General features: G+C 29.1%; 7 protein-coding genes and 3 non-coding genes across 11 annotated transcripts; 5 read left to right on the top strand and 5 right to left on the bottom strand.

The window, feature by feature from the left end:
* Positions 1–19,802: 19,802 nt before the first annotated feature.
* LOC123298859 lies at positions 19,803–21,981 on the bottom strand. Its single transcript, XM_044880954.1, has 4 exons — positions 21,873–21,981; positions 21,542–21,809; positions 20,779–21,327; positions 19,803–20,604 (listed from the first exon to the last, which is right to left on the bottom strand). The coding sequence occupies exons 1-4, from the start codon at positions 21,979–21,981 to the stop codon at positions 19,803–19,805; spliced, it is 1,728 nt and encodes a 575-aa protein (XP_044736889.1).
* A 44,442-nt stretch (positions 21,982–66,423) lies between these two features.
* Positions 66,424–121,916, top strand: LOC123298858 (glutamate receptor ionotropic, kainate 2). Its single transcript, XM_044880953.1, has 16 exons — positions 66,424–66,994; positions 85,895–86,056; positions 90,571–90,822; positions 93,394–93,569; positions 95,027–95,080; positions 99,365–99,529; positions 102,769–102,921; positions 108,340–108,543; positions 116,273–116,476; positions 116,958–117,062; positions 117,180–117,381; positions 118,676–118,764; positions 120,086–120,283; positions 120,543–120,933; positions 121,525–121,778; positions 121,833–121,916. The coding sequence occupies exons 1-16, from the start codon at positions 66,424–66,426 to the stop codon at positions 121,914–121,916; spliced, it is 3,264 nt and encodes a 1,087-aa protein (XP_044736888.1).
* A 10,116-nt stretch (positions 121,917–132,032) lies between these two features.
* Positions 132,033–148,516, bottom strand: LOC123298857. Its single transcript, XM_044880952.1, has 10 exons — positions 148,385–148,516; positions 148,200–148,318; positions 146,289–146,534; positions 145,436–145,639; positions 144,924–145,056; positions 144,757–144,860; positions 143,585–144,264; positions 143,239–143,522; positions 142,853–142,984; positions 132,033–133,732 (listed from the first exon to the last, which is right to left on the bottom strand). Exons 1-10 carry the CDS (start codon positions 148,497–148,499, stop codon positions 132,033–132,035), a joined length of 3,717 nt encoding a protein of 1,238 aa, XP_044736887.1. The 5' UTR covers positions 148,500–148,516.
* Positions 148,517–149,838: 1,322 nt separating this feature from the next.
* LOC123298002 lies at positions 149,839–151,900 on the bottom strand. Its single transcript, XM_044879851.1, has 2 exons — positions 151,395–151,900; positions 149,839–151,062 (listed from the first exon to the last, which is right to left on the bottom strand). Exons 1-2 carry the CDS (start codon positions 151,742–151,744, stop codon positions 150,648–150,650), a joined length of 765 nt encoding a protein of 254 aa, XP_044735786.1. The 5' UTR covers positions 151,745–151,900; the 3' UTR covers positions 149,839–150,647.
* Positions 151,901–153,726: 1,826 nt separating this feature from the next.
* LOC123298411 (MMS19 nucleotide excision repair protein homolog) lies at positions 153,727–156,090 on the bottom strand. The gene is made up of 6 exons (XM_044880406.1): positions 155,889–156,090; positions 155,647–155,804; positions 155,473–155,573; positions 155,260–155,407; positions 154,321–154,485; positions 153,727–154,255 (listed from the first exon to the last, which is right to left on the bottom strand). Exons 1-6 carry the CDS (start codon positions 155,938–155,940, stop codon positions 154,070–154,072), a joined length of 810 nt encoding a protein of 269 aa, XP_044736341.1. The 5' UTR covers positions 155,941–156,090; the 3' UTR covers positions 153,727–154,069.
* Positions 156,091–159,996: 3,906 nt separating this feature from the next.
* LOC123298856 lies at positions 159,997–163,761 on the top strand. Its single transcript, XM_044880951.1, has 3 exons — positions 159,997–160,151; positions 160,410–162,308; positions 163,243–163,761. The coding sequence occupies exons 1-3, from the start codon at positions 160,098–160,100 to the stop codon at positions 163,759–163,761; spliced, it is 2,472 nt and encodes an 823-aa protein (XP_044736886.1). The 5' UTR covers positions 159,997–160,097.
* Positions 163,762–166,725: 2,964 nt separating this feature from the next.
* Positions 166,726–260,139, bottom strand: LOC123297626 (ADAMTS-like protein 4). 2 transcript variants are annotated; one of them, XM_044879369.1, is made up of 5 exons: positions 259,980–260,139; positions 169,618–169,861; positions 168,513–169,357; positions 167,406–168,195; positions 166,726–167,036 (listed from the first exon to the last, which is right to left on the bottom strand). In XM_044879369.1, the coding sequence occupies exons 1-5, from the start codon at positions 260,010–260,012 to the stop codon at positions 166,912–166,914; spliced, it is 2,037 nt and encodes a 678-aa protein (XP_044735304.1). In that variant the 5' UTR covers positions 260,013–260,139; the 3' UTR covers positions 166,726–166,911. The 2 variants fall into 2 exon arrangements, with proteins under 2 accessions (XP_044735304.1, XP_044735303.1); XM_044879368.1 differs by lacking the exon at positions 259,980–260,139 and adding an exon at positions 175,364–175,507.
* Trnaq-cug lies at positions 170,543–170,614 on the top strand. Its single transcript has one exon. It is a non-coding gene; the product is annotated as a tRNA-Gln (tRNA).
* Trnat-agu lies at positions 197,263–197,336 on the top strand. The gene has a single exon. It is a non-coding gene; the product is annotated as a tRNA-Thr (tRNA).
* Positions 260,140–260,469: 330 nt separating the features above from the next.
* On the top strand, positions 260,470–260,541 carry Trnae-cuc. The gene has a single exon. It is a non-coding gene; the product is annotated as a tRNA-Glu (tRNA).
* Positions 260,542–288,358: the final 27,817 nt, after the last annotated feature.

The following is a 288,358-nucleotide window of genomic DNA, read 5'->3' as shown; positions in this document are numbered from 1 at the left end:
ATATCCATGTACGTAAGTACATTAATTTGTATATATCGAGTGAGATCCCATACACGAGCAAACGAAGCGTATTACCCTTAATCTGTGTTTTTGTAAACATCTGTATGTTAAAAACATCTATATATTCAAGACCGATTTCCACATATTATTATAGTTGGCCTTATTCGTGTTTGAATCGAAGTTTGTTCCATAAAGACGAATCATTTTAGACAAAAAAGTGTAAGATGAGGAATTTTTTTTACCTCATTTAGTCCGTTTTTTTAAGTGTTCTAGAACGTGCATAGATCAAAATCCACATCTAGCTCGGTGCCGCTAGAAAATTTGGCAATTGCTACTGTCCATATAAACCAACTAGCTGTTAAACCCGCTTCGCTGGGTTGTTTATGCACATTTAAATATCAAAATTGTTAAATGAAACAATTTTTTTTTAATTCTCTCTGTGTGTACGGAACAGTAAGATTTTTTTGGCCGATCCCAATATTATGTCTACACTCTCTGTGTGTACGGAAAAGTAAGGGAAAGATCGATAGAAACCCATGGAACATTCCAGAATATTCGAGAAAGTTCTAGAAAATTCGATAGAAATCCATAGAACATTCCAGAATGTTCGAGAAAATTCTAGAAAATTCGATAGAAATCCATAGAACATTCCAGAATGTTTGAGAAAATTCTAGAAAATTCGACAGAAACCCATGGAACATTCCAGATTGTTCGAGAAAAATCGAAAGACATTTGCGCCAGTAGCGCCATCTAGTGAAAATGGTCCTATTGACAGTGGCGCCATCTATTGAAAATTATTAGAACTATTTTTTTAATCTATTTTCTATGAATTCCTAGATCATTTTTAATTCCACCCCCACCAAACTCCCTTATTCACAATGGGGGCCTAAGGGCTACCCAATGACATAATCCCCTACCGAAGGTCAATGGTTAGTTTTAGGGAAAATCGGGGACATACAAACAAACACTCTCTTTTTATATATATAGATTATTAGAATCCATATCAGGGGAGATTTTTGAAAATTTTAAACTTTGAAAATATTCAACGTTCAAGATGTTTTGAAAATTTTTTTTTTATAATGAAACATTGATACAAAAAATGATCACTGCCACAATTTCAAATCGATTGACCGTCCCGAAAAAATTCCATAGGTCTTACACACGGACGTAAATGGGATTCAATTTTTAAAGTTCTATAGTTTTTGTTAAAATAATTTCTTAAAAATTTTATGGACTTTACTGTAGGACGTGTAGCCCCTTTAAACAATAAACAGTGGAATCTCGATAACTCGAAAATCGTTTAGTCGTAACCTTCAGGAAGCCGAAAAAAATACCATGTCCTTCCGCTGATCTCCTAAAAAGGCGATATCTCTAATTATTTTGACTATGTAACTCGAACAAAATCTTATTTCCTTCCCTTCAAGATATAGGTAGTCCATATTTATACTTTGTAGGTCGAAATTAAAAAAAGTTACTTCGTAAGCCGTAGTTAGTTAAATATAATGACTTGAAAATTGCCTTTCTAAGTAGGTTTTACCAATTAAATCTCTGTATTTCAAGCTACTTGTTAAGTCGGAAACTGTGGTCGGTTAAGTGATGTTCGCATAATTATCGTGGCTACACAGAATTGTGATTAATATTACATGTGATAATTACAGTAAGAATGTTTCAGCTAGTGTGATGTTAATCACATAGAGATACGTACTGTACGACTATATTACTCGAATGAAAAATCGAATCTAAACTTCTAATTTTTCATTAATCTGAAAGTAATAGTGTAAAAATGAACTGAAAAGACTAGCAAAACCAATGCAAAGAAAAAAGGATTTATTTTTTTGGCGTGGCAACAATCAATGAAATTAATGGAGAGTAAATTGTTTGTTATATTAAGAATATTCCAGATAATTTATGTTTGACATTTTACAGGACACTTTATATTTATAATACACCTACCTATCGAGGAAAAGTTGATAACAGGTGTAAAATATGTTTTTTATTAAAAAACGTTATAATTGCCAATTTAATGGTTTATATTACAAGAAACTTTCGTATTCATATGATAAAATTAAACAGAAAGTTTATATTGAATTCACTGAACTAAAGATAACATTTGTAAATAAGAAGCTGCATCAGCTTAACAAATTTTTAAACTGTAAATTGTATATTGCCGAGGCTAAAATGCACTAGCGCCCAAAAATATATACAAAATATAAATAGAAAATTCGTCCAGTAAAACATGCGTAAGCTGAACTCCATTTCCTTTAAAAATGCTGAAGGAACCAATCAGTTAAAAAAACCAGTCCTTCAATTTTAAAGTTCGTTGGTAATAGGTAACTACAAACCCACTACGCCTATGACTACGGCAGGCATCAACAACAGGTTTTTTTATGCATAGAGATCGTCGGTACAAGCCTAATAGATCATTTTCATGAAGTTATTCGCTCAAAACTATGAAAGTTATTCGATAAAAACAATTTCCCCAAAAAAGCAATAAATGACTATAATAATAACCTCTATTTTAAATACATTTTAATTAACTGTTACAAATTTTTAATTGAATTGATAAAAAATTCAAAACAAAATTTATTTTCAATATTCTCATTTAATAAATTTTAAAAAATGTATATCCATATAATTTGGAAACAAAAAATTTTGTGGACAAAAAAATATGGTAAAATTGAAAGAGTATAAATAATTAAATACTCAGCAGTAAATATGTGACAATATTTTTTAACATACTGTTTATAATAGTATATAGAGCGTTTCGCGATAAAAGTAGTTGCTTATTTTCATTGTATATAAAAAAATTTGGAGGGGCACCCCTTCGAGAAAAAATCGAGAAAAACGCCAAAACAAAATTTTCTTTTAGAATTTGATGAAACTTGGTGGATTGGGTAATTTTGATCCAAAAAGTATAATAATCAGGTTAATTTAATGATTGGATGCCGAGTTTCTGAGATATCGCAAAATTTGGATCGATTTTAGTCCGTATCTCAAAAACTATTCGACCAGTCATCAAATGCACCCGATTTTTACACTTTTTGGGTTAAAATTACCTTATATACTGAGTTTTATCGAAATTGAAGATAAAAAAAAATTTTCGATTTTTTGCAATTTTTTTAAGGGGTATACCCCTATGCAAAAATCGAAAAGATCGCAGAAAAAATTTTACTTTGAAATTTGATGAATTCGTTGTATGGGGTAATTTGGACCCAAAAAGTATAATAATCAGGTTAATTTAATGATTGGATGCCGAGTTTCTGAGATATCGCAAAATTTTGATCCATTTTTGTTGTGGATCAGGGGTTGGACGAGCGGATATCTTTTTGGAAGCGTATAATATTTAAAGTTCACTCACTATTGTACAAGTATTCTTTATTTTATGAAGTATTTACAAGAAATGGTGTTTGCAATATTTGAATCGAAAACCGAAAATGAATTAATTAACTAATTTGATTTACTAGTAGAACCGAGAAACGAATGATTCTACAACGAATGTTGCTAATGAATTTTACTAATAGATCCGCAAAACGAATGGATCTCTTACAAATGCAACTAACGAATTCCCCAAGCGTCAGAAAACTTTGACTTATATACGCGGCTGATGGGAAGCAATATTTCAATCGCGTCTGTGGACAATCATCCTCGTGTATTCAAATTTGGCCATGAATTCAAGTGACACGTGTAAATGCCACAAGTTTTAAGACTAGAAAGCTGAGTCTGCAAATTTGCACAAGATTATAAAATATTGTGTGTTTTACGTAAAACTGCAATTTATACAAAATACACGAGAACAACATACTGATTTATAAACTACTACAGAGCGATTTACTACCGAGTGATAATACGAATGTCATGGGACCATAACAGTATCTCAAAAACTATCCGACCAGTCGCCAAATGCACACGATTTTTTTACTTTTTGGGTCAAAATTACCTTCTATACTCTTAAAATTACCTTAATTACCTTATATAGAGTTTTATCCAAATTGGAGATTAAAAAAATTTCTCGTAGTTTTTAAGGGGTACCCGTTTTCTCCAAAACTATACAACTAGTAGTATAGCTAGCCGTCTATTACAGATAGACGGCTTCAACTAGTGGTCTTGTGAAACAAGTGTAAAATTTTCGAGATCCAAATAAATGACGCCCAGCAGGTCGCCATAATTGTGTTGGTTTTTTAAACTCTTCTTATTTATAAACAAAAACAATGCAAGCACTCACATTCAACACATTCTATACAGGGTATTTCAACTCAGTCAATTTTTTTTTCATTTGTTTTACATAACATATTTTGAAATTGCTTCTCAATTATTAGTTGACACTCTATATATAACATACCTATCGTTCTATTAACATAGATACATTCATACACACATATTTAAACCAACATGGCATAGAGATAAATAAAAATTGGTCCTAAATCCATACGATTAATTACAATGTTCCCTCTGCATTTATTCATTAAAAAATTGGTATTAAAAACAATAGTAGAAAATATATAAATTTGGGTATGTAGGTACGCTTGATTAATACATATTTGTGTAAATACATATATGTACGGCTAAAACAATGTAAACATTTCCAATCTACTTTATTATTATGCTGGTTTACTATTTATTATTGAAAGTAATGAATATTTTTTGTTTGAAAGGTTTATTCAGGAAAGAAGATCATCGCCTCTTTTCAAGTTGTTTCGAGTACAAAATTCTAAGCCTGTGCTTGAAACATAGCTAAAAATCTCTCAATCAATTATGTTTCAAACAAAAACAAGAAACCAAACCAATTTATCCGTTTAGAAACTACCATACCACAAAGGAATCGATCAGATCTGATTTCTTGATCAATTCCTAAAAATATGAAAGGATTATGATTTTTTTTTGTGTTCTTCAAGTAACTTTAGGTTTCCGTACTCCAAACAACTACAAATGAGACGATGATCTTCAAACGGCGGAGTAAATTTTCTGAAAACATGAGCAAATCGATCAAATTACCTTTCTAACAAACAAAAATCAAATTCGGTTAGAAGATCGATCCAAAAATTCTTAATAAACAATTATTTTCTTTATTCGTCTGAATTTGTTTAATAGAAGCAAAGATATTCAAGAAAATGTCACCAATGAAAATGATTTTGAGATAAAACCGTGTGCAAATCGTTTCGAAACCGGAAAATTCCTTTACTATATTTTTTACAACAAAAGTAAAACAAAAATTAGCCATTCACCTAATATCTGATTTTATTTGGGAGTTTCTTTAAATTTTTAATTATTAGGATTATTTAGCTCGACCCTTCCGGATCGCGTGGGTAAAAAAACAACAATAAATTTCGTAGAAAAGTGTAAAATTCTTAAATAATTATAAGGACAACATATTTTAAAAATAATTCAATTTGAAATATCACAGTTGCTGTTACTTGTTAATGATGTCTTCAGTATTAGGAGAACATCTTTAAAAACTGTTTCATTCGAATCATATTTGCTTAATACACTACTTTTAATTTATAATTATTCGCCAACATGATAAGCTTGAAAAGAGAGGTGAATCATACATAGAATTTGATAAAGGAATAAGGAACATAAAGTATGGACAGAAAAAAACCTGTTGGAAAATAAATAATATATAAGGAAGGAACCAGGAAAACTCATGTATCAACTTAGAAAGTTTGATCTTGTTCAATATAGCTTTTCAATATACATGCATACATTATACATGCTTACAGAGTAATTTTTAAACCACTGTGAAATTTGATTACAAAGCTTTAAAAAAATTAAATGCAATTAAAACTTAATAAAAAATAATGAACACATATAAATTTTTAGTTGAAAATTTTGTTATTTATATTTTTAGCATCGTGCTTTTACTTTTTGCCTCTATAACAAAACACAAACAGTAGAGCTTAAACAAAAAAATCGATGAACAATTTTAAATGAATAATCAAATTTTTATTGTATATTGTTTTAACGGTGTTATTTTAGCGCTTCATTCATCGTTTCTGGATGTGTTAGAGTTCGTGTTTTTTTATTATTGGTTTAAACCTGTTTGAGATCAAATTTTTTTTTCTTCAAACTGAGTTTGAATGATGTGTCCGATAGATTTTAGTGCCTTTTTAAACAGCCACGATTTTTGTAAACCGTAAAAATATTAAGTGGTAAAAAAGTTGGAATAAGAACTTATTTTTGCAACGATGAAAATTTTCTGCGTTTATCGCAGCAAGGTGTTCTCGAAAGTATAAGAAAAAGTTACTGAAAAATATTTAGAAGTGAAAACGAATTATTCGATATCGAAATTTGTTATATTATCTTACAATATAGGTCAACCCTAGTAGCTCAGTTTGTTAAGGCGTAACCAATTCCGTTCGCGGTATGCCAAGAGTAGCGGGTTCGATTCCCACCTTCACAATAAAAATTAATTCAATTAATAGTTGTGATGGGCTTATAGGTATGCATGAAGGAGGTACACTCAACCTTGGAAAATAATTGAGGAGCTGATAAATGAAATTATCAGCGGAAAAGGTGGTAAACTCATTTAAGGTCTAATAGCCTAAGTGTGTCCTTCGTGGACAACCAATATAACCTAACCTAACCTATCTTACAATTCAAGAATGAATTTATTCTAAATGTTTCTTCATGAAGAATAATCGTGTATGTGCAAATGTAATTTATTTAGAAACACAAAAATTTTAAGAAAAACAATGAAATACAAATTCGTATACATCACAAGTTTCCTTTCTGTTTCCTTTTTTTATACTTTTAAGTTTTCTTTATTCAGATAAAACAATTTTTCAAAATGATGAATTATCATGAATTTCGAAGTAAGAAAAAGATTTTACGAAAATATACAAATATAATGTCGTTTGAAATAGTTTAAAAACTATAAATAATTATTTTTATATTCAAATGGATTGTTTAAAAAACCGTCTTTTTTAATTATTATTTATGAAACAAAACTTTGCGAGGACGTGATTCGATTTTTAATAACTAATTGAGGGTAGGAAATAAATTTGTCTCATAAAGTTTTTAATGAGATACTTTCCGGGCGAAAAACAGTACGGAAAATGATTAGCTACTAAGCCTGCAAAAGCAAAAATGAAATGAACTATTCACAGTTTACTGTCATAATATTTTAAATATTATAACACTTGGAATATATAAACTTATTAAGTTTACTTTATCTATCTTTTAAGTTATTTCAACCGTTTTCAACTTAAATCATACTTCTTGTCTCCAAACTAAATTCTAAATATACAAAATCAACAAGATACCTTACTTTATATGTCTGTTCTACAAAACTACTCTAATGTTTTAATCAGTAAAACTATTCGTACAATATGTTCTAATTGTACAAACATTTCAATCCGAAACTCTATTAGGGAATATACCGAATTCTATTAGTTCAAAATATAGTAAAATTGAGGTATAAATTTTACCATAATTTATAATTTACAAACTTCTCTAAACAAGATTATTTGTTTAATTAAATTTTTATTGTTCTAAAAATAAGTTGATTGTTTGACTTTAAGGACGTATGAGCGCGGTAGTGGGGGCACAAATTTAAAAAATATATTTTTTCAATTTTGATGATAAATCATATTATGAAACTTGAAAATTTAAGACGTAAAGTAAGAATTAAATTTTTCGATATCTAGCTTTCAATATTTCGAAAATCAAGGCACATATCGAAAAATTTTATTCTTATTTTTCGTCTACATTCATGCAGTTATCACAAAATTCTTTAATATCATTTTGAGAAAGAAATTATACTAAACTTTTATTGCTTAAACTTGTAGAAATAGTCAATAATACAGCAAAATTATACAAGGTATGTTGAATTATAGACTCAAATCCATACCGAGATGTACAATATACTGAAATGTTATCAATATTTATGTTATCAATAAATAAACGACAGAAGTCGCTGAAACGAATCACTAAAAACGGTAAAAGTTCAATTCGTGAGATCGTCAGTAAATATACTAAATTCACAATTCGGTTAATAGTGATGAAAATGTCGTCGTCTCGTGGAGTTTTTCGGAAATTCATTATATAATCGGTCTAAACTAGTTACTCGGGGGTATTTAATATTGCGGTCCCAGGTATCTGATGCCCAATTCTGTCGTGATATTTGTGTTCAGCGATCCCAAAAACCATCGGGTAAAAAGTTTGGAATCATTTCATCACTATTAACCGAATTGTTCTTATAAATCAATTTAGGCCCCAATGTAGGTTTCCTGACGCTATAACGAATCGAAAGCCGAAAACCGAATTCAAATCCGACTTAATGTTCAAAATTTTCGATCTTCATTGTTTTGTTTCTGCGACTATCTATAGATTAGTTTTGATTAATTGATCGTACCTACATATTTATAGACATCGGAATAGCTGGATGTAAATTACATTATACGAGGTTTTTTTTATTTAATTATGAAACGATAATTAGATGACCTAGATTTTACTATGTTAATTACGTATGCAAACGCCACGTGAAAATACGTGTATATATTTGTAGTACGGTAGATGATTCTAAAATTAAAATAAATCGATCAATATTTTAAAATGGTGCAAAAGACATTTACGAATCATGAATCTATGCTAGTGCTTCCACTGTATGCGATGGTCACTTTTCGCTACATATCGCACACACACAAACACACACATTACTTTTTTGTCTACCAATATTTGAAACAGAATTTTTAGATCTATGGATCTGTCAAAATACATAACATCTTCCAAAATATTTTGACTGGGGCCAGGCTTCGACTCCTGGTATGTATGTATTTTTTTTGAAATTCTTTTTAATTAAGATTGACTGGACAAGTTATTTGCCTTGATAGTTTTCGCCATTGCATCATGAAAAACATCATCAATAATCAATAATCGTAATACTTTGACGTTTAAATTTGTATACAAAATTTAGTGAACGAACACAAATAAATATAGTTGACACATTCCTAGAGCACATATGGTATAGTTTGTGCTTGTCATTAATTCAAAAGACTCGTATTCGACTCCTGGCATATTTTTTACATTTTAGAAACAGAAATGGGATGATTTTTTTTTTCAATCAAAAAAGACATGTTTCTCTATGAGTTTATAAAGCTTGAAACTTTGTTTTCGAAATCATATAACTCCCTTGTACATTTATGAATTAGTCAAAATAGTTTTAGAGGCGCAGTTTATTTTGCAATCATTTTCTAGTTTTGAACTGATACATTCTGTATGCAAGAAGGTAGGTATTACTTACTCAAATAAGCTTAACTTTAAAATGAAACCTATATAAAATAACACATACAACTTACCTATAATAATACTTATACAGTGTATCCACCGATGAAGTCCACCATATATCCATAGTCGTTCGAAACCACGCCGTGCCTTAAAGCGCCACGATTTGTAGTTCTCGAGGTATGAGGGTATCAGATCCACAGACCTTTAATTTAGAATTTGAAGAACTGTCACTCTCATATCTTGAACGTCGCAAGTCATACGTCGAATTGATTTTTGTTACTTTTGGATCAAAATAACGTAAAAAATTATTTTTGTATAAACAGGGCACTAATATTTTTCTTACAATTTTTTTTAAAGGATAAGATTTATTTCTGAACACACTGTTGATGTATTGTAACCGAATCATAACCACTAAGTCGAATGAAGTTATTCGCACGTGTAACAGAAATCATCATAAATAATTTAAGTAGGTACACAATCGAAAATCTTCCAGTTTTATAACAAAAGACATACATTCGTAGAATCAGTCTTCGTTGTTCAACTAAAAATATGTTGTGAACGACTTCTTCTTCTAGTAAACATAAAGCACATATACCCAGAACAAAATTTGGAAGCAAAACCTAATGATAATTTGCTTGAAGTGAAAACAAGACTAACTACATGAATATTGGATGCCAATTTTTTTTATATTAAAGTTTTAATTTTGATATGGCCTTTTTTGTGTATTTGTATTTTTGTGCAATTTTTAAATAATGCTCGTTTTATACTCGATAGAGGTAGCATTTTCTGTAGCAACTTCTTCTTTTAACTTTCTGTTTTTGTAGATTTCTTTGTTTATTTTTATAAATGCTAAAACCGTTTTTTCGATTTTTAAAACCTTTGAAATATATGTATACCTAGGTAAATTTATTTTAGTCCGAAGTTTGAAACGCTTAAAAATATTGACGCTACGAACAAAATTTTGCTTCTCAATAGCACGCTTTAGCGTTTTATCATTGGGTGATTCCTGGTAGCACATATGTATCAGTTGTAATAGCTTGAGGAAAATTAAAATTGATGTATTATCATTATATGCCCTAATTTCAAACAAATATATAAATAACTTTATTCAATAATCATGTTGGAATACAAATATTAATTTTCTCATAGAAATGTATCGTATTTATCCCGAAAATAGAAAGTATATATTATTAGCATAATCTATGCAACTTAAGTTTCGCAAGTGTTTCAAGAAAGTGAGTGCTTTTACTCTTCGACTAAGTCAAAGACACCCCATGCCAGCTATTCATAATACTTTAGGGTTCCGTTCCCGAAGGCTAATCAACAGATTACTATTTCTAATACTACTTTGTCCGTCTGTCCGTCTGTCTATCCTATGGCTGTATATGTTAATAATAAAATAACAGTCAATGAATATAATAGTTCCTAAAAATCAGAAAGTTGTTAATCAAATTTCCAAGAGTTATTTTCACCATAACTGGTTTATTTATTTAGACAAATACTTTACAATTCAACAAAACATTTCTAACTCGAAATACAGAAAGAAGATTGATCATTATTAGTAGCTGGCTATAACTACAAGCATCTCTATGTTGTCTATGGACACTTTATATTCTGATGGGTTGGTCTTCACATAGTTAATTAATCATTTACCATCAATAGTTTTTAATATAGACAAGGCAAAACAAATGCGAAACAATAATTAATATTGATGTTCAAACTTAGGTTGGTACTTCAAGTATGTATCTTTTTTTTAAAAAGAATGAGAAGTGTCGTGGAACACCCGGTAGGAATTTGACCCTTTGGCTACTGAGAGGTTGCGGGTTCGAATCCAGGCAGCAGCAGTGTGAACAAATTATAATAAATGGGGGTGGTCGAATTGATCACATTGTCGTCGCTTGGATAAGAACGAAGTAACCGATTCCACCCACATCATAAAATGTAATTATATAGACGGATGTAGTTAAATTAATAAAGATTAACAAATAGTGCTGTGGGTGGCCTCTATTATAGGCATATGTCACAAAAATCTCGAATCTGTCTAGATCCACTATTTTGAATTTTCTAATTTTCATTCGAGATGAATCCCATGTGAAAATTTAGTTCACTTCTGCCTTTTATTTACGTTTCTGCCAAATGTCTACTATATTGAACCAGCCATTTGGAATTAATCGATTAACGACAAAATGCTATTTTTTTATCTCGGTCACTAAAATACAATCATAAGGTTAATGACGCGATAACAATTAGCTGATGTTCATGTACCGTTGAAAAAGGTAAGTATTAAATGAAGAAATTGTGAATGAAGGTATATTTTTATACAATTTTGTTAATTAATTTAGTATCTCGATAAAATTATTTTAGAAAATAAATAACATGTTGAAATGAAATGTCTTGGGAGTTTTTTTTTTACCTATATTGCATCGGTGTTTTTCCGTCTATGTATCTTGATGCACATGGAGATATGTTATTGACCGTTGCTGAAATGAATATGGTATACAGTTTGTTTCAAAAATAGGTAGGTATTCGTGCATTTTTCGTTCATGGTGGAGCGAAAGATATATAAGGTGGAGTACAAAAATATGCGAATTCGACGTTTCTGAAAAAAATCATATAAACTTTTTCCAACATATCTTTTTAAATATAAAAATTCCTTTGGAGCTATGAGTCCAATAAGATGGGCATACGTCTAAGCGTTGGAATGTTTGGCGACGAAGTTATTTGCCATATGGCGTAGTGAGATTTGAATCACTTCTTGTCGGAACCGCTTTTGCAGTTTTTCAATATTATTTTGATGAAAATAAAGAAGTAACAATTTATTTTCAAAATTCTTTTTATTTGATTTTTCAACTTGCAACATTTGTAATAAGTGACATGTTTCGGACTATGAATCTATTTTCAAACTGTGAAGCATACTAAAACTCAACAAAAAGCTTGATAAAAAATCTTTCACAGCGAAAGGAAAACATTATCTGCTTATCATCTCCGTTAATAAAGATATAACCTTGTGGGCACCATTTACGCCTAAATAGTTTCTCTAAGGCATTATAATAGATATTTCAAATTAACTTCTTGTTATTTCATTCTATATTCTAGACAACATCGTATTCAATATGTTTTTGAGCTTTAGATGTGGGAAATCGAGCGTTAATCCAAATTATTTTTACATAATTTTATTCATGTTAACAATTTTATTAACCAGTTAATAAATTAAATATTATTATATACTAAAATAAATTTATTCACTAAATGACTTCACTAATTGATTAATTTTTTTGATTGAATAAACATATAACAACCTCTCTTATTGATCATTTCATTCAGTATTCTTCCAATATAACAGAGAAACATTTCAGAGGTAGTAAGAAACAGTGTCGGAATTAAGAATTAGTTAACATAGAGAGCGTTTACAGATATCACTCGACGATTTTCTTACTTATACTTCCGAGAAAAGTAAAAAGTATGTAAAAATTTTTGATGAAAACTGTTATAGGATCCATTATTGAATCTTTTTTTAGTAGTTTTGATGGACAGTATTGATGTTATCCAAAAATTGATTTCACATGATATTTTGGCTGGAAAACGAACGTCCTTTGAAGCAATCAAAAAATTTTAGGACAAAGACCCATTTCATATTTTAAATAAAAATCGCTAACGTTGTTCATGAATACGGCACTGTGTAGAAATATAGATAGACTTTTGCTGTAGATATAGTATTTCCATGAAAAGAATAAATTCATTTCTATATTATAACACACCGAGCAGGAAGGTATGACAAAAAATAAACCTTAAAATGATTCCACGAAACTTTATTATTCGATTTGTAAAATTTAAACGTTTATTATCACGTAAATTTCTGCAGTCAAGAATTCCTTAGATTGCTAAGAATACGTTTGACGTTAACTTCAAAAGGTAGATCTTAAAACCAATTTATATTTTCGAAGGGACATGCAGCTTTTATATGTAAATTGCATTAACCTTGATAAAAATGATGAAACTATGTAATTATTAAGCGAAGATTATTCTCGGGGCATAAAGTCTCTATGGGAACAAAGTCCAAAACACAAGGATTTTTGAGATAAAGGGGTAGTAAAGTGAGGTTAGAGTATCTGCCTTGGGGTGGGACTAACTTAGATCATAGGGAATTGTCGTATCCCCGATCAGTACTATATGAACTATTTGGAGCTGTTTAAGAATAGCAGGAGCGCTTTGGTATCAATGAATTTCAGGCTGACTCGAATAAGTCCTTCTACTTGTGGCAAAAGCTGGGTGGTGTCAAATAAAACGAGACATCATTCTTCTTTTCTTTGTGGCAGCTCCTGCAACAACCGTGATGCAATAATAGACCCAGTCGACCAGCGTGCATACCGCTTATGATCTCTGGACTATGATATTTCGGAGGAGAAAAGTCACTTTCATCAGAAAATGTTATAAATAAATTTTATAAATGGAGTAGCACAGACGTAAGATGAATCTCTCATTCCGTTGAGGGAGCCATATATATTTATAGGTCTCAAAAATAAAATAAAAGTCTTCCTGGAACTTTTTCTATCAGGTGAATATAAGTTGAGATTGATCTTCCTTAAGATATATTAATGCCTTTATAAGAAGTACACAATCTCATTATTTTTGCAAAAGTATCCCTTTCTGGCTTCGTAAAATAATTATATAAAGTCCACATAAAATTAAGTACTACTAAAGAGTGCTAATATGAAGAATACTTACTAAATTTGATCTCAATTGGAATTATACATTCTTTGAAACGCCTAATATTTAGTAGCGATTAAAATCATTTTCCTTGACCCGATTACAACAGTTTCGTTACAAAAATTTAATAATGAACTAAAAAAGTAAACAGATGGGGGAAACTGAGCTCTCAACATTAATATTGTGTATATAAATTTGATGTGAAACATTGGAGAAGTGTATACCTCGTTCGACTCTCTGCAGAGAAAACACTGCTAACTACTTATCATCTGTGCAACTCCATTACCTTCACAAGTAGTTATTTTATGTTCATTAAATTGTGTCCTACTTCGTTCTCTACTTTCGAGTTCTTTTTTTTTACGAATAACAGACAATATTATACCTAATTCCTTACTGTTGTGAATTTATTTGTCTTCGAATACTGTACTGGGAGTATATTTAAAGAGAGAAGTCTAAAGAAACCTCATTGGAATAGGAAATAAACGACGAAGAGCTTATTTGTATGTAGAATTTATCCATGGTGGACACGAACGAAATATAGCAGAATTCGTAGCGAATGAAGATCTTGTGTTAATTTTTATGAGACGTCATCATATTGGAATATTACGAAACTTGTGTCATATTCTATTTGATAATTGTAAAATTATGGAAATAAATATTTATAAGGTATATAATTTTTGTTTCACTATAAAGTTTCACTCAGTCCAGTCCGTTTTTTTCTTACTTTTTAAAACAAACTGCTTCTTATATTCTTGAGCCTAGAAATCAATTTTTCTCTATAAAATATAAATAAATAACAATTTAATGTCTTCATATCTTTCTTCGTCCCTTAGGAATCGCGGCCTACAAATATGTTCATTTAATTTGTATCCGCTCGGTTTTAGAAAAAGTGAGTCGAATTCTGTCTAATGTCGCTGAAAATAGTTTATCTTTGTGTTTCACTCTGTATTATTATTGGTTTGATTTTTTTGTTATTTTCATGTCGATGTATAGTTTTCCTCCATATTCTATTTTTATTAACATTTTCCTGAATGTTTTTTCTACGTTAAGTTAATGGGGGTTTATATTTTGTTGTTAAATTTTCTCTGTGAAATGAGTTTGACAATTTCTAAGTGTAGTCGATTTTATTTTTATGACTTTTATAAATTGAACCGTTATGATTTAGATAAGTTATATTAAGAGATTATAATTTCCACTGAGGCTTCAATCAGCGTATATATAAACAACGCCCGTTCTAAATCATTTGAATGTTATCTTAGAGCTGTGCCTAAAGTTTGTATCTCTAAAGCCCATTTGATACAAATACAGACAGACGGGGGCAGAGCAATGTTTGATTTTGAAAACGCTATAATTGAAATCCAATCCATTTGTTTCAATTATTTTTTAACCAACTTAAACTACATAAACTATCACGCCCTTATTTAGAACATTTTTCATCTGAAATTCTTATACAAACTCAAAAGTCAAAAGCTCTCTTGGAAAGTAGAATGACCTGATTGTTGGTAACAAACCTTAGAAATGCCCACAGTTTGTGGCATCTTAGGCCATTTTATAAAGTCTTAAAAAACAGGATAATAAAGAACTAAGACGTTCACGGGATGACGGCGAAAATTAATGACTTATAATTTTAGTTAATAGCTTTTATACTTGGTTTTTTTTAGCAATCTTTTCGGGGTGAATACAATAATTTACTTACATTTCTCTAAAAATCATATTAATACCACAGCTAAATTGTTTATAAATTTCCGGTTGGCATGAAATAAGAGCAAATTAGTAAAATAATTATTTTATTTATTTTTCTAATTTTTATTATCTTTTATAAACTATATATGAAAATATTTTGCGACAATAAGAAAGTCTTTATTTCGTCAGAATTTTTCTCACGTTCCAATAACTTAATTAAGTTTTAGATGGAATTTTTCTTTCTATTTATAATACAAATACAATAGAAATAAATATATGAACTATATTTTTTATTTATTAAATTAAAAATTAATCAAACTGGATTTAGTTAGAAATTTTATAGGATAAAACATTTTTATACCATGGATATATAAAATATATCAATGTATATTAAGTTTTGTCCCAAGTTTGTAAAAATATTGATGCTAAGAAAAAAATTATGGCATACGTGTTCATAAAATCACCTAATTAGTTCATTTCCAGTTGGCCGTCTGTCGCCATAAACCGTCTTGTAAACCATTAAATATAGAACAAAAGATTAACAAATTTCGATTAAAAAAGTTGATTTTTTAAAAAAATATAACTTTTTTATTATGGTATTTTTGTAGAGGTTTTACTGTATTATATATTATTTAGCGACCAGCACAAGATAATAATAAATATGTAGATTTTTTGTGAAAAAATAAAATAGAAATTTTCTATTTCAATTTCATTTGTGGTAAACAATAATGAATGAATATTGATCGGAAGCTGCAGCGTTTGGGTTTTTATGTCAACTAGGTTAGTTAGTTAACAATAAAATAATTTAATACATAGCACAGCGTGCATGAAGCGAGAGAGTTGAAAATTTAAAATTCGTTTACTTATATTTTTTTTTCAAAATAAATTAATGTTTGTAATCACTTTAGAGTAGTATTTTAAATGTTTTTGAAGCTTTTTCATGCTCAAAGTTATTTTGGTAAATATTCTACCCTGGGACATCTTTTGTCTTCTCAGATGCTTCTGGTATAAGAACTGGTAATCTCACGAAAAATTTTATATTAATATGGCTGGATTTTCAATATTTCATTTCTGATTAAATGGGGATTAGTTACGAAAAACAAAATTCTATCTGTAAAAACACGACAGTTTGTGAAAAGTTACAGATTTGTTTTTTTTCTACGCGAGATTGTGTTTGTTATCCCCCGAACCAAAAAAAAAACAGTGTTATAAATGTGACCGCTATGTGTTTGTGTGTATGACTGTCTGTCTGTGGCATCGGTGCACCTAAACGGGTGAGCTGATTGTTTTTTTTGCTTCGTTTGAAAGGTAATTTATTGGTGAGTGTTCTAGGCCACGTTTCAAGCGCGAGTTTAGAGTTCCATACCCGAAACAACCAGAAAAATAGGCGATGATATTCAAAATCGGTTAAGTTTGGTGAAGGCTCTAAGGAAAAAGGTATTTAATGGAGAGAGTTCTTAGATATGTTTCAAGTGCGAGTTTAGGATTTCGTATCCTTAAAATTGGACGGCACTTTTGTAAATTTTACTTGTGTTTGGACGTTTAGTGGAAAATTGGCATTAATGGGTCAGTATTTTGTCAGGCAGAAATTCGGTTTTTTTATTAGCGCACCACTCAATTGCAAGACGTATTACAGCCCTACGTAAGTTAACTAGGGAAAGAAATATCAGAGATTTAATCGGCTAAAAATAAACTCTCGCAAAAATGTCAACTCTCGTAGCATTCAACGATTTTATTTAAATTTTTTATACTACATATTGTTACCCATACATAGGTATAACATAACAATCATCTGCATAACCAATGGTCAAATGTTTAGTACAATCGGATGAAAAGTGTTTTGTAATTTCAATACTTCGGAATGATAACTATATTAAAATTATCATAGAATTTTTCTATTTATAAAACGCAAAAATAAAATTTCGAAAAATAACAAAATTCTCATATCAATAATACAGAAATAACAATCAATACCTTAAACCCACATAAATGAAACCGACAAATAATCTGCTTTGCCATGAAATGTCTGGACATCTCGTGAAACAACATTGTTATAGCGTTCGTTACATATGCTTTTTCGATTCATAAACCTATTACAATGCTGATTAGATTATCAGTTTTGTCCTCCAGTATAGATTTAAGTAATTTCCTCTGGTCGTTTAATTTATTTAATAGGAATTCTTAGTATAAGAATAAAATGATTTTGATGCTCAAAATGAAGATTCTTATTATCGTCTCGTCTGGCGAAGACTTATTTTAGTATCCTCAGAACTACCACTTTTATAATTTTTAAGTTCAATCGTGAAATATATATCGTGAAGTATAAGATTTAATAAAAATATATGTATAGACACAATGTCTTAGTATTGTATACAAATAATGCACGAATATAATATCATAGTATTATGAACTTGACTATAATGTTTGTACTTCTTTAAATGGTTTGATTTGTTGGAAAGCTTTGAAAATGAAAGCTATTGTTTCGCGAAACTCAAAAGTTTAACAAAAGATAACAAAAAATCCCTAAAAGAAAAACTTGCCAAAACAAAGATGTTTTAAATTCACCATAACAAAATGTTCTTCTGTTACTACTCACTTGTATCTGAAACTATAGATTAATAAATTTTTCTAACCTGTTTCATCAAATGGCACTGTTCCATGAAATTCCAAGCCATATTATAATATACCAGATTGGAGTTGGACACAATACATTGAATGTAGGTTTTATAACGCGTATCAAACGACATATACAAACATTGTTATGTAAATATAATCGGTTTGATATTTTTTACTCAGATTTTCTCCGAAAATATAGACTTGTGCATTGAATCGATGGCCAACGAGGAGGAATGGAGGTGTGTTTTGAACCCTTTTTATGACCCCTAGAACGCATTACTTGGTTTTGAAGATGTATGGATTTGGTGAACAAAAAATGGTCACAGAGAATACCTAATTTTTTATTTGTTTCCCGCAATGCAATTCCATTTAGTTCAAATGACCGGAAGCTCCATTTTTTTAAGACGATCTTTAGGTTTTAACCTTTGTACAGCCTCTAACTAAGCTGGAGAGTAGAAAATCAATTTGAAGGTTCCAGCCCCCATTTTCTCTATTTTATGTCAAAAGAAGTTTTTTCCTTGCTTTATAGCTTTGAACGTCATTACAGCCACCACAAATTGAGTTAAAGAAGGTTTAAATTCGGTATATAGGTTGTTTTAGTTTTAACAAAGAGGAAGATACCCACTATTGACGATATACGTGCGTATCGCCATAGAGATTACATACAAAACTTTGTTTTGCTAAAAGGAGATGGGCAACCTAAGAATCTTTGATTGCTGATAACTTCTTCATTTTTTAATCAAATTCACTTTTAAATTTTGTCATGGTATCAAGTCTAGTTTTTCATTTTTATGGGTATCTATTATGGACAATTCGACATCAGGATTATTCCCTATTAAATATTTTAAAAATAAATATATAATGAAGGGGAAATATGTCTTCAGTTATTGAGCTCAACTGCTCATGAGTTTTTTTTTTGTTGGTTCGAGAGGGATTGTATAAAAATATTTGTGATAAAACTTTTTATTTTTGTGCTTTATATATTATATCTACCTTTCAACCAAAACTGATGATATTTTTAAACCTAAAATATCCACTTGCTGCCAATAACCTTTAATATTTCACTTCCATTATATTATCGATAATTTTATTTATATTTTATGTGTTTAGTATCCTTTTTAAATGGTTGATTTGCCAGAAAACCCAGATTTTCTCGAAGACTTTTCTCGAGATTAATTCTGAAAAATTAAAGGGTGGGGCTTGCTTTTTATTCTTCAGTTTTTAATTTAAGTTCCCTTGTTACGCAGTGCTAGTTCGACGATTTTCAATTTTTTCTTATTCTCAATATGGTGTCTGTTCGTCGTCATATTGAATTTCATTAATGCCAAGTCTTTAATAACACTCACATGGTTATGACAAATCGATTGAGGGAAGAATCATCAAAATCGGCCTACGTGTTTGGTGCCAGAATGGAACAAACATAACTCATGATGAACACATAACTCCTTTGTGTCGGACAGTAGTCGGGTAAAAATAGATAGCGTTCTTTAATTCAAATGTATAGATTTTAAAAAACGTATAATATTTTACATAAATTAATAAATGCATAAAAATTCAACAAAAAAATGCCAGTTTTAAAGTTTCTCTTTACAATAACAATACGGTTTGTAATATTTCGTATGAATACAATGACTTTGGGTACCATAACTATCAATTCGAGTAACATCACCTTTTAATTCGAAAGAATTTTTACCTTTAATGAATGTTTTTACAATGGTACCTTCAAATTTACCACTTGGATCGATCTCAATTGTTACTAAATAAAATTTTACGGTAGCTGTTGAGAGTTGTGACTCACGAACATCGATGACGCTCTTTAATGAAGGTTTTTTGCAAAGTTTACGAGTCTCACTACTTTTCGATAAAATCTTTTGAATACGTTTAACTAAAATCTCTGCAACACCATCGATACCAAATATATTATTGTCTATGCTATGGAAACCATTACACGTACACCATTCAAAATCGATGCTAGCATCTTCACAGCCTCGTTCAAATGGAATTTCTTCAAATAAACTTTTACATTTTGGGCATGCTAAACTTGGTGTTGCTTCTTTTAAGCGTCCAGATTTCTTCAAGATATCTTGTAAAGTTAAATGTAAATCAAATGCAGTCGTTAAGCGATTTTCATTTAATTTTAAATTTTTTACAGCTGTTGGAAATTTTTTACGAAACCAATCCGGTAACCAAATGAATATGAATGGTAAACGATCTTCTAACCATCCCGAGTACGTCTTTCTATAACCACCAAATCGCATACCATGATCGCTCATAAATATGACAATAGACTTGTTGAATAAACCAGAATTTTCTAAGTTATTAAACATAAGTTTTGTTTGAGAATCTTGTAAGGATACATCGTTTAAACTTTGATGACTGAAACCGTTCATCCAAAACAATCCAAAATATGAATCATTTTTATACATTTCCACAAATTGTTGCGCATAGTTTAAAATAAGATCTTCAGACGTTTCAGGACCATAACAATAATATAGTCCACGTAATTTTCTCATATTTAAAGTTTTTTCAGCTGCAAGGATTAAAGGTCGCATATAATAATCGGTAGGTTTAACCAAAAATCCTGGTCCAGCATAACTAAATGAATTAATACTTGAATCATCTTCACCATAAGCGGTTACATAGCCATTACCTCGATATTTGTATAAAATTAAAGGACATTTATCCAATCTCTTTGGATTTCGATTATTACATTTTACCTGTACTTGTGAAATATTGTATCCGGTCATCATTGCCATAATATTGGGATATGTATTCAAGCCAACTTTATTGAATGCACGTAACGGAAACCATCCTTTCGATAGAATATAATTTGCAGTTTTTGGCATTGCACGATAGAAATTTAGGCGTGATACACTGTCAAAAACAATCATTAAAACACTGATTGGCTGTGTGGTATCATTTTGTTTAAAACTATCTAATCGTTTCCGTATTTTGTGTTTCGTAGTAATTATAGCATGAGCTTTAGCATACACAATCTTCTTCCGGCCATTTCTAAAAACTCGTTCACATTTTACAATCAAAAACTGTATAGTTGAATTTAATACAGCAGTTTTCTCGAAATGTGTACAGTTATCGATTCTACAAAAAATTTTGATTGTTAATGTTAATACAATATTATAGCCTAGAGCCGTACATTCTTTTTCTTTAAGAGAGAACTTTCCGGAGGACGTTTCGTTATGCCGAATTTAACACATTTTTATGAGAAAATTTGATAAGAGCTGGTGGAGTAACCCTTTGTGTTCTGTTCCTTGAAATAATAATCTCCCTAAAATAATACAAAACCGATACTTACAAATAAGAATTATCGTTATGCTTCCTCCTATGTACAACCGAATAGCAACAACTTATTTTTCCATAAATTGCATAATAATTTCTCTTAGTATAATCAATAATCAAAGTATTTTGATTGCCAACGGTTTGTATGTACGTGAGCTGACCTCCTTTATCGGTACATGGTCTAAACTTCCTCTTTTTCATAAAAGGTAACACATCTGGATTGTATATATCAAGATTTGGAATTCGGCACTTATTATTATAAACAAGATACAGCACATTATTATCTGAAAACAGGGATAGTTTTTAGAGAAACATTTAATTATTTGATTCGTATTGATTCAACTTACCTACTGAAAAATTTTTATAATAATTTAAATTCTCTTCGGGGTCAAAGAATCGATTTGTATTATAGTTGCTGTAATAATACAATTCAATATAAACACAGTACAATACCATTGTTGCTAACAATAAAAAAATGCGTGGATGTGTGTGCCAGAGCATGTTTCAAAAAAATTAACGATTTTTCGCAATAAAATCGATGAACTTCGTGAAGGTGCTATGACAGGAAGGAGTTTAAAGGTGCTTCTAATTCGTTTGATTGCATATTATCTACAATATTAAAATGTTCGTCGATTATTAATTTAAAAATCATTTATCGTTATTGGGAGATAATACAACCTATTAGTAAAAAGTTCTACTAACCTTAAAATAACTGGGAAAAATAGAATAAAATGAAGACATTAAATTAAAATAAAATAAAAAACACAATTTCTCATTTAAATGTCTAAAGTGATCTAAGTCACTAGATTTTTACTTACAAAAACTATTTGTCTTTTGACTCTATCCGTCTTAGTGGGAGAAAATTTTCGTGAATCTTTTTAATTAATATATTTACAAAACTCCTTGCCAGACTTTGTTTTACTTTTTGATCGAAAATGTATGGGTTCATCCACATTTGCTATTCAAAACTTGCATGAAAACCTAGATTTTTTTCAAAAAATTATTTATCAATTAATAACATGTCATAAATATAGCTTTTTATCTATATATTGCGTTAATATCTGACTAACTCTAAATGTACTCAGACTAGACTAGTCTGACTAGTTTATAATCAGGAATGGTATAATTATATAATTTATTGTCCGATAATGCGTTCAAACTTACTAAAAATCTTGAAAAATACTTTTTTTCATTTTCTCTGATGTCGTTACTTACTTGAGTAATAAGTAACGAATAATTTATGTAAATATTTTCGGTTGCTAACAATAGATTCAATCTTTTATAAGAAATTATGTTTTCGATAGAAGAATTATTACAGATTTTGACAGTTTTGGCTTATAATTTATATCTCATATTACTTTTATAGCCATTTAGCTACAGAATGTTTATTTAACAATATACCAATTCAAAGCAGCTGAGAAAATCATTTTGTAGGGTACTTTATTGTCAATTTTTTTTCGTGTTTTGAATCTACATACTTTGAAACGAATCCTTAAGCAAAAAAATTAATATTTTCGGATGAGTTTAGTATTAAATTGGAATCAGTCGACTCTCACAAATTTTCAACTCTCTATCTTTATTCTTAATAGTTTTTGAGAAAGGGGACACTTATGTTTTGCCTTAATTTTGGCCCTCGCGGATAAACAAACTTATTTAACAGCTAATAGAAAGATGTTAGCTAATTAACAGCTAACAGATGTTGACCGTTACATCTACTGCCCCTCCCCCCTACAGAAACTACGCAATTGCAATGTCGTTGCACATTTAAACAAAAAACGCCAGAACGCACAGCATAGCATTAGGGGAAATATTGACTTTTTGCTCATTTTTAAGCTCAAATCGGTAAACAATGTGCCCTCAATGTTCGAATCGCTGTCAACAGGGATGTTTTTCTTGATGTATATCATGTAAAAACAGATCAAAACAATTTTTATCATCTCGGAAATTTGGAAGCTGATGGACGCCATACTCGTCAGTTTATAGCATCATAGATCCTATATACTCATAATTCTCAGCACAAATTTCAAGATATTCCACTTGTTCAAATCAGTGTAAGCAACTTTATCAGTGGGATAACTAAAAAGCCAACCACAATAATAACAAACACACACATCCTCTGATGGTTGCATAAAAATATGCGTTGATCCACAATGGATTACATACAGAATATTTAAACAAATCTTTTCAGTAATATTTTAACGATTAAAGAAACACCATGTATCATATTTGAAATACCGCCAAATTCAATTGTAAGGAAATCTTTATAAATAGAAAAGAAATTGAAAATGCATAAACATTCACTCTCTTTATTTTTTTGTTAGTATTGATATGAAATAGATATAGGTATCTAGATTCTAGATATTATTCTGTCTATATCATCATCTATAATTTTCTGTAACTGTTCTATGTGTAACCATTACAGGAACGATGTGAAAATTACCCACTAATATTGTTTGTGTTACAGTTTCTTTGACATTTTTATAGAGTTTTCAATAGTATTTTATAGTTCAATAGTAGTCAAGTAAATATATTTCAATTTTATGTTGTTTTATGACAATGGGATATAGAAAATTATCGAATCGATTTGTATGCATTTTTTTAGGAATAGTATATTCTTAGAAAGTGGTTTCTTTTATTTGTCACTATAATCACTAGCAAGTGGAGAATTGAATCGATCTCAATTTATATATCAACTAAGATTAAAAGAATCCTTAAAACAACATTAACCATTTTAAGAATGTTTTAAATTTTTAGATACTAATAGTATACACATCTAGGGATGAAAAGTAAGGAATGCGAATCCGAGGGTGACAAACATGAGATCTGAGACATTCTTTACTTGCTGCCGTGGTGAATATACTATTTATTTCCCCGACAGAGGTAGAAAGTGGAAACTTAGTTTTGCACGGAGTTGAGAAAAATCTATTTTAAACCCTCCTGCTCACTTTCTCGTGGTAGTATAAAGTCGAGAATTGTCGATAGTGGGAGCTTCACTTTGGCTAATTTTGGTAAGTAAACTCGGTGAGGATAACCTTTATTTAACTTGCAATGTATGTATGTATGTTTGTCCACTCAATTTTGAAGGCATCGATATATCAGTCGCGGCATTGCTTGTTCCCCCTCCAGATTATTTCCCCCCTATGAAATGTTTCTGACTTTAAATAATACACAAAAAGAATCATTTAAAAAATCTTCAAACTCGGAGCTGTTATTAAGGACTCTCTAGGAAGGGCTATTTTATGTATTCCTTTATCCGACTAGAAATTTGTTAATTAAAATACTGAAAATATTTCGATAATGCACGTTAACTGCATACTCACTCTTGGTTGTTACGATAATTATTTAAGATAAAGATGGTAGGAGATAGAAGAAAGTAATAGGTAGAATAATATAATTTTTGTATGAAAATTCATACAAAACAATAATAATAGAAAAGTATTTATCGCTTTCTATTTATGACAACATAATATTCAATCTTAATTGAACCACAAAGATTCCATTCGGATATTTAACGCTTGTGCCTATTCGTTTATATCTATATATCGAAATGTTCGCCTAATGTTTAGTACATCATTGGTAAAAACGATGGAACGATATATATTTTTATTTATATGTGAATGTATTGGTACAGTACGTTTAATTTCTGGCTCTAGAAGCATGGAATTTTTCACGTACGTCTCTTAAATGACGTAAGTGTGCAATAAGACGGAAATTCATCCCCTATTCTCGATTTCTTCAAAAGAGATTTCTCCAATTTCGATAAAACTCAGTATATAAGGTAATTTTGATCCAAAAAGTACAAAAATCGGTTGCATTTGATGACTGGTCGAATAGTTTTTGAGATACGGACTAAAATCGATCCAAATATTGCGATATCTCAGAAATTCTGCATCCAATCATTAAATTAACTTGATTTTGACACTTTTTGGATCAAAATTACCCCATCCACCGAGTTTCATCAAATTCCAATCTATTCTATTTTTTTTAAATTCTTCTTCAAAAGGGTTTTTGGTTCCAGCACCTCTTCCAACTTTTGAAGAAGTCAAACATATAGCACCAAAAGTTTTAATAAAATAAATCCCTATGGGCAATCTAGTAATAAGCTTACTGTATGTTAAGAAAGTATGAGGAAGAAAAAACATGTGATGTGGAATGAGATGTCTCATTTATCGTATAAATAGAGGAGGCTACAATTCTCAAATACTACAAGAAGAGATGTACCGAGTACAATGAGAATGGCCTTGATGATTACGAAATCCAGTTATTGTCTTTAATATACAGGGCTTTAAGTTATTTTCCTTTCTACTAAATTTCTAGCTCAAATATTACCAAAAAAAAGGAATTTTATTAAAAAAATGACGCAAAGATAGTAAAAGAATTATTACTTCCTTTCTTTTAGTTCGTGGTGTCTACTTGTCTGCCGAAAATATTTTTGATCGATTTTTAACCCTTTCCTCGTGATCCAATCGAGTTGAAACTTTAAAAGCAAACTCATGGCAACAATAAAAATTAAAAAAAAAAAAAATTACGAAGAATGGGATTTAAAATAATGTCTAGTGATGTCTAAATTTTAATCTTTGAGAAATGTGCAGTCGAATAACCTCAGCTTGGTAAAATAATGAATTTTTAAAAGCTTTTGCTGCACCAATCATCTTAACACAGTATTGTTGAGAATTTTCACAAAATAAAAAACCAAAACCACTTCTTCGTTCGACCATTATGAAGTATCGATGCATTATAATTCACTGTGCTCTTGGTATAGTTGATGGTAAGTTATTTGGTTTCTCACTGTATAACGTAGAGATGTTGTAGTTGCGTTAGTTCGACGATGTTCACTCAGTTGACATTATTTAGGTCACAAAGATAACATGCCCATATTATATAGGAAGGAAGGTTACTGGCATACTATACTCTGATTCTACGAGCTATACGAGAAATACCCTCTTCGAATACTTATATTTACAGGATGACTTAGTAAATTTCTACTGAATCTTCTATACGTTCTTTGAAGGGGATTATCAGTAAAACAATTTTCTATATTTAACTAAGTGCGTTTATTTGACTGTTGAAGTTCTTAAAACAAGTAAATATTTCTTGAGTCAACGATATCAATACTTTAATTCAAGAAAATAAGTATAAGATTGCTTGAAAAAGAAGGATTAACAATTCTCGAAGCTCGGAAATATTTACAAGCTACCATGTTAAGGATATATTTTCTTACAACCGGTACTTTTTGTAACCAATTAATTTTCGTAATCAATTTTTGTTAAATAAAAAATCAATACATAATATAAAACAAAGATGCTTTCTGCTATCTGTCTCTATGTATGCTTAGATCTTTAAAACATACGCAATTTTGCTGCGTGGTTCTTTTTCTAACAGATTCAAGAGGAAGATTTTTATGTATAATACATGCATAATATAGTAGAGAAACAGAAACATTTTAGAGTTTAAACGAAATTGTGAACAAAAGAAAGGTAAGTGACAGCCTATGAAGTGAAGGTTATAACACAATAATTGGATTCAAAATATTATTGATTTCTCATTTACCCCTTTTGATATTATGTATATGAATGCACATACATCTTTTGGCTACAAACAAATTCACAGAAATCGTATTTCCAGGAAAAGTCAAGAATTTTCACTTAGATATTTTTAGTTGAGTAGCTGAGAATATCTTTAACCTTTCTATATCTTATTGTCTTTGGTATCTTCTATAGATATTGGTATTAAAATTTTGAAGAATGTTCCATACATTTTTTCACAGCTTTCTCTGACCATCAAAAGTACAGCAATGAGGTCTGCATACAGACTACACTGTATAGGACGATTGAAAAGATGGAATAATGACCTTTCCAAACTTTTCAAAGGTAAGCTGTTGGCTCTTAAAAACAAACCACAGAAGAAAATCAGAAACCTACCGATGGAGGAGCAACTCTACAAGATATGCCTTCCAACGAGAGAGGACTGGAAGGTCAGCGGAGGACCAAGACATGGCCAAATTTGGTTCACAGACGGCTCCAAAACCGCAGAGGGTGTTGGCGCGGGTTTTGCGGCCCAGGACGGGATAAAAACACATCCATAAAGTTGGACAGTTACAATACTGTATTCCAGGCAGAGCTGGTAGCCATCATGAGATGTGCTGGGCACAGGGCATGATAACCTGAACAAGTTTCAACATCAGATTGGAAAAAGACAATCTCCCGCGTGTGACAGATGCGGAGAAATGGTTTGGTCCGGCCATAGTCGAACCAGAAGAAATTAGGAAACTCAGCGCTACGCAAATCCTGGGTTTCAGTACATCACTTGGTTATAATAGCCACTGAAAAGCGTAGCGGGGATAGAGTACAAGGGTCTACTTGGCTAGGTGCTCTGAACCATTGCTTCGAGGCGCGATCCTCGAGCATGGCCCGCTAACCTCCATACCCATACCCATACATACATTTTGTATAATCTGCTTGACATTATTAGTTTCATTTTTGAATGGATCACCCTGTACAAGCTCACATACATAAATACATTGATATCTTTATACATATAAATTGAAATACACATACAAAAGGGGTGAAATTCACAGGATGATTTGACTGTATAATAATACTACATGAAGAAAAAAAAATGCTATAAAACCATCTTTTTTTTGTCTGCGTTTTTATGATTCTTTTATATGTGATTATATTGTTCCAAAAATTGTATAGAGAAATCATCGTTTTTCTTTTTGAACCGTAACTACAAAACGGATTGTGTTTATATCTGCTATAATAAAATACTAAAAAGAGTGGAAAATAGTTCTATAGCGCACTAAGAGCTATTGACCTCGACAACATACGCATTTTAACACTACAAAACTGTTTATTTAGATTAAAAAAAGGGGTAAAATTGAAAGTGTTTAATGACTTCTCTATGATTCAAGTCACTTTTTAACCCCATGAAAGTAATACCTATCATAGAGAGAGTAGAAAATTCATTATGAATTTTCAACATTTCGCGGATCTTTACGCTTAAAAACACCTTTTTCAGCCATTAATCTCTATGAATGTATGAATGTGTGTTTAGGATCAAACAACTCCTTAGCAAAAAAAGCACGATCATTCCAATTTCATCCATAAGTTTCGCATAATACACACATGAAATACGAGTTCTTAGACCCAATTTCTTTATGTGGCTCAAATTCTACATGGTAAGAAATGAATGACGTTTATTAGAATGCTGGTATGGTATATTGTCATAAGATCCATAGTTATATTGTTATTTACAAATCAGTATTGAAAATAGCGCCATAGCTATGGACTTTACGGCAATATTATACAGATACTAGCAGGCCCGTCAAACGTTGTCCTGTGGAAACGTAACTCCAATTCATAACGTAACTTATTCTGTGCTTAGCCTGCCCACTTATCCCATCCCCTATACTGCTAAGCCCATTCCACAAAAGCCATACCGCTAAACCCCATCCCATTCCGCTAAATCCAAATTATACTCCAATCTATTGGATAGGCCATGGTCTGACCTTCGGCAGTGGAGCCCGCTGTGCTCGCATAGAGCTCTAATAAATACCTATTCGCAATATCGGAATAATAATAAATAACCCCTCAATACTATGAAAAATATATAGTACATAGTAAGTTGTGATAATAATGAAATATATTTATTATATGCGCTCGCACCATTTAATGAATTCTAACTTTTTGGTACGGAACCCTCAAAAACAGTAGTAGTGAACCGAAATGTAAATCTAAACCATCACCGGATCGTTTTGAATACATACACAAAATTTAATTAAAATCGATCCATCCGTTCGAAGATATTCAGTGACAAACATTTACACACAAGAAATATATATAATATCAGCATTGTAATAAACGCCATGCATTTCTTACCTTGTACCCGCGCTGAGTTTGCACCAACTGGTATGTGGAGAAAAAGAGTTGAACAAACAGAATTCAACATTAGGAAAGATGGATTATCACCACAAAACTATAGAAAAAAGGCAGCAAAAGAAACGGTAGCATCTAAATAATTTTGAGATAGCTTGAATTTGCGGCCGAAATTTTATAGCAAAGTTGAAGAGTTAAGAATCGAATCTTAAGGAGTACTCGATGTAACTAAATAGCTAGAAAATACAGTCTTGTCTAACGAAATAGAGGGATAACAGGAAGTTCTTGTTACTTATAAATCACCCAATTATACAGAAAATTTATCGGTATAAGAAATAATACCAAAACTGCTTCATATTAGACACTTACATGTAACATAATACACGCAGCAAGTACAACACTAATCACTAAATGCGTATAGAATAATATATACTTATATTTTATAGTCTTATAGTATGGTATTACTTTGAGGAAGTTAAGCGATATCATTTCAATTGTACATAAATACAAATTGCTCTACAGTCAGAATAATATCTTGACAAGAACATAAATTTGTATCTTATTAATTTTGCTTTTGATATCTTAGAAACTCTGCATTCAATCATTAAATTAACGTGATTTTTATACTTTTTGGATCAAGATTAACCTATCCACGAAGTTTCATCATATTCTAAACAAAAATTTTTTTTGCGATTTTCTCGATTTTTTCAAAGTGGTACCCTTTAAAAAAATGCGAGAAATCGAGAAATTTTTGTCCAAATTCTCCAATTTCGATAAAACTCAGTATACAAGGTTATTTTGACCCAGAAAGTACAAAAATCGGGTGCATTTGATGACTGGTCGAATAGTTTTTGAGATACGCACTAAAGTCGATCCAAATTTTGCTATATCTCAGAAACTTTGCATCCAATCATCAAATTAACCTGATTTTTATACTTTTTGGATCAAAATTACCCCGTATTCGTACCAAATTTTAGCCGGGTGCGAATTTTGTACCTTTGGATGTTTAAATTGACCAGATAAGTGGTAACAGTAAGTTAAAGTAACCTGAGGATATATATATTTTGTTGAATTAATTTCGCACATATTAAACCCTTTCATTGCATCCAACCATCTTTAGGTCTTGGTAGTCCGAAATATTTCATATACAAATATACATATGCATAAAATTCTGATATATTTATCACATAGCGCCATGGTCGTTTTACGACTAAGCTACTGAAAATGTTTAAAACAGAAATAAATAAAAATAATAATAATACCGAAATATTTTCAATGTTTTGACATGGGATTTTATTATACATATTCACAAAAGGTAAGTAAAAAAATCAATTCCGATTTCAACCATTTGAGATTTGAGATTTTGAGAATACACTTTAGTGTTATTAAAGTGAAATAATACAAACAGTGAATGTCTATTGTATTTTCTCAATCAAGTCACCATTATATACAGAAAAGAAAATGTTTATTTAGACATGTTGCAATTTGGAAAAGTTTTTGTTTATCTTTTGTTGTTTAGTCAAATAAAAATTCGCAAGGAGCGCATTATAGGTGGAGGGGACAGCTAAATCGACTACAGCGCTATTATCTTATAAAACTTGCAACAAATTATGCGTATGATTAACTTTCATTCACATGAAAAAAATGTCAAATTGAAAATAAGAGAAAAAATTGCATAAGTAATATTTTTTAAATGTAAATTAAAATAAACTTATTTAAATTTGCTACAGAACCATAAACTTATACATATGTGCACAAATATAATTATTATATTGACAAAGTAGTTTATGGTTACCATGGTAAAAGCCTGAAATAAAACTCATGCACGGTGCCAATGAGAATCTTCATGGACAAACTAGGAAATAGTAGAATATGAGTTACGGTTTTCACATTAAGAAAACTGCAGCTAAGAAAACTATGAAAATTTTTTATTTTTTTCTAGATTTCTTGTAATTTACCTTACGGAAGTTCAAGCGAGCACTTCAATTTGAAGTGTCCACATACTATAAGAATGTTTGGGATGCACAGTTAGAGGCAATGAAATCAATCAATTTCTGAATAGTCTTTTTTTTGCATGCCAGAAAGTAAATAAATAGGCAGCTAATATTTGGCAGCGAATATAAATATGTATTAGCGATGGAGATGGCAACTTATTTTGGTCTTACCAAGTATTCTATAGCTGCTTGTATAGTACTAATTGATTTCTTTTTATTATTTATTTTTTTCAATAGCCATTTAGTACCTAAATGTTAATATATTTATGAAAAATAAACGCTTCCCAGCTTTTCAAATTTTAGGATAATTAAAATATATTTAATCTATTGAGTGAACAAATCACCTAAAGAACACATAAAATTATATGCATGAGTAATGGATTATTTTCTACTTTGTAATACAATAAAAGTTTCCCTAAAAATCATTTTTATTTCAATTTTGTTTTTTTTTTAAATAATAATAACTTTTAAACGGCTTAGTGAAAAAATAAAACAATAGCAACAATGTGTGTTTAATTAAAATATATTTTTATGTATTTTTATACCATGTAAATGAAATATATCAAGGTATACTAAGTTTAATCCCAAGTTTGTAACGCTTAAAAATATTGAATGCTATGAACAAAATTTCGGTATATAGGTGTTCATAAAATCATCTAATTAGCCCATTTCCAGTTGTCTGTCTGTCTGTCTGTTTATCGCCCGTCTGTCAACACGATAACTCAAAAACGAAAAGAGATATCAATTTTTATAACGTGCTTAGTACTTAAAAAGTTAGGTCGAGTTCGTAAATGAGCAACATAGGTCAATTGGGTCTTGGGTCTGTAGAACCTACCTTGTAAACCGTTAGATATAGAACAAAAGTTTAGATGTAAAAAATGTTCCTTATAAAAAATAAACAACTTTTGTTTGAAACATTTTTTTGTAAAAATAACTGCTTACCCACGAGGGCGCAAATTAGATGCAAATTTTATAGAATGTATTATATGGGAATGTCAGTTATGAATGTGTAGCTATCTAAGAGTGGATATCGTCATCAACACTGTCTATACATGGTATTTCAGCAATTAACTCAGTCAATTGTTTTTTTTTCACTTGTGTTTACCTATTTTATAAAATAAAACATTGTATTTGAAAAAAAAATTATACACTCGTATTATGCATTTATTTTTGTACATAAATGTACTTGAATGTTATAGTAATATGAATATCGACAATCGTTCCAAGTGTTATGTAATCAGGGTCCCTTGTACTGCGGTGTGTATCAAAAATTTTATTCTAAATGTAAAAAGATATATGTTATTATATAAAAGTAAAGTATATGTTATTTTATGAATAGTATTTCCATATTGAAATGAAATTGTATATGTTTTTCGCTTATTATGATTGATGGATCTTGACATAGACGAATAATTATGAAAACCTACATTCATTCCTAATTCTATAATTAATTTTATTAAAATTTATGAATAAACATTAAATTATGAAAAAATCATCATTCATAGAATTTTCTAAAAGTATCAAAATTGAATCGATCAGCTTCTATTTCAAAATAGTATATTATTTCATCTATTGAAATACAAACTATAGGTTGTTCAAATTTTGCAATACATTTTTGGGCCTAGAGAGAGAAAGTACTCTTAAATTAAATACTTAGGTTAATTTTAATGAGAATGGAGCGCTCGCCATACAACTTAACAACTTCCAAAATAGAAAAATTTCCTTGTGAAACGCGTGGATAACATATTTTGGGCCCTTAATATTATTTGGCATCTAAAAAGGGTTATTTCCGTTTCCATAAAAAATTCCCTTTGAGCTTATCATACTATATTTATTTTAATTAATTTCATAAATTCATAAATTCATAAATTCAAAATGCTTATTTTTACCAAATTATAAAGATTTTAAAGTGTCGGAATCTAATGGAAACTTGAATTTATCGGTCTTTTTTAGGGTGCTTTCAATTTCCTTTAAAAATGACCAACTAATGATGAGGTAATCTATTGATAAATAATAGATAAAAAATTCGAGCGTTGTTTTTTATAAAAACGAAACATAGTGGACAAAAAGCAACCATAAAAATTTAGGAAAACCTCTGTTGTATGTTGTGTTTTATTTAAAATAAAAATTCGATTTATGAGGACGGCCCTTAACAACTTAATAAATAAAGAGAATATAAGCATTGAAAAACACAAACCAAAAATGATTTATAGATTGGAAAATTTGTTCTTTGCATAAATTATTTAAAAACTGCTAACAATAAAAAAAAAATAGAAAGTTATTTCACAAATTTGAACCAATCATATAAATTAAAAACTTTTTTTAATACCGAACTATAACTTTTATATGTAAATAAAAAAAAAATTTGTTTAACCTTTTTGATAGAATTTTATTGAACTCATCTCAAAAATTGAAATCGAGTATGGTTATTTTTGTAAGTCGCAAGATGTCCAGTCTATCTTGACGAGCTGTGATTATTCGCAAATCCTTTTTGATTATATTTCTATCTACTAAAATTTCCATCAATTTAAGCGATAGAATGGGAAAAATATAAGCTTACAAAAATGATTTATAAAAGAAGTACCTGTTAAAGCCCTCTTTTGAAGCCTTAGTATTTCACAAACCATTGCAGTTTTCTTTTTTTTTTAATTTAAGTTTGCCTATGACTTCTGGGTAATATTAGTGATTTTCTCAATATTTCACCAACAAGAAATATTCATGATTTCATTTCTTTAATAAAAGCTCATTTATGTAGGAAACAACAAACAAATATTTTCCCAATAGCTATAAAAACAAAAATGATACAAGCCATCAAAGATTTGTTTGTATTTCTTTCTAGCAAAGCAGAATTTAACATAGGTTCTTAAGGCCAGGATAGTATATGACGTCAAATTCTACATCCGATTTCTCTGTCTAATTGATAGTACCTGTTAAAATGCTTATATCATCCGTATTTCTTGTTCGATTTTAATTTGATTTTTTGTCTTCTTTTTTGCTATTTTTCCATATTTTGTTAAGAAGGAATGTGGAAAAAAATTTAATAAATATACTCTATTAATACAATTATTTATTAAATAAGTAATTGGTCTTGTTTCTACAAGCTATATTCATGCAGATTTATTTTGTTCATGAAATGAAATTTTTATCCTTGTCATTTTTCACTTTGCCTGTGTAGACATATATATATATATATATATATATATATATATATATATATATATATATATATATATATATATATATATATATATATATACGCATTTTCTACATCTACCGCCTACTACTACCACGTACGTTGTTTTCCCATCTTTGGTTTTTTTAATCGAATCACGTATTCTGATTTATTCTCAACGTATATGTATACACATATACATAAAAATATACCTTACCTTCTACACATCTCTCTAGAAAACAATAGAAAAAATACATTTATTTAAGCCAAGAGGAAAAAAAATGAACGTACCTAAATGGCATTTTCAATCTGGGAGTTTATAAAAAAAAAGTCAAGCTAACGTGGATAGCATCTTTAGAGGCTAGATCCAGAAATTTTTTAGTTGGTAGATTATCGTATTCATTGACAAATTAATCCAAAATGTATGTTCTAAAATTTAGGATGTGACACTTGAGCAAGAATCGAACTCTCGTCCTTTGGGTTCGAAAATATTTTAGACCAATGCTCCATCCAACTATTCTAGCATGTGTATGATAAACGCGTATTCCACATCTTGCTCTTTTGTATTTTTAACACTCTTTTATTAACTTAACATGCATATATGAATGAAACGTAACTTTCCTCAAAAATTTGCAATCTTCTTAAGGACCGATGACAATATAATATTTTAATAACTTTATCTCCAGGATAGTACTAATAATACTTATAATACTTTAATAATATTATATTAATACTAAGAATAATTAATAATACTATCTTCAAACATTAATACTATTCTCAAGTAGTGCGGCCAGATAGTGTAGTGGCGTTGATATCAACTCCTCGGATGGAATATCATGAGATCGAAACTCATCCAAGTTCGTAAACTTTTTTTATTCTCCGTTGTTACCCAAGAAATACACAAAAAATAAATTTTACATCATGTTTACTTGTTAAAGTCATTTATATTTGTAAACTCAAGTATAAGTTATTACTACTGAAATTAAAATTATTTGTAAACTTTTCGCCCTTGTTTAGTAAATGATCTTACAAGGATATACCATTTGCTAACAGAAGAGAAGAGCTCCTACTTTGGCATTAAGTAATATGTCTTAAAAATTTTATTATTCTCGAAAACAGTGTAAGAAATTTACACTTACGAGGGAATTGAAGGAGAGACATTAGTCCTTTCCTAAAAAATTGTATAACCAACTAAGCTACCAAGTTGGTTTTATCCCTGCATACAAAAAAGGATAACAAGAAAACCAAAGATTGTATACAATTTTCGGTTTAGATTTTCTGGTCGAAAACCAGATCTTTTTAAGAAAAAGATAAAAATACGAAGGAAAATAATTAAATTATAAATAAATCACCTTTTTATAACATATATAGATGGAGTGTAATTTGAATCCTAAATATGGGAATTTATAAAAAATAAGAAATATTTAAAAAATGTGATTAGAAAGCATAATTTCTGTCTGGAATTTATATCACATAAAAAACAGGAAAATATGGATACCGTATTTCAACGATGTGTAAGTTACTTAAACTATAATCTTAGTCACACTTTTGCCTATTATACTTAATCCCGTATAGAAATACCTAGAAAACTAGGCAAATATTAATTCAATTCTGAAAACAGCTTGCAAAACAAGATTTCCCAAAGTTAGTTGAACTCCAACTGAATATATCATACTGAAAATATGGATTCTTCGGCTCGGATCTCAGATATTGATACATGCTTGAAAATGAGAAAAAACTGGTCGTTTTAGCCGCCGGTTGCGATCTGTTTGGAGCATGGTTAGTTCATGTCGTAGTGTCGCATGATTTAAGGTATACTTAATACCCCTCTGATCTCGATCGTCAAGCAACGATTTGGGAAAAATATTTCGCTATATATCTTATTCTAAAGTTTAAAAAAAGTTTTGAGGGATCATTTGCAAGGTTTTTTTTCTTCTATTCATTTCAAACACTCTGACATAAATTTAATGAATATGAAAATTCTTTTGTTTAAATGATGATATTTCAAGTAACAAATATAAAAATAATATATTTTCTTATCAGGATTTTTCTTTTGACACAAATTTTATAATAATTTAATAAAACATGTCAAATACGTATGAAATGTCAAAATATTATTCGTGACATCAAAATTAAATGCAAGATATGGTCTATTATTTTTTTTTTAACGAATTTTCTTTCAGAAAATTAACACAAGCTGTGAGCTATGTGTATTTATAAATCATAAATTAATTAAAGTTGCATTATCGTGCCCTACTTTTCACAAGACGTCATATGGTTACAGAGCTGATTGAAGTAACCCTATGCCTGTTCAATTTTTTTTGATAATTCATTGTTTTTCGAGGTCGTTTAAATCTGAGGTGGACTAAGATTACCTTATTCAGTTATAAACGATTTGAGGAATTTGTTTTTAAATCTGAAAATTGGATGTACAGGAGTAGGAAATCCAAGAGTAGGAACTACGAAAGTAAAGGGAGTAACAATGGGCGTAATATGCTTAATATACAATTTATTTTTTAAATCATTTCCAATAATACATCAATAAGTATGATAAAGTACATACATATACATTAAGCAATGTGTATAAGAAAGATACTATAATATGTCTGCTTGCATGCTTTTGGACGGTAAGCAAGCAGCTTTTATAAATTAAAATCTGAGGTAGGCTCAAACTCTCGATATGTGCACATACGACCGTCGACAGTCAAGGCATGAAGATGATTGTTATTGGATTCAGGGATCCTCAGAATCCTTGATCTAATTAGTTGCTTTTGTTTAAAACTTCGAATCTTCTTCGCAATCACTTGTTACAAGGAAGTGAATAAAAATCTCTACTACTAATTAACAATTATTTTTTGAATATAATTAATTATTTAGACTATGTATGTATAATATGTTGTACACAAATGGCCAATTAAAAATTTTAATTTTAACAAGCAAAACCTCGTTATTATGATGGTGCAACAGGATGAATCCTGTATTACATGCTACCATATCCGTCTAGTTTCTCTCCTTCCATATATTTATCTTGAATACTGCGTGTATACTATCACAATTTTAACCTCTATGCAATCAGAGTAATACAAGCAGATCACACTTTGATGTCTAATTCCAAATATTGAACCATTGGACTGTATGATTGTGCCTGTGTTAGCTGTAGCTTGTTAGCCGAAAATTTTTGGAAATGGAAACATAATTTAGGAGGAGAAATGATATCCTACCCTATGAAAACTATAGAAAAAACTTCGCTTTGTCCAGCAAACTTATTTGCACATTTTTAATTCAAATTTTTAGTTATTCATGTAATTTTGTAATTGAAAATCGTTTTTCTAAACTATAAATTCAAACGCCAATGACGTCAACACATCGTTTTTAGCGACGCCACCGCACGGAGAAATGATAAATAACAAGCAGAATGATAAATGGTTTGTTTCTTAAATTACTTTTTATATATTATAATGTAATTTACCATAGAAATAAGCTGAAAAATGTGAATTTACCATGATTCCGAATGGCTCATTGCCTCAACGGCTGGAAATACGTCGCTATAGTTTTTTTTTTATTCAAAAATATACCTATTTATTAGTAATAATTAATAAAAAAAAATGGAATATACTTTAGATGAATTATTCTTTTATTTTTATTTCTCTATCTCTAGAGGTCTGACATGTAGTGGTTTCTATATGGAAGTTGAGTGGCGTTAATAAGAGCATTTTTCCTCGAATATTTGCACATAAAAGTACTTTTACAAATCATCATTTACATGGGAACAAAATTTTAATCCAGATTATAAAATAATGCCTGTTTTGTGAGAATATTCGTCCTATTTATGAACTAATTTTTTTTTTAATTTATCGATGTGAAAAGCTTGTATTTTTTAAACTGAGCGCTAATCTAAATAAAGTTAAAAGTATATCAGATTTATCCCTACCTTCAGTATATTCTAAGTCTAAAATCAGGAGTATGTTTGTCTAACACATGTTTAATAATAATTTTTATGTTCACGCTCATTCTTTAAAAAAAAAATAGCAACGTTTCAAATATATTTAATTCTTCATTAGGTCCTTAAACATAAAAGGTAACTAATTTTTCTACTAGGATCTGTCTCAAATATCAATTCTTTCTAATTTTACATCAGATTTCTAACTTGGTTTTTAATATCAAAACGTATATTTAGAAATTGACCTGATATCGAACATTTGAATTCAAATTATAAAATAAAATAATTCAATTTCTAGAAACGTATATTTAGATATCCTGTTATTATACGAAACTTTTCCATAACATTCTAAAAGCTAGGCATAGCATAATATTTAAACTTTTAAACACGTTTATCGGAAAAGTTTTAATCATAATTAAATGTAATTTATTGACGTTAACCTCAGGAATGGTTTTAAATATACACAATAGTCCAGTCATCTAAGTATTTAACTCTTAAATAAATTTTGAAATTTTTATTTTGGTATTAAAATCACGATCAGACAATTCATTTTAAAATTCAGTAAGATAAATATAAAAGGGTAGATACTAAAATGGGGTTGGTTAAAAAAAATGGTAATATTTTAAAGACCGAAATGTTAAGACGAGAAGTTTTTGACGTTTTAGAATCACCAAGTGCATTGGACAGACCCGAAACTAGATTGAGCGGCGTTAATAACTGTTTTTCATTATGTAAATTTCAATTTTACTGATGTTAATCGAGATTTCACTTTTTTTAAATTAACAAAGCATCATCTCATTTAAGGTCCTTCAGATCGAAAAACGCCAAACGATTTTCGTCTACGGTTCCATCGTATATTTATCCTATAGTTTGAGCACCCGGTCTAGAGATTCAAACATTCTTGCTTTTATTTGCCTAAAATGATTAGACTACATGTGTAAATGGTATATGTATATTCAAGGGGTACGGTTAACCACAATAATTGTTCAAATCACTTGTTTGAACAAATTTTCGATTGAATTCTATTAAAACAGTATGGTATAAGGAATTGATTTTATAAATTATTGTGTTCATTTAGAAAACTTCTTCTTTTAATTGACAGTTGTCATTATATTTCAAGTTTTTCCCTATTATTATATACAACACTTAAGGGCAAGCACGGATTCAGATAATATTTTTGATGGGGCAATATTTCATGAGCTTTTTTGAGTAAATAATTTTAAACTTTTCATATTTTTACTCATCATGTTTACTTAAAAAAAAAAAAAAAAACGTCGATCTGGATTATTTAACGACTGAATGCCAAGCTCCGGAATATCACATTCGCAAAAGAATTGTTAAATGAGCTAAGTTTTTATGTTTTCTGGCCCATTACTCATTACTACTACAGAAATTATACATCGAACCGCAAAATTTATTCAATTTTTGTATTTTTTGGGTCAAAATTACTCTTAAAAATGGTTTTTATACAAATTACTGAAATATGTTTAATTCCTTTATTAAACCCTTATCCCTTTGAAAAAATCAAGAAAATCTGTGAAAAAATTTTGTATCGAAAATTGCATATAATATCATTTTGATCCAAAAAATACAAAATTTGAGTTTATTTAACGCTTAAGTGGGCTTTTACTGAGATATTACCTAAATATGTACAAAAAGCTTTAATTCCCTAGCGATTTTAGACATTTTTCGAAAAATACTCAACCTATCTGAAAACCAGCTGAATTATTATGTTCTTGTATCCGTTACTCTTAGAGTATTGACCAAGGAAGTTGCTCCGGAATAGTCGATATTTCAGAAATTACACGCCAAACAGTCAAATTTTTGTACGTTTTTTGTATTTCTTGGGTCCAAATTACCCTAGAAAATGATTTTAATGTAAATAATTGAGAAAAATTTTTTCCCGTTTTTGCAATTTTCGGATGTATAAACAAATATAGATGTGTTTTTGGATCTATTACTCCAAAGCTGAAAATCTGGCTAATGAATCCATTTTGCGCAGTCAACTATTGTCTCGATTCCCTCTTTCTGGATCCATACTTTAAAGTTAATCTATTTTTGTATATCTGCAAAAACAAAAAAAGAATGTAGAATAAAAAAAGCTCGTAAATAAACTTACTAATAACTAATGTCGTCATTCTCATTTCAAACAAAAAATAAATAAATAACAAAGTATGAAAAAAATAATACAACAATACATAATACAAAAATAAAGTTGTATGTTTTATGGATGAACAACACAAACAGTAAACAGTAAAACTCTGGCAAACTGGTAGCAAGTAATAACCCACAACAAGTAACACTGGTAACAGACAATGTAACAGTGTAACAATGTTCTGTACTGTGTAATAAATAACTTATACTGAAGAGAGTACATTATTATTATAGAGTTTGAATGAATGATGTTGAGTTCATCACACATCGCATCGTCGTCTGTCTCTAATATATCTAAAATTCATTTTTATTATATAATATGCATGGGGTATTATTATTACGAAAAGGGGACTGGATGTACCACGATCAGTGAAGTAGATTCGCTAGAACCAGTGCAGCGGCCAAAGGTGAAAAATTACCAACTATACACTAGATTACCAACTATACACTAAAAATTGCTCTTTTGGGCTAGCGTGTTTTCTTTGGATTAAATGCAAAATGGTATATTTAAAGTCGCATTTAATTAACAAATTTGAATTTTTTTATGAGAATGAATTCCTTAATTTAAAGTGTTATTCTATCTCTTACCTTTTAGGATCTAAATAGCCTAATAAACCAACGCGAAGAACTAAGTTCAATGAAATGCCAGAACACGATGTTTCCTATCGAACTGTACAAATTTTGTTTAAGTTATTTCTTGATTGGAAAGCTTCAAAACGAAGCCATAATAGATAAAATATTCCACCCTGTATAACTCTGTAACTTTTAAAATATTGTAAAAACCAGAAAAAAAAAAAACTGACTATAGACATTCTTCTACGAAAAGCTTCTCTACGTTTATTTGTTTGCGAATTTATTTCAAGTATTGTAGTAATTGTTAGCCCCCGGACCAAAAAACGAGATGTTATAAGTTTGACCGCTCTGTTTGTCTATCTGTCTGGGCATCTGTCTTTGGCATCGTATTTGGATTTTTTTGTTCCAGTTGAAATTAATTTAATGGGGAGTATTCTAAGCTATGTTTCAAGTGCGAGTTAAGGGTTCCGTACCCGAAAAATTTCGAAAAGTATACGCTTGAGAAACTCTCGCATTTTTTGTTGAAAGACCATATCTAAGCTTGTATCAAATCCTGTACCCCTTAACGTAGTGTAAAAACCATATGATAAAATAAAAACAGAGCTTTTGGGTTATCAGGGACGAATTGCTACGACCAGCTCTTCTACAAATACGCCTTAGCTATTGTTGACGGTCAGATCCACAGATGCCTTCGCGGAAGTATATAACTTAGGATGGTGTTAGCTCAAAAATTACTCTTCATATATTACAGGCAAAAATATTTTTAAGCAGTACATTTATTGTGGTCTAATGCAAGTAAACTGCATATCATCATTTATAAAAATGATTCGATTAATCATTGTTGTACATATTCGGGTTTTGAGTCACTCACACACTTGTTTCCAAACATTGATGATGAAAAATAGCATGGATAATATTGTACCGGATGGCCCCTCTTTAAAATAGAATACACAATAAACTGATAGAAGGGAAATATTTATAATTTAAGAGCCAAAGGAATTGAATGTTAAGTTAGTGCCAAAGAAATTGAAGGAAATTATTTCTACCGAGCTTTCTTCCGAAATTTGATGTTATGCTGCATCAAACTAGATATTCGCACCGTGCATGAGTTTTATTTCAGTAGTTCCCTTGGTTTCAATTTTATGTATGGACATATAAGTTTATGGTTTGTATACATGGTTTTCATTGAAAATTTATTGCTATTTATATTATACTACTATTTACGATATTTAAAAGATATTATTTACACAATTTCGTCTTTTATTTTCACTATTTCTAATGCAACAAGTTTTATTTAATATGCCAATTACATGTAAACAATTAAAAAATAGCCATAACGATTCAGTTGTTAATTCCACTTACTTTGGACACAACAATAGGTACACTAAATAAAAGTCTTCTTTCTTATTTGTACAAAGAATAGGAAGAATTTCGAAAAAATCAATATTAATTTTAACGGAAATATTCCATTAATCCACTTTTAATAGTTTCCATAGGTGTAACGACTCAGAAGACGCAGAATGCTGAAATTTTCCGACTACATCTTTTTGCGTAAAAAAGGGTGGTAATTTGGAGTATGGGGGCATAGATCTTGGTTTATTTTACAAATTTGAATTGTAGAAAATCATGTTTTTCCAAAAACCGCCTCATTGACCTTTGGCAACCAATTACTCAGGATGCTCCTGTTTTATTTTGAGAGTGACACTTTGTACATTATTTGATACACTCTTTTTAATGCATTTTTTGAGAATTATATTTCCACATGACATAGTTGATTGTTCTGTCCGTGTTGCTAGTAATACCACAAGCACACCGCTGCTGCTGCTTGTTACAGCCAGGCTACAGCCAGCCACGTCATATATATTATTTTCTCTATTGTAAATGAAGGAAACATAAAGTACCATCACACAGTATACAGAGAAACGTTATTATGTATTGCAAAAATTTTCACAATAGTTAAATGTATAAAAAATATACGTCGAGCATGTGATATACCACATTGCGCTCTACGTTCATGTTAGTTTATAATATTTAAGGAAGTGCGAACACGATAGCTATAACAAGATAACCAAAAATTTATTATTTTTATCGACTTCCAAAAATTCCAGTAATGTGTAAAAAAAAAAAACTACCTAATCCACTTTGCACATAATTTTTATATAATAATAAATATTAAAAAGCGAATATTAAATCCTTCTAAATGAACTTGTCACACAATGTAGAGGAAACTATTTATTATACAATAAAAAACAGAAAAGAGTTTTTAGCTAGGCGAGTACGGCAAAATGAAGCTAGGAAGAAAATTGTATGCTCTTTCAAAGTTGATATCACCATCAAAAAAATCAAAGATGAAAAAGTTTTTTTCTGAAAGCCCTAGTTTCCGTTTTCATTTCTTTGATGGGAGTGGCTCTGGAAAGTGAAAGCTGTACCCCAGCTTTTCAAGCTCTTACGTATTCTACTTAGGCTCACCTAGCAAAAAATTATCACACCTTTTTTTATTCTACAATAAACATTTTTCAAGTTATCGAACTGCCTAGCTTAAGACTTTAGCTAGCTATTCACGCTTTTCTCAGAAATAGCGTTAGTAGAATAAAATAACAAAAATAGCATTTAATTAGCAAAAATTTATCCATAAATTTTACGAAATGGCTCAGGTAGCTTAATTATAAATTATATTTGCCAGTTTATAAAATTTATACCGGCATATATCCCCGCTTTCTGAAGAAATCTAATAGAAAATAATCGAAAAAGATCCTACTAAATTATAGAGCAATAACAAATCTACATCTTTCCAGAAGACATGCAAAAACTTGAAAAATATTGTAACTGTAAATAAGTGTTTAATATGTAAAATGTTTTGTAATTTTACAAAGATATTGTAAAAAATCGTTTTGTAACTGTAGTAATAGGACTGAACTGTGATTTCACTTATATCTCAATATGTGAATAAGAAATATGAAATATTTTTATTAAAGCTTTTGTACAAAACAATCCAATCATCTTTGAAAGTTTGCCAATAAGTTTGAAAGAAATAAATACATTTCTTAACATTTCGAGTATAGTTGATATTAGAAATCACCATCATAATAGAGCAATATTTTTCAAAAATCATATTTTAAAAGTCTAGCAAAAGCAGTATTTTAAAGACATCTATTTTAGATATAAATTCTTTAAAACAAATATCCTGACGTGATGCGGAAAAAGCATTGTACTAAATATTTTTAGTAGTATAAGATTTTTTCTGAATCACCTGAGAATATTTTGACAAATTCATAAAAGATGATATATATTTTCGGATGTGTAGGAAAGTATAATATATAAGAAATATGACAAAAATGAATATAAACTCTACAGTTCTATGAATGAGTACACTACGAAACGCTACGAAACATCATTTTATAATAATCTTTTGTTTTACAATTAAGTACATTATTATTAAAAGAATAATTACATTGTTGTCTCTTCATTTCATTATCATTATGATAAGAAAATTTATTATTAAAAAAAAGACAACAAAAAATGATTCCACAAAAGTTTATTTTTAATACAGTGTGATCAAAAAGTAGTTTACGTTGCTGACAATGTACGCTCTTCAGTTTCTTGAGAAGTAACCAAGACTAAAACTTAGTCACTGCATGCTTATTGATGTGTTTTTATTATGTTATATTTTAGTTTGAAAATATCTTTTGAGGAGGTAAAGCTTGGAAACATGCATCGCCATGTACCTTGGATCAACTGGTATAGTTTCAGAGAAAGATATCTTATAATTTTGGATATGCTCCCGAAATTCTTATTTTTGATGGTGTTTGATTTGAACTTTTCAATCCTTCTCTTACAGTTTTTCTACAACAGCGATTATATCACTTGCTAACGAGGCGCCACCAATTTCGGGTGGATACTTTTTGATACATGGATATGGTTCTTCTAGTTTTAATCTCCATAGTCTCGGGAGCGCTACAAATTTTTTGCGTTGAATCGATTACAATAGTCTATATAACACAAATTTATTTAATAATAAACTAAAAATTATCAAAAAAAAAATTTCATTCATTCATAATAATTCCACGTACAGTAGGTACTAATTTATACTTTGCATGGAAATAATTAATTCTTTATGAAAAGAAAAATAAAATGAAAAACATACTAGTAAATTATCCAACAAGAAACAACTCAAATAAAATGCACCACATCTATCACTTGAAAATGTAATATACCATACTTTCTGTACGGTTTTCCGTGCACCGACAAATATCTAATTGGCCATTAAATAAAACAACTTTGCTTGGTGCGTACAGCTGGTACTCTCTTAAGTTTGAAATAGTGAAAATAGTGACTATTCACTATTTGCTGGTGGGAAGTATATCATTATTTCAAATACTCTTATACTTCTAACTAGCAAATAATGAATCACTAAAAAATAGTGATTTGTTATACTTTTCACTATTTCTTTTTTAGAGAGTAATCTGAGTGCTACAAGTTTTGGTACTGGCATTGCAGGGAAAACAGTCTGGAAAGACAGTAGAGAGTACTTATCCCAAATAGGTAACAAAAATGTTTGTGTTTTTGTATGAAAATATATTTGTTAAAATAAACAGAAAATACAATATCCAGAAATATTTTTAACAAAAATGGTTTCAATTCACAGAAATTGAATATTGTTACAAAATATATTTCTGTATCGAAAAGCCGATATAATATAACGAAATATAAGCGGAAAAAATCCAATTTTGATACATTTTCATAGAAGCATAATAAATTAGTAAAATTCTGAAAAACAAAAATTTTTAATACATATAAGCATAGTCAACGATTGTCTTTCTACAGAACCAAATCTAATAGAATTAGTACATAGTATTCTTTTAAGGTTTTGTTGGCGCCGATACACGGTTTCGGGTGACATTGTGAAAGCTTTTCTACATATTATGCTAAGTTGTGTAGTATAGATCAAGCAATATTTCAATATTTGATAACCTACCAGCATTGTCGTGTAGTTTTTGGAGTGTCTTGTAGTCCGTATTTATTAGGGACCGTATTATCATACAAAGAAGTACCTAAATACACAAAATGTTTACGAAAACTCATTTTTAACAGATATTTCAAATATTTAACAATAAAAAATATTTAATAATTTATAGATCGTTTTACTAATAACTTCTTCATTTCGAAAATTACCACACTTTTATTCATTCCTTTTCTAATAGGTCTAGGATCAAGCGTAGTATTTGACAGTCAATTCAGAAAATCTGTAAATTAAAATAGTTTATGGTTAAGCTCTCTCCACACTCGAAGATTCGCACGAAATCGGGAAAAGAATGAGATTGTATACTTGATACTTGTGACGTCTCGCCTTTCCTCTGTTCGCCTTCGCTAATAAAGTTGTTTTTTCAACTCGAGTCAAAGACTAAACAAGATACCCAGACTAGTACAGGCGAGCTTCATTTCCAAAATTTCGTGATTACTTGTGTAGTTGAGTATTATAGTAGCAGCTATTGCCACTTCGATGTCAGCCTTAGAAATGATATACTTATTTCTACTGCGAAGTAAGATGAAAGTGCAATAGTGACTGCTTCACTTTCGCTAATTTCGTCGGGTATACTCAGCGAGTGTGTGGATGATGGGTAAGCTTAAAATCTATTGACCTTAATACCATTTTTAGAAAGATGTTTACTGTCCTATTTTTATTAGCTAATTACCCTTGTTATCCCTAGATAAGGTTGTATACATTTATAAATAGTTTATAGTACTACAACTGAAGGTTGTGAAGTATATTGCAGCCAAATTATCGAATCGTTTGAATATAGTAACTCTAGCATAGTTATAACAAATATACAGGGCCGTTCAAGCTATACTCTCACTAAGATTATGGTTAAACGGCTTGATATTAACATTATTTTCTTTCAGAAATAGGTGGAGATTTATTGGCTCTACATTTTACAATTATTTTCGTAATATACCGAGTGACCGGGAACTCGGAATGCATCAAAGTTGTAAAAAAAAGGAATATCTTGTTGATTATATCATTTTTCACGGTCAAAATAAAGGTGTTTTTCATTAGGTTTTCTTCACTTGAACTTCATAGTTGTTGAAACATTTCTGAAATTATAGTAGCAATTTAAACATATAATTTCGTAAAGCTTATATCAGTTTCTCAAACCAAATTTAACTTGGAGTGTACAATCGACTGTGGGCCTTCGATTAACCTCTCATATGGACCTTCTTACAAACAAAGGTACTTATCAATGTTAATCAAGTAATTTATAAATGCTTTCAGAAAAAAAACATAAAACTTAAAACATAAGCTTCTTAGGTAATCAGCTTTTTACAATTTTTTTTTTTTTTGTTATAATTGTGGGCTATTTTAGACTTAGCAAAATCTACCTATGGGAAAAAAAAAGTCTTTTGGTTTCCTATCTTTGGTATGAGCAGTTTTATCTATGGCACTAAACGAACATAAGTGGGAAATTTAAACTTGTTCGATGGTTTTTTAGTATGAGATTTTGAAAGTGGACCATCTTTTCGCCCAAGGTAACTTAGGCTTCTTTACTAGGACTGATTTGACAGTTCAAATTCAACATAAACATGTATAGAATTTTAAAGTAGGTACTCTAAAGATGATATTTATAAGAATTATAAATAAATAATGAATGCGGTTTAAGCAATGAATACTTGAAAATGATTTCAGTTAATATAATCGCCTCAAGTATGTACAAAAGATCATTAAACATGTACATATAATTAAGAAAACTCTCTACAGGCTTATATCCTCCTCTTTTATTATAAGAATATATCTATATTGGTCTCTTTCTTCTAAAAATCATTCATTATATTTTGTTAGTTCATCATCATTTTAATGTTAAAGATATCTTCACATCATATAAAATTTAGTGATGGTTAAACAAAAATATAGAATAATTCGTTAAATAGAGTCACTTATTAAGTCAAACTCATTGATTTTATAGTTTTATATAGACTAAGCATCGCCTATCTTTCCGTACAGTGAGAAACGTGCCAACATCTGAGGTAATAGATAAAGTCAGCTAGGGATATTTACTTAAAAAAAAAATACATATATCAAAAAAATATAGAGACATTTATCAAAAAAATATACATTGGATATAGGGACATCTAAAACACATACATTGAATGTCAAATTTTCATATCACAAAATGTTTTACATAAAACATCGTGATTTCACTGAACTTGTTCGTTTTTTGGCTTAAAATAAAAACTTATCACGTATCACTTTACATTTTTTCTTACGAATCTACAATGGTTGGACCTAAGCAATTACCTCAGATGTTGTACGCTTAAAATCGTTTGACACTCAGTCTATATAACTCTAACTTCAATGGTCAAACTACATGCAGTTTTTTATTTGAAGAGGGGTGGAAATGTGCAAAACCTTATTATTATTTAACAAAAAAGTTGGGTAAAAAAGTAGGAGGGCTTTTATGTTGACCATGAAGTGTTGAAAATGCCGTCGCGGTTTTGATGACTGAGAAAACAGCTACAGTGGCTAAACAGCTACAGCCGAAAGGAGCTTTTTTGACGCGTTCAGAACTTGTGATCAAATTTCTCATCACGCAACTAAAGCTTACCGAACGGTTGCCGAACGAGCGCTGACGGGTTAACCAAATGAGATCGCATTTCCTTTAAATAAATGAAATTGTTTCCAAAAACAATATCAGGAAAAATAAAATTTTTTAGAATTTAATAACTTTTGAGTTTACTTACACCCATCACTAATAAATAGTACTCGTAAAATCTGAAGCCCAACGAATATAAGTGATTATGTTTTCATATAAAGATAGGCAGGTTCATAATAAATGCCATCGCATTCTAATACACTAAATAAACAAACCATACACTAAATTTTTTTTATTTATAAAAAAAACCAGGTCAAAACGACTTTTTAGAGAAATATGAATATTTAAATTTGATACCTCCATATATTCATAATAAAATAAGGGCAATATTTTCCTTCCGAAAATTCCATGATGGATGACTTTTTAATTGAATATTTACGTTTTAAGGTCAATATTTTTCGCCATTGTCCGGCAATTATTCAAATTTTGCACATTTAAATTCGTAATAGGGGGAGGAAATGATATTTTAGGGTGAAGTTGCATTAAAGTTTAAAAAAACTATTTAAAAATATTTCTAAGAATTACGAAATTTTGACTAAATTTAACATACCTTTCATATATTACATGTATAAATAAATATGCAGAGTTTAATAAACCTCAAACTCTTTCCCAAGACTTGCGCTTATATTTTCGAACAACTAAACAAATATAATAAATCAATTGAAAGAATTTTTCATAATATGAAAAACTAAGTACCTAGTGCCAACTTTTTCATACCACGCGAGTCAACAACAAATTTACAAAAGTATGTATAAATATTTTTTTCTTATTTTCTTTACATAATTTTTAATATTCCATTTATTTTAAATTCCTGATAAAAACATTATTCAAATTCACCACGAAAATCAAAATGAAACTAATGGAGATGATATTTGTAAAAAGGAAAAGAACTCCGAAACATTGGGTACATAAAAATGGCTTTCTGTGAAACTTTTTCTAACCCCTCTTTAATGTTCTTCCGATCATTCTGATCAAAAGCTCTCACGACCACAAAAATTTTTAAGGGGTAGTTTCGAGCTACAAGTGATCAAAGCTACACATGCTTTATAGTTATTACGTAGCCCGAAAATTACTTGTAAAAAAAATTCGTGGCTGTGAAAGCTTTTGATCGGAACGAAACTTTTGATGCACCCCAAGAACATTTTGGGTGCGATTTGAAAAATTTTCACATAGAGCCATTTTCCTACTCATACACTAAAACTACAATATTTTCGTAGCTTTGATCGCTCGGAGCTCGAAAACTACTTGTTAAAAAATTTTGGGAACCGTGAGAGTTTTTGATCAGAATGATCCAAAGAAAATTTTAGGATAGGTTAAACAAATTTTCACAGAAGGCCATTTTCCATATAATATTGCAAATTTAACTTATTATCATCCGAGAGCCATTTACAATTTTAAAACTCATTTATTGTTAGGACTGGAAAAATTAAACCTTATCAGGGAATTATTGGTCTGTATACTGAAGAACATACGAACCACTTTTTTTCCTCTTTTTCCAAGTTTTTTATTGTAAAATATTGATAATGAAAATTTCTTTGCTTAGTAATTTCAATTATTACGATGCATTTTAACATTTTTCATTTCATTTAAATATGTTTTTTTTTTTTTAAGTTTGAATCATTGAACTAAAAAGGATAAGAAGAATGATTAACAAAAACATCTGAATTAAAATAAGTTATAGCAGATATTATTACATATGAAAATAACAAATTTATTACCTATAACTTTTTATTGAATACTTGTGGGACGTTTAAAAAATTTCATCAAATTTATCCCTTACAATAAAAAATAAACTCAGATGGTTCGTAAGCCTCGAGCCATTATTTTAAACATTCCTATATTGTTTGTATATTTATTTCATGAGGTGGCAATTTCAATCATAAAGCTGGCAGCGTTCTTGAGAGTTTATTTAAGACCACTGAATTTCGGTTATTTGAACTATGTTCCTTATCGCACGTTTCGCGGATGGAAGATAAAGCTTGTTTTATAGGTAACTCATAACTCACAAGGCTATCAGGTCGAGACCCACTCATGTCAATAGATTCTTTTTTATTATTATTATTATTATTATACTGGGTTTCTAACATCTAGGTCATTCAATAGATTTTTTTTTATATTTTACTTTTGATTCTGATCTATGGTAACTTCTGATCAATAATCATAGATGGCCATTGGCATAAAATTTGATAAACATCTTTTGTTTTGATTACTGTGAATAGTAATTTTGGTTTTTATGGGTTAGTTTTTATTTCCTTATTGAACCTTGGTAGGAATAAACAATATTTTGCATCTGAGAGTGAAATCGTTAGTTAACGTGTGTAGTTCACCTCTGCCTATTTTCAATAAGAAAATAATAACCAAAATCCATCCATATTAAAATCAATTTTTTCGTGACGTTGCCAGCGCTTATACCATGCCAATATGTCAATAATACAAATGTATATTAATAAAATATCATCTTTTTATCAATTTTCAGTAAACAGTTGTTTAACACCCCCATTATATTGTAACTTGACTCCTACACTTTCCATGTTATTCGTATGTTATTTCTTTTAAAATTTAGGGAATTTACTAAAATATCACCTACATAAGCAGGTTCATACACGAGCTTTACGAAGGTACTTATGTCCAGACAGCAATCTGGAACTTAAAAAAGATATTATAGTTTAAAAAATCTAAAAAACATGCATTATTGCACTAAAAAGTGGATGTAACAAAACGTGGTGTGCTGTATACATTTAATTTTTAAATTACAGACATCGATCATCCCACGCTTTGAACTACACATTTAAATTTAAATTAGTTTCACTTTTTAGTGCAATGAAACGTGTTTTTTTTTTTAAATTTTTTTATCTTTAATTAATTTTTTTATTTTTTAATATTGTTCAGTTAAAAATTGTGTACTCTTTGGATAACAAAATAAAATTTAACGACCTTCTGTATGCAAAGCGAATACCATAGTCACTACCCCATCTGGTCGTTGAAACTACTACACGAATTTCGAGATAGTAATATTTAATTAATAAAGATAAGATTATTGAGCCTTGTATTCCTGGTCAGGATACTAGGATAAAATTATTAATTTGCGAGCTTTTTGATCGTTCCCGATGTTTTTAAATACTGTGTAGATGATATTATATGTATATACATATTCGATATGTCAGAACCAGTATATATGTTTGATCACAAATAGGTAATATAACCCTATTTACATTTAAATCGAATCAAAAATAATGTATGTTTCTACATATAATATATTTTCGATAACACCTGGACGCCATACAGTGTCATCCAAAAAATTGATGGCACTCATTATTTGGCGTAGTTTTCTTAGTAACAGCAAGTGTAGGTACTATTTCATAACTCTACTTAATATTTTATTTCAATTCCAATAGGTAAAACTTGAGAGTGCAAAAAAGTGCACATGAGTTATATCTCGTGAAATATTCATCGACTTCATCATCCCTCGAATAATCTATCTTGCAAATCTTTTTGAAAGGTTGGTTCTATGTTCTTTTCGTTGTAATTTAATTTATTTTTAATTTTTTTATAAATAAAAATTATAAAAATTTTTTGGACATGGATGAGTTTTGACCTGACAATCTTCCACTTAAAGAGCGGGCACCGCAATCATAAGACCATGGTCTGATTGATAATACTATTTATATTTCAAGATAATAAACTATAATATAAATTGTCGGACGGTGGATTGTAGAACTTTTAGAACCGAAGACAACTTGAAATATTTTCCAATTTTCGTTTTTATTTAACAAGAAATTATGAATGAACCAGAGTGAGAAATGTATCAGAGTAGGGACATCTACCAAAATAGAATCAATAGACATTTTTTTGTAGAGCAGGAATAGTTACCTTTTAATTAAGAAGAATCGCCTAAAGGTTCAGTGATTGTTTTCTATTTTTGTAGATGACACAGTATGGGTGTATACATTTAAATCAATCTACTATGTATGCATGTTATCAGGGAAAAAAGTACCATTTTAGTTTTATACAAAATGAAATAATTTATTGATAATATGGAGCACATGCAAAGAATAAATTTAATCGTTGCTGAAAGCATTACTTCGAAACGAGCTAGTTTCTAGGTAAATTCACGAGTCCTTGTTTTTTATAGTAAGAAATGTCTACTATATGATTTAAATTTATAGGCATACACCATTAATGATCTAATGAGAAATTGTAATAAAATTTAGTTTCTGCTTTACTTTTAAATATTTCAAACTAAGTAAACTTAATTATTAATATAGAAATTCAAAATTTTTAAACTATTCTATCGGTTTTCTATATGGTTCAAAAAGTAATCTTTTAAGTTCTTACATTTTAAAAATCGTAAATGTATAATTTCAATTCTCTTTAATTAAGATTACTAGACAAGATATTTGTCAATATTTAGTTTACGCTGTAAGTATGTATCGTATCAAAAATCATCAATTATAATCTAGAGACCATTATGTAAATAAATATCGTATACATGATTAAAAGTAAACAAAAACAAAAAGTAACATAATTTTAACTTTCTTTTTTCATTGATTCTTATGTTTTAATTTTAGAGCTGGTAGAAGTGTAGAAACACACGAAACGTCGTTAGTTAACTATAGCTAAATAAAAATATTATCCACTAAAACTGTTAAATTTGTCTGTTATTTTAAGAATATATTTCAATACAAATTTTTCTCATATCGAATACCTATCTCTTATAGGTAATAAATGGTATTCCCAAGTTAAAATATGTATAAAAATGAAATTAGCTTTCTGTCATTTTGTTATATATTTAGACAAAGAACCTTATTTCCTTTTTATACCTATGTAAATATAAATAAAACAGGCTTAATTTGCATTTCTAAATATAATATAAACTACAAAAATACCTATATTTGCTCTTATATTTTTCGATAAACAATGTATCAATTTCTATATACTCATAAAGGGAGTAACTTTATATGGTATCGCTGCCAAATAGCGGGAAAAAAACAGTATAGGCAATGTACATTATTTTTTTAATATTAACACTCTTAAAAAAGGCATGCACAGCCAACAAAATCAAAAATTATTGGATGGGATCAAAATTACCCCATCCACCAAGTTTCATCAAATTCCCAAACAAAATTTTATTTTACGATTTTCTTGATTTTTTCAAAGGAGTACTAACCCCTTGATTAATTGCAAAAAATCGTGACCCTTTTTTATCTCCAATTTCTATAAAAATTAGTATATAACGTAGTTTTGACCCAAAAAGCACAAAATTGGTTGCATTTGATGACTGGTCGAATACTTGATTGTGATTTACCCAATAGTTGTGATTTACTCAATAAAATACTACCAGGTATTCTTTTTAGAATCTTATTTCCTTTAGAATAAAGAAAGTTACGTAAACAAAATAATCGTTGTTATATTTAATCGTCGGTAGAATAATTTCAGTTGGTTTAATACGATTCTCAAAAGTGAGAGAACATTCCGTTTGCCCTAAAGAAAAAGATGTACAATTTTCAAAATTATTACGTCAATATTAAAGAAAATTTTGAAATATTATGACTCGCATACAAAACATTTTAGTATTACAATCAAAAAGATAGAGAAAATTTTATTTATTGCGGTATATCATCGTTAAAATTGTATTGCATACATGTTTCGAACAATATAAACTTTTATCAAACAAAAATTCTTAAAGTACGTATACGTACTTGAAAGAGAAATGGTACTGATTGTGTAAAAAATGAGTTTCCTTACATTTTACTGATCTCTAATCCGAAGGCCATGTGCTTCCAACATGTTCCATTCGAGTTTGGTCTCTTTTTTATTAACAACATAAATATCTTGAAGACTAACACACATCCTTTATGGCTAATTTCAATTTAAACTTTCAATTTCAAACTCATGTAACACTTAAATATTTTAGAGAGGAAAGAGTCAGAAATCATCAGAAACAAAACGTGAGGTCTAATAACAAGATCTATAAAACATTAGGTCTAAACTAACAAGATTTTATTTAGTCTCACCAGTCCATTGCTATTAATCAAATCTTAGTCAATTTGACCCACTATCCGGGTTCCGATTTTCCTGAAATTTTGCATGCATACGGAAATTGGATAACAATGTATTTCTATGGTAAATATGATCTGATTTTCACATCGCTGCCTCCATATTTAGTATAAAACAAGTGAAAACTAACAATTGACTGAGTTAATTGTTGAAATACCATTCATAGTCAGTGTTGATTTCTTTATCACATTACACATACAAACATGTGACACATACATAACTAATAAAGTATAGTACATATGTAAATAACTTTATAGGTTTCTGCATTACCGACCGACATTTAGTGTATAGTTTGTACACATATTATAAAATTTCCGCCTAATTGGCGCCCTCACGGGTAAACAGTGATGTTTACGAAAAAATGTTTGAAACAAAAGTTGTTTAATTTTTGATAAGGAACATTTTTTACATTTAAACTTTTGTTCTATCTCTAACGGTTTATAAGATGGGTCCTACGGACCCAAGACCCAATTGACCTATGATGCTCATTTACGAACTTGACCTCACTTTTTACGTCCTGAGTACGCTGTAAAAATTTCAGCTCGATATCTTTTTTCGTTTTTGAGTTATCGCGTCCACAGACGGACGGACGGACGGACGGACAACCGGAAATGGACTAATTAGGTGATTCTATGAACACCTATGACAAAATTTTTTTCCTAGCATCATTATTTTTAAGCGTTACAAACTTGGGACTAAACTTAATATACTATGTATATTTCATATATGCATGGTATAAAAAGAGAGGTGTGGTGGATCACCCGGTAGAAACTATTTTAACTACGTACATTACAAATTGATAGATTGTAAAATATTTTTGCATATTCTCATTATTAATGGCAAGCTGAATCGATTAGAATTTGGGGTCGTTTGGGACTTTGGTCAACTAAAGGTCAGCTTGGATGGACTCATTGTGGACTTTCTTGGATTTCTTTTTCTATTTCTGCAAGAAAAGTTTCGTCATAAAAATTTATCAGAAGAGGAACAATTTTTTTTTTTATACACAAGTTGTAAACAGTAATGCAGGGGATTCAAAATGGTCTTTAAAAGTTTAGCTTCTCCACCACAAAATCATTCAGAAAGTATACACACACCATCAGTACTGAAAGTCTTTAACTCTTTTGTTGCACACAAAAACATAAATCCAAACGTAGAATGAGAATGAATGTAGACACAAGTTTTAGTATATATAGAGAAGTGTGTTTACTTTCAAATTCCTCATGGGATTTGTTTGTTATATATATATATATATATATATATATAAAACATTGTTGTGCCCATTTTACCACTAAACAACATTGGTCTTTCATTGGTTTTATTGAGTGGGACGACGATTGTTATAACACGCTACTCGTATTTACAGACATATATAGGGCTGTATTCAAAACGATTCTTAAGCTTTGAATTCAGGGTTATGGACTTGGTACTGACACACACACACGGATGCAACTTTCGGTTATGCACTGTATGCACCTATGTCTTTAATCCATAAAATGGATCGAGACTTTTATCTGGATGATACTAACGTAAAATTGTTAGAATTATTCCAAAAACAATTCTATACTATTCTGACGGTTTTCATTCACGTCTATAACTAAGCGCGAAGGGAAAAAAACCAGTAAAATACGTTTTATATGATAGGTTGATTAAGTATATTCATTAAGGACCTATGCAAGGCTTGGATAATACTAAAAAAAATCACAAATATTCCTAGATCACCGGGCTTTTATTACTATTTGATCATTCAAAGTTGGCTGAAAACATGATGAATCATATAGATTATCCTTTTCAATTGGATATTTCTATATCAAAAAATCTAGAGTGTGGTAAAAAAACTATCTAAAATATTAAGACAATCTTGTAGTTTATAAAAATACCATCAAAATATAAGGTTGCCAATGATATAAAAACAAAATTTTAATTTAATTATGAGTTCATCGAAGATCCATCATTTGATGAACAGAGACGACTATAGTTAGAGTATTGACGATTGAAGAGCGATATCTATATTATCAAACTTATAAGCATCACTTGCACATAATATATTATATATTTTTGTAGTTGCGTGGTATTATAAAGCCAAAAATAACTCATTACTTAACTACAAAACATGTATTTGGTTTATATGTATGTACCGTCCAATAAAAGAAAACTTTTTTTACAATACTGTAGGTTTAATAGTTTGCATTTCTTGGGTACAATAGTGTATGCATTTCTTAGGAAATATAGTGGAAAAAGCGAGGTCTTGATACCAGAAAATTGGTTTTTCTGATGTTTTAAATGATTATCAAAACGTTGCTTAAAAGTCGCTATTATTTAACAATTTCAAAAAAAAAAATTTTTATCATCAATTATCATAACTAGAAGTAGTTATTTAAGCTACTTTATTAATAATAATATACCTTTGTGAATACCGCTCAGAAGATTCCTAGCTGGTTCCTGGTATTTAGGATATATCTGTATGTATGGATGGCGGTTGGAACTATAACATTATATGAAACAAAATGTTATTAACACAATCCCTAGAGTATTTTAACTTTATTCTTGTTCATCTCTGAACGACGCAACCATAGTGTACCATCATCATCATCATTGGCGACGTGAGCAGACATTGACACGTGTTTGAATTTTATTTAAAACTTACTTTTTTATATACAGGGAGCTTGTTAAATTTAAATTGACTTGAAATTGTTATGTTAGCGAATTGCACGAGATTGTTCTACGCTTCTTTTAATGGAAAACATTAGCACATTATTTCCTTGATTTATTTATCAAAATCGAAAATTTTGTATACCGTTGTGTTTTAAACACTTCTGACCTCAACGATAACTATAACAATTATTACAAGAACTGTGGTGGCGGTGTGTCACCGCATCGAACTCTCATAACGAAGGTCGCGTGTTCAAATCTGACTCAATACAGATAACTTTTTTCAAATTTTATTTTACACCGTCATTATTAAGAACAATGCTTGCGTCGATCTTCAATCTATTTCAAATGGGCAGACCCAATGAAAATGGTCCTTCTCATTCTACGAAAACAAATGGGCGTAGCGTGCAGAGCATTGCAAATCCACTCCATTAGTGAACAATCAATTGACGTGATCGCCACGTTCAATTAATTATCCATCGTCAGTAATCAATATCATCTTTGTGGTTATTCATCGAATTATCGCTCAACAAAATCGTTAATGAAACAGTGTATTGCAATATTTTTACGTTTTGCTGTGAACATTATTCACTGAACTTCACGGATCTATCACAATTTCTTAGTGCGATTTTTTCCATTCAGTATATATTTATATGAATATACTTATCTCTGTCGAGTTTATAAATATTACACAAAGGAATCTAATTGTTACGTGACGACGCCGAGTATGCACGTAAGTTTTTACACCGTTCAAATAATATAAACTACATATAAAAACTTGTTGGATAGATATACACTTATACACGTAAAAATATCTACGGTAGGTAAAACTTTTCATGCGGGAAAATACATTTCAATATTTTAATTTAGAAAATAGAATAATTAATTCTTGGAATATAATTATATTTAATAGTGAGTTACTTAATCAAATAACAAGTTAACTGAAAAAATAAATTATGAATTTATAGGGATTTTCGTAAAATTTAAAAAAATACTGCGTTACAAGAGAAATTCGTTTGCAGTTTTTGACCCGATGTACTGTTAGTGATAAAGAGATTTGTAAATTAATAAAAAACTAGTGAAAATAAACAATAGACTGAGTTAATTTTTGAAATACCTTATACAGAGAGTGTTAAATATCAGTGCTTATATTGTTTCTGGTTTTAAAAAACAAAAGGATTCATGTAGGATTAAATAGCGGTCATTTTATAGCAGTCAAAATTTTCCAGAAATGTTCTTTCGTTACTTGAAAATTGACTTTTTTAACCCGCTAAATATTATCAGATAAGTTTCAGATGAAATTGGAATCAAAAGATTCACTATTTGAAGCTACCTACAAATTTTCAAATCGTTTATAGTTTTTGAGAAAATACAGACTGAACTTTTACCCTAATTTGATCCATCACGTAAAAACAAAAATTTTTACGACAAAATATTTAAAACAAACTTTTTTTTTTAAATGAGAATATCATAGGGTATAAAAGTCAAGTAGATTTGGATAAAAATCATATCCTTGGCTAATATTGGTCTAAAAAATACAAAAGTTTGATTGATTGGTCTTATCTTAGAGCCAATTTTTAAGTAAATACGTCAAAAACTTGCCACTCAATGGCAGAATTAACTAGATTTTCGGGTCTTTGAATTTTGAAGAGTAATTATAATAGAAAAAACAAAAAATGCCTTATCTTTTGAAGTAGATGAGTATTTTTCGAGATATTTTCAATATCGCCTCGAAATAAAAGCTTGTCGAGCAGGATTTTAGGTAGTAGCAGGTTTCCTAGAGTAATTATTTGACCAAAAACATCAAAATCGGATCCCTTTGACGATAAGACATTTCTCTAAGAAGAAATTTCTAGTTCCGTGCTTATATCGTTATTAATAAAATGTGTCATATTGTACATTTAAATAAATTCATTAAAAGTTATTTATGAAGTATAAATTTTTTATATATTTAAATAAAATCATAATTAAACATTTATTATTAACTTATTTGATACGTTTTGTTTTATTAATTAATAATTATGACTATTTTTGTTTCATTTTCAATGTTAATGAATTTAATTTCTCTGTATTTATTATATATTTTGTTTGAAATAAAATGTTTTTTGTATTTGAAAATAATTTGATTAAAATTATTATACGAATAAAATACGAATAAATATTATTTAACTTCAGATCTTAAGTTAACCGGCGATGTAAGTTTATTTTTTCTTACACATTCAATTTACATTTTCAATATTACGAAAATTGTAACATCTTGTTTTAAACTTTATTTATTATACGTTCAAACTTTTTATTATACTCACATATAAGAAATTCTTAACATTTGGTTTACGGTAATGGAAAAAACGATCAAAAAGTTACATATTATACGCAGTTTAGATTAAATTTTTCCCTAAAACCTTTCCTTAAAAGTTAACTAAGGTCCGTACTTATAAAGGTGAAAATATCGTAAACGTGAGTAAAAATTTTTCTTTTTTGTTTATTCACTTTTACGACTGCAAGGTTTCGAAGATGGACCAATAGTTGAACTATACAAATATTTTCTCAACTCTCAAAACATCTCTATGGATCTCTACTACCTATTAAAAATTAAAGTAGGAATAAAATCAATTGGCTATGATCAAAGTTTCCTGGGTATCGAATACAATAAGGGTTACCTTAACGTGGACACTGAAATACTGTGGAGTAAACAATGAAACGGTATATGAAATTATCCCTGAAAGGGCCTCACTCTCGTACCCGAAGCGGAAACCAAATCTAGCAATTCCAAGAAAGTAGTTCACCATCATTCCGAAGGATTGGATTGCGCAACTGACAGAAAATAAAAGAATATAACGGATTTTACGCAAGCTGACCAAAATATTTTGGGTGGAGTTTCTTAAGGTAAATCTGGCTTATTGGTAAAAAAGGAAAGGCATAAACCTACTATTTGAAGTACTTTATTGTCAGTGTAGGAACAAAAGATATTTATCCTTCATGGGGCTGAAGTCCTTTCCAATCTACAGAATATTATTACATGCCAGAGTGTTTCATCCCAATCAAAATAAATCGCAATTTCCCGCGGAGTAAATAGCGTGAAAGCACCTAAATTGGCATGGTCTTACATTAGAAAAGTATGATTATCACAAAAATCTATAAAAAGGAACCAGTTTTGATAGAGTATAGAGCAGACTTGTGGTTTAGGTCTTTTCAGGTTTAGGCCTTTTTATACATAATAAACGGCGGTCATCAGTTGCAACGCCGTATAGAAATTGCTCACCTGATTGCAGATGTATCCCGTTTAAATTATATCTTGTATCATCCAGCAACAAACTAAATTTCGTTTAGGCAACGTAATCTACTATTAACAGAGTGATGGTACATCAGAAGGACCAACTTGCGACTTCTGCTTCCCTTCACTAATACTGCTATAATTGCAAGGTGGGTGAAAGTTTTGATCTTGAAAATTAATTTTTAATATCCTTAAATTCCAAAAATTCTTTTTATCGAATTTTAAGGAAAATAAGCTATAACAAATATCCACCCAGAACAGTCATTTGAGGTACACAATAAATTAAATTCCTTAGGAATTATTAAATTAATTCCTATTGATTGCTATTTAATAAAGCAATAAAAAATTGCACAGTTAAATAATAAATTTATTATGTTTTTTATTTGAATAGTAAATCCAGCTTACCCTATGGAATATATCCTTTAGTTAGACTATTCCCTAAGTTCTTATGAGTAAATACTTTAACATTTGTGCAATAAACATTTCAATTTTGTTTACCGCACACATATATATATAGAACACAGTATATTGTTGTACACAATTTGTTCGAGAAAATCGAAAAACATCATAAAATTTAATTTAAACTTGAATAAAAATATATTGTTGACATTTTTCCAAAGGTTAAAATCATTGTTGTACGGTATATGTATACAAGTAAGAAATTATTGTTATTGTCTTGTGAATTTCTTAAATAAATAAAGTATTATTACGGAGGGTATAAAAAAAGAAAGCCAAAAAGAAACATAAAACACGAGACCAAACATAATAAACAATTGAGGAAAATCAAAAAATAAAGCTAAAAAAATTTCTAATATGGGAATTATATGACTTCCTTGTATGATTATATTAACTAGTCAAAATTTATTTAGGATCACAAGAATAGCGGAATAAAATATTTCAGTGGTTCAACTTAAACAGTGCTACAGTGAACATATAGTTAGTTATTGTTGTGACTATTAAACAAAAAATTAAAATATTCAATTAATACAAGTTCAAATTTATTATATAAGTGACAAACAACTACCTATTTACTAAAATTACAATATTGTAAAATATTTGTCTACTCACCTTGAGTGAGTAGATCAAAACAACAGTAAAATTATTGTTAAAAACATACATGAAATAACAACTTAAATTAATTTCAATTTATTTAAATACATCATATTCTAATAATCCATATACCATAAAACATACTCAAAATGCATTCATCAAACACATACACTTCTCAAACACAAACTCAAAACACTATATTAAACACATCATCATACTCAAACATATTAAAAACAGAAAACTTTCCAACAAAACATCATGCATTAATAATTACAAAAATTGATGAGCTAGAATTCACTGATCATATTTTGGCATCACAAAATATAATAGATTTAAAACAAATAACAGATGCATACCCAATGAGTTATGGACGTATATGTATTTACCTCAAAACAAAAGAACTGGCAAATAAAATCGCTGAATCTCATAAACAAATTACCATACACGGTCATCAAACAACCATAAGAAAACTTGTGACAACAACCAAAAGAATGATCATAAGCGTCCCAGCAAACATTCCAAATGAAATTTTGATACAAAATCTCACTAGCCACAAAATAAAAATTGCTTCACCCATAACCCGTCTAAAACTATCAAATCCAGCGCTCACTCACATAAACAGTGGTCGCAGACAAGTGTTTTATGAACCGGAAGATGACATCCCCATACCAGACTCATTTACAATTGAGTTTGAAAACGAAACCCACCGAATATTTATTAGTACCGAAAAATGTGAAGGCTGTAGTAGACATGGCCACACAAAAGATAGATGCAAATACATCAACAACACACCGACTGCAAATACTATAAATGAAGACAAACATAATAACTTAATGAACCATGTTATATCCAATGAAACACAAGCCCAAGCTAGAAAACGAACACTTACAGATACAAGTAGTCAAGAATCCGAAAACGAAATCAGTACCTCATCAAAAAATCCATCAAAAAAATTAAACAACGAACCCATACACAGTCATTTTCAAACAAACGAAAACGTTATCGACGAGAAGACAAACACTCAGGAAACAAATCAGGCAAAATCAAACTCCCAAGAAATTCAACAAAGCATAAACAGCCATGATACAACAATTACACAAGAACCAATAACACAAGTTCCAACAACAGACTCAACTACACAAGAAATTACAACACCTACACAGCAAAAACCAAAGTCATGTATCCCAAAACAGCCTATTAATACCTCGAACGACCAAGACCCAAAAAATAAAACTATTACTAAACGCCCTAAACCAGACACACAAAATTTTGATGATCTAGATAAATTACAAAACTCAGCGGATTTTAACTCAGATAATTACATTCTGAGCATCCAAGAACTAAAACAATTTCTAACCGCTACACAGGAAACGGATGATCTAATCAAATTAGGTTTAAAATTTACTACCAAAATAGAAGACCTAATAGACATGCTACGATTCATTCACAAATCGGTAGACAGAGGTATGAAATTAAAAATTACAAAAATTATAAAAGAAATGACGATCCAACTACAAAATCATTATTTGAATACATCCTCTATAGACATTACAGAAGAAGAAGATAACTAAAGTTGCAATGGCTCTTATACAGTGGAATTGTAATGGATTTTTTCAACATATCGAAGAAATACAAATATTAATACAAACACTAGATCCAGTCATTATATGTATCCAAGAAACCCACCTTAAGTCCGAACAAATAGTTTACTTAAAAAACTACAAAATTTACCGAAGTGACTTTATAGATGGTCGCAAAGCGTCAGGAGGCGTACTTACAGCAATCAAGGCGGGATATTTCTCCGAGGAAGTAACTATAGATTCGGACTTGCAAACAATAATCACTAAAATAAAACTCGATAATAACAGAACATGGTTCATTTGTAATCTCTACATACCAACAAATTTTCAAAAGGAATCATTAGAAGCACTAATAGACAACTTGCCAACACCACGCATCATCTTGGGTGATTTTAATGCCCATAACCAAATGTGGGGCTCAAATTACACAGACACAAAGGGCAGAATAGTAGAACAGTTATATCTAAAATACAATGATGTCATTCTTTTGAATAATGGACAATCCACTCATTTATCCTTATCCTACGGTACACAATCCGCAATTGATCTCAGCTTTTGTAGTAGAGACATAGTTGCAGATCTAAGTTGGGATGTCTATTATGACCTATGTGGAAGTGACCATTATCCAATAATAATCGATCTAAATCTGTCACAAAAAACCTACAAACGACCTAAGCGCTGGGTAACAGAAAAAGCTGATTGGATCAAATTTCAAGAACTCACCCACATAAAAAGTTTCTTCTCGTTAGCTACATCTAACATAAATGACGTTATAATACACTTCAACTGCATTATTTTGAACGCCGCTTCTGCTTGTGTACCCCAAACATCCGGAGTAATCAAAACATCCTGTGCTCCCTGGTGGTGTAAAGACATTAAAACTGCTATTCAAGACAGGAAAAAAGCGCTAAAAAAATACAACAAATCCCAAAAACTAGAAGATTTCATTCACTTTAAAAAAATGAGAGCAAAGGCACGAAATCTCATCCGAACGAAAAAGAAAGAATCGTGGACTGATTTCATAAAATCAATTAATACTAACACTCCTCTTCAAAAAGTTTGGGATTCAATTAAAAAACTTAACAGGAAACAGACAACTCCTATAAATCAAATTATAGACAACAACATACTTATACAAAACCCTATAGAAATAGCACACTGCTTCAACAAATATTATGCTGACACATGTAGCACAAACAATTACGATCCAGATTTTATTCACATAAAAAAACAACAGGAAAACAATTTTACAATTCCAAATAGCCACAACAAAGAGGAATACAACTGTGATATAAGCTACGAAGAACTTGAAGAAGCAATATCAAAGCAAAAAAATTCAACTCCAGGACCAGATAACATTCACCCGGAATTTATTAAAAATATGCACGAAACAGCAAAAAAATATTTATTGGATATTTTTCAATTTATTTGGAAAGAACACATCTTTCCTGCTGAATGGCAAAAAGCAGTTATAATCCCAATAATCAAACCAGCAAAAAGTAAATTCGAAATCAGTAGCTACCGTCCAATCTCATTAACGAGTTGTCTGTGCAAAGTATTAGAAAGAATCATTGACTCTCGATTAAAATGGATAATTGACAAACAGAGCATTATACACGATGCACAATCAGGTTTCAGATCAAATCGATCAACAATTGACAATCTAATAAGATTAGAAACAGAAATTTGCACGGCGTTCCAAACTAACGAATCAGTTATAACCATCTTTTTCGATATAAATAAGGCCTTTGATATGACTTGGCGTTTCAAAAGTCTGATGGAATTGGCTACTAATGGAATAAAAGGCAATATAATGTTCTTTTTGTCAAATTTTCTAACAAATCGCAAAATATCCACCAGAATTAATGATTACACATCGCCTTTTCTAACACAAGAAAATGGTCTTCCCCAGGGTACCATCCTAAGCCCAACACTCTTTTCATTATCCATTAATAATATCATCAGTAAATTTCCCAAACCAGTAAAATGCTACCTTTATGCGGATGACTTAGCAATTTCAATACGCACAAATTGCTTGGAATTTGGAAAAAATATCTTAAAGCGAACACTGCAACAGTTACAAAATTGGACACACGAAAATGGACTGAAATTTTCAGCAGATAAAACAAAATCAATAATTTTTACGCAAAAAAGAAAAATCCCAACTATGGAACTCGAAATTTATAACCAACCACTAAATTTTGTCAAAACCCATAAATTTCTTGGCCTGGTTTTTGACCATCGACTAACTTGGTTACCACACATTAAGTACCTTAAAGCTGCTTGTATTAAAACAATAAACATACTTAGAGCAGTCAATAATAAAAATAGCGGAGCTAATAGAACGAATCTAATTATGATTTATCGAAGCTTGATACGATCGAAACTGGACTACGCAAGTATTGTCTACTCCTCCGCAAAGAACAATACCTTACAAATCTTGGACACCATCCATAACACGGGACTTCGGATAGCTACAGGAGCTCATAGAACATGTCCTATAACATCTCTATTGGTTGAAGTCAATGAGCAGTCACTTCAAGACAGAAGACAATTCTTGCTGTTAAAATACTTTCTAAAAACAAATGGAATCGAAAATCATCCAATCAAAAAATTGTTTAATGAAACTCAAATGAGCACATTCACAATAAAAACAAATTGCCCCAAGCCTTACCCCGCTAGAACCAAAATTGCATTAGCACAAGAAAAAATCAAAATTTACCCAAATTTCGATAAAGAAATACATCTAACACCAAGATGGCAATATAAAAAAATAAATATAAAGACAGATTTAACTGAGCTTAACAAAAAAATAACTCCTCCGCAGATATATAAACAAATGTTTCAACAAATATCCCATGAATTACAAGATCATATTCAAATTTTTACGGACGGCTCAAAAACCGATAGCTCTGTGGGGTGCGCATTCAAAATGGGAGCAACAGAGAAATTATATAAACTTCCAAATATATGCAGCATCTATACTGCAGAACAAGTGGCCATTTTGAAAGCCTTGCATCATATTCGAGACCTACCATCAAACAAATTTTTAATTTGCTCCGACTCACAGAGTGTAATTAAAAGCCTCAACACCAACACCAACAACGAAATCCAAGAATACACTAAAACATTAACACGCAAATTGATTGATACTGGGCATAATATCTGTTTCTTATGGATCCCAGGTCACATAGGCATATTACAAAACGAATTAGTCGATAAATTAGCAAATAAAGCCCGTATTGATGGAGAACCTATACATAGAGCTGCGACCATAGATAACATAAATAATGTCAAAGATATACTTCGAGCAAAATGGCAAAACAAATGGCAGCGTAGTACAGATAAACTGAAACCAATAAAATCAACAATTACCGAATGGCATACATCAACTAGAGCATCAAGAAGAGAAGAAGTGGTTCTGGCTAGATTACGAACAGGCCACACAAATCTCACACACAACTACCTTCTTAAGAAACAAGAACCTCCCATATGTGACAAGTGTAAAATTAAACTTACTGTAAAACATATTCTAAGTGACTGTACTAAAACAAAAGTAAAATTTAAGTGCTATGGTGAAACAAACCTAAATATAAACCATTTACTCAGAGATAACGAGAATGCGACACAACTACTCTTTAAAGTTCTGAAAGACCTTAATCTTTACAATTTAATTTAACAAACCATTTACACCCTGTACAACTTACAATGAATACTTCAGACACTCGTGTTGATAGCCTTAGCAGCTAAACACAAAAAAAAAAAAAAAAAAAAATATTTCATTTGAAATCGACTAATCAAAAAATCGAGAGTATCTCTTTGAAAAAATCGAAAAAAGTTTTGGAATCCAAAAAGTATAAAAATCACATTAATTTAATGAATGGATGCAGAGTTTCTGAGGTATAGCAATATTTGGATCGATTTAAGTCCGTATCTCAAAAACTATTTGACCAGTCATCAAATGCACCCAATTTTTGCACTTTTTGGGTCAAAATTACCTTATATACTGAGAGATAAAAACAATTTATCGATTTTTTTGCAATTTTTTTTTTACCCCTTTGAAATAATCGAGAAATCGTAAAAAAAAATTTAGAATTTGATGTAACTTGGTGGTTGGGGTAATTTTGATCCAAAAAGTTTAAAAATCCGATCTATTTAATGATTGGATGCAGAGTTTCTGAGATATCGCAATATTTGGATCAATTTTAGTCAGTATCTCAAATACTATTCGACCAGTCATCAAATGCACCCGATTTTTTTAACTTTTTGGGTCAAAATTACCTTATATACTGAGTTTTATCAAAATTGGAGGTTTTTTAACTCAAAACTGAATCCTTTCGTGACCCCAATACTTCCTTCACTTTTGTACAAGGGAGTAAAAACTGTATACACAAGGACTAAAATATTTATATGATGTCTAAATAACAACAATAAACTAAATTGATATTTGTTTCACTAAATTGAACTTTGGAAAAAAGTTAGTTTTGTTCGATGACCGTTATTAATAATTATAAATGACATTTAAAAGGGTTTTTATTCTATCGCATCGCATATCGTCCGCTCCACATTACTTGTGTTTTGTTTGAGATTTTGTCTATGGTCTATGGAGAGAAAACCAATTGAACGTGAACAAATTTTCGACTAAGTTTAAGTGTATTTTATATTGTTTTAAGCCACATTTGAAAATTAGTTTCCTGTGTGCTTTCCTCTAAAAAGTTGACGCAGATGAATATATTTCTGTTTTTTTTTAATACTTTTATTTGAATGTTGGGTTGAGTTCAACGATTCTGCTTGCTTTTGAGAGATTCATTGCTTCTTTTTATACAATAATTAAATAGCTTTAAAAAAGGTGCGGTGAATAATATACATTTTTCTGTTCCTAAGCTTCCTGTAATTGTGAGTGTGAGTTATTGCCAGGTTTCAACATTTAAACCTTCTAAAAACTGATGAACAGAATTTTCTAGTAGATACAATCGTTTTTCTGCTACCAACCAGTACCAGCTCCAAGCATCAGTCAAGTGCTTTGTACATCTGCTATTGAGAACCAATCTTCTTGCAAATAACATCGTTTTTGCGTGTTTAAACATCTATAACAGCTGAAACTCACCAGAACATAGTTGAAAGGATGACGGGATTTTTGACACTGTCGATTGAATCGACTATCACCTTCATTACATGGGGATCTCTGATGATTCCACTTTTAGAGCATGTATGGAGGATAATGAAACCTCCACACATTTTAATTGCACCTGCAGAAATTTTTAGTATGGCAGGTCTAGAATGTTCGAGTCCTTACCTTTGACTCATCAATCCTGGGAGTAATTCTGGCGGAGAAACTACAGGATTTCTGTGAGATGTCTGATCTTTGGGGCGTTAGGTTTGTCTCAAGGAGAGCACAGAGAACCTCTTGGTTTAGGTCCTAGGGACTCATTTTTAATACCTATCTTTCATATCAATATTAAACCCATTAAGAGAGAAGAACCTCTGCTGTACCTACTAATCAAGGAAGGTGGCTTAGTAAAAATCCTCCATTAGGGAAAAAAATATAACGCTTATTTAACCCCATACTATCCTTTATTCCTTGAAATTTCGCTTATCCAATACCCCGATTTAATATATTGTTCATTTTATTCCTAGGTTTCCTTGTACTGTTTTTTTGCTCAGAATTTCTTGGTCAAAATTTTTACAATTAAATTTAAAATTTTAATAATGTTGTACAATAAATGATGAAGAAAATTCTACATTCTTCTACATTAGGGCTTAATGCGATTGGACTTTGGGCCTTGACTGTTTATGTGAAGTTTAGATAAAACCATACGCGAAAAAGAAGAATATGTTTTTAAATTTTACATATACGTTCCAACACTAGAAGAATACAATGTAGAATGTAATTTATTCTTTTCGGCATAAAAGACCCTTGGGGTAGTTATGTTCTTCGTTTCTTTTACAATATTATTTAATATAAATCACAAAATTTAAAATAAATTAATTTGAATGAAATAAAAACGTACGCTTTTAATGTTAGATAAAAGTTGATTTTCATTATCAGTCATCATAAAAATTGTTCACAGCTCTAGGCAATGCTTTTTTAACTGTTTTGATTTTTGGTAAATGTTTCTTTTGATCTGAATTTTATATATCCTATTGTTAACCGACAACGAAAATATAAAGAAGTTTTCAATCCACCTGTATTTCGTGTGTGTATGTTTATATCTACGGTAATTATAAACCGATTTTAATAATTTGTTTGAAGTGAGAACTATTGTTATGTTAGTAATGTAAAATGTTTGTGATAAATCCTATCGGTTTTGGAAAATCATTAACTTTTAAAAAACTAACACTACGTGTACATAAAATTTTCTTCCGGATAAAATAGAATATCTTTGCCTTCTAACTGATAAGTATTCTATCAAAAAAGGGTTCATCGATAAAATTTTTATGAAATATGTTGCTATAAAGAATATTTCTTTTACTACTATAAAAAATTAACTGACTCTCAAAGAAAATTTTACGATTTACATTTTATTTCACAAATCCTTCAATTTTATTTCATTTTTGTGACCTTTTTAAGTCTGTAACGACTTTTACAGGTGTCAATATCATATAGCAAGAAAGTTTTTTACATTTGTATTGTACTTAATTTGGTGACAACAAAGATGATTTTAGGCACAAAACATCAAATTTGTATTACTTAATCTGCTACCTAGTGTGGTCAAATTAACTCAAATATTTCCGAAAGAATGGATAAGAATTTGGAGTGGTATGTTTATAGATATAGTCCGTGAGTGGCTTCTTTTTGGTGAGTCTACCAAACTTACTCTCTACGACTTTTTTCGAAAGTGCTGCGCTTTCAAATGAGCATGATAATATGTTATCGAGTGGGTATAGTGTCCGACGAATTGCTTACTGCATTTTTCAGACCGATATCTTAAATATTGCGTCATCATTCTCAATTGAAAACCCAGCACTTTCGAAAAAGGTCGTAGAGAGAAAGTTTGATAGTCTCGCCAAAAGGAAGCCAATCACGGAGTTTCAAGCATGTATTAATAATTATTTAACATAAATGATGCTTTCCCGTGGACTAGTACAGTTTCAACCTGTCTCCAGTTTTTAACGTTAATCTTCCCGCGTTTTTTTTTTTTTTTTGGAACTTGGTAAGAAAATCAACCATACAGGATACAAGTATGAAATGATAAAAAAAACTAACGCAAATATAGCTTCGTTGTAATCAGTTTACACGGATCATGTGAATATTACAAAACCAAATTTTTCCATATAATTTCATATGAGGTTTATTTGTGTCTCGAATAACCATAATATGTGTATATCCTCTTAACTTTGTTTTAAACGTGATACATCATGTAGACTTCGTTGTGTTTTTTTTTAATAAACTATAAAATAACTCAAAGAACACCCGTTGTTGAGATGATACAAGCTCAAGCTACATAGAGCTTTAGTTTAGTATATTATTATACCAAAGGTAAACTTTATATTATTAGCGTATAAGTATAGAATGGTCCCTTAGGATTATGTATACATGTAGTTATATGATGTAACTTATAAACAAACAAGGAGTGAGAACTTGGGAACGATAAGTTTTGACTTTTATTACAATGCAAAAAAAAGTATTACTGGTGTCCTTATTTTTTACACTGTTAACAAATTTTTATAACTTATTTATTTTATTATTAAAGTATAGTTTATCAATTGAAGCCAAATTAATATGTTTTAATTTTAAAGAATTACTGAAAATAGTATACTTTAGAGATTAGAATTTGCTCGAAAAATGGGTTGGAACTCTGATCTGGACGCCTTTTATATCAATTGTTTAAGTTCCCCCAAAAAAACATTTGTAGCCGTAGTCGCTAAAGGAAAAAACAGTCCAGTAATGTACACTTAAACAGTTTGATCTTTGTGGCGCTGTAAAGACAAAAAACGTAGGCTGATATTCATGATTCTTACGTCAATCGATGTGTCTATTTCTATTCAATTACTCTACTCGAGTAATTGGAAAACATATAATAAGGCTCCAAAAATCTGAAATTTTTAACAAACCTCAAACAAAAAAGGAGGAGGTTCCCAATTCGACTGTATTTTTTTTTTAATTTTAATATCACCAATGACACTATCACAAATTAAGGCGAATCTAACAACACCTCTGAAACTAAAATTTATCAAGCCGTTTAAGCTACAGAACATACCAAAGAAATGCATACACTTGAAAAACATAACCCTTCCTTTGACACAGTCGAGTAATAAAAACATCAAAATCTTTACTTTTATTAAAATATACATCGCAGAGAAGAAACAGAAAGCATTTTCGAAAGTGCCTTTTACTTAAGAATAATGTCAACAAAATATATATCATTCTTATTCATATGTTTATAAACATTATTGTTTGTTTTCTAGAATTTTCTATTATACCTTTTTTTTTCCTAGAAATACAACATTCTACACTTTTGTTCATATAAATTTTTATTAAATTGCATTTACAAACTTGTATATAATACCTTAGTATACAAAACTTAAATGCAGGGATATAATACAAAACCCCAAAAATTATACCTAATTGACGTTATTGGATTACTTAAATAAGTTCTAAGTGGTGTACTGGGGACCATATCTTTATAACCCGTTTACAAAATGGTTGAAAATGTGACTATAGTATTATAATACATCCCTACACATTTAATCTTCTACATCTTATAGACTGAAAATTAGATATTAAATACATTTTTAATAGTTTACTAATTTATTAAGGTATTTCTAACGGAATGCGACTAAAAGTAGTTTTAAACTAAAAATTTCAAAAAGGTAGTTTTCAACGACATAAAGTCTTAAAAAAAACTGTAAAAGCCTTGGCCGACTCTGTTAGCTGCTATAAATTTTGAAAGCCGTCGACATTTAACATACAAAGGATACTGTCTAGAAGACATTTTAGAACATTAATAATAATAATATATGCATAATTTTCCTTAACTTTCCGGAACTATCAGAAACAATATCTATTCTCTTTACTCTACACTTGAAAATTTAAGAAATTTCTCAAATGTTTCAAAGCATCTCAGCAAATCTGTTATATTCGTATCGTTTCACCAGTACTATTCACTTCTTAGAAAATAAACCAACCATTTAAAAAATTTAAATGAAAAATACTTCTTAAGGGCAAGCTTTTATTGTTCCTAAAAGTAGAAAATAATTTTTTTTGGTGTCACTCATGCGTGACAATTTGTAAAAGCTTGAAATTCTCGAAATGAAAATTGAGTTGCAAAATTCCACCCGAACAAGCATAGTTGATATTTTATATTGAACGCCTCAAGCTATTACAAATAGACATGTATGAGTTACTCCTAAAAAAGTTTATTTTCTAGTTTTCAGTACTATAAAAGCTTGCCCTTAAAAAGTATTTTCTTATTTAAATTTTTAATTTAAGATTAAAAAAAGCATGTATATAAAATGTGGTGGAGACGATGGGAAAATAAGAACGTCATTTACCTTACCATGCATTTTCATCCAAACTAAACGTGTATACCAAATTTCAGCTCAATCGGTTATGGATAACTGGTTCAAAATTGAGTTGCAAGATTCCACCCAGATAAACATACACATACTTGTATAAAGTATAAAGCAATTGTGCGATGTACACAAAAATAGTTTCAAAAGATTTTCTGTATTGTTGCTCTAAGTGTTTTTTTTTTAAAACTTTGGTCATTTTATTTCCTGTAGGTATTACTTCTGCTTTTTAAATAAAAATAAATTTGCAGAACTAACGATTTGGATGAAGTGTAAAATATGCATTTAGAATGTGTGTTTTCTGTATCGTATTAAAGTATGTACATGCTAGGATAAAAATGGTTTAGATATTTTATGTTTTAAGCCGTTGCACATTTATAAAAGGTAAATAAATTCTGTACAGTTGGTATTCATTGCGTGCAGAACCGAATTCAGCGTCATCAGTGGAAATATTTATTATTTCTATATCTTTTCATTATTTTTATTAATTTGAGTTTTCCCACAAAATTTGTATCATTAACGTATTGCTTGCTTGTATTTTTAACCTACAAACTTAGGGGGTTATAAGTTTGACCGCTATGTATATATCTGTCTATCTGTGGCATCGTAGCGCCTAAACGGATGAACAGATTGTAATTTTTTTATTTCGTTTCAAAGGTAATTTAATGGAGAGTGTTCTAAGCTATGTTTCAAGTGCGTGTTTAGGGTTCCGTACTAGAAAAAGTTTTCGGGGGTTTTTCAAATTTTGTAAATTTCACTTGTTAAATAGTGATATTATTTATTTAAAGATATATGCAATATTAATACATAAATGATCAAACTATTGTGTGAAAACTTTAATTAATCTATATATATATAAAAGAAAGTCGTGTTAGTTACTCCACTTATAACTCAAGAACGGCTGAACCGATTTAGCTGAAAATTGGCAGGGAGGTAGTTTAGAGCCAGGACATAGGATACTTTTTTTTTTTTTAGAACATTCATGTTTTTCCCATGGTCATCAATTATACGTGGCATGTTCACCATGGATGACCATCTGCGTTGTTTGTTACGCGCCTGATAATAAAACAAAAAATGTCGTGTATCACAAGGTACTTAAATGAAGAGCAACCTATGTACTAAAATACAGAAATAATTATGAATGATTAATGTAGGTATTTAATTTTTTTTGTATTTTTGCCAATTAAAAAAAAAAAAACAAAAAAAAAACTGCTTATTTATTGCCATTAAGGCGGAACAAAGTTCGCCGGGTCAGCTAGTATTATAATGAAACAAAGAGAAGAAAGTATTGCCACGAACAGTACTAAAAACGGTCTTGCACGCAAAGAATATGGATATACTAGGTAGTTTATTTTAGCTGCCAGATGTAAATAAGCTTTAGCTTAATTTAGCTTGAAAAATAAGCTTTCTCAGTATAAACCAAATAAAAATATAAATACCGCACGTTTTTTTTTCATCAAGTTTTTTGTAATATTATTATACAAAGAGATCTAAGTTTAAACATCAGGATATCATGAACTAGATAACTTTAAAAAAATGACAATTTCGCAACATACTTATAGCCGAGATGGTGGCCTTTTCTAAATCGAGTATGTTGAAATTTTAGAAAAAGAAGGACATTATTGGGAATATTGCCAAAATGACTGATTAGAAAAGATGGAAATTAGGCACTCCATGCAGCAAGCATGATGCTTTTCATAACGTTATGGTATTTGCATTAAAGTTATGAAATTTTCTGGAAACGGAGTGATGCCACAGTCATGTTTCCACCACAGGTTTTCGTAATTTATCACAATAAGGTGATAAATTATACTATCCTATTTCTAATTTTTCAAAGCAGATGTTTTAACAATATTTAACAAAAATATTTTTGTTCCCAAAATTTCAACACTGTTTATAAAAAACAATACTTTCCTGGCTATAAATGTACTGAGAAATTGTTATAATTTAAACTATGTGATCCTCCTGTTACATATATATAACTGTGCTTTTGATGCACTTAAAATTCCCTTTAACCTTTGAGAAATCTAACCTTTAACCTGCGATAAGATACCACTAGATTTGTTAGAGAGATGGAAATTGCTGGATATGTTCACAATTTTTCTCATTAATTTTTCATTAAAATTTAATGTACCTACTTAATTATTTTATATTTTTTCCCTTTCAAATACATCATTTATTAAGGTTAAAGCCCCTTTTCATATACGTAATTTAATAAAAAAATATTTGTTAAAAACTTGTTCTCATATTTTTATAACAATAAAGATTGAAATCACTTTTATAATTTTATTAAAAATCAGCAAAAAATATTTGATACTTATCCAACAAAATAAATATTTGTAAACAGTTTATTACCCAACTTTAGATATTGTCTGTATTGGAATATTTTAAATACAAAACATACATAAAATTTAACGTAGAATTGAACTTAAAAAAAACTATAAATGCAATCGTTTATTGGTTCATAAAACGTTCCTATAAAAAAATGAATACATTAACCTGTTATGTACCTATTTTTGTTATTGTTCCAAAAATAAAAAGTCAAGATTGCATTGAATTTTTTAAAGTATAGAAGAATCGATTGGGAGTTTAGGGAGTTTTCAATTTGAAACATTTTTAGCCCCGACTAAAAACAGGGTAAGTTTAACCTGTCTGTGTATCTATGCATCTCTGAATCTGTCGGTGACATCGTAGCCTCTAAACAGTTAAACCGATTAAGATGTTTTTTTTAAAGTAAAACTATCGAGAGTTCTTTTATCTTTGTTTCAAGTTCGAGTTTAGAGTTCCGCATCCAATAACAAATAGAATAGAGGTGATGATCTTCAAACGGCTGAGCAGATTTTCTTGAAACAACAAACAAACCGTTCAAACAAACAAAAAATTTAAATTGATTCATTCGTTAAGGAGCTACGATGCCACAAACGAATCGATAAGTCCTGATTTGTCCCTTTCCATCAAATTACCTTTCAAACAACAGAAATCAAAATCGATTCATCAGACCATGTATCTATCTTCATTAATTTTACTTTTTCGAACATTAAATCTTTAATTACTTGCCTTGTTTATTGTTAACCGAGTTCAAAAGTTTCAATTGAATGCTTCAACTTTCCTTCTGAGTTCAAATTTTACACTTCGTTCTCACATATTTTGGATACTCGATACCGGCTACTTTCTCTGTCGAGTACAAAATAAATACCGGTCTATAACACTAAATGCAATGACTTCGTAATAACAATTTAATATTATTTTATTGAGAATATTGATATGTTCTCAAATTAGTTCAAAAATAAAAAATAGTATTTCTATCGAAATAAAAAAGGCTAAAAATGGTTATAGACTCCAATACGAATCTTTTTGAAAAATTTTCGAAATTTAATAGTCATCTGATTATTCTTGATTGATTATTCCCAACAAAATATTTTAATTCTACTGAAAATATGGAAGAAAAAGTATAAATTTGCAATTGGTAGTTTTCTAGTAACGAAACAACATTCTCATATCATAAAAAATCATCTCATGAGTATAATGAAAAGTGATTTTACACCTCGACAAAGGTTACAACTACGACAAAATTAATTTAAATCACCCCAAGAAAGAGTGGAAAGATAGTGAAAATCAGAAATTTATTGGTCAAGCTTCTCAAAGTCATATCTATCACGACTTGTTTATAATAAACCATCCATGTTTGATTATTTCTCTAAAAAAAAATCCTTCAAAATTTTAGTTTGTGAAGTGAAGTAAGTGCACTATGCAATTTATAAGCATAACAAGTTATATTATCAAATTGAATTAGTAAGATTCAAGTTTAAATAAGAAACAAAATTTTTGTGAACTCCGTACAACCTCTATATACAGAAGTTTTGCTTGACTCTATATACAGAAGTTTTACATATTTCAAGTATTTAATATTGATCTAGCACAATTAATTGAAGTTTTCCGTATCATCGAATTACAAGAAAGTAAGAAAAGATTAGCTATGTAATCCAGGTCGCAATGTTTATGTATAATCTTCCATTGTAAGTCAGCAAGTGCGTTATTGTTGATCAACCATCGCAAAATTCCATCAAATGTTATCAAAAATGGGTATTTGACGCCTTAGAGACGCCGTGCGTGTAATCTGATTCTGTGAAGAAGAAAATGTCAACCTAAGTTTACCGGAAGAAGTATATATCTTAAAGCATTAATGTTAGAGGAAATCCACCACGCGGAATATCCTCACCGATTACAATCGTATAGGTTAACCGAACTGAGGCACTCAGTACTACAGTCTCGTCTTACTTAGCAAGTATCTCATTGCAATGACAGACATCGAAGTGGCAACATCTGCTGTGATAGCTCTATTTTGCGCGTAACATCAACAGTTATTTTGTTTGTTAAATAGTCGTTTTTTAAACAATTAACCGTTATCAAGTACGCATCAAAGTTTAATATAAGCCACCATAGACTTGATACAAAAAGCTTGACTTGGTACTTTTGACTTGGTAAAAAAACTTCGCCTTTTTAGCGAAGTCGGACAAGGCGTGACGAGGATAGGCGAAACACTACATGTATCTCCTCAGCATGCTCGTTCCTCGCTCGACTCTTATGGAGGAGGCTTAACGAATCGCTTAGTACACAAAGGTTGCCTATAAATGGAGGTAAAAACTTATAATAAAAATAAAAACTAAAAATGAGATCGTTGTCTGTTTACTAACTTTATTTGACATAAATTATATTTTATAAAGACGAATGAGAATGTAAAAAAAAATAATATTATCTACTTAGTACGAACTTTACAATTTATTATTTTTTTATAATTACTTACAAGTTGCTCTTCTATTTTTATTTCCTTGTACAAAGTAAAGGAACAGTTCGGAAAACGGAAAACGGAAAGAAAAATCAGTGTAATTGAATAGTAAAGGAAAATTTTTATCAAAACGGCGTCAAGATTTAATTTGGGTGACATGAAAATGGTTATTTTAAAGTAACCAAGAGAGAGATTTTTTGGCATAAAGCTATAAAAGCTTTTTTACCCCAGGGAATGAAGGTTTTCACCTCCGAAATCCAAGTAACCGCATCGATTTTGATGAAATTTTGGGAATATGCTCTACTTACCACCCTATTCAAAATCTATATCACGCCGAAGGGCGCTTCCTACCTGGGGGTGGTTGCCACCCCTTTTCGGGGGTGGAAATAGTTTTGGTCAAAATAACTCCTGTAATCGATAGAGTGACCAATTTTGAGCAAAAAATGTCATATACACTTTTTTATTAACCAAATACTTTTTGAGCTATTTGCAATAGAAAGCGCACAGATTTGACATAAAAAAAGCACGTTTTCAGTTGATTTTTCGTGAATTACTCAAAAACTAGGCGTTTTTTCACCATAGTTGTAATGGACAAAATTGTAGCCAATAAAAAAATAAAAAGAATGATTGCTTAATCGATTTATTAAATAGAACGATCAGTAAGTAATACCGTATCAAAAAATCTTTTTTTTTATTCATTAGTTTTTTTTGGGTGTTTGACGTTTAAAAACGAGGAAAAAATGAAACTTTATAGCTTTATAAGCGGAATCTTTTTTGTAGTGCTTGAAAATACCTTCAAAATGAGCTGTGTTAAAAGTCGATCGGACAAAAATTGAGTGAGTTACAGTTGAAAGAACGTGGGCTATTCACATTTTTAAAAGAAAAATCTCACATAGGATGGGTACCATTTCCACTTAAATTGTACTAAATCCATTTTCTTGCACAGTTCACTACATTTGAGTCTCGTATATGTGATCAAGAAGTTACACTGGGTTTGAAGGCTTATTTTTAGAAATAGGCACGATCAACTTTTTTAAAATTTTCGAATATCAAAAAAAATTTGTTTTTTTTTTCGAAATAACTAAAAAACTACTGCAGTTACGAAAAACATACTCGAGAACAAAAATGTAGGCCTGTTTTTAACAAACATTTTCCTTTTTTGTTTGTTTTTCTAAGATGAAATTTAACGGAGATATTAACGTTCTAAGTTCGAATACCCACGTGAACACCCCATGTTTTGAGCCTTTTGACCCTTCACTTTTTCAAAACTAACGGTTATAAAAAGATGAAACTTTCAGATGTTATTGTCCTTAAAATTACCTTCCAAATGCTTTTTGAAAAATCAAAATCGATAAAAAATTACAGAAGTTATCGCTAAAAAACAAAAAAAAATTTTTAAGCTTTTTGGAACAAAGTAAATTTATAGCACCTATATGATGACAAAACGTATACTATGTGTTTTTGTAGATATATGAATATCACTAGTATGACAGAATACATGCGTTAAGCAATGCATCTAAGTGAGAGGTATTGTACATATGTGTGCAAAAAAACTCCCACTCTCTGCATGCACAAAACAGAAGATCTGTCGTATCGTATCTGTAGAGGCAATTACATGCTAAACACATATATATAATACCTCACTTAGATGCATTGCTTAACGCATGTATTCTGCCATACTAGTGATATTCATATATCTAGATGGTACAAAAACACATAGTATAATACTCATATAACACACAGCACATGGACACAGACTAACACACACACACACACATATTTTTGCAATTTTGTAATTAGGTGCTACTTACAATCCTCTTCAAAGCCAGCCTCTCCCAAAGTGTACTTTTTGCCCTTAGAGGGGAAAACTACCCCTTATAAAAAAAATGTATAAAAAATAAATAAAAAGTGGTCTAAATTGCTTTGCTGGATTAAGTAATAATAAATCTTTGATTTTTAAATAAAGATGCAATTTTTTTTTGGGATTGAATGATGTTTCAAAGTATTTTTAACATAATTTATTATACTCAATCCTGCAAAGCACTTTGAAACACTTTTGAATTGTTTTTATTGCATTTTTCTAATAAGGGGTAGTTTTCTCCCTTAATTGAAAAAATAAAACATCGGCATAGAGTAGACTTTAAAGAGGATGGTTTGTAGAGCTTAATTACAAAATTTAAAAAAATTCCATGAGTTTTAAGCATTGAATCTTGTGAAAATGTCGAAAAATCGTTTTTTTCATCGTAATTTATGGTAATTATTAAGGGTTGAAACATTCTGAAAATTATACTTGTAATGATAAATCATAGCACAACTCATATTCAACATAATTTATCAATCCCCACTCTTACAAAGTCCTTAAAACACTTTTTATTGCATTTTTGCACTAAGGGGTAGTTTTCACCCCCTTAGGATAAAAAGCGCCCTTCGGCATGATATAGATTTTGAAGAGGATGGTTTTTAGAGCTTAATTACAAAATTTCAAAAAATTCCATGAGTTTTAAGCATTGAATCTTGTGAAAATGTCGAAAAATCGTTTTTTTCATCGTAATTTATGGTAATTCTTAAGGGTTGAAACATTCTAAAAATTATAATTATAATGATAAATCATAGCACAACTCATATTCAACATAATTTATCATTCCCCACTCTTCCAAAGTCCTTAAAACACTTTTTATTGCATTTTTGCACTAAGGGGTAGTTTTCACCCCCTTAGGATAAAAAGCGCCCTTCGGCATGATATAGATTTTGAATAGGATGGTAAGTAAAGCTTATTTCCAAAATTTCAACAAAATCGATGCAGTTACTTGAATTTCGGAGGTTGTACCCTATTTTCAGCTTCATTCCCCTGAGTATTTGTAGAGATTCTAACAACTGATGTACGGACAGTTCTGACCCATTTTTTAGACTTGGAATTGATCTATAATAGAGAACAGCTATTTTCCAAAAATCAATTACAAAATGAGAATTCATTTGCAGGTCACATCTACCACAATGCAACTTTAATAGTGCAATGAATACGCTGATACCAGTTAACAAATGAATAATACAACGAGTCGACCAACCATATATTCCATGTATAACAATAAAAGACATTATTATTATCCAATAAATTTTCACAATACATTTATAGACAGGTTTATTGTACTCAATTGGTGAGCATGTTTGTAATCACTTAATGCAAATATTGACTACAGAAAGTTCCTAAAAACGTTATGAATTAATAAAGCAAAAATAATTCGAAAAATTAGTTAATCTAGTTGCAAAAAATTCTAGTGTTGCAGATATTCCAACGAATATTTTCATAAATATTTTTATAAGGGGACCCGTACCAGGTTGTACGATCTAGTTGTTGCTTTTACAGTTCTTCCTAGTCCCATTAACAACCAAACTTACCAAATACTCTAAAAAAAATGGCAGTGTATGTATCTGTTTTAATTTCGTTTTGAAGGCGAATAAAACATAGTTGACGTTTTTTGCATAAAATACTGATAGGGCAACGGTTACCTGATTCATACAACTTTGGCAACAAGTGGCACTGAATTATATCCTTTAATTTTAATTAATAATTATTAAAGACCTATTTTAGTGGCTATAGGCCATAGTGTACAACTATACAATTAGATACAATAAAAAAATAAAAACATGTTACAAATTGTTGACAAATATAAAACATGTCTGTGACGGTACAAAAATTTATTTGTAATATTTACTCTGTCTGTGGCTGTACTTTAAATATTAAAAAATGAACCTCGTTTTTCGTACGAAAATTATAAGGTTGGCAAGAGTTTAATTTCATTTTTCCACGTCAAAATATTTATAAAAAATTGTGCATTGTCACTGACTGTTTTTTCCTTCATATTTTTCCAAAAATCCTGTACAATTTTATTGAAAACTCACATATTACATGGCAAATAATTATTATTTAATGATATTCGGTTTATTATACGTATATAACTATTGTTTAAGCTTGAAAACTTTTAGTGTAATAATTTCATAGTTTATGATGCGTTCGTGCGTATTTACCACAAATACAGGGGTAAGATCTCAATGTTAATTCTTCAGTTCATTTGTGGTTTTATATATTACAAATTAGTTACATATATTATGTATGTAACAATTTATTGTAATTATTTCATACCTTTAAAGTAATCTCGGAAATATATCGTGTTGGTATATATCAAGAGAAACTGTAGTAACCTTGGCGCAGATTTTAATCCTTGATATAGTTTGAAATTTCCACTTTTAGTAATACAACCCAAAAATATAAAAATTTAGCTTCCTTCAGGATTAGATGAGTATCTTTCAAGAAAACTTCAAGATCGGTCCGACATCAAAGCTTTTCATAAGAAGTTTAAGCTTCTATTTAGAAAAGATACTCACTTTTTGTTCAATTTTGTTCAATTCAATTTTAAGTGAATACAATTTGAAAGTGGATCAAAATTAGTTCATATAATAAGTTTCAAACTATGTTTCTAAAGTGTTCGACCGACACTTATTAATCTTATCTTGAAATACTATTAGTGCTATGATTTTACGGTACTTCATAAGAAACACCGTCCAGTTAAAATCCTTCCGACCAATGGATTTTTTTTTTAATTTAAAATTTTTTTTTAATTAAAAAATACGTAAATTATGACGAAAAGAGTTCCTGCTGCTAGTAATTTTAAACAAAAAAAACCCAAACAAAACAAAACAACAAAAATTAAAACAAAAATTGGATCAATTTCTTAAGTAAAAGCTTTTGAGATTTCGGTTGAAATCTTTTACGAAATATGTTATCCTTCAGTCAATATTTAAGGGAATAAGTATCTTATAAACATAAAATTTCATATAAATTATTTTTATGCTTACTATTTGATTTGACCTATATTTATTACTTCTCGTAACTATTAATTTTAGTTAAAAGTTTTATAAATTTAAATATCTTATCAAACTTGTATAAGATAATTTTAAATATATCTCACTTAAAATGAATTTATTTGACAGTTTTCTTATCCACGTTGTGTACAGATCTGACAAAAATCCTTAAACTAGTTTGTGAACTTCTTCTTCAAGAAAGATTAGCTATTGGTTTCGTAATAAAGGAATTTGGATTTTTATGTATCCAATAACCTCTTCTGTCTATAAGATATACATTACCATTATAGATTAAAAGCTGCCACAATTTGATTTATGTGCTGTTTTTAAGACTCATTTAACGAAAAATTCTTAAAATTAAAAAGACCTTAATCGTTTATCTTTAGATTTAGTTGACAGCATAAAAAACATTGCTAGATTTGAGATAGTATTTCTCTCCGTGCTCGATAGGGTTGTGCAAAGTATCTCCTTACAATTTCAAGTACTTTTTGTTATAATCTTAAAAAGTAATTCCAAAAAAAAAAAAACTTTTAATTTTAGTTTTGTCTTATTTAAACAAATTACTTTAATAAATATGGTGGAAGCGCAAATAAATATGCAATATATACTAAAAGTTGATATATCACATAATTTAACTGCGTTTCCACCATAATCTTTAAAAGTATATTTTATTTTATAATTTCATTTTAAATAAATTGTAAAGCAATCAAACGAAAAACTAGTAAGCAATACAGCTCCGTCACTGTGGTCATATTTATCCCTCATTAGACGATTCTTACTATTTAATGTTTTCTATTGAAATAAGATTTTTCTCGTTTTTAAACACAACAAGACAAAGACTTTTATTTTCAATTATTATTGCTATCAAATTCACTTAGTTTACGCAGTACCTACGTGAAAATTTTTTACTAGGTATTACATTTAATAAACATTATAAATTGTTAACTGTTTTGATGTGTTTAAGAATCTAATTTATATATACTTAAATGCATTTAATAAATCAGATTTTTTAGTGCATATATATTTATTTACCCTCTAAAGAATAAATTATCATAAAAATTTATGATAATTTTCATTTAAAAACATAAACTTTTCTCAAAGATCAGAACAGATATCGTTCAATAATATTTTGCATAAACGTTAAGCTTCAGTCCCTGTTCTAAGAAATCGAATTCAAATTTTTCTCGGGTATTTTGTTAAGATAACATACAAAATACAAATCAATATTCATTACCTTTTTGGGGATGATATACTAATAAATTTCATGTAGGTCTTTATTAAATAATATTATTTTGAACTGGATAACAGAAAATTTATATTTTTAATCAAAATATAAGATTAATTTTCATTAAAATGTTTTCTAAATAGATCGTGCGCCCATTATAAAACGATATTTTTACCATTATTTTTTTCTGTCGTTTTAACCTCTGTCGTATTTATAAAGAAAGCCGTTAGTTACACAATATGTATAAAAAAATTAGTAAACTCCTGTTGAAAATAAAGGATAATTTCTCGTTTATTCAACGATGTCAAAGGCCACAGTAACGCAGCATACTTAAAAATATCTTCGAAACAAAAAAAGCCATCAAACCGACACTTTATCTTTATTATCGAACTTTGCATGCAATATGGTAAAGCATTAGCAATCCAACAAATGGCATTCGAAAATAATCATAGAAATTTTTCTTCGTTATAAGCTCACGTTCTATATTTTGTTAATTTTCTAGTAAGTATCATTAAGATTTTTTTAATATGCAAGAAATGAATAAATTTTTATGAAAACGACTTTTACTATTAACCCGAAAAAGAGGAGTGTTTTAAGTGTCTCTGTATATCTTTGTGTCTGCATTAGAGCTCCTAAACGGATGACCCAATTTTATTTTTTGTGTTTGAAAGGTAATTCAATCGAAAATGTTCTTAGTTATGTTTTAAGAGCGAGCTTAAGGTTCTGTTCCCGATAAATATAAGAAAAAAGGTGATTATCTTCTAACGGATGTTTAGATTTTCTGGAAACATAGGTAAGAACACACTCGATCAAATTACCTTTCAAACAAACAAAAATCAAAATCGGTTCTTCCGTTTTCTAGCTACGATAACACAAACGAATGAATCAGACCTGATTTTGTGGCTTTGTATTTTCTTATTATTTTATAGAGGTTTTAACATTATCGAGGTTCTACTGTAGCTTGAATAATTTGACTATAATATACATTTTTTTCTTATTATTATTTATTACTCAGTTTCCCTCTTACAATGCTGGTCTGGTTGTGTAGTTTTGGTTTTATAAACTAAAAATTTATTAATATTTATGTTTTGATTATTTAATTAGTGACTCTGATTTATAATATTGATCTCTTTTGTACCATGAACGTTTGTGTTATAATATCAAAACCGACTACTATACAAAGCCACACAAAGCACTATGGGAAAACCATTACGTTTATTAAACAAATGTCAAAAGTTTTGTAATCAAATAAATTTCATTGATTTAGTTATGTTTTTCACATAATATAAAGACTATCTGAAAAGGGTCAATAACTTTTAAACGAAGATTTTTTGTATTCGACAAATGAAGGATATAGTGTGTTTTACATTTCTGTGACTGGCCTTATAGCTTTTCCACTATATAAGTCAAAAACGTCTGAACTGATTTTAATATCGTATTATTGTTAGAGTTGTGTTTGGCCTTAAATAATAGAAAAGAGTTCAGCTAAAAAATGGGAGAAACTTCATTTTCACTGTTCCAAATACCTCAATTAATGGGATACGTTAAGAAAATTGCTAATAAACCGTTAATTAATCCGGAATTGATTCAAGTGAGGTACCTGCCTGAAGGCTCAACGTTCACAGCACACCCCACCCCCAACTAAGGAAGCGTGATTGAAATACGCCCAATCCATGCGCGTTCTTGACAACCGGTATATAACCCTGGAACTAACAACGCTGCATCATATATGCCGCTTAATATAGAATAAATGAATCCCTTTGCCAAAAAAAAAAAAATTTTTAGGACAAGAGACCCTAATACACTGTGGACACCAAGCCTTATTATCCACCATAAATCTCACACTACTTCGCACAAATTTTTTTACAGCTTTGTTGATTGAAATAAAGCTTTTAAAAATGACTGTAGTTAAAAAGGACTAGAAGTTATTTAAAGATAAATTAATTTAATATATCCTTAAAATTAAATAGGTTAGATAATAAATTTATTAATAATGTTTATTTATTTTATTTGTTACAGGTGCAATATTTACAGAAGATCAAAAAGATAGCAGTGCTGAATTAGCATTCAAATACGCTGTATATAGAATCAACAAGGATAAGAATCTATTAATGAATACAACATTAGTATATGATATTCAATATGTACCACGTGATGATAGTTTTCGAACATCAAAGAAAGGTTTGTACATATCTAGTCTATATGATATTAATTAATTATACGAATGTATTATCGAACGAAGAAAATTTACTTTTTGATTTTTTAAATATTTATATTCGAAACATAGCTTCTGAATGATTTTCAAAATCAAGTCTTACGCATACCCTTGAAACCTTCCAAAGACATGACCAATTTTGCTTTAACACGTTGAAAGCTTTTATGTATAATTGTACAATATCTATCACAAAAAAACTGCTTAAAATTTTGTTTCCATCGATATGGCTGCAAGTTTAAGAGCTTATGAGCGATTTATAATACTAATTAAAAATAAAATTAAATCGAAAATGTATCACAAAGATCACAATATATTGAGGATTTTTAAACATATTTTTTGTCTCATTTCCAATATTTCTTTGGAAATAATCCAAGCAATTAAAATTATTAGTTTATCCAACGACAGATAATTAAAATTAGAATAAAATCCTTCTCAAAATCATATAAAAATTAACATAGAATTTTTAATAATGACAATCATTACAATTTATTTTGATTTGTTTATTTAAGAAAATAATAAACGTTACGAAGAAGTTGCGTATTCTTAGGGAATATTTTCAAATAAATTATAAGAACAGAAGTAATTACGTATATAAAGCTAGTATTTGTCCCTGCGAAGCGAATCAAACACTGCTTCATTGGTAGTTTTAATAATCATTAATGTATGTGTAAATTGATTTAATTTTTTGACATATTTTGGATATTAGGAGACTGATTTTAGTTATTTTCAACAAGTGTTATCAATATATACTTATTTATCATTAGTCTGCGTTTTTTGGACCATATAATAAACCCAATAATTCATTAAAGGCTTCTTCCTTGCCCGCAAGTTGCAGTTTTAAAGCTTTTTAATGTTGTAGTACTTTTTGTATATTATAACTTTTATTTATTATAAATTTTTACTTTATAATATTTGGAGTTATTATAAACACATTAAATAATAAATAAAGCAAAAAGAAATCGATTTTGAATTAAAAAGACCTCTTAACTATGCAGTTGAACTATAAATTGGATTCAATCCATCCCATTAAAGCTTCTAAATCACTACTACTTTTAACCGCTAATAGTGAGTAATCTGAATTGTAGTTTGAGTGACATAAAGTCAAAAATATATCGCATTCATTGTATGTATGAATATATCTTAATACAATACAAATATCTCTATTCTTTTTAAGAAAATTCGTTTAAATTAATGATCATTCATAGAAAAGTTTTTAATATAATCCTTTATTTAAAATCTATATACAAATGAGAACCCAAAAATTTAATATTTTCATTTAAACAAAATACTTATTTAATGAATCAAATGTCATTATACAAAAATAACTTAAATTAATGTATAGCTTGTACCATAAAAAATTAAACGTTATATAATTAGAGTTATGGGTGAAACCATGTAAATTGGTGAGCCTTTGATATTTAATGGTGCTATATTAGCCACGTAGAGAAAGTAGCCAAATGTTCCGAGCCCGAGCGATCATACCTACTAAACTGGTAGATGGTGGCCTTAGGAAAGTTAAAAAGTCGTAGTGAAATATTCGTTGACTAAAAAGAAAGGGTGAACGATGTAGGCGAGTTTTTTTTAAAGGATCACCATAAAAGACAACAAAGGGCTGACGGTGGATTCACGTCAACTAAAAATAAAGCTTATTGATAGAATTCGCCACCAAATTTTCCGCACTCCCACGTGGGTGACGCCCACACTACGCCACTGCATACACCAGAAAGTCTGAGGGTACATTACTGTCAGGGTACACTTTGTATAGAACAAACAAAATATTAAAATTTCTAAACCCTAAAATATCGCCTCCTACATTGAAATAATGATCAAAAATGACCTTTACATATTTCTATAAATGTAGAGGTTTTATATAAAGATATGCATACTATGTTGTAAATGAATCATAAAAGGGTCACGTTATTATTCTGTAAAAATTTTGTGTGAAAAATCACACAACATCCGTCTTGAAATATATCTGGGTTAAAAACCTTGGTTAATAATCACGAGTATAAGATTTTTCCATCAATAGTTTACCTTGCACACGAAATTTTGATTTCCTAACGCCCTCCACAGATGTTATATGCTTTTTATATTTCATTCGAAAATCTTGTAAATGGTAGCAAAGCATATGTTTGCAATCCTACAAAAGTTTCCACTCAATGTAAAAGGGTTGTTCATAAAAAATATTCGCAAACATGGGAGGGAATATTTTTGCAAAACGTGACGAAATTTGACATGGTGCAGAGAGGGTTTCAAGGAAACGTAGTATTCGAAGTTTGTTACTAGTTTTATTTTAATTTTTGTCTTAACTTTTCCGTTTTTCGTGACGTTGAGAGGTTCAAAAAGAAATAATATTGCTTGACGTATTTTATAAATAGCCCAAAGAGAAAGAGAGGGTACCATATTTAGTTTAATGTGACGTCACATAGCCTATAACCACCGGTCGACCAAGATGCTTTTATCGACGCCTCATTTGTCAAATTATGATAAGTAGTTTTGAAGCCAGGGGGGAACAGATGAACATACATGCATACCGGTCAAACACATAGTCCTCGCCATAGTATAGTCGGGATAAAAAGAGAATGGCTATCGGAAAAATTACTTCAACTAGCAGTAATTTTCATAGCTTCTTCTAATTTATACAACTTTTGTATAAAACTTTTTTCTAGAAATGTACATCGTTATAGTCAGCATATAGAAGTAAACTGAAATAACATGTAAATTGAATAGTATTTTGAATTAATTTACATGATTATAATGATGATCTAAAATATTGTAAATATTATTTAATTTATTCTATGTATGAAATTCTTCGAAATACAGGGTTTTCCATTTTAAAAGTCACTCTATCCATTTTAAACTATCACTTGGCCGAATGTTTTTTCTGCAAATATGGTTAAATTACTAAATAATATATTGTTTGGGCCAAATTTCGATGTTAAAATTTATCATCGATTTCGATTATCTTAAATTTCAAGGTTATCCTTTTCATCTTTATTTATAGCACTTACAAATAACTCTCTTGTCAGTATATTTCCATTGTTATAAACCGGTGAATTTCCCATTTGAATATTGAACACATACACTCACCATTATAGACATTTCTATCTAACAAAAACCTATTTTGTCCGATGTCCGTTTTCTATGGTCCATCATGCAATGTACGCTATCTCAATGGATAAACGTGTTTATGAATATCTTAATTTTACAACAAAAAAAAGAAGAAATTTCATTAATTTAAAAATTGTAGACCATTGAAAAAGCACATTTTATAAATTTAAATATTAGGAAAAAAATAATTTTAGCAAGCTTTGAATAAATATGGGTATTAAGAAACCATGGTAATTTACAAAAAAAACTGTTCAAGTGTATGTATGAACTGTCTAAACAAAAAAAAGTCCACACTTTTATTCGTCTAATCATAGACTATTGCTGTTCTTTTACGATTTAAGCTTCCTCATGACTGCCATATTGATTGCTTGACGCCATTCGAGATTTTCTAAGCGACATGTTTATGCTAAAAGAGTAAAGTTCTAAAATCTAGCGACTGGGAGACTTAATGTATTTTAATAAACCATATATTTTCGACTATAACTCTCTTTGATTTGCCGAACATGAAATGGAGACTCATTTTTTTGGCACTAATAGTTCCTATTGAGTTAAACACACTAAAAAGATATTATTACTAGCAAAAAAGAACTTTGTATAACGGTTTCAAGGTCACGGCAGACACTTTAAAAAAAATAACATTTTAGGATTACGATTATGTCGAGCTCAGCCAGAGCTATACATATTTCCAACATGACTGAATCGATAGCTATCACTAGTTAGAAAAATGAAACTGACGTAAATATAGGGTTTGTTAAAATCGACCACAAATGAGATACTGAATTATGAAAGGTTTTGATTTTCGATAATAAATTTTAATCAACGAGTTTCATCTAGTACTATATATTACATTTTCTTTGACTATTTTCAAAACACTTTAACCACATACATAGTAGTAGATTGTTGTCTGAGTTTCTTTGTAAGCAATTTAATTTCCTTACAGAACGTGTTCTTCTAAGGAGTATATAATATGTTTACTAGTTATTCAAGGAAATGAAATAAATATTGATTTGAAAGGTTAAAGGTATTTAGTACGGCATTCATTTTGTTTATTAATAAATTGTTTCGTACAACGTTCAAAAATTTATTAGGTCAATTGTCATGCAAAGTATTCGACTAAAATTGTGTACCACTTCTTTTTCAAGAAACCTAGAAAATTTTGAATAACGTTACAAGCTTATAATTCGTAAATATTCATTGAGGACAAAAAATTTTGTTTCGGCAGCACTCAACAAGCTGATAACATTTGATATTTTATTAATAGGATGGAGTCGATAAATCTTCTTTTAGTGAAGTGTGAAATATAACGATAAAATCAATAATAAAAATCACACCGACTAAATTCTAATAATTTTTTTTTTTTTTTTTACAGTATGTAGACAGTTAGAAAATGGTGTACAAGCGATATTTGGACCATCAGATCCATTATTAGGTGGTCATATACAATCTATATGTGAAGCATTAGATGTACCGCATTTAGAAGCACGTATTGATTTCGAACCAGCATCAAAAGGCTTTTCAATTAATTTACATCCAGGACAAGAGCATTTAAATCATGCATTCAAGGATTTAATGGCGTTTTTAAATTGGACAAAAGTTGCTATTGTTTATGAAGAAGATTATGGTAAGTAATAAATAGAATTGACGATTATACTATCGATAAAAGCTCAGCATGCGGAAGATAAAAGCTCCTCATGCATTTATAGATTTTTATTCTTCTTTGTTATCCAAAGAGTTCACAATCCTTTAACTTTAGCGAAACTAAAAAATAACAAAATAAATTAATGTTTAAAAAAAATAAAAAACCTTATTGGACTAAAAATTGGATAATAATTTTAATTTTAATGTAAAATTCAAAGTGTAGAGTGCACCCCGCGCTTTAAATTAAAATTAAAATTAATGTCCACTTTTTTGCGCAATAAAGCGTATTTTTTAAAGCTTTTTTTTTTTAAATAATAATTTATTTAAATGCCTGTTAATACGTTAATAAAAGCCTTCTCTTTTATTTCATGCAGCTAACGTAATAAAGCCTCATTTTTTTCCATTTAACATTTCAACAATGACCTGTTATTAAAATACATTTATTTAAAGCAATATATTTTTGTTTATTTTAATTAAAATCATTCATGTCGAATAGTGGTTTTATAATCGTATAATTTATAAATAAAATGTCTTTTAGTTTAGTTATAAAATGACACAGAGTTTATAATACACAACGTGTATTATAAACATATTCGAGATAAACAAACCATGTGCATCAGGTTTGCAATCTCAGGTCGATTTTCACAAGGCACGTGCGATTTCGTTATAGTAGACGTAAAACATTTCTGAAGAAAGAAAAAAACAGAAAAGTGATAGGATTTGACCTTGAACAAAACAAGATGTTCTCGTCTCATAACCGGCAAATTGCAATTTTCGGTGTACCAGATGAAGACCATACTGTTTATTTTAAAGTGAAACAATAAATTTAACTAATTTCATTAGGCTTTATAACGTATTTTTGAACGAATTACCAATGTGGAATTACCCTGTATATCGTGTTACCCATGTTTTTATATTATACTACTGTTTCTTGTACACAGACGGCCTGATGAAGTTGTACATAACAACGAAACGTTGCAACATTTGACAATTTAACATTTGTTTATATTCACTGTCCAAGTTCCTGATAAATCCCCATCACAATTAATAAATTTAACTTTACTATTTGTTTTTTCTTAGTATTAAAAAATCTTAATCAATTTCAAGATTGTGAAGCCATTAAAAAATTTCCGAGCCCCATTAAAGATAGTCATCCTTTTCCTATATTTTTCCAAATAAAAAGATTTCATGTTACTATAACAAAGCCACATCCAAAATGCCCACTTGTTAGGAAGTCACTATTGTGAAATAATTTCTAATTCTAATAGTTGATCAAAGACATTATAATCTTGATGGGCACTGAGACAAGTTGTTTAATTCACAATCGGTACTTTAATATGTATACAAATGCATATACAGGATGATCCAAGGCCCGATAAATAACTCTTAGTTTAAACGATTCCTGACTCATGCAGTCGAATAAGCAGCCGTTTCCACCATATATTCACAATAACATCTCTTTTTTTCTACCCTGTGTCTCCGCAAAAGGGTGCATTCCCGATTTTAAGTGTATTTAGAAATTATAATTATTTTAACGTTATCTACCATTTGATAAAGTCAAGTTGCAATAACTTGAATCATCCTGTATACTTAGTTTTATCCACTAAATATGAATATACTTTAACAATATTCATATTATTTAATCCATCTTTAATTACATTTTAAAGTAATAACAAATATATATATATATATATATATATATATATATAATATAATACATTTACAAACAGATCATTATATTAAATCTATTTTAATAATAAATCATCAGTACTTTAAGCTTCTATATATACAGTCAAACCTAGATAAGCGAGAGTTCAAGGGAGCACAATCTCATTCTCGCTTTTAGAGGTTTCTCACTAACCCGAGTTTCTCGCTAATGCAGGTACATGGGTAGCATTTCTCTCTTATAGAGGTACGCAGCAATAACAAGTCACAGCAAGTAAATAAAGCTCGACTGTCGGTTATAGAGGTCTCACTTACGGAGGTCCATGAGGGAAAAATGACTCTCTCTTATAGAGATTTCTGCTTCTCGCTAATAGAGGTTTTGGGAGCTTAAAAGTAACGGGTTCTGGCTATTACTCTCACTTATAGATTTTTCTCACTTATCCAGTTCTCACTTACCCAGGTTTGACTGTATACTGCAGCTACACCTACTTACTAAATAGCGATAGTAGATACTAGCGTTGATAAATGGGATTTATTTTGTCTGCTTTTATTAGATAATTAATTAAAATAATATAAATTGGTTGGTGATATATGTATGACAAAAAAAATATATCAAAAAGTTTTATGAAAGCTTAAAAGAGGAGGTGGAGCACAGTGGAACAGCCGTAATATTTGTATCTTATTCCAAGATAATTTTAAATTAAACCTCCGACATAAATCAGGTCTAATCTATTCGTTTCTGACATCGTAGCTCCAAATGAACCGATTTTAATTTTTTTGTTCGAAAGATAATTTTATCGGGTCAAGGGCTATTCTTATCATTACTCCAAAATTTTTCTTACACATTTTTTCATGTGCTGTACAATTAATACGGATATGTTTTTTACAGGTCTTTTCAAGTTACAAGAATTAGTAAAAAGTCGAGCAGCAGCAAAAACTGAAATGTATATTCGACAAGCTGGACCAGATTCATATCGACAAGTATTACGTGAAATACGACAAAAAGAAATTTATAAACTTATTGTCGATACAAATCCAAAACATATGCATCAATTTTTTAGAGCAGTAAGTTTAAAAAGAAATTTGAATACGAAAAGCCACCTTAAGCATGCACGTTCGTAGTTCTTTTGATACAGAGATATAAAGTAATATGACGTAACTGATAGGGCGTAATATGGCGTAACTCCATATCTTTATTCAGATTTTATGTAAATTTTTAGATATACAGAGCAAAACTTGACCCTTTTTTAAGGCTTTGGGTGGGAAAATCCTCCTTTGTTTTTGATAGCACTTTGATGATATTCACCCCTGCACAAATGACTAAAAATAGTATTTTTGGAAACAGATAAAACGAATAAACTTTTAAAAACTATAAAATTTTTGGGTGGGAAACTTTATCTTTGCTTAGACAGTAGTAAAGATTTTTTTGTGTTTGAGGAATCTTGTGAATTGTACAATTGGACAAGTTGCAAAATCATGACAATTTCGCTGTGAAATAAAAAAAAGTCAGGAAGAGCGCATCCTTACGATAGATTTTAATAGCTCGTTTAAGTTTTTTTTTTTTTCGTCTTATTTCAATGCATTACATTATTTATTGAAGTGTATTAAATAATATTTTTATTGAAAGTTTTCAAATAAAAAGAAATAATGATTTATTATGATAATAATAACTTCTTTATTAATATTATGTTACGTATAAAGAAAGCAAACTATTGCTCATAATTTTAATGATTTTGTAATCTGTTTTACAAAACTTTTTTTATAAACGAAAAAAAGTTTCTTACTTACATGACAATTGTAGAACCATAGTGCTCCAAGTATAATTTTAAAATACAGATTTTGGCATGTGAGGACGAAATGTGCAATTCTTTCAGTAAGGTATCATTTGACAACGTTTTCCTCAATAAATTCCCACCTTCATCAAGAATTGAATTTTTAATGCATAAAGACGAATATTATTCTTAAAACCTGTAATATATGAAATACATGTATATCAAGTTATTATTTTAATCCCAAGTTTGTAACGCTTAGAAATATTGATGATAAAAAACAAAAAAAATAACCTAATCTATTTCCAATTGACCGTCCGTCCGTAAACAAGATAACTCAAAAACGGAAAAAGATATCTAGTAGAAATTTTTTTGCGTGGTCTAGACGTGAAGAATGAGTTTGAGTTTGTAAAGGAGTAATTGGGTCTTAAGTCCGAGGGACCTATTCTGTAAACTATAAGAGATAAGACAAAAGTTTAAATGGGAAAAATTTTCATACAAATATAAAATTATCACTTGAATCACAATGGTTCTACCGTCCCCATATATTTTACAATTCTTCTTTCTTTTATCCAATAAATTAATAAAAGTTTTACCAAGTACTATTAAAGCTTGGTGGTGTCTTGTCAGATCTGATAAATTGATTAATGTTAAATTTGTCGTTTAATTTATTTATTGATTAGTACAAAATAATGTGGTTTTGCTACAAAAACTAAAAAAAAAAACTAAATATTTTTGATTTTTTTTTTTCAGATCCTACAGCTTCAAATGAATGATTACAGATATCATTATATTTTTACAACTTTTGTAAGTATTTTTTCCATCATTTATATCATTACAATAAGAACTAAACTGTTTCTGACCCTTAAAAAACCAAAACTAGTTTAATGAAAAATTCTATGCCGGTAAAATTCTATGTCTTCTTATGAAATTAACGGTAGAGGACACCAAAAAATTCTGTAAAAAATCAGATGAAACTTTGCAGAGATTATCTTCGGAAACTACCTCTTAAAATCGGAGTTTACTTCTCGAAAATTACCTTTTAGAATCTATTTCAATCACGACTAGACGAGAACAAATAAAACAAGCCGTGGATAGAGTATGGGACGACCCGTGTAGTCCACGTGAATAACTTCCCAGAATAATAAATAATTTTAAAAGATTAAAACTCGACCCGACTCGACCGAATACACTTCGCATATTGCCGTTAATACGCTTCGATAAACATCTCAATGAAGTCGATATCATTTTTTGTTCGCAAGAAATCGACGACGAAAAAATGACCACTTACGTACGTACGCGTGCGGGAAGTTAAAAAAATCGTTGATTTTTCTACCTTATTTTGTCCGCGATTTTGGTTTTTGTCCTCGCCCCTTTCAAAATTAAGGCCGATGTTAAGACGATATACTCCAATGAACAAAATACACAAGGCATTATTTTGAGAAAACGTTTAAAGTTTTTTTTTTTTTTGCGAGACGAGTCATGTGTAAAGCGTTACGAATTTTGAAGTGAACTTTTTACTTTACTAAGAATCTTTTTACCCTTGTTACCGAATTATTTCGTTAATTGATACAATTTTTCAAACTAATCTACAAAAAGCTGTAGATTAAGTCAATAAAAATGATATCTCATTCTAAACTATAAAATCTAGCAACTCTAATCACAACGTACCTTATATCACAGAATATTCCCCTCTCTAATGCGAAGAAAAAAAAATCCGAATAAATTTATATAAAAATCCGACGAATACATACAGTTAATAATAAGAAACGTAGACCATAAATTATTTAAAATATCATTATTTTCGATGTTTTCTAACTAAACTTCTGTATTTGTTATGTTTTATGAATGAATAACCCTTTGCATGTTAAAATAAATACATGAAATAGTTGTTATTTGTTATTCGAATACAAGAGTTTAAGAGTATGTAGTTGTTTATATGTTTTATTTAATCTACCACGTTTTACAACTTTGTCATCCGCACAAAATAATATCATTTTATGTAACAAGATAATAGTTTGAGAGCTTAGAGAGTCGTTTTATTATTATGGTCTAATTTCTAGAAAAAAAAAACCGATTCCAGAATTAGCTTTTCGTATGGCATTTCGAACGATCTGGAAACAGTCTGGAAACCAATTTGCTAGGTTAATTTTGATCACAAATTTGAAAAGTATGGCCCAAATTTTGTAGAATTATATACTTGGTTAATCAACATGTGATAAAATTTGGTTGTGATAGAGTAAAATTAAATTTTTTGGATTCGGATGACGTCATAAAGTTAAAAATTCCATTTTTTTTGAAAACACAGGCTAATTTGATCCGATCTTATTGGATTTTTTTTTTTGAAACCCACTAATTTTGGGTCATTTTTCGCTAGCTACCACTAATGTGCTATATTCCGGGGCCAGGACTCTACATTCTTGAAACATATTAGAGCTAGGTTAATTTTGATCACAAATTTGAAAAATATGACCCAAATTTAGTATAGTGTACGGCAACTATAGAAAATTATCAAAGTAAATATGATTGACCGGCATTTATTTGGGGAATCACGGAAATAATTTAACTTTTTCTAGCAAAAATTCAACATTACCTCCCGGACTACTAAGATAATATTGTTAAAAAGTGCTCTATTGGTGATATTATTTGTTTCACATTTTTTTATTTGAATAGAATCCAAATAAAACGATTTCAAGATATTTCTACAAAATAATAGTCCACGAGACAGTGCCCTTTTTGTTAAATCATCAATACATATCTATACTTGAAACTTCGTGAGTGTCTTCCTTTTGGTGAGTATACCAAATTTTCTCTCTAGGATTTTTTTCGAATGTGTTGTGAACAAAAAATGTATTGAAAAAAAGAAATACTTAAGTACAGCAAATTCGAGGTGATAATTTTTAATGTTATCAAATGGTCATGTCTAGTGTCCGACAAATTTCAGTTTTTTCAGACCGATAGCTTAAATATGACGTTATTTTGCTTACGCATCTCTTTTGAAAAAAATCGTGTAGAGAAAAAGTTTGGTAGGCTCGGTAAAAGGAAGCCATTTACGAAATTTCAAGTATGTACTAATCATTAAACAAAAATAGATCTTTCCCGCGAACTATTAGTGAAAGGCGCATTAAAAATAATGGAAATTTTATTTAATTCTCGGGCAATAATAAATTCTGTAAGATTAGTAGTTCAGCACAGAAAATTAAGAAGACAACGATTGCAAATTTAACGTACGTACAAATAACAAATGAAAACAAACAAATGACTGAGTTATTTGTTGAAATACCATGTATAGTCAGTATTGATTGCTCTGTCACATTACACTTACATACATGTCACACATATACATATATAACTGATATTCCCATATAATACATACTATGCAATTTTCGCTCTCAAGGTTAAACAGTGATGTTTACGAAAAAATGTTTCAAACAAAAGTTATTTATTTTTTTATAAGAAACATTTTTTACTGTTAAACTTTTGTTCTGTCTCTATCGGTTTACAAGATGGGTCCTATACGGACCCAAGACCCAATTAACCTATGTTGCTCATTTACGAACTCGACCTCACTTTTTACGTCCTAATCGTGATGACAGACAGACGACAGACAAACAGACAACCGGAAATGGACTAAGTAGATGATTTTATGAACACCTATCCCAAAATTTTGTTCTCAGTATCAATATTTTTAAGCGTTACAAACTTGGGACTAAACTTAGTATACCTTAGTATATTTCATATACATTATATAAAAATATGACTGTAACATTTCTTTCTCCACACAATTTTTCTTTATCCAACACCCTTTCAAAATTAATTTTCTTAAAATTGTACCTAATAAAATGAATATTTTCGACGAAATAAACTCGAACTAATATAATAACACATTCTTAATTCTTCTGCATTTCTCCTGGAAAAATGAGAAAGTTAACAATTTTAAAATGACTAGTTATAAAACGAAAAAAAAAATAGAAGTAAATTATGTATAAATATAAATTATTCGTATTCTTCTTTATCATCGTAATTCGAATGAGAGAAAACTTGAAGTAATTGTTTTCTTTCAGAAACATATATAATATAAATAATAAGGAAAAAATAAATTGAACAAAAAATTCTTCTTATCAGATATTTTTTATTTATATATATATATATATTTCAACTAAATTATTTGATTAATTTTCCTTCAATTTTCTTTACATTTTTCGGTTTTGAACCGAATTTCTATATTCAAGAGTATAGTATTTCTTTATGTCGTTCTTAAATAAAGAAAGAATGTCTCATCGAGTACGTCGAACTTTATTTTAAGAGACTTAATAGAAATTTTTTAATTTTCTTTGATATTTTAAGTCTTTTAGACCATTTTAATCAAATTTCTGAGTTATATTTCAAGGAACTATAATAGTTGATTGATACTAGGAACAAAATTTTGGTATAGGTGTTCATAAAATCACCTAATTAGTCCATTTCCGTCTGTCATCACGATTACTCAAAAACGAAAAGAGATATCAAGCTGAAATTTTTACAGCGTGCTTAGGATGTAAAAATTGAGGTCGAGTTTGTAAATGAGCAACATAGGTCAATTGGGTCTTGCCGTTAAAAACCGTTAAAAGTGGAACAATAGTTTAAATGTAAAAATTAAAAAAAAAATAAATAACTTTTGTTTGAAACATTTTTTCGTAAAATCACTGTTTACCCGTGAGAGCGCAAATTGTATTGTATGTATTGTATGGGAATATAAGTTATATATGTGTGACATGTATGTTTGTGTAATGTGACAGAGTAATCAACACTGTCTATACATGATATTTCAACAATCAACTCAGTCAATTGTTTATTTACACTTGTTTTTAATATATTATATTTTTCAAGTCATTCAGAAATGGAGAGAATATGTTTCGTCAGGAGAATAAAGTTGTACGAAAAAATATTAACTTCGGAAATTTTTGGGTCTGTTCATGTGCTTTCGTTAGTTAAATAGAGCTCATTCATACATTGATTGTATTGATTGCACATACTTTTGTGACACTTTGTAAACGAAATAATACATAAATAATATATTTTAACGATATTTGTATTTATTTAAAATTGCAGGATATTGAAACATTCGATTTAGAAGATTTCAAATACAATTCAGTGAATATAACAGCATTTCGATTAGTGGATGTTGGTGACACTCGTGTAGCAGAAATCTTACAAGAAATGGAACAATTTCAACCAATTGGCAATGCGATACTAAATCGTAGTGGGATAATACAGGTTTGAAATATTATATACATTTCTAGCATTTTATTTTTCAATGCTAAAAAGAACCCCGCATAACAGCAATGTTAACTAATATTACAGTCAATTAGCCTTATGATTGGCCTAGCGAAAGTTGGTCTAACGCTTTCGGGTTCATATTTTAATCATTCATCTAATCGTCAAATAAAGTAAAAAATCGTGTTCATTTAACGATTGGACGGATAGTTTCTGAGATAAGGCCATAATCGAAGGGATTTCGGCCCATATTTCGCAAAATATTCATCTAATCGTCAAATAAAGTGGATTTTTAAATTTTTTGGGTCAAATTGCCCTTATATAATGATTTTTATCCAAATCGGTAATAAAAATTTTTTTTCGATTTATTTAAGGGGTAGTCCTTCAAAAAAATCAAGAAAATCGGGAAAAAATTTTTAGTTTCGGAAATCGATAAAAATCATTTTATAAGGTAATTTTGACCCAAAAAAACACCAAAATCGTGTGCATTCAAAGATTGGACGAATAGTTTCTGAGATAAAGCCATAATTGATCAATTTTTTGGGTCAAATTTACCTTATATAATGGTTTAATATTAAAAGTGTACACACCCCAAGCATCCAGCGGAAAATAAGTTTTAAATGAGGGTGTCGTTAAATGGGACACTGTGGGTTAACGGATACTTTATTACTTTAAATAATACTGGTAAAGTATTCGTTGACTGAAACAGAAAGGTAAATGTTGTGCAGATAAGTTTGTCTAATGAAATATTAACTATTGATCAAACAAGCCTCGCAAACGTTATATGCTGACTTAATCCAGGACTATTAATATCTACGAAATATCGTTACTTGGAAGTCGAATAACTCAAAAATATGTCAAAAAGAGTCAGACTAACTTGCATTCAATTACCAAGTCAATTCACAGTATTTTAAAATTTAATTTTACAATTATTTTGTGTAGGGTTCCTTAATACCATGATACATAAAATATATAAGTTACAAATTTTTGTATATATAAATGCGGTTGCCAAAAACATTTCGAATTTAATATTTATTTATCTAAACTAAAAAATATCTTATATTACTTTAATTATACTAACAATAATAGAAACGTGAAGAAAAGATTGCCATTTCGTTCTACTTTCAAACTTCGAATTAGTGTATAAGTTTTTGTTTTTTTGGATAAATTTTATTTTGTTATTTTGAAAAGAATTTATTCTTGTTGGATAAAAATTAAATTTTTCTCTTGAATTATTTTATTCGCAGAAGGTGAATAATTTATATTTGTTAATTCATTTTTGTTTCGTCCATTAAGCAAAACAATTTTATAACTAAGCATTTACAGAATGTTTTAAATGAAAAAGGCAATTAAAACATCAAATAAAATTAAAATTTCATAAGATACGAAATCATATATAATAGATCAATCAGCCTTAATCTAAAAATTATAAATGAACTATAAACTACAATATAACTTGACCCAACAAAATTCGATCTACTTATTAAATATGAATCGATTTATATTGGGTATTGACTTTATAGTTTTATATAGACTAAGCATCGCCTATCTTTCCGTACAGTGAGAAACGTGCCAACATCTGAGGTAATTGCTTAGGTCAGCTAGGGATATTTATAATAAAATATACATTTATCAAAAGAATATAGGGACATTTATCAAAAAAATATACATTGAATGTCAAATTTTCATATCACAAAATGTTTTACATAAAACATCGTGATTTCACTGAACTTTTTCGCTTTTTGACTTAAAATCTACAATGATTGGACCTAAGCAATTACCTCAGTTGTTGGCACGCTTAAAAGAGTTTGACACTCAGTCTATATAACTCTAACGTCAATGATATTGGGTCGAGTTAAAGTTGGGTTGATTTATGAATCTAAAATCAATGTCGAATGTGTTATAATATACATTATATGTATATAATTTCACCATATCTTTCGATATAACGGTTTGACTTTCAAGGAATGGAAAATTTTCCACAAATTCATGCCTTAAATTACTTTATTGAATCATTTTGTACGCCTACATAAAACACATTTTGTACGTATTTTGTGGATTCATTTTTCATTCTACGCTTTTTTTTATTGTTTAATACCAAGAATATTAACTTAATAATATAATTTCTATTCATAATGTTTTATTTTTATTTTTTGAAAATTGCCTATAAATAAAAAATATTTAAACCTCTATGTACAATGGCTGTGCTTTCAGTCGAAGTGAGTCTACAGTGCGGAAAAACAGCCGTTTTATCTCGGAAACGGCTACAAAGATTTCCATGAAATGGGGGGTTACGGGGGCGAAAATAGATCTAGCTAGTTTTCATTTTTAGAAAACGTCGTTTATCTCGGAAACTTAAATCTCGAAAACGGGTCCAACAAAAAAAAATAACGAGCAAAGCTCGGTCATCCAAGTACAATTTACTGGATATAAAAATACAATTTCAATTAAATATTCAGCTAAACTATGCATAAAATAGAAATAAAAAAGATAGATGTAGTTATTTTTTAGTACAGTTTGACAACCGTGTCGTTAGCCATTAGTACAATAAATGAAGTAAGACGTTCTTATGCATAAAACAAATAAAACAACTAAGCTGTGTTGTATAGTAATCATAAAGCCAGGCAGGTTTGTCTATTAACAGCGATCATGCTTTATTCAAGGCACTGTCTCCTATGTGGTATAATCGCTGTCAATAGACACACCAATCCTGCCATGCTATGTGATTCCTATACAACACTGCTATCTTGTTTTCTTTGTTTTATGCATAAGAACGTCTTACTTCATGTATTTTAAATGGCTTACGAGATGGTAGCCACACTGTATACCTCTCACTTATGATACTTTCCCAGATTTTGCCTTATATACTAAATGTACGAATTATATTGGATATTTCAAAATTATAGAAGTTCAAATTCATGTTTATACTCAATTTTTGACCAAAAAAACAATAGATTTTAATTAAGAGGACTGCCTGTACTCACAATCAAATACAAATAAGAATTGAATAGATTAAAAGCAAAATACTGAATAAATATTTTATGTGTTTGATCTCAGAGTTTACTTGTTTAGTTTAAGAAAAAATTTTCCTTGAATTAAGAGGACAAATTTCTTGAACGAAGCGGACAAACTTTATTTGTTTATAATATTGCTGTGTATAGAGGTTCTTTGACATTTCACATAAGATTTTATTATTGCTATTATATTGTATTGGGTTTGTTTTTGTTTTTTCTTTGTAGGCAGAACCTGCACTAATGTTTGATACAGTATACGTGTTCGCAGCAGGACTTGGTGCTCTGGATTCTGGACACATATTACGACCATCAAATCTATCATGTGATTTAGAAACACCATGGAATGATGGACTTAGTTTATACAATTATATTGATTCGGTAAATAGACAAAAAAAAATATTTTTTATTTCTTTGATTTATATATTTATAAATACAGGATGTTACATTTTAATATACACTCAACAATTTTCCCTGCTTTTGTACGCGCCAACTTTAGCAATAGGTTAAAGCAACACGACTTAAGCATCTAGATGAACTTTTCTTTTTCGGAAAGATTCGAAAAAAAATAGTACAACTAAATGCAAACAATGAAATTTAAAAGAAAACATGTAAGAAAAATCAAGTATTAGTGGATCATCCTGTTTTATAAATGTATTGTATATATAGGTTATTTTTATTTATTTATTTTACACATTTTCTTTTTATTTCCGGTATATGATCTACTTTTTCCCTCCTATTTCTTTTTGCTCTTGATTTTTATATAAAAATGGTTACAAATAATACTAAAATTTATTTTTATTTTTGTACATATCACTGCCAATGTTGTGTATGTGTTCATATGTCAAACTTGATTTTTCCTTCAAATAACTTAACATACGTATATCTATCACATCAAGAGTGAGTTTCTTTTTTTTCTTGGCACAAACAAATTACTCAAAAAAAAATGAGTTTTATCGATAAAAATGTGTTCAAAAGCGAACATGGGCTTAGTTTACAAATGACGATGGTAGAACGATAGCGATCCAAGTATCATTTTTCTTAAAATAAAGATTTTGATTATGTGAACAGAAATAAAATTCTTCAATAATTATTCCATGCTACACTCATTTATCATCATTTTTAACTTCCACGAGGAAGTTAATGTAATGGAGCCGATTTTGAAAATCTCCAATTTTACATATTTCCGCGGTTTCAAGGCCGCATTATCCGAATTAACCCTTCAATGTGATGTCTGTGTGTGTGTGTACGTATGTGCGTATGTTCGTTCGGATTCTTTCGCCTCGATTATTTCGCGAACCAGTTATGACATCTACATGTGACTAGGCTTATTCGACGCGATTCGCGTATTTAAGAACTGAAAGAGTTTTCAGCAAAATTAGGTCGCACTCACACGACTTCAGTACCACCCCGACTATGTACTGCGATTTTTTTAATAAGTTTCTCGATTAGAAATTTTGGAAATAAAATTGATTGATACTTAGGTTTGATGACTAAAGAGTTAAATTCCAAATATAGGTAAATATAGGTGTGCGTTTATTTTTATTATATTCCATAACTATAAATTTTTATGTTTAAAGGTTTTAATTATATATGATACCTCATCTATCATCAGTATTTCAGGCTATCGCAACTTTACAATGGCATCAAAAAATTTTCTCTAAAAGTGAGTTTTCATATATTGATAAAATTATGCATTTATTGATACTAAAAGTCTAAATAGGATAAATTTGGCCGACAATCGGCACTTTACTGGAAACACAATATCATCTTAACTTAAAAGTATTTTGCGATCTATTCACACTATTGAGAAAATCATTTTGCCTTACGACAACTTGTGTAATGACTTAAACTGGACTTTTCAGCAAGCGATGAATAAAGGGATGGATATTAAGAAACCATAGTAATTTACACCACAATTTTAAAATGCCCCACTCATTTATTGGTATAGTCATGTCTAGTCTAATCTAGTATGATTATGGCTGCCGTATTGACTGTTTTACGTCATTTATTACTGATGGTGGTCCAGTGGATTTACATCTTCCTTAATTTAACTCATGCTTTATGAACAAAGATTTCATAGCTATCTAAATATGCATTTACAAGTAATTTTGTTGATTTAATTTTACTAATTATTTTTTATTTATTTAAAGACTGTCATACATTTGGGACCAAGTAGGGACCCGATAATTACAAAAGTATTGAGTACTACCCTAATCTTTACTTTTTTAATAGACTAGCAGAGTGCTTAAGAACCTATCTAAAATAATAATAGGGTACCATCATAAAACTGATTAAAAAAACTCTCTGGCTGCTGGGCAGTACAAAGTAAAGTCATTTTTTGATGCCAGTGTAAACACTACCTACCTATTCGAGTAATTTATTTCATACAACCAACCTTCATACTTTAACGACATAAAACTTTATTGTCTAGTATATTAACTTAAATACGTGCATACCCATCCTATAGATAGAAACAACTATTTTCACGTTAGCTTTAAAAAGCTCTTCAATTAAATTCTCTGTACGTACGAAAAAGAGCTTTATCATTAAAAATATTCTAAATGATCAGTTTCACTTTTTAACAACACATAGGTACAAAAAAAAATTTAATTTTCAACCTTTTCATTCAAATTGGTTTTTTCTCTAATATAAGCATAGTTGGGAAAAAGCAGTAAACAAAAGAAGTACGTTGCGTTGTTTCTAACCAAGGAAACATCTCCATCTGGCAACAGATTTTTCCTACTGTAAGGCTAGATTGAGGTGTTTGTGTCTGCGTGGGCATACTTTAGCCATAAGGCTCATTTTAGTTCAGCTCAGAGGTAGTTCTAGTAGAAGAGATTTGACGTCGATCGATTTTAACTTCGAGAGGTCGTCTAAGACCGGCTGACCCAAATGTGACAATATTTTAATTACACAATTTAAATGACAAAGAAGATAAGTCAGCGTAAGCATTATTGCCTCCTACTCTTCACTGTTGTGACAGCTCCTCCAATATGTCGTAGTGCACTGTTGTCTGTTAGGCCGTGGTAAAATCGTTTTCTCGATAATTGCTTTTTGCACATTTATTTCTCTGATTAACTAGAATAGTTAGAAAATTTCTCTCTTTGATTATTCATCAATGTAATTGATTTAGGTATAAAGTTAACAAACGCTGCTGTGAGTTTCAATTTGATATAAACCAATTTTATATCATCAACTGTGCTATGTGTAAATTTCTCTAGTGAATAAATACATAGAAAACGGTAACTTTTACACAGAACGAAAACTATATTGAAATCTCAAATGTATTTTAAAACTTTATAAAATAAAGTTTATATCATTAGTGCCATTAATTTTTCGCGCTGTATGTAACTTTGTAAAAGTAGAACCAGGTGTATAAAAAATAAATCAAACAAGAAATTTAAAACGGTCTAGACACATGAGTCCTATTTCTTTAAATAAGATTCTATTAATTAAAACTAAGAGCAATTCAGAATCTAAAAATTTTGTATTTAAAACCGTACAGGATATACCGTGACTAGATGTGCATAGCTTAAGATCGTATTCTTTGAACAATTTTAAGTCGAAAAGTTCCTAATATACTTTTATCTATGGTAGAATTAGATAAGATATGCTCTTATGCAGGTATGAGTAGGATGGGGACATTCTCTCACTCTCTTGCACGGTACCCAGTCACCGCCATATGGTTTATTTGCTTATAGTGTAGACGCTGAGTAGGTTTTGTATGCATTTACAAGTCCTATCGAACAAGGAGTGTATTTCGACGTATTTTGACCCGCTGAATTCGAATTTTTAGCATGCTCATCGCTCAGAATAGGGGGAAATTTGTTATAAACAAATTAATTGTTAACACGGCCATAGCTCCTAAGTTATTGAAAGTTTAGTAAAAACCATTAATTTTTTTAAACTATATATGAAAAAGCAAATATTTCCTTTTTTTATTCGTCTTGATAAGACCAATAGAACCGGAGATATGGTTAATAAAATGTAAATAAAAATGACATTGCATAAGATCGGCGCGAAGTGCTTGGTTTGAAACGGCCGTAGATTGACCAATTAATAATATTTTTGTACTTTAAGGTACTCATTTTAAAGGTATGAGTCTATATTTTAATGTGATGCACATGTTTTATAATTTTTTCGGCCCACTATTAGCTTATAAGTCGAAAGCGAGCCCTTAGCGAAAGAAAACCTCACATAATTATATATGAGAAAATTGCCTACACGTGCTTTCGTTTCTTGATCTTCAAACGAGGAGCTCCCGGTTTCTTGCAAGTACAAAAGTCGAAAGCAATATTTTTAATTTGAGCTTTAGTTTTAAAATTTGATTGTATAAACATCCCTTTTACAAACCCTTACCTTCTCGAAAGTTCTCGACTACTATTTGGTATTCATCTCATTTGGTTACAATATGTTTTTAGCTCCCTAACTAAATGAATATTTGTGTTTTTTTTATAATATACCAAATTATTTATTTACTTGGCAGAATCTGTGGTATGTTTTAATCTATTCCAAAAAATACCGTTAACTGTCCGGGATATATTTTATGTTATTTTTTTACAGTGTTATTTTTCAACAACTCATAATTTTTTTTTTTTTAGTAAATACTATAAAAATTTAGATAGAAATATGTTCTGTGCCAATAAATTTATCACACTCCATTTTATTTACCTAAGGTTGTTCTAGCATCGACACTGAGTAAAGAAAATTTGGTAAAAGTTTATATTATAATTCTCGAAGGTTTTTCAACACACTATGAAAAGAAAAAAAAATTTGTGTTTACGAATTACGCTTTCTTCTCGCTTTAAAATATCCTTGGTCATATAAACTTAAATAACGCTTATGATATCCAAGAAGTTTCCAAAGGTGTGTTAGAATTTTATAGAAGAAATTTCGCGAATCAGTCGAAACTTGAAAAACTATTTCGAAATTTAAAAACTATTTTCTTAATAAATTTTTATAACAATATAACAATATTTAGAAAACATCAGCAGTTCTTGAAAACCAAAATTCCTTAATTGAAAAAATAGTGCAATTCATCAAACAAGCCCTTCTAAAAGCTCGTGTAAAACCGGACTTGTGCCACCTTTACCTTGTCATTGTATAGGGTTTTTCAATAAGAGGTTTCATTTTGATTAGCTCATTATTTGGACAGTTGTCAATTTTGAGGTTGTCACCTTTTGACTACGTTATTACTGAAAATGGAACGATACACGCTTCATCAAAGCAAATTTTTTATGGTCGGAATTAGAAGATATTGATCTGGACGGCCTTTAGTTTCAACAAGACGGCGCTACGTGCCACACAAGCAACGAAACCATCGCAATTTTGCAAAAAAAGTTCCTGGTTTCCAATTGAAACCTCTTATTGGAAAACTCGCTATAATAATACAATAATTTCTGCACTCGATCAGAATTTAGAAGATCTGGCTTTATATATAATTTTGCTAAAATAATGAAAAAATAATGAAAAACTGGATAAAGCAGTACACAAATTTTCCCCGAAATTTCGATGTCTCTTCAATAACCATCTTTTCGTGGTCATTTTACCTATAATAAAACAATAATTTCAGCACACGATCATTTGAGAGCTCTAGGTTTATAGGAGCACAAGAAGGAGCGTTGCGCCTCCCTCATTCAAAAACTGGATAAACAAGTACAAAATTTCCCCGAAATCTCGATGCAACCTCAATAATACTCCCAAAGTAAAACTCGTGCTAGTACAACCTTAAGTACATAAAATAGAAATAATATAAAAATATAATTATTATAAGATTGTCTTTTATTTGATTTGTAGGCAGGCGCTAATGGTCTTACCGGTCATATCGAATTTAATGAAGGTAAACGCGTCAATTTCAAGTTGGATCTATTAAAATTACGACGTGAAGAAATACAAAAAGTTGGACAATGGACACCACAAGGTGGTATTAATATTACTGAACCAGCTGCTTTTTATGAATCATCTGCAGCAAATATCACACTTGTCGTTATGACTCGAGAGGTTTGTGTATATTATATTTATTTTTATCTATAGCAGGGCCGGGAAACGTGTACAAGATAATCCTTTAAAGAAAAAAAATCGAATTCGAAAAATGTAACAAAAATGCTAAACCTATCCTGAAGGAACAAACTAAAATATCGATCATTTTTTTCAATAGTTAATGACATATACAAGCTTTTAGACCACAAGCCCATGCTGAAGTTTTTCTGGTGAAATGATCCACCGGATATCATGTTGAAAAAGATGCTCCTGTATGTAATTCCAAAATATTTTCAAGCACCATGGCGTTAGTTTTACGTTTTACAGGTGAGAAAATGAATGCCTGAGCAGAAGCAAATCCGGTTAACTTCGGTATCGGAAGTTAAAGAAAACTTTTGATCTCTCGTCAGATTTCCGAAGCCGTACGTTATGTTATTTGCTTCGATTACTTATTACTTAGCTGAGTTAATATCCAGCAATGCCGTACATATTTGCTGATGTAGGGTTAAGATACCAAGGGGTGTGACATTCATATTTTCACCAGTGCTCACCTGTACCGCGCAAAACTGACACCATGGTGCTTAAGCTTACCTTACATATAGGAGCATCATTTTCAACATGTTTCATGGTGGGTTTCACCCGAAAAATTTGGTCGATTTGAAACGAACAAAAACGAATTTTATTATATAAAATTTTGGATCTAAAATCTAATTTTATAGCTTTTGTGAACTTATTTCTAGGATTTTTCTTTCGAAGAATAACTTTATACACCTTTCCCTTATTATAGCAGACACACTTACTATACTTTTAATGTTATACTATATTAATTTTTCATACTTAATTCTATTTTTTTTTATTAGTATTTTTTATTACAACCAAATATTTATTACAGAAAAGTATATTTTTTATATAAATACATTTTTTTTCGATTTCTATTATATTTTCTGTAATTCTTATATTATCGAAAAGAGCGCACATAAAAAATGAAAAAATATTTTTCTCTCGTTATAAAAATCATTTTCTACAAACTTAATATTGACTTAAATTTTGGAAAAATCACGTTTTCTCAATATATGTTAAATGAATTTCAAGATATTGACTCCTGAATGCTTGTAAATTCGATTTTAATTACCGTTCGGATGTTATCTTGAAAATCTTGATGGAATGTATCAATTTTTAGCATGTTCGATCATTTAAGAGTAAAATATTCAGTCAGTGTTACGAAAATCATACACTTTTGTCAAAAAAAGACAGTACATTCACAATTTATAACTTAAAAACCGCTAGTTATCAAGATGATCATTTGATAGCAAAAATGGTAATACACCGCGCCAGATATTATTCTAATAATTACAAAAACGTTTTCAACTCTTTTAGTATAGATATATTAATATGATATAGTTTTATAATTAAAAAATGTAATTTTATATTGGCCTGGCAGAGATTAGGTTTCTTTTCTACCATAAATCCATCGGTAATTAACGCAACCGTTTTCAGATGCAAGACTTACTTCATCGCTTCCTAATTTTAATAAGGAAAGAAATATACGAAATTTATTCGTCTTAATTAATAAACCCTCGAAAATGTCACAAGCCCTCGTACAATCCCTATATATATTATAAACGTGAGTTTGTTTGTGTGTTTGTTTGTTTGTTACGGAGTTGAATAAAACTTTACAATCATATATCAGAACATCACATGAGTTATAATTTATAGATATATTTTAATAAATATTTTCATAAAAATCAAATTTATTTTTTTGACATTTCTGTGGGCCATCTATGAACATCATCCTAGAGAATAAATTAATGATTTTTGTAGCGATATGTTGAACTAGGGTTTTCTGATATACTCAATGCATTATAGCTATTTTATATTTTTAAAGTTAACAACTGATTATTTGGTTACTTTTAACTATGTAAAACAATCCCTATCCCTATTTTGAGTGTTAAGAGGACTAAGTGAGAGCAAGGGAAGTGAAGGCTATAACACGGTGGTCTTTACTATGAAACCCAGCGAAGTGGGCGGGTATAATGCTAGTTATTCATAAATATATCCACACTATATTAACACTTATTTTTCCATAAATTTTAATAATAAATATTAATAGATATATAATAAACAACAAACCCTTTTTATTTTTTATGATTATGACTTTTTATTAATATTTTTATTACCCAAAAGACTTATAACACACCCACCCTCACTGACAACTCAGTCAGCTATATCTATAATATTTATAATTAAAAATAATTTCATATTAAATTAAATTGTATGTTGTAATATAAAATAAATTTAATTAATACTTCCATCCATTCATATACCTTTCATAATAATATTTATTAATTAACCGTATTTACGTTTGAAACATTCATTTACACAATACAAAACACTATCTACTACTTCATGTTGTTTATAGTGAAAATTGTTTAATGGAAACATCGAAAGAGTATCGTTATCTCATCAGCACTCGCGTCAATCATTCGGTAATCTTTAGTCGAGTGATGAAAATATTCTTTAACTTTATAAATCATAACCTCTACAAAATCCCTATATATTATAAATCTGAAAGTAAGGATGTTTGTTTGTTTGTTTTACGCAAAAACTACCGAACGGATTTGAATGAAACTGTACTACAATATAGCTGATATATCAGAATAACACATGAGCTATAATTTATAAAAATATTTGACATTTTACTGCTCCATCTATGATCATCACTTTGAACCATAAATTCATAGCCATCTTTTCTGATATACTGTGCATACATTTTAGGTGTGTAAGTGAGATCCAGAAACGTGAAGGCTATTAAGCGGTGGTTTTTGCTTGTCCCTTTAAAAGTATTTTTTATTAAAATTTTTAATTTAATACTAAAAAAAATGTATATATATCAAATATGGTGGAAGTGATGGGAAAATCAGAACGCCAAAACCTTACCATGCATTGTCATCCAAACTAAAAGTCCATGCAAAATTTCAGCTCAATCGAAAACCGGGAAGTGGATCAAATTTGACTTGCAAGATTTGATTAAAGACAGACAACTGGACAGGTGAAACTAAATAAAAGCTTGTAATAAAAACAAACCTCCAAAATCAATTTTTTATGACATTCTTATCTACCATTTACGATACCCGTTTACCATTTTAGAATGACTTAAAGCGTATTAAACAATTTTCACTATACATATCATTCATACATGCTTAAAAAAATTAAATTTGAAAAGAAGAAGAATGAAAACAATTTCCTTACATTTTATTTAGAATACATAGAGATATAATATTTAGTACTGAATAATTAAATTTAATATTTACACAATATATTTTGTTTTTATTCATAAATCATATTTGAATTCATTCATTCATTTATTCTCTTCAATTGAAATACTTAATTTTGTTATGATGTACTTCGAAAATACAACAAACCATTCGAGTATTGTGACCTTAATGGTCCTCATCTATCAATTTCCAAGCTATCTTTGTAAATATTGACCGTACAGAAAAAAATGATAGATAATAACTTACAGTTTTTTCCCTACGATTTCACTATGTATTAAGTTTAGGCCCAAGTTTGTAACGATTAAAAATATTGATGCTACGAAAAAAATTAGGTAAAGGTGTTCATAGAATCACCTAATTAGTTCATTTCTGGTTGGCCGTCCGTCCGTCTGTGAACACGATAACTCAAAAACGAAATAAGATATCAAGCTGAAATACAGCGTACTCGTAAAAAGTAAGGTCGAGTTCGTAAATGAGCAATATAGGTCAATTGGGTCTTGGGTCCGTAGAACCCATCTTGTAAACCGTTAGAGATAATACAAAAGTTTAAATGTAAAAAATGTTATACAAAATTAAACAACTTTGGTTGAAACATTTTTTAGTAAATATCACTGTTTACCCGTGAGAGCGCAAATTTTATAGTGTGTATTATATGGGAATATCAGTTATATATGTGTGACATGTATGTATGTGTAATGTGACAGAGTAATCAACACTGTCTGTACATGGTATTTCAACAATTAACTCAGTCAATTGTTTGTTTTCACTTGTTTTATACCATGTATATGAAATATATCAAGGTATATTAAGTTTAGTACCAAGTTTGTAACGTATAAAAATATTAATGCTATGAACAAAATTTTGGTAAAGGTGTTCATAAAATCACCTAATTAGTCCATTTCCAGTTGTCCGTCTGTCTGTCTGTCTGTCATCACGATAACTCAAAGTCGAAAATCAAGTTGAAATTTTTATAGCATGCAGTTCGTAAATGAGCAACATAGGTCAATTGGGTCTTCTAAACCGAGATAAAACAAAAGTTTTAATGTAAGAAATGTTCTTTATAAAAAAATAAACTTTTGTTTGGAAAATTTTTTCGAAAACATCACTGTTTACCCGTGAGGGCGCAAATTAGGTGCGAATATTGTATATAGTATGTATGAGAATAGCATTCATGTGTGTGTAACATGTACACATGGCTGGCTATCTCTGTTTACTTATAGCACGTCAAAAAACAAACGATTCCGTAATCAACACTGTCTGTACATGGTATTTCAACAATTAACTCAGTCAATTGCTAGTTTTCACTTGTTTTTTTGGATATAATGACTTGTCTAAAAACTATCATTGCATAGTAATTGAACTCGCATGACATAATACATGTTTATTGTTATTAAAATTTTGTAATGTAATGTAAATTTGTCTAATAGTTCGACAAAGTTATTATTATCATTATTATAAGATCTTACATGTGGAAAACTGTGTGTCATGTCATTCGTGATAGTTGTTAGGAATATGTTATATGTCTTCGACGAAAACTTCATTCATTCAACCAGTCACTTCTTATTCATAAACAAATCTTCTATATGTATGTATAATAGGAACTCTCTTCTCTTTCGAAATCTATATCCAAAGTTATAATGATGTATATACTCGATATTTACTTGTCTGTATATTATTTTATATGTATATTTCCCTTTCGTCTTTATTATCCAAAGTAGAAATTGTCATTTCCTTCTTCATCTAATTCTAATATGTTCTATTTATTAACGAATTTTCGAAAAGGAAATGTAGATTTTCTTACTATTGTACCATGGACTGGATTTTACGAAAATTTCTTAAATTATTCATCTTATTTAGTTGTTGTCGAAAATGGTCAATCTTTTTATTTTTTGCCTAATTATTTTTGAAAAATTGTTATTTTCGATTATAGACCACTGTCCAACCCTAATCAAAGTAATTGATTTATTTTTTTCAAATTTGTGATCAAAATTAACCTAGCTCTAATAGGTTTCAAGAATGTGGAGTCCTAGTCCTGGAATTAAGCACATAAATGATAGCTTGGGAAAAACTGACATCACAGTTGAAAAGAATGACTCAAAATTAGTAGGTTTCAAAGAAATTCCAATAAGATCGGATCAAATTTGCATGTGTTATCAAAAAAATTGAATTTTTAACTTTATGACGTCATCAAAATCCAAAAAATTTAATTTTGCTCTATCACAGCCAAATTTTATCCAATTTTGATGATCCAAGTATGTAATCCTACTAAATTTGGGTCATTCTTTTCAAATTATGATCATTGTGATCAAAATTAACCTAGCTCTAATAGGTTTCGAGAATGTGGAGGCCTGGTCCCGGACTTGTAGGTATATAATTTTTAATGACACTCATAGAAATTTCGCATTTGACAACGAATTCGTCAAATTAATAAACACGACATTCATCAGAATTATATTAAAACAAAGTGTTTTTTTTTTATTATCTACCTATTTCTAATAGTTCCTATAAAAAATTTTTAAAATAAAATAAATGGAAAAAAAAATTCATTGAAGTTGAAGTATGAAAAAATAGAACTAATGTTCTACAATAAAATTGAGAACAATACATTATCCAATCTTCACTTGACTTCAGAGATAAATCACTGTGTAATAAAATATTTATAGCATCAAAGGACTTCCATTAAATATAGGAAGTAATTTTATCTAATTTTTCTGGTTTACTATGAATTAGGATTTGTGTAAGCTTCTAGGTATCTATAACGCCGCGCAGGTCGAAACAAATAGATTCAACAAGTTAAAATAAACAATTGACTGAGATAATTGTTGAAATACTCTGTACAATGATAAATGTTGAAAATCAGTGATTAAATTATTTTTAATAAATTAGACAAATCAAAAAAAATTTTGAAATTATTTCGAAGTTTTCTAGAAAACTTTTTTTTGGTTTTCAAAAATCTTTCATAAGAGTGGCTAATTTAAGCTCCCTACAAATTTTCATCTCTCTATCTATCATAGTTTTGCTCTAATTTGCTCTCTCACGAGAAACTAAAAGGACAGGATATGAAAAAATGTTTCGAACAAAACAAAATCACTTTTGTTCTATCTCTAATGGTTTACAAGATGGGTCCTGCAAATCCAAGATCCAACTGACCTAGGTTGCTCAGTTACGAACTCAATTGTTTGATATCTCTTTTCGTTTTTGGGTTATAGTCTTGAAGGACGGGCAGGCGGACGTGCAACCCGAAATGGACTAATTAGGTGATTTTATAAACACCTACACCAAAATTTTGTTATCAATATTTCTAAGCGTTACAAAGGGCTTAAAATTATTATACCTTAATATATATTTCATAAACACAGGGTATAAAAACAATAACCAAAATACATTACCGAGAATATTCGATTTTCTGTTTTCGTATGTTTTTCGTATGTTTTCCAATCGACAAAAGAATCTCAATAACTATAAGACTTACAAAATTTCGGAAAGTTTTGTGCCATGGATTTGATCAGAAACATTTTTAGAAAACAAATGGAGGCATTATTGTAATAAATGGAAAAAATATTTTATAAATTATTATATTAACAGATCATAACACACAAAAAAACTATCTCATTGCGATATCAAACCGCCTGAAACTATTTGCCCCACGTCCTTATTCAAAGCCTACCATGGAAGTACCAAACACAATATTCGTCTCATGTCTGTAAATTACAAATCTTTTACGTTTCATTGATAAAAGAAAGAAATGTTTCGTGTTACAAATACAGAAAGTTAAGAAACAATTTCTTTTTTACGGTAATCAGTGTACAAAAATAGTACCCATATTAAATAATTTTATTGGATTAAAGAGTTTCCAACAAAAGTTGAAAATTATTTTATAAAAAATAAATCTCGAATTAAAAAATTCCCTAACTATCTATAAATATATAGGAGACTTTCTATAGATATAGATATATAGATAGATAGATAGTCACTCATCACGATATCTCTAGAACTATAAGACCTAGAGACTTGAAATTTGGCAGGAATATTCCTTTTGCCAAGTAGAGGTCAGCTAAGAACGGATTTTACGAAATTCCACCCACAAGGGGGGTTGCGGGGGTGTTCATGAATAAAAAATTCATATTTTTCAATTATGGCTTTTAATAGTTCAAAACTTGGTCAGAATGTTTTAAATTACATTTAGAAATTTTTTTAACCTTCGGAGGGTAGAAAGGTGTAGCGAGAAAGTGGGAAGGAAATATCGAATATTTACAAATATACCTAAGTGGGGTATCAAATAAAAGAGCATGACGTGTACATTACAAAACTGTTATCCAACGCAAGGAAATGTGGAGGGAGGGGTGCAAGTGGGGATGTTGCCCAGCAAAGCGGGCGGGTAACAGCTAGTTAATAATAAACCATGAGTTAACTTTTAGAAGATCTTGAAAATCGTGGTAAAATTTTCTAAAATGTATACTAATTTTTGATTACAGGAAAAACCATATGTGATGGTACGCACTGACAAGAATTTAACAGGAAACGCATTATATGAAGGCTTCTGTATTGATTTATTAAAATGGATTGCTGGACAAGTGGGTTTTCAGTACTCGATCAGATTAGTGCCTGATAATAAGTATGGTGTATATGATCCTGAAACAAAAGAATGGAACGGTATTGTACGTGAGCTTATGGAACGTGTAAGTTAGCAAAAGGCTAATTCTGATATTATTTACCGAAATCGATAAATATATTTGTTCACTTGACAAGACAACCTACTAAAGAAATTACAAAGAGTTTTTAATATAAAATGATAGAATTTGTTATTTATGTTTGCTTACTAAATATTGTATACTAATTTTAAACATCAAAGTCTTTCGATTATAATTGACGTTATTTATGATTCAAATCCTACTAAATTTGGGTCAATCTTTTCAAATTTGTGATCAAAATTAACCTAGACCTAATAGGTTTCATGAATGTGGAGTCCTGGTCGTGGAATTAAGCATATGAATTATTGCTAGCGGAAAACTGACATCACAACTGAAAATAATGACACAAAATTAGTGGATTTCAAACAAAAATCCAATAAGGTCGAATCAAATTTGCCTGTGTTATCAAAAAAATTGAATGTTTTATCTTTATGACTAATTATTAAAAATTTACTTTAATTTTCTATAGCGAGCAGATTTAGCTGTTGCATCAATGACTATAAATTACGCTCGCGAAAGTGTAATTGACTTTACAAAGCCATTCATGAATTTGGGCATTGGTATTTTATTTAAGGTAAGTTCCCAAAATTAAACTTTCATTACCATTTGGACCAAATATTAAATACTTTTTGGTGATTTTTTTATTGAAAAAATTCATTGATATCTAACCGTCGACTCTAATTCAAATTAGATACCAACAAGTCAACCAACACGGCTCTTCAGTTTTATGAATCCATTGGCTGTTGAAATTTGGCTATACGTATTGGCTGCATATATGCTTGTCTCATTTACATTATTTGTAATGGCTCGATTCTCTCCATATGAATGGAATAATCCCCATCCATGTCATCAAGAATCAGACATCGTTGAAAATCAATTTTCAATATCCAACAGTTTTTGGTTCATCACGGGCACATTCCTAAGACAAGGATCCGGATTGAATCCAAAGGTCAGATTTTATTACACACTATTTATTTTGCATGCATTATTTTTACAAAAATAGTTTTGATTTCCTTTGCATGTGTTTCTAAAAAATTATTTTTAGTTACTTGTTCAATCCTGATTCTTGTTGAGTAATTCAAAAATATGACTAAATCAAAAATCATTTTTCACCCATTTTTTTCACTCATATACAAACAAAAACAAAATTTAGCCGTAGATGATCCCCTTTACAAGACTTTTTTTAATTTATTTCTCATTATAAGGTAGCACAAAAAGTTCCAAAACGACCATTTTCTTTTTTGAATCCACTTGCATTCGAAATATGGTTTTCTATAGTAATTGCTTACATATTGGTATCATTAACAATATGGATTGTTGCCCAATTTTCCCCTTATGAATGGCATCCACCATTACCCTGTCCAAAATGCATGGAAGAAGAATCCAAAAATAAAATTCACCTAGAGGAAAATGAACTTAATAACAGAGAAGATATTACAACATTACCATTAATTTATTCACAAATTTTTGAGAAATGTGATGTAAAAAAAAGATCAAATTTACGGATTAATGAAATACATGAATCGACAATTGATGATCGAACTATTCGACAACCAATACGATCGAGATCAATTGACGAGAATAGTATAATTCGAAATCGAAAATCAATACCGATAATGTTTACAAAAATTGCTGAATCAGTTGAAAAAAGATCAGAGAGTGATGCAAATATTAATACATCATCGCCTGAAATTGCTGATAATGTATTCAAAAATAATCGGATAAATAAAAATCGTTCGTTATCAATGGGTGAAAATGCCTTTCAAACACACCAACCATCACGACCATCGAATACATTCGTTACGTGTACAAAACGGCTTGAATCGAAAACTTCCATTCCAGAAGAAAAAATCAATGATTTTGAACATTTAGCTTTAATACCAAAACGAAATTCTCGATCAACTGATTTACGATTACAAAGTCGACTACGTGCGGATTCAACATTATCACAAAAATTACAATTACGTTCATTTTCTGTTGTTGATCAACATCATACAAAATCGTTTGCACGTACTTCATTTGAATTGACACGTAAAGCGTCAAAGGTTTCGGATAATGTTAATTGGAAACCTATTCGGGTACAGAGGCCTACACGACTTGATTTGGATCCAAATCCATGCCATAATCATCATCATGATCATCACAAACATTTTGAGGATGAATTTGATCTAATAACAGATGAATTAGCATGGGTGGAAAATGGTTTTACGTTAGGGAATAGTTTCTGGTTTGCAATTGGTACTTTGATGCAACAAGGATCAGATTTGAACCCACAGGTACGCGATTATTCTACACAATTTTATGTTAATCAGATTTTGTTTTTCTTCTTAGAATATTCCAAATTTTTCCAAACTGCATAAATATTAAGAAATGTTTCCATTTTAGATTATATTCTTACTATCTCCTGCAAATAGATACTACCTATAATGGATAATACTTTTAGAAATTATAATATTACCCATTTTTTTCTAGTGTATACTTAAATTTATATTTAAACGATATTCAAATTAATATTTGTTTACTAAAACTTCCAGTTTTTCGGAAAATTTTGAAAGTAGAAGGCTATAAATAATAAATTATTTTTAACAAGAACAAAAGGAAATTTTCAAGGTTCCTGCGGGCCCAACTTATTGAAAAATTCGTTTTCCATTCTTCCAAAACAACTACGAATTTGCTTGCCACCAGCATGAATTGGGATGAATATTTTTTTATCACTTCAGGAAAACGCAAAATAAGAACGTTAAACAAAAAGGAAGTTACTTGAAAAGTGACGTCATTGTTGAGTATCGCCATAGATATGACATATAAAACTCTATTTTGCAAGAAAGTATTATTTATAATCAATTTTAATTTAATTTTCAAATTTTGTCATGGTTAGTGCAGAAAATTCGATACCAGTCATCTACCAAATTCCGTTGGGAAAATCACTAATGACGTCAAATATGGTTTCTTAGTATTCGTTTATTCATTCAATGACGGGTGAAACCCAGTTTAAGCCATAGCTATTTTAGTTCTATTTTAAGCCATTATACATGGCAAAATAATTTTCCCAATAATAGAGCCCTTAGACATGAAAGTTGCAATAACGACCCGTTTTTTTGGGAACATAACAATTATTCGCGTTTTAAAAGCATTTTGAAAATATTATACCAATCGCTCGTAACATGAAGGATAGCGTGAGGTTTACATAAAATGTTGACTAAAGGTTTGGAAAAAAGATTTAGAATTTTTCAATAGGCTATCCAGGCAATTCACTTACAAATTTCCTTTTAATCAACACTTAATACCTGTAAACCCATTCCAAAGAGTAAGAAAATGAGACACCCAAATATTTAAAAAAGACTCTTAAAATTTTCTACGTTTTACAGAAGCAAAATAGATTTCGACTGAATTTTGTATTTCAAAACGCAATTTTGTAAATTTGCTAAAAAAAATCATGAATATCGTTTAAGTAATTTCTACAATCTGATTATCATATTAAGTAGATTTAAAATCAAGAAATAGATAAGTTTAGTTTTAAATATGATTTATATATGGCTTTCAGAAATTATAAATTAAAAAATTATGTCTATAATTTTAATTTTGTAAAATTTAAAGGCGACCTCAACACGTATTGTTGGCGGCATTTGGTGGTTTTTTACACTTATTATAATATCATCATATACAGCGAATTTAGCGGCGTTTTTAACAGTTGAACGGATGATTACTCCAATTGAAAGTGCAGCAGATTTAGCAGAACAAACAGAAATTTCTTATGGAACACTGGAAAGTGGAAGCACCATGACTTTTTTTCGGGTAATTAAAATAAAACCAGGAACAGTGATTATTCGTTCGTCCAGTTAACTACAAATTAATAAACTATAGTTTCAAAAAGTATCATATCAAACTATCAGTAGTCAAAAAGGGAAAGCAGCAGTGAATTTTTTATTTCCCAAAATACGACCCTTTGAGAAATTTTAATAAAATGTGAGAACGACGAATCACATTCAAAATAATTTGAAAATAAAGGAAACATTTTCTATTGTAAAATCATTGATTATCATATTATTTACAGGATTCTAAGATTGGCATCTATCAGAAAATGTGGCGATTTATGGAAAGTAAACGACCGCCTGTGTTTGTTGCAACATATGAAGAAGGTATTAAACGTGTTTTGGAAGGCGATTATGCATTTTTAATGGAATCAACGATGTTAGATTATGCCGTACAACGTGACTGTAATTTAACACAAATTGGTGGTTTATTAGATTCAAAAGGTTACGGTATCGCTACACCAAAGGGCAGTCCATGGCGAGATAAAATATCACTAGCAATTCTGGAATTACAAGAAAAAGGTGTTATACAAATTTTATATGATAAATGGTGGAAAAATACAGGAGATGTATGTAATCGGGATGATAAAAGTAAAGAAAGTAAGGCGAATGCCTTAGGGGTAGAAAATATAGGTAGGAATTTGTAAACCATGGTCATGTAAACAGGTATTAATGTACACTAAAAGTGCAAGGAACTAATTTCTTGTGATATTCTGCAACCAACATACGGGAATTTCTCCACTAAAAAAATCTCACAAAATCTCTTATGGTAAATGAATTTCGCTCAGCTTTTCTTAAACTATGGGTTCTTGTAGTCGTTGATGAGTAGGTAGATTAGAAGTATCCATGGAAATAAAATGCATAGTTTTATGATAAAGGAATGCAAGCTCAAGAAAGGGTAGATTGATTTTAATCACCCCATTGGCTTTCTACAGAAAGCTACCAACAGAATTCTTCTAAGACCAATATTGGGCTAAATTTTCGCTCACAAAAACATGCATTATTACTTATTTTTGAACTTTGATATCCACTCATATCTCAAAAACCAAAATTTTCAGGACTTTGTAGCTTTTTACCTACTCATCAAGAGATTTTCGAATTCATAATTTCAGGAAGTCATTTTCATAAAAATCTTGTGGGATCCTTTGCACAGGCCTATTCACAAGACCATGGGAATAGCGATTAAATCTTCATAACTTCAAAACTATATTTTGTATTTTTCAGGAGGTGTATTTGTTGTATTATTATGTGGCTTAGCATTAGCAATTTTAGTAGCAATATTAGAATTTTGTTGGAATTCAAAAAAAAATGCGCAAACAGATCGTCAGTCATTATGTTCGGAAATGGCTGAGGAGTTACGTTTTGCTGTACGATGTCATGGTTCACGACAACGTCCAGCATTAAAACGTGCATGTACACGATGTAGTCCGGGTACAACGTACGTGCCAGCTGCATTAGAACTGCCTCACATAAATGGAGTAAGTAAATATTATTAAAATGATTCGAAATACTACATAAAAAAAATCATTTAGGCTGATGAATTTCAGGATGCCAACATACTGCCAATGATGGATTTACGTAAATCATCATTTAATTATGATGCATCTGAAACCTAGCAAAAAGTTTCATCCACAAAACATAAAAAACAAACTAAAAATAAAAATGAGAAATCACTTAGTTATTTTAAAAAATGTGCAAATCCTGCATTCACTACACAAGACAATTTATCAAAAAAAAACATTAATCATCAACAATCATCATCATCAACTACGTCACATGTGCTTGTGGAATACGGTTTCCCCACAAATCGAAGTCCTCGTAACACTTGTGATCTATTGTGCCATAATAATCCTAGTGCCAATTCAATAAATAATAGTGATAGATTGGATCCTAGTAATCCTAATAAACCAATGAAAAATATCTTGTGGGAATTTGATTGTGATATTAAAAGTGTAAATAATAGTAATACAAATCAATTGACAACAACCAGTTCACCGCCATCGCATAAAACATTTCCAACCACTTCAATTATGACCAAAGTTACCACTTTGTGATTTTTAAATAAATAAATTTAATAAAATATTATGTTTAAAAAACAAGTTTTAAAGAAAAAAAAAAAGCTCCTTTCCATTTACTTGCAAAAATTTTATATAAAATACCAACGTACAAAATCCGTCGTGCATCTTCGTAACTTTGGCACACACACACATGCACAGAGATAAATATTTTGCTTTCTACTGAGAATTGAAATCATAGACATTAACTAAGAGGAGGAACTGAATTTGCAATCAATGATTGCCTCTCTTAGGGTCATCTTTACCAATTTTGACGCAGCTGTGCTTCTCAGAAAATTTGTCTTTTGTCCGTTTTTTCAGTCTCTTAAATCAACCTGACGCCCTATTATTAGGACTTCTCATACTTTGTATACTGAAGTTTGTTAAGTGAACTTTGCAATACTAATTTATTATACGTGGTATGGTATGCCCCTCCCAAAACTTTGCACCTGGGTGCCACGCACCCCTTTCACTCCCGGGCAAAGACAGCCGAGGCCTCTCTTTGTACAATAATCGCAGTTAAAAGGTCCTATAACTTTTTCAGAAGCAGACTTTGCACTTGCGCTTTAATTTGCTTCTATGTTAAGTTTATTTCTATTGTTTCTTCGCAACGACTGTCGTTCTTCATTTGAATTAATGTCGACTTTGTTGTCTTTAATCCTGTGGGTTTCAGTCCAGTACTTACCGTCCGGTACTTTCAAAACCTCTCCTTAAAATGTGTCCAATTCAGCACCATTACTTTTATTTGATCTCAATTTCATTAGGTTTTCGTCGTTGTATCTGCCCTCAGATCTGTATCTGAGATGGTGTCCGGTCATTTGATGGGTCTTATTTGTCTAAGAGATCTACTTCTAAAAGTCTGAAGTTAAGGAATAATCGTGAAATTTTCACACCCACAAGTGATTTCACATTAGAATGGTCGCAGTGATGAAGAGGTAAACATTGATTGCAAACGAGTTCTGCCTTTGTCCCTTTCGTTGAACAAGGGACAAACGCAATACTCGGCGCATATTACACTCTTTATTTGAGCGGAGGCAATCTCTGTGAATATTTACCCATAAATTGATCATCTTTCTTGGTCTTAAAGAAAAATACACAACGTATGCTGAATTTACAGACATAGCATCCGCTTAAAATAACGTATTGGGTAATTTTTTCAGTGATATTAATGTTTATGATTGAGATATTAAAAGCATGTGCGGTTCTTAGATAACCTACCTACTGCAAGGTAATAAGGATGGAAATGAAACAAATTAAAATTGGATTTATCACTCCAATAAACCTTAAAGGAAAGCAGCATTATTAGTATTAAAGATTTTTCCAAAAGTAACTTTGAAATTATTAAATATAGGTCCATTCTGAAAGTCTCGAAAATTAATTTTATGTTTTTTTATCGGCAATTAGATTACTCAACACCAAATTTTGTCACGATTACAAAACATCCTTTACCTAAACTGCCAATAATTAAATTAAAATATCAGTGGATTAATTGTATTCATTTTTTTTTTCAGTGATATCTATATTGAAAATTTTAAAAATACTTTTGGAAAATCTTTGGAAAATTTATAATTATATAGATATTGGAAAATTTGTTGTATAATAAATAAAATTGTATATTGTTATACCATTAGTTTTGATAAGAAACGAAAATATTAAGTTTTGATATATATAGTTCCTAAATAAACCAAAAAAAAATCACTGAATTTTAGGCATCCCATCAAAGTTTTAATTTTTTGAACGTTCTCATATTAGAGAAATCCTAAAATATTGATACCGTTTTTAACGATCAATTCAAATTTTCTACGATTTTAATCATTTAGTAAGTTTCTACAAAATTTCAAAAAAAATTTAAAAAATAACAAATTTAATTTGCTGTATTTTTCAAATTATTATTGATGATAATCAAGAAATATATAATTTGTACCAAGGTAAGAAAAACTAATTTCGAAAGTTAAAGCTGTTGTCTTGCTACAATATTTTCAAAAAGTTTTGAGTTATATTCGCGGTAAGAGTTAATGAACTTATATAAGGTATAATTTTTATCTATAATGTACCACTCAAAACTGTTGCTCATACAATATACTGTGTATGATGAGTTTTTTAAAATTCTGTGATTATATAGTTATTTCTCTTTCAACCATCATACTCTAAGTATAGTTGTTTCTATTCAACATGAAAATAGTTTAACTTTGCATTATTAGGAGAAGGTATTCTAAAATGATCCCCCTAAGAAAAAATGTAATTTATAGCCAAACTATTTGACATATGTACAACGTCAAAATAATTTTGAGTTCGTTATTCAAATGATAGAATATTGGTATGTAAATTTCTTTTGATCTGTTTAAATTTTTAGAACTATTCAATATTTCTCAAAAGGGATCGTTTTGACCGACCTTGTAAGGATAGTGGGTAAAATGATCACATTACATTTTTTATCAAACAGTTCACATAAAATATTAACTGTTCTTTTACATTGCATCAACGATTAGTATGGAAACCAAAATCACTGGTAAATAAATCTAAATCAACACATTACAGACCCGTTACATGATGGGAAATCATTTTATCTATTATAATTTTACACACAAAATAGGGATCATTTTAGTCTATATAAAGGGGATCATTTTTTTCAATTGTTTTCCATAATTTCTATTTGTCAATAACAAATTCACCAATATAACATTTGACTATATGAAAACATTTATTTGTGGTATGGAAAATTAAAATAAACCTCTTCAATATCCCCCATTCATATTTAAACGTTTAAAAAGAATTAGAACATCCTTTTATTAAAAAAATACATTTTCCATACCATGTTTCCGTATTAAATGGTTTTAAAAACAACACAAATAGAGCATAATCTGTTGTATTTATCCGTCTATGAATTCTAATTTCAATGAATTTTATACATTGCAGGAGATAAAATACCTAAATTCAATAATAAATACTACATTTATATACCAAAGATACATATACATATATATATAACAAAAACACCTATCTACTTCCGGACACATCTCATAACCGGATATAAACGTATATCTATTTATATTCATTCCTGTAAACGTAATTGTACGGTTTAAATGAATAATCAATAAAAATTTTTTTTTTTTTTTTGCATACAACTTTTACGAAACGAAAGAGATATAACACGTATTCATTTTTCATATAAATCAAATTTTCCAGGTATGGCTCGCTGCGATACTTTCGTGAATAACTTCCTAACGAACAATTATTTTGGTGAACCGAAAACTTATTTTTTGATAAAAATTGTGGAAATATGCAATTTAGTTAGTTTGTAGCCCATAAAAGCTACGAAGATGCAAATTTTTATATAACGATTATGTAGGGTAGAGATATGGAGAATCATCTCTGTACATATAAAGTGTCCACGAAAAACAGAAAATTGATGGCGCTGCTGTAGCAAAAGTTTAAGTTTTAAGAGAAAGTAAAAAGAGTAAGATCTTAACATGTTGTTAAAAAAGGATAGAGAAGTTCACATCAAACACCTTTTGATACACAAGCGCCATTCTGGTAAATTTTAGAACTGTTATTTAGGACCCTTTTTACTTTGACCCTTATTTAAGATTGTCCTCTTTACCTCTGCTCTACGTAGTTTAGGTACTATTTTATGCAAAAAAAAAGATTGTTGAATTTTTTGTGAGCTATCCAAAAAACTTTGACAGGCATATTGTCTGCTTGGCGTAATTAGTTATTTTTCCATAATACTCAAATCTAGGAACTTTCACAGATAAAGTTTTAAAAAATGAATGAATGATTTAAGAAAAAGAAAAGCTGTAGAGTTACTTTAAACAAATTTTAGGATTTCTTTATTATGATTTTGAAAATATTTGAATTAACTCATAAATCAACATTTATTAAAATCATAAATTATTACTTTGTTATCAAAAAATAAATATTTATTTAATTTTTTTTAAATGTTCATTAAATAATATAATTCGAAATTATTTTTAACAAACAACAAAAAGTTGAAGTACAATGTATTTTATATTTTATTATTAACGAATGTACAAAGTGAAAATAATATTAAAACTACTTCAACTTTTTCAAAACAAATTTTAAAAGTTTTAATTTCAACCAATTAGGTAAATGATATCAAATAAATTCATTTAAAAAAAATAGGTCCAAATGACATCTTCGTAAAACCAGCCAAAATTAACCCATTAAAATAAAAGGACCAAATTGTAATAAATGATTTAGAAATGTTTTTATACCCTCGATGAAAATTATATGAGATTTCTTCATTGCTCAAAATCAAATTAAAATTTCAAATCGCAAGCAATATATTTATAGCAAAAAGTTGTTGATAGTACCTACGGTCTAGCAGTTTTATGTATTTATTAGTAACGACGGCATTATTTATACGGGCCATACATGCTAGTACCATTTCATAACGCAAGGTTAGGTCGATCTTCAATCGAGCAAAAATATTCCCACAAGTGTTGCCTTAACGCGGAAATGTTTTTTCCAAGCAATCATCTAAAACTAAAATTGGGGAGCGGAGTCGGTCGCTTACGGTCTTAAATACTTATAATTAATTTTCCAAACACCAATTCTGAAAAATTTTGTCTTTGTAAATTTCAACTTACCTCTCTAGAATAGATACTTATAACTTACCTTTCAATTAATTCACGTATCACTCAATTTTACTCCCGATTAGTTTGTTAACCTCTCAATTGTTTCCAGGAATTAATTTTTAATTTCGAAAAACTAACCATCGTAGAAGTGTTGCCACATTTCTTTTCTATGAATCATTGTAAATTTTATTTACAGTTTCTGGAGCAATGAACTACTAAATAATTAGTATCTCGAAATTTTTTTCTATTTACTTTCGTCTTATTTCGTCGTATTCTATACACGGAAGCCATCTATACAATCTATAGAATCTCATCGCCAAAGCAGCTACTTTACCAAAAACTTGACTACTGTAAACACATACAATAATCAGGCTTGATATTATAATCCGGCACTTTATATTACTGATCAAATGCGAAATCTGAAAAGATACAACCGCAAAAGTTGAAAATTTTTACCCTTATTTCGACTGAATAGTAGCCTAACTGTATTTTTGTAAGTTACTTATTATCCGATAATTTGATATAGTAGGTACTCGTGCGTCAAGACACTTTTCGTGGCCAAAGGAAAGTGTATAGTAAGACGTTAACGCCTCTGTAAGCATCATCAGATATTTAAATTTAAATGTTATTTTATTTTCATTTTGAGGAATGAAGAAAACGTAATTAGTTAAATAGCAAATACAACGGCAAATATTCATTATGGAATGACTAAACTAAACCCAATATAAAAAAAATAATCATACTGAGTACTCGAGCAAATATTTCAATATGTAAATGAGCACAATAAACCAAAGATACTCACAAATCAGTTTGAGACGATCACTCAATTTACAATATAATGAACTATCCGGCATAATTAAAATCACCGAACGAAACAATATTTAATAAAAAAAATATATTTAATTTAATAAACTGGTTGTGATAATAATTTGTTATATTTTGTGAAAATTTAATAAAGATCATAATTAGTTATTTTCTAACGCATTTCAATTAAATCCTTTAATTTTCCTGTATACCTACCTTTGAAAATAAAACTCAAATATTTCGATTTGATGATTATTAAAGCTCAGGCATAAAACAGCCCAATTTGGAAGTAAAAAAATATATCTAGGACTCACGATGGACAATAAATTATCCTGGAGACATCATATTTCGATCATAAGGTCGAAATCGAAGCTAAACAAACAGTATTATATCATCAAAAACCTAAAAGAAGTATACATAGGAGTATTAGAAACGAGGTTCACAAATACAACACCAGAGGTCAATGTAATCTACATCGAGAGTGCTCAGGAATTTCGCACATGATGTGAAATATTTCTTTGATTAATTTTTAATCAACTCCTTAATAATCAGCGCTTTATTATTTTTAAGCACAGTTACCAAACTTTTTCTGCAAAACAAAAATGTACTCAACTCAAATGTATATTGACAAATTTTTTTATTATAGCAGCCAAGTTTCAGAAAATTTAACATAAAAATAAAAATAACAATTATTAATTAAATAAACAACAAATAATACATTAACTTTATTTACATAATCAAAAATAATTTTCTTTTGCATGTATTCAGCTAAAATTAGCTAAAATAGCTAGCTATCAATTTCTTTATATAAATATTAGCACCTAATTTTAGTAAGTACAGGCAAGAAAACAGATTTATATTTACATTCTGTATTTTTATGATGCATTGCAATCAATCTGGATCGAGCCCTTAATCATCCTTGAAATCGACATAGGTTAGAAATTTTTTAAAAAGCAGTTTTTGAACTCCAAGCCATTTTTAGTAAAAAATAAAGTTTCCAAATTATGAAACGACCGCCCATTGTTCATCCCCGACCAAATTATATTTAAAAAAAAAAAAGGAAAGGTCCCCTAAAGGATTTCATCTGTGACCTGCAGTGCCAGACAAGTAACAGGGCATTTAACTTCAAAATTAAATGCCAATTTATTCTTTTAGAAATATTTGTCATTAATTACGATATAATAAATAGCACGATTAACGAAAATCAGTTCAGTAAACAAATATTAAGTTTCTAGAAGTTCGATAATTCCTTATTGTTATCAAGATTACATTTTTAAATTTTGGAATAAGCCTTAAAAATTATTTTATAACAAAAACATATATTGACCCGTGTTGTGCAGAAAAGATCGACCCATATTGATTACAAATAAAGCAGTAAAAAAATTTATTATTTTAAATTTTATTGGTTCCAAAATTGTTCACCAGCTCTTTATTTACCCATAAATATATTCGAGTTCTTTCGAGAGATTTTTATTTTTAACTTATTAACTAATTAGAAAATTATTGTAATTGGACAAAAACGTATACAATAATTAGGCTAAAATTTTTTTAATCATTATTTTTGTTGCCGCTAAAACTCAATTTCAAACTTACGATCTTTAAGTCAAGGCTAAAAATAAAAAATAGTACGTTGGAACATCGGCACCGTAAGTTTAAAAATTAGATCTGTGAATGATACCTTGGATATTGTATGCGCGAATGTCACAACACTGGAACTACATAGTTAGTTAAAAAGTCACTGATCTCCATATAATTGGATAGAGGATTCCATTGAAGTTGATTAAATTTGAAGAATAAACATGCGCCTCCAAATGAATGGATGGAACTAGGAATTCTTCAATATTAAATAGTTCTATAGAGATCAGTGTAAAAAGTAGAAATTAAACTAGGCCGAATGATTCAATTTTCAAAGGAGAAATAAAAAATGAGAAATTTTTTAAAGTTGTTGTCTTCCTAAACTATTGTAAATGAGCTTTGGATTATGTGCACTGTAAGAGTATTTAAACTTGTAGTGAAGGAATGTGTAATTTTTATCTCTACTACTAAAACTATTTATCAAACAATATATATAGTGTACGAAGATTTTTTTTAAATTCTGTTAATATAGTTATCTCTCTTCAACCACAATACTCGTGTTCTTTGGTGGATTTTGTTCCACAATAAAATTGATTAACTTTGTGTTATTATATCTCAAAAGTAAAACGGTCAATAATTTTAGTTCAATTAGTTTTTCAAAAATTTTCTTTCTTTTTAATATTATTTTAAAAGTTGTTAAAAACATAACCTCTTCTATGAGCGCCATGTTAATGATCCAAACTTTATCTTGAGTTGGAAACGACCGTAATTAAATTATAATATCCTTAATAAGTAAAAAAAATTAGAATTTTTAACACTATGCGCATATTTTTTATTGGCAATTAAATCAATTTATTCAGTTTCATTTCTACTTTTAAACTAACTAGTGTTCTTTATTCAGCATAATAATGGTTTATATTTAAAGTTAAAGCATTAATTTAACTCAGCCCAAGTTTGATAATTGACAAATTTTTATTGAAAAATGCTTTATGATATTTATATTCATATTGAGAATATAATTTCACTCTCTAAATACAATAGTACTGACTGAATTAAAAATAAATCAAAAAGTTTCAAAAAAATAATAATAATAACAAAAAATCACCATTTTGGTTTTTAACACCATCAAAATAAATGCATGAAAGTCTCTAAACAATTTTAATTTCACTAATATAGAACGTGGATCCATATTTTGAAATTTGAACACAAATACTAAATTACTCATAAATATTTTTAGAGACAAAAGTCGAAAAATAAATTAAATAAATGGAATGGTTGAATCAATTAATAACGATTAGTGTGATTTAGAGAAAACTAATCGTAAAATCTCAATTTTATCAAAAATTATTTCTAAATTAGAATATTATAGAAAAGATTTATTAAAATTATTTTTAAATTATAAAAATTTCATAACCGATTACCCTTTTAAATGTTTAATAATTTCCTCGGGCAAAAGCCCGATGGATATATGTTGCGAGTACATTATAGGGCAATAAATCCATCATAAATGAGGTTACGGTTGCATTAGCGTCAAAGCTAACGCATATTTTCAATGTGACTAGTACCTGGCAAAAATTTGGTGCTTGTATCAAATGTGCCAAATTTGTATGATTAACTGCCCTACTATTTATGCAGTAACTTTATAGAAATAAAATGATTCTTTAGTAAACTTTCGAGAAAACTTAAATAAATTTGAAAAGAAACAAATTCAAAATAAAAAAGATATAACAATGTTAAATCAATTCAACAAAAAGACCGATACTATTTTAAAGTTATAGATCACTTCAATATTTTAGCAATAATATACATTTTTCCATTCAGGAATTATCTTTCCCCTATCGATAAAGGATATTCGTAATTAATCGAGTGTCCAGCGAGTATTCAGCATATCTCAGGCTGACTTTGTTGGATCAAAGCTAGTTGAGCCACGCTAGAGACCCGCTTGTATATATACGAATATAAACCCCCTTCTTCATATATTTATTTATCCAAATTCTTTTCTATTATAGTCTTGGAGAAACTGATACAAAATCGATTCGAAATTTTGTATTAGTATCTTCCAATCAATACTGCCCTGCAAAAAAGTGGCGCACTCAAAACAAATTTGAATTTTCTCGAAATTTCAAACAGGTATATCTCGACGAAAAATAATTGGACCTGAATAAAATATATATCATTCTATAGCTTGTAATTTTTAGTTTTTGAATCAATATTTCAAACTTTAAGCTTTCGATTGAGGTCAGGTTTATTTCTATAAGATCATTATTTGAGAAGGACGAAGGGTAGTTTAAACTTCTTATAAAGAATGACTTTTTTTCTTAAAATGCAAAATAAGAAAATTTACAAGTATAGTTACCTCTATCCGGGGACACACTGTATATTTCATTCAGATCTAAACATTTTTCGCCAAGATATACCGGTTTGAAATTTCGATAAAATCAAAAATTTTTTTAAGTGCTCCATTATTTTGGCGGAGCAGTATATAATAATTTTAAATTAATATTTATATTTATATTCTGTGGATTTAGTGGAAAACACAAGATTTCTAAAAATATGAATGTTAACGTACAATATAATGCTATTAATATAAAAATAAACTTTAAGAACTGTGATAGTAATAACAGTCAATTGAATGAATAACCTTAAAAAATAATACTTTCGTATAGTACAAAAAAATTGGAGTAAATAACACCCCTTACCCTCACAAAAACGTTTTCTTATGAACTCGTTTCAATGAATTACATTTTTTATCAATATCAATATCTAACGTGTTTAAATCATCACGTATTACTTCAAATGGTGTATGTGATTTACTTTTATTTTCCGTATCGTCTCCAGATGGAAAATCCTCAAAACTCATGTTGCTAAATCCAGCGGATTGTATAAATTTTGTTGAAGATTGTTGTTTCTTTGTTTTGAATGTTTTCTTATTTGCTTTTTGTATAGTTTTCTTCGCAGGTTTTGTATCTGAATTATTTTTATCGGGATTTTTGAAATGACGATATTTTGATTGATTTTTTGTACCATCAAGTTTTTCTGTTGCCGCTGTTGTTTGGAAGAAAATATCTTTTTTATCATCTAATTTATTAAACGGTCTTTCATCATTATCATCGTCGTTATCAGATGAATATGTGAATTCAGTTTTTTCTTGTGTAAAAAATTTATCAAACAATTCATTCTCTTTCTGTGGTAAAAATATATTTTCATAATTTCTTGAATAATTATCAGGAAATATATCTTTTGATTTCACATAAATATTTGTAGCTGCCACAAAAGGATTTTTTGGTTTTAAGCAATTTGTATTAATTGGACTATTATCAAAATCGATTAAATTTGATACGGGCGGTTCTTTGTGTTCATCTAACACAACCAAATCAGCTGTCTCAATCGGTGATTTATGTGGGATAATATTTGGACTTGAATGTTTCGATGAGAATTGAATAACCTCCAATTGTTCTGGTGTTGATGTCACAGGTGTTTGCAAATTTGATGAACGACTTTTTCTTTTTTTATATGTGGAATGTATAATTGTCGGAAATGGGGCCATAGCAAAAACATCATCTTTTTCTTTTAATATATCAGTTTTAACTTCGGATTTGAGTACATTGAGATCGGTTTCCGAGTCGAGTTCATCATCTAACAATAATGGTTTATCAGCATACTTGTGACCAATAAATATCATATCTTCAGCTGTCTCTTCTTCAACTTGCTCAATATACTTGGTTTTCTTCTTTGTGAAAACACGACTTATATCATCCTCATGTGTGGTCATACTTTCACATTCAGCGTGGTAAGCTGACGAACTACATGTCTTTATACTTTCACTTATTGTTTCGCTTTTCTCATCTAATTTATCAAGTTGTTTATCGTTTGTTATTCGTTCGTCGTTATCTTCATTCGCTCGTAAATCACTACATGATCCAATTGAGTCATCCGAATCAACATAATCAATCGAATTTGGATTATTACCTGTTTTAGAGCTTTTTTGTGATTGCTTATCATTCAGAAAATTCCTTACAATAGGTATATTATTTTTATCAACCTTATTATAGACTAACTGTAATTTCTCTGGTAAATTATGTTTAACCCGTCGACGCTTTTTTAACCGCTGATCAATTTCATTCGGTTGAATTGTCGATTGTTGATTTTCATTAGCACTTTCATCCGAAGAGACATCGTAAACCATTTGTAATTTTTCGTATTTTGAACGATCTTCAAAGGGTGCTTTCACGTATGGAGGTGATGTTTCAATATTTTCATTTGTTGTTGACTCAATTAATGGCTGGTCACCATCTTCAGAATTCATTGGTACAATTGGTGAAGTTGTCTCTTCATCGTTTACAGTCTCCGATAATATCCATTCATTTTGTATCAATGTTAGTAGTTTGACTTTTTGTATGACTGGAAAAAAGTGGATATCAGAAATTTATTTTTCTTTCTATTACACGAAATAACATGGATCGCAAACACAACTTGCGCCCAAGTTTAACTTTTTAATTTCGTCATTCTAAATAAATCTTGAGGAATGAAGTGTTAAGGGAACTTGCAATACCTGAATCGAAAAATTACTGTTTATTCATATTAAATTAGTTTTTTAAACTATTGCCCTTTCATCTACTGTTCCTTACTTTGATTTTAGATTTAAGTGCATAATATGTCTGCATAATTCTAACATTTTTGACATCAATACTTGATATAAATGAATAAAACTACGGTAATAAAGCCAACAGTTAATTAAATATGGCCAGTGTATCGTAGATACATTGCGTGCGAGACAAAGGATTCTTTAAATCACGTTAGTGTCAAACTGTTGGGATATATTCTTTATTGTCAAAGCATATAAGATCTAATCACTCCTGTTCTTTTCTTTATAAAGATAAACTAGGCAGGCATTAAAAATAATTCAAATATGAAAACTCCACAATTTCCTGATTCAGGGATTCTGTGTCCTTCCACACTTTAATTCATACAAGTTCAAGATTCAATAAATTATATTCACTAATTTCTACCCAAGGGCTATTTCAAATACAAGGTGGTAAGCATTAATTAATCTAAAGGCAATCTAACTAAAAACTAAGCCCAGTTTAATACCATATAGAAAATTATTTATATACATATAATAAATAAATGAAAAACTACCACCAAAGAAAGTTTGGAACAGCCCTTATTATTAGAAAGTAGTGCATTAAAAAAAGGAGTAAAAAATGTTGTGCAAGCAGGTTAAATAAAACACGATCATAGCTAGAATAGGTACGGAAGTTTATTGCCAGCAAATACATCAAAAAAATGTTTTTTTTTTATAATACAATAATTCAAATATCACTTATTCAAATTTTTTTCTAATAAACCTGAATATTCAAGTTTATAATTATAATGGCTGCGATTTACCGAACTGAGTATCACCGACACTTCATTTAACAAATAATTCATTTTTTTCTTTAAGAAATATACGGTACTGTGTAAATGAAGATCGCTCAGTAAACTAACTGAGTGCTCAGTTCAGCCGAACATAATGACATACATAAAACTCATTTTTAAGAATTTTGATTAATTACTTGGAAATAAATTATCAACGCGCTTTGAAAATGAAATAAATATAGAATTAGAAAACCAGGATGAAATGAATTATGAACCATAAAAGTTAAAAAAATGAATGTTAGGGAGGGGTTGATATTTTTAGTTAGTTAAGCGATGATCAGGAACTATAGACACCATTTTTATTCATAACTCCCACAAAATTTAGTAAAACGCAAACACCATTAAATTTTGTAACCCCCTAACGACGTTCATCGCCTGTCAATGTTTTCTGATTCTAAGAAAGTAAAATTAACTTTCGATATAAATTATTTCGCATTTCTTTTGATTTCGAATTGAATAGGGGCTTCATTGAATACTCACACTAAATCTATCGACGTCAAATCTACTACCGTTCTTGAACAGCTCCAAATAAATAAAAGAATAGTGGGCTCCTTGTGGAGTGCAGATAGTACAATGAATATTCTATCTAGGCTGCCACTGTAACCTAACTTATGTATCGTTTAATATAAGACTCCGATGAAGATAACACAAGAATAGGGAGGAGGAAAAAAACACGGAACAGATTGGAGAGAAAAAATAATCTCTGTCTAAAAGACGTACAGACTTGAAACTGTCGAAAGAAACGAATGAGCATCGGCTCCTGTGTTATAAATTATACAATTTTTCCGATATTTTGATTAATTTTTTAATAAATCGTCAAAATTAATAGAAATGCGCATGTTGAAATTAATTTACTAACTTTTTTTATACTTAGAACCAGAAAAATAGACTGAATAGGATATCTCAATGACAGAAATAATAAATACTAACGAAATTTTGGGATAACCTGGTTGTAAAATTTTGAAAATAAACATTCCAAGCGTAAATTACTTGAAATTTTCGAATTTGGTCATCAATTTCTTTTAAAAAACTTGAATTTCAGATTTAAAATGATTGTTGAAAATATAATACAAATATGAATAAACAAATTTAATTAATATAATAAAGGAATGAAAAATAAAGAGTGCTGTTGAATATATTTTATATATTATATATAATAGATAATTATATTTCCCTCCCCTGGCGAAAAGAAGGGCTGTTCCATGTGTTTAAATGATAGTTAACTATTATTTCAATCAGGCTTGTTTTTTTTTATTCTGCACTAGCTCAAATATCGCACCCAACATCAATTTTTACCGTTAATTATGTTGATCATTTTTCCTGGACAAAAATAACTTTGCGCAACTATACTTTTATTTTTTAAAAATTTACAAGCAGTATGTCCCTTCAGTTTTTCTCATCACTTCAGTAAATACAATTAAAGAACCGCAATTCGGATATATAATTTATAAGTGGCATTTTCTATTAAGTAAATTTAATATACTATTCTTTCAGATGAATTAATACATTTTCACAATGTAACCTAAAAAACATATTGTAAACAAAGTTTGAAATTTTGCCCTTGACGCTTGGGACGATCAGGATAAGTAATTACAAATTTATTACCCGAAAAATCAGTCTTATTTTCAGTAAATCAATCCCGTGTCAACACATCACATAAACAATTGCAGGAAACGTTATATGCGATTAGTGCAGCGAAAAAAAAACAAACCTTAATACTTAATTATATTCTAATGAATTGTTTCTTTATCAACATATTAACAGATTTCTTTTGATAAGAATTAGTTCTTGCTAAAATACAAAATATACTTTCTTTAAATTTGTATTAATTTATTATAAAAATATAAATAATAGATTATTTAGAAAATTTAATGTGTGAGTGATGACAGGAATTTATTATCGATCGATAAAAATTAACTAATTTGGAGAAATAATATTTTTAGTTTAAATTCCCTCCAACAATCATACTATAAAATTTCCTATTTTTATTTTTCAGTTACAAACTAATGAATCATTCCGAAATTCATACGTAATTGGTCCTGTTGTTGCATCACACTAAATGATATCTAATGGTTTTAGGACCGGGATACATTTTAGTATATTATTTTAAATTACCCTAGATAACAATTTCCGATTCGAATATTAAGTATCGTGATTTTCTTGATTTTTACCCCGATTTGGATAAAAATTATTTTAGATCATATAATAAATACAAAAACTAACTCAAGTTGAGTCTGAGACGTCTAGTTTCTGAGATGTTGAGAAAAATCATATACGAAGGGCGATATCTCGAAGCAATTTCAATCGATATCATAGAAATTTACTTTAGTTATTCTGATACATCGGAGTAATTTGTTCATACTGTAGATCATTCTGGCACAGAAGGTACCATTGACACCATTTAGTGTGAATAAGACCCACCGTTTTAATGCAATAATCATCATTTTGATATTATTTTTTTAATTTCACTTTTTGCAACGCACATGCTCTGTTTTAAACACAATAAAAACTGAAAAAAATATATATATCGACGATGAATAACATTATTGCCATCTACAAGAAGAATTTTTGAAATGATAAAACATTATAGATCTGCGACCAAGCGTAGTTTTAGTGGAATTTTCAGAAACGATGAAAATTTCATAGGTGTTAGCCAACATCGCGTACTCAATCGTAAGCTTATACCGCGTTCTTAAAGCAGGAACGCATGGCCGCAGACATATTAAAGGTTTAGAGCTAAATATGCCTAATAAGTTATAACTAAAAGGAATGTGCATGCATTTTAATTATATATTATTTTTCATATATATTCAAGGGCTGCTTTTCAAAATTACAAGTGGATCAAATTAATTACTTTTGAATAAACTGTACATTTTAGGTGATTAACTCTTTCCATATACACTGATTTTTACAATATATTTACATTATGAACCCCACCCCTATCAATTCACGAAAACAATAATGATTATAAAAGAATTTTAGAGAAATTTGGATTCTAAACAGCCCAATTTTTGCTTTTCTAAATAATACTATGATTAAAATATAATTATTTCAGTTTTAAATAAATTTGATATATATTCTTACACTAAATATATTTTGCTTTTTTACATTTTATATGCTTGTAAATTTTGTATCAATGTTCAATTTTTCTCATAAAATAGAAACAACATGGCGTTATATACAATTTATGTATCAAGTAATTATTTATTAAGTACGGTTTATTTATCACACATATGATTATATACACTGGTTCGAAAGTTTGGAAAAGCGAAATAAATTTTAGGATCCATTAGCCATCTTTAGTATAAATTAACTAATCGTTTGGTATTCTCATCGCCAATTTGGTGATCATTGAGGTAAGATCTTTTGAGCCTCAGATCTCCGAGTGAAAATCACTACTAATCAACCACTTCAACCTAACAACCAATTGTTAGAAGCAAACAAAAATAAATACGCAATGATCAATGGTGACCCAGTTAGCAAGAGGTTGTGTATTCGATTCCGGCTCAAATATTTGAAACGTTTTAACAAACCTTATAAGGAATTAGCACAAATAATTTAGTTTTTGTATCGAGTATCACATTTTTCATCAAAATTTTGTTTCATATAAGCCATGTGTTTCTATATTACGAAAACGTTCCAAAAGCAATAAACGCAACTATTTCTAAAAATCTAAAATAAAAAATTTACAAACATATTTGAAAAAAAAATTAGAATAAAGATATTTTTTATTCTTAAATAAATCTTTGGCAACAATATTATTATCACTCTAAAAAAATATTTCTACGTTGATTTGGGGGAAGACAAATCTGTAAGCCGTCTTTTTTTTGCACTTTTTAAAAATTTGTTTTTTAATATTTTAGTAATAATAAATATATGCAATGCTTTTTTGTTTTTAAATTCTTCAATTATTTTTATTAAAGGTCTGTCTAGTCAAATAAATATTCAGTTGTTTTTTTTAATAATAATTCTAAATCATCAGCATAATAATAGTTGATTCAATGATCATTCTAAATCGTTGACATAATAATAATTGACTCAATGGTCATTCTAAATCATTGACATAATAATAATTGATTCAATGATCATTCTAAATCATTGACATAATAATAATTGATATTTGAGCAATTAAAATAGTAAAACGAATGCTATAAAATACTTAATTTTATTTATTACGAATATACGTTTAAACAGGAAATAAGTTTTAATGGGTTTGTCCAAAAAATATTAATTCTGGAAAGATAAATTGGTAAATGAAAGTTACCTATTCAAAATTAATATAATACCCACCCATGAAAGTAAAAATTTATGGCCGCTCTGAATTTAGAAAATGTATTCTTTTTTTTTTTCATTCATCTATTAAACAAAGTTCTTTAGGAGATATTCATGGCGGATTTTTGAAAGCTACAAATTCTACTTGAAATATTAAATTCAAACATTTTTGCTTACTACAATTTCTAACTCTACTAAATCCACGTAAAGATTGAATTCTCGAATATAGGCATATAATTCATTGAACGAGTTTTTTGGATAGAATAATTATCAATTTAAAATAAACTTAGAACTATAAATATTTATTCGACTAGAACCTCTAATAGAGAATAAATACTTTAGTAATTATTCCAATAAAAATTCTAAAATACAAAACGCGTCTCACCGTAATATTAAAGTTAACTGTGGATACAAGATGTCAAATTGGTAAAGAAATTTTAGAATATTAACTGAATATCGGATCGTTAGTTTTTTGGGACAGAATAGAGTCGTTATGAGTTTTACAATTACCACGTAAGTTATAAAGAACAGATTGTTTATCGAAAATGTTAGTTCTTATTAAAAACACAAGATAGAGTATCTCTTAGATGGAAAACCCAACAAGAAAATCTTCTGCATGTATGTTGCCATAAAACCGTCAACCATAGATACCTTTAGCAAGAAAGATGGTACATTTTTTTTTTTTTTTAATTCACAAATGTTTTGGGGATAATTATTTTTGTAAAATACAATTGTGCATAGAAAATATTAAATTTGATTTTCGCAGCTAATTATAAAATCAAGGTGAGATGCGTCAAATATATATTAAATAGGCTTACTTAAACAAAATTTTGTTTTAATTTCAGCCTTATAATTATTGGTATTTTTTTTTATCTAGTATCATCGGTAATAGTTTTTTTTTTTTTGTATTTTTTTACTACATAGCTATTTTTAACAACATTTACAATAATATATTATTTATATATTTCGTAAAAGCACCTTTGTGAAATAATACATCGAACAATTATTTATTTAATTATTTATATTTTTATTTATTCTCAAATAATAATCATAAAAAATTGTATTATTTTTTATAATAGACGCAAAATCAAATAAAGCCCACATAAAGAGAGGGTACATATATACACATTATATTTATATATCTTCTCTTTCTCGGTCGGTCTTTTTTCATCTTGAATCTACTATATACATATATATTATATACAGTGCTCCCTTCCAAAAATAAAACGCATTGTCTTTTTACCCAACTGCCAAAGCAGGGTTATGTTTATCGCGCGTATCTTGTATGTATGTATGTATATTTGTTTGTAAATTTCTTTATTACTTCGTTCTTCCAAAGAGCGGGATGGATTACGACAGATAAGGTATCGTTATATTCGTCTTATAAACCCAAGTTGCATTAATTAGATAGGTGTTTGAAAAAAAAACGGCGAATTATTGGCGCGAAATAGTCATACTTTATTAACCAAACCTATGAAGTAGGTTATCAAAATAAAGGAAATTAAAAGGGGATAACAAACATATATATAAATTATATATTTTTACCTAGCTTCCAAGAAAGAGTTACGTTTTTCGAGTAAATGTAAATTTTTAATAATTAGAGGAGAAATATAACGAAACGCGGTATAATTTATGTTAATTATATTAAAAATTAGTTTCGAAATTATCTAAGTTGGCGAGTCTAGACAGAGGTATATCATACTTCATTCTATAATAACATATTCATTATTGCTTGAACTAATTCGACGTTATTTTACCAATGAAAATATTACAAATTTTCTTTTTAGCATCTCTAGACATTTCTACGAAAAGAAATTAATTTGATTTTGGATGGATCAGCCTGACTTGACGAGTCAAGGCGGGGGTTTATAATATTTCGTTCTATGATAACATAAAGACTCATTATTGCTTGAGTTAACTCGAAGAGATTTTACAATGACATGAAAATATATTAAAGCTTATTTTTTGCACCTTTAGACTTTTTTATAAAAAGAAATACGTTCAATTTTTGGTGGATCGTGCTGTATATACATATATACGCATGAATTTATTTATAATAATATGTAGATTGTAGGTATATACATAATTTTGTCATTTTCGTAACTATTAAGACTAGGTAATTTTAAATATTTTAATTGTAATAATTTTACAAGTTGTTCCTTCAAACTGGCCAATTATAATAATTTTGATTAATTGTTTAGCATATACTAAAAATTAATAGATTAGACCCCATCCTCTTCGCTACATTTATCCGGTAAGAAAGTTGAAAATCTAACAGCTGATCAAATTTTAATAAAATATAGCTTAGAATTACCGATTAGAATTGCATTCAAACTTAAAAAACCTCATTGAAATCGATAAATTCGTTTAGAAGCTGCAATTCCACAGGTAGGCGTATTACAGAGGTTATATAATTGAAGGTTTGAGCAAAAAGCCTAACTCATCTTTATGGCAAAAAATGTAAGGAAATATAAGGCGGATTGTTAAAAAAAGTAGTTTTTCCTCACAAATTTACCTTCAAAGAAATTATACACCCCTTATTTTATTCAGAATTCCCGCTTTCTTAACTCTTGTACATTTTTAACAACAATATAAGTCCTTATTAACGATTTCTTTTATTTTCGATCAATTTTGAACTAAAATAGAATTAGTTAGAAATGTTAATTATGCTACGTTTTGTTTATATAAGCACTAAGCAGTGTTAAATTATAAATATCGTATTATTTATAATTTAATCGAGAAAAACAAATGATTAACGATCATTTTCTTCATTTATTGCATACCGAGAACTAAAAAATCTCTAAAAAGCACTAGAAAAATACTAAACATTCCTAGAAATTAGAAGCGATTCTGGAAATGTTTTGAATTTTCTTAGTTTTTTATGTTTTATATGGATTTAAAAGCTATACGCTTTTTGTTACGTTGCAATAAAAAGAAAATCTAGGTAAAAGAAATTATTATAATTAGGACCATAATGAGAGAATATCAACTTATATTAAAAATAATTATTATAGAAAACAATTCCCGGATAGTATAACGTCGGAATGTTTTACTTAAACAAATCAAATTTTTGAAACATTATGTTTGTTTGTGTGAATATTAGACAATATATATTTATTTATTTTTAGCTAAATAAAAGAATATAATTTGTTTTATTTTGTGTTAAAAATTCGTTTTTAATAAATTTTTTTTTTAATATTTTATTTTATTTATCACTTTATGCTATCGTCACTAATATTGTGTTTATATAACTGACTAGTAAAAGAAAAAAAAAGGTATTCATGTTGAAATATTTAAATTCTGTAGAATGTTTGTTTTTTAAACAATCATAATCAATCAATTTTTTAATGTAAATTTAGTGTACAAGGTACACCATCTTTTATTTCGGTATGTAAATATTGAATAACTTTGACATTTGCCAATCGATTAAGTTGATTAGTCATGTTTTTGAAAAATCAATTCAGTACAGTTTTAAACACACGCTCGATGCTTGAGGAATTCCGCAATGCGGCACCCGTGGCTAAAACAGAACACAGATCTGAAGTGAAAAGCTGCCCGCACATCAGAATTTCGACTGATATCGGAAAGCTTGCCCATAGTATCAGAAATTCTTTTTACAAAACTTTCTACAGAATTTAAATGTATTATCCACATGATAATCTTCCATTTTTTGTTTTTATAAATCATAAATCTAGTTTGTAAAATCAAAACAGAAGAAAAAGCCCGATTTGTTTATAGTGTCGAAAATGATTGTTTTTTATAAATATTTAAATTTGATTGTATTGAGAGTCAATTGTAATTTTACTAACTTAAAGATTTATGGTGTATTACCTCTTTTATCGCGATTGGTTCCTTTTCCACTTTCCCTGCGAACTTTTGGTGGCATACTGAATGGGGCTGATCCAAATGGATCTTCTGACACAGACATTACTAGACTTTCTCTTGACTTGACACCTTGAATACCTAAAAAAAGTTGAATTGAAAGTATAGAAAATATCACTTTTGATAAAACATGACGACGAATTGATACCCAAGATTCCAAAAGTAATTTAACAACAAAAAATTAATTTATCACTGGCTGCTCTTAGGAATACGTGAGTTTCAGTTTTTTCAACCAGGACAGTAAAGTAGTTCCGAACATTAAAATTTGATATAACTATAATAAGTAGAGCTGGAGACATCTTTGGAGTAAAGGTTTGAGTGAAAACAAAACTTACTGCTTTGGCTCCCTCTTCTAATTTTATCAAATTCAGCACCAAATATATGATCTTCAGTTAATTGATTAAACGGTGTTTCTTCAAAAGGATTCCAATCAGCTATATCGGCTGACATTGAACGGATGTCAGGCGCGGGAGCACGGCATAACTCTGCATTTGAAGCCGATCCAGTATGTGCAATACCAGATGGTAATGCTACATGCATAGTAGAAGTATTGCTATCTCTTGGTTTCATAGATGATTCATAAGGTGCTAAAAATTGCGTGGTTTCTACAGCATATACCCTTAAACAAAATTTATAAATTATTTTCAAAAATTAAGCTTAAAAACTTACTTTAGAACTTACTTGTTAAAAGCAGTGGTATCACTCATATTACGTCGATGACCTTTAGGAACATTAAGAGTTGGTGAATCAGGAGGACTGTCCATAGGAATGCATTGACTAGTGGATTGTGTAACATTTTGACCAACGGGTGAAAAATTAACTGAATGTGGTGAAATAACACAAGTTTCACCAGATAACGATGTGGAATGAGGTACAGTGTGCAAGGTATTTGTTGGTGGTAAACTTCCAGGAGTTTCAAGACTCTCATCTCGAAATGGATCAGGATAAACAGATGATTGAAATAACGTATCAAAATTACCCTCTCCCGATGCAACGGTATTCGGTGGTGGGAAAGTTGTAGGAAATGAATGTTCAGGTGAAAATACCACAGTACTATTTTGAGGTGAAAATTGGTTCTGAAAATTTGATACGGTTTGAGTAATTGTATTTTCTGGTAATGATACAGGACTTTGGGATTTTTTTGGAATGTTTGTAGGACTTGAACCTAACACAATTGATAAATTGCTTGTTATAGCCAATGGTTGACTAACATTGCCTTTGGGTCGTTGACGAGGTGCGACGCTTGTCCCTTCAATAACAGGACCAGTAACTACTTTGGTTACTTTTATATTCGATGCTCGTTTCACATCAGCCTCAAATTGAGGCTGAGGAAGCTGCTCTAATGTTGGTGTCATTACTTTCTGTAATATATATTGGTTTTTATTTTTAAAAATATATAAAAATCGAAAATTTTAATTAAAAAATAAGTGTGAATTAACAAAGATACGAATTTTATCTTTAAAATACATCCAGAATTTTATCATGTACAATTTTTTTATTAGACAGAAAATTAAAGCATTATAATAGATTCACAGCTAGCCTCGATACTTCAGAATCTTAAATTAACTATCAGCTCTTACTATGAGAAGATTCACCCACTTAGATCAAAGTTAAACCCTCTTGCTATACTTTAACGGCTCTAAATGACCCAAGAAGTGAGAACCGGGGACGGATCAGACTCTTTTAAGTAATGCAATGTCGTCTAATCCAATAGTGTCGTTTCTGAAAAATCATTTCATGGTAATCTTATATTAATTATGATTCGCGAAAAAAATTCTAAAAACGGGCGATAATTATGTGGAGATATAAATTTGTATCTTTTCTCACAAGCAAAAATGTATGAACTAACTTACATGCAAATTTTGAATAGGATTCTCTTTGCCTAATAGTGGAAAACTTATTGCACACACTTGATAAATATCTGGTCGTTTATCTTGATCAGTTTCAAGCATATATCCTGTAATATCACTTAATTTAGATAATGGAACTTTTCATTTTGAAAATAGATTAAGCATCTTACGTATTAATTGATGGAGGCCTTTCGAGTATTTAGAATTATCTGGTATTTGAAAATTTCCACTTTGTATGGCTAACACACTTTCTCCAAATGGTAAGGTAAAAAAACACAATTTATACAACAAACAACCTAAAGCCTGAAAATTCATCCAACCTATTAGATATTATGAAAAATTAGATTAAATATTATTAGTTATTAAAGGAACGAAATTTTGAGATTTAAAAAAGAAAAGAAAATAAAGCAATATATAGTGGGAAAAATACCTCAGCTGTAAAAAAAAAATTAAGCCGTTCGATTTTCCAACGCAATAATTAGGAGAAAAATAGTAGTTTGAGAAAAATTTTAGTGTATAATCCCCCTTTTTTTTGTTCTTTTTTTTTTTGGGCACGAAACCAAACCAATCAACCGGCCTTTGGTACTCAGATTTTTTCTCAAGTATTTTGTCTGCGGTATTTTGCACCACACATACTGTACTATTACATAATGGACACCCTCAAGAAAAAAAAGACCCATACCCATATATCAGCCTTGGTTGTAATTGACTTTCCGCAATACATATCGACCATTTCTGGAGCACGATACGACAATGTGGTATATCTTTTAATTTCTTCCTCAACAGTAGCTGCTCCATGAACATCTGGCTTTAATACTTTTGCCGTAGCTGATCCAAAATCACAGAGTACATAATTACCATTATCACTTAATAAAATATTCTCTACCTAAATAAAACATTTTTAAATTTCAAATAAAAGTTGTCTTATTAAATTTTAAAATAAATCATTCAAGTATTTCGCAAGTGAATTTTTATGTGATTTTAAACCCCTGGCCAGGTATAAGGTTAAATACAGGGTGGTCCATTATAAACGATATTGGGAAAATTTGTTAGGATAGCTGTTGAGCTCTTCTTCTTGAATTTTACTTAGATCTTTAGGGCCATCTTAAAGCTACCTCGAACTCGTTATTGTTAAGAGATAGAAGAACACTTTAAATCAGAACTAATACTTTTATACGATCTTGAAGGTAATTCCTGGTGTGAAAACAATATTTTTGTTAAAATAATTCTCTTTTAATATACAAAGCAGACAGGCTCACTACCTATCGTAAAGTCATCGTAATTATATGAATAAAAAGGGTAATTTTAAATCACAAGCAAGATTACCTTAATATTTTCAATAGACAGCGATTTATGGCCCACTCTGTAATAATAATATTAGAAATATTAGAAAGTAAATTTTTCTGTATTAAAATTATTTTGCATTACAATTGCAACCCATCCTCCCTGCGCCAAAAACAAGATAATATTTATTAACCTTCCAGGCCGCCTTGTGAAATACTTGAAGCATCCACAATGATAAGTTTTATAATTACTTTTAAGTCCCTGTGTATAATTGGCGTTTGACAGTGATGTAGTCGAGACACAGCTTCGCATACATCACAAAAAATTTGCAATACTTCAGCCTCAGAAAATCCAGTTTGTATACGTGAATTCATTAAACCTAATACATGAGTACGGCAATAAGGCATTAACAATAATATTTCATATACTCCATTACCAGTACATGTTATACTCGAATCAATATAACCAATAATATTTTTGTGCCCATTTAGATTACTCTAAAAATACAAAATTTCATTGAAAAAAAAAAAAAATCTCATTGAAAATTATTCACTCTAATTTGATAAGTTATTTAAGTAATCAATGAAATCTTTCTGATGAAAATAATCAATGAAATTAAAATTTGAAGTAACTTGATAATTCTTGTAAACCTTGATACATGACCAAATGATAAGAGTTGTTTTACTTATTCTTGAAAAAACGAAATACACTATATTGTTAATTATTAGTCCAAGAGTAATTTAATCAAAATTTAAGGGCCAAGTTAAAGGTCAATATTTCAAAAAATACTGTGCTGTTAATTTATTTCGATATTCAAACTAAATTAACTTTGAAATTGTTTCCTAATTTGCTTTAAGTTTTTCCAAAGAATTAATATGCACTAATATGTTTGGTTTTTCCTATAAAAATATAGAATATCTGTACTAAGTAATAAGTGTGACACAAATAATGACGAATAGTGAACGGGAAAAATTCAATTTTAATAAAAACCATCTAATTACCCAATTGCATATATACAGGTTGTCCGTGACTCGATGGCCACAGCTTAAAAGAAAGCGTATTTTTTTTTTACAATTTTAAGTCAAAAATTCTTATATACTTTTTCCCAAAACCCAATAGTTAAGGAGTTATGTGCACTTGTAAATTTAACTGATAAAGTAACAAAATTTTTGACTTTGAAACTGTGGCCATTGTGTCACGGGACATCCTGTATAAACGATGCTGCTACTGATATCATCCCATATTGATGTAATTAGAGATCCATACAATTCGAAATTAACCCACAGTTCACCATGGATCAGTAAATGAACGCAATCACAGGTTTAACCAAAAAATCCACAGACTCGTGCCAACTTGATCCCATTAAAGGCATGGCCCAACCGTGAATCAGTGGATGCAAGTTCGTAGATTTAAGACCGGGAATTCGTAGCTAATAGGACCGGACACCCAATTACTAGTACGATAGGATTTTTCCGTGGATTATTTGTAATTTTTCGTTAAAGCCCCTTTATGAATTTTTTTAACGAATAAGATGGGGATCCGTCTTTTTAGAAATTGCAAAAAGCTTTATAGAATATTTATTATATGGGCTGCTATAATTGTAGCACTTGTTTCACAAGACTTTAAACTCTTAAGTATCATAGTTTTTTCGTTGAAATATTACTAAATCGTAATTTTTACTCATTTATTAGAAAATTTATGCTAGAACAAAAAAGGTAAGAGGTTTTCTTTGAATTTTACCACCTTCGCAAAAAAAAGGAGCTCTGATTTTTTTAAATATTACTATCATTAAAAATGGTCCTAAACATTTAATCGCTCACATATGTAAAATATTTATTAATTAATAAATATTATTTTCAGTTCCGCCCACTTTTTGATATCATGTCTGTGTGTACAGTGAAGTTTGGGTTAATTCAGCTTTATTTTGCTATTTACACAACAGAGGAATGCTTATTTAGGTCTAAACGAGCTGAAACTATAAATCTATCATCTCCAAGTAATGGATTTACTACCAATATTTTTATACAATACTAAGTGTAGGCTTTCTAATACAACCTAACTTCTTGTCTATAGGCTATTCGGAAAAGAAAGTTCGATAATTCCATTGAATCATTGTTAGATTATGAAATAAAAAAAAAATAAGAAACTGATTTCGTACTTACAGCAATTTGTATTTCACGTTTACAAACATTGAGATCAATTTCGTTGTTAACATACATTCGTTTTAACGCATAGCGTGTACCATTTGAGCCTTTTGCTAAGAAAACTAAAGAAAATCCACCTAAAACACCAGAAAACAAACATAACTATGCCATTTTGTAAAAAAAATATCCGATAACAGAATTACCTTCAGCTAATACATCCTCTACAGTTACGGTAACTCGACCAACAACAAAAACTTTACCAACAAAATTATTTGTTTCTTTTGAGGTATTATCAATTTTTGAAAATAATTTCTTCATTTTGAGGAAATGGTGTTTTGTTTTCTTATTTATATCAAAATGAAACTAATATTAAATATCTATATACGAATTTTTTTCACATGAACTTAAGTGTTAACATATTTATAAAAAAAAAAAATTATAAGAAATAAATAAAACATAAAAGTAACTTTCACGAAAATATGCAATCATTTACTAATAACTTAAGTCATTATGCGATATTGCAGTCGAGGAAAAATTAATTCTCGCCATTGACATTTCTCCTACATTTGCCACTGAAGAATGAATGACGTATTGGCACAGACCTATATTAAATATAGACAGACATTAAATGTTTTTCCATTAAAAATCCCTTATGTTTATATAAACGCTAACCGTTGTTTTATTCAATTATATTGTTAACATCCTAAAGTTTAACTTTAATCATTTTAACGTGATGATACAAAAGTCATACTGAAACAAAGTCTGGTAATATTTCTGCAAATTTCTGTCATGTGTTATCGGTCTATGTTCCATAGAAGTATAGTACGTCTATTATTAGGCTAATTAACACATATGCGTTAACGCGTTACCTTAGCACGACATAAAAACGTTTAATCTATAAAGAATTAACTATTTATAAAAACCTTTAAGCTGTTATTCTTAGTTAAAAATAAAGTGCTTGAATTGCACTTGGTGTAATCCATTTAAGCCTATGTATATCACTTTTACTTAAAAATTTCCGTAGGTGTAAAGCTACGTCAACAATTCAACATTGCCTAGCTACTTTGCCGATCGAAATAATATCCACGTACAGAACTTTGTGGCCATCGAGTTGTCCACGGTTAACTACGTAACGCTACCAAGAGCAAAATGGTTTATAACAACCAAGACGTATAATGTTAAAGGATATGCTGGCTGGAAGGTCCGTTAAAAGTTTATTATTTACCCGGTGTCTTGCTCTCAAAATGCTTTCTCTTTCTTAGTAAAACATGGTAACACCTTTCGGTTAAAACACTTTTCAAAAAGATCAAAAAAAATTGTTTTACATTTTATAATTAATAAATATTTTTATTTATTTAATTTTTTTAATTTATAAATACAAATTGTCTGATATGAACTTTTCAGAAAAATTAAATTTAAAAAAATAAAACATTTTTACTTATTTTTGTACATATCTTTTGTAAAAATCTAATATATTAGACATAGAAAATTCTTGAATAAATGCAATTTGTGTTTGGATCAACGAATGCTTTTAAATTACGATTTAATGTTTTTTCGGACAATTTATCAAAAAACTATTCTATAGTAAAAACATATTCTTTTATGATGTTATTTTATTATTAGACTAATTTTTTATTATTCGAAAAAAGCGAATCGTAGTTTAGAATAATTTAAAATAAAATTTCTATTGTGCAGTGTCATAAATAAAACATCAACATTTGTACATTCTACTTAAATTCTATTTAATTATATAAAATATTAGCTTAGGCAGTCCAAATATATTAAGCTCACTTATTAATATATGAAATATAGGCACTTTGTCAAAGGCACCTAATTTTGAATTAGGCTTTTAAAGATATTAACGGAGTCGAATTTATTTTTATAAACATAAAAAAAGTTGTGCATTTGTTCAATGAAATTAATGTAAGGGACAGAATATTGAAAAATTAGCTGCTTCATCAACGGAATATCCAAGTTTATGAAAGGTTTAACAAAGAAAATTAATCGTAACAATTAAATTTGAGATCAATTATACTCAATATCTGTTCATTTTGCTCGATTTACTTATGGCGCATGTACTTAACAACCGGAGCTAGAATATATTTAAAAAAATATAACATACTTATATAGATGAAAAAAATAAACAATAATACAGAAAAAACAAATTAGCCGTGTCAAAATAGCTGAAAATATTGTTTAATCTGGCGATTTTGAAGCAGATCGTCAAATCGGTTTGACTTTTTTCTAAAATAGATACTTATAAATTTTTTTAGATCATAGAGAATGTTTCACCAGACTACTAGTTAAAGTTACTTACAAATTTTCAATTTGTAAATTATGACCTACACATATACAAGTACCTATTTTACAAAAAAGCTATTTGACATTGACTAAACGTGGCTTTATACCTTATAACAATAGTAAAGAATGCATTTTGGTAACTTAAAATAATGGCAAGAAAAGTATTTAAATTTTATTAATTTGTGCAATCCTAAAGTAAATAACGCTTGAAATTAATGCCAGGATAAATGATAACCATGCTGATTGAATTGCCAATAATAATGTTATCGATGTATTGATAAATTGTGAACGGGAATAGACATCATAATTTGGGAATAAATAATCCATAAAATCATAAATTGCTGAACAAGACAATCGTCCATAAATAACAGCCTGTTGATTACCAAATGCCTTCAAATCGTTCGATATTTCAATACGGTATTGATCACAAGTTTTGTAATAACCATTTGACAGTACAATGGCGTAGACAAGAATGTAAATTGAAAAGAAAACAATCACTCCGCATAGTATTAGCCATACTTTTCGATTTCCGCCATCTTCTTGTACGCTTGGAGTCGCAGTGATAACAACGTCACCAAAACTGTATAGAAAAATAATTATGTTTTTACTCATTTTATGATATTTTACAATAAATTGATTTAAGTTCTAACTCATTTGACGTTACTAACGAGAACCAGAGAGGCTCCATCAAGATAAACACCTATAAACTTAATAATTAATCATAATTTCATACAGTTCAGTAGACAGTTTGCTTGTCGCTCGCCGTGTGCGTTGTGAATTCAACATTGTTGTAAGCTGGGCTTTAATGCAATAGTTTGTTGCATGAAATGCATATAGGAATGCAATTCTCTGAATGACTAAATGTTTATAATGTTATTTAATGCTAAGTAAAAATGAATTAATATTATTCACCTTCTTTCGACCATAACATTATGATTAGGTTTTCCCTTTTTATTAATAAAAACTCGCACACAATGATATCCAGCTAATACTGCCAAAAATACTGCTGTTAATAATGGGGCAAACGTAACATAGTAACAATTTGAGATTGCACCACCACGAAAACCACTATCAAATTTTTTTCCGAATAGTATACATCCACAATTATCATGATGTCTTGCCCATTCTGGAAATGCACATTTATCCAATACTTCTTTCCAATGATTCCATGCAATTCCACTGCAAATAGTTGTAATTACAGATCCGCATGTTATAAATACAAAAAATATAAATAATAATTTTTCTAATTTATATTGATCCATTAAAAGAAAACTGAGCACAATATTCTATAGATTTTTTTTAAAGAATATTGACACCAAACAATAACAATCTTATTATTCGTATGAATGTATTACACACTAAAAGATAAACATAAACAACGCGTCTTCCCCCCGCCGCACGCAGTGGTCAGAAATACAGGTGTGGTACAAGGTATTTAAAAAAACTTACTCAAGTAACCTATATACGTGGTAGGTATATAAATATGTAACGGTGATTAAATTTATTTATAAGACTAGACTTATTCAAATATTAAAATTAATGGCATTATTTAAGTTAATTATTTTTAATTTTCATATTATTTACTTAAAATCTTCCAAGACCTTGAGAATATTACACTATTCTAATTAATATAATTAATTTATTTTTAAATAGCTATTCAGTGATCTTCATTTTAAAATATTATTAAAATATTTGTATGAAGTGCACCAGAATAATATTTATTTTTATATCCGACATTTAAAGTTTTTAACGCTTAGATAGAAACAATTAAAAGTATATTATATTCTAAGAGCTGAGCATCATTTTTATGTAAACAAGAAATTCTACTGTCTGCTGGTTGGTTGATTATAAGACTTTAGTTTCTTCCATACCGGACTGGTACCTCAGCAATTTCCGAGTTTTTTCGGTCTTAATTACCTCAAGCATCTGAAGGGCACAATGTCTCGAAAACAACTAAACAAAATTACTAACTAATCCTCAACTACCCGCTTACCAACTAATAAGGTGTTAGATTGGTGATAAGAATTTTTACATAAAAATTACTCTCAGCTCCTAGGCTAGTATAAAATCATGTAATTAGTCGATTTTTTTCATCCACTCTGGTGGAAAAAATATTTGAAGAAAGAATAAGTCTTGAAAAGTCTGAATAACTCATAATACGGAGACCTCGTTTACGAAAACTATAAACAATTTAAACATTGAGCATAATTAAATAGTTTATTCTTTTAATTGTTTTTTTTTTATTGATAATAGTTCTATTTGTAACTATTATCATTGAGATTTATTTTTAATTCTCTTACCAATTACTAAAATTCTGATACACACAGTACAAATAATATTTTCCGATACTTTCTCTAAAATACCAAGAAAGAAGGAAACACACTGAGAAACCAGAATTGCATTTCAGTATTTTGTAGAACACTTTGTATATTCATTTTAGCGAGCGATGATTCATTCACGCATGAATAAATTAACAATTAAATAATAATATAAGAAAAATACGGATTGTCCCAAAAAAATTAAACAAAACCAAGAATTTTGCTTTAAATGTTGTGCGGACTTGCCGGCTGGCAATAAAATTCTCTTACAGTGCTGCATTTCAAACTGATGTGGCCCGTAGGCGGTTTTTGTTGTAGTTCCTACGCTACGGTTGACCCTACCGCTTTTTTTAGCCTTCGTAATATCCTATATTTAGCCACTAATACCTGTGATTACTATACCTGTGATTAGATTTAGAAAAAATTGGTGCCTTTAATTTTTTAAGGAAAGGATAGGTAATTCTAGGCTAGATGAAATTTATGAAAAATATTTTATTTAACAACAAAAAATTGAACAACAAATTCTAATAATAATAAATGCATAAAAATTTTAAGGGCGAGACCAAACATGGGTTCAATATAAGTTGCTAAAAAGAACATTTATCGCTAAGTCTAGCTAACTCCTTACTCATCACACAGGGCACAATCTAGTGTCCTACGCCTGGTCTCAATTAAATTAAATCTAAATTTTTAAAATAATAAAATTCAAGTTTAATAAAAAAAAAAATGTTAACATCTACAAGTGACACTTTTATTAGTTTATTTCGATCAGTAATCGGTTTTCGAAATACAACAAATTAATAATTTTGGAACATTTAAAAAAAGCGAATTTAAAAGCATTCTTAAATTTGATTTTATTTCTGGATATGAAGTAGATACATACAGTTTTGAAAAATATTGATAACAGAAAAAAAATTTATTGAGGTGTACAAAAACGATTTAATAGGTTCATAAGGCCATGAGCTGTGTAACGAAAAAACTGAACTGAAATTTTATTAAACTAGAGTGGAAATCGGATCATGATTTTTCCAGTTTTCTCAAAAAAACTTAATTTCTAGCAAGAACAAAAATTGGAAAACGGAAAATAGATTTTCTAAATAAACATCTTCTATAAATTTCTATATTACTAATTTTTGGAATAATTTTCCATGTTTTTATCTCATCCTTTCGGGGTCAATCAAAATTATATTATTTTTTTAAATATGGACACAATAGAAGTTTCACTTTGAAAATATAATAAAACAACTGAAAAATCGATATTTAAAAATGTTATCTATCGTTACCACACTTATACCAAGCCAGACGTGTTTTAATTGCTTGGGTTCTTACTAATCGTTTAGGATCATCCAAACATTTTGCCAATCCATGTATTACACGAACTTTAAACGGTGTAACCAAATGAGTTGGAGAATCCATTATATATTCCAAACATTTTAAAGCACTTAATCGAACCTCCTAAAAATGAAACATAATTTTTTGGTTAAAAACTTTATTTAAAACTATAAAAACGAATTATTTACCATGGAATCGGATGCTGTTAATTTTAGTAAAATAGGTGTGATATCACTCAAATACGTAACAAATAATTCTTTCTCATTTATCACAATATATTCGATTTTCTTTAAGGCCATTAAACACAAAAATGGGATATTGGAATCAAGGCACTCAATAATTACTTCAATAACCTATAAAAAAGATACTTTGATAAATTATTTTCAAATAATAGACCATTTTCCTAAAAATTGCTAAAATTGTTCATTAGATAGGATCTAGTCTCAGTACTGTTAAACGGCCTTAAATGAGCTGGCGAAACAAATGAATGTAAATTTGGTATGGGTACAGGGACATTCCAGGGAATTTTGAAGCTGACGAGCCTGTTAGAAATATCACAAGGCTGCCGGGCGCAAGTATCAATAGGCATTCGGAAGTTTCGTTGGAGAACTGCAAAAGGATATCTTAAAAAAGGCCAATCTTAAATGGAGGAAGAAACGCACTTGCGGTACTAAAAGACAGATATGGCCCAAGTACAATCGCAGGCGTTTCGAAGATCTTATATCGCTTCAATAGGTCTCTTTAAGAAAAATTGTTGCGTATAGGGGCACTGGCTAAGCAGAAGGCATGTTGAACGCCTGTGCAGTGTATGACGATTATTGCAAGAGCTGTCACTGCGGGGGGAGGAAGAAACGATGTCTGATCTTCTTTGTCACTGTCCAGCTCTTGTCATGAGAAGATGGGCTCATTTGAATCAGTCTTTCTTTGACGATCTCTCCGATCTTAAAGAGCTCCAAGTGGTTCATGGAATAATGACCGAGGAAGAACCAATCCCTTTTCGGTATCTCAGCGGACCCTTTGCTTTAAATGTGTTCCACTCCAGGACAGCTCGTCTAATCTAACCTGCTGGGGAATGGTGCGATTTCAAATTAACTTTAAGGAGCGCTTTAGAATAACAGATAACTTACCTCTTTAAAATAAAGTACAAATAATTGCTGGGGTAAATATATTAATAAATTTAGAATTGCGACATTATATTGAAGTTTTCGATCATTTTTACGTGATTCTAAAATTTCTTTTAAACAATTCATTGTAATTTTTTGACGATACAATAATCTGAAATCAATTATCAAAAATTACAAAAAATTTCAATTAAAAAAAATATTCAATCAATAACTTACGAAATTCGACAATCATTTTGAGAACAAAGTACTTCATTATCATGTAATAGTATCGCAAAATTGGTAGCCAACGATTTAACTGTTATCAGTCTTTTACACATCTAATGAGAAAAAAAAAGGTCAGAATCAGTATCCTAAAATTTGTTATTTACATAATCAAAAAAATATACTGACAACGCAAATTAAGTCTATGCCGTATTTAGAATTTCGCATAACTAACGCCTTCGTAAACCAAGCTAACAGTTTATTAACATTTTCTTCGATACTGACATTTTCTAAACATTCGTAAATTTCCTCCAAGACTCCAATCACTAATACATCAAACGAATCATCTAAAAATGAAAATAATATCAATCTTTCTAAAAATGGGTGATAACGCCACTTTCCTACATTTTTTACACAAAAAATTATATTACCTTGCCATTTATTCAGCATACTAGCCAGTATTTTAACAGCTAAATCAACCATTAATTCATTCGTACTGACAGTCGTCGTTACATTTAACAATTTTTCAAAAATATACTTTTTATTATTCAATTGATCAGAACGACGTAACCCAATCAATAAACCGTACAATAAACTTATAATAATAATACGATTTTCATTTTGTGTATTTTCAAATTTAAACATTAATGTATCAATATATTTTAAAAGAATATTTACATCATAATTAGCTAACGCCATTAAATTATATAAAATTAATTTTGAAATTGAAACTATTGAATCATGGATTTTCTCATTTTCCTCTAAATATATTAAATTTGCGTTTATAAAATGATCAATAAAAGATATGGGATCAATAGTGTTCTTATTATTGATTAGATTGTAAGTAATTTGTTTATAACAATTTAAGAATTCAATTCGATAAACAGTCTCATTACAAAAACAATAATCTTGTAATTTTAATAAAATTTTTTCAACGTTATTTGAATTTGTTAAAATAATTAAAGTATTTAAAAAATTTTTCAATTCACTTATATTTTTATTCTCATAATATTGACTGTTGATTATTTGTTCGTTGCAATCATTTTCAAAAATACGAACAAACTTTTCTAAAAATTTATACAACGATTTTCTCGTTTGTAAATTATTTTCATTTAAAATGGTATTTGTGATTATTTTTAAAAGTTCATTTTTAAAATCTACGTTGATTGTACGGCAAATAATTGTAAATCCTTGCCAACCACAAACCCGCATTTCATATTCTTTATGGTTTAGTGTAGTTAACAACATTTGTGGGATTGCTGATAAATGAACGGATTCATTTAAATTTTTAAAAAATTTTAAATAAATCTCACAAAATTCATTTAATATATTTAATATTTTAATTTCTTGTAAATAATTGTCATCCAAGTAATATTGACTGAGTAATGTTGGTATCATACAATCCATTACATGTGTACAAAATAGTGCGTTCACGTTTGCAACAGCTAACAAAACTTTGGTCCCAATTTCGAATTCTTTCGATGTAATTATTAAACTTTTTTGTGTTTCATTTTTTATAATATTTAATATTTCTGTTAGAATTTTTTTCTCATTTTGTTGTTCATCTGAAGTTATTAATGTTAATATTGTTGTTAAACATTTTAATGCGCATGTACGTATTTCTGCATCGCTAGTTGTAAATAAATATTTTTTTAAAAGATGCCAAATTTCAAAAAAATGTACTTCATAGCTTTCGGATGAAAATGTGTTACAACCTCGAATCTAAAATTATATTAAAGGAAATAGTTAATCGTTTAATAATACGTTTATGGGCCTACAATAAAGGCATAAGGATTGACTACGAGAAGCTCATTTTGATTATTGGAATTTTGCGCAGGGCCTAAGGCAGACCAACCTGTGTATAACCTCAGCTAGGCTTGTCTGAAACTCACTACAGCACAAAGAAGTGTGATGGAATTCTTGACAGGATCCTGTCGATTGAACTACCATCTTTATAACATGGGAATCTCTAATGATTTCACTAGTAAGGCCTGTATAGAAGACGATAAACTCAGAATGCAGTAGGGCGTAAGGTTTATAATTTTTGGGTCTAAAACCTTGGATCCATCAACCCTGGGAAAAATCCCGGCGGAGAAGTTGTATGCTTTTAGCGTTGTTAATAATAAAGTGCAATTTTATTATTCAAATGAACTAACCAATAAATTCAATGAATCAATAACAGCATTCTTTAAATCTGAATCCAATTTTTCCAGTGCCAATGGTATACAAAACTCACCAAATTCTGGTACTGCACACAAGCATGTCTCTAAACCTACTGCTAATTCTTCTCTTGTTATATTCTAAAAATATAATACAAATAAGTTGCTATTAGTCAAACTACATCGTCTTTCGACATTCTCTTCGAAAGTGAATGAACAATAATCTTAAAATAACCTACTTGATTTTCGTTTTTTTGGTTTCGAAAATCTACCGGAAAATAACAACTGACTAATTCGAAACAATCTTCTGTTAAATGACTCATATTTACTGTACGAAAGAATTTAGGAAGCCAATTGAATATAGTTAGAATATTTCTTGGATCTCTTTCACCGTCCACTCCTTGTATAACACCATTTACAAAATCAAGACCCATATTTTTTACCTCTAAAAATAATTTAACGATGTATAAAATTGTTTACATTTTAAATAATTCTTCTAATTACCATCTGTTCGTAAATCCAAGAATAAAGACAACATTCGATACAATAAACTTCGATCTAATACTGAACACATATCGATTTGAATATGAGCAAATATTTTATTTAATATTATTCGGGTAGAATCGTTTGGGAAGTGTTTCATTGTAACAATAGCGCAAATCCCTTTAATAAGAGATGGAATTATCTGTAAAAATTAAAAATACTTTTGAGTTTTTCTATATTTATTATCGAGGTCGTTAATTATAGAGTTTTACATTGCCAAAAAGAGTTTAAATTAGATAAAATTAGAAAAATTCGCGGTTTAAAAAGCAGGAACAATAGGGAATATTCATGAAATTAAAATTTGGTTCAAATATTTTTCTTCCGTAACTTTAATGACTGGATTTTTCAACTAAACCATTATTTTAGTAATTAATATCTTTTTAATTACTTAAAATTAATGAATAAGTACAAATTCAGTGAGGGCATTTAAAAATTTCTAAAACGGAATTTCAAATTTTTATACGGACGTGACATCATAGCACGGACTTGTCAAATTTGTTGACATACTGTATGATATTAATTACTTACATTTTATATGGTATTTCATTAAATTATACTATTTCATTAAATTAACTGCGTTTAAATATCTCAAAATTATAATGTATTTTAAATATTTTTTTATACTTAATTACAGTATTTTTAAGCAGTATTTATATTTTTTACTTTGTTATAACGGTGTAAACAATGAATTAAGCATATAAAAAAAAATACATGAATATTCCCTATTATCAATGTCTTAGAATTCTTAAGTATGATAAGTTTACCAAGTGATTTTCATTAGTTCTATCACTGTAGAACCTAACTAATACAGATATTTCATTTTCTGTTAACAAATCTTTCGGTAAATGCTCTAGCACAGTGGATAAGATCAGTATCCCCCTTTTTCTATTAAATGCTGTTTGGGCGATTAAAAAACTTTCTAGATACGTTGTAAAAGTTGCTAAAGTAATTTTTTTATTTGTAATATCTAAAAAAAAAAGTAAAATTTCAATTATTTGAAATGATTCGATATCCTGGCTAAAAATAAAATACCATTGGCAAATTGTATACATTCATTTTCAAAGTCACTATCGCTTAGATCTAAATCATAAAATTTTTCTGGTAAATGTTCTGAATGGTTTATTGACTCTTTAACATATTGTTTGGAAATTTCCTCAATCGAAACCATTGTTTTGAGCTAGAAATAAATTTCGAATTATAAAAACATAACCAACAATTTACACAAATTATATTTTCTAAAGTGTCTTACAATTAATACGAAGTCTGTACTTCGTTAATCTCAAGCACGTTTTCTGCTTTTGAATTTAGCAAATTTTTCTTGATGTATTTTTATACAGTTTCAACTTTATTTTTCGTGAAAAACGTGATTAGTTTAATCATGAACATAAAATACAGATTATAGAGTAAGGGCTGCTTTACGATTTACGAAGATTGATACAATCTTCGTAAATACAGTTACACAAATAAATAGAAAATTAAATTTTGATTTAAAATTGAGAAACTGGCAGTATTTGAAAAATTTTAATTTGGTTTGTGGCTAGCTTTTTTTTATTTGACAAGCAAAAAAGAAACAAACTTTTGATAAAAATTTCATTCTGTATCAAATAGCTTAAATAGGTAAGTAAACTCGTTACATCACTAAGAATATTTTTTTGACATTTCCCCACAAAAAGTCATAAACAAATGTCAAAGCAATTTTTTTTAATAACGAAGAAAAGTGTTTTTACTCTTTTGTATGCTAAATTTCCCACACATCAAAGAATATTTATTGGAAATTTAAAAAAAAAAAAATACATTTTGATAAGTATCTTTGAAATTTATCATCAGGTAAAAATATTCATTAAAATTTTGTGGATTCCAAATTATTTGGATTTTCTTAAAATGCATGAATTGGAAATGTGAACTTTTAAGTGTTCGAATGAAGAGCTAAAATGAATAATGATGATTAAGTTTGATAAAAATATACCGCAAAGTACTCGTGGATTAATAGAGGTAAGAATAATTTGGGTATACCATAATTTGATCAAGGAATATATTAAATTGATTACATAGGAAGAATCTTGCGAAATTTTATTGTAGTATCGATCTGTAATAAGATGACAGCAAAAAATACATCAGGAACAATTAAAAAATTACCCAGATTCCGTGAAAGATGCCGCCAACAACGACAAGTCGGTGGCATCCAGACTATAAATTCAAAACGAACTTCGAACGAAAGTACTAAATCAATTTGAACATTTTAATTTTCAGATAATATTACAAAATCAAAAATTCGAACATTATGTAACCAAAGCCGAATCATCAGCACTTGGGGTGCGTGGAGAAATGAAAGCTAATATTAAATCAAAAGAAGATGTTAAAGCATGGTTGGACACATTCGAAACATCAACAAATACAACGTATCGTGTAAATTATACGAAACCTTCTGTAGGTGTATGGATTTTATATAAATTAGGTGTAAAATGTCACCATAACACTGGTGGTAAAAAATTAAAGAGCGATAAAAATCGTTCATGTAAAAATACCAAATGTCCATCACGAATAACATTCACTGTAAACGCAATACCAAAAAAAATATTCAAACGAAATTGTTCCGTTGATCCGGAATTACCAACGGTTATCGATTTTTATTACGAACATAATCATCCAATAAACAGCGCAGAGGTTTTACGTTTCCGTCCGGTTGATTCATCGGTTGAAGATAAAATAATGGCATTATATCAAAAAGGTCATTCACCCGCATCAGCGTTACAAGTATTAAAAATCGACATAGAAAATGAACATCCAAACGATTTTGAAACGTATTTAAGCGATCGAAAATATTGTCCCGATCTACCATATTGTCATCGTTTGTTTTATAAAAAATTTAAAAATAAATTCGATTCTGTTAATTTTCTAGAATCTCGTGAATTTATTTTAGATCGAGTACGCGAATATAATGAATTATGTAGCATGACGTGCGTTAAATGTACGGAACCAACGGACGATTTTATTTTAGCGATTTGTACTCCGTTAATGTTTCGTATACATCAAAATGTACCTCAAGCAGCGGATATTATGTTTGTTGATGCTACTGGTTATGTCAAAGAAAAGGATAAGTTAAATAAAAAAGAAATAGGGCATAGAATGTTTTTGTTATCGACATATAATTCAACGGGATGTTTACCTTTAGGTGTAATTATTACGTTATCAGATTCCCCGGATATTATTTATAAAGGTTTAGAATTATATAAATCGTTACTTCCATTTGGAGGGAACTATTTTTATGGACGTGGTGAAATGGGACCATCTGTTATATTAACAGATGATTCAATTTCAGAACGTGTAGCTTTAAATATGTCCTTCGGATTGTCTAGAATTTTATTATGTACGTTTTATGTATTACAATCCATGTGGCGATGGTTAATGAAAAGTAAAACTTGTATTAAGAAAGAAGATCGACTCGATTTATTTGAGACATTTAAATCGGTTGTTTATGCGAGCACTGAAGAAAAATGTCAAGAATATTACGAGAAAATAAAATGTTTGGCTAAAGATTATACTTTGTATTTGAATCACCTATCAAGTTTATGGGAACGACGTTCCGAATGGGCTTTATGTTATCGAACTTCAACGACAATGGTTGTTCGGGAAAATAGTATTAACCAAAATGTACAGAATGTTGTGAAAGTATTAAAAGATGAAATTTTTGAACGAATCAAATCATTTAATCTAGCACAATTAGTTGATTTTATATTTACGAGATTCGAATCTTATTACTGTCGAAAATTATTAGATGTGACGTATGAAAAAGTTGTACAGAAAAAATCGAATGATAAAAAACCATTTTGGAAAAGTCCTAGTGACTCAATACTCAAGTCGATTAAAGAATTAGACAACAGTGGAGTTTATAATGTACCTAGTGAATCCGATCCGAGTATAATGCATACAGTTGATGTACAATTAGTTTGTTGTACTTGTCGTGTTGGTAGGAAAGGAATTATGTGCAAACATCAATATTGGGTTTCACTTTGTATTGATCAAACGCGAGAGCAAAAAAGTTTGGAATTTCGTAAACGGAGCTATTATTTAGCAACGGGGGAAGAAGCTAATACTATGTCTCTGATACCTAATTCAGGATCAACTTCTCAACAAATTATCAATGATGAAGTAAGTACGAATTTCAAAGTATATAATTTTTTGATAAAATAAAAAAAAAACTTTTACCAAAAAGAAAACCGACTTCAAAAGTAAAACTTTTTCAAAACAAATTAATATGCACTAAAAAGTAAAAAATTAACGATAATATAATGTAGTTAAAATTATTGTTATTTTTGGAGTCGGTGTCAGCCAAGCTAATGTACCAAACTGTTCTGTCGGAGTTGTTTCGTTGGCTTACACCGACTCCAAAAATAACAATAATTTTAACTACATTATATTATCGTTATTTTTTTACTTGTAAGTTAATATTAATTTGTTTTGGAAAAGTTTTTCTTTTGAAGTCGGTTTTCTTTTTGTTTAAAGTTTTTTTTTATTTTGTGATTTTTAGTGAACCTGAAGTGCACTAACTAATTTATCACTAAAAAAAAGAATCATCGAAATCGGTTAGCGTGATTTTGAGTTATTCGTCCTCTTGTCGTGCATACTTAATGCAAATTTAAGACTTTTATGTTTTCTCATGGATGCCGTTATCAGAACTCGATCAAAATGAAATGGGACCACACGGGAAGCACTAGCTTTCAAATAGATAAAGAATCATCAAAATCGGTTCACCCAGTGGAAAGTTCTGAGGTAACAAACATTAAAAAAAAAAAAATTACAGTCGAATTGATAACCTCCTTAAAATTAAAAAGTTTATTATTGTTAATCTTTTTTCGACGTGGAAAGTGTATGTTTTAATGTAACTTCTGTATACTAACCGAAAAAGCTAGGAAAAATTGAAAAGAAACCTACTACCAGAAAATTATTTTAACCTAGGTGCCCGTTATGCAAATACAGATTTTTTATGTTGACAACTCCCTCTCAAAGTACAGCAGCCATTCTGAAATAACTCAAATACTACGAATAACCCTTGACCCAGCATTACATAAAATAATTTTTACAGAATACTATGACACCATCGGTAACTGAAATAGATTCTCAAGCTGAACTGTGGAATGATGGATTCAAAATAATTCAAGAAAAACTTAAATTTAATAATAATGATGTTGATTATTTATTAAGAAATTTTATTGACAATTTAAAAAAATTACCGAATAACACTGAAGATATTCTTCAATTATTTCATAATTTTGGTAAAACTATTGGAAAACAAGTTGAAAGTGAAAATTTGGCGAAAATTGAACGAGGAAGGACTGACGAAATAAATGAATTCGATAGCAATGAAAAACGAAAACGACAAAAATTAGATATAAATAGTGAGATAAATTATGTAAAAGAAAATACTGAAATCTTAAATTTAGAAAATTTTTCTAATGTAAAAAATATGCGAACTAATTCGAATTGTATAAATATTATTAGTAATGATCCAGTGAATGTCACAACAGCGTTTCAAAATTATTACGATTCTAATTCAATTGAAAATGATTCGAAAACAATTTATAATATATCTACGGAACCATAAAAATGATATTTTACACCAAGAGTCAGACCTGATAAATTTTTATTATTTTTATAATTCACGATTAAGATATTATAGAAACTACCGGTATTATTAAAGAAGCAAAAACTTTATTTTTCGATTATCAAATAAGTTAAGCTTTTGTTAAAATAAAAGTAGAATTGGCTGACTGAATGCATGTAGAAAAAGCATTTTCTGATTACATAGTGTAAATACTGTTTATACGAATTTTAATAAAACATTAATTTTGTCAAAATTGTTTAATTTTTATTGTACATTAGCCAAATGTGAGGCTCTGGACCGTGTACTTTTTGGGAGGCTTTGGATAACCTCTAAACATCACTTTTGTTCTTGATATAAAAGAAAAATTTAAAAATAAAAAACGACGGGTTGCACTCTGGGAGTGCCGGCAGAAGTGAAAACTTGAATATTAACGTTGTGCATTTTTGATATTTTGGAATGGTTAGGGAATAATTTTGCACGAATTGCTTTAATTATCAGTATAAAAATACTCTCATTTATGTGGTAGTATACAATATTTATTTATTGGGCTATCGTACACAAACATGACATTTTATATTACATTAAAAAGTTTATATCTTAGAAAAATCAACTTACATCCATAATTTCGACGACTTTTTCCCCATCATTACTACCAGAACCATCATGGTACCAGTATGGTACTGTTTGTTAGCCTACTGATTACAAGCATCAGTGTGTTCAAAGTCTGAATATGAACAATTTGGATTCAAAAATCCCTATTTCCCTCTGAATTAAATAGAAGTATTTTCAAATTTAATTCCTGCATATAAAAAACTACTATCGAAGTCTCGGGTCAAAAACTTTCCGAGTCGCGTAAAAAAGAACGCCGCACTAAATAAATTACCAACGACAATGTATGTTCATTGGTACTGAGACTAATTTATTACGATCTACGTCAAATAATCTCTACTAGGTAACGAATTAATTGTTGACACTGTGTCAACAATTTCGAAATTTACTATGTTTTTAATTTATAAATTTTTTTGTTGCGTAAATCCAAAATTACTTTAGTTTTTTGTGTTAAATTAAATTTTAATATTGTTATTAAAATTACGTTCATTATTGTTCACAATGAACTCGATAGGATTTGTTAGAAAAATACTAAACTTAATCTGCCATTTGTTAATCGCAATTCACTTATATATTTTCTGGTGGAATTATATATGGAATGTGCGAGATCATTACAAGAAGGATATAAACGGAAATTCTGAACGACAATCTTACAGTACGACGGATCGACTAAAATTTGATCTTCATGTGACGCATGCGTTAATGAGTGTAACTGCGGTAAACAAAAATTAATAACCAATTCGCCTTTTTCATGATTCTTACCATATATTAATAAAGGTCTAATTTTTAATTTTAGATTGCCTTTTTATTCCCTGAAGGTTTATTAATGTTTTGTCCAACTAATTACACTAATAAACTATCGGGAAGAAAACAAAAGTTTCTACATTTTTTTTGGTTTGGAACTTCTTTTGTACTAATTTTGATTGCTTCATTACTAGCTTTGATAAAATTTCAATTTCACGGAGAACATGTCTATTTAGGTGAAAATATATATTATTTTTTATACATGAGTAAAATATTTGTTATGAATTTATACTCGTAAGACAGGGATGGCAAACCTTTATAGAAATGTTTAAGGCCATAGACGTGCCATAATTTCGACTTCGTAATTATTAGGGAAATAATAATACTAAATACTATTAACCAGTGGCGTAGCTCGCCTTGGAGGGGCCTGTATCAAAATTAGTTGGGGTCCCATATGAAGGGTAAAGAATTCTCACAAATTGACAAATTCCATGTTGCCAAAATTTTGTTATTATCATTTTTACTTATATTGCTTGGCAATCTTTCTGTTTCAATTAATTCCAATTCTTGCTTGTTTCCATAAATCTTTGAATCCATATTGATTAATTTTTTTTCTCAGGTTTAACCACTCTGATTTTTATAACAATTTCGACCATGTTTGGTTTCGTAATGACGCCGAATTCAATGCATTATAAGAGATCTGTTAGATTAGTGCATTATATATCTGGAATAATTGGCTATATAATAGGAATGATAACTTTAGCTTATGGATATCATGGCATTTACTGTAATCGTTCTAGACGTTGGAGTATATGTGAGCACAAATGGGAAATGACATTAGCTTTGATTGCTATCTGTATAATTTCATTGATTTCCCCAGTTGAAATTGTATTGAATCGGCATATAAATTATAATTAGTGTCCTATCGAAACCACATCCTCTGGATTTGAATAAAATGGAGACAGAAACCTATTAAGAGTTTATTTAAGAACAGATTTAGAAATGAAGCGCCAAGTCAATAAATAAAATCATCGCATCCCGCCCCGTTTTCATGTGCTGTCTTTTTTTAATTATATATACCACCTAAATTAACAACAAAATTTTTATGGGGTCGCCCGAAAGGGAATCTATTTCGATGAATTGAATCGAATATATTATCTAGAACTATTATCACAAAGTCTATTTAAAACTTTTTTTGTCATTATTCTTAATAATTCTTTCTCAATTTTCGGCTGGGCTGAAATCGAAACTAGTTTTTTTGATGAAGTCGAACTTTCGGTCGGATACTAATTTTAATTGGAATATTGACGGTACAAATGATGCATTAATATATTTACTACGTGTTTACATGTGTAACATTATATATACGTCATACAAGTTGCCTATTTATTAATTTATTAAGTCAACTTTCATATAGAAATACATTATCAGGTTTTTCATTTTCTTTTATTAGCCGATTTGTATACGTGGGGGAGCAGATTTGGGGGAAAAGAAATAAAATAAATTCACTATTTTTTGTTTATTTGTCACATGTTTTGTTTAAATTACAATGTTTAATAAAAATATTTGTTATATTTAACTTGTAAAAAAATTTCATCAATTTTTTTTTGTTTTTTTTTGGTTCACACTTGACATACAAATATGGCAAATTGGCAGTAGTATTTGTTTTTAAAATATTTTGAGTGATCACAATTGAATTAATCACTATTTTATAAATTTAATTAAATAAATTTTATTTAACGAACGAGAATGAAACTCATTCAACTTTTTTTAAAACTATATACAACAAAACAATTTTCAGTCCCTAGGAAGTTCTGGTGCTCGACTGCATGATAGACAGCATTTTGTTTGGTAATATTCATATTGACATAATCTGGCTTGAACTGCTGTTCGACATCGATCGATTTTATCAACGCATCCACCTGAAAAATAATATTTTATTATTATACTAGTCAATTTTACTGAATTCCTTTTTTTTTTAATCTACAGTTGTTGAGATATTTGAGGTCAAAGTTGAAATACATATGTGATCACATATCTGGCGTAATATTCGCCTGCCGAGAAAAGTCACACCCAACACAATGAGGTGGGTGGAACAAATTTTTCTGTTCAAGCCTAAACTACTCTTTATATCTTAGCTTAAACAGGAAAATTTGTGCAAGTACGTCAAATTCAAATCCTTTTCACTTTTTACCCAGTATATTTGAGGAATAACGCCTATAAAATGAAAGGTAGATCTGAGGATGATATAAGGAAAATATAGAATTTATTGTCTAGATAATTACTCTTACCATCTAAGGCTGGTTGATCACCCGGTGCAGCCCTATTTAAATTTGATAAATCTCTATTCGAACAATGTGCAGGTTCACACGACCGTTTCATAGGCGGTGTAGCTTCATTATCACAATTATTTGCGTCATGTTGATTTGCATCCAAACATCGAACATCACGTCGTTGAATGGCATTCTCACAATTATTACTATTTACGGGATTACTACATACACCCCAATCACTCGTATACCATTGTGATGGACAATGTACATCCTCACATGGTTTCTCGGTAATGGGCCGTGTTGTAATTGGACAAGTTTTTTCATTTACAATACGACTTTGTCCTTTCACATGTATCACACATAAAACTTCACGTTTTTGTATCGGATTTACACCGCATGGTTCAATACATCGACCCCATGGTCCTGTATACCATTTTCCACCACAATGACGATCACTTGTGCAAGAACGTTGTATTTCAGGTTTTAATGTGTCTGCGCATGTATCATCATTACGTAAACATGCAACACGTCGGTATTGACTACCTGTACCACAATCATCGTCACAATTTTGTGACCATTCTGTATATAACCATGATGACGACGTCACATTATGAATAGTGTGTGAAGATGTTAATAAATTGGTACGAATTTGTGTTGTTGTCTCGTAATCTGTATTACAAGGTGGGAGATTTTCACATCGTTCTCGAATATTTGGACGTTGTTGTATTGGACAATCGTCAGCACGAATCATATGACCATGACAAATCACTGAACGCGTGCGATAACCATTTCCACATGTAGACGAACACTTAAATTAAAAAATAATGTTAAAGGTAATATTTGCAAATAAAGAGTGTTCCAAAATTAACGCAAGATTTGAATGTTTGCTTATTTGCGTGATAAAATGTTGACAATGAAAAAGTAAAGACAGCGTGACAGCTGGCATCCTGTTTTTTTTTTTTTTAAATGGAGATCTAGACCGGGGATATAACAACGATTTTTTAGCGAAATCGAAAAGGCGAGGCGAGGACAGGCTATACACTTCAAGTAAAGACTTCGCGAGTGTGTGGAGTATGCTTTAACTTTGGACCACTCTGTATAGAAATGAATAAATAAATTTGTTACCTGTGACCATGGACCAGTACGCCAAAATGCTTGCTGATATTTATTATTATCCTGATTTAAATCATTACTTGCTATTTCATCGTCATCAGGCGAAACAGTTGTACCAGTTTCATCACAATCACGCACAAAACATGCTTTTCGAAGTGGTGGTTTTGGTTCCATACATGCACCTTCATTCACCATAATACTTATTTTATGACTAATTTCTTGTTTACATTCAAACGTCAAACGTGTTTGTTCACCTTGACCGCATGTCACAGAACATGGACTCCACGTTGTAATCCAATGTGCCGGACATGGTTGTGTCGCACATCGTACTGGTAACACCGTCGGTTTGTCTGAATGTATGCATCGACGTTCGTGTACCGGTATTTGTGTCGATTCTCGCACGCACACAACAATTTGTGATTGAAAACCACCACCGCATGATTTCGAACACGGTGTACGACTTGGTGATATTTTCCATGAGTATTTTTTTCGACGATTTTTCATAATACGATGATTATGTCTAGGTAGTGTGACCGCTTCATCAGCTTGTGATGATAGAGTAGATGGTCGATGATCTAGACGTCGTAAGTCGATAGATGGTGGCGCTATTTTTTCACTCATTAATGCTGATTTTGAGGCAATTTTATATTCATATTTAACTCCAGGGTTTGGTACTCTATACACGAGCATAATATCGATCGGATTCATTAATGGACCGACACTTGTAATTGATTCTAATAATGTTAAATTATCGGGTCGATTATAATAAAATTTTGTTCCAGCTGCATCATATATACCATTTTTATTGATTGCCCAATTTCCGTTGAATACATAACTACCATCGGGATTACGTAGGGCTGAAAAGTAACATTATTATAATTATATGATAAAACGCATACAGCTGAGATGACCATCTTCGGGTAGTCATATTTATTTAACGCTTAGAAGAATAGTTTTTGAGGAATGAATGAATTGATTATTTGGGAGTGTAGAGATATCTCGAAAAATACTCATCTTATATCGTCCAATGAGCTTTATTCTTGGGTCTTAATTCACAAATCAAATGGACACAATTTTTGTATTTTTGCGGTCAAAATTTCTCTAGGAAATGACTTACCTAAATGATTTCGCGTTGGCCTCAGTTGTGTTATATTTACATAACAAGCACCTTTTGGAATCGTGGCAATTAAAGTGTAACCAGGCGACATTTGTGGTTGTGTAAAAATGAAGCTCATTAATATACATTTACTATTTGCATCTTCGCATGCTGAACATAATTCACCTATATGCAAATTCTTTGCCGTAGATTGATGAAAGCGTGGTGTTAAATCTAATCCTAATATACCATTTGGACCCACTGCCTGTAAATAAAAAACACAAAAATTAAGACTAAAATAATCTATAATTTTATAAAATAAATGGTACTAATTTTTGGAAAGATTTGTTAGCCTACATGGTTGATTTATGAAACTTTTCAACCATCAAAAATTGTTTCAAGTAATAGGAAATTGTTCAAGTCAAAGAAGTAAAAGGGCATCATTAAAACAGTTTAAATTAGAAAGTTTTGTCTTAAAAAAAAACAAATTTCTATTATTGGAAACCTTTTTTTCGTAAATCAAATAGATTCGATAGAAATTACATTAAACAAGTGAAAACAAACAATTGACTGAATTAACTGTTAAAATACCATGTAAAGATAGTCTTGACGACGCAATCGTTTGTTTTTTGACGACACGTAAGTAAAGAAAGATATCCAGTCTTAGATAGCCGTATTTATTTGATTTATCGAACATATTTCTAACAAAAGATGTTTTCTTATTAGAATGAGCTTTTCATATAATGAGCTTTACAGAATCGAATTCGAATGGTTTTAAGAATAACATTGTACTGATACATCACATTAAAACTTTTGAATTTAAAGGAAATTTAAAATTTAGTTATATTTATTGAAAAGCTTTTTCATACAGAAAGCACATAGTATGTACATAAACATTGTCAAGCTTATGATACATAAAAGAAATATTAAGGGATGATGACTAAGGGGTTCCATGGTGTAATGGTTAGCACTCTGGACTCTGAATCCAGCGATCCGAGTTCAAATCTCGGTGGGACCTAAAAAACAATTTTTTAAATTTTCATTCTCTAATATATTTTAAAATTATTAAAATTATCATTTTTCAAACTGTATCACGTAATTCTATCAAATTTTAAACCAATAAAGAGTTTTTCAAGAAGGAAACTACTATTTTATGCAATCTGAAAATACTTATTGATTTTCGGGGCGAGATCAATGACTTACTGATAATGTTATCTTAACGTAGGTATTATATTCGTTTTGTAGCGTATAATAAATGTAAAGGTACAACAGTTTTCTCTATTCGAGACTAATCGAATCTTAAAGTAGGTACAGTCGCAATAATATGTAGAAAATAATTTTTTTTTTTTTTTGAAAATGATATGTGAATGCACTTTTGTAGCGCTTAACTAAGGTAACAAGGTACAGTAGTTTCTTCTGTATAAGTTATTAAGGTTGTCAAAATTATTATAAATTACATCAAATAAAATGTTTGACATTTTATCGTAGTTAATTAAAAATTTATAAATATGTATGTAATTAGTAGCTAAATTAATTGACAAATACATAAATATTAAATTCATCTGATATCTATATTTTTAAATATATTTAGAAAATAAATGGTTAAATGTGTGTAAAAATGACAACATATAAGGCTCGTAGCTACTTAATTAAATTAGGTTTAGAGAAATCTTTCATAAGGTCTACCTAATGTACTTTCCGCCATTATCCAAATATTAATAAAGGTTTGATCTACCAATGAATTTAACTTAATTTAGAAAATCAGTTCTTTTCTAAAGTCAAGACCTTCTACAAGCCCTCTGTGACTACCGCGCCGAGCCAACAAAAGACAACAACCTGTTAATGAAAGCACAAGCTTGATAATGAAAAGCCCTAAACAAGAAACATTTTTTTGGGTTCAAAATTTCCAACATTTTTGTCCTATTATCCAGGTCGGGTTGGAGGGGTTGATCAAAGTCTATTGACCAACATTTTTATCTTTGCTTGGCTTATATATTCCATAAATCTACTCGAAATAATTTTAGGGGCGTTTAGTTGGTCAAAGAGTAACAATGAGTCGGTCAAAGAGTAATAACTAGAATTTGCATGAGTGTTTTAGCCCGGATGTTGCAGATTTTTAAAAGATTTTAAATATTTTGATTTTTCACTGGAAGTTTCAATTGTGCTAGCTCAGATATTTATCAACGGACCCATTTTTATTAGATAACTAAAAATGGAATTAATTAATAATCAATTTAGTGTCACTTAAAAAAAATAAATTTTGATCAAACATATGTGATTTGAATAACTTTATACGACTTTTATAATGATTAAATGTTTTATGTAATAAAATTGAAACATTCTGTCTACTGTAATTAAAATCACTTTTATTTGTTTCATGTAATGAAGACACTGCACCCAAAATAATTTCGTATTTTAAATAAATAATCGAACAGAGTTAATTTTTTAAACACCCTACATTCCAATTTAAGGATTAGATCGTTCTTCCTGTACAATTTTCCTTATAATGATAAATATTCTGCACGTAAGTAGTTGTTTAAGGGTGCTAAATAAATTAGGCCCATGCAAGGTGCAATGGAGAATATTGATTGTTCTTTTTGCTTTAATAAAGTGCTAGGTCCGTAACTAGGGCGTGACGAAGGAGGCACCCGCCATAAAGTAAAAAAAATCGATTTTTTTTCATAACACAGGCAAATTTGATCCGATCTTATTGGAATTTTTTTTGAAACCTACTAATTTTGGGTCATTCTTTTCAGCTGTGATATCAATTTTTTGCTAGCTATCACTTATGTGCTTAATTCCGGGACCTGGATTCCACATTCTTGAAACCTATTAGAGCTAGGTTAATTTTCATCACAAATTTGAAAAGTATGACCCAAATTTTGTAGGATTACATACTTGGTTTATCAAAATTGGATAAAATTTGGATATGATAGAGCAAAATTAAATTTTTTGGATTCTGATGACGTCATGAAGTTAATAAATTCGATTTTTTTCATAACACAGGCAAATTCGATCCGATTTTATTGGAATTTTTTTTGAAACCCACTAATTTTGGTTCATTCTTTTCAGCTGTGAGGTTCTTAATTCCGGGACCCAGACTCCATATTCTTGAAACCTATTAGAGTAAGGTTAATTATGATCATAAATTTGAAAAGTATGACTCAAATTTAGTAGGATTACATACTTTGTTTATCAAAATTGAATAAAATTTGGATGTGATAGAGCAAAATTAAATTTTTTGGATTCTGATGACGGCATAAAGTAAAAAAATTCAATTTTTTTGATAACACAGGAAAATTTGTTACGGCCCTGATAAAAGCTCATTCATGTAACAAAGATTAAAGATTTGTTTTTATCTCTTTTTAGCAAAACAGTAAGCTCTCTGTCTAATGTATGTCTAATAAATAGTAAATGCTTATTCGATTCGTATTTTTTGGTCGATTTTAATTTCACTTTTTGTTATCTTTTTTACGCTATTTTAATAAGCTGTTTGTTTAAAAAAAAATCATCGAATATCCCCTATTACATATTTTTCGCAGAGAAAACGCAGTGGAAAGTAAGTATACTTATTCCGCATGAGCAAAGAAAAATAAGATATTAAATTTTTTGATAGCAAAAAGGTATTTGTAAATAGATGATTCAATTGATTTGATTATTATAATACCTCTACTGGTAAAACCACTTAAAAATAAATAATTCAAAAATTTTATTTTAATCCAAATATGAATTTACATACTTGAAATATAAATCCATAAATTTATAAATAAAGAAAATTATTTGACAAGTTTTTTTTTGTGTGTATAACAATATGTGTACAAATAAAAGCTGTTTATAATTTGTATTGTTCAAAAATACACATTTTGATTTACACAACACCGACCGTTATAATCAAGTTATAATCCACACGCAGGCAGAGAGGTACGCACCTTACAAGACAAGTCACATGGCATCACAATAAATTTTAAATAATTTAAAAAAAATCCAACTCTGGTGGATAATAAGCCGTGTAGTCTGAGGTTTTTAGGTAACGAGGGTATATAGCGCCGGTGGCAAGTATTTAGGTTGCGCCCTATACAGTCAAACCTGGATAAACGAGAGTTCCAGGGATCACAATCTCATTCTCGCTTATCTCGAGGTTTCTCAAAAATCCGAGTTTCTCGCTAATGCAGGTACATGGGTAGCGTTTCTCTCTTATAGAGGTACGCAGCAATAACAAGTCACAGCAAGTACGAATGTAGTAAATATGTAATATGATATGCTATAGTCCCTCCTAAATAATATAAATAAATAAAGCTCGACTATCGCTTATAGAGGTATAGATAAGTAGGAGTCTCACTTACGGAGGTCCATGAAGGAAAAACGACTCTCTATTAGAGAGGTTTCTGTTTCTCGCTAATAGAGGTTTTGGGAGCTTAAAAGTGACGGGTCCTGGCTATTGCTCTCACTTATAGATTTTTCTCACTTATCCAGTTCTCACTTAGCCAGGTTTGACTGTATGTATCGGGAACGGCTCTAACGATTTTGATGAAAATTCGTATAATGATAGTATTTAACATAAGAGTAAAGGCAAAATGGGGGAGAGTCGCCTTTTATAATATAAATAAATAATATAGATAAACTTTTTAATTTATTCAAATGATAGAGTATCAAATTAAAGTATTAATTTCTCTCTACGTTTCCGAGCAAAACAAGGAACTCAATACTTTCCTAAATGATACTGGGGTATTTTGCATAAGAAACTTTCCAAAATCGAAATTTTGTTAATAATAAATAATGTAAATAATACAGAGTAATACAAATAAATTTGAATTAAAATTGTAATTATTATTAATATATTCGTTGTTCATTAAATGGTATCAAAAAGTACCATATTGGCAATTTTGATAAATCAAGTATGTAATCCTAATAAATTTGGGTCATACTTACTTTGGGTCATAACCTAACTCTAATAGGTTTCAATAGGAGTCCTAGTCCCAGAATTAAGCATATGAGTGATAGCTAACAAAAAACTGACATCTCAGCTGAAAAGAATGACCCAAAATTAGTGGGTTTCAAAAAAAACTTCCAATAAGATCGGATCATATTTGCCTATGTTATCAAAAAAATCGAATTTTTTAACTTTATGACGTCATCAGAATCCAAAAAATTTTAATTTTGCTCTATCACATCCAAATTTTATCCAATGTTGAAAAACCAAGTATGTAATCCTAATAAACTTGAGCCATACTTTTCAAATTTGTGATCATAATTAAGTTGTATATCTTTCAACTTTAGTTCGAAATTTACGACGGCTACGCGACCTTTGAAGAGTTGTTTATGCAGCCAATTCTTCTATTTGGATTTGACTTTCAATCTGGCTTCGTTTTTTCGAGCTCGGGTCAACTGGGATCACTTGCAGGAGTTAAGTGGGGCTAATAGTTTTGAATTTCAAAGATTTGGTAATTTTCCCAGAAATATCTGCCCGTTTGAACAATTTAATGGGGATGTTTTTTCGAACTTTGTGATATCTGCCATCGTTTTTTCTAAACAATCTCTATTTTATTAAGCTAAATATAAACTTATTAAAGTTAAAAAATAAAATTTTGTAGATATGCCTGCTGTTTTTGAAAGTCTGCTTTTCAAAAACATTTTATCTTCTATAGCTTCCTTTTTGCTGTACTATAGTGCAATAAAAATAGTACAAAATTATGCGTGTAATTGCAACAACAAAAAAAACATTAAAAACAACACTTTTGTATATTTAAATATATTATAAAATGCATACCATAAGACACAATAATAAAAATGATAATGTCGACTTCAAGTTGTTCTTCTGCATTTTGAGTTGACGACGTATCTTCATATCACACATCCAGAGAGCGAAAGATATTTATAAAACACTTTATTTTATTAAATAAAATTTTTTGTGTTGCACTTAAATAAATGGTTTTAAAAACTTTTTTTTCTTTCTTCTTTATATTTTGTTAAATATTATGTATATTTTAACCAGTTTGATGATTTAAATAAATTTTATGCATATCATTAGCTGTTGTATTATTGCAGACATACTTAATGTAAGTTTGTCGTTTGATATTATTAATATCAAACATTATTTTATTATTATTTTGTGTTTTAAAAATATTAAGATGAGAAAAAATTATTATAAAAAATAATTTATTTAATTTTTTTAATTATTTATTGAGACACTTTAAAAATGTTTTTATTTTTTACAACGTATGTGGTTTTATAGCGACGATTTAGCTAATGAAATAATTTTTTAATTAAAATAATTATGAGATTGTTTACATCAATAGATATTCAAACAATATTCTAAACAGAGGAAATATTCTAGGCGCCACTTTTCATAGTTGATACAAGATTTTCTAAATATTTTAGATAATTTTTTATCACACTCTGTAGATTTTTTGATATAGAAATATCCAATCGAAAAGGATAACCTATATGGTTCATTATTTTTTCAGCCAACTTTGTACGATAAAATAATAATAAAAAGCCCGATGACCTAGGAATTTTTTGTGATTTTTGGAAATTTTGTCAATCAGAAAGTGTATTTATATAGTTTTATTGAAATCCCTAGTATTATTCAATCCTTGGATATCTCCTTAAAACGAATCTATTGATTAACAAAGTTTCCAAAAATCACAAAAAATTCCCAGGTCATCGGGCTTTTTATCATTTTATCGTTCAAAGTTGGCTGAAAAATGATGAATCATATAGGTTATCCTTTTCAATTGGATATTTCTATATAAAAAAATCTAGAGAGTGTGATAAAAAACTATCTAAAATATTTAGACAATCTTGTAGTTTATAATAATACCATAAAAATATAAGGTTGTCGATGATATAAAAACAAAATTTTAATTTAATTATGAGTTCATCGAAAATCCATCATTTGATGAACAGAGACGACTATAGCTAGAATATTAATGATTGAAGAGAAATATCTATATTATCAAATTTGTAAGCAGAACTTGCACACAATATATTATATATTTTTGTAGTTGCGTGGTGTTTCGAATTTGTTGTAAAGCTAAAAATAACTCATTACCTGACTACAAAGCATGTATTTGGTTTATATGTATGTACCGTGCAATAAACCAAAACTTTTTACAATAATCATTAAAAGTTTTTCCAAAAATTAGAAGTAAAATTGGAAAATTATCTTAACGTAGTTCCAGCATGGTATTTGCAGTTTCTATGTTAAAGCAATGGTACAATTTTTTTTTCGACAGAATTTAACGAAAAATTAAATTTAAGAATTTAATAATGCTTACTATTAATTCCCAAAGTTTCAGAAATTTTGACCGTTTAAAATGGGAAATAATTATGCCAACGTCCCAATTTCGATCAATTTACGTCAAAATTAATATCTCGAAAGTGAAAATTAATTTCTAAATTTTTTTTTTAGAATTTTATTGTATAAACATTCTTTTCTACTTTTTCTTCAATATATAATAATATCATAAAAAATAGTTGGAGAGACCGGACATTTTACATGCTTTAAATAGGACATGACCCTCAAAATCGCGAACTTTGTCTTTAAATATCTCGCGATCTAAACGGTCAAAAATTATGAAATTTTAGGAATTCATAAATAAAGCTATTATAAACCCGAGAAAAAAAATTCGGCCAAATCTGTCGAAAAGTGATTTCATGCTGGTACTACCTTAAGTTAATGTTGAAAATAATTGAATAATCTCAATTATTCACATTTTGAATAACAAGAAAAAAATCCATCATTAATCTATTGTCAATATATAATTCAATATTTCAATAATTTTTGAAGGTTTTTTTCACCTAATCCTGAAGGTTGTAAAATTGTCACAAGTGTTAGCCATTAAATTAATTCATTTCGTAGAGAATTTTTGCAATTTTTTGCAGATATTTTCATCTCTTTTACTCTCTCTTATAATTACGTCATCAATGTTTCATATTTGTGTTCAAATATTATTTTAATATTGATAAAAATATTATATGTTCTGTTTTTTAATCTATTGTTACTTCTGGGTTTTATGTAAATTAAAAAAGGTATTCAAATTTAGGAGGTACCTATAATATGTTTTTGTTGTTGTTGTTTTTTTTTTTTTTTCATTACTATTTTTAATTTAGTCTTCTGCTTACTTATCTTATAAACAATGTAATAAAAAATCTTTTAACTAATTTCATTTTGTTCTATTCATTTGATTTATTTCTATTATTTGTTTTTTTAGATACGTATTGAAAAACCAACACCTGTTTGTATGTACACCATTTTCTCAGAAATTCAATTCACGGTAGGTTTTGGAGTAATTCTTAGGACTTCCACAAATATGTATAATTACTAGAGATGAAACTAATATCTTATCTTATCTTTCGAATTATCTTTGATATTTTAAATCCAGCTTATACAAATAGTCCTGTATGAGTGACTGATAAGAAAAATTATTTTCTACTTTTTAGTACAAAAAAAGCTTGTACCTAAAAAGTATTTTTTATTTAAATTTTTTATAATAATCAAAGTTAAATTTTTCTTTTAAATAAACAATTATCATAAGTATTTCGAAAGGTATCAAGAGGTATATTTGCAAAATTAAATAAAACAAAAATTTATCATTGAAGGCTATTTCAAATTTTCAAATAAAAACTTAAATAAGTACTACCAGTGCCGGATTAAGCCCATCGGGGGCCCTAGGCCAATAAAATTTTGGGGACTCCCTTTTTTAATAATTGTAAAATTAATCGTTATTTGTGTATTCATAGCATTCGTACAGCCTATTCATATCATTCCAAGGTTATAAACGAAATAAAATGAACAAAATAATTTTTTCTGTTAAATTATAATGTAATTTTTTCTGTTAAATAACTTGAAATTGAAAATTTTTGTTCAAAAATAATCATATCAGATTTTCGTGGGGGCCTTTGCCCGTCGGGGGCCCTAGGCCATGGCCTAGTCCGGCCTAATGGGTAATCCAGCACTGAGCACTACAAAAGTATTTAAGTAGGGCTTTTTTTAATACTGTGTTTTTTCGTGAGGGATTTTTCTGAGAAATTTATAAAATCATTAACATTAATCGGCAATTACATATTTAACTAGAAATCGAATTCATTGATTAAATTATCAATATTCTAGTGTGTATAATATTTTAGTGTAAGAACCATGTGGATTCATACTTGACCGATTTTTTTTTTCTTTTCAAATTAATGGTTTTCATTTATATTCCATTTCAAAGATAAAAACTAATTGAAATGAAATTATTCATTATTTTTACTTAAGTAAAAATATTTCTTTTTAGTTTTTTTTCAATAAAATAAAAATAAATTAAATTATAATGCATTTATGACATTGGGTCACAATTCTTTATATATAAATTAGGAATGAAATTATGAAATTATGAAAATTCGAAATTTGATAAGGAAAAACGAAAAACACTTATATCCGTTTGGCTTAAATACCTCAAAAAAAATATGACTATAAGATTCAGATGGTTAGAGCCTTTTCATAGAATATCAGGGGACGTGGATTCGATTCCCGCCGGGGTGAATATTTATATAATGTAATTCTTTCAATGAGTTTCTTTTCCTTTGCGCAACTTTTGGAAAAAAGAGAATGAAAAATTCTTAACAGAAATTCGCTCACAAAGAACCAAAAAAGATACTTTTTAGTGAGTGTTTATATCCTTTGAAACAAACAAAAAAAATTCAAAATCTGATCACAATTGGCGTAGAAATCGGTGAACAAACAGAACAGTAGAGTTGATTCGCGGATGAAAATTCAATGAATAAGGGCGAGTTTTTTTTTTTGGATTTTATATGGTATCAACTTCTTAGTAATCCTCTCAAATTAAAAACTTTTTTTGTAATTTTTAATTAAGATTTTTTTCTATAGACGCTTAGTTTTCGAAATAAAAATTCTTGAAAAATTAAAAATGCAATATTCGATTTTAAGAAAAATGTGTCATTTTTTTAATCTATGAGGGAATTCCCTTAGCTAACGCAGCTCCTGCTCTACCAATTAATTTTTTTTGAACTTAAAGAAATTTTTTAGTTTTTTTAAACTATTACTTATTTTCTACTTTTTAGTTTAAGAGACTGATCAGAATAATTGGACAAACTTATTAAATTATTGTATTGACATCGGTCCCGACGTGTTTGAAAATCACATTCAAAGAATCCGTTAAATAGATACATACCAAGTTAATAAAAGCGTGGTAAAAAACCAAAGTGACATGAATAGCTTTCCAATTGTAAAATTTTAATAACCGTGTTGCATTAATAAACATTTTAAGTGTATTTTTTATTTACATAAAATTAAGATATCTTGTTAGCTTTTAATTTTTAATCAAAATGCATCCTGACTACAAAATTAAATAATCTTTATAAGATTCTAAGAGGTAGCTACACTAATCAACACTATAATTACTAGTTTTTAATATCAACATGTCGTATATAATCAATGAAATATGTAATTTTCTTATAATATTTAAAAAAAATTTTTATGCAATAATTTTATTTTTTATACGATCTAATTTTAATTTGAAAGAATGTGTTAATTGGTTAGCGGTCGCAGTGTTTAATTTTTTTCTTCGAATTATTTTTACACGTGTGTGTAAAGATAGGGTCATTGTATTAAAATTTTATGATGTAAGCAAAACTGGTACCTAATTATTTAAATAAAATACGTCGAAGAAGTTTTTCTTTCTATAAATTTTGAATCTAAACTTGTTTTTATCGTTTTCTATAAAGATTTCCTGCTGATATGTAATCACTTTCAAACCGCGAATTAAAAAAATCTGATTTAATTAAATTAAAAAAAAAAATTCCTAACGCAGGAGCTGCGTTAGCTAAACGAATTTCCTAAAATATTGAAAAAATAACACATACAAAAATATTTTAACGATGGTCAATTTTGATTTCTATTAGGTAGGATCGATGAACATTTGAAGAAATTTTTTCAAAATCCATCATCAATACAAAACAAATAGCTCTATTTTCTTCGGAAATTCGCAAAAGTTTAAAGCCTCAATTTGAACTGAATGTATTTACTTTTTTTGAATTGATAAATGATTTATATATAAAAACGAATATGTAATATTACTAGAAACTATTTTTCCTTCGAAGTGAACAGTTTTTCAGAATTAAAGTTTAAAATTGAGAACATAAAACACTTATTGATAAATCTACATTTATATTAAACAGGGAGTAACATAAGTAACGCAACGGATAAATAACTTTTCAGAAATAAATTTTATTTAAGGAAAATAATTCAAGATAAAAAAAAAACTCTTTGGTGGCGTATTCGTGCGATCGACTCAAATTTGTATAGAATATTTTTTATAGAATCAGATATTTTTGCCCAAACAGCCATAATAGATATCTTGGCAGAGTTTCATAAGATTCTGATTATTTTTAGAAAAATGTATAGTAAAAATAACAAAAAAGAAGCAGGAGATGTAAGAAATGTCGTGGGACACTCAGTAGGAACAATGCACTTTTCGCTATAATTTTTGTATTCTCATTTAAAAATGGATTCACGTGGCTGATTATGCTGTAACGACTTTCCGCATGAGAAGTGGACACCATGATCACAAGCCCACGTCTTCATTGAGCAATATGTTAAAATAATAAACTAAATTGGAACCTCGATAACTCGAGCGTCGTCTTAATCCTCAGTTAATCGGAAAAAAAATGCCATTTCCTTCCGCTGAACCCCTAAATACGTGGTAGCTCGAATTTTTTAAACTTTGTAACTCGAACAAAATGTTATTTTCCTGTGAAGTATTGATAGTATATGTTTTTACTTCGTAACTCGAACTTCAAAAAGCAGACCTCCATAAGTCGTAGCAAAATATAATCTCGCCTCTCTAAGTCGAAATTTTTTGCATTTTCATTGAGGATCGAGTTATCGAGGTTCCACTGTATAAAAAAGTGTCGATTGGTCGATGTCAAACATTTGTTTTTTGCCTAACCCCAATCCACCGAATGCGCGATGAGGTCTTGGTCATATAGTCATGGTCTTTTGATATTGCTACATCATTTTCATAAAACTTTTGTTTTTGATGATAGAGTCGTACCGTTTCTTTTGTGACATCCAATATAAACAGTATAAAATAGTCTGTGTGTTAATAGCGGAGTAAAAAGAACACCTTTTAATAATGTGAAAACAAACAAGCGTCATTTGTTACAAAATTAATAATGAATATGTCTTGAAGATATTTGTGATTGGTTTATGTGATAAAATATTCGATATTATGTGATAATGTTAAAATTATATATTTATCTTAATATATGATCAATATTATATATTTGATATAGAAATTTAATATAAATTACAGCCAATGGCTAAATTTATTTGTTATTATATAGAAATCTTAACTATAATACCTATATAGTAAGTAGATACCTATAAATTATAAAATAATATACCTTAGTAGTGGAGTAGTGTTTTTATTATTTAATGCATAAAAAAATATACATTGAGTTTTTTATTTCTTTTTTTAATTTAATCCATTGACATTCATTTTTAATTAGTTTAAATTTATCGAACTTTCAATTATTATTAAAATATTACTTAAACGAAATGTATTTCAAACTAATTAATCTGCATGATGCATAAAATTTGTTTTTTTACTTCAAATTAACTATTTTACAAGCTTTTATTTAGTTTCACCTGCCCAGTTGTCTGTCTATAATCAAATCTTGCAAGTCAAATTTGATCCACTTCTCGGTTTCCGATTAAGTTGAAATTTTGCATGCAGGAAAAAAGGTAAGTTGAAAGGTTGTGGTGTTTTTCCCATCACTTCCACCATATTTAATATATAGACATTTTTTTTAGTGTTAAATAAAAAATTTTAATACAAAATACTTTTTAACCGACTTCAAAAAAGGAGGAGGTTATCAATTCGACTGTATTTTTTTTTTTTTGTTACCTCAGAACTTTTGACTGGGTGAACCGATTTTGATGATTGTTTATCTATTTGAAAGCTAGTGCTTCCCGTGTGGCCCCATTTCATTTTGATCGAGTTCTGATAACGGCATCCATGAGAAAATCATAAAAATCTTAAATTTGCATTAAGTATGCACGACAAGAGGACGAATAACTCAAAATCACGCCAACCGATTTCGATGATTCTTTTCTTAGTGATAAATTAGTTAGTGCATATCAGGTTCACTAAAAATCACAAAATAAAAAAAACTTTTAACAAAAAGAAAACCGACTTCAAAAGAAAAACTTTTCCAAAACAAATTAAAATGCACTAAAAAGTAAAAAAATAACGATAATATAATGTAGTTAAGATTATTGTTATTTTTGGAGTCGGTGTCAGCCAAGCTAATGTAGCAAACTGTTCTGTCAGAGTTGTTTCCTTGGCTGACACCGACTCCAAAAATAACAATAATTTTAACTACATTATATTATCGTTATTTTTTTACTTTTTAGTTCATTTTAATTTGTTTTGGAAAAGTTTTTCTTTTGAAGTCGGTTTTCTTTTTGTTAAAAGTTTTTTTTATTATGGAACAAGTTTTAATTGTACTAAAAAGTAGAAAATAATTTTATTTATGAGTCACTCATACCCGACTATTTGTTAAAACTTGCTTAATATCAATCATGAATCGAAAATTAATTAGGCATGTGGAGGACATGAAGCGTTCCGATTGTTTAATAGATAAATTAATTTGATTTTTGTGACTTTTGGGGCCATATTATCATACAAAATCCAAAAACCGAAATATTTTTACAAATAAAAAAGTTTTTAGTTGGTAAGTTTGCTACGTTTGACGTTGACACTTTTCTACACCCAAGTTAAATGTCATGTGTCCAACAAAGTTTAAAAAAAAATTAAACATTTTATTATTGATTAAAAATAATGTGTTAACTAATAACTAAATAATACATTATACAAATATTTTTTTAAATTACTTTTTATTTATTTTATATAAATGAATCTTGACATACCAATATTTAATATTATTATTATTACTTTACTTTATTTTTAAAAATAAAGTATTGTGTCGAGTCACAGGAAAAATAACTCCACTTCTATAACAAAGTACGAAGTGTCGCGTTTCGATGGATATAGGATGCATATTTAATAGCATATCGATCTCGTAACCTTTTAGTAGGGGACAGGAAAATGTCTCCTCTTAAAATAATCGGATCGTAACTAGAAAAAATTATCATCTTGATATCTAGATACCATCTCAAACAATTTCACAAATTTTCAGTTTCTCAGAAGGTAGTATACTTCAAATGTAGCATGGAGTCATTATTAGTTTCTAATGGTTTATACTTATTGTACTGTAACGTTCTACTTCTCTCCCCGTAAAATCGATACAATAAAACCCCCACTAGATAAATTTTTGAAAACTTTGACATATTTTAATGTTTAATGCAAAGATACTTATGCCATACAAAATTAATTTACCATATTGATTTCCAAATATAATAATTCAACAATTATTTTTAGCACTGCACTGTAATAGTATCCGTTCACAATGACTGTCCATAGAGAATTGATGTGCTATTTATACGGCACTCAAAACAACACATTTTCATATATGTCTTTTCCATGAAAACTATGTTCTATTCGCACAGTGAGCTTAGATGTCAGACTTAATTATTTCTAGAAACGATCTTCACAGCCGGCCGCGATATCAGATTCGTTAAAACACTTATAAATATAATATTGGTTTTTTAATATGGTGCCTCCCCCCCTTTTTGGTGCTCTTAAAAGAAGAGGTACACTACTAGATTATAGAACGGATCTCAATCGAAAATTTATACATTCTATGGCTAATGGATTTTGAATTAAACGAGAGATACGTTTAAGTCAGTATTTTTTAAATCAAAATCAAAGCAAAACTTAAACCACTTTAAGTGTTATTTTTATAGCATTACATGTGATTCAATGCATTAGCATGATATAACACGTGTATTTTTTGTGACACAGAGGTATGTAATTTTCCTGCATATATGCGAATGCTTAAAATGGGAATTTCTGGTTGCAAAGTCATCACTAAATTTTTTAACGATTACAATACCACTTTCACTTTGAACAAGTCAAAAATAAGCGGGGGCTTAGATATATCAAACGGATAAGCTATTAAATTATTAAAAATAAAGTTTTGTTGAATCATTTGTTGGGTTTTTTTTAATGTTAGTTTAGTGTGTCTATTAATATCATATGTGTGGTCTTTAAAAAATAAATTTTATAATTCAAGTTTAACTTGAAATTAAATAACATAACACACAATCTGATTGAAATTTTTTTTTTTTTTTTTTAATAGTTTAAATAGAAATTAAATTTAGGGGATCTAATAAAATGTAAATAAATTCAATCAAACTAAATAAAGTCTTTTATATTAATCTATAAAATATATTAAAATTAAATTTATTATTTTTGGTAATAAAACAAATTTGTGCTAATCTATTATTATTTTTTTAAGAACTTGATTAAATTAAGGCATTTCAATATATAATTTATTTAATCTAGGCAACCAGATGGAATTTTTATTGTTTTCTTGATGGACTCTTAACTTCTTAACATTAAGATTTTAAATTAAAAAAAAAAAAACTCGTGAACAGCAGACGTCCATCACTATGGACATATCATATTTTCCTCTCATAAGACACCGTTACTTTCAGATTTTTTCAGGTCTTTGCAAAAAGGGGCAAGAAAGAGAGCTGAGAAGTTTATACCATACCAAAAGGTACTTCTTTGAAATAAGATCACACTCAGTAAACGAGGAGAAACAAAACCTCTAAATTTTGAAACGGGAATCAATAGAGTGATGAAATCTAAGCAAAAAGTATATTTCAAAAAGTCAATGCTTTCCGAGCTATTGGCGAATGAAATTCGTAGTATTTAATGTTAAATAACTGAAAAATGACCCTTTTTGAAAAGTATATCATACCTTTTTTAAAGTACTATAAAAAACCTTGAAAATGTAAAAATGATTAAAACGGACTATGGTCCGTTTTAATCAAATAGATGCTTAAGATGTGATATTCGCACGATATGTTGCGCATAAAACTTAATTTACAAAGAAAAGGAGTGTAATAATACTTGGTTTTTATGGGTTAGCTTTTACAATAATATAATATAAGTAGCCAAATAGAGTTTTTTGTTGTTGTAATAATTTTACATTTAGAGACACCTTCCACTATGATAAAACACACTCTCTGTTTAAGTAAGTTTTTATTGGATGAATTTGATTTTGAGGAATGTATATTTTTTTAATTGATTATAATAAGAGTAGGATAATTATCTCGTAAATTAGGCCTCAGATCCAAATTTGGAAAAGAACATTTTCTTCTTATTTTTCTTAGCTCTATCAGGAGGTAATAGTTCTGCAGTCAATAATAGAACACCCTGTATTAGGCTATCAAAACTTAGATAACTCTACGTACTTTGAAACATAAAACCTAAAATTTTGATATTTTTTGACCACCCTCGCGTTTACAATAGCTTCTATTCTATAATTTTGTACAAATAAAAATAAAAGTTAAAATCAATAATATATTATTGATATCAGTAAATTTATGTAAACGTCACATTTAATTAACAGTAATAATATAATAAAGTACAAACTTAAATGTGTAATTAGATGTATGTGAATATTATATAACTACAAATCATAGTTTATAAAAATAAAGAAATGTATAATTATTTATGCATATGTTAAATAAATATTTACTTTTCACAATTTATTGGTGAATAATATTACACTAGTATTTAATATATCTTAATACCATGATGTATACAAGTTTCCTAAAAATAATATTATACCTACACTAAAATCATCTATTTTTCTTCGAACTCTAACCTGGATTCCAGCCCAGAAAAATTTGAGTTGATCGTACATACTATGATTTGTCCACCATATTGCAATGGTACATGAATTGCTATTTATTAACACTCTTCCAATTCCGACGTTTATATACTTAGACAAGTTATTCAAATATGCCTACATACACAAATCATTGTATGTATGGTGATCTTTACACCCCTTTACGCTGGTCAGAGAATTGTACGAAACCCCACGGAAAAATATTAAAAAAAGAACAGTTTAACTTTTTTATAATGAAACTAGCGACCCGCCCCAGCTTTGCACGGGTGCAATGCTGATACTAAATACACTACAGAAAAACTGTGAACGTTGTATATAAAAACATAGCGGCCCGCTCTGGCTTCGCACGGGTATAAAATATATAGCCTATGTGATTAAAATCGATCCAGTAGTTTTGATTTATTCATTACTGCCCGTGGCCCGCACGCGTTAAATTTGAAGTAAAACAATCCCCCTTTCCCTATACCATGAAGATTTCCTGCTATCTTTGGAATATCTAAATTCATACACTACATTTTTACTTATTTACTTTTTACATTTTTAACTATTAACCTCAAAAATAGCAGTACTTCTTCACTATTTAATGGATGTTATTATACATATAAACCTTCCTCTTGAATCACTCTATCTATTAAAAAAAACCGCATCAAAATCCGTTACGTAGTTTCAAAGATTTAAGCATACAAAGGGACATAGGGACATAGGGACAGAGAAAGCGACTTTGTTTTATACTATGGAGTGATGAAGAGCAGGGCCCGGTCTAAGGGGGCGGCAACCGGACAAATGCCCAGAGCGGCAAAATTAAGAGCTTTACGATTCCACGGAGTCCTCGATTTCTTCTCTAGGAGAGAATAATCTTATTAAAATTATCAGGTCCGTAACTATGGCGTGGTAAAGGAGGCTCCCGCCACCGGTGTATAAGCAATAGAGCCGCAAAATAAAACGTATGTTTTATACGTAAAACAAAAAGTTAGCAAAGAATCATGTAAAAGGCGCTCATTAATTTACATAAAGTTCGTAAAGTAAAAAAAATTCGATTTTTTTGATAGCACAGGAAAATTTGATCCGAATTTAATGGAATTTTTTTTGAAACCCACTAATTTTGAATCATTCTTTTCAGCTGCGATGCCAGTTTTCGCTAGTTGTCACTAATGTGCTTAATTTCGAGACCAGGAATTCTTGCAATCTATTATAGCTAGGTTAATTTTGATCATAAATTAAGTAGGATTACAGACTAGATTTATCTAAAAGAATTAGATAGAAAAATAAAATTTTTCTAATTTAATTAACTTGTAAACATGGAAGTGATATGAGTTATTTCACATCAAATAGTTTATTACATAAGGCATTATAAAAGTACACACAAAATAATAATAATAAATAAATATATTTTAACATAGTTTTAACTGAAAATTAAATAAATATTATATATTTTATGTATAAAAATTTATTATGAAGAGAATTTATTCAATGAAATTGCAAAGAATGTTGTTTTAGAAAAACTTGGCAAAATATCAATCGACATATTTATTTTAAAAAAGTATTTTTTTCTTTAATATTCAATAAAAAAAATGTGTATACCAATTTTCAAAAAAAAAAACTTCCATATTTATTAATCAGGGAAATAAAAGTGCAATAAAAGCAATAATTTACCATTTGTAATCTTTCTTCTTGTTGTACTTCGTATATGTATATGAAATATATCAAGGTATACTAAGTTTAGTTCCAAGTTTACAATGCTTAAAAAATTGATGCTACGAACAAAATTTTGGTATAGGTGTTCGTAAAACTCATTAGTCCATTTCCAGTTGTATGTCCGTCCGTCTGTCAACACGATAGCTCAAAAACGAAAACAGATATTAAGCTGAAATTTTTATAGCGTGCACAGGACGTAAAAAGGGAGGTCGAGTTCGCAAATGACCAACATCGGCCAAGGTCTTGTAAACCGTTAGAGATAGAATAAGAAATTAAATGTAAAAAATGTTCTTTATAAAAAAATAAACAACTTTTATTTGAAACATTTTTTTTGTAAACATCACTGTTTACTCGTGGTGGCGCAAATTAGCTTAGAAGCTTTATATAGTATGTATATACAGGTACCTTTTGTTTATACTTTAATTTTATGTGTTATATATATTATGTATGTGTTTGTTTGTTTATCTTTCTTTACTTACATTAGGTACAAAAACAACTCAATTATTTGTTTTCACTTGTTATATCTGATTTTATACACTAATTTCACTGAGTGTGCTTAGGAAAAGATAGTCTTATATGCACTTCATCGATGTAAAAAGGAATAAAGCAGCCTTATTACACCCTACCGAGGTAAAAAAGATATTTAGTATGATATTTAGTAGCCATTTTCATTAGATCTCTAAAAATTTAAAAATTTGGTTTCAAATTATAAGAAATAAGACAAAGGTGATTGGAAAAATTTGTCCCATTTTTAGAGACTTATTCAATGGTTATCCCATTTACTGGAAATACGTCGAAATAAATTTCAAGTGATTTTTCTTCTTCAAAAAATATTTTGTCAGATATAAGCTTGGTTTGGCAGACAAGCTTACCTATATTATTGCCTATTTTTGAGCTTTTGAACTCGAGCTTTACCATTTTTGAAGATAATTAAAACCAAATTTGAATTATTACCAAATTTGAAGATATTAAAATTTTTTGTTCCAGACGTGAGATACTATAACAAATAAAATGGTTAACCAGGACCACTATACAAATTAATTGATCAAAATCGCTACAGTTTTCTATTTTTACTTTATTTCCTTGACTATCTATACAAGAACAAATTGTATTAAATATGTTTGAAATTCTAAAAATGTAAAAATATTTTCTTTAACATATAACTTATAATTAATAATTATTTCTTTCATACTTTTTTTTCCCGTATTTGTTACAAGTTATTAACAAGAAATTTTTATTAATTATATCGCGATTTATCATAATATTAAGTAATATATTATTCATTTATACAACAGTATTTAGTCGAGTATGCCAATGTAATGCTACAGATAAAAATTAAATAAGTTAGTAATTCAAATTTTAATTTTGAAGAGACACAAAAATGTTTCCCAAAAAATTAAACCGATGATTTTTAAAGAATGCACATAAAATTGAAAATAAAATTTGAATGCAAAACAAAAATTGATTGATTTGAAAAATAATAAAGAAATTTTTATGAATGTTTTTGATATCAATGTTATTTTAAAATTTAATAACATTTGGCTGGCTGGCTATTAAATCAAGGTTGTGTATCTGTATTTTAAGATATTTAATTTCTCAAAACAAAAACTAATTTTATTTGTATCTTTTGTTATAAATAAAAATACAATTTTATATTTAAATTTGAAAATTAATGATTATAAAAATTTTCTCATGATTTGAGTATGAAATTTCTTAATAAATATGAGATTAAATACTTAAAATCAAATTCTTCATTATCAGTGCATGCTTATCTCGCATATTTTTGCATAGAAACATTATTTATTAATCAACTGAGTTAATTGTTGAAATACCCTGTATAGAAAGTATTGAATATCAGAGTTTGCATTATGTTTTTTATAAATTTTGGCTGCCATTCATTTGGTTTTCGAAAACTTCGAAAATTTTCGAAAATATTTTCTAGAATTTTAATAATTAAATTAAAATTTTGTTTTGATATGATCGACAACCTTATATTTTGATGGTATTATTATAAACTACAAGATGGTCTAAATATTTTAGATACTTTTTTATCACACTCTCTAGATTTTTTGATATAGAAATATCCATTTGAAAAGGATAACCCATATGATTCATCATTTTTTCAGCCAACTTTAAACGATAAAATATTAATAAAAAGCCCGCTGACCTAGGAATTTTTTGTGATTTTTGAAAACTTTGTTAATCAAAAAATGTATTTATAAAGTTTTATTGAAATCCCTAGTATTATTCAATCCTTGCATATCTTCTTAAGTCTCATGACTATAGAAATACCTAAAACACCGTAAACAATATTTATGATATTAAATAAATTAATGAAATTAGTTTATTACTTCACTGTTGCAATGTAAGTTGTTATTGAGTGTAGTGAATTAAGAGAGAATTAGTACCTATTTAATAAGAAGTATTTTACTGCAGACTGTGATCGATTGTTTCCAATTTATCATTTAAATATGAAATGTACGAAACACAAATAATGTGTTAGTTATTAGAAAGACCTACATACATAATAATTATACGTATAGTATAATATCGTTTAACTAAAATAATAACTACAAATAATAAGAAGAAGTGAAAACCGCTTCATTAAAGGAGACTTTCTCATATGAAATTTTCAAAAAATCGTTTGTTTAAATGTTCTTTTATATCGTAGAAATATTCTCCAAAGATTTTATGAAGAAATTCGAAATAGAAAAAAAGCTAAAGCCATATTCATATTAATTCTCCATACTAACACCTTGTAAAAATCTTTAAACGCGCTTTTAAAAACGTGTACAAAAACCGAAAATGAATAAAAAGTGCCGTAAAAATTTTTTCTTTAAACTTAAATACAACATCCGTTGCTAAACAGACGCATATTTTCTTTTCTCTAAATCGGAAAATTATAACAATGTTAAATAATACCTATTAACTTCATTTTATGGAAAAGGAAATAACTTTCGGTGCCCATAGAGAGAACTTCAACCTCGAAGGGAACTGTAAAAGATCAATTTTAACTAGCATTCGAGCACTCTTGCAAGATTTCTAGAAGCGCAAGAATGAAGTACCTAAATTTCAGTAAAATGAATAAATATTATATTGAACATTCAAATTAAACGATATTCAAATAATATTGATAGAGAAACAAATTGATAGGCACACATTTGGGTAAGAACTATCAGCTTGTTCAATCTTTATATATGCCTATATAACATCATAATCAACGTCAAATAAAAACATTGGCTCCACCACAATCATTTACTTCTACAATACAAATAATAAATCGAAAAAAATTTCAAATCTTACACGTGGATTTATTTGGTACAAAAACTGATTACAGTATATGAAGAGTTTCGATTATTCGTATTGTTTCTTTTACAAAATTGAATTTGGTTTCTTTAAGTTGCAGAATTAAACCAAAAGCTACAATACACAACGATTTCACATTATGTATATAGTTCACAATACTTTGATTTTAATGTCATTTTTATAGATGATAAAACTTCTGAAGTCAATTTAAGGTAGTTCCTCCGCGACCGTCCAGTCAAAAAGTTTTGGACTAATACTATCATTCAGTGCATTAACTGTGCTATGACTATTATACATATAACATTTATTATTTTCACAAGACTGTAGTTCCTCACTAACAAATCTTCTATACGTATACACACACATACTATGATATATAACTTTACCATTAGTTATTATATCCTCTCCATAAAAAAATATCGCTAAAACGAGTTATTTATTTAAGTTTTTTATCGAAACTATATGGTAAATAATTTTTATTTTTATTTATATATTTTCTAAATATAGTATTCTACATTATATTAGTTTTTCATAGAGATGGTGGACGTCATTCATTGGTAAATAAATATAATATTTGTAAATTTGGTATTTTTATACACTTCTCCCATGTACACGTACAAATTGCGTCACTTTTAATTGCTAATATCTCATGTATGGCATGGTAAATCATCTTCTAATTTTAACAGCAAGTGTATTATGAATTAAATATTTTATATTCTGAGTTTTGAGAAATTCTTGGAATATCACTTTCGTGTAGGTACTACCTTAAAGAGTATGTATTGTAATCTCTCCTTATCACACATTGTGCGCTGTTTATATAGTTACAATCAATTGTTACCCTACAGTCTAGCAAATTCTAGAACTGTCACGTATGTTCTATTACATATATTTTACTTGTATATGTTTTCTATCTTTGTTTAAGTAATATAAAAGGATATTGTTTATTTCTTTTTAGAATTGTCTAGAATTCTAGATAATGCTATATTATTTCAAAATTACATTTGTTTTTAAGATAGTACTGTATATGTGTGAACCCGTTGTGTTGTTTAACGACGCGACGGATTATTTGTATTGTCGGATTAATTGTTAGCACCACAGTAATAACCAAATATTCCACTCTCAAGTACAATAGTTTATAATAATAATAGTAAAAATATATAAACAAAAAAAAAAAAAAAAAACATACAAATTTTTAGTGTTTGTAGGTACACAGAAACACCCACTAAAAAACAAGTAATTTTTTTCTCGTTATTACAATTTGATCGTGTACATAGATATACGAGTATACCTACAAAACGGTAAGTAATGATATTATGTAATATTTACTAACAAATACAGTCGACAATTATTTTTTGTTGCCCACACAATGAAATAAAAAACACCATATTTTAAAATGTAATAAATTTATATGTACTTATACACAAGCGAGAAAAATTTATTGATCAAATTTTATTTGGGATTAAAAAGAAATGTCTCTATGAATGCACATATAATAGTCTTAAAAGCTTCGAAGATTATAAGATATGTATATTAATAAAATAATATTATTTAAGATACCATATCATTGTATTAGAATATCGTTTTTATTGAAGTGAAACTTTCTTCTGAAAAAATGTTTCATTAAATAACAAGAAGTTTCACCGAATAATAAAACACAAATTTTTATGAGATTTTCTCGATTTTTCTTGTACGATTCCCATAAGAAAACATATTATCAAAAGGTACGAGTATGAACTCGTAGTATGAACAGTCTATATGAAGAGTTCTCCATGGACAGTCATTGTGAATGGTTGATACAACAGTGCAATGCTAAAAGAAGTTGTTGAGTTATTATTAGATATAATAGCTGTGAAGATATTTGGAAATCAAGAATGTAAATTGATTTTGTGTGGAACAGTTAATGTACTTTTGCATTAAACATTAAAATATATCAAAGTTTTGGAAGAATTCATCTAAAGGTATGGCATTGTATGGAATCTACGAGAATTAGAACACTACAATATCTTTAGAATTATCCCGAAATAAAAGCTTTTTATCCAGAAGTTTCGTTGATATTTCAGAAACTACCCATCTTTTCGTTACATGACCGTGATTTTTGTATTTTTGGAGACAGAAACAAAAATTTTTTGATGATTTTCTTGATATATACAAATAATATTCCTTAAGTAAAATTACCAAAAAATCGAGGAAATTTCCTTGTCTCCGATTTGGATAAGAATTAAGTTTTTTGTAATTTTGACCCAAAAAATTCAAAAACCCAGTCCGTCCCTTTGACAGTTGGATAAATAGTTTCTGAGATATCGGCTAAAATCTTGCACAATAAGTGATATCCTGAGGCTATTTCTACAGTCGATTCCTAGAAAATTATTACTCAATCGCAAAATAAATCAAATTCGTGTCTTATTTGGATTTATTGGCAATTAAGAACTAGATTAGATCAGAATTTTTCAAGATATGTCCGAAATAAAAATTTATCGTATAGCCGATAGCTCAAAAACTAACCACTATTCGATTAAATGACCCCAGCAATTATGGTTTAAATTAAGTTTTATCAAATTCTTAGACAAATTACAAAAATCGGGAAAATTTATTTGGGTCACATTTAGATAAAAATGAGTCGATATCTCGGAAATTGTTGTCCAATTTCCGGTGTCAGTTGGCAAGAAAACAATCTAAACAAGATGCAAATAATAAAAAGATCCACGCCTGGAGTTGGTATAGTAGATACCTTTTAAGAGTTCAATATTTTTATGTATACACATGTAGACATTGTGGGCCATTCACACTAGAATTTTTAACAGTTAATTTAATAAACGGAGTATATGATAATTAAATGTTATAATTAAATTTAATGTTTTTGTGTATCTTACATATATTTAACAATGATGTAAGTTCCTATTGATATAAAATAAAGTTTAATTACTATAGGTACTTAAAAAAAAAAACTTTCACACTATAATTTAATCCAATAAATATGGACAAGAACATTTCAAATTGTAATAACTGTCAATTTGAGTTTGATAAACATACAGATTGTATAGAAAAACATTACATATTATACAAATAATTAATAGTCTAGGGCCAGGCGTATTATTAAAACTGTCATTCATTTAGGGCAGCAATGTTTATTCCAAAAATCCCTGTGTGAACCAAAAGCAGCAGGATACTCCCATGACGGCGACTGGGAAGTGAAGATGTTGTATAGATCATGGCTTCTCTGACAAAGGTTCATGAAAATTGCGCTTACTTAAAATTAATGCACATTCTTCATTGAAAAGGATATAATAAAAGCAATTTATAGATAAAAGTCTAAAATCAAAAATTACTTAGATAAACACTCGAAAACACGAGATATCCGTTGCCGGGCATCTTAAAAATTGCAATTTTATATCTTCCTCAATGAATATTCACCAATTTCAAGTTTTCCGCATAATTTTCCAAGCACCCTGCAAGAAAAATCCTTGCCTATGGATATTTTTGTAGAGGAAAATGTTGTTAGGCATGACTTTGACAACAGCAAACTTGCAGTCGTTCTGAAATGACTATCGAATACTACACGTGAACCTACACTTAAAACATAGATAACAATTTTAGCAAAGCCTAAGCAAACCAGTAAAAACTTTGATAGATTTTATTCTTGTTGTTATTTGAGATGGAAGAGTTTGAAGCCTGCAGTAATATCAAAAAACTTGAAAAAGAAGCCGCGAGGTCAAATATGCGCTTTGTTGTTTGAATTATTCTCATTTAGTATAACAGAAATACAAACAAAAGTTTGCCAAAAGTATGGTTTTCTCGAAGAGTGATGGTAATATTTAGCAGACGTGATTTATGGAGATATTTGTCAGTGGAAACAGTGGCTTCGAGGAGACCAAAGCTTTACTAATTAAATGAAAAGATTGTGTCATAAAGATTTCCGTTAATTTGAGATAAATTTTATTTTTAAATTTTGAGATATTTCTACGACCAACCGTGGGAAATCATTGGTCATTTTGCAATAGATATAACAAAAATAATAATCATTATAATATAATAATACTTGTTCCGTATTGTTGTTATAGTGTGAAACTAGCTTTAATAAATCTTTATAATATAATTTAAATGTAATAATTATGAACATAACTTTTCCATCATTATTCTATTTGAAATTAACATAAATTAGTATAAAATTATACATAAATATATATTTTATGTATAGGCTTTTAATTTAAGTAAGCAAAAGATTTTATTTTATACAAAATTATCTTATAATTTTGTATTTAACATGTAGAGTAATTTAGGAAAATGTGATCAATTAAAATTAAAATATTTTAGTATACTTATAATGAAACTGTTTTTTGGTTAACTAGAATGTCTATCAAACCGCATCGATGAGTTATAATTTGTCATAGGCCACAAACCTTCCTGTGATGATTAAAATTTTTAAATTATAATTATAAAGACTCTACTTCTCCAAAATATTGGTTTTGTTATCGTTATTTGATAGTAAAAAGGCAAAGTAAAAAAATATATATAGTAGTACAGTTCAATTTCAAAAATCGAGTTAATTTGACGATTGGACGAGCAATTTTCGAAAAAAACGACTTCTTGTATCTATTTTTCAAGTTATATCGAAAATTAATCGTCTAACTGTTAAATGAACACGATTTTTGAATTTTTGGGTCAAAATTACCTTAGATAATGATTTTTATCGAAATCGGAGATTGAAAATTTATTTCGATTTTTTGCAAATTTCTGAAGCGTACCCCTTAGAAAAAATCAAAAAAATTTTTTTGTTTCGGAATTTGATAAAACTTAGCTTATAGGACAACTTTGACCCAAAAAATTCAAAAATCGAGTTAGTTTGACGATTGGGCGGGTAGTTTTTGAATTTTTTTGGTCAAAATTACCTTAGATGCTGATTTTTATCGAAATCAGAGATCTCGATTTTTTGCAAATTTCTTAATTTCTAAAATATACAGCGTATAAAACTATGTATTCATCAATCAACAATCTAAATTAAAATAGTAAATTTTTTATAGAACATGACAACAAATTTGTTAGGCTGTCACTGGTATTTATTTGTTTTATTTCATAATTTTGAGGCCTGCATATGTTTAAAAAAAACGAAAACTTAATGGAAACCTATTTATTTTAGAGTTTGTAAGAAAAATAGTTTTTTTTTATATCAAATTATGTATGAAATAAAATATATGACTGACTCATTCATTAAGTCACCATCAACGTTACGTGACTTTATGATTACCGCGTGGACCTACGTAGATTATACTTTTGAATTTTTTATAGAAATATAAATTTCACATCCCGAAAGTCGAAAGCAAAAACGAAAAAAATGATAACAAACATTTGCTTGCTCTTTGAATCGACTCAAAAACACTGTTCTTGGAAAATGAAAAAAGTTTATTAAAAATTAGAAATTTACGTGAAATTGAATCAAAATAGAAAACATATTTTGGGATATACTTTTGAAAAGGGGTGAAATTAAATTTGAAATATCATCAAGAATAAAATGTGGAACCCTTTCAAGGATTCAAAATTTTTTATATTTCGTGCATTTAAATGTAAAAGTTGGTAAGCCAATTGAAGAAAATAAATCTTATATTAAAGCTAATTTAGCTTCTACTGGTCCACCGCGGTATGTCAATATATTGATTCGAAAACAGAAGTGAACAAATTCATTTTTTCAAGGTTTATAAAATACAGAAATTGAATTAAAATATTAAGATGTTTTTAAAAATAAAAATACTACAATACAGTCACAAAAAAATAGTAGAACTAAAAATAGACAGTCATAAATTTTTTAAGCAAAACACTTTGTAAATATTTTAAAACTTGACCAACGGCGCCGTGGCTTAGTTGGTTAAAGCGCCTGTCTAGTAAACAGGAGATCGTGAGTTCGAATCTCGCCGGGGCCTATGTTAATTTATATTTTTTCCATTTTCTTTTCATATTGAAGTTAGTGAAGTGATGACACTCGTTTTTCCATTTTAAGCACATTTAAAGTGATGAAATGAATTGCATTTTTGAGATATATTTTTTCAATAAGTGATTTTCTTTAAATCTTTAGGCAATCAATATTGCAAAAATTATGGTATATTTCGAAAAACTTTGCTCTTAATTTTCGACAAACTTTCCCAAGTTCTAACATAACGCACCCTCAAAATTTGAAACGTAATCTTATCTATTTTCATACACACCTGTAATACGAAACTCTATTCTTCTGCTTATCAGTATACCAAGACATTTATTAAACTATGGCATTGATAAGAATGCTTTTTAACCGACTTCCAACAAAAACGGAGGAGGTTATCAATTCGACTGTATTTTTTTTTTAATGTGTGTTAACTCAGAACTTTCGAAAGAGAGAACCGATTTTGATGATTCTTTACCTATTTGAAAGCTGGTGCTTTTCGTGTAGTCCCATTTCATTTTGGTCCAGTTGTGTCAACTGCATCAATGAGAAAACCACAAAAGTCTTAAATTTGTATTACGTATGCACGACAAGAGGACGAGTAACTCAATATCACGCCAATCGATTTCTATGATTCTTTTCTAGTGACAAATTAGTTGTACTTCAGATTCTAGATAAAAAACTTTTAACAAAAAGAAAACCGACTTCAAAAGAAAAACTTTTCCAAAACAAATTAATATGCACTAAAAAGTAAAAAAATAACGATAATATAATGTACTTAAAATTATTGTTATTTTTGGAGTCGGTGTCAGTCAAGATAATGTAGCAAACTGTTATGTCAGAGTTGTTTCCTTGACTCCAAAAATAACAATAATTTTAACTACATTATATTAACTTTATTTTTTACTTTTTAGTGCATATTAATTTGTTTTGGAAAAGTTTTTGTTTTGGAGGCGGTTTTTTTTATTAAGTAACTATAAACCTGTCTGTTTTTTTTTCTCTTATCACCAAAAAAGGTTTACTCTTTTCACGTTAGCGAAGATGCACATTTTTTACTTCAAATAATTAAAAAATATTAGGTCAATGCATATTGAATAATATTTTTAAAATGACTGATGCCAAAATCATTTCATTCTTTAATTTTCACGTTTTAACATTTATATTACATATTATTACTAATGAATGTTAATTTTTCTTCTGGGATTACTTCCTGTTGTATGTGTTACATTCAACTCTGGATGAATTGTATGCTGATGATGATATAGTAAATTTATTATAAAAGATTAACACTTAACTAACATATATTATTTTAAAATAATATATTGGTTTGTATTCGAGACATAATAATCCCGGAAATAATTTATGAACATAAATATCGTTTTTGTTTGAAAAGCATAGCAAGCATTTAATAATTTTATGTTTTGAAAATTTTACCGAAAATAATTTGTTATGTTGTGTAGGTATTTGGAATTCGTTTTAAATAATAAAAATAATATTTAAATAAATTAAATATATTAATGATAAAACTAATGGAACGTGATCTAAGTTTCTCTAGATGGAGGTGAGTGATTTCTATAGTGCTACAGGTGCATCGTAGTCAGAATGACTCTAGAAGTCACGGAGACTCACCAGAAGTTATTGTGGCATACTACAAAATTTTAAAATATTTTTATCAGAGAAAACCTATATAAAATATGTAATGCAAAGTATTGACATTGCGATAATATTTTTAAATTCAAGGTTTCTTATCAATTTTGACCAGACTTTGTCAATTTTAATAACAAGAACCTTTCATGAAATTAAAGATTTATACAGTTCTGATATATTCTGGCAGTTTTGGAAAAATCGCTTCAAAAGAGGTGCATTTGCTAATTTTCTGAAATGAAGCAGGTAGTATACAGGGTGTTCTGTTATTGATAGCAGAAAATTATACCAGTAAATTAAGCTTATCAAGACAAATGGAAAAGCTCTTTACCAAATTTCGATCTGAGGCCTGATTCGGAAGATGTAGCTATGGGAAAACTAGATAGATTTATAAATTCACAGACCTATCAAATTCATTAAATTAGTAGGTGCCACTTTCATAATACAATAATTGATTGTAAATTGATTTCATTGGGTAGTGAATACTAAAAAAAATATTTTTTTGTCTTTATAAAGAAAACAAATATTTATCAAATTATTTCACCAATACAGAGACACTTTGGTGTGGGAGATATCAAATTATACATACGGGAGCATTTAATTGTGTAATACATAACACAGAATAATGTCATAGCAAAACACAATAAGTTGATTCATCCTAAGGGAGCACCAGTTATAACAACTTAGCAGGCATCCCTTGTAGCACTAAAGGCAGCCACCACTTGCAGCTACCCTAGTACACGGTATAAACAAATAACTTATGTTCTTAAAAGCCATTTTCCGTATAATAGTGAATTTTTATAATGATAATAATTAGATTTACATATAATCAGTGCCCTTTTGTGCAGTTTTACTTCGGGTTTGTACTGTTCTAAATAATTTTTTATGTAATTTTAAGAAAATTAAGAACACTCTAACTGTAATTGTGTACAAAACTTATAGTAATTAATAGAAAAAGATAGCCTGAATACATTTGCAAAATCACTGCTCGTGAAAATTAGAAAATCTGATGGAAAACAATTTCTATTAATAATAATTATATCTCTCTTTTAAAATTTTCTGCACAAAATTCAGGTAATTTGTGAAATTCTAAAAATTTTTTCTAAAAACCAACATGAAAAATTGTCAATGTTTTCAATAAAAAAAATAAATCCCAAAAAAATAAATATGCATTTGTTCAAAGTTTAAAAATCTTACGTGATTATAAATAATGGAAAAAATATATACATTAATAAAATTTTTAATTATGAAAAAATATTAATGAGCACTTAAAACTAGCACTAACTGTTTTTGAATTGAAAATAATTAAAAATCACAATTTTAAATAACTAATATTTAAAAAAATAAAAATATTAAAAAAAAAAACAATATTTTATAAGCACTTAATTTAAATAAATATTTTTTTATTATTGAGTAATAATAACAATAATAATAAAATAATTGTTTATAACAATTACGTATATTCGATATTTATTAATATATTCATATTTTCTGATTAAAAACAAATTACAAAATAATTTATAAAAGTATTATTATTACTTATATTGTTATAAAACATTGTTAAATAAAAAGAGTCGCGCAGAATACTGGTCGTATAGTGGATGTTCTACCATATTATATATATGTACCTAGCTTCATCTTCATCATCTCAGAGTTCTGTTGAATGTTTGAGGGAACACCAGAGACTCTCAGTCAGAGAGTATATTACTCTCTTATTATAAACACGCTTCAGATGTAGATTTTTTCAGTAGTACGTCGACAATGTTGTCGAATAGTGTATGTAAACTTGTATATAGACGGTATTCTACTATACAGTAGGTATCGAAAATAATATAGGTAGTAAATGGAGTTCTCGAATTATCAATTATTATGTCATGGATACGATAAAATGTACATTATTATCAGAGCAGAACTGATGCTCCACCAGTTCGTAGGAGAAGATGTCAACGAGATTTTACAGCAATCTTAAATTCAAAATTTACACATTCTACGTCTTTTAGTTCTACCTTATGCGAGATATCAAGAATTTTCGATAAGGAACATCACGTGGCCCGGTCAAGAGGAGGGAATAGGTCAAAAGTTACGGGGAAGTAATGCCAGTGCTTCAGGAAATACAAAATATGGGGGGAGGGGTTGTAGTAAAGGCTACGGTAGACAACATGGAGGGAGAAACGTATTTCAAAGATGATGCAACCCAAAGATGGTGTAACCGTTCTACGGCTACTATGGCTTTTGGCAAGGGCGTTGTCAGCCAATGTAAGAGGGGAAAAGATACAGAATATAAATTATAAGAAAAAATCCTAAGGATCCCTGGTTGCTAAAAAAGATTAAGAGCGAGGAATTTTTGATAATTATCTCATACGAGATAAGTATTATCTTGGGCAAAGTTTTTCGTGGGAAAAATTGCATAACCACTGTAAGACTATTGAGATTATTTTCTTGAAAAAAATGACAATCCAACGTAGAAGCAAAAGCAGAAGATACACAGAGTTGTTCGTTTCTATAAAATGCGTTTTTAGTTCTTATATTAAATAGATAGACGTTTAATTTAACTTTTTCGTCCCTTTAGGCCACGCCTGAATTACACGAGATATATACCGTACGTGCTGTCGTACATTCAGAAACGGTAAAATGTAATTAAAATTTTCCAATTACTGAAATTTCGTCGAAGGCAACTAGAAAGGAACCTTTTTTTTACGAGCTTTATTACTAGAAAAAATGAATTCAAGATACTTTTACCTCCAATATTTTTTGAATTCACTGTTATTTGTACATTGTATTAATACAGTTTAATAGTACAAGTTCAACTTTTTCAAAATGTTTCTCTTGCATTTTGTTTATATGTAAATACATTCAAATCGCGATGCGGTCGCTTATATAAGTTTCATTTACCTACTACAATAATCCTAATATATGGTCAATGGTCAGCAAGTCAAAAATTTCCTTAAAAATAACACAATTTTTGATAGAGAAGTTACATGTTTTTTTATTTTATTTTTTTTCCTTTTAATCATAATTTTCTATTTATCTTCTAAATTTCAGTGCACTACCCGATCAAACTTAATTGCATAATTTTTAATCTATTTTTATCCTTTTTGATCGTCCACATGACCCTAACACTGAAAAAATTGCTTAGTTGTTTTAAGATTGAAATGAGAATTGATAGTCTTATTTATGAGCAGTCAACTGTAGATACATTTTTTCTATTCGACTATGTGTGTGTGTATGATTTTAGTTCGGTATTTTTCAAAGGAAAACATTGTCTTGAAGAAACAAATTAATTAAGAAAATTAATTCAATGTGAAAGGGAAACATAATTATTTAAGTATTTTAATTACAAAAAATTATATCAATTAAATTATCATATATTACAAGTCAAAAAAATTACTTTATTAAGGTGGAGCTTAATGTTTTCCTTATCTACTGAAAATATTTGAAATTATAAATGTTAATGTAATAGTATACCCCATTATTATTATAATTATTATAATAGTCAAAGCATAATGTTTAGTCCTGGTCGCGGAATTAAGCATATAAGTGATGGCTACCGAAAAACTGGTATCACAGCTGAAAAGAATGTCCCAAAATTAGTGGGTTTCAAAAAAAAAATTCCAATAAAATCGGATCAAATTTGCCTGTGTTATTAAAAAAATTGAATTTTGAACTTTATGACGTCATCAGAATCAAAAAAATTTAATTTTGCTCTATCACATCCAAATTTTATCCAATTTTAATAAACCAAGTATGAAATCCTAGTTAATTTGGGCCATACTTTTCAAATTTGTGATTAATATTAACCTAGCTCTATTAGGTTTCAAGATTGTGGAAACCTGGTCGCAGAATTAAGCACATAAGTGATAGCTAGCGAAAAACTGGTATCACAGCTGAAAATAATGTCCCAAAATTAGTGGGTTTCAAAAAAAATTCCAATAAAATCGGATTAACATTGCCTGTGTTATTAAAAAAATGAAATTTTTGAACTTTATGACGTCATCAAAATCCAAAAAAATTAATTTTTCTCTATCACATCCAAATTTTATCCAATTTTAATAAACCAAGTATGTAATCCTACTTAATTTGGGTCATACTTTTCAAATTTGTGATTAATATTAACCTAGCTAGCGAAAAACTGGTATCACAGCTGAAAAGAATGACCCAAAATTAGTGGGTTTCAAAAAAAAATTCCAATAAAATCGGATTAAATTTGCCTGTGTTATTAAAAAAATGAAATTTTTGAACTTTATGACGTCATCAAAATCCAAAAAATTTAATTTTTCTCTATCACATCCAAATTTTATCCAATTTTAATAAACCAAGTATGTAATCCTACTTAATTTGGGTCATACTTTTCAAATTTGTGATCAAAATTAACCCAGCGCTAATAGATTCAAGAATACGAAGTCCTGGTCCTGGAATCAAGCACATAAGTGATAGCTAACGAAAAATCCTGTACATAAATTCTTAGTTTTGTTCCTTTAAAAACTTAAAAAAATATAATGCTGAATAAACAGCTTACCCCTCTTTTTTAGATGTCACCGTTAGCGAACGCCATTTATTATAAAAAAAATTATAAATTCAATTTTATATGCACGTATTCGTGTAAATTCTGTGTATTTATAATTGATTTTTCCATGTTTTTATGATGCATGCATGCATACATACATGGGTATGTTTTATTACCAAAATTAAGATATGATCATACCAGAAAGATTTACCACTTGATAAATAAATGACTTGGAATAAAAAAGTCAACAAGAAATAATAATTGTATGAAATTACATTTTGTATTTATAAGGTGGATAGATCTTTGATAACGTCAATTGACACTGCTGTACTACAATTAAAATGCAACCGTAAATTTACAGGGAGCGCCATATTACCTCCGTATCCAGTCACTATAAGAGGTATTGAAAGAACGGCTAAAGGGGAAAAAATAATGACGATATTCTTGGTTTTAGAACTGTAACGCACAATTCTTCTTTTAAAATACGATGTTTTAAAGTTATTAACACAGATAAATGACCTTTATTCTCCTTAATAGGTTAGGTTAGGTTAAGTTAGAGTGGCTGTCCTGGGGTGGGACACACTTAGACCATAGGGTCCGTTTTGATACCGTAAAAGGGTTGACTCATCCCCGGCCACTACTCCATGAACCATTTGGAGCTGTTTAAGAACAGCAGGAGAACTTTGACGTCGACTGACTTTAGGTCAGAGAGGTCGTCAAAGAGAGGCTGGCTCAAGTAAGCCCATCTCCTCATGACAAGAGCTGGGCAGTGACAGAGAAGATGAGACATTGTTTCCTCCTCGTCACCACTGTGACAGCTCCTGCAGTAGTCGTGATACACTGCCAGGCCTAAGCGTTTAGCATGCTTGCCGCCCAGTCAGTGTCCTGTGATAGCCGCAACAACTTTGCGAACAGAGACCCTTGGAAGTGATATAAGAACGGAACTGCGATTGTACTCAGACCATATCTGTCTTGTAGTACCACAAGTACGTTCTTCCCTCCGGTCGTCGATCATTCTCCTGAATAACTTTAGTAAATTTTTCGAAAGGTAGCGTAATTTCTTTCGATTAAATGCAATAATTGGCATAAGGCGTATTTCACCCGAAAGCTAACGATTTTCGAAAAAAATGTTTTTCATAAAAAATGTATTTTTTTTATGAGGATCAATTTTCTTGTTTAAAGTATTTTTTTATTTGATACCTTTTATTATCTAAATTGACAATTAAAGCAATCCATCGAATTAGGTCCAATCTGATGGCAGCAAATTTCGAAAAATTTTTTTAACAATAAAGCATTCACATCTAAAACACGCGGCCATAAATTTTAGAAAATAATTATTTATCTTAGTTCTATACCTTCAAAAAAAAAAAAAAACTCAGAGACTTTCTGTAACTTTTGAAAAAAAAAAATTTTATATGGACGAAGGCGCGTATAAAAGCTGGTTATTATAATATGACATTACAATGAATTTTAATCGGATTTTAAAGTGTTATCTTAAAACCAAAAAGTAAATATTGCAAATTAAACTCATAACTCATATAACAAGTAATTTATAATAATATTGAAGCTGACATTAAAATCATTTGCTTAAGCACGCAATCGAACATTGTATTAAATAAAGTATTATGGAACAAGTTACTTAAAATGTCTCAGATAACCTTAAAACATTCGTTATTTACCAAAATGATTCACATCTTTGCTTATTTATAGCTTTATTTGAATACTAACTTGATATCCGCCCGCTTCACTGGTCTTAAAAATAAAAACGACCGCTTTATAGCCTCCACCTCTCTTGATCTCATTTATTTCCCTTCCATCACACTCGAAGGAATTATTTTAACAGCAAAAATACTTGCACAATTTTCAATTTTTTTGAAATGTAAAATAGTCATAATTCATTGATCATGTCAGAAAAGAAGGCCATGAATTTTTTATCATTTACTATTATAACTTGTTACGGAAATCTTTAATTTGTGGTTAAAAATAATAATCGTAGATGGAGCAGTAAAATGTCAGAATAAATTTAATTTTTTAAATTTTTGAAATATATCTTTATAAATTATAGCTCATGTGTTGTTAAAATGTATGAGGTATATTGTTGTACAGTTTCATTCAAATTCATGGGCTAGTTTTTCCGTGAAAGCGTAACAAACAAACAAACATCCTTACTTTCACATTTATAATATATAGGGATCACTGTAAAGGACCTCGCAGTAATATTATAGGAATTGACGATCGGTATAATTTGGTCATTTTGCGAGATTTTGTAGACTTGGCATTCTGAACAACAGTCTTGATGGGTACAACGATCCAAATGCAAACGTTTTTGACTTATGGACATTGGAACCACGTCAACGAGGTCGTGGTCTTGTCATTACTAGGCTTCAGGTTGAAGGGCCAATCACGTCAATATAATTTTTTAATTTTAAATTTAAATTTCTAAATTTATTCGAAAAATTAGCACCTGTACTAAAATTGATTTCCTCCCATTAATAATTCTCTAGTCAAAATCCAAAATACGCTAATATTATACAACAAGAATTATTGATTATAAAAAATAATTATTGATAGTAAATTAATAGAGTTAAGATATAAATTTTCAATGACTGATCAATTAAATATTGAAGTAGCATATACGACGTCATTAAAATTATTAAATAAATCAATATTATTGCAAATACATCTGTTTTTAATATTAGGTTAGTTTATGTTACTTTAATTTATATTACAAATAAAAAAAACACCTTCCAAGATTCTATTAAAATAATTTTCTAACATTCATAAAATATAATGTCATATATAACAAATTGAAAATATATTTAAATAACACTATTTAGAAAAAAATATGTACATGTTTTAAAACGTGGGCGCTTTATTTGATTAAACTTTATATTACAAAAACTTATTTTGTACTTTTTAGTCCAAATTTTTTATGTGTTTTATTACTTTTAAAGTAAAACTATATTTTAAACTAAAAACCACCACTGACTTCCACGAAATACACAGCATGTTCTAAAAGGATTGTACAATGTTCTAAAAAAATGTTCCAACTAGATACAAATTGCAGAATTTTAAAAGATTTCTCTCTGAACTTGCTTTCACTATATTATAACATAATTTTCCATAGAAACAAGCAATGTGGATTTAGCGTATATGCTAGGTAATAAATAATTTAATAAAAAATGGAATTTCGTATAACGATTAGTGTTAGCTAGTCTTTCAGGATAGTTTATAATTCATTCAGTTCTAAATATTTATGAATCGTTTGGAATCGTCTGTATTTTATAAATACACAAAAAGATTTTGATCTAATTTTTTTTTCTTTTTTGTTATTTAAATAATTTAAAGTTTGCAAATCGATATTGTATATTGGATATATTATATAATTATGTCACAACCACAATTTATGTAATCATAAATAATATAATATTTACATTTGTAATTATACACAACACATTTGAATATGCGTACAATATGGTTTATTAATTTTACTGATCAAAAACTATTGAAGTTATCTCGAAAATGGAAATTCAAAATTTTTAATAGTTATTTTTACGTTTTAAAAGCTTTGACACTTGATTTTTTTTATTAGCTCATTTAATAAGAAGTTGTTTGAAGACCTTAAATCTGATTTCGCGTACTTGGGAAATTAACTTTTTTGCCGCCATATTGGAAAATGAATTTACGTTTTGGCCCAGATCATTTCTATTCATTAAAATTTAATGATTTTGATTTCGTTGGACTTGCCTGTGTTTTATCTTCAAATTCGTTTATTTCAAAGTACACGTTACGATTGATAGAAAAGAAGTTAGAAGTTTATTACAGTTTACCCCCCCCCCCCGTACCTATATTAATGTATAATTTGATACCTCCCACATATAAGTGTCTCTGTATTGGTGAAATGATTTGATAAATATGTATTAAATTTAATATTATATAATTTTTTTAATATTCGCTAACCAATTAAATCAATTTGCAACCAACTGTTGTTTTATGATAGTCCTCTCCATATTGTAAAGTGGCACCTACTAATTTAATGAATTTGATAGGTCTATGAATTGATAAATCTTTTTATTTTTCCCATAGCCTCATGTCTCGAAACAGGCCTCAGATCGAAATTTAGTAAAGAGCTTTTCCATTTGTCTTGATTAGGTTAATTTACTGGTATAATTTTCTGCTATCCATAACAGAACACCCTGTACATACGTAGAAATTTTTCTAAATAAACTCATGAATGATGAAAATGGATATTTTCGTTGAACATCGAATTTTTTCTCGACATTGCAATACTTCTTTTACTATGTTCAACGATTGTAAACATTTCATATAAAAGTAATACGGAAAACTAATTAAGTAAAACAATTTGTAAATATAATTAGTTACAGATTGACGTTAGTATAAAATGTATTAGTATATTAGTAAATACAAGGTTAGAAACATGTTTGAAATTATGTTTTTTTTATGTTTGAAAAAAAAAAAATTCATTCATTTTAGATTATACAATAAATATTATGTTTTAGACATTAAATATATTTATTGTATATTCATGGCTCAATTCCAAATTGCACCTACCTATATTTTTTTGTACAATCAAATCGTTTACATTTTTTTTTAAATCATAACTAAGACGCCAACCGTATCAAATGCAATTAAGATACCTTTAACGCCCCGCAGATATCGATAATTGACATTAGATTTTCTTCAATTAATGCAAATTACCCACATTGAAATTTATTGCTAGTTTATCATCATTGAGTTGTGTAAATATTTTACAAAAAAGGAAAAAACCACAGTTATTTTTGTTTTGAAATTATTATTAATGTCTTCAGAAATTATCAATTATTGAAGATGTAAATTATTCTGAAAATTGTTTTTTTAAGGATACAAAGTGCATTAGTAGAAAAAAATGTTTGTAAATTATATATTTAGGGTCGATTTGGGTTTTTTCTAAAATTTTTTTTACACGTTTGAGAAAACTTCGATAAATGAAAATTATTCAATATTAATGTGAAAGAAACTTGTTGGAAAAAATGTTCTAAGATATCCCTTTCTGAAACTTTTATGCAGGTCTCAGAAAGGGGTATTTTCAATTAGAAAATTCCGTAATAAAATATCAAATGGAAATCTATATTTCTTTACTCATAATTTTTAATGTAGGCGTATATGAAAAGAAAATTTTTATAACATTTTTTGGAATGACGCCAATGAATTTAAAATTTCTTTATTATTTTATTTGATTGAAACTTGTTCATCCACTTCATTTTTAAATATTTGTGTATGAGATAATTTTGATGACTTCTTTGAATGAATGAAGTAATTTTAAAATTCTACATTCTTCGCAAATATTTAATACAATATTATATTAAAGATGCAGAGTATATTTTTTAAAAGACGCTAATCTCTGGAACTATCAGTCGGTTTCGAAAAATTCATTTTTTATATGATATGCCAAATTCATTTGATGACATAAGCTAATTTCTACGTAAATTGCAATAATGTAACCCGAGGTGTCAAAAATTTGCCTATAAAAGTTATTAAAATGGATAAATTGAAAAACTATAATTAACCGATTTTAAAAATTCTTTCATCTATAGAAAAAAGCTACATTACCAAAGAGTAACATGGGCTGTTATTTTTGAAAGGGGCGGAGATAAGTAAAAGCATGAGAAGTGAAGACTATGATGCGGTACTATTTGTTTAAAGTTGCTTATAAATTAGAGTGTCAAAATTTAAGCCCTGCCTCCTTGCGTAGTCGATTTTTGGGTACGAAGTTGTTACAACCAAATCAAAAACGTTGCTAGGGCTGATATTTGCAAAAAGTAAGTATTTTTGGGAACCATGAGGGAACAAAATAGCCTGACTATTGCAAGTAATCCAACATATGGCAAAATAATTTAGACAGCACACCAAGCAACATACATTCAGGCTACGGTTACTCGTTGTTGTAGGTATATATGCAAGATAGATAGCTAAGTCTGTATTGAATTTGACTTGTATCAGAACCAATTTTATTTTTAATTATTCTTTACTTAGTTTACGTAGCTTTTACGTGACGAATTTTTATTTAAACATAGTTCTATTTAATTTTGATGGAAATAAAATTTATTATTCGTAGAAATATTTATTTAATAAATTGCTCCAATTTCATGAATTATGTTATACATTAAAATTCATTATTAAAAATGTTTTCTGAAGATCAATGAAAAATGATTTTTAAACGTATATTTGTGCTCAATAAAAATGAATCAAGTGTATTTAAAACAGGCATGGGAAGTTATTTTAAGTCGAAATCACCATTGTTATAACTTTATTGGGTGCCATAAACTTTATTGTGTGCCCCTATCCAAGACGGGTATACGACTCATCTACCTATCTCAGTTTCTCTTATAGTAATGAGATATGTAAGAAAAAAATGTTGTCTCTCTGTCTTACTCGTATTTTAGATACAGAAGTATGAGCCATTTCTCTAAGCCACGTTTGCCTGATTTAAAACAGTTTTTGTATCTTTGTAACCTTTCCAAATCCATAGAAATGTCATCACTCTCCTCTAAATAACATATCCTACTTAAAGAGTTAGTCTTGATTCGAAAAACTATACCTGCCAAGGCTATGAATGAAAGGGCATAAATGAGTTTTTATTACTAATTGATAAAACAGGTTGCAATTTTTGGAACAGTATTTTATTAGATATATAATAACCAATCCATTTTATATAATTGGCAGTTTAAATAAAATAAATGTATTACCAAATGATTTACGAAGGACCCTTTCAACACGAAGATTTCCGATAAGACAAAAAGTTTTCACGATTGCTTTAAATATATTCATAATTAAAATAAGAAATAATATATTGGAATCATGTGATTTACAAAAGGGAAAAAATCTAGAATAATATAGAATTTCATAAATACTTTCAACGAATATATATTAATCTTCCCGCAAAAAATTTGATTCCTCCGTTTTGGATAAAAATTGTTTTCTGGAGTAGTTTTAACCCAGAAAATCAGTTCCCTTTGAATATTGAAAGTTGAGTTTTCAGTCGATACTTTTAAAACCCGCAATTCATAAGATATCGCGCAAAACTTTGCCTCTTTGAATTATGTAAGGTAAGTGAGACCCAAGAACATGCAATTCATTTCAAAAACTTCTCACCCAATTTCGGAATCAACTAGATTTTTGTTTAATGTTCCAAAAAACTCTAAGCCAAAAATATACGTTTTTTATTTTTTCGATTTTCGCTTGCCCTCAGGAAAATTTCAGAAAGTTGAGGACATTTTTTTGCCACCAATTTGGAGTAAAATAGTTTGTTTTAAGAAATCCGTTTGATGTTCGTCACCTCTTTTTAGTTGTTATCGGCTAAGAAATCTTGAACTCGTACTTGAAACATAGCTAAAATACTCTCGATCAAATTACCTTTCAAACAAACAAAAAAATAAAAATAGGTTCTTCCTCTTGGGAGTTACGACCCCACAGACAGACACACAGATACATAGGCACGTTAAACTATAACACTCCTCTTTTTAGTCGGGAGTAAAAAATTAACATGAAGTTCATAATGTCGTTTCCAAGTCAATACAAATTTTTTGTAGAATTTTTCAAAATTTATTGAGAAGTTTTTAAAAGCCCTCATAATTGATTTTACTTTTCAGAAAATTCGTTATGACTTCGCAGCTGCTGTGAATAGAAGTTGTATATCTGCAGGCGGTAATTCTTATGATAAATAATATTAATAGAATAAGAGACATATTCATTACATATAAAATAATAATTAAATTAAAAATATTTATAATAATATTTAAAATTAAATAATAATTCATGTACAATATGTCAAATGGTTGTCAATATTTTAAATAATATATCTTAAAAATTTATCTTTTAAAAAATAAAAATTATACAATTATGTATATTATAATGAATGCTTTTTTTTGCCATTTGAAAAATAATGAAGGTTATACTTTTATGTTTGTGGTGAATCATAATTTTATATATTTTATTGTTACGTTTGTAAATTATTAAATATTAAAAAACAAAACAATATGACATTCAAAAAACATCTCTAAACAATAATATTGAAAAATCGGTTTCATGAAGATTGGAAATATAAGGGCTCTAACAAAAAGTATAACTAAAATTCAAATATTAAATGTTAATGACATTTGGAAAACTTAAAACTGTAAAAACAAGATGAGGACGGAACAAAAGAACGGAAACGAGAAGGTTAGGACATCTTGGTACTGGAAAACATCTTTAGGCCAGCATCAAGTGGAGAAAAGAACGTGTGACACAGTAAGAGATAAACGATTAGAATACAATAGCAGGTATCTGGAAAATATTATTTTTCATTTAAGACCTAACAGTGCATTGCGATTAGTCTGTCACTGCTTAGATCTCGTTATGAGAGTGCCTCACTTAAGGTATTTCCAGTAGGAAAGCACTTGTCGTCGGATTTGACCTATTTTATTTTCACAGACTCAGAATAATGTTAGCGTGAGATACCGAAGTTTCAGAATTTTTGGTCGCTAAGATAGCGAGATAATCAGCTACAAAGTTTGCGATTTCAAGGGTCAAAGTATGTAGAACTTACTTTCTTTCCAGCTATTTATTAATTATCTCGTCTTATAAACAGTCAAAATTTATGATACTTTATAATTTAATAGAAATCCCTATTCTGAGCCTGTAAAAAAAATTTTAAATTCTGCCGAAAAAAGTGGGCTTTGCCATAGTTTTAGCATAGGAAGTACAAATATTAGGCTGGATAAACTTAAACGTTCTACGCTGTTTAATGTTTTCTTGGAGTTGAACAGATCCAAATAGTGGCTATTTGTACCACCCCTCCTTTGAAGTATCGCGATGATATCGAAATTTTTCTAAAACTATATTTTCTATTTCAAAGAAAATTTATGGACAACTTAAAGTTGAGCTGGTTTAAGTTTAAATGGTGAAAACGACAGTAATGAATTTTCAGCAAAGAGAGTTCATATTTAAACACAATAACTCAATTATAAAACAATGATTAAGGCATTTGCATTTAATAGTTTTCAATTAACAATTGGGCTGTGTCACCAAAATATTTTAGTCAAAACAAAAATACAAAATGTTTACTATTGTAATATTATTGTTTATTTTTATTAAAGTTTTAATTTAAATACATTCTTTTTATTTCAATAAATACATTTTATTTTGCGTTTCGAACACTGACCTGTATAGTCAGGACCGGCTCAGCCAGCGGATAAAATAAGCAAGTATCCAAATTGTCCTTAAATTTTTTTAATCGATGATTTAATTACTTTTTGCGACATTAAAAAACTTAGATAGGTTTAAAAAAAGATGAACCTAATTAACAGTGATTATCAATAATTACTTTTAAAAAATATATTTTTTTTAATCAGAGAAAAACAGAGAAATTGAAAACATTAAAATCAGCTCTTTATTACTATGCATTTAGTGACAATTAATTTTAAAAGCTAAAAATAAATATTTTAAAGTGATCGTAAATATTATGTTAAAAACGAATGTCACGGCCACGTGTCGAACTTTGAATTCATAGAACGTAAAATATTAATGACATCAATTATTTTCTACAGGCACGTGCCTAGGGACGCGTTGAAACACAGGGGCGCACATTAGTATTAGTTAAAATTTATAATATATGGCCGCTAGAAAGGCCCCGGTGAGGCGCCCTCTTTATTTATAATAGTTGATTTACTATCATGAAGGAAACGCTGTACAACCACTGCCTGGATATCGATATCCAAGTACTTGGTTCAGGTAGTAAAACTCTCAACTGAAATTTGTCGAGTACCTCCGAAGACTATCTTTTTCCCAAATCATTGATAACGGAATCTAGTAAGGGTATGTAAATTCATTTCTGAAAGTATTTTTTTACTGATTTCGCTAGTATTTTTTTCGATTTTGGGAATTTAAATGCTTTGAAACAAATTTAAAAAAAAAAAATTTACCCCTCAAAAAATTATCAGATGAGGGATTAGTATGAAATTAGGAACAATAGACTAGAAGAAGAATAGAAGTTTTATTAAATAAGTCTATTAAGATAATGGGCATGTCCATCATGTTCATATCAGTGGGTCCGCCACTGGAGTCTGTGCATTCTTTAATATAAATCTTATCTTAAATTTAACAAATCGAAAGAGAAAGGGGAATATCGATTTTTGTTTTGCTTGATGAGCTAATAAAAGCTCATTCATGTAACAAACAGCAAAGAAATATAAGGGATAAAAGCCATCAAAGATTTGTTTGTATCCCATTCTAACAAAATAGAATTTGGCATGGAGTTCTTATGGCAAACATAGTATATATATGACGTCAAATACCATGCCCAATCTCTCTGTCTAAAATCTGTTTATGTTAGAATGCTTATACCATGAGATTTCTTCGCCGATTTTAATTTTAATTTCACTTTTTGTCATCTCATTTACGGTATTTTCATATTTTGTTCAGAAATGCGAAAACAATAATCGATATTCACTATTTGTATTATTTTATTTATGGGTTTGTAATCTATTATAGTGCCCGGAAAATATATTTTAATAATATCCCTTATTTACCACATTGTCAACGACCTCTTGCTACTATAGAGGACATATGTTTATATGTAGTTTCGATCAAAATTTGATCGAAGAATATTAATTAGAATAACTTGATTAATTAATTGAATATTGCGTGTACATTTCTAATCAAAACTAGTTATACGCTTATTCATAAATTCTGCGCAGATTGGCTATACTTAATTGATATTCAATCACTGACGTTTACCTTTAGGTTTTTTGCAAAGATGACCTAAGTATTTACTTAATTTCCGAAAGGTGATTCAAGTGAAACTTTCATTCCAAAGATTCAGAAAAGGGTACAAAAAAACTTTTCGTATAGGATTTTAGGCAATATCCATAAAAATCACTCACCCAATAGTTAAATGAACACAAGCTTTGTATTTTTTTCGGTCAAAACTATTTTACTTATAAACCAATTTTGATTAATTTCCAAAATGAATTTTTTGTGATGTGAACGGTTATGGAAATTACCAAAAATCGAGATAGTTTTTGCCTTAGATTTGACAATTTTATGGATTTAAATTTTTTAATTTTTTGGTGAGGAACACTTTTGAAAATGAAAGCCCATGTTACTCGCTGACATTGCAACTTTCTATATGTCCAATCATTAAATTAACGTGATTTTTATACTTTTTGGATCAAAATTACCCTATAAACCGAGTTTCATCAAATTTCAAAAAAATTTTTTTTTGGGTTTTTCTCGATTATTTCAAAGGGGTAGTACCCCTTAAAAAAATTGACAAAAATCGAACCATTTTTTTATCACTAATTTCGATAAAACTCAGTATATAAGGTAATTTTGACCCAAAAAGTACAAAAAGCGGGTGCATTTGATGACTGGTCGAATAGTTTTTGAGATACGGACTATAATCGATCCAAACATTGCGGTATTTCAGTAACTTTTTATAGCTGAAAGATTTTTTGAGATATCCACGTAAATCGTATACGAAAGACGATTTATCGAAGCAATTTTATTAAAAAATTATTGATTATTTAATTGACTCATTTTGTAGCAATAAATGTTTTCATATAGCCAGTTAATGTTCGTGAATATTAATTAATTTATGAAAATTAATAAACAAGTTAATAATAAACATGTAATTATATCAATTACATGCAAGTAAAAATGTCTTCGTATTTACTTTTTAATAAAGAATTCATGTCGTATCATCACTGACAGTTTATTAAAGATTAACATCCTTAATGGCACCACCTGCTGTGTTCAAATCTTGTTTTCAAGTCTTTAAAGATACATAAAACTATGTAGCTTACACAAGGGTAATGCATCTTACCCTAGAACACGAATCCTTTGCAATGCCCTACGTAGCGCATTCCTATCTAAATGGACATTGCTTTTATTAAGAAAGCAAAAATTAAACATTTCCAAAATCTTTTATCCGATATGGTTGCCAGTCTGAGTGCAGATATATTAGACCGTGGGACACCACGTGTTTTTTTAAATGATAAACACATTTGAAACTTCGTGAGTGGCTTCTTTTAGACGAGTCCAATGTGAATGACTGTGACAACCTTCAACGTATTTTAGCCAATGGGATCATTTATGCCAGGTCCAAATTAATCTAGAATAAATTTTTTATCAATTTTAGGAACAATAAAATTTTCTTCAATTTTTTCGATGTTTTTATGAGTACATCAAGAAAATATGACAATTTTTTTTTTTTGAAACAGTAAATAGTTTTTTTCTCTGATTTACAGACAAATGTCAATTTTTCAAATTTTTCTGTTGATTGTGGCTGTATATATGCCCTTTATCATTGGCAGATTGTAAAAAATTGACTAGGTATGTTTTTCTGTCACGAGCTGACGACAGTCTAAAAGCAGCATTAAGATCTGAAGCAAGAAAATTTAAGTTCGTGAGTAATTATGAATTTTCTCAATCCAGAATCTGACATAGCTTTATTTCTATCATGGATTGTTCTCATAATTTTTGCAACACACCATTTTGGAACTAAATTTTTATGATTTTCCAACGTTGTTCAAAAGTAAAACGATACATTTTCTTACACAGGAGGTTATACTCTATTTTTTTTCCTATATGGGATTATCTTATAAAAGACTCAGGTATCAATGTGATCAAATGAATGCATTTCGAAGTAAGATTAGGTTAAAATTGTTAGAAGAAATTTTTTAGATTACAAATCCCACTAAAAGTTTGTTATATCGATGAAAAATTGACACCTAATGAAATAAAATGATGAATATAAAATGGCAAAAAATGTTTGTAAGTGATGCGTTTACATTAAAAATAAATTAAAACAATATAATATTAAATAGGTAGTAATAAATTAATTAATAAAATTTTTTCAATAAAATATCCATTAAAATAATAAAAATAAGAATTAGGTCAAACAATGCAAGTGATTAAAACAACATAATTTTTATAAAATACATTCTTTAATGTTTAATATAATAATTATTTTATTAATATAAAATAATGGAGTATTTTTGTGTCCGCAATGTCCAAAAACTATATAGTCCAGAACCCAAAACTTGTCAAAACTACATTGTTTAAGCTTAAAACATTAAAATACTTTATTGTCTAAAACCAAAACCCCCCAAAAACTTTATTGCCGAAAAACTATAATGTCAGAAACTCAAAATAAAATGAAAACATTTAAATTTTTTTAATTTATTTACAAAAATTATGATATTTTTATTGCTTTCCTTTTTGCCACTAATTAAACTTAAAATTCAACGAAATTAATTCGAAAGCAGTAAATATTCTTTCCTAAATCATAATTTCTTTTATGTTTCATCTACTATCGTTGACACATGAACGTCCTTATTGCACTAAAATGAGCTTTTGTATTAGGATATTAAAAAGCATTTAAAATAAAACGTTGTACCTTTCTAAAAACACTCAAAATGTTACGCGTTTCGTATTAGACGTTGCAGGTTCTACATAGCTGATATCCTAAGATGAACCAACTCTTTTCGTTTGACAGTTAATTGACTATATCCAGCAGCCCATTAAAAATGTACTTAGAGGTAAAAACTACACGTATTGGCAATAAATTTTAATTTTAATTTGTAATAACTATTATTTAAGAAATCAAAAGTATTACTAAAGCTATAATAATATATCGAGTGTTACAAAAGTAACGGAACGTCTGGATATTTTCAAGTTAATTATTTTTCAAAAGTATTAATTTCAACAAAGAATATAATAGTGATCTTTATTTTGACCTTTTCGGTAATCCCCAATTATTAAAGGTTCAATTTTTAAAATAAGAGAAAACCCCTTTTACCGCAGTGGTAACCTTATTGGGAATTTTTAATTATAAATGTAAATCCGAATTCACACTAAGGATAAACAATACTCTGTTTACTTGTTCTGGCCTGTCAAAATATAACCTATTGGAAAAACCATAGATATTCATTAAATCCTTGCTAAGAAAGTGCGGTGTTATAAGTTTAATATGTCTGTGTGTCTGTGTGCCTGTCTGTGGCATCGCAGGTCCTAAAAGAATGAACCGATTTTGATTTTTTTGTTTTGTTAGAAAGGTAATTCGATCGAGAGTATTTTTAGCTATGTTTCAAGATCGAGTTTAGGATTCCGAACACAAAATAACTATAAAAAAGTCGATGATTTTCTTGAAATAAAGCTAGAAACACTCTCGGTCAAATTATACCTTCCAAACAATCAAAAAATGAAAATCACTTCTTCCGGCTGGGGGTTTATTTAAACTTCTAATTTAATTAATTTTAAATCTAAATCCGACTTCACCCTAACGATAAACAAGGCGCATGTTTACTTATTGTGATCAGTGAAAATAGAAATTATTATAACAAGTATAGATATTTATTTGAAAAAGACGGTTTATGACGGTGATATACTGCCATTCTGTTATTTTTGATACACGCTGTATTTTTAATAGTATTTAATTTTGTACTTAAAATAAGCTTTAATTGTATAATTAGTACCTAAGTACTACACTGTTTTTTTTTTTTTTTTTTGGGAATCGATTTTAATCTGATGCTTAAAAAGAGTGTAATTATCGATATTTACAACTCATGAGAATATATTCTTTGTTTCATTCAAAACAAGCCATGGTTGGTGAATTCGATTCAAAGATGCAAGATCATTAGCTTTTTGATTAAGTTTATCATTGTCTAGATTGATAAATTATATAGTAAAATTAACTTTCTACCACTTTACTTATTATAAATATTTCCATTTATCGTGTTTCGATTTTCACTTAAAATATGTATATTCTGATTATCTCTGAATGTTATCAGAATTATTTTAAGGATGTATGAGCATGACAACAATGTTTGATTTAAAGGCTCAAAATTTGTTTGTAGGTAGTCTTTTACTCAAAGAATATGTGGTTAAAATTTCAGCTTAGGTATCCGTGCAAATTTTTAAGAAAAAAGTCATTAAAAATCGATATAAAATACATTGGCTCTTATGGAGGAATCTCAAAAAACGACATATTTTGGAAGTTTTTGATAATTTTCATTTGGAATGAATGAAAACAAATTTAAAAAAAAACTTTTTAATAGAAAGTAAACATATTAGCAATGAATTAGAAAAGAAAAAAACTAAGTGTTACCGTCCATATAAGGGATGTAAGAGCAGGGTAGATTAAGTGTTAAAATTATTTTTATCTTATTTTCAACTTTGATGATGAATTTTGTTATAACTTCACGAATGTAGACGAAAAATAAGAATAAAATTTTTCGATATGTGTCTTGGTTTTCGAAATATCGAAAGCTAAATAATTAAACAAAATTTTCAATTTTCGATATTTGGAAAATTAAGCCAGATATCGAAAAATTTTATTCTTACTTTTCGTCTTATATCGTCAAGTAATAATAAAAATTTATCATCAAAATTGAAAATATCTATTTTTAAATTTGTGCCCCCACTACCATGCTCATACATAAATATTAAGTACAATAATATTAAATTAAAAAAACGCCCAATAAAAAAGCAGGTCTGATCGATTCGTTTGTGGTATCGTAGCTCCTAAAAGGATGAAGCGAATATTTAAGGTAATTTGATAGCGAATGTTCTTAGCTTTGTTCAAAGAAAATTTACTCAGTTAGAAGATTGTGACATCTTTTCTAGGAACACCAAACTCGCACTTGAAACATAGCTAAGAACAGTCATGATCAAATTACCATTCAAACAAAAAAATATAAATCAAAATAAACTTTTTTACACGTTAAACACCCTTCTTTTTAGTCGGGGGTTAAAAACTGTTCTTAAAACAATCACACTGATGATTATTATTAATCACTTAAAGTCAGTCTAAAGGATAATTTTCAAGGGTGTGGTTGCAGGCTAGGTAGGAAAGAAATAACTACTTTAATTTTTTGTCTAAATCAGATTACAATTTCGATTAAAATACATCAAACAATATATCAATCATCAAATGTAGTGTCCCATAATAATACAATCAATTTGTCTATTTAATTGAGAAACTATCAAAAACATAATCAAAATTGTAGGTAGGATCGAAACTAACAATTTGTTATGTTTTTCAATGAAGTTCTTGAAAAAAGATTTTTAAACTCCGGATTTAGGAGAAAGAATTTATTTTGAACGGTTGCTTAAAATAATTTGAAATACAATTCTTTACATACATTTTTCGTCGTCAATAATAATTGAACAGCCAGAAACATTTCATAAGAGTTGTTGCACGGGCGACATTTTTCTCAATATTCTCTATAGTAGGGTGCAAAAGTTATGGCACGCAAATACTAGTTTCAGTCCCATTAATAACATTTCCTTTAATTTTGTTTCGTTTTTTAGGGGATTATTAAAAATTAGGGAACATTCTGGTCACCCCTTAGACACATGTATACACGTTAAGTAATAAAACAATTCTATGAAATATATGAAAAACCTCCCACGTAATAAATTCCTTTCATTCAATAAGAAAAGAAATTTTAATTAAATTGAAAAATATATTTATTTACATTTATAAACGAGTACGATTAAAATCACAAAAAAGTCTCAAATCTGAATTATTTTTGAAAACAAACATAAATATTTTTCTTATCTTTCCATCTACAAAAAGAATATTTTTTTTTAAAAGGGCATTTTTCGAAATAATCTATTTTAAATAGATAGAATTGAAATTTGAAATTGTATTTTGTAAATTGACAAATCGTATTAGAAAAATGGTTCAATTTCTAAATAAAAGGTGATAGTCTTTCTCCATTCCGATTTTTGTTTTGCTCGGGAGTTCTAACGCAAAGTATCTCTCGGAATCCAATAGAATTTTCATAAGTAACTTGTGTAATTGTCATTATTTTGGATGTATTTTATTGTCAGAACCGGTACATTTGGATGAAACAGTAATAACAATAACTTATTTACGAAATATTAATAAATCGATTATAGTAGATAGATATTTCAATAAGCTATTTGTATTGATCAGTATTGATTAATGATTTTTATTGATAGAAAGATGATATTATTATCATTTTTGAACTCTACAAATCGTTTGTCTTTTATAATCATGATTCAAGCATGATCACGAGTATGGTGGATATGACTTTTAGGTGATAGATCAATACAACTTTCTAATTCAGTTAGTTATTGTAGTCATCTGTGAAAAGTAAAATTATTTATTAAATTAAAGTATCACGATCAGAAGATGAATTTGTAGTAAAATTTATTTTCTATAGTGTTAAATATTTATATTCTTTGCTTGTGATAAATAATTCCATTATGCCTATTACTACATTATGCCAACATCGAGATGTTGGATTTGTCTTCTTAAGCCTATATTTAAACCTATATTTTGATTTACAGCCAAAATCGGTTATAACGATAAACCGGTTATAACGACGAAAATGAAAGGTCCTGCCCGAATCCCTAAATACTATTATGAACGTCGTAACTTTATTTTGGATCTTATTAAGAAATAATGACTGACATGTGTACATATGTACATTCTTTAACTTTGAAATAAAACAGTACATATCGTTTATAAGGACTATCTGTTATAACGACGAAATTTGTTGGCCCATTCAATGTCGCTAGAACCGATTTTCACTGTATCGTTGCCACTGATTATTATATTTCACTGTATCACTGTCTGGTTTTCACTGTAACAAATTTTCGTCAGAAAAATCTCCTGAATGGGATGATGCTCTTTTAGAAAGATTGAAAATATTAAAATGGAAATTTTCTTAACATAAAAATATTTTTTTCTTTCCTTTCTTGATGCAAAAATTTCTTGCATCATCGTTTTCTGAACATTGAATAAAATTTGACTACCTCTTAGACTGGTTTGGAATGAAACATAAAATTTAAACTATTCAATTTGGCTTTCAACCCTTCTGGAAATAATCATTTGTTTTAAAATGTCTACATAGATTTATCATGTTTTTTATTCTTCAATGGACAATTAATATAAAAATTATATAATAAATTGTTTTAAAATATAGAAATGACATAATTTATATAAAAAATATTTTGAAATCATTTATTTTAATTTTATAAATCTTGAAGCTGCCACTTTGAAAACAAATATCAATAAAAATCAAAAATTTTAAAACAACTTCACTGGTTTTACAGAACAGTCCATAATTTTAGGATTTTATCGTTTAACTTTTTGGATTTAATTTGATTTTTATGGTTTTAACGGTACCCCTCAACAAAGACATTTTGGTGAAAAATTACAGAGATATCATCGAAAATATCTCCAAAATATAAGGATTCAGAGGCCATTTCAGCTGATATCGTAGAAAATAATCAGCCAAAGTTACAATACATATCGAATTTTATCAAATTTCGAACCAAAAGTTGCCAGTAATTTTTTTAACAATTATCTGTTTCCAATTTAAATAAAGCTGACAACAAATGGTAATTTCGGCCCTAAAAATGAAAAATCAGATTCAGTTGGGCAATTTCTTAGAAACTTTTGGTCTATTCGATAAAATAACTGAATTTTCTTATATCGGAAAATCTGGAAATTTTAAAAGTACCTATATTCCACTGGTACCCTATTTAATCTTAAAGTATGGGGTGGGCCATCTGTTCGTTTTTTTTTTTAGGGGAAATAAAACACATTTCATATGAATAAAATTCGTAGATCTTTATTGAAAATCAAAGTCGTGTCTATGGCAATTAAGTATGAAAAACAATATCGTCCAAGTGACCACCACGACTCCTTTTACAGGTCTGTATCCGCACATCAAAATTTTCAATGACTTTTTGCAATAAAAGTGGATCAATAACTTGAACTTCATGTCGAATGTTGCGTTTGAGGTCTTGAATCGTCCGTGGGATATTGGCATACACTTTTCCTTTCAAATAACCCCAAAGAAAATAATCAAGCGGTGTCAAATCACATGATCTTGCCGGCCAATTGTTGCCATATAATGTAACTTTTTAATTTTTAAATGTAACTTTTATTTCAGATACAGACCTGTAAAAGGAGTCGTGGTGGTCACTTGGACGATATTGTTTTTTATACTTAATTGCCATAGACACGACTTTGATTTTCAATAAAGATCTACGAATTTGATTCATATGAAATGTGTTTTATTTCCCCTAAAAAAAAAAAACTAACAGATGGCCCACCCTTTATCTACCTATATATTGTACGAATGCGGTCATTACAGGACACCTTATATAACATATATAAAATGTTATTAGGTATACATGATAAAAACAACAAATCTGCTGGAATGTAGAATAAAAAGGGCTTAAACATTTTTAATCTTCTTTTAAAGTATGTTAATTATTATTTGAATACAATAAGCTTAATGCATGCAAGCAGTACATTTTGTAAATCTAAAAAAGAATGTTATTTATATAGGTGTAAATAAGCTAGGATTAAAGTTATTTTTTCTATTGACGGAATTTTGAAACACAAAAAAATTAATTTATATTAAATATTTCCATATTATTACTTCTATGAATACCACCAGGTAAACAAAAAAATTATTTAAACCTTTAATACGCGGTCAGAGATGGTTAATTCTTTCATTGGACCATGGGTATCGATCGCATAGGTATTCGTTGTGTGCGTAGTCATGGTAGGGACAATAAAAACGATCCCAGCCTTCCAGTGAAAAATTTTGGCGATAAAGGAGGATGTTACGAATAATTCGCAATTCTTTGTTAATGTTATAGAAAATGTCAAATTAAAATTATTGAAAAACACTAATTAATTAAACTTAATGCATTAAAAATTGTGAAAATAAAAATCTATATTTTATATATTATTTTTCAAATGTAAATTATCATAATTATTTATTTAAATTTGTGAGACAATTATATTAAATTTTCAATTAAGTCATAAATGCAATCCATATAATTATATATGCATCCATACAATTCTATAATTAAGGTAGTGTATCGTTATCATCGAAACGCCTCCAATAAAACTCACGCACGGTGCGAATACCCATTGAAAAGTTGTGGAAAATCTGTGGAAATCATGCGGCTAAGCATTTATAGATCTTTCTATGGGAATTTCTGTCGTTTTAAGAACAGAATCCACGATAAAAAATCGAAAACTTTTCAAAACTGAATCATGAAATACGAAACCAAATATTCGATTTATATAGCAACGATATGTTGAATAAACAAGAAAAACTTCGCAAACAAATTTACAGTGTTATGTAAATAATAAAAGAAAGAGTAGGCGTTTGGAATAAGTACATATTTAAAAATAAAACATTCGATAACGTCTGTCTGTTAGTCGATTGATTTGTGTTGAAAGAGATTATACTTGAAATATAAAGATGTTGATTTTTCATACAAAATATATTATCCTATATGTAATACATTTCCGATTTGCATTTTAAAAAGAAACAATTTGCGTGTAGTACAGAACTAGCGACACGTTTTATTTCATCAAAAATATACTATTTTTACAGGACTTCACATTCTTGAAATCTATTAGAGCTAGGTTAATTTTGATTACAAATTTGAAAAGTATGACCCAAATTTAGTAAGATTACATACTTGGTTTCTCAAAATTGGATATAAATAGGATGTGATAGGGCAAAATTAAATTTTTTGGATTCTGATGACGTCCTTAAGTTAAAAAATTCGATTTTTATGCTAGCACAGGCAAATTTGATCCGATCTTATTGGAATTTTTTTTGAAACCCACTAATTTTGGGTCATTCTTTTCAGCTGTGATACCAGTTTTTCGCTAGCGATCACTTATGTGCTTATTTCCGCAACTACGAACCCACATTCTTAAAACCCATTAGAGCTAGGTCAATTTTGATCACAAATTTGAAAAGTATGACCCAAATTTAGTAGAATTACATACTTGGTTTATCAAAATTGGATAAAATTTTATTGTGCTAGAGCAAAATTGAATTTTTTGGATTCGGATGACGTCATAAAGTTAAAAAATTCGATTTTTTTGCTAACACAGGCAAATTTGATCCGATCTTATTGGAATTTTTTTTGAAACCCACTAATTTTGGGTCATTTTTTTAGCTGTTTTCCAGTTTTTCGCTAGCAATCACTTATGTGCTTAATTCTGCGCCAACGACCACACATTCTTAAAACCTATTAGGCGCTATGTATCTTCGTTACGGTCCTGATATTGCCTTTCAAAGAATTTATGAAAAAAAATTACTAGTTACGTTTTCTTACTTTAAACGATTAAACAGTTTTTTTCCCACTATAATAGTAAATAGCTTTAGGGATAGATAAATAGATAGTTTATAAATATGATAACAGGTAATATGCATACACAGATGTAGATGTCATTAGTTGTAAATTATGTGTTTACAAAATATTTTATATATCTCTAAGAAAATATTATAATATCTTGATGCATTCGATAGATATATACTTAGCAATATTATATTATATTATTATCTGATTATTACTTATTTTAACTTTATTTTTATTATTTGAAAGAAATAAAGTATTGTAATCGAGTTAGGATATATGAGCGTACGAAACACAGTGGAGTATTTATATCAAATTTCTGTTCAAAAGTCAGAAAAACCAACTTATTAGTTTTGCATTGAAATTGGTTTTTTGGTATTCGCACCGTACGTGAGTTTTATTGGAAGCGTTTCTATGGGTACGATACTGTATTTTATTAATAGAATTGTATGGATGCATATATAATTGTATGGATTGCATTTATGACTTACATTGAAAATTTAATATTATTGTCTTACAAATTTAAATAAATAATTATGATAATTTACATTTGAAAAATAATATTTGTATAATTTGATTTCTTATTTTCACAATTTTAATGCATTTAAGTTTAATTAATTAGTGTTTTTCAATAATTTTAATTTTTATAACATTAACATGTAAAGAATTGCGAATTAGTCGTAACAGCCTCCTTTATTGCCAAAATTGTTCACTGGAAGACTGGAATCGTTTTTATTGTCCCTACCATGACTACGCACACAACGAATACCTATGCGATACCCATGGTCCAATGAAAGGACTAACCATCTATAACCATCTATAACCATCTATAACCAACTATCACATTATCTATAACATTAACATTGCAAGAATTGCAAATTAGTCATAACAGCCTCCTTTATCGCCAAAATTTTTCACTGTAAGCGCTGGCATTGATTTTATTGTCCCTACCATGACTACGCACACAAGGAATATAGTTAGATAACCACTCCATCACAAACAGGCCATTTGAGTTACCTCAACCTCGTTCCCCTCCTGATTTGTCAGCCGAAATCTACCTGCTCTTGAGGATTCATGTTATTATTGTTGTGGCTCTTGATTTACTGTGTCATTCAATTTATGTTTGATGTGTTTGTTATTGCAATTAAGTAAAGACTAACAATGGATATTGAAGAAGAAGGTTTGTGTTTTATTTATTAGTATTCAATTTTAATGTTTTTATTAAAATAATTAAATATTTGCTGTTAAGTTAGGTAATTTTTTTCATTAAATTTATCATAATCAAAGCTTTTATGTGTAGGCTTTTGTTGGGCAACTACAGGCAAAAACGTAAAATTTGAGTTTTGACCTCCCTGCAAGGGCTCGATTAATAGTATCATACAATAATAAAGTTTTGTGAAATCATTTTTAGTTATTTAATATTTTTTTTTATAGTTTTGAAATATGATTTACATAAATGCAAATAAAGTACACTTACTGTCTACCCGTAAGCAATATTTCAATTTTATTATAATTTGCAATCTAATATGTCATATCACTTCGTTAACTTATTTGCAAAAATGTTAATTTTCATATGCATGCATATTGCATATAATTTGCATTTTTGGTTCAAAAAGATTGTACCTACCTACTAACACTTTGCCGATTTTTCTATACCCCTCTCCGTTGCCCTGCCCTGACTTGCGATTTTGATTGACTTGCAATTACACTCACATTGGTAGTAAAATGGTTTAATTTAGCATAAAATGTTGGAAATGGTGAAAAACAAATGAAGTTTATAGAATATTTACTAAAAATATTATACTTCTAACATGAAGTATGAGTTCTACAAAGAATGGTAGCTTTTAGTGGGTGGGAAACTTCAGAACACTCTTGAATGTACGAACATAACACAATCTTATGGAATGTTTTGAAATTTTCGAAAAAATTCTTCAATTTTTGAGAACGACTCAGCACGACAGTGTGGTTAGTATCGCAGCCGCAGAACTTAGGCGTATTGGGTGGGACGTCGTCTGTGCACGTGCGTTCCTTACGAATTAGGGTAAGCGAAAACCAGTTATTATCGCATCACGAGATCGTAATTGATGCCCAGATAATAGGAGACGGTTTTTCTTTGGACGAATCACATCGGCGCAAAGTGTCGAAATATAGGGACTACTGTAACCTTTCAGATTTGGTGTCCGCCGAATACTCTGTAGAACACGTTTCGTTTTATAGCGTAGCAGTTTCATATCGGGGTATTTGGTCTCCGCTATCTGCTGGGGCATTCATGGGCTTAGGTGCAAGCCGTAAGGCCCTCAGTGCCATCTCAGAATGCGCTTTGCGGGATCACATATGAATTGGGTACGTTTCAAACAAATGACTGATCGCTATGCTTAATTGCTTTGGGAACTCCCTAGGTTTATAACATCTAAGTTCCGCTCACTACTTACGCACATAGTATCTATGGTCACAGAACAATCTTGCGTCTCTTAGTTTCCCATGACTCCATCCTTTTTACACAATGAGCTTCACCGGGCCCTGTCGACCGTCTGTCGGGGATGTGGCCGTTTACGTGGGATTCCACCGTATGGCCATGACGAAATAGAGTCGGTGGTGGATCATGGTCATTAGCAGCCCAATAGGAAGGAGGTAAACCTAAGTGTTTTTCCTCTTGCTTATTTAGACCTATGTGTTTTGCCTACAGAGAAACAGTATCTGAAAGACCAAAGTGAATGTAAACCCCATCGATTCCTAATGTGGCGGTATTGGACCAAAGGTTTCTTTCCAACGATGAATGAGATTGTCACATAAGCACAAAAAGTTTTCGACTTAGTTGTAAATTTTTATCGTTTTAGTGTACGCGATAAGAAAGATGTGTTTTGGAAAATAATATAAATTTTTTTTATTTATTTAAAAGAAGTAATTGTTAACAGAGACTGGTTTTACTTTACAAAGATATTATTCATGTAATAAACTTTTGTAATCAGTAATCAGTAAAATCGTACTAGTTTGCTCTTTTTGCAAGGTGTGCATAGTGTAAAGGAGGCCTTAATAAGGAGCTATAGTCAAAATTAATTAAATTTCAATCGGAAGGTTATATGATGATACTATCCAGGATCCAAAATATTGTTTGTGTGCGTTTACTTAATCATATTGAAATGGCAGAATTAAATTTGGCACAAAGATAGTTTATAATCTGGAATAACACATAAAATATTTTATTTCTTCCTGGATTCAATTCGGAAATCTATACAGACTATCTCTATCAATTTTTTTGGCGCGTAATCAAATTCTTTTAAATGGCCATAAGTCTAAAAATGTTTTCACTTTTCCACTTAGCATTGTCCAAAAAACCGATTTATTTTTGATAATAGACTGACTTTCAAAACTAGATTTACTTTCTTAGATTCATGAACAAATGAACAACCCATCATATCCCAAAAAATGATTTGTCAGAAATGGATGTTGTGGAGAACGTGTTTTGTTAAGTATGGATGCTGTGAAAATAACTAATGACGTCAAGCAGAAAATATAGCAGTCATAAGTAGGCTTACTTAAAAAAAATAGTAGTGGTCAATGATCATTCACACTTTTGAACAGTGTTGTTATAAGTTACACATTTAAACAGAATTGTTTCTTAATATCCATATACCATGTGTGTTTGTACTATCTAGGCATACACATATCTGTAGTATGACAGAATACATTCGTTTAGTAATGCATCTAAGCGAGAGGTATTATATACATGTATTGAATATTAGTTGGAAGACGCTTGGAGAGTGGGAGTTTTTTAGTTACAGATAAATAGTAAGTTCATCAATCATCACTGCTTCTGACTTTAATATGCCTATGCAACAAAACTCCCACTCTCTGCATGCATACAACAGAAGATATATCGTATCGTCTCTGTAGTCTTACAACACATGTATTTAATACCTCTCGCTTAGATCCATTACTAAACGGATGTATTCTGTCATACTAGAGGTATGTATATGCCTAGATGGTACAAACACACATGGTATTTATTTAACGTTTATTGAAACCCAGTTTTAACACGTTATGATAACACAGTTGTCGCAAGTAAAAATGGTTTTCCCATAAGTAGCAAACTGTTGTGTATACTTTTTGCAGCAGTTTTTAAAACTTATTTTAATTATCACTAGAATCTACATCATAAAACCGGACGATAAATTAATAATTTAATCACTTCTGCACTTCATACTTTAAATCTTTCACATTTTATAATGATTAAGAGATTTGAAACAAATCTTTATTTTTATTTATTGGTATTACAACTTAATAAAAATTATGAAAATCTCAACGTATCCACCTTCGTGTTACATACATGTAATTGTTCTTTTACAAAATTGTTTAAATACACTCCCACATATCTTGGGAGTGATTTCTTGAATCGTTTCTCTTATTATCTGTTCTAAATGGTCAACATTTCTAAAGGACCATTAATATTTCTATCGAACTTTCTCAATTTATGGATACTCTATATATTCGATTTCAAAAGTGAATAGCTGAATGTAAATATTTTTGAAAGCAGAGCTTTGTATAAAGAATAAATTTTTTTCGTAAACCTTATGGGTATGGGGTATGTGTATGGAGGTTAGCGGGCCATGCTCGAGCATCGGGCCTCGAAGCAATGGTTCAGAGCACCTAGCCAAATAGACCCTTGTACTCTATCCCCGCTACGCTTTTCAGTGGCTATTATGACCAACTGATGTACTGAAACCCAGGATCTGCCTAGCGCTGAGTTTCCTTATTTCTTCTGGTTCGACTATGGCCGGACCAAACCATTTCCTTCGCTGCTGTATGAGCGCCGGGCAGTAACAGAGAAAGTGGATCGATGTTTCTTCTGAATTTTCTCCGCATCTGTCACACGCGGGAGACTGTCTTTTTCCAATCTGATGTTGGAACTTGTTCAGGTTATCATGCCCTGTGAGTAACTCTACGATGACTCTAATATCAGCTCTGTTACCGAGCGAGTTTCCTTCACCCAACAAGCTTTTGGCGACTCGCCCTCCCTCGTAGCTGGTCCATTCCTTTAATTGTTGGTTTTTCAGATTATCTCCTAATCTGTTAAGACCTTCTTGGTATGGCATCCTCGCAAGCTTTTCTTGAGTGGGAGCCATCAACCTTATAATAAAAAAGTTTTCCATTTGTAGCCAACTTAGCTACACACTCTGTATATATATTTTATAGGTTGTTTTGGACAGAATTGTATTACACGACGAATTTGCTTGATTTGCTTGCTCTAATTTAAAAAAAAAATCATATTTTTTATATCATTAAAATTTGTTATTTTTTTTGCATATTCATCAGGGAGTAATAAGTATGTATACTTACATATGACCAACAATTTAATTTATTATCATATAATCAATTTTATACACTTATCGTTAAAAAAAACTGTCTGAAGTCGAGAACAACTCAACTGACATGACACGTTACTCTCTTATACAATTTATAACAGTGTGAAAGTTAACGCTTTAATACCCTATTGTTGTGCAAAAATTATTATATTTTTATACCATGAGTACGATTATTATTTTTATCCATATAGGGTGTGGTGTTTTAATTGATTCACGCGGATAAAAAAAATTCAAGAAATTATTATCGAAGACAAAGTCATCTACAAATATTGCTTACGGAGAGTAGAAAGTATGAGCGAAGTCTCTGAGGTATAGACTGAGAAAAATGATCCGAGAATTGTTAAAATGATCATTTTAATATTTTTGAGTTAATAAGCCAGGATGCATTGAGAAAGTTAACCAGCCTTAACTTAACTTATAGCCATGAAGGGGCACAGGGTTTCAGCGGGGGCATATGAAGCCTAACATTTTTTTCAATTGCTTTTTTGGGCCAAAAATTGCCATCTAGTAGGTATTTTTGGCCGCTATATACGTATTCGATGTCGGTTTATACGGATTCTGTCACGTCTTCCGAAAATCGTACCATTAACTAGTAACTAAAAAATTAATATTATTCATATACGTTTTCAAACATCAATATACGTTTGTGTGTTTTTTTGTGTCAAAAAAGTGAAATTCTTGATAAAAAATGGCAAGATTTTTGGTAGCGGCGTCATCTGAGATCGCTTTCGTTATCAGCGACCAAAAATACCTACTAGATGACAATTTTAAGCTCAAATAAGCTATTCTATGACTAGGTTAAGTTGGTTTAATTTTCCTTGAAGTCCTATAAACACCGTACAAAAAGTTTCATTAAAATCGGTGCTATTTCCCAACTATTCCACATCGACACCTTCTTCCGGCTTATATATGATGTATTATAAGTTTAAACTTTTTCTAGAAAATGGTTTTTTTAAAAATTTGCAGTTAAAATTTTAAAGTTTTTGATTTTTACCATAAGTTTCGTAGAATTTCAGGTTGAAAGCCAAAAACCGCATCTTTCTAGCATATGTAGAAAAAGTTTTGAGGCTGTTTTTTCTATTTTTGCGACGTATGTATATCTTTAAAATTATTGAAGTTTTCTGTTAATTTTACTTCATTAAGCGTAAAATACAAAAACACCCCATCATTTTAGCAAAGAATAAAAAAAATATTTTTTACTGAACTCTGAAAATTTCTGTTGATATCGGGAGTCGATTAAACGGGAGTTTCCCGATCAAATCTGGCGAGGTGGCAACCCTATTGAAAAAGAATTAATTCCCCATACAAATTTACATCCTCTATTTCACTCCTTTCAAGTTTTATTTTCGAAAAAAAAGTATCCTTTTCCTTTTTCAAGATTCTCCGAAAATCGAAAGCTATAAAAACAGCCAGACAGACAAACAGAGTTCCTTTCACATTTATAATACTGATTACGCGCTGCAAATTACTACTGCTTGCTAATTACTAAACATCGTTGAACTTTTCACTTTTTAGACGGAGAAACAGCGCCAATTGTGCCTGTCTGAATTCGTGTTTGGTAAATTCAACATCCAGTAATAATTCCTTTAGAAATTCATAAATATTAAACTCACAATCTGTATAAAACATAAAAGCTGAATCATATTATCTTGAGACACACAAAAAAATCTCTATTATAACCAATTTCGTATAGTAATATTATTTTTATCTTAAAAAAAAATAATACAAGTATTATTATTATTATTATTATAGTATCATGCATAGCAAATAAACGCGTCAACTGGGTCATAACACCATGTTTTAATTTTTTTTTTGCAAAGTATAAAAGTCTGACTAAAAAAAATAGGAGTGTCTATTGCAAAATCATGTACCCATATTTGGAACAAAATCAGTTAATTATTGTTAGCTAAACGAACCACAACAGATGAGAAATAATTTAAAAAGAATATATAATGTTTTTTTATAGATTAATATTCTCGATGATTAAAAAATATTTTTGTGGTGATGCTTCAATAAGGGTGTGATTCAAGACTTTAATTAGAGTGTGTTTAAGTAATTTCAGAGAAGAAAAATTTTGGATGGAGATTAAAATAAATACACTGTTAAAAGCTTTATATAAGATTTTTGTAAGACGAAATAATTTTTATTTATAGATCTAAAAATTATTTTTATTTTTTTAAGACAAATGCTTCTTTTCAAAAAAAATCATACTTATAATAATATTTTTAATTTTATAATCAAACAAGGACCAAGTAGGACCTGGTAAGACCAGAAGGGGACTCCCGAGGCAAGCGGATTAACAAGCTACATTGATTCATGTCGTAGCACCTGTGATAACTGCTTCGGAAGCTTATAACCATAATAGCTTATGATTTCAACAACAAATTAATGTTAAAATTTTATGTAAAATTACAAATAAAGTATTGCTCATGAAAAATCAGTCATATGGAAATAATATGAAACATTTTATTAAATATTAAAAAAATAATAATTATTATTATTATTCTATTTCTGGCAGAAAGTGTTTGAGTTTGCCTTGAAAATTGAACTTATTTTGACAGCACATGACTTTCTTATATTTATATCACAAGCTAACTTCTAGAAAATTAATTTTACTCTAATTTACTGTAATATTATTAGACTACAAGCCCAGTCTTAAAAATTGATGGGTGAAATGACCCACCAGGAATCATGTTGAAAAATACGCTCCTATATTTAAAAAAAAGTAACTTTAAGCACCATAGCGTCAGTTTTGCGCGGTATAGGTGACTATGAATATCACATCGCTTGGTCTCCCACCAGTAAATTTGTACGTCGTTGCTCGTCGAAGCGAATTGCATAAATTCCGTGCAGATGTAAATCACGTAGGGCTTCGTAAATTGACGGTGGATCAAAAATATTTTTTAAACTTCCAATACCGAAGTTATGGGATTTATTTCTATACGGCATGTATGTAATTTCCTTCGAATGCTCATGCAGAGTTAGTTTCCAGCAACGCCGTATGGTATTCACATTCTCACCAGTACTCACTTGTTCCGTGCAAAACTGATGCCTTAGTGCTTAAGCTTACTTTTACATATAGGAGCTTTTTTTCCAACCGAAAATTTTAGTATGGGCTTATTCCAACCGAAAATTTTTGCATGGACTTGAAGTCTATGTATTTTCAATCTTAAATTTCCAAAGATATGTACGATATTGATGTTAATTATATTAGAACAGCTATAACGGAAATGTTATTAATAATTTAATCAGAACGTTATTGGTGTCGCCTCTAATGGTTATGATCGCGACTTGTTATATTAATGATTGGCTGTTGAACATACAAGAAGGGTATAATTATCTCGTTACAATTCAAGTAGAGTGAATTAAATAGAATATCGTTGGCAGGCACTAAGCAGTTTGTTTTACAAGTTTTCAAATTATTATTATTCCACTTTAATAAAATATTAAATTATTTATTCTAGGATTGGTTAACATTTAATTTACTTAAGTCATATCGGGTGTCACATAACGAAATGAGGGACGGCTTAGTAACTTTCCAGAAAAGCATATCTTTTGTAACTTTGTTCCTTATCGCGCGTTCGGCAACGCGACCCCAGGACCCCTGTATTCAGTACCCAAATAGAGATCAATTTGTTGAATAAAAAATGTATTTTTATTTCCGCACGAAATATATTTCATAAGTGTTATATTAATTAAATATATTAACAATAAATTGAATAAAAGATTTACACCTGAAATCTATCACAGAATCTCTGAAAACAAATTTTACGTGTATACGTGTATACAGGATGAGCCAGATAATTATTGATAAAATAATACCAGCTATGTAACATCGAATTTCTATTCAAAAAGTTATTTTAGAGACTTGGACTAATTGTGTTAATTGTCTTAGTAATTTTTAAAATTTCTTCAATAATATGAGACAAAATAAAATTCTTAAAATACGATAAATTATAGAAAATAAAAATTTAATATATTTCATCATCCATAGCATTTTATTTTCTCACGAACTCATTTTTTACGGAAAAATTTACATTCAATCTTCTAAATATTTTATATTTTAGAGCTTTGGAGGTAAATCTTCTTAAATACAATTGCCTGGAACATTGATTACAAAGAAAAAAATTAATTTGACTTGTAATAATAATAATAAAAATGAGGTTAGCCTCCGTTTCTCTGACATATACGCCTATAACAGAGGCCACCCATATCATTATTTGTTAATTTTTATTTATTTAATTACAAACATATTTACAATTACATTTTGATGTGGGTGGAGTCGGTTACTTCGTTCTTATCCAAGCGACGACAATGTGATCAATTCTGCACTCCAATTAATTAAAAATTGTTCACACTGCCGCTGCCTGGATTCGAACCCGCAACTTAAGTCTAAATAGACAAACAATCCAAGGCAAACGCCTTAGACTGCTCGGCCATTTAGGCTCTTATTTGACTTGTATTATACCAGAAATTTTTAAAATAACAAAGTATAATGAAAAGTGAGGTTTCTTATTAATTGCAACACATGATATAAAAAAAATGTAAAAGAAATTTTTGGATAAAAATTCGATGTAGAATAGTGTTCTGTCTTCTGTAGCAATCTGTAACACCTTGTATAGAAAGTTGTATTTCATTTTTGGGAACTTTTGTTAAAATTTATTGCTTGTAATGTATCGATTTAATAAAATATATGGTACTTTTTTCAATTGGATGATATTTAACTGATAAACATCAAATTTATATTTAAAAAAAATAAAAAATAAAAATGAAATAATATATATTAAAAAGATTTTATGAAAAAAATACCTGTAATTCATTTTGTTATAAATTGTATTAAAGTTTTGTATTGATAAAATCTACGCGATACGAAAAGAACTGAAGCTTATTTTACACTAAACAGTTTCTGAAATATAACTCGGGAAACTAACTACTTTTGAATTTTCTGAATAAATTGTTCTTTCGCTAGAATTAGTGGCTTGTTTACATTTGAGCTAAAAATCACAGAAAATGATTATTTAAAAAAAAAATAAATTCACAGAATTAGGTTGGAAAACGATTCATTTTAACTCCCGATCGGAAAATTCCCTTTTTTTTCCAGTACCAATAATCAAATATCGTTTTCCAGTAATAGAGTCTTTCATTTACTGAGATTCACGAATGCTTAATTTCAATTATTTTAATTCAGCGATGAAGTTTACTTTTGGTGTTCCCTAGTTTGGCTAATTCAGTTACTATCCTTTAAAAACTTTAAATCTATAATAATGGGGTTTAACCTCCGATTCTCAGAGCACGTCCATAAAAAATACCACCCATATCATTATTTTTAATCTTAATTTATTTTTTAAACTAAATGCGAATACAATTTATTTTACGATGTGGGTGGAGTCGGTTACTTTGTTTTTCCAAGCGACGATAGTGTGATCAATTTACCGCCCCATTAACTTTTTTGTTCACACTCTCGCTGCCTGAATTCGAGCCCGCAAGCTCGCCTACTAGCTGGTTGAAAAATTTGAATCTATTCAATTCTAAATAAAATAGCATCCCATAATTTAAATATCAAGCTCAAGAATATCGAATTATCTGTAATTGGAAATGAAAAAAAAGACAAAAAATTAAAAAACGAACTATAAGAAATTGAAATATTTTCTAGCGTCTGCATCAGAAACTGTACTTAGAAATGACTTTAAAAGACAAAGTGGCGTCCATAACAATGCTAGTGTAAAAGCAGATTCAGACTTTTGTTGTAAAATATACAGCACCTCGTGAATTGTAAAAAGATTTACGTTAAAAGAGCACGATTATCGTCAAGTACACTCCTCAGGATATATACAAATTATATAATGTATGTTGGTATTTGATTACATACACTTCGATTATATAATAAATGGTCATATGCAATTGCAATTTTCAATTTTGACCTCTATATATTAGATACGCCTTTGAAAAAATCAAAAATCGAAAAATCGCAAAAAAAATTTCGTTTGGGAATTTAATGAAACTCGGTGGGCGGGGTAATTTTGATCCAAAAAGTATAAAAATCAGGTTAATTTAATGATTGGATGCAGAGTTTCTGAGATATCGCAATATTTGGACCATTTTTAGTCCGTATTTCAAAAACTATTCGACCAGTCATCAAATGCACCTAATTTTTGTACTTTTTGGGTCAAAATTATATTCTCGATTTTTTAAAAGTTATTAAATTGTTATGGAAATTTTTCTGAAAGTTCTGTATATAGACGACATTGGTTGTTTGTTAACAGCAAGATTTTTTTAAACTGTACACATTACGGTATGGAAGGTTTTTATTTTGGAACAAAGAATAGTGATTTGTTGTTTGTTCAAGTCACGAAAAGTACTGAAGGAATAAATTAGCGCTATTTATTAAAATATACTTTTCTAGCCAATAACATACTCTGCGTATTGTTTATTTCTCGCTAAACTAGACATACTAAGTACAACCTTGAAATACCTCAATACATAATAAAAGCATTTTTACTAGCCACTGAAGAGCGCAAAAGATTTTCGCACCAATTTGTCTAGTTCTTATTGAGCCAGAAAATATATTATAGTGGGATTCTCTCTACATTTATTCTTTAAATTAGTTGATTCGTCAGATATCTAGCATCCCAAAATTTGAGTTTTTTTATAACAATTATAATTATTATACACTTTTTATTATAATAAAGCGCGTTTTTTAAATTATAATTTATTTATTTATCTTTTAGTAGCGCTAATGTGCTTAATTCCGGGAGCAGGACCCATCATTCTTGAAACCTGTAAGAGCTAGGTTAATTTTGATCACAAATTTGAAAAATATGACCCAAATTTAGTAGGAGTACATACTTGGTTTATCAAAATTGGATAAAACTTTAATGTGATAGAGAGATTTTTTGATAACACAGGCAAATTTGATCCGATCTTACTGGAATTTTTTTTGAAACCCTTCTTTTCAGCTAAGATGTTAGTGTTTTGCTAGCTATCACTTATATGCTTAATTCCTAACAGGCCAAGCTAATAAAAGCATGTTCAAGAAAACTAAAAAATGTACACCAGAAGTAAATTTGGACGCTTATCATATGCCTGGCTTTCGAATACTTATCGTCTGTCTTTCGAATATTTATCAAAATCAAAATTCTTATTATCGTCTCGTCTATTTCGTCTCAAAAAGTCAATAACCTTCCGTCTTATTCAAAATAGCCAATCGACTACTTTGTAACGGAAGAACTGCAACAAGTTCCTTATTTTATCATATTCTAACTTTACATAGTAAATAGATATATTTTATAAATTATTATTAAATAGTTTTTTTTTTTTTGTATGTACATATAATGTTTTTTAAGTATATTTTCTTCTTAGTTGAATGTGCAAATGAGTTGTATGGCGCCATTATTTATAAAAACACTATCATAATATTATATACAGACCGTCTCTAAAATAATTATTATAATGTTGTCTAAAACCTAAGAAAACACACTTTGTTATACTAAAAAGTTGTAATAACAAATTAGAATTAAAAAAAAAATTTATATAACGTTGCGAGGATTCGAACTGACGACATTTCGCACGAGAAGCAGGTATTCTAGACACTACACCACTATAGAATTCAGATATGAATCAATATTTTAATATAATATTATTAAAGTAATAAGTATACTGCTCAATTTATATTAGACCCATTATGAATATGAATAATTTTCGCATGGAAAATGTTTGAAGAATTCCGTTTAAAATATGCTACTGAACGTAAAAGTGCAGGTTGTCGGTGGGTAACCTGGCAGAATATTGTTTGAACCAATTTTTTTAAACAAATAAATAATATTGACAGAAGCGCTTTGGAAAAATTTTATCATATAACTGGGGTTAAAATTAACAAAAAATGTTTGTTTAATATTAATTTTTTGTCTCTCCAGTTTTCGAGTAAAAAATTCGTTCAATTTAAAAAAGCGCTATACCTATTTACGATTTTCATCCTTCAAAAGGTGTAAGGAAAAATCTGATTTTTAATATGTATAAAATTCTATTTATTGTGTAAAGCTTACTCAACAACATCCCGCAAATATTGTTGGCCTAATTGCATTTTAAGTACTGGATAGTTAATAGAAAAGAGAGCGCGCTAAAAATCAGTCAAAAACACCGATTTTCTGTTTTATACATGCTAGAAAGATGAGATTTTCATCAATCGACTCGAAACAAAGTTAAATTAACAGACAAGCTCGAAAAATATCATTTTCCACAACGCAAATCCATGGAAAATCGTAAAAAAGTGGTTTTTCGAATATTCTACCATAAATAATTTACGTGTTTCGTAAACATAGTTAAGCACCCGCTATATTCACATTCCCATAGACAAGTGAAGTAAAGTCTAAAAAAATATTAACATCGGCATACATAATAAAACTATTACATGCTTGTATCTCCGTTTCAAAACAAACACACTAATCTACAATACAAAAAATGGCGTGTGAAGAAATTTGAGAATAATTAGGTATAAGCGCGTATTAGTGCATATTTTTTGAAACTGAATATACTCGTATGTGTTTTTAATGCCTTATTAGAGTTGTCTTACTTGCTGTGAACCATTTGTTATTAATTTATAATTGTAAAAAAAAAAATAACAAATTATATGAATATTAAATTTGAAAATTATTATGTAATAAAAAAAAGATATTGTAGAGTTTTAATAATGTTTATTATAATGTATATAATTTACTAAATTGGTTGGGGAATTTAAACTTTTTTTTTGCACATTATTGGATTACAGAATGTCACCCACATAATTCCCCATTCTAGAATATAAATTTTAGAGTAGGTATAACTTTGCATTCGAATATAAGTAAAATAAATAAAAAATATAATCGGGAATAAAACCCAGAGTTGTTCCAGTTACTGGATTTCTTTCAATTACTGGAATTGTATAGAAAATTCATTATAAATAGAACAAGCCGTAGGTAGGGTCTGGTGTGACCCTTGTGACACGAATAACATCTCAGCATAATAAATAGTTATACAAAATATAAAATAAAAAAACTTGACCGAATGTTACGAAATTCTTTTTGGATCATATTGTCGTTAATACGACTGAGATGAAAGGACTTAATAATTGCCTGAGATGAAATTGATTCCTATCTTTGAAATGGAAAATTGACTGCCATGATGGTTTGTAAACTATTTCGTTTTACCGCTGCTTGTATAATACATAATATATTTCAAATTTTATGAGGTCTAACTTTTGTTCACTCTGTACCCACTTAAACTGGACTAAATTAAGAATCGGTGTCACTATAATTAAAATTTTTATTTTCCTGTGGGTTAGATATCATGAGAATCAAGTGTCACAGAATTGATTGTAGGTAATCGAATTAAGGATCGCGATACCCATAGCTTTTATTCACAAATTCATGTAAAATTCTTGATTGAGAACGTTTTTACCAACCACTTTGTAAACAAATTGATTGGAAGCCTTGATATTTAACGCCGTATTAAATTAACCATTAAAAATTATAATAATTAACTTTAAACATACAAATTATTTACAACTCTTAATACCACACCCCAGAAACCAAAAAATAAAACGACTAATAATTGAAATAATTGTTTACGAATAATAGTTTGCGAATATACAGATAAATCTAGGAATTCTTGGCTATATTTAGCATATTTTAAATATCACAGCATGCCAATTTATAATATACAGGATGTCCTGTATAAATCACCGCCGATCAATATAACACTTCTCTGCTGCATTAACATTGCAACTATAAATTTATTTAAAATTGCGAATTGTTACACCAAAAGAAATATCATTTTTTCAGTTCCAGCATTTAAGTTAAAAAATAATTTGAAATTACGGCATTAAACTTCCTGCTGGTTCCAGTGGAAAAAAAGTCATAGATCTTCATTCAAGAGACTGTAGCATGAATTGATGTCTACGTGCCAAGCTGCCACTTTTGGGGCATTTTTGTGCATATTTTCAATTTAATAATAAATAATTTCAGCAATATTATCGTGTTACTTTTTACAATTATGAAATTTGTAAATAAAAATGCAAATCTATACTTTTCTATCGGATCTACGGCTTTTTGGAGATACTATTTGCTGCTTTTGTTTCCAAATGATATGGCAGACTTGATCGCAATTTAGAGAAATTGTTCGTCGAGAATATTAAACTGCCAGTAATAAATTATTTTAATATTTTGACATAATATACAATATACATAATTTCAAATTTCAAAAATACTTAAAATGCGTACACTTTAAAAATAGAAATAAAATTTACCAGACTGACTGATTGATTTATGATTAATTTTGTTAAAAATATAAAAATTATAATCGATTTGTTTTTGTTTGTACCTATACGAAAAAAATATAATTTAATAAAGCGTGGTGAGTATAATTTTTAGGGATCAGATCAATATTTTTCTGACTAAGAAAATTATTGTGTTAGTTATTACGAACTGACATTAAATTCAAAATTTACATATAACGACTAACCGAAAATTAGAACTTGAAACAAAACAGACAATTCTTTCACAACGATCACCGATTAAGTATATCTTATGTGTATATATAAAATACAGTCAACATTCTTATTGGCCAAAACTGATCTTAATTTGTGTTATTCTGGATTGGGTTCTGTTGGTTTTTGGCCCTTTTCTGCCATAGATATTATATTATAGTCGCTGAAATTTATTCTCGAATAAAAATGTTTATGGGTAGTTTTAATTAAGGACCATAAAATATACATAATTTTTATGTGTTATGGGTAAAAAATTCAAGCAATAGTATAATTTTCTTATCCCCGAATCATGTTAATACATCAAAAAATGACTTGAAGTGTAAACGTTTATGTTCATAACATGTTTTGTAAATCACACTAACATGAATTTTGTTATTTACGCTATTATGAATTGTAAATTGCTTCAATTCACCTCATTTAGTACTTAATTAAAGTAAGTAGTTTAGTAAATTAAGTTATAAATTTTAACATTATTTATTTATTAATTATTTCTAGTGTAATGAATTTGTAAAAAATAGTCTTACTAAATTTTAGCTAGAATTTTTGCTCATCTACAGTGCTGCATTTACGTCTGTTGTTACCTGCACACGGATTTTTGGTGAAGGCCCACTTAAAGAGATTGAAATCCTTATAAATTTAAAAAGCGGAAAATTTCTAAAATAAAAACTTAGTTTTAAGTAATGACTAATTTAATCAACATAAATGCTTTTTAAAATTTATCATTACTTTTACACGTAAATTAGACTTATAATCTACTTTCAATTTCAACTTTCTTCGCGTAGGTGAGAAAGGGATTTTTTTTATTGAAAACTCAACACTAAATTTGTTTGTGACTACAATACATCCTTTATTTTGTACAAGGATGTAAAATACTCTGTCCATATATTAAAAGATTACTTCGGTTTAAAAAAAACTTCACTTTTCTCCAGATAAAGTCAAAGGTAATCATCATATTCTTTAAGATTGTTAATCTACAGTTGAAAATCATCATTTTATGAAATATATCTTGTTGCACATCTAAATTTAAAATACCAGTTTTTAAAATTATACACGGTGTCACATTTTAACTTTTAAATATATTGAAATTTTCATTTAATACCTAAAGATTAGTAGAACACTATGTAAATGTAATAGACAAGGGTAAATGTTATGTTTATTTAAAGTTTTCAACGCTCTGATATTGGAGACAGAAAAAATTGATTTGCAGAGAAATTCATTTTCAGAAACTCTCTTCTCTAGTTCGATAACACGAATTGATGAGTTGAAAGTTTTTAAACATGTTTTCAATCGAAAAGCGGTAGATTTCATGGTCTAAGTGACACTGAATAATCTGGCAGGACGATTCTAAGAACTACAAAGTATTAGACGACATGACAGGGAAATGACACACCGTGTGTGTTGATAGATATAGATAATAATAGGTAAATGAAATTCGTTACAGAAATCGTGAAACCTTTTACTGATATAATTGCATAATAATATCTTATCATTTATTAGGATTCCGTAGCTTTAAACATTATAAAACTTTTGGTAACTTTGATGTTAGCGCCATTAATAAAAAACATGGGATAGACGTGGAAAGATATTTATTAGTCTTATGATTTAAATAATACCAATAAGAAATTGTAATGATAAACAATTTTCCTATACATTTATGCTCTAAAATGCATCTTTTTAAGACACACAGATGAACATTATAAACTTATAACACTCTTTCTTAAATCAATATCAAAGAGATGGTCAAGGACATCAGATGAGATGAAAAGGATACTTAGAGAGCTCATATTAAGGGACAAATTTTTGGAAATATTTCAATTAAAAATTGAAATACTTGAGTTGACTTTGTTCTTTTGAATTATTGTTTTGAATTACCTAATTAAGGTTTATTTGACCATTCATTTCCATAGTAATTCTTTATATGTTAAAATTATATGCCATGTTTTGAGTATGTAACCCAAAGCTCTCTCTTGAAACAAAGCTAAGAACACTCTTTGTTAAATTACCTTTCAAACGAAACCAAAAAAATTAAAATCGGTTCATTCGTTTAGGCGCTACGATGCCACAGACAGACAAACACACAGACACACACACATAGCCGTCAAACTAATAACACCCCTTTTTTTTAGTTTGGGGGTTAAAAATATAACACCATATCTATACAAATGGTAAAGAGATTTTTGATTATTAAATTTCAATATAACTATCGCTTTTTTGACTCCATCTCTGAATTCATTTTGATTATTTGATCACCGTACAAGGAAGTAATACGTGTTGCCCACATAAGATTTCTTCTTTCAAAAGCATAACTAATTTATTATTTATGGTAATTTTATAGTATAATTATATTAAATATTTACTTAGTGAAAAATCTAGATGATTCTTAATTATATAGCTTAAGTAACTTCAATGCTGTTGTCTCTTGATTTAATTTAAGTATCTTTCAACAATTAAATTGATAATTTTAATATACATATGTACATACCTACATATTATGATAAATAATTAGTGAGTTTTATCGCTGATTTATGATTTTTAACCTGTCTGAGAATCCTGAAGCACCACCCGCTTAAATCGTTTTACTTAAAGCTATTTATTTATTAGTTACTGGATTCGTACCGCTAATAATATGTTATGTTTCTTATATTACAAACTAAAACGTAATATAATAAGCCATTAACCTGATGTGAGGTTGAGAGTATGTCATATCCGACATGTTTTTAAACGTAAATTACTTAATATTACTACGAAATACGAAATACGAATCTCGGTAGAGTTTTTATACTCTGTATACAGGCTGTTTGATTATACATTTGCGTTTTTAAATCTATGAGTATGAGAGAGTTCATATGTACATACAATGTGTATAAGAAAGATGTACTATTATATGTTTGTGTATAAGAAAGATATATTATAATAGTATCTCTCAGACTGCGTGCCCGAATGTATAATCAAACAGCCTGTATCTCTATGTCACAAAAAATCCACGGATTTCATTACAATGGTTGCATTTTTTGTGACACTAAGTGTACATAAAGTATATTAAAAAATATTAAGTTTAGTCCCAAGTTTTCATTTAGTCATTCATTTCAGTGTTTAACTTACTAATTTTGATCCAAAAAACATAAAATATAAAAATTATAACATTTCTTGATTATAGGTTTTAACATATCGTCCAAAATCCCATTCAAAGGACAATTTCTTATAACGGAAACATCCCTTTCAAATAACTATTATTTCAGGTACTTCTTAGAAAATATTTCTCTATTAAGAAAATTAACTATGTTATCTTCATCTAGAGTTCTATATTACGGTAATGATGCTGAGTAAAGAATAGTCAAAACAATATTGCGATTCATATAACATATCATTTCACTTTAAGTAAATTAAGAAGGGGGGTAAATATATATCTTTTCATCTCTAGATACGCTATTGATATACAGATAATAGATATAAGTACTTTTATTAAGTTCATATTAATATTGATAAAAAATAAATGCCGCGCGCGATAGTAAGCGGAAAGAAATAAAAACATATTAAATTGTATTGATACAATATACTCTGGGAGCAGGTGACAGCAGCCAATAAATATATGCATATTTATGCTTTAGTTTGAAGTTACTATGTCCCGTGAAACTTTGGGTACCCTTATGTTGTAAGGGTCGTTAAATCAGTTTTTCTATTCCAAATTTAGCTACATAGCAAATTACAGTATTACATAACAGGGCGCTCTCGTTTACACTTCAGTTTCTTAACAGTAAGCTTAGCTGCGAGGCGGAAACTGTATTAAGACAAAATTTACTTACTTAGACTGCAAGAAAACGAAAGAGTAGAAATGCTTATTATAAGGAGGAAAAAATTGAAAAGACATACCATCTTGTACCTTGAATCAAAATAATGTCTTATATCATTGATCACTGACCTGGTACTGGTACTTAAATATTGTGATCATATTCATCCTGAGACAATTACTAGGCGATCAGAGAAGAGGATATTTATAAAAGAAATCTGATTCAGGTACAATCGGTACAATGATTCTAGGTACACTAGGTTGTGTTCGATCGATCAAATATTAATAAGTTTGATCCTCGATTGCCTAATATTTAACTATTATCAGCACCCGGAGTAATTCTTTTATATATACATACATAATACATTTTTATTTTATTTTTTTTGAAAGTAATAATCCAACTGTCAGACCAAAAATAATTTGTTACATATGTATTTGATTTTGATTTTGTATTTGATGTGAACTTAGTCGAGAATAGAGTTAGTTGGTTAGAGATGATCATTATTATAATGATTACTAGTTTATATTAGTGATGGGTAAATAATAAATTAATCTTCTAATCATTTCACAGTCATACTAATAAAGAATCTTTTTTATTTAAAAATAAGCGCTGGACCTATGTTTTATCTATTGACTTTAGAGTTATAAAGATTGAGTATCAAACGATTTTAAGCGTGCCAACATTTGATGTAATTAGCTTAGGTCAAACCATTGTGGATTCGTAAGAAATTCGTCAAAAAGCTAAAAAGTTCAGTAAGATCACGATGTTTTATGTAAAACAATTTGTGATATGAAAATTTGACATTCAATGTACGTGTTTTTGATAAATGTAACTATATTCATTGTACATTTTTTTGGTCAATGTCCCTATATTCTTTTGATAAATGAACTTTTTTCACGCGTTAGCACGCTTCCCACTACATTATACGTCACGAAATTAGAGCGCAATGCTGTAGTGCAAAAATTAGAAACTAGGCTAACTAACGGGCAACACTTTCCTCAAGGAAATATTACTCCCTGAATTTGTAACTTAATTGAAAACCATAAAGCTGAGCTTGATATTTTTCCATCATCAAGTTTTTAGCACTAAATCATTTGTCATTAGATTGACAAGTATAGTCAATCTATACAGTCAATCTATAGTCAATTATTTAAAAATAGAAATGTTAAAAAGTATAAATCTTTGAAAGCAAAAAAATTTAAAAGAATAAATGTTTAAGAGTGGTATTATTACAGAGTATTATTTTGTAAGGTATTTTTTAGAATATTTTAATTAAAGTATAATTCTTAAGAAGTAGCAAATATAGGGATTGATATATTTTAAAATATAACTATTAAAAATTAGTTTTATTTAAGTAAGAAAACAAACAAACACAAAGTGTAATAATCTTTATTCCTTGCTTAGGATTTTTAAGATCACTTTATTTGGTGGAAGCGCAAGGAAGAACGGAACAATTTGGTATAAAATATAATTTTGATTAGGTAAGTAGATGTAGGTACCATAAATACCATAATCACTCGTGTTTGCCCATCACTTTTAGTACGTATATCGATAACAAAGTTATAACTTAAAGCATAAAATATAGGAAACGAAATAATAAAACATATTACCAAGTAAATAATAGTAATAATAATCATACGGTCTTCTTGTTGAATGTTGAATCTTTTACTGATTATGTATATAGTTTTGTGATATTTGTAACAAATCAAATACTGGGTGTACGGGAAATAAATAAGCAGGAATATAAATAGACTTATAAATTGGGGATAGACGCTGAAGAAATATTAACAAAATAAATAAATTGTATAAGGATTTAAGACATTATATGCTCATCGAAGAGATAAATTGGTATTCTTTTTTACACTTTATTAAACCAGAAATTGATATCAACTGAAATTGCTGCAGAATTTACCTCTTCGTATACAGTAACATTTCAGAAATTGAACATCCAGTAGTCAAGCAAGCTAGAATTTTATTTTCAATCTATCATAACATTTTTTGAATCCAAATTACCCCTTCCACTGAGTTTTATCAAATTCCAAAACAAAAATTTTATTTACGATTTTCTCGATTTTTTCAAAGGTTTACGTACCCCTTAAAAAAATTGCAAAAATCTAAAAATTTTTTGGATCTCCAAGTTCGATAAAACTCAGTGTATAAGATAATTTTGACCCAAAAAGTACAAAAATCGGGTGCATTTGCTGGCTGGTCTAATAGTTTCTGAGATACGGACTAAAATCGAACCAAATTTTGCGATATTTCAGAAACTATGCATCCAATCATTAAACTAACCTGATTTTTATACTTTTTGGATCAAAATTACCCCATTCACCGAGTTCCATCAAATTCCAAAACAAATTTGTTTTTTTCGTTTTTTTCAAAGGGGTACCCCTTAAGAAAATTGCAAAAAATAGAAAAATTTTTTTTTATCTCCAATTTCGATAAAACTCAGTATATAAGGTAATTTGGACCCAAAAATTACTGACTGGTCGAATAGTTTTTGAGTTACGGGCTAAAATCGATCCAAATATTGCAATATCTCAGAAACTCTGCTTCCAATCATTGAACTACCTTAGTATCACATTTCCGTACATCCTGTACAATTTTTGTGATATTTGTAACAAATAATAATAATATATAATACAAAACTTGTTGAAGATGAAGGCGCCTTCCTTATTTTATCTCAACTGAAATATCTATGTCATGTAAGAAGAAAGATTTCATGGTTTTGATAACAAACATTATACACCATACTTTAATCATTTTCTTCTCTACTCTATGATGTGTATGGTAAAAATGACTGTCGGTTTTCTCAGTGTACATATACACACAGGACCGTCTTAATTTAATTTAATCATGTAGATGTTAACAGATATTTGTAATTAATTGTATACACACCCATCGTATAAACCCACAAAGAGTTCACAAATGATGGGTAATTTGTAACAAAAGTACAAAAATATTAACAACAAAAATCTGGTCAAGTGCGTGTTGAAGTCGTGTGAAGAAGGTTCCGTTGTATAAATTATTGAAATAATTACTTATACGGCTCAAGAACACCGTCCAATGTAGGTGAAAAACGGCTTCCAGTCAAAAATTTCTAAAACTATGGATTCTATGGATAGTTTTTAGATTTCTGGTTTGTCTCAAAGTTTAAATTTAGCACAATAGCACACTCACTTTTCGGTAATAACCATGAAATCCATCGGAAGACTTTTAATCTATATAACGAAGACTTACCCAAATATATCCCTCATAATGGGAGGAGAGAAAATGTTTCATCTCTCAGTTTCAATAGAATCTAACACGAAGGTAGATACGTTGAGGCAAAAACGAACTTGAAGATAATAAAACCTATACCACGGCGATTAATACCTTTAAAGAAGGATTTAAAAATGCATGAAATTGAATGCGATCCTGTACCTTAAAAAATAAAAATTTTTAAACAAGCATAATAAAATCTAAATTGTTTATATATGTGCACTGATTTTATATTTACATTTTTCGCTAGAGGGCTTTTTGAAATTATAAATCACAAACATAAGTATACTCATAATCTATGAGCAGCAAACAGTGCACATTATGTAATAATTTTTCATAAAACGTATTAGAAATAAATTTTTAATTTACTAGTTTCAATTTTTTGTTTAAATCTGGCGTGAACTTCACTCAAAATCAATTTACTTGTAATGTTTACGCTACCATTTAGTTCTTCCGTTTGAAAGAGCTTAAACTTGAGACATATTTTAATGCTCACAATAACTAAACATAAGTTTTCTTTATTTCACAACGCTTCCACCACTTCGTAAATAGATTAAATCTGATACCAAACTTTCTTATTATCAATGGAAACCGAGGCCTTTCATAAGGAACCTGTTTTCTCTGTGAAACAGTTAGAAAAGAGGTAATTAAACACTATCGATCAATTTACCATTTGTTAATCCGACATTACAAATAGTATCCGCAAAGAGACTAAATTAATAGATAGTCTATGAATTATTAGATAGTTACCGATTTCGAATAGTAAACGTAAGCTACAGTTTGATTTTAGATTTCAAACGAGAAAAAAAAGTCACAAAAACAGAAAGTAAACTATACTTTTAAGATATGAAATAATATTCAAAATAAATTTATCATCGCTATAAATTGAAATACGTAAGCGATACGAATATATTTATGAGAAACATCAAAGGACTATCGAAACTATGAACTAATTTAAAGACACACGATCATTAATATTATCACTATCCAATATATTTATATTAAAAACAAAAAATAAAATTAATATTTCAAACAAAACAATAAATTATCCTGTGATAAATGAAGCAACATATTTTTTGAACTGATCCATCAATTTATTTAAACATGTACACTTATTCACTCCAAAAATGGAATATAGATTATACTTTTTTCGTAAGTAAAGTCTCTTTCAAACTCTCTGGTAAAACGATAAATCCATCTTTGAGACAAATACTTTTTGAGCTGTAATACACCAAGAATCAGTCACACTTATCAAATTTTATTGAGATCACATATCCTTAATTAGTCGGACACACGGTTTTTTTTTTGTTTTCAATAATTTATTAAGGTTTTAACTTTAATTTAAATAGCTTATTCTTAATTACCATCGACTAGTTTTGGAGAAATCTATGGAAACATATCAACCATCTACCCCTTTCCCATAAGACCAATGTTAAATACGCCTACTTTTCAGCCTACAGTTACACCTACAATACGCCTACAATTTCGTCATTTATTTATTTAAATAATCGGGAAACCACCCCTAAAATTTTCCGAATTGATTTAAACTTAGTTCAACATCATATAAATGATGTCTTTTATCCAAAATTTCCCTGGCACTCGTACATTCTTAAATGAAATTATTTTGATAAAAATGATTTACTTGGACAGGCCCAAAAAATAGATTGATATTTGTTACGTTAGGGCGCTGAAATCTTAATTGTAAAATTCATCTTATATGAACTTGGATTCTATTAGACCAAATTAAAATAAAAAATGTTAAATATTTGCAATCCATAAAAAATAATTGTTTCATTTTTATTACCATTCAGTGTACATTTATACTTACACTGATTTTAATAAAAGCGGTATTTTATTCTTGATGCTCACGTATATATAAAAATAGCACGTAAAAAACACTGTAATCCTAATATATCATTTAAACTATATAAAAAACATCCACTAATTTATTTAATGTTCCACAATGTGGGGGTGCTGGATGTTTTTATTCGTTGATATCTTACAAACGTAGGTGGACAGCAGGACTTACATATATATATATATATATATATATATATATATATATATATATATATATATATATATATATATATAAATACGGTTACTTATTATAAGAAGCCCTTGAGTATTGTAATGATAATGCTACATATTCATCATCATCATATCGGTGTACAGAGTGGGCTGTAAGTGGATATACAGTAACACAGGTCTCCAATTTCAACTCTTTTAAAAACTGTTCCATTCAATGTAGAAAATTCGAATTTGACCTCAAAAATGCTCTATAGTATCAGGTTTTCATGGAACTTTATGTCGAAGATGATAATACTCCTAATTTCTTTAAAAAAGTTCCCAAAAAATCACGTTTTCTTTGGATCATCTTTAAATCGTGTATGTGCATTTTCTTTAACGCCCTTTAAAAGCAGGTAAATATTTAATGAACCTTACGATGTTAAATTTAAAGGTTTGAGTTATTAAAGTTTGCGTTTTTAACATGTAAATCCTATATTAAAGGTATGATTTATTATGTAACAAGGCTTATTTTCTTAAGATTAATTTAGAAAACTATCAGTCATTGGTTAAAAGCATGACAAATATTTTCCTATACAGAAAACTATAGCAAACGGCACTAGTTTTTCCATAAAATACATTTAAATTGATGAAATGAATGACATTAATACTTCAAAAACTATGGTTTAAATCTAAATTTGAAATGTAAATCTCAAATATTTTCACACACACAAAAAGTAATTTTTCACTGCGTGTACACTTAAAAAGTTCAGAGAAAAATATACGATAACTTTTTTCATCTTTTCAAACCTCAGCACTGAGCAATAAAAACTTTTGGCTTAGTACTTATTCAAACACTACATAGTGCAAGTTTTCGAATTTGTTGTAGAAGATCCCGATTAGATTATTTTACTCGAAAATAAAAAAGAATGTTATAAAAAAGAAAGATACTTTCTTTTTTTATAACAAGTCTAATTTTGCCCAAAAAAAAAATCTTATTTTAATTTTTTTTTTCCCTGTGTACTATAAGTGATTTTAACTGTATAATATTTTCCAAAGAAACAGAAAAAAAGAAAATGTTTACTTCACAAAGTTAAAAAGAATAAACGTAGATAGAAGAAATACTCGAATATATGTTCAGATGCAAAATATAATTTTTTGTTTTCAAAATATTTTCAACAAAATATCATTAATTAAATTTAAATCATGGATTGGTTACAAACACAATATTTACATTTATCTGTCGTCGAAAATTTATTTTTAACAGATTTTGAAAAATAATGTTTGGATTCTTTTTAATTTCAATGTTTTATAAATATTGTGGATAAATTGTTGAAAAATTACAGGGCATACATTTTTTTGGTATTTAACACACATTATCACTCCGGGCATTGGTGACACTGTGTGTAGCTTGAGGAAATTGGGATGTTCCCACGATTCCGGCCAAGGAACTGAATCAAATCACGTCCTTTGAACAAGGTGATTGCTGAAATATCATGGAAACTGCTGACGAAAGTGAAAATTTTAAACTTTTGAATAACTGTGTTTTCTTGAATTTTTTAAATTAATAGTATAAATAGTTAAAATTTCATAATTTTAAAATTTAGATCATTAATATAAACCCGGCTACGTTTCATTGGTGACATTTATATGACTTCCACTTTTTTCAGTTTTTCAAGATTCGTGCCCGTGAGATTTTCGGTATAGAAAGCATGTATAAACACCCTTGGATATAAATGCAGCGACCTGTCTTTCAAGTCAATTTATTGACTATTTTTCGAGTTTTGCGCCCATAAACATATAGAAGTAGAGTATGTATAAAAAAAACTATTATAAATAATAAATAGGCAACAGCACATAATTTTCAACTTAACGCTCGTGATGATGACCACTACTAGAATTTGTATCCCCTACTAAAATATTATTATAATAAAATCGCTCACCACGGCTAAGGAAGTTTTCACTTCAAGAAAATCTTTTGTGCAATAGAAAATTGTTTATAACAAACAACTGAATGAGGCTTGGAATTGATATAACTTTAATAAGAAGCATACTCAAAATAACCGAGGAGCACATCGAACTTCATACTTTACCAAGGCCACAGCTACCCGAGTATTTGTAGTAATTCTTCAACTAACTAGAAATAACGCATAGTTGGCGTCAATAAACTTCGTTTGTTTTATATTTACACATTGTAAATGAATCACAAATTTTTTCTTGGAAAACCCTAATCTTGATCTGCGGTGAGCGAATTAAGGCAAATCTATATAATTATGTCATGTTTGTTGAGACTAAATTGTAGGGATTCATTTGAGACTTCTAAACTAGAATTTATCTATATTTATCAATATTTAGAGAGATGTTTATATTTTTTATGGCTTGAGGTAAAATTATACTATTAGGTAAAAATGAAAATGTGAAAGTTACTGTTATGGCTCCTAAAGGTCTTATCTATATCGATTTATATTGCAATAAACACATGGTTTACCAAAATATTCCAAAAATATAACACTATAATGTTTATATTGTGTGGTACCAACAAAGTTTGATTCTTTCATTGTACTCTAAATTTTCAATTATATGGTTCACATAAAAAAAAAACAATAATAAATTTTTCAAAAACAATAATTTTTATCTTGTATTAAATAATATTTCATACATACAACATATTTCTAAAAAAAAATCTTGTGTGAGCATCACATTACTTCCATCTTCTACAAGCAGATTAAACTATTCATATAATCAATCCAGTGTGATTCAAGATTCTATTCTATAATTTTCATTTAGTTCTATAGTTTTTCACTTCTTAAGGTATTTTCAGCATGAAAGCACTTGTTGACAGATTTCTCCAATTTTTTTCACAGACTCGGAATAATCTTAGCTGTATAGCCCGAAGTTGCAGAAATTTTTTATCGTTTATATCGCGAGATAATCAGCTGCAAAGTTCGTGATTTCCTCATTCAAAGCATGGAAAACTCACTGTACTCGAATTAACTGTTATAAAGCATCTTCCAACTCCCTCCCATACAAAATGTTTGCTAGTTCATCACGTTAACTCATAAAAATAACGATTTAGCGATTGTCTTTCTTGCTATACAAATTGGATCTTGACACCGTTTATACTATCGATAAAAGATGCAAAACTGAAATAAAACTAATAAATGGCCTCAGAATTTTAAATGACGATCACACAAAAGTCTTTGTATTTCAAATTTTCGACCTTTTTTCCAACCGATTTTCAAAGTAAGTTGAATAACTAGCACTTTTAGTTTGGTGTTGACATAAAAAGTGCTAAAATATAAGACAAAATTTTAAATCGTTACATTTTGAAGCAAACATTAATGCAGATTATAGAAGCTGCACGCATTATTCGTGGTACATACCACTGATTAAAGAAATTTATGAGCCGTATCGAGAATAGAAGTTAAAATTTTACTCGCTTTATATTGAAACATTTATTTAAATTATAATTATATTTATAAATGATGTAAAATGGCAATGAATTGCCATCTGTGAGTGGGAAATAGAACTATCGTTAAATTTTAGTACAAGAGCGCTCTCTGTGATTGGAAAATCAAATTATTGTTAATATTAGACAATGAAAAGAAGCGTAATATTCCAATGTGATGACATCACGTATTTTTACCGATTCACTCTCTGTATTTCATTTTTGATTGATGCGCGTAAAAAAGTTTCACTTGTACATAATCTGTACACGGACGTAATAATTGTAATACACTTTCAAAAAGCAAAGAAGGTTTAATAATAATGATTTGTTTTTGATATAATACTGCGTAGAGAGATAGATCTTTATATGCATTCAAATGTCCATGGGTATAAAAAAAAAATAAGAAAAGAAACACACATTCTGATGTCGAAGTCGAATGTAGTACATAATAATGTAACTACAAATTATTACCTTATTGAAAGTGGTATAAAGTTTATTCATATGTCAGGTTAAATGATAGTCAATTATTATATCTCTTGACTTGAAAAATAAATTGTTTCAAACATTTTGATTGTAGGCATCTACATAATTATTATTATTGAAAATTATTATTTATATTAAATTGAAGGTTTTTACACACAAAATATACTTTTACAGTTTTACTTCTACAGTTGAAAGTTATTTTTTTGGGAAAAAAAAAAGAAAATATTTCACAATAGTATAAGTCATTAGGGTCAAAAGTGAGCGTTTTGAAATTTAAAAACTGCTCAACACACACAAATTTTAAGGCTTTTCTCTAAATATATTTCTCTAAATAGTAGTTGTATCAGTGCAGTAAATCTATCAAAGTTACAACGAATATTCTCATATATTGCTCATCTGGGCACACATTATAGCAAGCAGCACATAGTCACAGCACATAATAATATATACAAGGTGTTCGGTAATTTACTGCAAAACTCTTGACTTCTTAAATAAGCGTATAAAAACTAACGAAAAACCTCTTAACCAAATTTTGATCTGAGACCTAATTTTCGAGATAATTCAACAAATCAATTAATAAATTTATCCAATGCCAGAGCGTTTAGAAATAGAAGGATGTCCTTGTCGTGACTGGGTGGGGTTTAATAAAAATTTAAAAATAGATAATTTAATAATTAAATGTAACGAAAAAGACAAGAACAATTATTGCTGTCTTTATCGATACGTTCACTTATTAAATTATCTATCTCACTTTTTATTATACTCCTCTCAGTAATTATCATGGTATGTAATAATGAATATAATTTACCGGGTGAACCAGCTAGAAACCGAGTTTGTTAAGGCATGTTAACTTGTTTTGAATACTGGCTGGAAGGTTACGGCTTCGAATCCAGGTAGCAGTAGTGTGAACGAAATTTGGTAAATATCTTTTTCGTTCGTCTTTATAAGCTTATTTAAGAAGTCAAGAGTTCTGAAGTCAATTAAATAACATCTTGTATGTATCTATAGTTTTGCTTGCAAAATAACTTTCCGATCGAAGATCCAAATGCAGATGTTTCTGAGTTATGGACGTTGGAATACCAATTACTGCTATGTAAATATTTTTTGTGTTATTCCTTCTTTATATTTGTTAATTATCGATTTTTTTAACGGACAAAATTTTGCATAAAACAGTAATAAACATCTAAATAAAAATTTTCTAGAATATAAAATGAAAAGAAATACGTGTTTTTCATAATGTAAAATTTATGATTATTTTATTTAAAACAAATGTATATATTGATAAATTGATCAATAAATCATTCGATTGATCTATTATTATTAAATATTATTGATATATTATTATATATCAGTTTTGTTTTCTATTAATTTGCATTCAATATAATATTAAAATACATATATTATTTAAAACACGTTTACTGTATTTTTTTTTTTTTATAAACAATTTTTTGATTGTATTTTTTTCTTAAATATTTTTTTACTTTTCAATAATCACCTTTATGATGTGTGCCGATATTATTAATTAATTAAAATTTATTTATATATATGTTTTTTAAATATTAATAAATTATAATTTAATATAATAATAATAGTTATAATAATAATAACAAGTAATTGCAATTAATTATTATCAATTATATGAATCATTATATTTAATTTATTTTTTCATGATTATTTAATTAAATATAATATATTTATTTTCACATATTTCTATGTTGATTAATATGCTATTTTAGGTAGCGAAAAAAAAAGGATAATTCAAGGTAAAATTGTTGATTGTGATAAATCAATGTTTCTTATATTAATTTAAAAGTGACGGCATATTAATTTAAAAGTGACGAAAGAAGAGTTGTTAACTCCTACAAGTTATACTACCGGAGCCGATGACAATAGAGTTAGAGGAAAGTGGTCTATAATGATCCCCAGGGTAAAATGATCCCTTGTTGTTTTAAGGAAATCACTAAAGTCTTCTAGTATATTTATCGATAGATGGTTTCCGCATGATCAAATTAATCGTTCAACAAAGATATGGTGATGTATAAGCTAATTTCTGTTTCGCAACAAAAATATTAATTTTACCGCCTATGATATATGGCAAGACAAATTTCAAGGTAAATTTCTTTTTTTGTTTTAGTTTTTGCAGGCTGGCTGTTTTTACTCTTGGCTTCTTGGCTTTTATTGACTTTTAATAATATTAAAACACATTTTCATAAGCGTTTAATAAATGTTAAGGTCAGTTTTTATGACGAAATTGAAATATGTCGTTACGGGTAAAATGATCCCATTTATATAGGCTAAAATGATCCCTATTTTGTGTGTAAAATTAAAAAACTTCAAACGTTTTAATAAAAAAAGTCTAATAATATGAAGCATCTAACGGGGGAAATATGACCTTAGTAATGAAGTTTAGCTACTCACGATTTTTTTTTTTTAATTAATAAAATATATTTATTTAAATTTGATCTGATTTTTATTAATAATTACAAATCCAAAAACATACGCTAATATACAATAATACCAAAGACCTTGCAATTACTACAAAAAAATGAAATGGATATCTATTCTTTTGTTTTCCATTGACCCAAAGTTTAACAACTGCAAATATTAATGACCTAAATAATTTTAAATGATCAAATGAAATTCAACTAAATCACAAGCTTAATATAGAAACTAGATCAGTTATAGTTCTAATACTTCAATAAAATAATAATCATTTAAATTAAATATTTAATAATAATAATAATAATTTGCATAAACAAATTGTGATTTATTATAAATATATTTGAAATTATTATTATTTTTTTTATGATTTTAAATTATTGTAAAAATAACAATTAATTTTATTTATTATTTTATGCAAATATTAAAATCATTATACAGGCCGTTATCGGCTTAAATAGCCAAATTGAGAATACACAGGGTGTCTAGCTAGCTAAGTTGGCAACATATGGAAAACTTTTTTATTAAAAGGTTTACGAAAAAAATTTATTTTTTATAAAAAGCTTTGCTTTCAAAAATATAAAACATTCAGAAATTTATTTTTGATATCGATGTCCACAAATTGAGAAAGTTCGATAGGAATCGATATTTTAATTTTGAACAGATAATAAGGGAAACGATTCAAGAAATCACTCCTGAAATATGTAGGAAACATGTATGGAACATGAAGGTGGATACTTTGAGGCAAAATCGAATTGAAGATGACGGATTAGGAATGAATTGTTAACGATGGGAATGTTTCAACCACTTATATTCAATATCGATAGTCAATTCCGTCCGCGCTATGGTTAGGGTAGCAGGTTCGATTCCCGCCGTTGCAACAATATTAATTCAATTAATAGTTGTGAAGGGCTGGTGTAGTTCATGTTATATGCATGAAGGAGGTGCACTCAGCCTCTGAAATTGAGGAGCTTATATGGTATCACAATGGGCTCTACAGCGCCTAAGTGTGTCCTTCGAAGACAGCCAATATAACCTAACCTAACCATATTCGATATCAAAAGTGAACAGCTGTATATTTTCAGTTTGACTTCATAAACCGTGAATACCATTAAGAGACACAGCTGCTATAAAGCGTAATTATTAACTCAATGGTTCATTTTTCGCCTGATGAATTAGTTAACCGAAATCGCAAAGAAAAAAACTACTAATATACTAAATAGGCCTTTTTAAGAAGTAAAAATTTACATTCTAATGCCTTTGACTGCACATAATATGAAATAAATTACGTAAAAAAAATAATAATAAATTGAATAAATTAATGAATAGATATAAAATATTAAAACGATTTATAACAATATACATTATTAATATTTAATATCGATTAGTTTATTGATCATTTACTTATAAACAATTTGTCATAATTCTTTTTTATTTTGGGCTGAAGAGAAACTTGCTTCTCAATAGCACGGAAGTAATATACATATGAACAAATTTCGTGTATATACGAAATAATAACACCATATAAGTAAATCTAAATACCAGACTTATAACGAGACTTAAATGAGATTGTCGCCTAAAAAGCTTAACAAAAAAAATTGATGGAGATTTCAGATGATATCTCCATAACATGCATTATAAAGTTTCGATTGCTCTAGAGTCTAGAATATGTGAAATATGGTTATATTTATTCTAAAAGTGAAGTCATATGTAGTTTTAACGCTAGATCGGAGTCAGGCCAAGAGCGATAAAATGTTTTCTTAAATAATTGTAGAATATTGCTTATATTACACATGTGTTTGATACCCGATCCGATAGGTAGGCTTTGGTAGCACATAAACATGACAGCAAATGTATACTTGGCCTTATATATTATACATGCATACAGGCATTGTGTGTGGCCCAAATAGTTTTTTTGACATTAGGCTATTGACGAATAATGATCGTCAGGTCAGTATTTCATTTGTTTTTTTATAATAAATACAGTGTCTCTCAGAAGTAATGTCTCATAATTTAAAATTGGGTAGTATCCATAGAATTAAAAGAAACATTTTGCGAAAAGAAGAAGGAAATTTATCTTCTGATAACTATGGATGGTCCAATCATTAAATTAACCTGATTTTTATACTTTTTGGATCACAATTACCCCATCTACCGAGTTTCATCAAATTCCAAAACAAAATTTTTTTTTGCGTTTTTTTCGATTTTTTCCCTTAAAAACATTGCAAAAAATTTTTGTATCTCCAATTTCGGTAAAACTCAGTATATAAGGTAATTTTGGCCCAAAAAGTTCAAAAATCGGGTACATTTGCTGACTGGTCGAATAGTTTTATTTCTCCATGCTTCACTTGAACACTCAAAATTGTGCACTAATCCAGGCCTGTTACGCTTTTTTTTTTTACTCACCAGGTATCGTTGAGGAGTATTTAATGAGGTACGCAAAGCACCTACCTATCTATACTCAATAGGTATTAAATGATTTTAAAAATCATGCTTGAAGCAATTTTATGAAACAATTATTTAAGACGAATACAAGATGATCAGTTCGTGACGAGGCATATTTTTTAACAAATTATCTTTTATTAGTGCAATCAATATCAAATAATAATAAATTAATATTACTCTGTATAAAATATATATTTATTAATTAAAATATTAAAATATAATTTTTATAATTGAAATTAAAATATTATAAACAATAATAATATAATTAAACTAGTGAGCAGTAGAGCGCCATCACTAAGGTCATATTTTTCTCTCAATATATTTAAATAAATAGAAAGACGTGAAAAATTTACACGGAAGTTGAGACTCGAACGCGGGTCCTCAGCTCGATCATCAACCTTTAGCTTTATAAATACTGATTCACGATACCTGAATAATAAATATTATGAAAATACCGAGTACATAGTATGTTGCAATGTAACGTAATATATGATTTATATGCGCCTCCACCATTTATTGAAATTTAATTTTTTTTGGTACGGAACCCTTAAAAAGTGTTATAGTGGACTGAATGGTAAGTCTAAACCATCATCGGATCCACTTGAATAAATGCAAAAAAATTCATCAAAATCGGTCCGTTCGTTTAGGTGGGATATAGTCACTGACACTAAAAAAACCATTATCCCCGACTCATTAAGGATGTATGAGCATGGTAGTGAGACACAAATTAAAAAATATTTTCAATTTTGATGTAGAAAAGTAAGAATAAAATTATTCGATTTCTGGAGTAATTTTCAAAATATCGAAAATTGAAAATTTTGTTTAATTATTTAGCTTTCGATATTTCGAAAACCAAGGCAGATATACAAAATTGTAGTTCTATGTTTCGTTGAAAATAAGGTAAAAATTATTTTAACCACATGATAAAACTTTCCTTGGCGTTCATACTACCTTAAGTAATTCGTATAGCAATTAAAAGTTTTACTAACAAGTTATTTACAAGTAAAACAGAGCCATCTATTACAAATAATAATAAGTGTATATAAAGTTCATAAAATAGTGATTATTATTAAAAGTTATGAAAGTAAATAATGTAGTTACTCGCCTGTTACTAGTTACTCCGCTAGACTACGCTACACTTCATTATTTATTTATAAATTCATATTTTATTTTATATATTTTTATATAGGATGTATCATTAATAAAGCACACAAAACTTAAAGTGATGTTCCTTACAATAAAAATAATGAAAAAAAGTTCATATATACATATGAACACACACATATGGTTGAATACTTTTTATTTTCGAGACATTCGATAATAAATAGGCCCATAGACGAAATACTAGAAAAGCTTTATTTACACTTTAAACAAATTTATAATTATATCAAAATAAGAGTCAAAACGTTTCGAAATTTATTATTTCGTCTTCAGTTTCTATTTATACCAAAAAATTTATAGAAAAACAAAACAAAAGAAAATAAATTAATAATGTAATTAAATATTAAAATAAAATTATTAAGTATAAATGAAAATTTTAATACGACTTACCCGACATTTTCCTTCCACACACATTCCACGCATTATTGTTGCAGCAGGTAATCCTCCAATGGTTAAAGGACGACTGCATGATGTACCATCCACAACGGTACGGTTTAAAATTGCATAGAAATCTTGACCAATTGGTCGACAATTTAATTGACATTCTTCTGAGGCTAAAAAACAATCAAACTTAATTAGTAACTTGCAAATAGAAAAATATAATAATTGCAACAAGACACGTCTAACATTAACTTTGAAAGGCCTTTGAAAAGAAGTACCATTTATCTACGGCTGGACAATTTTAGACATATGGTATGGTACGAAATATTTTGTAGTATGGCTAACCGAAATATATCTATCCCACGAAAAACTTAATTTATAAGTTTTAGTTAACAACATATTTAAATTTCATGTTTTATTAAACACTCTATATAAATACAAGACCGATATAAGTAAATGCTATTGGAATATCTAAGATGCATGAAGCAGTAGTAATCCATCCGGTATGGTCTAGTGGCTAGGATACCTGGCTCTCACCCAGGAGGCTCGGGTTCGATTCCCGGTACCGGAATTTATTTTTTATCTAGTTTTTTCCAGCCTACTATTTGTTTAAGTTAAAATTGCATTTGTCAGGATTCCTTACTTTTGGATTTTTATTTTTTTTGAAGTTAATTCGGCGCGTGTTAAATTTACCCAGGTAGATGTAGATTGTTTATCACATTGAAAAAAACCTAGAATTTACCGAAACAAAACTTACCTTCCGTGTATGGAATCCATATGTGTTTTACACCACGAAAAAGCCGGTTATTAAATGCTGCACATTGTTCGAGGCGAAAATCAAGTGATGAGCTTGGACACGGCTGTAATAACAACAACAACAAATTATTTAAATAAATATAAAACTTCTAAGACGGAGAGTTATTTGTTTTCATCCCGCCTTTAGAAAGTTTCATCCATTGTATTACATTCTAAACGGGCATGGGCACCGGAATGGGGTACAAGGGGTTCAAAAGTTATTTAAGGGGTAGTTTTAACTTGTTTCTACCCCCTTAATTGATTTCAATATTTTTTAACTGTCAAAACGAACTTATATTAAAAATGCAGGCTTCCAATTTGAATGGTAGTTTAAAAGTTTCTTTTATTGGACTCATATGTAGGACCTTTCAATTAACGTTAAGAGCTTGTTTTTGGAAATAATTTTCTAGAGCTGCATAGCAATCAATTTTTCGATATCGGGCGTAAAAAAAGTCGATTGTTTTGATTCCACTCTATTGTAGAGACCGATGCAACTCCCTGGATGTAATCCTGGAGCCGCCCATGTAAACTCATCCCTACCAAAAAGTTTTATATGGATTATTTTTACCTTCAGATAAATAAATATAACAAACCCACTATGACTTCAATTAATTTAGATAAATTACCAATAAAAATTCCCTAGTTTTATTAAATCTAATAAACAGGCTATAAATAAATTTATTTTTATAAAAACCATAAAATTATTAGTATACTCTAACTAGACTCTCAAAATGATATTCGTAGGAAGCGTCTAGAGTACTTTTTAAATGGAATTTAATATCAATAAATCAACATATGTTCCTGTTAATTGATCTATATATTTGAGTGACTTAAAAAAAAAGCAGTTAATTCCAATCATTGTGACATTAAATTATTGATGTGCTTGGCCTGTCAACAAATAAACCACTTAAAAAATAGACACACATACTTATTATAAAGTTTCAATTTATGACTGCATCAATATTAATACTATTAAACCCATTTTACTTATGGTCTTTGTATGTTTTTATACGGGAGATGGAAAAAAATGTATCAATTTGAAATGTATTTTGATCGCAAGGCACTAATTCTGTAAATATACAGACCTTATTATTGGGTCCGTAGCTAGCGCGTGGCAAAGGAGGTACCCGCCACCGTCGCAAAAGAAACAGAGGCGCAAGACAAAACGTATGTTTTATACATAAAACAAAAAGTTAGTGAAGAATCATCTAAAAGGCGCTCATTAATTTACATAAAGTTAAAAAATTCGACTTTTTTGATAACAAATGCATATTTGATCCGATTTTATTGGCTTTTTTTTTTGAAACCCACTAATTTTGAGTTATTCTTTTCATCTGTGATGCCAGTTTTTCGCTCGTTATCACTTATGTGTTAATTTTGGGACCAGGGTTCCATATTCTGGCAACCTATTAAAGCTAGGTTAACTTTGATCACAAATATGAAAAGTATGACCCAAATTTAGTAGGATAACATACTTGGTTTATCCAAATCGGATAAAATTTGGATGTGATAGAGCAAAATTAAATTTTTTTAATTCTGATGACGTCATAAAGTTAAAAAATTCAATATTTTTGATAACACAGGCAAATTTGATCCGATCGTATTGGAATTTTTTTTGAAACCCACTAATTTTAGGTCATTCTTTTCAGATGTGATGCCAATTTTTCGCTAGCTATCACTTATGTGTTTAATTTCGGGACCAGGATTCCACATTCTGGAAACCTATTAGAGCTTGGTTAATTTTGATCACAAATTTGAAAAGTATGGTCCAAATTTAGTAGGATAACAAACTTGGCTATTCAAAATTGGATAAAATTTGAATGTGATAGAGCAAAATTCAATTTTTTGGATTCTGATGACGTCACAAAGTTAAAAAATTCGATATTTTTGATAACACTAGCAAATTTGATCGGATTTTGTTGTAAGTTATTTTGAAACCCACTAATTTTGGATCATTATTTTAAGCTGTGATGTCAATTTTTCGCTAGCTATCATTTATGTGCTTATATCCTAGACCAAGAGTCCACATTCTGGAAACTGATCAGACCTAGGTTAATTTTGTTCACAAATTTGAAAAGTATGACCCAAATTTAGTAGCATTACATACTTGGTTTATCAAAATTGGATAAAATTTGGATGCGATAGAGCAAAATTCAATTTTTTGGATTCTGAGGACGCCGTAAATTAAAAAAATTCAATTTTTTTGATAATACAGGCAAATTTGGTGTATTGTCTGTTAATTCCCAAATACGATGTTGTCATAGGATTTATTAGGATCAATAATTTTCTAGCTTGTTCGATTATCTTAAAAGAGTGAAAAATTAATTATTGTTAGCTCGCGATTCATTTGCTTTCATCGTATAAATTTTGTAGACAATCTATATCCGCTATTAATTTATATTATGGGATAAATACTATCGATGATATTGAACATATTGCCGGATGCTAAACTTTTACATGATGTGTTTCGTCCTACCTATTTTATTAAAAAATTGATCAGGTCATGAGATTAATTATTTATTAAAATACATGGATCATTGAATTTTGTGGTGTATTCTGTTCAAATACAAACTGATCCATAATATTAATTTAAATGTATGACAACCCCCTTAAAGGTACGATTTGATAGGAAAATCGCTTTCGGTCAAAGTCCTTAAAATTCATTGAAAAATGTTCTTTGAACTATTCTTTGTCATTAGTTATCGACAGTTCTCCTGGCCATGAAAAATATTAACTACCACTTTTTATTTTACTATACAGTGTGTTTCAATAATTATCCACCATTTCAAAATTATCCACCATTAACAACTCTTGACCTTATGTAATTATTGTTTTGAGTGAAAACACTTCGATTTAGAAATTGAGGGGGAAGTTCAAAAATGATACCTAGGGAATTTTAGGTTTCATCCTTTCATCCCTAGCTACCAGAACTTTGAAATTTCAAATGGCACCCCCTACTTTGTGATACCTCATTTGCGTAAAATCTTACAAACAACTTCCTTATTCCCTCATTTTTTTAGAGCATTGTTTACGTAAAATAAAGAAGCCATTTGGCAACAAAAGAAATATTCTTTAAAGTAATGTTGCTGTATATTTCAAAAATAAATGATATTTACATGACGTAATTGAAGGTCACACAAGCGTAAATTGTTTGTAATAATGAATAATTACAAATTAGTTCTGCTAATATAACATTTTATAAAAATGTTTTACATTACTGTCAGTCAGATGTAATAATATTTTGGTATTTTTAATATAAATAAATTGAGCAGCTGTTGTAATATTCGAGGGGTTACAGATAATGTAATTATTGAACGGAGCTGTGTACATCAAATTCTTATTATCCTGATAGTAATTTCTAAAGTAATTTCTTCCCCCAAAACTATTTTCTCATTTCGGTTATAATTCAGCTAAATTGTTTCCGGTATATAGAACAAAATTTTTTTTTGTAACTCTGTTCCTTATACACACTTCACCTAACACCTCACATATTGGGTTGACTACTAAATCAAAAGTATGTCTTTTTGTAAATTAATAGGTACTAAAATTATTTCATACGGTAAAAACTAAAAGTAGTTATAAAATTAAATTCTTTCAAGAATCAAACAAGTATTTTACTTCTAAAATTAACACCTTATATTTTCAAAAAATATTTTATAAATAAAAAAAGTACTGCATTTATAACGTACTTAGGTACGAAAGGATTGTAGTTCCTACCGGGAGTCCCATGACACCTATCGATCTTTTTTAATAATACTGTTACCTATAATCGATCTTGAAGTGGAAAAATCTTGAAGGGGAGGTAAAATATTGACAATTTTTTCATAAGAAGTAGATGATTTTTTGATAAGGCATAAGTGATCTGATATGAAAAGTTGTGTTAAACGAAAAATTTGAAAAGTATGAACCAAATTTAGTTAGAATTCTATATTGGTTATATACAAATTTGATAGCAGCACAGGAAAATCAATCAGGAAAAATATTTGTACGGATTTCCGACACTAAATAAAAAGGAAATGTGTAAACGAGTAAGGCAAAATTGCCATATAAAATTTCATTTTCATTGACATTTCAAACTTATAAAATAATAATATTCGATTTGATAAATATGAATCCATAATAAAAATGATACAAATTGATGGACAATTATTATCATATAATTGAATCTACAATTGAAATTTGTTTTAATGAAAATAATTTAATTAATAAATCTGACAAATTGTTTGAATGAATTATAATAATAATAATAATAATATTATGAATGATTTGATTTGATTGAACATTAAACTTGAACAATCGGGTGTGGTATCTATGGTGTATCATCATTATCGATACACATCCGTTCTTTTTACCTCTATGTGTGTAATTAGTTTTAACTCTAGGTATGTGCGTTCTAGAGATGCTGCAAGAGACGAGAAAAACGAGACTATGCCAGAATACGTCAACGAGAGATGCCACGATAATAAAAATTCTGATTTTCGATAATAAGCTTTTGTCCAGTAAGCATAAATCGGTTGGATAAAAGTTTCCAATGCTTAGTCATGACATAGATAACAAAAACAGAATTAATTTTTATAAAATATAAGGATTACTTTTTGTTTTGTTTAATTCTTTAAAATTTTACATTCGGTGACGTGACAGCAAATCATATCTATTTTGAAGAAACTACGTCACGCCATATTAAGCTATATGTTAGCTTACAAATACAAAACTTTTTGAGTTTTTGGATTATGTTCTATTAAATATGGAGGTTTTGTGGCGTTCTCATCGTCGATTTTTTTTATTTATCTCAAGTACTCGCCCTCAAATAATGTATACTTGATTACGTACGTATCTACAGAAGCTAGCAGCGCATATTGGTAAAGCGTGATTGATTTTACGTATCAACTGACTGTTAAAATATGCCATTCTTTTTAATGTCAGCAAATTTAACATCATTTATATTGAACACATAAATAACACTACTGGCAAAAAATTATTCAAAGAACGTTAATTTGGTTCGTGCGACTTCGTTGGATAGTTTATGCGTATACAGTTTGGCAACCCTCTGGGTCTTATGTATAAGACAAAGAAAAAGTTTTCAGATAATGCATTAAGTAAGCGCTGCTTAACATTTGAGTTTTTTAAAAAGGTCAAAGATAGAGTCTACAATTTTCCCTGTATTGGCTTTATTAATCTAAAATCGATAATCGAGAGTTTTTGAGAACACTTAGGAACACGATTGACCAAATTTTTTCCGATGACCCTGAAGATCAGGACAAGTTGAAGTACTATTTTTTGCTTCAATTTTATAATATTCATAAAATTAGTTAGTTAGTAAAAATATAGATTTTTCATTAAAAAAATTTTTGGAGGTTCAAAGGAATGGCTTTCCAATAATAAAAACGAACGAAGTATTTAGTTTTGAGTATTTAGTTCATTCCATGGCTCCCACTCAAGAAAAGCTTGCGAGGATGCCATACCAAGAAGGTCTTAACAGATTAGGAGATAATCTGAAAAACTAACAATTAAAGGCATGGACCAGCTACGAGGGAGGGCGAATCGCCAAAAACCTGTTTGGTGAAGGAAACTCGCTCGGTAACAGAGCCGAGGAGATCTTGAAACTAAACAGAGCTGATATAAGAGTCATCGTAGAGTTACTCACAAGGCATAATAACCTGAACAAGTTCCAACATCAGATTGGAAAAAGACAATCTCCCGCGTGTGACAGATGCGGAGAAAATTCAGAAGAAACATCGATCCACTTTCTTTGTTACTGCCCGGCGCTCATACAGCAGCGAAAGAAATGGTTTGGTCCGGCCATAGTCGAACCAGAAGAACTTAGGAAACTCAGCGCTAGGCAAATCCTGAGTTTCAGTACATCAGTTGGTTATAATAGCCACTGAAAAGCGGAGCGGGGATAGAGTACAAGGGTCTACTTGGCTAGGTGCTCTGAACCATTGCTTCGAGGCGCGATCCTCGAGCATGGCCCGCTAACCTCCATGCCCATACCCCCCATACCCATTTAGTTTTGAGATAAATAGTTAAATTTTGTAACGGTAGTGTAGTCAATGGATATTTATGATGTATTTTTATATGAATCAATTCTAAATTTCCTGTAATATATTATAACTATAAGGAATATAATTCTATTGTTATTCTTTTGTGCGAATCAATTTTATTAAAATTATAATTGAATTTTTTTGTATCCATAATTCGCAATGACATCAGATAACTTTAGGCCTCTTTGTCACACGATTAAAAAGTTGTTTTGAAACCGTACAACAGAAAACCAACACTTTTTTAAAACTGTACCATGCATCGATACAAAATGAATACTTTATTTTTTTTAAAGAAGAAATTCACGTATACAGAGCTCAGTTTGGATGATTATTTTATTACTTGAGCTATATCTCAATTTCATAATTCGAAGAAATTAAGACATAGTTATGAATAATAGTGCAGGAAGTGTTTACCAGTTCACCGGAAACAATAACTTTAGTTATATTCTTCATACCTTATCATTACAAAGCTGATGTCTTTTATACAGCCCAACACATTGATTTTGGCTTTTTCGATTGGTATCATGTTGTCTTCGCCGTCTTCGACCCCGATTGGATCTAGAAACAAACAAAAAATTATAATTAGTTACTATTGACTAACAATTTATTATTATTATATTTATTATTCACAAATGAGCCATGTATAGGTGTCAGTTGTTTGCGCTTCTGACTACGGATACAAAGTACCCTAGTTTGTATCAAAAGCGGGGTCTCCGGTAAATTTTAAAAAAAGTTCATAAACACCAACCATACAAATTTTTTATCATTATTTTAAAAAATCCAACCCAATTGTAGTGCAATTTTAGCGCTAATTCTAAGTCCGATATAGAATAATTGGGCAAAATCAAATTTACATTATAATTTTTTCTTGTCATTTCCAACGGTGATTGTGGTAGGCTTGGTAGAGTGTTGGACTTCTAATCCATAGGTTTAGGGTTCAAAGCTCATGCAAGTCGGAAACATTTCAAATGTTAAAACAATTCACAACGTGTGATCTGGAAGTGGTTATCTGAGGAACGCATTACTAAGGACACTGATGGCACAGTTCCGATTCGTCTCGACGGTAGTACAAGTACGCTAAGAATAACCCGGATCAGATCATTCTGTGGCCAGATTGAACAGCTGAATTGAAGAACAATTGATGAGCCGTTTAAGCGACTGTCTGATGTTGAATAAACTCACCATCACATACAGTTTTTTTAAAATTTTTCGTAAAAATTTCGTAAATGAGATAGGTGTCAATAAACTCGAATATGAAATGCGTTACTGAATAAATGTCATACGTTACTTAAAGTTTAATGGTTAACATCTTTTGTTAATTTCCGTTTACTCATTGAGATTATTTGATTTATATTTTTATTTTAAGGTCTAGTAAGTTATTAGTCTAACCTCTAAATTCCTTACCCACCAAAGTTTGTTTTGTAATGAAGTACGGTGAAACAAAACTAGATCTAAACACTAATAGGACATATTATTATTTGCATTAGTGCTATAAAATAAATAACGTAGGTGTTAAGCACGTATTCGTGTTCCATTAAAATACCCATTATTTTAAGTGTATCAAACAAATAACGGGTGTTATTTCATTAAAATAAAAGGTGTTACACGACAATACAGATAATTTTATGATTTATAACAAAATAAAAATTATCATAGACATTGCTGTACTGTAAATAGGGTATACTTTTGTACCTTGATGAGAGTGTACTTTATATTACCTTCAATTCCTTAAGGAATTGAAGAATGCAAATAATAATATGTCCTATTAGTGTTTAGATCTAGTTTTGTTTCACCTTACTTCAATACAAAACAAACGTTGGAAGGTAAGGCCTTTAGAGGTTAATTAATAGCTTCCTAGACCTTAAAATGTAAAGATAAATCAAATAATCTCAATGAGTAAACGTGAAATAACAAAAGATGTTAACCATTCAACGTTAAGAAAACGTATGACATTTATTCAGTAACGCATTTTATATTCGAGTGTTTCGAAAAATTTTAAAAAAACTGTATGTGATGGTGAGGTTATCAACATCAGACAGTCGCTTGAACGGCTCGTCAATTGAGACTAGTCGGAACTGTGCCATCAGTGCCCATAGTAATGCGTTCCTCAGATAACCACTTCCAGATCACACGTTGTGAATTGATTTAACATTTGAAAGTGACGACCGACTTGCATGAGCTTTGAACCCTAAACCTATGGATTAGAAGTCCAACACTCTACCAAGTCTACCACACCACCGTTGGAAATGAAAACAAAAAAATATAACGTAAATTTGATTTTTGCTCAATTGGTCTATAACTGACTTAGATTAGCGCTAAAATTGCATTACAATTGAGTTAGTTTTTTAAAATTATGAAAAAAAATCTATCAATTGATAGATTTTTTTATTAACGATATCTTAATCACCAGGCTGAAATCAAGTGAGAGTGAGGTTGTCCATGTGTCATGGTAATTAATCTGATATACATTATGCATACTATAATCGTAAGTTTAGATGAATTGATGGATGGATGTTTGTTACTCCATCACGCAAGAACGACCGAACGGATTTGGATAAAATTTGGAACACACATAGTTTCTAACCTAGATTAACACATATGAAAAAAGGCTGTGAAGGGTTGTAGGTAATGAAAATTATGTGCTTCCTTTCATTAAAATTAAGTTGCTTTCAAGAAGGTGTTAACTGATCCGTAGTAGATTTAATTAATTAAAAAATTTTTTTTTGAAATTAAAAACATTTTTCTTAAAATTCAAAAATAAGAATAATAATAACAAATAAAAATAATAATTACACTTATTTTTAATTTTTTTCTTTATCTGAAATAAAATTCTTACAAATTTAGATTACTATCACAATAAATTATTTACCTTATTATATTTTTAAAATTCTTTATATTAAATAAAAAAAGAATCCAAGTCTGACAACATTATAGGTACAAAAAACTAAATTAAAATTTTAAAACTAATTTATTTTTTTTTAGTACGAAAGGGCGTTAAATAGTAAATATATGTACATGTGTATTTAGTTTGTACTATTAATCCATCAACCATATGTCGACAAAAAAAGTTAAATAAATTAGATTTGACGGTCTAACTCATTCAACAACCCGATTTTTTTTGTGCATTTACATATAAGTCTGACAGCGATAAATATATAATTGCTTATACAAAAATATTCGACAGAATAGGTCGCACTCTGGATTCGAGTTGTTCGGTGATTCAAACAAAATGTATATTTTTACCTCCATACACAAACAATTAAGAGTAAGTCACTGTGCGAATTTATTGATTGGATTCGGTACTTCAAAATTATTGGAACTATGTTCCTTATCACACGATATTTGTTTGCTGGTTGAGATTTAAAACCAAAAAAACTGCAACAGACACCAAAAACCGACATCTAGGTTACTCAGGAACCTAAAACTTTTTCAATCGCTTCAGGTTGCCATAAATTTTGAGCAAATGCAAAAATCTTTTTATAAATGTCAATTTGTATCAGAATTTATCAGAAGTTAAAGAAAACAGAGATAATTTAAAGTAAGTACAGTACAATTTTTATGTTATATCATAATAAATATCCTAATCAAACCAAACGTAATGTACTGACATATTGGATTGACTACTCAATCAGAAGTACGTCTTTTTTAAACTAATACCACAATTATTTCATACAGTGAAAACTAAAAGTAGCTATAAAATTAAATTATTTAAAGAATCAAACAACTATTTGACTTCCAAAATTAATATCTTAAAATTTCAGAAAAATATCATGTAAATAAAAAATAAGCGCTACATTTATAATTTATCAAGGTACGAAAGGAACGTAGTTCCCACCGAGTGTCCTACGACACCTCTCGATCTTTTTTGTACACTTTTCTCTGGTTCTATATTCACTTCATGTTTTGTGAGGTCATATTGCATTTCGGAAATTTTAAGATTAATAATACCTTAATATTCCTCTTACAAAAATTTTAAGTCGATTGAGATGTTGTTTCACGACATTAAAACGTGTCTCTCAACTGACGCCTCTAGATAAATTTTTATTTGGTAATTTTTTGCTCTAGGAGCCAATATTCCATACTGAATTTAATTCTGTATATGCAGGTTGTGCGTTCAGACCTTTAATTTTTATTTTTTAAATATTTCTTACGACCACCAGTGAATATTTAATATACAATTTTTGAAATAATTACTTTTAATAACTTAAATTATTTGAATATTAATAATGGTTAAAATTTTTATTTGTATAGGTATGCAAATTTGCTTTTTGAGTGTGCGAAACCGTGTCAAATTTTGGCAAACTTAACTTGAAAATGAAATCTAGTATAATAATTTAAATGCATTTTATATTTTTAAAATTTTTTTTTAAATATCAGAATTTGAAAATAAAGTAATTAATAAAAAAAAAATCAATTATAATTATCAATTTTCAAAATCAATGTGTCATATAATCACGTAACTTGTTTTTAATAAATTCATTATGGAAGCACGTAATGTTATAACAATAAAAGAAATTATATGTTTTTATCAAAATTATAATATGGGTAATTAATCGGTAATAACATGCTAAAATTTTAATTACTTCATTGTTAAGAAAAAAAAACGGTCAAATTATGATTTTATTAAAGATAAGCTATTGAAAATAAAGCTAAAATAATTAAGTATAGGTATACTAAATACTTTTTTTATGCTAAATAAAAAGTAATTAATTAGAAATGATTTATCGGATTTTAAATTCTATAATTGTAATACTAGGCTTAGTAGTTTATATCAATTACCACGCAATTACCAATCTGAACGGCATATTTTCAAATTTTGTATTTGAAATTGAGTTTTCTAGTAGCTTTTCTTCAGATGAGTGATAACAGTTTGGAAAGTTAAAGTTAAAAACGAAAGCAGAACTACAATAAGGTTCACAAGTGAAATTTACAAAATTTAAAAAATCTCCGACAAATGCGATTTACTCATTGTGTGATTTTTGGAAACTTAGCTATAATATATTCTTAATCAAGTCGGTTCGGTCGTTTAAGGACTACGATGCCACTGAGAAACACACAGACGCACAGATAAACACTTTAAACTTATAACACTCCTTCTTAAATCAATATCAAAGTGATGGTCAAGGACATCAGATGAGATAAAAGGATACTTAGGGAGCTATCATTTTTTGGGAAATTTTTTTGGAAATTGAAAAAAAATTAATTGAAATTGAAATATTTGACTTGACCTTGTTCTTTTGAATTATTGTTTTGAACTACCTAATTATTTTACCATTTTACTCTTCGAAATGAATTGAGTTAGGTTTATTTGGCCATTCATTTCCATAGTAATTATTCATATGTTAAAATTAGATGTCATAGTCACCAATTTTTTAGTTTTTCCGGGCAATGGATCATTAGCCATTTGTCGCACAGGAGCCAGTGCGCAAAGAGAGTACTTAACCTACATGAGTGTAAAAGAATTACATATAAGGATTGATTTGTCTTACATTGATTGCATGCAATAATTTTATACAATGGCATTAAACCTTAAAAATGTGTATAATAACATAACAATTACACAAAATTACATGTTATTTTATTATTTGCAACATATAATTATTTTACAATTCATCTACTTCTACTGTTTAATATAATAATCATCTATGTCTGTATAATATAACGTATAAATAAAATTATATTCATAATATATTGACTTCTATAGTTCTGAATCAATTTAACCTTCAATTTACGCAATGTTAACGATTCACTTCTAATCTATACATATAAAATGCTTCGTCCTAAACTATTGATTGACTGACTGACTGACGGATCCACTCATCGCCTTAACCGCTGGTCGTAGAGACCTAAAACTTAAAAGATGTGTTCTTTGTATGGAGTAAGCATCCGATAAGAAAGGATTTTCCGAAATTCTAATACTAAGGGGTGAAAAACGGGGGAAAAGTTTATATGGGACAAAAACATTCATTGATGGAACGCGTTTTCGTATTTTATTGAAACTCATCGCCTAACGAGGTTAAAAAAGGGTAGAAAGTTGTTTTGGGGATGATTTGCATCGAAGTTGATATTCGTCATTTATTCCCGAAATTCTTAACCGATTTTTTAAAATATATCACCTGTAGAAAGTTACATTATCAGCGAGTATCATGGGCTAAAACAAATCAAGGCAGGAAACACATTCATTTCGAATAATTTCGGCGTGTGATCTTTGCATCTTGAAATCTCAAAAGCCATTAGTCGTAGAATGTTAATATTTTGGATTTAGGACTATTTTAACAATTTCATCTTTTCTTTATCAGATTTACATAGAAAAATCATTTTTGAGGAACACTATATTGTCCCGTAGGAACACTACAAGGAACACCATTATCCCGTAGTACTCATATAACCAAAAGGGAGAGTAGGAAACGAAGAATTCTTTGTTACAAGACTAGAAAAGAATTTATTTAATCGTTATAATCATCGGTATAATCTGCTAAGATTTTCAAACCTGTAATAATTAGATTTTCTTTTATAGGCGGTGATTTGAGGGTTAAATAAATATACATGGAATTAAATGTAATTCATTTCTATATAAAAATACATTAAATCTCATTAAGCTAAAGATCTTCAGAGAAATATTTTGATTGTATAGTTTTCATTTGTACTATAGCAATATCTATTAATTAAAACTCGAAATTCTATTGCTTTGCGAGCCAATATCATATCAGTTAATTAATCTTATCGTTCAAGGTTTAGATAATTATATCCGGGTAGTAGAAATTAATTGTACACCGTCCTAAAGTATGTTTCACAAATTTTAACGCACAGAGCGCCATGAAAGAAATGCGTAGGTAAATCCATGGTGCAAAACGTAAAAATCGTAAATATAAAAAAAAGTACAAAGAAGTATTTATTAAATACATTCTGTCAATTTTTGGCAAGGCAAGGGATTATTTTCTGGTAAAGAAAGGAATTATTCTGATAGACAGGCGTCATGAGCATGGGCTATTCAAAATAAGGAGAATCGCTTTCAGAATTCTTTTAGTGACTCCAATTATTATAACCACTTGTGAGGACATACGTTCAACCATTGAGGACATACGTTCAACCAACAAGTGAAATTTGGGGCACTAAACGGAGCACTTTTGAAACTTTTGAAACGGAGTACTAAACTCGCTTTTGAAACAGATCTAAGAACACTCTCCATTACATTATCTTAGAGTCTTCCTTCCTTAGAGCCTTCTCCAAACTGAACCGATTTTGAGGATCATCGACTACTTTTTAGTTATACCAAGTATGAAACCCTAAACACGCACTTAAAACATAGCAAAGAAATTCTCCATACTGTTACCTTTCAAACGAAACAAAAAAATATCAAAATCAAAAACAGACAGACAGACACACAGATAGCAGTCAAACTTACAACAACCCTTTTTTGGAGGAGGATGGAGGGTTAAAAATTAGTTTGTAATGCTCTCAATTGAAAATGACCTGGCAACAAGCAGAATTGATTTTATAAAGAATTTTTTAAGAATGAACTAAAAATATTAAATTTTCATAATTCAATGTCAATCATAAGTGATTCTGCATAATATTATATTTTTGAATATTAAAAATATATTAAAATTTATGCACGGTAATTATCAGTTAATATGGCGTAAAAATGGAATGTTTCAACACTTGTTTTTCAATATTTTTCAATGCCATTCGACATATAAATAAATATATACATAAATTGTGTCTGATCGATCATGTGTCTATTTTAAAAATAAAATTCAATCATTATTATTTCCAATAATAAATTTATTTATAAATCTAATTATAATATTTTTCAGACGTTTTTCATGTTCCTGTTTATATTTTAATAGAGAAAATATGTTTAAAAATAAAATATTTGCAATAAGTATAGTTCAATTTTTGTTTTTTTGCTTTTATTCAAAATTTAATTTTGACTTACGCTGATTTATTGCGGGCATATGTTTTATTTCATTTAATTCAATTATTTATAAATATAACGCTAAAAAAATGTTTCAATTCACAATAATTTTGCAAATAAATTGTACCTCTCATGAGATTGTGAAATTATATTTAACGTTTCATTATAATTTTATAAAACCAATAAGACAAAAATAGACCGGTACTATTTTACATTTTAAAAATTGGCTTGGAAGTAATAGTTACAAGTCAAAGCTCATGTTTTAAATCATCACAAAAATTATTTATACCCTTACCGCAGAATTTTATTGGTTACTCTATAACGTACACCTTAGAAAAATTTAGGTTTAGTTTTTTGTGGCGAAATTAAAAAAAATTAATCGCTTAATAGTCGAGTAATTTTTGTATGACCATAAGATTCTTTGATGTAAATTTCATTGCTTAAAAAAAGAAGTATACACTTTTTTCACGCAGTATGCGTGGAAAAAATAGTTCATTACCGCCCTAGTGTGATGATGAATTCATTCCTGTACTAAGGCGTAAAAAATTCAGTTACTATAGTAACTTTTTACATTTTCTATTTTTCTCAATAAGTCATGCCCAATTTAATAAATAATTATCGTTTATTTTCATATTTTAGAGGCGTAGAGAAAGTTTTGTACGATTTACGTGTGATAACGCATTTTTAACGTACTTCTGCGATTGTCCAACTCGTGCTACGAACTCGTTGTGTAAATTTCTCAGGCTTAAGTAAATAATGCTGTTATCCTACTTATAGTATGTAAATAACTATTTCAAGAAAATAGTTATTTTCAAACGAAATTCACTAATTATCTTTACTACGGCAATTAATAACAAAAATTATTATGATATATATAGTTTAATAATTTTTTGAATACTGTCGCCTTCATTTAAAAAAATTCGTTAAGACTACGCAGGTCGTTAACAATGAATATAAGAACATATATAAGGAAGTTTTTACACACCAAAATATACTCCTGACCGCATTGATTTAAACCTTTACACGTTACGTAAATACGTAATATTTTGTGGTTAATTATTTTTTTAAATTGGCAACATACAAGAAAAACCACAATTAAAATACCAAAGTTCTTTGGTTTTTATTGATAATAAACATATATTTTGCAATTGAAAAACAAATATAAAATTCAGGACAAATTCTTACAGCCTTAAAGCACATATCGAGTTACCGACCGGACTTACCGAGTTACCGTTTTTCTTACTCAATAATAAAAACCAGCCCAATGCCAAGTCCTACTTACGATAAAAGGCCGAAAACATTGTATATTGTGGGAACAATAATATGTGAGTAGGTACACGATCAATATGGTAAAACTTGGAAGTCGTTCCAATAAGGACCTGATGGCCCCCACCCCACAATATTTTATTTAAATATGGTTCTTTTTGCCTCACTTTTAAATAATCTACCTAGACACTAAAATTTTATTACTTTGATCCATTTATTTGAGGAATTATTTTTATTATTTTCTGTAAGTACACAAAAAGAGAGTATTAATTATTATAGAAAAAGTGGGTGGTTTCAAACTTTAATCACATAATGTCTTCATTAGAACTTAAAATGATTTCAGTTAATTTCGACCTAGTAATATACACTACATTAAAATACCATATTCTGTTTGTGTATGTACAAAGTGGCACCACATTCCAGAACTACGAAATATTCTTTATTCAAGGTCAGAGTATCGATGAAATCTGTACAATGAAATTTTTGTCCCTTTGATATGAAAAAGCTTTTCTAGTTAGTTATGACAATAACAAATCGAAAATTATTATTCGTTCCTAACGGAGGTTTCACGACTTTAAAATTATCTAGTATATACCTTCTAATTCTAGTCTAATATCATTTTTAAAGTAATACCAGGAATAGGTACGCGATTGGATTTGGGTCATTTTGGGTCAATATGGTTTACATGAAACTAAAGAATTGAAGCCAGTTTGATTACAATGCCTAGTGTGAAATTGTGTCAAATTGCATTGAAGAAATGTTAGAAATGTATCTGAACAAGATTGTCGATTTAGAAAAGGGATTTCGCATGTGAAGTTACAAGAGTGAATACAAGAGGTCCAAGCAGATGAGACGATGTCCTTTTTGTATAATTTTATGTTTTGTATTCATAAAATAATTATATGGGCGTAAGCTTTAAAAAAGTAGACCTTTCTCTATTATACCATGTGGCCTTAAAACGATGATTGGCTTGTATTTATGGCTTGCTAACTGTGCTGGCTTAAAATATGGATCTCTTGTGTATTGGGTTTAAAGGTGAATCAATTACATCTTATTTGTCCCAATCGAATAATTTGTTAATAACATTTGAACTACGATTGAAGATCCATATAAATTGTTATTACTTTGTGCAGTCGGGTAATAACAGCCTGTATATAATTATATACACAATTTATTTCTATATTTTAAAGATGAATTAGTGAAAATTATTATTACTATAAGACAATGATATATAATGATATATGGTCTGGAGTAGGAACGCAGACGGACTTACTTGCCTATATATATATTATAATAAAACATGTACCAGTTGTAAAAATATTGTTTATTTTGATAAATGTTTATATTTTAATTACTTAATTAAGCAACCAACATCTTATAATATTCTTGTAAAGTCGGCAACTATACATTATAATTATTATCATTTGTAATTTTTGTAATCTACTAGCTGATGTCCATTATTTTATCATACAAATTTCAAGTCAGTTTTTCACAAGCAGAAGTATTCCACGTATATCCCCAATTTTTATATGTAAGCGTTTTACTTTTTGTTTTCATTTTTTGAATTATGACATAGAGTTATCTTTTTATTTACGTCGATAACTTCAAGGCTTTTGTAAACCTACAGTATTGTCAAAGAGTTTTGGTTTATTGCACGGTACATACATTTAAACCAAATAGATGCTTGTAGTGAAGTAAGGAGTTATTTTTAGCTTTACAATACCACGCAACTACAAAAATATATAAAATATTGTGCACAAGTGATGCTTATAACTTGACAATATAGATATCGCTCTTCAATCATTAATACTCTAACTATAGTCGTCTTTGTTCATCAAATGATGGATCTTCAATGAACTCATAATTAAATTAAAATTTTGTTTTTATATCACCGACAACCTTATATTTTGATGATATTATTATAAACTACAAGATTGTCTAAATATTTTAGATAGTTTTTATCAAACTCTCTAGATTTTTTGATATAGAAATATCCAATTGAAAAGGATAACCTATATGCTTCATCATTTTTTCAGCAAACTTTGAACGAGAAAATAATAACAAAAAGCCCGATGAACTTTTAGTGATTTTTGGAAACTTTGTTAATCGAAAAAAGTATTAATAAATTTTTATTGAAATCCCTAGTATTATTCAATCCTTGCATATCTCCTTAAGAGTTTTTCAGCGAAGAACGCACATAGCAATTTCTATATATAACATTAACCGTACAATATTTTGTTCAGCTGTGTTTGAAATAGATTTTCTTCTGCACCTATAGGTTTTTCTTCTTCTTTACCTATTTTTACTTACATATTAAATTAATGAATTTGAGTGGAAGCAAGCAGTTCTCATGCTAATTTGTGAAGTAAGAAAATAAGTATGTAATCTTTTAATAGCCTAGTATTTTTACGGGTAGATTGAATTCAGCAATTACAGTTTATAAATGACAAAAATTGTAGCTGCGGGGGCAAACAGATTTCATAGTATACCTTGATATATTTTATTTACGCCGTATAAAAAGATATTTTACACAGTACTTTAAAAAATGCACTCTCCTCTATTCCATCATCTATTTCCAGTTCGTAGACAAGAGTCTAATAAAATTAATCCAAAATTATATTAAATAAAATATATAGATCAAATATAATTGAAGTCAAATTGATTGGTTTATTAAAAAAAGTTAATAAGATACAATTTTAAAATAATCTTTATCTGACTTGTCGTCATATTTCTATAAAAAAAAATATCGTCTTTAAAAATAAATAAATTTTATAGACGTATTCTTAAGTTCTCACCAAAACTATAATAATTATTATTATATAACGTTAAAGTTTCTTTATCAAAATAATTCTATGTGATTTCATTTTGTTAAAATCTTTTTAGTTAAAAAAACAAATATACCGCCACGGCTAGCACAGTTGGATATCTCTGGTTCAACTTTATATTGGTGGTTGGTTGATAATGATAAGTACCTGTATTTTAATTAATTGTAATAAAATAATCCAACAAATATAAATTCATGGGTTTTAGGATAAATTTTATCAATATTCATTTAGTTTTTATTCTAAAAATTTCCTTCTTTTGAATTAATTTAATTATTATAAGACATGTTTGGCCACCCACAATAAATAATAATATATTTGTGGCAAATAGTGCATATTGTGTGAAGACGTCCTGCCATTACCGGATTAGCCTCGTAGCAAGAGTAGAAAATGCTACAGGTACCGCGTACTCATCACTGAATAATAACTAAAAAAATTTGGAAAACTGTTGACCCTGCAGGTCATCCCTGTAACTTCCCGCTAAGTATTGACAAAAATTTCATAGACGTTTGATAAAACACTATTTTTTAAATTTTCAAATCGCGATAACTTTAGAATGAATAAACCGATTTTCACGCGGTTGGTGACATTCGACGCAGTTTTTGAAGCTTTATGAAGAATCTTTAAGTTTCAATTGATAGAACAAAAAATTTTGAGGTTATTCCGAAAAAACGCTTTTTTGGGTTTTCTTTCGTCAACGATAACTCACGAACGAATCAACCGATTTTGACCGGACTGGTGGTGATTGACGTGGTTTTTTGATGTTGAGAGTTGATTAGTTTTAGGAATGGATCGATACAGCCGTTTAAAAGTTATTAAAAAAAACCACTTAAAAAAAAATTTTTTTGCAGTTTTTTTGATATTTCTTGAAATCTATCGGTTCGAATCGGTCCAAATAGGCCTCACACACACACACACACACACACACACACACACACACACACACACACATACATACAGCCATACAGACACCCTCGCAGAAGCAGCCAGGGAAGCTTCCTGACACCTTAAAACGTCGAGATCTGATGAAAAGTCGATTTTGGCAAAACGGGGTGAAAACAATAACTTGCCTATTTTCTTAGCGGGAAGTTAAAAAAATTATTCTACTATATTCTTGTTTATTGCATTTAAATTAAATTATTTTTAATTTTATTTAAAGCATGAGGTGCTCTTTACAATCATTCTTTAAATTAGCTGATTTGACAGATATGATCACCCCCCCACGCTTTAAATTTTACATTACAATTAAAATTAAAAATAATTATCCACTTTTAAGTGGAATACAGGATGTTTTTTAAGCTATAATTCAGTAAAAAAAAATTTAAATACTCAACTATTTTTGCAAAATTCACTATACTACCATAAAACATGTGAAACTGTGAAGCTACATGTAACAGCAAGGACATCGGCATAAATTATAATTTTATCATATTACAAGGTGTCACTATCATTGCAAACAATATAATTGTAATGTTAATTTTTACTATATTTATTTTTATAAAGTAGAAACACCGTTGAAGAATAAACGCTATACGTTTCTTATTCCTGATTTGATAACTTTCATTATAAGGGAGTAAGGTTATGCACTTGAGGAAGGTGGGCGAGGAGAAGCATCTAATGCTAAATGTATAGAGCTTCTTAGCCACTACCATCTTTAAAAAAGATGCATAAGCTTACTTATTCCCTCATAATTTCTACACAATGTATCCATATACGAGACATACCAAATATGCTGGAGCAGAAAACTAAAGACATAAAAATTCTCCAAGCAAAGACTGCGTAATCTTAGTGATGACATTGGACAGACAATATTCAGACAAATTATTTATAAATGTGATAAATAAAAAATAAACAAAATAAAAAAGATATTCTTTATTTAGCATAAGTAATTGTAGTGATGATCATTTTTCTTATCTCTATAAAGACAATTATTATTACCGACATAACATTATAACATTCCATACATAGATAGAACAATGGTAAGGGAAACGAGGGAAAGTGGGATGTGGAGTATAAAACGTATAAAAAAAGGTTTCATACAAAATTTGTAAAGAATTTTATCCTCTACAATTTTTATGGTAAATGTAAATACGATTGAAGGTAAAGAAAATGAGATATTCTGAAAAAACTGATATTCGCGACCTTTGACCTTGAATATCTAAGGACGCGCACATTTGACCATTTAAGACTTTTGAGATTTTACTATAAAAATAAACGCTTGTACAAAAATTCAGCTTATTCCGTTCCGAAGTTGACCACTTTTTTGACTAAGATGATCGGGTTAAAAAAGTTATGTGCAATACCAATAATAACTCATTTTGCCCAAGTCTCTCCTAGAATGAATACATGCACGTATGTAAAAGTTAGTTATCTGGATATGTTTAATAAACATCTCTGTACTGAACATCAACACACATCACATTCAGTACGGATTAAAATACCTATTATAATACTCTTTTTTCTTCTACCGGGAATTCGATAGAAAACGCGCCGGCATAATACAATTACACCTCCAAAATGTTATAGAAAACAAAATTTACTATAGTTTACCTTACAGCATATTTTCTCAATTTTGTAGTTGTTGAGTCGGCACATGGGTAATAGTTAGCAAAAAGCTAACATCAAAGCTTAAAAGAATGACCCAAAATTAGTGGGTTTCAAAAAAAATTCCAACAAGATCAGATCAAATTTGCCTGTGCTATCAAAAAAATAGAATTTTTTAACTCAATGACGTCATCAAAATCCAAAAAAATAATTTTGCTCTATCAAATCCAAATTTTATCCGATTTGGATAAACAAAGTATGTAATTCTACTAAATTTGGGTCATACTTTTCAAATTTGTGATCAAAATTAACCTAGCTCTAATAGGTTTCAAGAATGTGTTGTCCTGATTCTGGAATAAAGCAAATAAATGATAGCTAGCGAAAAACTGTCATCACAGCTAAAAAGAATGACCCATAAGTAGTGGGTTTCAAAAAAATTCCAATAAAATCGGATCAAATTTGCCTGTGCTATCAAAAAATCGAATTTTTTAACTCTATGACGTCATCAGAATCCAAAAAAAATAATTTTGCTCTATCAAATCCAAATTTTATCCGATTTGGATAAACCAAGTATGTAATCCTACTAAATTTGAGCCATATTTTTCAAATTTGTGATCAAAATTAACCTAGCTCTAATAAGTTTCAAGAATGTGATGTCCTGGTTCTGGAATTAAGCAAATAAATGATAGCTAGCACAAAACGGTCATCACAGCTAAAAAGAATGACCCATAATTAGTGGGTTTCAAAAAAAATTACAATAATATCGGATCAAATTTGCCTGTGCTATCAAAAAAATGGATTTTTTTAACTCTATGACGTCATCAGAATCCAAAAAAATTAATTTTGCTCCATCTCATTCAAATTTAATCCAATTTTGATAAACCAAGTATGTATTTCTAGTAAATTTGGGTCATACTTTTCAAATATGTGATCAAAATTAACCTAGCTGTAATAGGTTTCAAGAATGTGGTGACCTGGTTCCGGAATTAAGCAAATAAATGTTAGCTAGCGAAATACGGACATCAAAGCTGAAAAGAATGACTCAAAATTAGTTGAAATTTAAAATGTGGGTACTTTTTGGACTGTTTGATTATATAATATGCTGTCGCTTGTATATACTTTCAGTACAAAATTACGTGTTTATTTCTTCATAAACAAACGATGAACATGGCTTTATGACACAAAATGTGAAATTTAATCCCTCAAAACATTTAAGTTGTTAATGTTATAGATATAGCAGATTTAAAAAAATACTACAAAGTTCAAAATAAATTCCATAATTTTTCTGAAGTTTCTGCCCTTGACTTCTACACGAACTTCAGCTTCGATTTGAAAGAAAACTGGGAAATAAATATTATTTTGGTACCAATCCAATATGTTTAACCCTAGCATTTTTCAAGATATTGTTTTTGTCTTTCGAAGATTTCAAATTTATTGGTGGCTTCGAATAGTTGGTCTAATGATACAATGCTCATACCATATTCATTCGGCATCCGATAATATTATATCATTCGAGGAATAGTTAAAAAAATTTTTCGAAGTTTACGGTCTCGATTGTTCAATGATATTTAAATATGGTCTCCAAGAAGATAATTTCATATAGGAATTATAAACTCACCTGTACTAACGGATTATTTTTTAGGTTTTCATCTTTCTTTTATACACTTTCGAGCTAATGTCCGTTGTTTTGGTTACCGGATTTCTCATACTTCACACTTTTTTAAAGCGGATCCTTTTTCTATAAAACTAGCACTCCCTACATTGATAAGCTACCATTTTCTTAAGGAAAGAACACAGGACGGTTGCTAAATTTACTATTCAAAAATAAAAACGGAATATTGAATAACTCTACGGCCAATAAAAAAAGACTGTACTTGTATGTTCGGATATATTTATATTATTATGTTTATATTTAAATAAGATCCTTATCTGATTTTAGTCAAGTTTAGTCTTTTAGTATTTTACTGTAGTTATATAAAACTGATAACATAAACATGGTTTGTTGCATTCATTGTATGATTTGTACCGCATTTATACGAAAAAAAATAAAACGAACTAGGCTTGAATATAATCTTTTTATCATTAGATCAATAGTTTTCTGATTGAATACATTTTGATTCTCATTCCAAAACGATCACAAGAATCAAATATCTATGAATTCGTTAAAACTTTTAGAATTATTTTCTTTTTCGCTCACTATTATGAGACTAATGATACCGCGAAAAAACGATAATAAGTAAATTAGAAACGATTTCACAATAACAAACCTGATTATCAATTAATATAATGTAATTATTATTAGTAATTCTAATCAAAATTAGCCTAGCTGTAATAGGTTTCAAGAATGGGGAGCCCTGGTCCTGAAATTAAGCACAAGTGATAGCTAGCGAAAAATTGACATCAAAGTTGAAAAGAATGATCCAAAATTAGTGGGTTTCAAAATAAAAAATCCAAATAGATCGGGTCAAATTTGCCTATTTTATCAAAAAAATCGAATTTTTTAACTTCATGACGTCATCAGAATCCAAACAAATTAATTTTGCTCTATCACATCCAAATTTTATCCAATTTTGATAAACCAAGTATGTAATTCTACTAAACTTGGGTCATTTTTTTCAAATTTGCGATCAAAATTAACGTAGCTCTTATAGGTTTCAAGAATGTGGTGTTCTGGGCCCGGAATTAAGCAAATATGTGATAGCAAGCGTAAAAGTGACATCACAGCAGAAAAGAATGACCCAAAATTAGTGGGTTTCAAAAAAAATTTAAATAAAATCGGATCAAATTTGCCACAAAATATTGAATTTTTAAACTTTATGGCTTTATATAAATGAATGAGCACCTTTTACATGATTCGCTTCGAACTTTTTGTTTTACGTATAAAACATACGTTTGTTTTGCGCCTCTATTTCTTATACGCCGGTGGCGAGCGCCTCGTTTGCCACGACCTAGTTACAGACGTGTCAAAATATAAAAATTGATCCTGATTTTTTTCGATTTTTGAGATGAAATCAATAATTTTCTGTCAAAAATCGTATAAAATTTATTTTTACAATTTATATTTCATTAGTTTTATTATAGTTGATGACTATTGTATTTAATAAATAATAAATATTAGATAGCTATAACATTATTTTAAATATTAGAACGGTAAACTTTCAATAAAATCAAATGATTAGATATATCTTTTATCCCGTTTTCTATTTACAGATGTTTGATTCCCTTGTGATTTTTATACCCGATCCGATGTATAATAGCTTTCAATCCAAATCATGGAAGTAGGAAAATCCAAGTTTGTATACACATGCTCCAATAAACCACCCATTGCAAGATCAAGCACAGTATTTAAAAAAAAAAGCTAAATTTAATTTTTGTAGAAAGCTGTTTCTTGAAGACTGAGCGCTAATCAATCAGTAGAAACTTCATACGAAATATATGAGCCCAGAACTTATGTGCATAGAATTTTTGGTGCTACTTTCCAGAAAATTTGAAGAAATCCGTAAAGCTTACAGATAAACTCCACTATATAAGTATACAAACACGTGGCTAAATATTATAGTTTATGGAATCAGAGGATCTTAACACGCCAAGTTTCACTGAAATTATTTTGGATGAAAGACAAGAAAAACTTCTTAATCGAAGGAATAAGAAGTGATACAATTTTTTTTTGGATAAATGTAAAAATAATTTTAACCATACTGTCGATAAATTTGCTTGGTTAATGCTGACCAAAGGTTCTAGACTTTATGGTCCTTACAGAATCTATTTATGTAAATTGTACGACAAAAAAAATTACAATAAAAGGCATTATAAAGTGTGATTTTATTACAATATACCAAGAAACTCTCTTTTACACTTATAAATATTTACAAGTACATAATAGCTTGAACATATTTAAAGTACTTTGTTCGTACACACGAATTAAATAAATTTGAACAGAACTTATACAGTGTCTTCCAAAAAAGTAGGGAATATGCATTTTGTATTATAAGATTTGAAAAAATCTGATACCCAAAAAGTGATGTTTCTTTTGAATTTTAAAGATCGACAATTTTTAAACTTATGATGTCCAAGGAAGTATGCAAGGGAAAATGTAAATGTAGGGAAAATAGATGATAATTTTAATACCATGTATATATGAAATATATCAAGTTATACTAAGTTTAGTCCCAAGTTTGTTATACCATGTAGGTATATTATAAAATATATCAAGGTATACTAAGTTTATTCCCAAGTTTGTAACGCTTAACAATATTGATGCTACGAACGAACTTTGGTATAGGTGTTCATAAAATAACCTAATTAGTCCATTCTCGGTTGTCTGTCCGTCGTCGGACAACGCGATAACTCTTAGGTTGGCTACCTCTCTCTAATTACATGGCGTGAAAGTTTCCGTAATCAACCCTGTCTATACATGGTATTTTAACAATTAACTCAGTAAATTGTTTGTTTTCACTTGTGTTATCACGGCAGTAATATATGAAAGATGTTTAAAAGCTATTTAATCTTTTTTAACACTAATTGGCATAATAGTCGAAAGTATGAAAGTGGATTTCGTGCTGCACACAAAAAATAATGGCATAAGGCCAAGCATTAAGGGGACAAACAAATATAATTTTTAGATATGCTATTCACGCGATTCATTCGTAAATTTCCCAACATATAATTTTAGTCTATATTTTAGTATACACAGGTCCCCAGTGGCGGAAAGTATTAAGTAGTCATGTAAAAAAAGAAGCAAATGCCACTCTTTTAGTAAGTAGGTGAAAAAGAAAAAGTGGGCTAAAAGAAGAAAGAAAAAGTAGACAAAATGGAACGAAGAAAACAAATTTTTGGCCTAAGGGTCTCGTAGCAGGGGGCGACAGGTAGACCTACAAAGAAACAAAAACATGCTCCTGTAGAATGTAGATAGAACTTGCTTGAAGTTCAGATAATGGGGCCACTAAATATGCCACTATCTTACCGTTGGTCTGTTATTATTTTATAAGCCGTATTTAAAGGCAATGTGACTAAGGATCTAAAGATTCTAGGCGAAAGCATGGAAAAGAGGAATTTTTATGCAAGTTAGTAGGTAGATGGCATTCTGAAAATACTTCCTGCTTTTTAAGACTTAAACGTTAAGGTTTAGGGATTGTTTTACACAAAAAGTTCTGCCATGGTAACATGGATTTTTCTAAACCGTACGATTTAAATCGGAATGCCATACCATCTTGTCTTTGATCGACTTAAATATATTCACGAAGACGAGACCAAGCTGTTAGTCCACCTATTTGGTTTATTTTCTTGTTTGTTTAAAGTTAAACGTTTGTTGTTGTTCATTCGTTTAGCTTTAGATAGGTAAGTAAGTATATTACATTTTTGTTTTCGTAGTTTATTTGTTTACAATTTAAACAAACTATTTACTATGATAATAAACAGTATTGTTATGTGACATCACAACGTTACTATTATAGCAAATACAACTTCCGGGGAGCGTGCACGTTTCAAATATATATTATTGCTATATAACTATGTAGATAGTTTATTTACCTCTATATAGATAAATGTGGGGTCACAACCCAAACTTTTGACCAAAGAATTTGTAATCTACGCCCTAAAAATCATAAAAATGACTCGTCTCCCCGAGCCAATTATGACTTGTATGACTTCCATTCGGATCTTATGGACCGATCAATTTCAGCTAGACAGTGTTTTTCAAAAGTGTCCATCTTCGACATATCAGGACCGTGATTTAAATTTTCAATGGGGTAAAAAAAAGAAAAAGCTCGCATAATTTCATTTATATTACACTAGCAGATACCCGCCCGCTTTGCTGAGCAATTTCTCCTTCAAAAGCAAAGACTATTACGTTTGGAAAAAGAAGTTTTGTCCATTATACTCGCTGACATAGTAACTTTTTATAGGTCCAATCCTTAAATTAACATATTATTTAAACTTTTTGGATCAAAATTACAAATTCCAAAACAAAAATTTTTTGTTATCTCCACTTTCGGTAAAACTCAGTATATAAGGTAATTTTGACCCAAAAAGTACAAAAATCGGGTACATTTGATGACTGGCCGAATAGTTTTTGAGAAACGGACTAAAATCGATCCAAATATTGCGATTTTTCAGAAACTCTACATCCAATCATTAAATTAACCTGATTTTTTTATTTTTATAACTTCCAACTCTCATTTTAACTTCTTCATTGATTAACTTCCGAAAATCCTTCTTAGTGCACACTTGCGTAGCTCAACACTTTTGGCCAGTTTGAAGTTTAAATATATAGCTTCAAAACCATTGCTTCAAATATATCGTACAACGATTAAAAATAGTTTCAGATTTTCGATTTATAAAGAAGCATAAAGATGCATTCTGTGCATAGAAGTCGTAAAGCTTTTATCATAGTTAAGTTTTACCTTTATGAATAAAAATATAAAAATATATGATACTGCTTCTTCTATTGTTTTCAAATTCTATTGGCGAAAATAAATATGATTTCGGCAACCAAATATATTAAAATGCTGAAAATACTGAGTAACTGTGGATAAGATGAATTTTGATGAATTTATGTATATCAAATATGGTGGAAGCGATGGGAAAATGACACGACGCCGCAACCTTACCATGCATTCTCATCCAAACTAAATATGCATGCAAAATTTCAGCTCAATCGGAAACCGGGAAATTGATCAAATTTGATTTGCAAGATTTGATTACAGACAGGCAACGGGACAGGTGAAACTAAATAAAAGCTTGTTATAACAATAACTTACTCTGCGAAAGTTAAAAGCGTATTATATTTTTACACAAAATTTATATTCGTTATAATACGCGTGATTAAATAAGGCAGACGTCAGACAAATCAAATCCAAAAAAACTTCCTAATAAAACGAAAAAATTAAAAATTTTATAATGGACATAAGCAATATGGCGTTAAATATTCATTCAAACCTTAAAATGATAAACATCTGTGTAAAAAATCAAATTCAAATTAAAAAAAACAATTTTTGAACTACA

Source organism: Chrysoperla carnea, chromosome 4 (assembly GCF_905475395.1).
Source record: "Chrysoperla carnea chromosome 4, inChrCarn1.1, whole genome shotgun sequence".
NCBI classification, from domain to species: Eukaryota; Metazoa; Arthropoda; class Insecta; order Neuroptera; family Chrysopidae; genus Chrysoperla; species Chrysoperla carnea.
Note: the sequence above shows the minus strand (reverse complement) of the source record. Positions and strands in the feature narration are given on the sequence as shown.

What these genes read in the sequence shown, in the direction of transcription:
- LOC123298859 (XM_044880954.1), bottom strand. Translation starts at nt 21,981, where the DNA reads ATGGTATTGTACTGTGTTTATATTGAATTGTATTATTACAGCAACTAT. An exon ending in TTATAAAAATTTTTCAGTAG is followed by an intron (nt 21,810 to 21,872) that starts GTAAGTTGAATC and finishes CCCTGTTTTCAG; the next exon opens with ATAATAATGTGCTGTATCTT. An exon ending in AAACCTACCGATTATTATAT is followed by an intron (nt 20,605 to 20,778) that starts GCGACCTTTAAT and finishes GAACGGTTTCAG; the next exon opens with TCATCAAAGTTTAAACGATG.
- LOC123298858 (XM_044880953.1), top strand. Translation starts at nt 66,424, where the DNA reads ATGGGAGCAACAGAGAAATTATATAAACTTCCAAATATATGCAGCATC. An exon ending in TATACAATTATATTGATTCG is followed by an intron (nt 102,922 to 108,339) that starts GTAAATAGACAA and finishes TTTGATTTGTAG; the next exon opens with GCAGGCGCTAATGGTCTTAC. An exon ending in CTTAGGGGTAGAAAATATAG is followed by an intron (nt 120,934 to 121,524) that starts GTAGGAATTTGT and finishes TGTATTTTTCAG; the next exon opens with GAGGTGTATTTGTTGTATTA.
- LOC123298857 (XM_044880952.1), bottom strand. Translation starts at nt 148,499, where the DNA reads ATGAAGAAATTATTTTCAAAAATTGATAATACCTCAAAAGAAACAAAT. An exon ending in TAGAAGAGGGAGCCAAAGCA is followed by an intron (nt 142,985 to 143,238) that starts GTAAGTTTTGTT and finishes AACTTTTTTTAG; the next exon opens with GTATTCAAGGTGTCAAGTCA. An exon ending in AACCAATCGCGATAAAAGAG is followed by an intron (nt 133,733 to 142,852) that starts GTAATACACCAT and finishes ACTTTTTTCCAG; the next exon opens with TCATACAAAAAGTCAAACTA.
- LOC123298002 (XM_044879851.1), bottom strand. Translation starts at nt 151,744, where the DNA reads ATGGATCAATATAAATTAGAAAAATTATTATTTATATTTTTTGTATTT. An exon ending in AATGTTATGGTCGAAAGAAG is followed by an intron (nt 151,063 to 151,394) that starts GTGAATAATATT and finishes TTTTCTATACAG; the next exon opens with TTTTGGTGACGTTGTTATCA.
- LOC123298411 (XM_044880406.1), bottom strand. Translation starts at nt 155,940, where the DNA reads ATGGTTGATTTAGCTGTTAAAATACTGGCTAGTATGCTGAATAAATGG. An exon ending in TATGCTGAATAAATGGCAAG is followed by an intron (nt 155,805 to 155,888) that starts GTAATATAATTT and finishes TTTCATTTTTAG; the next exon opens with ATGATTCGTTTGATGTATTA. An exon ending in TTGTACTTTATTTTAAAGAG is followed by an intron (nt 154,486 to 155,259) that starts GTAAGTTATCTG and finishes TCTTTTTTATAG; the next exon opens with GTTATTGAAGTAATTATTGA.
- LOC123298856 (XM_044880951.1), top strand. Translation starts at nt 160,098, where the DNA reads ATGATGATTAAGTTTGATAAAAATATACCGCAAAGTACTCGTGGATTA. An exon ending in GTACTCGTGGATTAATAGAG is followed by an intron (nt 160,152 to 160,409) that starts GTAAGAATAATT and finishes TTTAATTTTCAG; the next exon opens with ATAATATTACAAAATCAAAA. An exon ending in AACAAATTATCAATGATGAA is followed by an intron (nt 162,309 to 163,242) that starts GTAAGTACGAAT and finishes TAATTTTTACAG; the next exon opens with AATACTATGACACCATCGGT.
- LOC123297626 (XM_044879368.1), bottom strand. Translation starts at nt 175,450, where the DNA reads ATGTGTGATATGAAGATACGTCGTCAACTCAAAATGCAGAAGAACAAC. An exon ending in TTTTATTATTGTGTCTTATG is followed by an intron (nt 169,862 to 175,363) that starts GTATGCATTTTA and finishes TTTTATTTACAG; the next exon opens with GCAGTGGGTCCAAATGGTAT. An exon ending in GCCAACGCGAAATCATTTAG is followed by an intron (nt 169,358 to 169,617) that starts GTAAGTCATTTC and finishes GTTACTTTTCAG; the next exon opens with CCCTACGTAATCCCGATGGT.